This window comes from Thermobia domestica, chromosome 7 (genome assembly GCF_964235325.1).
Source record: "Thermobia domestica chromosome 7, izTheDome1.hap1.1, whole genome shotgun sequence".
In the NCBI taxonomy this organism is placed as follows: domain Eukaryota; kingdom Metazoa; phylum Arthropoda; class Insecta; order Zygentoma; family Lepismatidae; genus Thermobia; species Thermobia domestica.
The window spans coordinates 51,944,543-52,232,900 of NC_137460.1; the positions used below are offsets into that span (position 1 = coordinate 51,944,543).

General features: G+C 36.7%; 2 protein-coding genes across 8 annotated transcripts in view; both read left to right on the forward strand.

The window, feature by feature from the left end:
- The first annotated feature begins 41,243 nt into the window (after positions 1 to 41,243).
- Positions 41,244 to 163,763, forward strand: LOC145690091 (large proline-rich protein BAG6). Of its 7 annotated transcripts, none has more exons than XM_081764640.1 (25): positions 41,244 to 41,417; positions 52,432 to 52,513; positions 58,134 to 58,251; positions 63,151 to 63,333; positions 68,830 to 69,004; positions 79,909 to 80,135; positions 89,134 to 89,308; positions 91,531 to 91,654; positions 93,085 to 93,273; positions 95,891 to 96,284; positions 97,771 to 98,013; positions 101,373 to 101,470; positions 108,196 to 108,361; positions 114,399 to 114,536; positions 121,969 to 122,106; positions 124,522 to 124,685; positions 127,170 to 127,229; positions 128,946 to 129,080; positions 133,408 to 133,599; positions 135,579 to 135,678; positions 142,243 to 142,373; positions 153,798 to 153,995; positions 157,038 to 157,220; positions 158,246 to 158,402; positions 162,362 to 163,763. In XM_081764640.1, exons 2-25 carry the CDS (start codon positions 52,451 to 52,453, stop codon positions 162,562 to 162,564), a joined length of 3,954 nt encoding a protein of 1,317 aa, XP_081620766.1. In that variant the 5' UTR covers positions 41,244 to 41,417; positions 52,432 to 52,450; the 3' UTR covers positions 162,565 to 163,763. The 7 variants fall into 7 exon arrangements, with proteins under 7 accessions (XP_081620766.1, XP_081620768.1, XP_081620769.1 ...); XM_081764642.1 differs by having other exon boundaries at positions 101,373 to 101,464; XM_081764643.1 differs by having other exon boundaries at positions 97,771 to 98,004.
- A 102,454-nt stretch (positions 163,764 to 266,217) lies between these two features.
- The window catches only part of ltl (leucine-rich repeat-containing larval translucida), a 170,869-nt gene continuing 148,728 nt past the window's right edge, over positions 266,218 to 288,358 (forward strand). The window contains exon 1 of the mRNA XM_081764648.1: positions 266,218 to 267,088. Within this exon, the coding sequence (XP_081620774.1) occupies positions 266,775 to 267,088 (314 nt within the window). The 5' untranslated portion in view covers positions 266,218 to 266,774. The remainder of the gene's footprint in view (positions 267,089 to 288,358) is intronic.

The window sequence follows — 288,358 nt, forward strand, 5'->3', positions numbered from 1 at the left end:
AATTCTCTTTCTTGTAGAATTAAGTCAATTTTTCAGATTCTCTTCTATAACGTACATAGAGGCAAGAAAAAAAACACCTTTACATGTTATGACAGCCCACGTTATACATGAAAAATGTAAAAGTAAAAGTTTGACAACAGTCAATAAACTTTTAATAAACTTGGTATGCATGCACGTGCCAAATTAGCCCAATACACTGTCAAGTCTTGTTCTGACGGTATTTCACTTCCAAGTCACTTTGTTAGTAATGAATTTACAGTGGGTGCGATGGATAACTTCGACCACGAAGATGCTACACTTTCAGGTTTGTAAGGAAGTCATGACACTGTTCTGGTAGTATTTCAAGAGAAACCTAAAGAGGCAACAAAAAAGTCCTATTCATTGGATTTTGTTGAGAAGAATTTCTCCAAACGTGTGACGTCTCAACTCCCATGTCAAAGCCTAAAGCATTATCTCAAGCAATCGCTGCCTTTTGATGGTACCTCAGAATTTAAAAACTTATGAAGATTTATTTGAAGCGGATGTAAGTGAAGTGACATTAAGGGAATCTGTGATCAGTATGATGAAAGCTTTGCATTCACTCAGTGATAGGGACGTTAATGTAACCAGGGGAGCTGTCAATGCAATGATATCGAAATCTGAAGTTCCTCTTCAGCAAGTTGGGTTCTTACCTATATTGCCATACCCTATTACAGCATACGACAGTGTCTATTCTGCAATGAAAAACTTCCAGTACCTTCTCAATCATCTTCATCAATCCGCTTTACCTAAGCTTGCGACGAGGGAGTTCACCACATCGCTGCAGAAATCCAAATTACTTCAAACGAATACCCGGACATCGTCCTGATGATGGGATCTTTCCATATGACCAAAGCACTATTGGCGTGCATAGGTAAATAATATATCAGGAAGTGCATTTGAAAACATCCTTATTGAAAACTCAGTATTTGGACCAAGAGTAATCGAAAGTGTATTGAGAGGGAGTAACTACATTCGTTCTACAAAAGCAATGTTCATGCTTGCTGAAGTAATTGAAAGGCTGAAATGGAAAACATTTTTGAAAGGTAATGTCAGTGCACCTAGTAAAATAGTCACCGACACATTGAAAGCAATTAAAGATAAAGATATTGAAAAAGCATAACTCCTGTTTCAAGATCTTACTAACAATTCTATAAGCTTAATCCAAGGGATGAAAGACTTCTCTCAGATGAATGCGGAGCGATCAGAAACGTGTCAGTACTTGGAAGGTTTTTTGTTTCCTGTGTCTCTTCTGAAGAATCTTATTGAGCAGACAGAGAAGGTAATTGGCTTCTTAATTTGAATACCGTTCAACAACTCCTTCCAGTGTTTCACGTTTTTAATAGAATCAGTTACTTGAGGTGGGCATCCCTGTATTTAGAGCAGATGCGAAACTTGGAATTTCAACATCCACAAGTTTTTGAAAAATTAATGAAAGGATTCTTTGTAGTACGAAGAACCACAGGAAAATTCAATGCGGCTGGCTTGGACATGGCATTGGAGCAGACGATAAATAGATCCCAAAAATCACAAGGAGAAATAATTGGCCAAACAAAAAGAAAAGAGTACGTTGTTGAAGGGCAGTTAATCTACCACGAGATTCTTGAAATAAGAAATGCTTTTCGGTCATTAATAGGCGTTGCACTGGTTGATTACGATCTTCAGATACATCACGAATTAGTAGGGAAACAGAGTGAGGAGCTTGAAGCAAGCATCCAGATGATGTGCTCTTGTATTGAGGATAGACAAAATCCTTATGATACCACTGGAACGATGAAACTCCAAAATCTATCGACAAATGAACTTGTACCGCCACATAATGCAAAATCAATATTTTCCTTTGCTGCAAATGGGAATGCACTTTATCTTGAATTTAGGAATGAGAGGTTTGTTTCCAAATCAAAAGCACTATCTGCCCCCATACACAAAGTGAAGTTGCCTTCTTTCAATTCTGTTGGTTCAGAGGATGCAAAAAATGACAGGTCTAATTCAGTTACATATATCATCTATGCGCAAAGACTTGTTAATATTTGTAAGGAGAGAGGCATGTTATTGAGCGAGATTCTAAGTTATGACATCTTACCAGTTACAACATTGATGGATAAAAACAGTGCAACCATTAAACCGCAGAAATCGGATTTGATGACTGCTTTGATAAGGAAATTAGACAATTCCGAGTGCAGTTCTACTTTTGAAAAAATCTACCGACGTGTTTGATAGTGGATGTCATGAACCAAATCCGCAGGATGCCTCTAAAGGAATTTAACATTTTCGGTGACCTTTTTGCTGCCCTCGTTGAAAGCATGAATTCCATTTACCAAGAAAAGTCACGAACGGATTTTGTCTTTGATAGCTACGTAACAAGCTCTATTAAGAACGGAGAAAGGGAACGAAGAGCTAAGGTTCAACCAATAACTGCATCTAACATTTCAGCTTCTACTTGATTACCGGTTCAAATGAACAAATTTTGGGCGTCCATTGAAAAAAGTATGCTTCAGAGCGCTTTGCGATATTATCTACAAGAACATTCACTTCCTTTGCAAGCAACTACTGTTCTAAGTAGTGAATTACGTGATAGAGGACCAATTCCGACTGTAACAATCAAATCTGGCAAGTGCAATGAAGTTTCGGATAAAGATTCAATGAAGCATATTGAAGAAGCAGATTTGAGAATAATTCCACATATATATCACGCACTTAAAGAAGGCTACCAGAAAGTAATCATAGCATCAAATGACTCAGAAATACTTGTCATTCTTCTTCACTTCTTGAAGTTCTTTCAAACGAAAGGTCTTCACGCTCTTTGGCTGCGAAAATCTTCAAAAGAGTGGATACCAATTCACACGTTAGCACGAAAAATTGGCACATAATGTGATGTTATTCTATCGTGCATTTTTCACAGGTTCGGACGTCACTAGCAAAGTGGGGACCAAGTTTTCGGCCTTGAAAGCAAATCCTGAAAAGTACCTTCTATATTTTGGCCAGCAATTACCTGCAAATCCGGATACATTTCGACTAGCAGAAAACTATCTTGTACAGATGTTAAAGCCTAGGAGTCCGTCTGCAACGTTTGATCAGATCCGGCTCGAACTATATTCAGATTCAAAGACTCCAAATCTGCTATCACTACCACCTACAAGCTTTTCATTAAGTGCGCATCTTCAGCGTAGCTTTTTCATGGTCTACACTTGCTCTTCTGTATTGAGTTCAAACGCGTAACTGTTACCAGAACATTATGGTTGGTCAGTGGATGACGACGTTACGATAACTCCAGACTCTCATTTAAACTTCCTCCCAGAAGGTCTCTTGATTACTTGTGGCTGCAAAATGAAATGTACAAAATGTTGTCGCTGTATCTCCAACTTTGTGTGTTGGATAGACTTCTGCAAGTGCTGTGAATTCTGTGAAAATCGATAGAAAAATGACTTCCAGCTACTTTAACGCATTTAATAGAGGTGGGTGATTACGTTAACAAAAATATAAAATTTTAAAAACTGTATACATATATTTATAAAGAGGTATACCTGATCTACTTACGTAATTATTCTCCAATAATATAACAACATACGATATCATGCAAAAAGGAAAACATCCCTCTCGAATTATGTCTTCTTGATCCCAAGAACATCATCAGTGCTGTTTATTCTAAGAATCGTGAATAATAATACAAAGATGTGTTAATAATTTTCTATTTCTATTAGAATTGCAACGTGTGTAGTGAAGCAAATACTAAACCACCGAAGTTTACATTCTGAAAAAATTCGCGCATCTGACTATATTACTTTTTTTTGTGGAGATAACTTTTGGAAGATTTTTGTCAAAAATTGCGTCCTTGTATAGAGGATTGTTATAAGTCTTGGCCAAGAAATCGTTGTCACACAAGTTATCACCCTTTGGACATTATGGAAAGAAAATAAAAACAGATTTTTTAAAAATTAGCCAAAATTGGACTTTGCCCCCTCTCCCCCTCTATTTGTACGGCTACGCCAAAAATCTATTTCTAGGTTTATTTCGTGGACTATTTAGAAAGAAAACAACCCTCATTCATTGTTCTGCTACAATCACAATGGCAGCTACAAACATTTTAAGAAAAGTCGACAACAACTCAAAAGGGGCGCCGCCCCCTAGGATTACGCCCCTGTAGAAAAAAACTGCCCATAAGTCAAAAAGTCTACCCTCGTGATTTATACTTGTTTAGACATGTACTAACAGGATTTGAAGAGAACAGCCGTCAGACATGACTTTCCTACGGGTCTTATGGACAGGGACTAGACTACTATATATATTTATAGTTGTCTTATGTACTACCATGAGCAAAATAAATGTCGCGTCTCTTTATTCTGAAGTTTTTTGAAAATATCTACATTTTCTTTATATGCTCGAAATTTCGGAAGGTTTCCCCAGCAGGACAGGTTAATAACAAACCTGTTTTTAATATTTGTGTTAGATATTAGCTTAAAATAAATAAATTAGAAGCAAAAAACATTAAATCGACAGAAATCTCGAGAATTACCAACTCTGCTAAAGTGGGAAATTTTCAAGAACGCGAGGGAATTCTGCAGTTCAACACGAAGCAGCGACATCTATCAAGCACGTAGCCAAGGGGTGGGTCCGGGGGGTCCGGACCCCCCCCCCTTTGGATCCAGAAATGAAAAATATTAAGGAAGGATGAAACAAAAAAAAGATGAATCAGCGTCAAAAATATAAAGCTACAGCAAGCGTTTGGTTACTCTTTCTTATAAGAGGTTTTGTGTGGAGGAAACGGGTGAAAGGGGTTAAGTTGAAAATGGATATTATTGTAACGAAGTATTCCGAATTCCATCTATCTCCATGCTAATCCTATGGACTACAAATGACGATATAGAAACCCGTTCGATAAGATAGAGTCTCAGGTAGAACTTAAGAAATGCCCAGAATCACCAACAATTTGAGACATTTTGAATTTTGGGGCAACAGTAATCCGTTTTATTTTCCATACTAACATATCCTCATTTTATTGTCCTCACAAACCAATATGGGTATGTTGGTAGTAAAATAGTTTAGATTGATCGATCCCCTGGTGTGTAACCATAGTATTTCATGTCACGCCCCCCCCCCATTACGAAATCCTAGCTAAACGAATGAATATATGTTGACAGTAAAATAGTTTAAAATGATCGAGCCCTGGTGTGATAACTACAGTATTTCGTCACGGACCCCCCCTATTGCGAAATCCTGGCTACGTGCCTGCATCTATGTCATTGAGAGAGACGTGGATTAGATCTACAAACGAAACTTTTAACGAAATATTTCTAATGTGTCTTATTACATGCATTATCAGCGAACTCCAAATATATGAATCTATGCTAAGTATTAACGTATAGATAGAGCAAATAGTGGAAATTATGGAAAAAGACGAATTCTTAGCACAATCGTAATGAAAAATCGTCTTTACCGTAGAACAGGTTCAGTTCACGTAAGAAAACAAGTAGCTCAGTTAGTTAAAGCAACTAGTCTGTATGCCGCAGGTATTGGGTTCGAACCCCATGGAAGTGCCGTTGTAATTTTTATTACTGTGGTTATTTTATTTATTTTTTATGTGGGAAAAATCAAATTGTAACATATGTGTAAAACTCATGACGATACCAAAAAAATGCCGTTCTCGCACTTGCATTAGTGTCTCTAATTTTTGTTTGCAAACAGTTTCGTAATAATTTCCCCTGTGCTCACTACTCACTACATGCTCACTGGTGCATAACGAATGTTTTCCAGTAAATGTTAATTCTAATTTGGAGAATTTTATAAAGTTTCAAAATGTTTCTCGCTTGATAGTCTTCTATCTACTTTTTCTGGACACTTTGATAACAGATTTCCCTATTAAATGTTTAATTTCCCCTATATATATTTGATTACAGAAAAGTTTTACATGTATTTGTTTTAAATTGAAATTGTTTTGAATTTACCACATGAGGTAAGTAGCCCGAAGGAGGAGAACTGAAGTAACTGATATTCTACGTAAACGCAACCTATTGTAGAATTATTATGCTTCTTAACTTCAGCACATAATCTTTACGTTGGTCAGACAGAGAAAAACCCTGTTTTATCCTCTCCTATGACCACTCATCTTAAAGCTCTATGTAATGATTCGTGTCACATAATTTCGGCTCTCCAAAGACATTTATTATTATTATTATTATTATTATTATTATTATTATTATTATTATTATTATTATTATTATTATTATTATTATTATTCCTGAATATGCCACCCTTACATAATGTAACTTTAGATATCTTGGTTTAAAGTGCTTTCTTTAGTAATAATTTGAGCAACCATGTAACAAAATTTAAAATGTATGAGGGGGCACGAAGTTTTATTTCCCCCCTCTCTTTTCAGCACCGTACCAACAGAAAGTATATAATTTCTGACAAGCAGAGTAGACAAAATGAATAAGAAATATATTTAAAGTAACCTTTCCTCCTTCGCGTAACATTTTTTATTCTACTGAAGACGACCCTAGGCCGTTATGGTTAGGTAACAAAAGTTGCTGTGACCAACTGAGTTTCGATTTCTTACGCGAAAGAAGTCTGTTATATTACGAGGCATGCTTTTCATTAGCAAAACTGTTCGAAGTAATACGAACATGGCTCAAGAACAGAGACGGAACTGAATTACCACTCGATTGACCTTGAGGCCAAATCACCAAAGAGTAGCTATAAACGTAAGTTCAGCATGCATTTCTGTGGAGTTCTGTTCAGTATTCCTATCTGCCAATCACGCTTGTTTGTAAGAGTAATATTTTACAAACCTAGCCTTTCGATAGAGCACAATAGCAAAAGAATAAAAGGGAAGGAATTCTTGCCCTTGTGAACGTTGGATACCACCATGTGCAATAAAACTGTCGCGTCTCCTTGAAGTGATATTTTATCGAAAATAACTCTTTTCCCTTTATACACGTATATCCGAAGTTTTTGAGGGTTTCAAAATGAGGAAACATTACTGACAAACAAGGACGCATTGAGGGGTGGGTACAGGGGGTCCGGACCCCCTCTGAAATCCCAACTTTTCTGTAAATTTAGCCTAATTTTTGGGATTATCTTTTAAAATTTTATTATAATTTATCCTAATATTGAAGTCGGGCCCCTTCCGAAATAAATCACTGTATACGTGCCTGCTGACAATTTTCAATATATTCGTTAAATAATAAAGAAAATAATTAAATTAGGAGCAAAAAGCTTCAACACGGGCTAACTTTTGTCCACTGCCAATATTGTTAGAAGGGATCTTAATAGCAAAAACTGCTAGTTAATGCTGAACCTTGAAACTTCACCCCGAACAGCAAGCCTATTATTGAGAACTACATATGAAACATTTTATAAAACTTATCTAGCTTTTATCTGGCATGAAATTATTATATACACTAAAATGCACTATCCTAAAATGTGTACCTAAACATTGCTCTACGTATCTACGAAGCAATGAAAATTTTTTATCGAAATATTTGGGCAGGAAACTTTAACAGCCAGCCATTTTATTTAAATCGTAATAAGCCCTGTAACCATGCGTTAACGTGTAGACAAAGCTTGGTCCATTGGTAATGTGTTGGAAGAATGAAAACTCAATGTTCGTAGGTTCGAATTTATCCACTCACTAGAACATTTTATTCTTATGTGTAACGATGAAATAAGAAAGAAAAAATGTATAACCATTAAGAAAAAACTTCAACCAATCAACTGAAGAGAACAATACTAATATAGTAACACAATAACGTCAACCAAGAATTATTTGATGTAGCGTTTGGACGAAATTACAACTGTCAACAATTGCAGAAGTAAAAACAGGCTGATAGGCGTAATGTAGTCTAGACTTCTGAATGCATTTACTTCCTCAAAACTTTCGCCTCGTCATTGGTATGCCGTTAGTCATGGTAAAACCTTTCAATTGGAAGTGAAATGACAAACTAAAACAGTTTTAAATCAATAAATGTCTATGTGTAAAGGTATCTCTTATCTGTAGTTCTGAGTTCCTTTTACTTTGAAGTGACAAATGAGAGAAGAAAGTATGGTGTTCGAAAGAAAAATCAAATTTGAGATTTCAACGAATTTACACGTATTATAGCCCCTAATACCGAAAAAGTTATTTTTTGATACATGTCCATCTGTTCGTCCGTCCGTTCGCTACACTTTTCTGTGCACTCGCCTAGAGGCCAACCGTTCAACTTATCTGCACCAAATTTTAGTTTAAGATTTTTATAGTATTTCCTATAGTTTCTTTTATTTCCCCCCTACTCCCAAAACAAGGGTAGTTTCCTGTACGATGAAAATAGAAAAAATATATTTTCTAATAACTGGCTCTAACGATCTTGTTTTCTTTCTTTTTTTATAAATCAATATTTAATTAGCAACCCTATTTTGTGGTATAAGGCGTTTATCTGAGAAAAATCTACAAGGGGTAGTTTATACTTAGGGGTGAGTTTTTTCTCAGTGATTTTCTCAAAATGGACTCGTGTTTTCGTTCATATTTCATAAATAAATATTTCATTAATAACTTAACAATATGGCATAAATAACTCGTTTGTCCTAAAAAAAAATGCGAGGGGTAGTTTATTCTTGGTGGAGTGTGTTGTCTGGGTGATTTTCTCAAAAATGACTCAAAGAGTTTATTCGTATTTCAAAAATACATATTTCGCTAATAACCGAACAATATGGCAAAACTCGTTTGTCCTGAAAAAAAATATACGAGGGGTAGTTTACTCTTGGGGGTGTTTTTCCTCCACGGTTTTCTCTACAATGAATCAAGCAATTTTGTTCGCACTCAGAAATATATATTTCATTAAAAACCTAATAATATGGAATAACTCGCTTGCCCTGAAAGAATCCTCAAGAGATAGTTTATTCGGGGAGTTATTTTTCCCTCACGATTTTCTCAAAACTTACGTGGACAATTTTATTGATAATTCATAAATAAATATTTCATTAATAACCCTATATTTTAGTATAAGTCATTTCTATGAAAAACAATTACGACGGATAGATTATTTTGGGGGTCAAGGTTTTTCCCAACAATTTTCTCGAACGACAGGCGATTTTGTTCAAATTTCGCAAATAAATATTTCATTAATAAGCAAAAGTATATCTTAACTCATTGTTCGAAACAATTCACAAGAGGTAGGTTACTTCTGACGTGTTCTTTTTGAACGACTTTCTCGAAAATGACTCATTTGATTTTTTCATATTTCATAAACAATTATTGCATTAATTGCTCTATTATATGTCTAATGAAAATGTGCTCAAAGTGTGAGTTAGTTTTGTAGTGTGGATTTTCTTCAATCGAAGTTTTTTATTCGATAATCTGACATTCGATGTATTTGAATAATACGATATTTTTTTTCGTATTATCCAAATACACACTTCAGTAACAACTGCGGCCTAACACAGTTAAGAAATTGAATTGAAAAAGTTTAGTGCGGTGGCCCTGTAATTGAATAATTTTTGGTAAACACCCTAGCTTTTTGTGGTAAACTCAGGCTTTTCTTTTTCGAGCGACAAAAGAGAGAAGAAAATATGGTGATTGTGAAAATAGTATATCAAATTCAGATTTCAACGGATTTACATACTTCATGGCGTCTACATACCGGAAATGTGATTTTTCGATACCCGTCCTTTCGGTCCGTCCGTTCGGTACACTTTTTTGTGCACTCGCCTAGAGGCCATACCGTTCAACGTATCTACACCAAATTTTAAACTTAGGGTTTACATAGTATTCCTACAGGAGATTTTCCCATTTTTTTCCTACCGCCTAAAATAAGTGTGGTTTACTAACAGCCGAAAATCGAAAAACGCTATTTTCTCCAAAATGGTTTTAACAATTTAGTTTATTTTTCATTAATCAATATTTAATTAACAACCCTATATTGCAGTATCAGATATTTCTCTTAGAAAAATTTACGAGGGATAATTTATTCTTGGAGGTGACTTTTTCTCGATGATGTTCTCAGAAAGGACACTGGCAAATTTTGTACACACTTCATAAACAAATATTTAACCTTGCAGCATGGTATACGTCAATTGACTTGTAGTAGCTTATTCTTGGAGTTGAATTTATTTCCAGTGAGTTTCTCAAACACGACCAGTTGGCAACCCTGTATCTTGACAACGAAGCTGAACCGAAAACTGCAAGAGGGCTATTTGTCTCCTTTAGATGTCACGAATCATCTCCCGAAGTTTGTGGACATCTTTCAGGTTCACCCTTAATGAAGCTTCTTTTCGAAAAGTTAACTATTAACTTTAGACATTGTTTATTTTTTAAAAAAATCACAAATGCCGTTATTAATTTTAAGGCAGAGAGCTACTTTTGAGAGAATAGATCTTTAAAAATAATTTTAAAACTTAGACTTTTGTTTTCGAGACATTCCAGAGAAGACGAGACATTTTAAAAGCTATCTTGTGTCCAAAACTTTTGTTACGTCTTCTTTTGGATGTCACAAAGCGCGTCTCGTCTCTTTCTCGAGACATGTCTTATCTCGTGCGCATTCGTTAACACTTGGGAAGGATTATCTTTCTACTCAAAGCATTGTTTTTATAATGGTTGTATATTTATGATAATTGCCGTCAACATAAATTACAGTTCTTTCAGTTGAATTAATTGTTTATTATTATTATTGAAATTAAAATTAAATGGAATATCTAGTTTAACGTTGCACGATTATGCACCTACGCTAAGGGAGAATGATGTTGAATGAAATGATGAAATGAAGAAAGTGGGAGGAAAATGGAAAATTCCAAGAAAACCCATACCCATGCACACGGTATTTGTCTACCTCAAATTTCACATGGCGTGAAGTGGAGTCGAGCCACGGACCCCATGAATGCTCAATTATTATTATTATTATTAATAATAATAATAATAATAATAATAATAATAATAATAATAATAATAATAATAATAATAATAATAATAATAATAATAATAATAATTGAAGTGAGCTTAACGAGTTTCAACCGCCCGACTCAACCAATGTTTGGGTGCCTGTTCGTTCGTCTACTCCATGACAACTTTTCATAAAAGACATTTTCTTTTAATGAAACTAGTAAGTGCCTTTTAGCTTTGAGAAGTAACTATGCTTGGAATTTGAAATCTGCAAAATATAAGAGGTAAAATTAACCAAATGGTGCAAGTTTACACTAATGTATACAAAATAATTTTGCAATATCAATTACGTGAATCTTGTCCCATAAAGAAGCCGAAACCCCTACACCAAAGAGCCCTCCGAGATTTGATAATTGTCCACAAGGACTGAAATTGTCATTTGAAGCCAAGACTTTAATATGAAGCCAATATTTTTTTTAAAATAGACGAAAAATTCGAAAGTTATAAGCATTTTCATATTTTTGCCTTTTCCCATAATGGAGCCGTAACACACTATACTGATGAGCCCCCCGACTCCAGGATTTGATCATTCTCCATCGGACTGAAATTGCCATTTGGAACCAACACTTTAATACGAAGCCCAACAATTCTTTACAATAGACGAAAAATTCGAACGTTAGAAACATTTTAATATTTTTGCCTTTTCTCATAAGGGGCCCGTATTAGCCTACACTGAAGAGCCCCACGAGATTTGATCCTTGACCACTGGGACTGAAATTTTCATTTGAAACCAAAACTTTAATATGAAGCCAAAAATTAAACTTTTATATCAATTTAAACTGACTGGGTTCCAGTTCACCCCACTATTATGTTTAGTTTAGTTAAGTGGTAATTTGTGACAGCTTCACATCATCAAAAGAATCTTTCACTACCCCCCCTCCCAGAAGTTTGTGCTGGATCCGCCACTGGATTCAATAGACATTTTTCCTATTCTTTTTATCACCTTGTTGGGGCTCCCTCGTACAAATAAACAAGCGGAAATATTACAATCAAGGGGCGCTATATATTAGGTATTTCTTTAGTTACCTACCCCTAACCGCACAGGGCCATCTTTGGTAGTATAAAAAAAATGCTACGTGATATTCCAATCATGAAAGGGGAGAGGATGCTGTAAATATATTTCTTATTCATTTTGTCTACCCTGCTTATGAGAAATTACTTTCTGTTGGAAGGGTACTGAAATGAGAGGGGCAAAATAAAACGCCGTACCCCCTCCTACATGGTTGCTCAAATAATTACTAAAGAAAGCACTTTAGACTAAGATATCTAAGATTTAAACTAAGAAACTAAGATATCCTTACATTATGTAAGGATGGCATATTCAGGATTATTATTATTATTATTATTATTATTATTATCATCATCATTATTATTATTATTATTATTATTATTATTATATGAATGTTTTTGGAGCACCGAAATTTTGTGAGACGAACAATGGAATGTAGAGGTTTAAGATGGGTGGTCATAGGGAGGAAAAACCAGAATTTTTTCTGTCTGACTCTCTAACGTGAAGATTATGTGCTGATGGCAAGAAGTATCATCATTCTACAATAGGTAGCTTTTACGTAGAATATCAATTACTTGAGTTTTCCTCCTTCGAGCTACTTATCTCATGCGGTAAATTCAAAACAATTTCAATTTAATACAAATACATTGTAAAACTTTTCCGTAATTAAACATCTAGGGAAAATTAAACATTTAATAGGGAAATCTGTTATCAAAATATCCAAACAAGTAGATAGAAGACTATCTAGTGAGAAATATTGTGAAACTTTATAAAATTCTCCAAATTAGGATTAACATTTACTGGGAAACAACGCGCCAGCGAGCATTACGTATAGTGAGCAGTGAGCACAGGGGAAATAATTACTAAACTTTTTGCAAACAAAATTAGGGATGCTAATGCAAGTGCGACAACGACATTTTTTATTTTTTTTGGTATCGTCATGAATTTTACACATATGTTACAATTTGATTCTTTCCCACATAAAAAAATAAAATAACCATAATATTAAAAATGACAACGTTACTTCCATCTGGATTCGAACCCGCTACCTTCGGCATACAGACTAGTTGCTTTAACTGAGCTATTTGCTTCCTTACGTGAACTGACCCTGTTCTACGGTAAAGACTATTTTTCATTACGGTCGCACTACCAATTCGTCCTTTTCCATAGACAATTTCCACTTTTTGCTCTATCTTTACGTTAATACTTGGCATATATTTGGAGTTTGCAGATAATGCACGAAATAAGACATATTAGAAATATTTCGTTAAAAGTTTCGTTTGTAGATTTTATCCACATTTCTCTCAGTGACATAGATGCCGCTGCTTCGTGTTGAACTGCAGAATTCCCTCGCGTTCTTGAAAATTTCCCACTTTAGCAGAGTTTGTAATTCTCGAGATTTCTGTCGATTTAATGTTTTTTGCTTCTAATTTATTTATTTTAAGCTAATATCTAACACAAATATTGAAAATGGGTTTGTTATTAACCTGTTCTGCTGGGGAAACCTTCAGAAATTTCGAACATATAAAGAAAACAGAGATATTTTCAAAAAAATTCAAAATAAAGAGACGCGTCATTTATTTTGCTCATGGTAGTACGTTAAAGAAAATGAGAGCAGTTTAGGTTATCGTAATAATATCCATTCATATAATACTAGGCATAAAGATGACTTAAATACGCCTTATATTAGGCTAAGCATAACACAAAGAAGTTATAAATATACAGGAATGAAACAATATAATACATTGCCAGTGCATATACGAATGATGTGTGATAATGATTTCAAAAAATATTGTAAATCTTTTCTTGTAAGTAATTCTATTTATAGTATCAACGAATTTGAAGACAAGTGTAAATTGTAACTTTTTCTTTTCTTTCTTTGTATATATTTATTTATATGCTGACAATGTTTATTGCAACAAATGTTGTTTAATGACAATGAATATTTTATTCTATTCTATTTTATTCTATTCTATTCAAAAATTTCATTTTCATTTTTTCCATACAGCCGCTTTTCGCCAGAATGAGGTCGCAACCAAGTTTTGAGTCGGTCCAATGTGGATTGAGATCGTTCTGCACTGGCCACGCTCGAACGCAGGGTTACAAGTATGCACAGCAGTTTTCAGATAGTCACGTGAAGATCTTCGTCACTGGTGGCCAAGGCTTCCAACGCAGTCCGTGATAGAGTTCCACCTTCTTCTTTAATTCTCTTCCATTTAGAAGTGTAGATTAAAAATTCAGAACTAAGGAGGGAAAACAGCATTTTTTCTTCAGGTCTGATAGTTTTGTAAAATCTTTCTGCTAGAGCGCGGAGGTGTTGCTCAGAGTTTTATCAGTTGCGCATGTTGGCAATAGAAGGTTGAGTTCGTATACGTTTAAAAATTCCGCAAGACGCATTTTGGGATCTTCTACAACCCTCTATCAACGTAATGTAGACAATTCTTCAGTAGTAAGATGTCGTGTCATCGGCCCTGAAGTGCGTATGATGTGTTTGTCTTTGGGTGAGATGAGGAGTTCGAATTTGTACGTCGACACTGGCAGCCATTCTGGATATTGCTTCGAAAATTGCCTTGAATTCTTCTTTGCTATTTGAACTCTTCTTGTTTAATGCTGCTATAGTTTCTTGAATGGCATCTGACGTTGCGTTCATGTCTAAATCTGTCTTCTGCAAAACTCAATTAAGGGGAGGGTTATCGTGAGAACATCCGGAAGACAAGTAATAGTTACGATAAACTCGCTGTCGTGCATGGCAGAAGAAAGTGCCCGTGTTTTGGCTGCTGTGTTTAACTTGGATTACTTGGAACACACTGTAGAGCCTTGAAATTTCACGTGAAATTGTAAAACCTTTTTCATGATGCCCAAGTAAATAATTATTAAATTCTAACAAAGCATGTAATGGGCCCGAAAAAGCTAATGGGCCCGACAACTCGTAAAAGCTTTTAATGGATCCGAAAAAGGACTTAAAAATCAAATAACATGTAAATCAAATTTCGAATATGCCTTATCGTTGTTGAATCGTAGAAATAAATGAAGATGATGATAAAGTTTAAAATAAATATGATGATAAATAAGATAATAATATGGTTATAGTATTAAATATGAAATATATGTATAATTATATGAATTGTAATTTTTAAGTATACGAGGTGCATTCGAAAACTCGAATGATTAACGTGCATATTGAAACGGTCCAGAATTCTTTCTCTTTTTATGAAAGTTAATGAATAAAAAGAAAAGTTCGTCGGGCGCCATAATATACAACGATACATTGTATATTTTGTACTAGGCTGGCTGATTTTAATATCAGAAGAAGAGAAAGAAAATAATTATAATGTTAATATATAAAGATGTTCATATGTCTGTATATGTTTCAAATAATGTTTTGGCACGCCGTTGGCAGAACAACTAGAGAAAACAAGATATAAATAAATGCAAGTGCTTGCATAGAAGTTGTCATCATTTTAATGGCTCATGTTAATAATTAAAAAGGAACCAGTTTTATCGTTGTACTCTCAACTAACAAAAAACTACGTATCAAACAATAAACCTAATCTCAACATTTAAAAAACACAAAATTGCATCATTTGTTAGATATTTCAGTGTAAACTGGTGTTCTGCTGCATCTAGAATTACGTTCGTAAATAAATAAATAAATAAATATAACTAAACTTGTATTCTGCACACGTCTATATTTTATAAGTCTATAGTATGTACTCGTTTCATATTTGTACTTTTTTTCCTGTTTATACCGAGAAAGCCCAAACTAATTTTACCCTTAAAAGGCCCAAGGGGTGCCTCTGAGACTCCATGCTGCATATACAAGCTACCTGAACCCACTGCAATCATAAGTATTATTTCTCATCAATAGGAAAGGCTAGTCACTACTTTGCTATGAAATCATTTGTCAATGGTAATAAAAAATGAACAGTATCAAATAAGTAGAAAAGTACATACTTCAATGGGAGTCTCAGAGGTACCCCTTGGGCCTTTACGTTAGTATTTAAAAAACTATTTTTTCTGATATAAAGTAAAAACAGTGCTTAGGAAACGCAATCAGAGAGTATATTTCAAAGAGAGAGAAGAATTCTAGAGCGCAGGACACGGGACGAAATATCTATTAAGAATAGTGGCATTAACAGTTGACCAGGGTGCCTCAGAGGCACCCCTTGGGTCTTTTCGTTAGTATAAAAAATAACCCTATTTTTCTGAGATAAAGTAAAAACAATGCTTAGGAAACCCAATCAGAGAGGGTATTTCAAAGAGATAGAATAATTCTAGAGCGCAGGACACGGGACGAAATACCTATTAAGAATAATGGCATTAAAAGTATACCGGGGTGCCTCCGAGGCACCCCTTGGGTCTTTACGTTAGTATAAAAAATAACCGTATTTTTTCTGAAATAAAGCGAAAACAATGTTTAGGAAACGCAATCACAAAGAGTATTTCAAAGAGATAGAAGAATTCTAGAGCGCAGGACACGGGACGAAATACCTATTAAGAATAATGGCATTAAAAGTATACCGGGGTGCCTCCGAGGCATCCCTTGGGTCTTTACGTTAGTATAAAAAATAACCGTATTTTTTCTGAAATAAAGCAAAAACAATGTTTAGGAAACGCAATCACAAAGAGTATTTCAAAGAGATAGAAGAATTCTAGAGCGCAGGACACGGGACGAAATACCTATTAAGAATAATGGCATTAAAAGTATACCGGGGTGCCTCCGAGGCATCCCTTGGGTCTTTACGTTAGTATAAAAAATAACCCTATTTTTTCTGAAATAAAGCGAAAACAATGTTTAGGAAACGCAATCACGAAGAGTATTTCAAAGAGATAGAAGAATTCTAGAGCGCAGGACACGGGACGAAATACCTATTAAGAATAATGGCATTAAAAGTATACCGGGGTGCCTCCGAGGCATCCCTTGGGTCTTTACGTTAGTATAAAAAATAACCCTATTTTTTCTGAAATAAAGCAAAAACAATGTTTAGGAAACGAAATCACAAAGAGTATTTCAAAGAGATAGAAGAATTCTAGAGCGCAGGACACGGGACGAAATACCTATTAAGAATAATGGCATTAAAAGTTGACCAGGGTGCCTCCAAGGCACCCCTTGGGTCTTTACGTTAGTATAAAAAATAACCGTATTTTTTCTGAAATAAAGCGAAAACAATGTTTAGGAAACGCAATCACAAAGAGTATTTCAAAGAGATAGAAGAATTCTAGAGCGCAGGACACGGGACGAAATACCTATTAAGAATAATGGCATTAAAAGTATACCGGGGTGCCTCCGAGGCATCCCTTGGGTCTTTACGTTAGTATAAAAAATAACCCTATTTTTTCTGAAATAAAGCAAAAACAATGTTTAGGAAACGCAATCACAGAGAGTATTTCAAAGAGATAGAATAATTCTAGAGCGCAGGACACGGGACGAAATACCTATTAAGAATAATGGCATTAAAAGTTGACCAGGGTGCCTCCAAGGCACCCCTTGGGCTGTCTCGGGTTAATGCCTACTGATGATTCGGTACCTGGAAAGTTTCAACGAACACAAATAAACATAAAATTACACACATTCAATAATTCTCCCAAAAGTACATTTTCATTTCACCATAAACCAAATGTTCATAAATATTAGTATAAAAATTACCAACATAGATATTTTTATAAAAAGGCCTTGTGTCCATCTTAAACATTTCTCGTTAATTTATAATAAAGAATATAGACAGCCTTGTAAGAAAGTTATGTTTAATTTATGTGAAAAAATTACCAATGTCTAAATTTGTAAGAAAAGGTTGGTTATTGCTTCAACTACAATACGTCTCGCGTATGATCCATTTTATGTTAATCATAAAGAGCATATAATATAACCACAATATATATATATATATATATATATATATATATATATATATATATATATATATATATATATATATATATATATATATATATATAGATAGATAGATAGATAGATAATTTAATCAATAGCAGTGGTTTAATTGAACCGGAACAAACCGGAATGTTGATCCAGATAATATATAGATATTATGTAGTTCAGTAGCAAAGTGGCTCGTGAACTGTGTGCATTATAGTAGTTTCACTAAATATTTTTCCAGCTATATCACTGATTAATAGTACAGAAACCTGAAAGCATGTTATTGGTGAAATATTTAAAGAAAAATGAAGAATACGTGATATTTATCTATAAATATGGTTATAATAGACACAGAAATCCATGTTTTCGCAATTAGGTATAAATCTTGGAGAATGTGTGGACAAGAAGAAAATAAAAGGGCGTCCACATTAAAAGAGCCAAAAACTATGAAGTTACTGAATTGAAATGAAAATTATAAGCGGAAGTACCAGATGAGAGAACAAGAGAAAGACAAGAGTCATTAAATAAAAGAAGTCCAGCAATCTTCATCAAATGAGCGAAAAATCCGATAAGTGCAAAGGAAATAAAAAAAAAAAAGAAATTGGCAATTTTCTTCAATTCTGCCAAGAAAAAGTAAAAATTTTAGCAACTAGAACAGCGAGGAAAACATTGATCGTAGAAACCGACAACAAAAAAGACTGAAAAGCTTCAGCAAAAGAAACAACTTAAGGAGGGGTTCATAATGGAACAAAGAAAGAAGAAAAATCGGAATATGTAACATACTGTCAGCTTACCCAGATGAGTTTCTTCTCGAGATATTAGTCGAACAAAACCTGGATGAAACAGAAAAAGAACAAGCAAAAAGGGAAATGAAAGCTAAATTTAGAACAGGCCCAAAGAGCACTGCCAGATGTCATCTAGTGGTACAAGCTCCATAGAATATCTACAAAGAGATCGTAAATGGGAAACGGATTTATATCTTGTATGAATCCTTAACAGTGAAAGAATGTTTAAGCGTAGCAAAATGCTCGAAATGCGACATCGCAAAATATTGTCGGACTCAGGAGGAAAGATGCAGCCATTGTGGAAATGAAAAACATGAAAATAATACATGCAAGGATCTGATAAAAACAGAAGTCTATATCGCCTGCATGATTAGGAAAAAGAAATGCAACCTAAAGGAAGAAAAAGAATGCTTGATTTATAAATATCAAGAGATAAAAGTTGCAAAAGTGGCAAAATACGACTACGGCTGCGGAAATTAATAGACCACTGATAGGACAAGATACATAGTCAGCAAATATAACGGGAAGTACTTACAAGTGAAGCAAGAGTAATAAAACAGAAGAAATGTATAACAATTCTCCAAAAAGAGATAGGGATATTAAAAGAATGAGGGACTTCAATTTGAGAAAAACCAAAGAAAAATTTATGGAATGGGGTAAAAATAATATTCCAAATTTATCAGAAAGTAAAAACTCTCCTAGCCTTTGATCGTAGAGTCTGAAAAAATCGGGGAAGAGATAAAAAGAATAACGATAGACAACATGCTTGGCGAGAAAACCAAAAATAACATGGAAACTGTTTAAACAAGCCAAACTGAACATGGAAAAGAATACCCAGTTGGGAGGCAACAAAGCGATGTTGAAGAAACACGTTAAGATAGAAAAATGTGAAGATAAAAGAAAACAGTTCACGATTGGAAAGTAGAAACCAGCAAGGGTGATGAAAATGATCTTGATATATCTACTGAAGAAAAGCACCTTGGGTTCTTTGGAATGTTCGGGAGAATCTGGAAAAAGATAAAGAAGAATAAGGCCGCGCCTTCATTGCTTTCTTATGCTATTGCGGATGCGAATTTCCCAGCATGTCTAACGGTAAGTGAATTGGAGTGCCTCGACTAGTTCCGACCTGCGAATTGCGAAAACCGACGAAAAGATGCGAATACGAACGATTCCAACATGCTGGGATTGTTCGTCCGTATTCGTGCGAATGGAGAGTCATCTGCAGAGGAATTGAGCGCTACACGAGAGAAGAAAGTTTCTTTTGCGTGAAAGCAGACGTCGTTGTGAAGAGTGGAATTAAAAAAAAAATAATAAAATAAATAAAAAATAAAAATAAAGATGGAAATAGATGTTGATACTTTAATAAATTGTTTTTTGATGAAGTTCCATTGTGGAACCAAGCTCATCCAGATTACCACAAACGACAAGTCGTGAACAATTTATGGGCAGACGTAAGCAAGGAACTTTGAGTGGAAGATATGTTTATTTTCTTTTGTTTTGTCTAAAATATGAAGATTTAATTAATACACGAACCGCAACATTTTATTCAATTTATATTTCGTTTTTGTTAATCAAATAATGATTTTACGAATACATGTAATTATTGACAAATATGTTTGAAATAGCAAAAACGAGTTTCTTTACTGATAGAGAATTTTTTTTAGAAAGTAGGTTCATTCTGTAATCTCTAATTATTTAAATTAAATTAATTTAATTTAAAGTGAAAATAGTAGCGGTTACCACGGAAGCGACATTCACTTTATTTTGCACACAAAGGAAATTAATAGATATTATTGTTACGAGAGGCTCTCAAGACTTTAAGGTACAAATTTTCAAGCAAACATATTTCACATTGAATCTTTGAAAGAGACATTCCAACTTGATTAGCATTCGCAAAACTTCGGATGTAGTAGAGGCACATGAATTCGCTGTTCACATTTGGATTCGCAATCGCATTTGGAAGCGATGGAGGTGCGGCGTAAGAAAACGCTCAACTTTGTTAGTGACAGTGAACAAGTATGGCAGTTAACTAAGACACCAAACATACAATTGCATGGAGAACGAAACAGAAATAGAGGAAGTATGCCTCCACGTCAAGGAAAACAGGAAACAAGCAGAAAAGTAACTCTGTTAGTGTATACGAAACTTTCGAGCTATCATTAGGCTCGAAACTCTCAAGGCTAGAGCAGTAATCAATCCCAAGACTAGCTCTAAGACATATAATCCGTAACCTTAAAAATAATGGGAAACAGATAATCTTCCCACAATCTAAAGATGATGTCTCAATCGAACTTAGTCTAACAACTTACCCACAGACTCTATGCAGATGTTGAAGCTCATAGACAGGGATTATGCTAGAGGAGGACATGGCATTTGCTACAAGAGAACTAAACCTAGATTTAAATAGAGTCTATACACACTTTGTTCGACTTTATAACCGCATGATGTATAATCATAGGAAAGAATAGCCTAACTATGGGGTCAAAACATACCATACATGATATGATAGGTGGTAATGTGAGATTCCTTCCGAGAAATACATTGCGGTCTAAAGTCGTAATGGAGGAGATTCTACAAACTGATATAACATGGGGAATGGACATTTTATACATACAAGAACCTTATTTTAAAAACGACGAGTTTGAAATCCCAAACAATAATTTTTAGAGTAATAAAAAATAATAAAAAATTATAATTTTAAATGATGACATTCAAATTTTAAATATTGCACATTTTTCAAACAAATGGACAAATTGCGTACAAGTAAAATTTGGTCTACTAGACTTCATATTAATAAATTCCAATTTCCAATACTCTTATCCGATAGATAACTTTATTGAAGAAATAAACTTTATAAGCAACATATACACAGATTAAAAATGTTGCTTATATGTACAGATGCGAATGCCAAATCTCCATCTTGCCCTTCGAGTGTGTTAGATGACAGAGGCGAATCTTGAAAATTTAATACACGAACTTAATTTAATCATTTTAAAGCAGCCAAATAACCCTCCAACGTACAAAAATAGAAATTGCAATAAATCCAACATAGATGTTACACTTGCGTCGATAAATTTTGTAGAAGATATTACGAACTGGGAAGTACTCGATGATGAAACAACAAGTGACCACCAAATAATTGAGTTCAATTTAGTACAACCAAATTTTTGCAGCATAATGGATGATTGCCCAAACAAATCTTACAGTATCAATTGGATCAATTGGGATAAATTTAATAATGTAATTAGGTTACCTGAAATGAGTTGTAACGACGAAAGAGAGTTAAATCATATAATAACATAAACTAAGAATGAGACAAAAAAAGCAGTGGGAAAATCTATTAAAAAAACGAAAAAGATACAAACAGGAAACAACAGCCCGCTTCTTGAATATCGGCTTACAAATATTAAAAATAAAATAAAGAACCAAGAGAAGACAGTACCAAAGGGCCAATGATCCTAACTTACAGGAATTAAGGTTAATGCAATATGCTCAGATCAAAAATGAATGCGAAGACAAATTAAAAGGGGAAAAGAAAAAAGCTTGGACGAGATTCGTTGCTAAAAAATAAAGTATGGATCTTTGGGGCATGACTTATAAATAAGTAACCGACTACGTGAAATCATCATTGGTACAGTCGTCTATTAAGAAACAAGATGGCACATACACGAGACACATTAAGGAAATTATGGAATACATAATAAACCAATTACTTCCCAATGATGATCTATCCACGGATAATGACAATAAGAAAAAAACAGAGATATATACGAGACCTACAATATAAATGAACCCATAAACACACAAGGAATTTTAACTACTAATGACGAAATAACAACAATCATCAAATAACTTAAAAATAATAAAGCACCAGGGCCAGATGGCATTAAAGCTGAGATTTACAAAGTATGGATTCCATATTTAACAAAACTTTATAATAAGTGCTTCGAAATAAGAAGATCTCCACGAAACTGGAAAAAAGCTAATCTAATAATTTTACTAAAGAATAAAATTGGCTTAATTCACCTAAGTCCTACCCCTCAATTTGCCTCTTGAATATTCTAGGGAAAATATTACAAAAGATGATATATAATAGTATTAATAGCTGGAGAGGGAACTAGTGAATTGTACATTATAATATGATTTTAGAAAACATAAAGGAACAGTAGATGCTATGAATAAACTACTAGAAACCATAGAATTATCTAAAGACATAGGTGGGTGGTAATATTTGAAGTAGATATTGCTGGTGTTTTTGATAACTTCTGGTGGCCAGACATGTTTAAAGAACTGAAAAACCTAAAAGCTGAACAAAAAATATTACACTACTTAGAAGTTACTGTACTGATAGAGAAGTGTACACAGCGTCCAGTATAGAGTTAAAAAAGACATAACGAAAGGATGTCCACACGAATCAGTTCTGGGTCTCCTGCTTTGGGACATTATGTTACAACCGGGTTTCGTAAGAATGAACAATCGCGATGAAGTAGCTGGGGTCGTGGCCTACGCAGACGATGTTGCACTGGTGATAAATGGAAAAAGTAGAACTGAGTTAGAAAAAAGGTCAAATACAGTAATGGATCTTCTGTCTAATTGGTGTAAATCAGTAAACTAAATATATCTCCGGACAAAGCTAAGTTTATTTTGCTAAAAGAAAATCAGATAGAAATCCAATTATAAAGTCGCACAAAGATTATGTGTCACATAAAGATCAAATGCCTTGGTGAGAAAAGTAGAAATATAGCTGGGTAGTAAGAAACAAAAGCATTCATCAGTAGTCATGGATACCAGATCCAAAATGCAAGCCTTATTCTAAACCATCGAAGTATAAATTCACAGCATTCTGGGGTAAAAAGAGGTGTTCTTTGATAAAGAATTTTAGTAAAATTGAAGGAAGTCGGTGAATGATGGGATACTCAGCGTCAGATATGGGGAAAGGTTGAGATTTGAGACAGAACAAAAAAATCACATAAGTAGCATTCATAAGTGTGAGTTCGTTATAAGTGAAGTGGATGAGGAGAAAGTTCTAAAATTAGCATTGAAGTGAGGAGTAGTATGTAAATGTCTTAGAAGAAATAGTTTTGGGTAGGAAAGAAGCGGGTAAACTGACAATGTTGAAAACAAAATTTATCCTAAAAGTATCGAAAAAAAGAGTAAGATGAAAATAGAGGTTTCCTTATAAAGTACAGGAGCAGCAGATGTAGATCCTAAGATACGAACGGAGTATAATATTAAAGAGAATATTGAAAACATTTGGAGGAAGAATGGAAAGGATGGAAAAAGAAGTCGGGATAAGTTAATGTCGGTAAGTAAACTTGTTTGTACAGGTAAGATGTAAATGGAAATTGGTAGATTAAATGGAAGTTAAAAGAGAGCGTATTAGTCAGAAGAAAAGTGGTTTGGTTAACTTTTGTAATGAAGGGCCATTTGAGTGAGGTGTCTAAGGTGGAACAAAGGTTTTTTGTGGTGAACCGTCTAGAGGAGCAATGTGAAATGTAAGAAGAGACCATGTGGAGGAAATTCTTAAAACAGAAATAAGATTGGTAAGTGAAATTTGTGGATCATGACAGATGCAATAGTACACAAGATAGCTTAAGGTATGAACAGTTAGTTTAGCTTAAGATCTGGACATTTTGACCATTGGTGTAACGAATGGAAGTAAGTAATAGATAAAACAATAAGCGGAAGATAAAATATATCATAAAAAGATTTGTATTGTATCAGAAAGTTGTAGAATATTCATCAATATTTCAATGGGACTCATTCATGCCATGCTTTGTCTATAAGATCAGATATGAGAATATATTCGTAATCATTAGAAAGATCAACTAAAACTGTAAACACAAAACATGTTCATGAAAAGGAAATCAAATATCAGTAATGAGTAGAAAGACACTTATAGACACTGCGGCATACTGAGGTCATATTTGAGGTTTAAAAACATAGTGTTCAGAAAAACATTTTTACCACTGTTGCAAAAGATGTTCAAAACTGAATAGATACAAGGAAAGAGCAATAGGATAATATTATTGTGCTATGCAGGTTGACCCGAGTTCGATTTCTGATGAGCTTATGTGGTTTCGATCCCATCTTAGGCTGTAGGTCCAATCTCGTGTAGTCTCGCTGCTGAAAGCCACGCTAAACTGAAAATCAACCCAAAGCAAATCAAACTACGCAGGTGGACAGGATTTTAAATAAAAATACGATTTCTTACGATTTGTCCTAGAGTCAAAATTTCAACGTGTATCAGATGGCGTGCCATTTCCTATGTTCCGAACGATCCTATGAGATTTCTCTTATTTAGAGCATGCTCTATTTCGGAAAGAGAATTCCGCATCGTTTTTGTATTAACATAGAAAAATGTAGGTATCCTAAGTTATTTTGCTAGTATTGTTGCTATAATTTTCCTTTGAACCAAAAACAGTAGTTCTGACTCCTTCAAATCAGTTTTTTCATGTACTTACACTTATGGGTACACTATTCACGCGGTCAGTACAAAATAAAGGCAAAAAGGGCCTGACCTGTTTCAGTGTGGACTTAGTATCATCTCGCATTGACTCGTGTGGCGAACAACATGAAAATGCAGCTTGAATGTAGGTGCCATGGGCCAAGAATCGTAGGCGCTCATCACACAATTACACCCGACAATTTCCGAACGAAAAGGTTTGAAGCTTGCTTGTTGCCAAAATTCGTTTTGTCTGTAGAGGTTGTTGATTCCGCACTTTAAGTTGTTTTGTCCCTTGACCTTGCTCTATACTTCTGTTGAAGGGATCCAAAATCAACCGCGTGTCCACCCCTCAGTTTAGACGTTTATCTTCTTAGTGTCTTTTGTGCTATGTTTCCCCTTGCGTTTTCGTGTGGTTTGTGCGAAAATGAATAAAGTACGCATGTTAGAAAGTATTACGCGCGTTTCCAATAGGTGAACCCTCAGAACTTTTCCACAGTTGTATCCTGTTCCTATCCAATACTGAACAAAGAAAAGCCCAAATCCGAATTACCGGCCACATAGAGCAATGATATTCTTTGCGCAATTAATAACAAAAGTGATTTATTACTATTTTTGCGTGACAATGACTTAACAGATACATTTTCTGAGGTATCAAAACTGGTGGATATAGTGTTGTTGTCCTATGATTATACTTAACGTGTTAGTATGATAAGTTTTTCTGACTGCAATTTCGAGTTTTTTAAGCATTCACTTAATAATAACAATAATAATACACTAATAGTAGTAGTAGTAGTAGTAACCATAAAGTATTTATCTTGAGTTTTGGCCCACCCCATGTTTTATTCCACGAGCCGCCACTGGTCAAAAGTATTTATATAAATTGAGTTTATACAAAAGACATAGACAGTTGAGTCGTGTTCGGTTTTCACTCAAATTATTCTAAAATATAAAGAGGTTTTATTATAATAATTATTATTTTAATTTCTGCTCTCTCTTTTTTAGCCAATATTGCTAAACATATCACCATAATCATCATCATCATAGCTATTCTGCCATTATTGTTAGGTCACTTGCTGCAACTAAGAAGCTTCGATGTACGGTGATTCTCAGCTGGTCTCTTCGCCTTGACGCAGCAATTTTTTGTTTTAATACTTTCCTTCAAATACACTCTCCTTCGTCCCCTCCGTCTCTTTCCTTCCACCATACCCACTAGCACGTCTCTCATAATATAATTCCTTCTCAGCCAATATCCCAACCAGTTGCTTTTCCCCCTCTTAACAATATCTAAAATTCCTTTTACCTCCCCTATTGCTACTATTTTTAACACCTTCTCATTCGTTTTCCGTTCAAATCAGCTGATTTTCTCCTTTTTTCTCCATGTCCATGTTTCTGCCCCACACAGTACATATTGCAATCAATAGAACAAAATCTCAATATTTAATTGGAAGTTTGTTTAATACAAAGGTTAGCTAATCGTAGTTGAAAAGAAAAAAGATCTGATGCCTTTATAGTGAAAAATAATTTTGCAATTCATGGTATTTCAATAAGCTGTGCTGTCTTGATTTTCTTTGATGTGTTTCAGGGGTAACCTCCCTAGTTTAGGAACTAGTGGAGTGTTGGATCTGTTTAAAAAATATAAAAAGAATACGAAACGTCGTGATTTATCTTGTAAGTAATGAAGCATGTGTACCCATTGAAAAAAGAAAATAAAGGTCACCGCCTACGTTGTACACTATCGTCATATTACACGAAGGTAAACTAGGAACATCCATTGCATATATTTCCGTTACTATTGGCGTATTGTAGACTTTATTATAACTTATATTCAGAGTAAAATTTACCTATGAAAAGCATAAGATTTCTTAAAAGCAAGACTTGCAAAACTCTTGCAAGCAAGACCAAGACCAAGGGTTCCAGTGGAAGAGCAGGACCAAGACTGGATGTGCAAGACCAAGACCAAGACCAAGACCAAAACCATCCGGGTCTTAGTCTTGGTCTTGCATTTACTCATCACTACTATAGTTCTGCTTCTTTCATCTGCTTAAACAACTTTGGAAGAGCGTTCACAAATAGAGTTGCTTTCACGGTTCCACTTACAGCTAAAAGATGTCATGCATCCTTGAAATTACCAGAGCCGGTTCTACGTAGACATTCCTTAAGTGTAAGTAAACTATTTAGGTTCCCCCACCTAAATTATAATAAAAGACTAAAAAGTTCTAATGGACAAAAATCATTCAAATAATTGTTACAGTTGCAAATTTCTTCAATATCTGTAGTTTCTCTGTGAATATTAACGAAAAATGAGGGAATTATAACTAATTGATTGTGCATGAATACTGAACAAAGTTCCAATTTTAAATATAATTTTTATTATATATTAATATATATATATATAATCGGATACAGGATCTTCTAAGGGGGTGTACCAAGAAAGATGTATTTTGACAAGTACAATTCAAGCATAAAAGTAGAAACAGAATAAAACTCATTAGTTTCAAGTCTAACATTAACACAGGTTTGATTTTGACAACGAGGTATGCTTTTAGGCTTCATTAAGAGTGTATTTACAAAGCATTTTCTAGAGATACAATTATGGTAATTAGCTTAATTTCTCGTTTTCTTTATTACTGAGACGCTCATGTTATAAAGACACTTTTCTGGTCTTCAATTTGCCAAAATCTCTTATTGCATCCGTATCCATTTCATTGAGTATGTCATATTCAGTGACCATCAAAGCTAGTCCATTTAATCATTCTTGAAATAGTTAATCTTAAATAGTTCTTTATTAATTTTAGCTGAACTTGTTTAATATACTACAAATGACAAAAATTTGTGCCTTAATCGATATTTTAATTTTCCTTCGATCCAGTGGCGGAACTTCAAAAATCAAGTCCCCTGCAAATATTACTTTCAGGTCCCCTTAGGCCTATAAAGCAATTCCTATAAAGCAATTCATTCATTTCATGTCTCTTTCCAACATAGACGTTCGAAATCAGGCAATGTGTAATACAAAGTAAACACAAGCAGTGGCGCACCCAGATTTATCTTTTGGATCCGAAGATTTTTCGGAGTAGCCGGCTCTGCCAAATGTGCAATACGTGTATTTGCAGGGGCGGCAACTTTTGGGGGGTGGCATAATCTGTCACAATTATATTATTTAAAATACCTAGGTAAATATTGCTTGTGGGAAATATACTTCATGATGATGGTGTCAAATTTACTAAGCTGAACTATTTGAATACTACATTCATAAGTCATGTTTATGTCGCATAGTTTAAGGTCACATCGACAGCGCTAAAGCAAATGGTCAAACTAATCCTGACATGAATTGCTTGATTTTTATCAAATACAATATAAAAGGATGTTTATCAATTCTCGAACAGTAACCAACATCTATTTCACTTAGTTAGTTATCACAGTTTTGATATGAAAATTAGTCATGTCTTTATCACAAACAAGTTCCTTATCATTGTAGGTGAAATATTTTTTTAATTTTTTTAGTAGATATGGAAGGAAAATCAAGAAATAGAAATAAAAGGCGTAGTTGCACTGGAATTGCAAACTGATATATTGATATTGAAGCTCGATATTAAATTCTAGAGAAAGAATTACCATCTATCCTCTGCACGTGTGTTTGCTTTATTTTCACTAGTATAATACATTATTAATTAAAAAAAGACAAAACGAGATTGTATTTTTCGCCTTTAGGTCATTATGAATGCAAGTGCCGTTTTGCTCCCCTTCGTTGTTCATGATAGGGTAGAATACTTAAAATTGTGGCTTTTAAGATTTGTTCTTTCTGGAGATTCTTCAAATATTTGTTCTAAAAGTTCTAAGAGTTCTTTTAAGATTTGCTCTTCTAAAAATTCATCTCTTTTTGAATTATTCCTGTTATAGAAAGGCAACACTGCTTGGAAATATCAAGAGATTCTAAATACGAACCGGTAGATATTGAACATAGTTTTATCATGTCAGTCCAGTAGCGTAGCCAGGATGTGTGTTTGGGGGGGGGGCAAGTGCTGTTTCAGATACATATAGAAAAATTATATATATATATATATATATATATATATATATATATATATATATATATATATATATATATATATATATATATATATATATATATATATATATATATATATATATATATATATATATATATATAAGCAATTACAAACATCAAAGTACCAAAGTACATTGTCGGACCTCTTTGGGGGGGCCCGGCCCCTCCGGGCCACCCTTCCCTACGCCACTGTGTCAGTCCAACAGCAATTTAGATAATGAAAGTAATAGTCATTTGGCTCAATTTTACCAAAGTCGGCTGTGATTCGATAAGGAACGTCGCATGACATGATCACGTGGTATGACGTCATATGAGGTCAATGACTTCTTGATTTTGGAAAGTGTATCTTGGCTACTCTTAATTTTGGGGGTGCATCGGAACATCCTCTTAGATTTTAGAAATTGCCATATTTTAAAATTTAGTATGGTAGTATAGGAAATGTACGTATGTACCTCTGTAAGTTTGCGTAGTCCATCATTCTCTTTTGCGGGTTAAATATTGTTAAAAATGTAAAATTCAGAGGTTTATGACCTATGGGACTTCTATCTTATATTCCGACCCAAGAGGAATGAGAATGAGGAATGGCGGAAACTTCATAACGAGAAACTGCACAATATACCATTCAACAAACATTGTCAGGGGCTTCAAATCTAGGAGGTTTAAGGGACAGGTCATGTAGCCACAACGGAAAAAAGTAGCTACATGTTCAAAGTTTTAACTGGAAATTCAATCGGAAAACGACCATTAGGAAGACCTAGGCGCAGATGGAAGGGCAACATGGATCTCGCAGAAATAGGAATATAAAGTAGAAACTTGATCCAGTTGGCTAAATACAGAAGTCATTGGAGAGCTTTTGTGAACGCAACTTTGAGCCTCAGGATTCCTTAGGCCATAGAGTTAGTTACAAAGGAAACCAAGAAGGTTTGGTCGCCTTTTGTGGAGGGCTGTATTCAATTGGCCCTCACACCATGAGTTGAATGCGAATGGAGATAAGGCGAAGGTCAGTTGTTGGTGTGGGTATATTCAACATACTACCTGGTTGTGGCAGTTCAATGACACCGTGAATTTGTGTAAGGACAAAGTGAACATGGGACCTCCACAGAGCGTCATAAGGGCGTGTATGCTGTATGAGCTTAAACTGGAATAAAATGCCGCTGCAGCGGGGCGGAAGATATTTTTGGGTGGTGTCGTGACTACGTGCACAGTGCAGCGGTGGTTTAACTACTTTAACGACGGTGACGAAATACTCGAAGACTGCTTGTGTCGTGCATCGGGAACTACTACCAGCTGGCCAGATCATCAATGCAACTGTGTATTGTTAGCAGTTGAGCAGTGTTCAAGAAAAACTCCAAACTTTGGAGCCAGCAATTCTGAGTCGCAAAGGAGTCCTTCTGTTACAGGGCAACGCTAAGCCCCACGTGGCTAGGATGACCCGGGACACCATTCTACGCCTTCGATGGGAAATACAATTGCATCCGCCATACTCCCCGGACATTGCGCCGTCCGATTATCATCTGTTCCATTCCTTCGACAATCACTTTAGAGGACACCAGTTCAAATCCCTAGTAGAGGTACAAAATGCACTTGATACATTCTTCGCTTCACGGTCCACCAAGTTTTACCGCGATGGAATCCATGGCCTTCCAGATCGTTGGCAGAAGGTCATCGATGCTGGTGGAGACTATTTTTGATCTTCCAGGTACATCTTAGGTGACATATCGATGTTCGAAGCTGGTGGGTGAAAAGCATCAGAACTTTCTTGGTTACCTTTATAGATAGTTATATTGTTATATGGAAGAGTGCAGGAGTTCATTCCATTTTTGAACCCTACTATTGTATTTAGCACTCTTAGTCTAAGGTCATTAGTACAAAACTACTCTTGGCCAGTGGCGTATTTTAAGGGCAACCGAGGCTAACGGCGGTAGCCCTGCAACATTAATAAAGATAGTTAATATAACACTTATAAATCCATTAAAAATAGTACGTTTGCAGTGTATTATCTTCTTTTCATGGTCTAGATTCTCTATATTTTCACAAACATGAATACGTACTAAGGCAAATGTTAACGCTTAGAACGCAATCTCTCTCGCTTTTGTAAACAGTAATGATTTGACAACTCATGAGAAACCGCAGTCGTCTGCCAGCAGAGCGAAACGTGTAATTCCTGGCGCGCCCACATGGGTTCTCCCGTACCAGCATACTAGCGAGGTGCGGGATGGCAACGAAGCAGATAATCTCTCTGTGGATTGGTTTCTGTAGGTGGAACAAGTAAATTGAAGACCAATGACATAGCAGCTAGCAGCAGCATTTTGCGGCTATCGGAGAATTTCGGGGCATCATTTCGTAGCGCTTTGCATCAACGCAATACAAAATGTGTGTTTTACTTTGCGATTCTTGTTATTGTAGTTATAATTTTTTATTGCGTTATTTGCATTAAGTTGAATCCACTGATTTTGCGCCAACCATTACGAAATGAGGCCCGCAGAAAGTATTGTAAATTGGGGAATATGTTAACTTCTATTACTCTGGTGAGCATTGTGAGTAATATCTAGCGGGAAAACGAAATACTACGAAGACATAAATTTTTATTTTTGTTACGAAGTAAATTGGTTATAGAAAGTCTTTTGTGGGGCTAAAATCAATTCACTAAGGTTAGTTTTAGACGGAAGCATTTATCGTAGCAAAAATCGTGTCATCGATATCCTACCATGTAAAGTAGCAAATGCTATAGCATTTCCCATGCCATGGCATATCCTATGGCATTTCTTATCAATAGAACTTGATGTATTTCGTAGCATTTTCCCCAGCATTTCTGCCCCGATTGCAGCGCCGTGGTGTATTAAAAGGACGCGAAAGATTTTGTGCCAAATATCCATGCTCCTTGTTTTGTGTGGGAAATTGAATTGTAGTAAACAAAGATAAGTTGGAGTAGGAATGCTCTTTGCCAACATATATACTTCTTTGTGGTTTTCGTTTTTTAATATAAACGTCGAGAACTGTTGTCACAACTACTAAAACTTTAGCTAGGCCTACCTCACGCTTTAGTTTTGGAGCCATAATTGCGCTCTTGTCCAGTGATTTGTTTCCTACGTCACGACAAGATGCTTATCAAAATGCTACCATATAAAAGAATCATATACTTTTGATGCCATAGAATATTATACGAGATTTTTGGCAGCACATCTGCTACGAGAACTGCTACGATGAATGCTTCCGTCTAAAACTACCCTAATGGGTTTAAGACCAAATAGCAAAATCACTATACATATTTCGTTATGCAAATTGATGAACGAAAAATATTGTATGGGTTAACCGGACATATTCCGTAACCGTTTGCGTTAACACAAAGCAAAATTTTCAATTATGGTAGCGATAGTGGACATAACAATCATAATGACTGTCTGCATTTTTGAGTTACGTTGCTATACTCAGACTTTTTGCAAAGATTGATACGGAATGACAACCAACGTCAGTTACAGAGGCGACTCCTGAGGGAAGTGGATGGATGGATTTTTTTAGTTTAGGGTCCCTTTCAGCAGCGAGGCTATATGAGACGTGGACCTACTGATTAACGTGGAATCCGAACCACATGAGCTCCCGCCGAGAATCGAACCCGGGTCTCCCACGCCAAGGGCGCGTACGCTATCCACATAGCCACAAGGGAGCTCCTCCTGAGGGAAGTGACATTGGAAAAAATAACATTTTACAAATGCAATCCAAGAGAAGTTAACTGTGCAAATGTATGATGGAATTTCATTTACGGTGGAAAACATTAATGGTCTCGAAGCAAAAGTCCAAACAAAACACACCAACCACTTTTTGTTCATTGTTATGCATATTATTATTATTATTATTATTATTATTATTATTATTATTATTATTATTATTATTATTATTATTATTATTATTATTATTATTATTAATAATAATAATAATAATAATAATAATAATAATAATATACAATGTTAGTGGTAGCCTATGCTATCAAACCAGTATACACCACTGCTCATGGTGCAATCTTATTGGCTGGTCAGTGGAATTTTTTTCTTGATGTAATTTGATTATGATTGATGCTGCTAGAATAAGGAATGTTTTCCACTCTTCAGTGACTAATTGCCCACCAAACAATTCTGCTTTGCCCAGTCTTATAACAGGTTATAACGAGGTATAACTTATACCAATAATCACACGCTTCGTTTTAAATGTATTCACTGGATAGTAGTTGGTAAAAGGAATAATTCGTAAACTTTAAAATTAGTAGTACCCGGCACAAGCTGGCCCACGGAGACACAGGACATGTCCCGGCGTAACCTCCGAAATATCACAGTATAAATAAAGGTACAAGTTTTTAATTATAAATTCTTACAATTTTATTGGCAAGGAACCCGTGAAAACTGCAGTGCGCCCTTTACATTAGACGCCCTTGAGAAACCACAACAAAATGAAAGATTTTGTTTATTCTTCTGTGTACCACAGTTTTGTACAATAAACACATACACTTACTGTTGGTAAAGAATCCGTGAAGGGTACAGTGCGCCCTTTAAATAAGGCGCCTTCCTAATCACATTATAGCTATCTGTGTACCACATTTGTAAAATAAACTCAAAGAGTGGCTGTTAATTAAAACAAACTTGAAAGGTACAAGGCTCCCTTTACATAAAGTGCCATGCGAAATATCACATTATAGATATTTTTCTTTTTTTTAAAAAAAAAATATTCTTCTGAATACAAGTTTTGTATTATAAATTCATACAGTTGCTATTAGCAGAGAACAGACTAAAGTATAATCATTTACAAACATATGTATAAAGTTATATCTATAAAACAAAACACTGTGAGAAATCAAGAATAGGTCGAACAGTCAAAACGTGTGATGCATTCTTGAAATGTTACATTGACACCATGCTCTGTTTCTACAATTTTTACAATATCGAAACTTGCACAGTCTTAATATGTCTCTTCATATCCGCACATATTGATTTTTCCTTTGTTTTAAAGCAGTGCCAACTTTGGCACTGTTGCCTTGTCTCCTTCTTAGTGTTGCATTTTTCCAGCAGTGTATGAACAATTTAAGTATAGAAAGTCCCTGAATAAAGATAAATTAAAAGATGAAATTCGAAGAAATGATTGGAGGATGCGACGAAGGGGCCCCATTTCAACTGTTTTAATTTCATATTGCTTATTATTGAATACTTAAATTAACGTCTCATTCATTTTGTGTGTGTATGACACTTCAGATTAGTAGTAAACTTGATTTCATCCCCTACCCGCATTATTAAAATGTAAGTAATGCTCAAAAAGGAAAAATCATTTAAATATTAAAAGAATCCAATTAACTCGCATTGCAAATTTCTGATAAAAACTGACTGTGAGACTGCACTCCAATGATTAAAGAAATGTCACTTGATCCTTAGGAAGCGAATTCTCTTAGTCTGACTCAATTTCCTTTCATTCCCGCCGGGAGCTCATGTGATTCGGATTCCACGTTAATCAATTGGTCCCGTCTCATACAGCCTCACTTCTGAAAGGGACGTTAAACTCAAAATCAACTCAATTTCCTTTCATTCTTTTACAGATCGGGTTGGAAGTTGTGTGATAATTACTCTCGTATGCTTACCATAATCTTGCAATCTATACGATGTCAATCATAACATAGCTTCTGTACGGGAAATTACTGTAATTTTGAAGTCTTAAATTTAATACTTGATTTACGTTTTAAATCTAAAACGATATAATAAAAGAAAAAACATGGAAGTAATATGAGTACAATTAAGCTTCAATGACCATCCATCTGTGTTATTTGTTTTGTTAACAGTTTCATTGACATCTCGAGTGTCCCAACTAATTTAATAGACCAGAAAGTAAACCAAAATTTAAAGCGTCGACATATATTTTATAGGTTTTGCTATGGATACAGCTGTTTTTTTTAAGCCAGGATCTTAAAACAACAATTCTTTCAGCAAAGCATGCAACCCACCGCGCAGTGCTGTCTCGCTGGCTGTCTATATGAACGGCGTATGCATCCTTCCTGCGTGTTATCCTATCTTCGGTCTTTGAGATAAATCTGCGTCTCTTTCGCATACGGGCAACGTATGAACCAAAAGCAAAAATTTTCTGTTTTCGTTTCTTCTTTCTTCCTGCTCCTTATCATCCTTTTCGCTCATTTCCGTAATATATTGTGACAATGTTGTACACGTGATTGGTCTATTTACAACGATATCACTAGTTCTTTATCCTTAATATTGAGCCATTAAAACATCTTTATTTATCTGTTTTCACACTTTGTTTAATAATCATAAACGAGAAATGTACATTTTACTTTTACGCACTTTTTCTTCAAGCTGTCTACCTCGTTTTTCTGATTGAATCTATCTATTTTCGGTTGGCCTGACAACAACATCCCAAAATCATATTATTTAAAAACATTTCAATATATTTTTATATTGACATTATAACTAACTTATTTCTTTCTCTTTTTCTTCTTCTAATAGTAGAATCAGCCTAGTACATATTTAAAATACCTTACGGCCCAAGATTACAAGAAAATAATGATTTACATGTAAAAATATACAACGTACTGTTGTATATTATGGCGCTCGACAGACTTTCCTTTTTATTTATTTATTAAATAAAAAGAAAAAGAACTCTGGACCGTTATCCTTAAGTACTTCTTATGTGCCCCTCGTACATACAAAATATATCATATCATAATACACATGCATTTTCGTATATTTTTTTACAAAAAACTATTATTAATTATATTTCATCATAATCGTTGATTACAAGGCACATAAAAATTTACGGTCACTTAATTTAAGTCAGTTAAGGGCCTTAAAAAGGCTAATTGTTAACAAATTTAAATCATTGACTTTAGGCATAATAACTAAAGATGTTAATATATACGTATTCTAGGCAAATTAAAACTGAATCCGTAATAACATTTAATTTCGAAGTTCTTTGAAAAACGTATAAATTTTGATTTTCATTACTCGTAATTTTTTTTCATGAAATACATGACAACAATTTTGCATAATGGTCATTACTTCCATACGTTTACATTAAAAATAACATTTTTTATCCTTTAACATTTGTATTATTAGCATATAATTCGAATATAACAAGAACACAAAAGTGAGAATTGTTTAAATACAAATTCCTTATAGAAACCATAAATTATTAACTTCAATATATATTCTCGCATTACAAAGATGCTTTCAAATATACTCTATAACATGAAACATGAATAATGCGATTAATATTGCGTTTTGCAATCATAGGAGAACACATGAAGAGTATGAAATGCAAATATCAAAGAAAATACATATAACTTCCATTTAGTAATTCAAACACTATACGATTATATTCGTATTGCTAATGGGTATTTGTTTCTAAAGTTTTTAAATCAGTTTCACAGTCAGAAAATTGATTAGAAGTGTTTAACGCTGACGTGGATTCAACCCCTTCCACATCAGCACAATCTAATTTAAATTACGGTGACTCATAACTTCGGTTAAATTACATTGTATTCCGCAATCTTGAGTAGTTTCTTGGCGATTATGCACTGTTTCAGCATTCGGATTTCTATATGTATAATTACTGCCATCTATAAATCGATTTCGTGTGAACAGGCGAGGATTATTGTTCCTATTAAAATTTCGATTACTATTTCTAAAATTCCTATCCCCATTTCTGCAATTAGGTTGCCTCTGATTACCATTAACATTATGACCATTTATTCTACTATTAAAACGATACGAATTAGACGTATTCTCAGTTTATACATTTAAATTGCGAACTGGAGCATATTGTACATGATTACGACCAGAATTACCCTGACCTCTATCCAGCCCTGTATTACCATTTTGCATTACACATTGACTTTCATAATTTTGGACAAGCATAATCAAATGGTTAAAATTAACACACTGTGCGGACATTAATAATTGTTGTAATCTAAAAGGTAGTAAGATTCGTATAGAAGCAATGATCCGGGATTCTGGATGACTAGGATTTAATGATCTTAATTCGTTATATGCAGAAATCACGAATTCAGTCACACTTTTATGAAACTTAGGATTGAATGGTTTCGTTCTCAGTATGGCATCCCTATTTGCTATCATGAAATCGTTCTCGTGATTAGATAGCAGAGCGTTCTTAAAGTCAGAATATGTACGGAGGCTATTCGTAATTGCCTTAAACCATGTTAGACAAGGCGGCAGTAATATATGTGGTGGTAACTTTAAAAATTGAGACTCGTCTACACCCATTAATTCGCATTCATCCTCAAATTTTTCTAGGAACCCACTCGCAGGTATATGTTCTGGTACACCACTAAATTTAGTAAGTGATTTTACTTCACTGAATCGCAAAGGTTTAACTGTATTAACCTTCAAATACCTGTGGTTACGTTTCTGCCTGGATGATTGCCTCGTTCTCCCTTCTCCTTCGGTACTATCTTGGGTACAGCTCGAAGATTTATTACATTCAAGAGTTGCTCTGAGATGACGATGACGTGTAGATTCCAAACCGATGAAAGTAGGGTGTACAGTATCCGTGTGCCCACCATTAAGCACTGCACTTTCATGTATACACTTCTCTTTGATGAAATTCACTTCATCCTGCAACTGCTTAATTTGATTGGCGTGTTCATTTACCACAGTCTCTATAATATCTACAGAGTCTTGAACCTTGGTGCATCTCTGTACTATCTTTTCCATTTCTTCATCATAGCGTTCAAATTTGGCTACAAGTTTCTGATTAATCTGATGTAATTGCTGTTGTATGCCATCATTACATTGCTGCAATTGCTCTAATCTTTCGTCAAAATGTTGAGCTAGTTGATTCACCTTTTGGTCCAGTTTTTCAAATTGTTGATTCATTTTTTCAAACTGTTCATCACTACGTCGAGCTTGGTCCTTAATTTGTCACGATATCTCCTCACTTCGTCAATCTTGATCCCGAGCTTGATCCTTAATTTGTTGAGCTTGATCCTTAATTTGTCCCTAACCCCATTTTTATGCCCCTATTTGATCCTTTCATTGTGCTTGTTGGCCGTGTGGCGTACGTAAAAAAATACGTATCGCTTCTTTTTCGATGTTCTTTATGTCCGTGCAATTTTATCACAATCGACGTGTTACACCTGGGTATCCTGCCTTGTCAGTATGATGTCCTTATTCCATAAAAAAAAAGAAAAAAAACGAAAATTTGATTTAGAGGACGCTCAAAAATTTTGTGGTCCTACTATCCAAAAACTACTTATTGGCCAAAATCGCAATCTTTTGTTGCTTTTTTGGGATCATTCCTAACATTCTTGGCTAAGATCGCAATCTTTTGATCCATTTTTTTGTACCATTCCTAAAATTCTTGTGTTTGCATAATACCTTGTTCAAGACGTAGGTTTAAACCCAAAAACTCCTCTTTGTGTACACTACTGTTTAATGAAACAATTTTAAACCAAATTTCATAGCAACCCAATCTTCTGAGAAAAGAATAATTTATTATTATTATTATTATTATTAATAATAATAATAATAATATTAATAATAATAATAATAATAATAATAATAATAATAATAATAATAATAATAATAATAATTCAATCATAATATTAACTTTTTATATCAGTAAAATGATCTTGCGTATGCTAAAATAATAGTATCCCAGCCACTGGAAGGAAGAGTTAAATACGATTGCTCCAAATGCACATTTCTTTAAATTTCAGTAGCCTTGCGTTGCGTGATGCAAAGTTTTAAAAATTGTTTATTGTTTATAAAAGTACAGAGAAAGTTTATAGGGTATAGTACTACTTTCTGCTACAGATGACGTTCGGAAGTGAGGTAACAAAAGATGGAATGCGAGACACATGGACGCCAGACCTGGGGGCTAGAAGGCCCGTGCTAGGGCATCCGATGTTTGCGTGGGCATGTAAATTGATATTAAAATCCTCGTTGATGTTTTGTTAATCACCACCGTAGGGAATGTTTTATCTAGGAAATCATTCCTCGTGTAACGAAAAAGTCATTTTAAAATATAATGACTATGAAGTAAACTCCTTTTCGCCCTCTGAGGATGCATATTTGAATTAAATTGAAATAATAAAAATCCAGCTTGACCTAAATGCTAACTACTTTCCAAAATGCATCTCAAACAGTTCAATTGTTTTAACGTAATAATGAGAAAGACAACGTTGATATCGTTTTTACACATTGAGAAAAAATTTGAGAACTTGCCTCCATATCCCATTTTCTCAGAAGGAAGGTTTTCTGAGACGCTGGACACATCCATTTACTTTTAATAAGAACCTCTTATTTCAAATTTCAACTTTCTAACATGAGAATTCGTGAGATACACTATTTTGTATACACTTGAGGATACATTTTAATCAAAGTTACATAATAAAAATCCCAGTTCGATGTATACACAAAGAATTCGCAACAGTGTCATCAGCGCCTTAACCACCAGTGTTACTCTCCTCCTGGTGGATTAGTAAATATTCCCTTGCGCAAGCGTGCCTAATACAATAGAACATCACCAATAGTTTAGTGGTATCTATGCTGTTGGCATACATGAAAGGAACTCTTAAGTTATTTTATGATTTCCCCATATTGTCAATCTGTACATTATATTTTTCCTTAATATAACTGGGAAGTTATTCATCTAAATAAGCATTAGTTTATTTTTACTAGCACTGAAATTCTCCTTTCTTTTATCTTGAAATTCTCTCTTTTATGTTCCACTATGAGAGGCGCTGGAACGAAGTGCGGACCAAATGTTAATTTGACGAAGTGTACATTATCTAGTGTGCACTTCATTTGTAGACTTCGAGCGTGTATGCTCGAAGTGTGCATTTTGCACTTTTGGACACGGCTCGTTTCGATTTTTTAAACGTTCGTCTCAATCTTGCTCCCGTATGGAAATTTCGCAACGCAACGCAAATAATGCATTAAGTAATAGTATCACCGGTCAACTTTCATATGCACTCACTTACGTAAAAGTTTCGCAGAAGGGGTCCAGAAGTAAGCAGAACATACAAAATTTACAGGAGAAATGGAAGATGCAAGTACTTAGACCTAACACAACTTAACTATATCTAACCTAATGAAGTTAACTAGCTTAAACTAACCTAATATTAATAGAAGTAAGCGAAATTCTATCACTTTTTGAAAATTGTGTTGGACCCATATACTAATATAATCTAACGTAACATAACCGTAACTAACCTGAACCAACCTAAACTAAACTAATGTGAATATAAACTACCGAAATTGTAGCATTTCTTAGAAAAAATAGCTGGACCCTTTCTGTTAAACATTGTCTCACCTATTTTAACCGCCGTTAAAACATTTATAATGATTTTACACTAGTAACCCTACGGTTGAAAACATAAAATACAGGTGTATTACTTTGTATTTAATTATGTTGCTTCCAAAAAATTTGTTCCTTATAAATATGTCTTTTCATGCAAAGTATTAAATTTTACTTGTAAATCTTCTAAAATGTGGTGCGCCAAAAGTATACCAGCACCCTTCTGACTTATGCTTTTTTTTTTTTTTTTTTTTTTTTTTAGAGGTATCCAATTTAACAATATAGCGCCTGATATTAATATCAGTGGGATGTGCAGTGTGGTTAGCATAGTAATTCTTCAACTTTATACTTTTATTAAATAGAACTATTTCACAATGTTGATATACGTCATTCGGTCAGACAGGAAAAATCTTCACGTGTATGGCACACAAGGGTAAGATTTCCTACAAGATATGTCATAACATTTTTCCGAAGATAAATCCTAAGATATTTCCTAGGATTGATCTCGTAATGTATAGCGCGCCTAATTGCAATGCCGTCTATCACAAACTTGTAAGTCGCAGATTTTCGTTTCTTTGAGGCAAAGTGGTAAGGAATCTCAGTCACAATGGTCTAACAAATTGAAGATCACAACACAACACAAATAATGGATATATAATTATAATTGAAATGTTATAGTGAACTGAAAGGAAAATCATGCGTTGCATGGATGTAAGCCGGTAAGATCAATCATGTGCTTATTTGGCCAATGGAGCACATCAGTCGGCATACGATTTCTTTCAAAAGGTATTTCTGGCAACGTTGTACGGAAGTACAATTTTACCTATAGGTGGCGTCACTGTGATTCAATGACTGAAGGAGACGGAATTGCTGGAAAAAGTTAAGGAGTTTTGGATGATAGTTAAATTAGTGTGACTAAATGTAGATATTGCAGCTCAGCTGCTTTGATTTGTTACTTGTGAATGTAGACGTTTCAGCGAGGTGATTTGTAAGACTTAGTGAAGTAAGTTATGTGTTGATGATTCATGTGTATCATTGTTACGCGTTGTGCATATTGCTACGTTGTCTATGCGAAAAAGAAAAATGACAGTTCATTAAAGGGAATAATAAGTGGAGAGATATCTGCAGTACCAAATTTCTAGGGTATTTGGGTCATTTGGATATTGCATCACTTGCATATTTGTAGTTCTTATTGTTGAACATTCGAAATGACGTGAACTTAATGGTCTTAAAAATCCATGATTATTGTGTGCATGTAGCAAGTTGGAGGTAGAGGCCAGGAAATACTAATTTCGCGGGAAGTTATACATATTATCATGTCGGTATCGGTGTCTTACTTGAATTTAATTATATACAATGCGTTTATGAATTTCATGTGTTAGTATAGGGTGCCATCCATCTTGTGAAGATCGATGTAGATGTGTGTTACAGGCATATTAGCTTTAAATAATGCAATTTTGCTTATAACGTGCGTATTGATACTGTGGATTTCATTCTGTGATACATAATTACAAAATTAATTTTGATCGTCAAGTCACATTCATATCAGGGGATAATCATAACTACGGTAACCGTATTCAGGTAATCTATATATAATGAATCATAGCATCAGACGCATTTTGTGATAGCCTACGTGTAAATTAAGTTTGAGGTCGTAAGTCTTATTATGCTGCTGTAGACCGTGCTGTTGTTATCTATCTATCTTCTATATATATAAAAGAGAACGCACAAAATCCTTTGTCCGCTCATCACGCTAATACGGCTGAACCGATTTCTTTCATTTTTGGGGGGTTGTTAGGATTTGGACCCTAGATGGTTTTTATCATATCACTTTAATTTTCAATTACCAGTGTCTTGAGATAATTGACCAATCAGGTGTCAATACGTACAAAAAATCCTTTGTCCGCTCATCACGCTAATACGGCTGAACCGATTTCTTTCATTTTTGGGGGGTTGTTAGGATGTGGACCCTAGATGGTTTTTATCATATCACTTTAATTTTCAATTACCAGTGTCTTGAGATAATTGACCATTCAGGTGTCCATACGTACAAATCCTTTGTTATTAGTTCATCATAGGTATAAAAATAAACGTATTTATATGCAACCCGCATGACCCTGTGACTCGGCGGGTTAACATAACTGACAGGCGCTATAAATCACTTGAAAGCGAAAAAGTAAAAATTATCTAAGTAACAAAGTTTATTGCGTTCCGGGATGACCGCAGCGAAGCGGGGCGGGTTGGGGTGACCGCAGCGAAGCGGGGCGGGTTAACATAAATGACAGGCGATATAATGTTAACATTAGTGCAATCTTCTATGGTTTTTATCATATCACTTGAAAGCGAAAAAGTAAAAATTATCTAAGTAACAAAGTTTATTGCGTTCCGGGGTGACCGCAGCGAAGCGGGGTGAACGCTGCTAGTAATAGAATATAAAATAGTCATTTGTAGATAAAAAATATATATATATTCAAAATAGAGAATAGTTTCTTTGTATATTGCAAAAGACCAGCCCTGTTTTGGTTAAAATGGTAATGATTGGATGTTGCTAGACCTCCAACCGCATCAAATGAGGGATACAGGTAATGAAGAGGAACTTAGTCATGTAGCGGTATTAAAATTGTTGATGCCAACGGGCAGTCATTGTGTGCAGTTATTAGCAAAAGCTGTGGTAACCATTGTAATCGTTGCGGGGCCAAACAGCGTGGCCTTTCTGCCGCAGAATAGATCTAAAATATTAAGGCATTGCTGCTACCTTAGAAAATATTTCTGGAGGGTGGAGATAAATTCCTGTCAAGACACCTTAGAAAGGCTTTACCCTTTTGCGTCCAATATATGGCATACAAACTACAGTACAAAAACAATTTGCCCCGGCAGGGTTCTGGACCATTGGCCCGAATCCCCATTGAGTTGTAATCAAGAAATCAACCTGGCTACTAACTCGCCTTCACTGACTATCGCTTGCTGGGCATTTTTATGTGAGTTGAGTATTGAGCTTTGATAAAGAAAGGAAACAACCTGGCTACTAACTTATCTTCATTTGTATGTTGCATCATTTAAAATATTATATTTCAGAATTTGAATTTTTTCTATTGTTTTACCCCCCTCCAAAAAAAAAAAAAAACTGTGTCCACATTTGTGGACATTGGTTCAATAACAAGTAATTGCATATTTAAATATTTGTGAACAATTATGATATATTTTATTGCGTTTTTGTGCCATACTATAACTTTCTTCTGATATTACATTGTTGTGAAACAACAAAACAACAGGCACGTTTGTGCACTTAAAATAGCATGAACTGAATATTTTATTAGTGAATATATTTTTATGTAGTAATATTTTTCTTACATTTTTCTCCTTTCTTGAGAACATAACATGACACATGAAATTGTTTGTTGTGTTTGAATATCAATTTTTCATTTTTTGTGGAACAAATAAAAGCAATTTTCATCTACATTTTTCAAAACCAAACATTATATTCAATGGATTCATTCTTTTCATTCTTAGAAGAGCTAACCACAGATGATGATCTAGATTTGCTCGAGGGTTCAGATAATGATCCAGATTTTATGCAAGATGACTCCAGTAAGTTTAACTGAAGATAACGATGGCGGTTTTACAAGAGACGAAAAGAGTAAGCAATAAATTGTTTTACTCGTTATCTAGTGTAAAGAACTAACTTCTTTACAAGAGGTTATTTGGCCAATTACAGGTAGGTCCATTTAATTGTAGTGCGACACCTTCAAATTTGAATGTTAAGTTGCTCAGCATATTTTCCAATTTTTGTCCAACAAAGAAAAAAATGAGTGTTCAAAAAAAGAGGGAGTCGCACTACAACTAAATGGACCCACCTGTAACAGGCCAAACAACCTCTCTTAGATAATTCAGTTCTATAGAATAGATAACGAGTAAAACAATTTATTATCATTTTCGTCTCTTGCAACACCGCCATCGTTATCTTCACTGCTAGACTTTCTGGAGTAATCATCTATAAAATCTGGATAATTACCTGAATTGTCAATATATGAACCCTCAAGAAAATCTAGAATGCCTTCTGTAGTTAGCTCTTGTAAGAATGAAAAGAATGAAAAAAATTGAGTATATGATTGCAATATTTGTACCATCAATAATTAGCACAAATAGTTGAAATTAGTGTAGTTACAAACTTTCCTATACTGTCTAATAATGAAAATGAAATAATGCTGTAGTTAATAATGGATATTTTACTTCTTTCAGTGCATTTATTTCACGTTTCGTTTCCAGCATGTACAATTTTACAGCAAAACAAACCGAATATGTATATATATGAAAAAATATATAGAAACAACAAACAAATATACAATTGTGGACATTAAAAAATAACTTCTTATTTTTTGTTCATCAGAAATAAAGCTAATAATCCCCAACAAGTCTCTGAAACTAATTGTTTATCACAAAAAAAAAAAAAAAAAAAATCTTGAATGTAGCAATAATATATGTATGCGCGAAAATAATACTTGCAAAAGCTTGTGTTCCACCAGAACTTGGCATCTCAGACAATTGAAGGGCGGCTGCCGCTTGCACTCGAGCTTACCGAAAATATAAATTTTAATTCCTGGTGTACACATGGGTGGACGTCTGAACACTATATATATATATGGGTGATTCCACGAAAAAGGGAAATTTTCACTTGGAAAATTTTTGTTCCGTTGATGGTCGCCTATTTCGATATAAATATCACATGCACTTACTACTACTAAGTACATGTTAATTAGGTGTTCAGCAGAGCTGAATCGTTATTGGTGTAGTAAATAAAAAATAATAAACTTTTCAGCACCCACGGAGTTGAGACCATAGGTCACGGAGGTGAGATTAGTTAACACGGAGTTGAAAATTGCTGTGGAGTTGAGATACGTGATACATCTGGGTCATAAGTTTTGGTTTATAAGTGATTAAGCTTACAATTTACATAAAAATTGAAATAATTTTCCAATATTTTTGTGTTAGAATTATTCTCCTTATGTTGAATAAAATTCTAACAAACTAGATGACACATAATTTGTTATAAAAAAAATACTCCAGAAAATACTGCAAACATGAAAATATATCTAATGAAGGTTCCAAAATTGAGTGTATATATATATATATATATACAGTGGCGTATTTACGATTTTGTTTCGGGAGGGGCTTTGCTAACTTTCGGTGGGGCTTTGCCTGGAAATGTGAAAATTCTGCAAGATATTTCATAGACTTTACTATACTAAGTAAGATTTCGGGGGGTGGGGGCTTAAGCCCGGAAGCCACCCCCCTAAATACGCCACTGTATATATATATATATATATATGAATATGTGACGTAAATAAGAAAAAAAGAAATGCACATACACTTATCGAATATTGAAAAATTATTGCGTTTTCAATATGTTGACTAAGCTTACGAAACAGATGAAGTAGTCACTAAACCTGTCTATTGTCTACTTCATTTGTTTTCTGAGCTTATGTAAACCGTCTGTCTTCTCTGTGTGATCAAGTCAACACGTCGAAAGTGCAATACCGTTGGTGTTAGGAATCACCGTGCAGTTGGTGTTAGGAATTACCTCCCAAACGTTGTCGGTATTGTTTTGAAACGCCCTGTATAATGCACACTAAATGACAGTGTAAGGCACTCATCATTTCCGTTTTCTTTGGATAATTCGATGTTCTTTGTTAAGTAGCCCTCATTTTCCACTCCAATGAAGGAAATGTCTTGAGGAAACAGGGAAGGGCTGTTCTAGTCTACACAGAATGACAACTGCCAACGCTTTTTAAACGTCAGGTTTAGTAGGCCAGGAGAAATTCCTCCCGATCCACGTCATAAAATTGACTGTCCGTACTTTGCCATCAGACTCTTCGACAATCCCTGAAAAGAAAACAATTAGCTGATCATAAGATTGAGACGTCAATAAGTTAAAAACAGATACCATCCATCTTGACTTGACTGAAGTTTTACCTCCGGCTACTTTACAGCCCCAAATCTGAACTTCCGCGAAACACTCCTTAAATGGGCTAGGACCCACCAGCCGGCCTTTGAGTGTGAATGACATGTGGTCAGCGTGTCGGCTTCTACGACCGTTGCGATGGTCTGCGCGATCAGGTTTCAGTACATCTCTACTCAAATGAGTTTTTCAATTGCCTCATTGTGCGAAGTAAACACCATTAATTTTTGAGCTTCCACCGGGAAACAAACCCAGAACCACGCACGAAAGGCGAGCATACTAGTCACTAGACCATAAACGAGCTTTATTTATATCAATATATTGAAAGAACAATTATTTGGAAGAGCATGAGCATAACAAACACTAGGATTATCAACTCCGTGAACTTGTCTCAACACCGTGGATTCCTTAGTTTTCAGATGGACATGGAGTTGAGAAAATCGAATATAATTTATCTTTACCGGCCCACTTTTTAACCAATACATGTGAGTAATTGTGTACGAATTTTCTACGTTAAGGCGTAGGTTCCTCAAGGGAAAGAAGGTATATACCATACAAATACATTCAGTAATAAATACCATGGTGTTGAGTATCAATTAATATACGCACCTGCTTTTCACACACAAAAATATTTTTCCTATAGCTTTTAACACATGCACACAACTTTTTCTGTTCTTCAGTCAAACATATCTGCCTTGTCTTCGTGTGGGTGTTGCCAATGTGGACGACCATTCTATCTGCTGAGAGCAATGATAATTTTTTCTATTGCCATGGAGTTGAGACGAAATAGAGGTGACAGAAACGAAGCATAGTCAAGCTTTCGAAAATAATCGTTATAAAGGTTTACTTTCCACAAAACCGAAACATTCAAGTGTTCTCTTCCATTTAATTACCATTAAATGATGTTTGATTTGCGACTTCAGTTGTAATTTATTGATTTAAATCAGTGAACTGTAGTCTGTGACAGCCCACGGAGTTGAGAAATGGGGTAATAATTAATTTTTTACGTATGTTTCGTGGTATATTTGCAAACTGTTATACATGGCATACCTACTTTGTGACGGTTACTACCAAACAAAATAAAAATGAGGTGATTCTTTCTAGTAGTAGTTTGAAGAAATGCCCGTGACAGAAAATTTCCCCTTTTCGTGGAATCACCCATATATATATATATATATGGTGTTCAAATGTCCACGCATGTGTACACCAGGAATTAATCGAACAAATTTAATGAAACGATCAGGCAAAAATATATCAATTTCTGTCCACAAATGTGGACATACGGACCGGATTGATAAAGCAGATTTTGTTTCGCTTCTCTATAACACAAAAAGTCATTTAATTAGTGGTTGATGCCGATAGTAATATAGAACCTCGAAAATAAACCACGAATTTCAAAAGGTATTTCAAACAATTTTACTTCTCAACATATTTACATTATGAATTCCAAAGAATTAACCATTGTATATAATAAGTTTTTAACCTCCTATATACAAAAGTAAGCAGGGTTGGCAAGAACCATGGTTGTTTTTGAAAATGCAAAAAACCCTTTTTTTTGGGGGGGGGGGTAGTTTAAACTAGGTTTTTTGGGTTTAGATATTTTGCTTTATGTATTTATATTACATATTGACAGAAATAAGTTTGTTTCGCCTTGGTGTTATTATGCAACAACGGGGTTATGCTGGAAGAGGTCACATAAGCTTGAAGTCCGGTCAGTAAATTTCTTAAATTGGGAAACTCCCGCCCTAGCCATCGGGAAAATCCCGTCATTACTCTAAATGTAAAACAATAACGGAAAAATCCTATTATTGCTTTGCATGTAAAATTTAAAGGTTAACGTATCATAATCAGTACGCAAAAACTTAGGTATTAAATTACAAATTTAGTACGTACATATCATTGAAAGCCCAATCCAAGCTAATGTTGGAAGCTACGTAGGCAATCGATAAATTTTGCCAATTTCTATCAATATATTTAAGCAATCTTGACTTCTTTATAAAACAACAGGCATTCAGGCATGCAGAAATATACAATTTGGTTTCGTTTCGTATGTTCAGGCTTAACATCCTTACGTAATACCGAGGTTATCAAGAAGACTTTCGCTTAAAGTTACAACTGAACCGCTACTTTGTTTACGTATGAAAGAAGGGTCTTGGTTCGATCGAGAATTGAACATGGGACACCTTGATTAAAAGGTGAAAAGGAAATAAAACCAATGCAGATGGTTTGATGTGTGGAAACGTCACCATGAAGTTCACACAATTCGCATTTTTTGTTCTTTTTATTTATTTATTTATGGGTTTAAACCAGTTGTTTATTTTTTAAAAAAAGAAAAAAAAAACAGCTGATGTAAACCAGCGAACCCTAAAAGTAAATACTTCTTTTAAAAAATACACAAATAACTAGCAAAATTGTATGTAATATTTTTACTTCAATAGTGTCTATACCCTCTTTTTGGAACAAAATAAAATATAAGAGAAATACTTAGATTTATTTATATGATACCCTTAAAGGCTGCACACATAGAGCTTTTGGTTCTGTATATTCTTGAAATTCTACAGTTTTATATAACCACCATTACGGTTTATTCAGTTCTCAAGTTTTCTGAATTTTTCACAAGAGGGATTCAACATATGAAGGGTGTGAGGCAAGAACATGGTAACCCACAATTTTACTATTTTAAGAAATTAGAGATTTTCTGCTGCACAATCCATTTTGAAAGTCGGAAAGCTGATTTTTCACATAAGACTATACATGAAGAACAGTGTTCGAATTGGGGAAAAAAAGCGGAGGCGGTATGTTTTACTATGATTTTGATCAACATATCGGCTATTTAAATTTTGTCTTGATCACTGAAAAAACAGAGACGGTATGTTCTCATTACTGAAAAACCAGAGGCGGTATGGCATACCGTCTCACTTCGACCACTGATGAAGGATTAAACGAAGCGGTATGCATTGCTGTCTATCTGGTGCTGCATAACTCAGCAATTGAAAATTTGTTGGTTACCATGTTCTTGGCTCACACCCTTCATATCATTACGGAACTCTTTCCCCCACCACCAAAAAAAGCAGGACTACGGAATATATTTAAGATAAATACAACTGCACAACAAAGATGACTGAGTGGGACTTTTGCGCTTCTATCGGGAAGTCCGGGATTCAACCCAGCATTCGACCATTCTGACAAAGCTTTTCTTCATTTCATCTGTGAAGTAGAAATAGTGCGTGTACTGTGAGTTGGCCGACTTCCTTATTGTTTTTAAATCGTTATTATTACTAATTACCAGCAGTGACGGTTTTGCAAAGGTTAGGGGGTCAGTCTTTCGAACTGAAGCCTGTTCCCCAAAATTACGAAATGTCTAAAGCAAACGAAATATCTATTAGTTATGCCTTTACTCATAAACTTGAAGCTCCCGTCAAATAAAAATTAGGAATGTTTAGAAAAACTAAACATTAGTAAGAAAAGCCCACCCAAAATACTTTTCTAAATCCGCCACTGATTCTCAGTATAAAATGATCTTCAAGGTTGTATCCGGAAGATTATCGCTAAATATATAAACGAAACGAAATATTAGTTATGCTTGTACTCATAAACTTCAAGCTCCTCCCAAATAAAATTAGGACATTTTAGAAAACGAAACAGAGAAACCCCTCCCAAAGTACTTTTCTAAATCCGCTACTGATTATTTGTATAAATTAGTATTCAAGGTTGTATCCGGAAAATTATTGCTAAATCGTTGCACAGCTACAGTATAACAGAAATGTGGAAGTGCTGTTTGACGGATATATTGAAAAACGTACGCTTTGACAGATATATAGAAAAACATAAGTTTAACTTTTGCGCTAGAAGCTAGAGTACCGATACTGAGCTCTTAGAAATGAAACACTGATGACAAACTAAAATTATCTAGAGAAGAAAAAAATGTCGATAACTGTTAATTAACAGGAACAAAGATACAATGGATTGAAAATTTAACTTTAAAAAATTTTCAAAACCCTTTATTTCGAAAAACTGCTTCGATAAGTATCGCATTCAATTTCATACATGGCGTTCAATAGAAGATCATAATTCTGTTTACAGCAATTTGATATCTCAAACTCTATTTATAATAAAGCAATTCGGATAACTTGTAATTACACCTACGGTACCGAAAAGTATTGTTGTAATGTTATAGAATCAAAGTAAATCAACAGTTACTTACAAAGAGTGAAAAGGGATTTGAGTGGACCGTGACTCAAACTTGATATCTCCGGCATACCGTGCCGATGTGTTAACCACTACGCCACCCAGTTCGCTTCCCAGAACAGCCAAATACTCTCTCACCCCTGCAGTCGGTGCTCTCCACTCCGACCACATGACTTGTACCACAGCCTAGCTGCTGTGCTTAAGTGGACAGCATCGACTGTAGGACACAGAGTATTTGGCTGTTTTGGGAAGCAGACTGGATGACGTAGTGGTTCACGCGTCGGAACGGTATGCCGGAGATCCCGGATTCGAGTTCCGCTCCAGTTAAATTACTCATAGGGATTCTTAGTGAAAGATAGCATTAGAACTGCAGAATTATTATAGTGTATCAGAAGTGCATGTATGCATTGACTTTACTTATATTTCTACAATATCCTCCTTAAACATTATCTGAGATTACAACTATATTATTAACTATCGGTGCTTTTTTTTCTCCTTTTTCTCAACAGGGCCTGTTCAACTTGCAAGATACATTCTGGTCTTTCAAACTTTCTGTCTCTAGATTCACCACTTAGAAAAAAAAAAATTGAAATACGGTTATGTCGTGAAATACATACTTAATCCGTTCCAGATCAGTTCCTTGTTTGACTTCCAAGACAAGTTTTTTTTTTTCCTCTAAAATATTAGAAACAAGATTAATCCGTTCCTGGCTTATTAACATTTGGAGAAAAATGAACTTTTTGTGCTATGGGAATGCATTATACAAGAAAATAAAACAGTACAGGTGCAAAGGCATAAAATTAGCAGCGAAGATTACACGATATACTATGAACGACAAAACACATGGGTACACAGGGGGAAAGTACGCAGAAACACATGAAATACTGTACGTGCTTGGGGTTAGAGTTCCAAAACAGCGTTCGGGTTCCTGGGGCATCCAGTATATTATATGAACTCGCCTTGCACCTGCTGCTATACGTTTCATTTAAAAGTTTGTCTTCTATATTTCGGCCCGCACTGAGGCTTGGGCACAATCGTAAACCAGAGGGTACTAATAAAACATAGAAGGTATTGTTGTATTTTTGTTCTGTTAACAAAAGAAAGGCCAGCAAATGTTCTGACTGTTACATGACAGAAACACAGCACAAAGGGTTTAATTACTGTAGTGCGTTCTGATTTATGGACGGAGTGTCTCAAAAGTCCCAATGTGGGCTTTAAATATAGAAAATATGCATTTTAAAATTAAGCTCTTAGTAGCGAATGCAAGTTGAGTTCATTTTTTGAATATTTAATATGCACTCTAAAGCATCTACTAGTAATTGTACATTTGAAATATTTTCGATCTTATACTTAGTTATACCAGACCAGCTCCAGATCTACCACTGATACTACTGTGGTCCTGTGTAGCGTAGTCGCTAACTCTTTTACCTTTGATGCGAGCTGTTCCGTGTTCGATTCCCGGTAGGGACTCAGTCGGAAAGGTGTACAAGATTTCTCAAGCCAGCCATCCTGAGTTAATTTTCTAGGGTTTTCCCTCGTTCACTCTTCTTTCCTTCCCGTTGTTTCTCTCTCTCTCCAAAACCCTGGGTTAATACGTTCACTGAGGGACGTCATCGCTTATGCGTGAGGGGCTAATATTGCCAGATGTCGACAGTCCAGAAATTTAATTCCTAATCCTAACCATAGATATTAGCATTTATGGAGTTTAAATGTGCAGTGCTTTTTGAGAAAGGTAAAGACTTGCTAAGTTATTAAGCAACATTTATTTTAAGTAGTGTAAGAAACCTTTCTTGCATTGGATAATTCTGTTTAAAATTTCTTGTCATTGAAAAATTCATTTGACTATATTTTCATTTATTTTTTATACTTTTAGGTCAAAGGACAAAAGAAAGATGATTGAGTTAACAGTGAAAACTCTGGATTCACAAAATCATAACTTCTCAGTACCAGACGATGTAAGTATTGTGCTTGGAGGCCGAAGCAAGATAAAGTTTCTGGTCTTTCCGTTTTTCTTAAAATTTGTGTCTGTAGGTGTAAGTGAGCACAAAGTAACTTGCACTAGGATTGGTTGATTAGTGTTATTTGATTCCTTACCTGAAAGCACTTTGCGGTTGATTCAATTTGTAGTGAAAGTTCTGTATAAAATTTCAGTGATTTCACGAGATGTATGTAGCCCTAAACTAGTTAACATTGTGAAACAACGATTTCGATTCCTTATCTTCACAACTTGCCAAAGGCTATGACTGACCTGATATATTTTAGTTGAACTCTATGCAGAGTTATCAACCTGTCCCGAATTAAGAAGTTTTCAGCGACCCGAATTAACGTCTAAGAAGCACGCATTATATAGCAGGATTCCAAATTATTGAATACGTGTACGAAATACATGAGTAGCCTTTGTAAATTTCTACTCATGATGTATATCTATAATGGCAGGATATCGATATGGTGCTGTCGCTAAATTTTTCTTGTTGGCAACAGTGAAACCACGATAAATGATATAATTCTGTGTTTGTATTGGTTCATAACTTCTGTTCAGCTTGCAACGATAACGTTAATATCTATTTAGTTTTAGGGAACTAGGACAGTAGTCCGGTCCCCTAAGAGTACGTAAGATACTCTTTTATTGATTCACAGACCTGTACATTTATGTTGTTGAACTGTTTGTGACCGAACTTGGACATTTAGGCTGTTAAGATATAAGTTTGAACGCCATCTTAAGAGAGCATGATTTTGGAATTACACCTAATAAATGATAAGTATGAAATAAATTCAGTGCCTTAACAGAATAAAAATAATTTCTTAGACTATGTTGTTTTAAGCTTACGGTCAACAAGCTGGCCGTATGAGTTTTTTTTTTTTTTCGTGAAATTTTTGCTTAAATTTTCATTGTAATTTTCAGTCATAGATATGTATTTTTTTTATTCTTAATAAATTGTTCCATGTATAATTTTGAATATGAGAAACCAGCTATAGCTGTATGTTGGTTTCGGTTACAGCTGTATATTGGTTTGGTAACATTTTTTTTAAAAGATAAGGAGACTTTATTACGGCCTTATGGTTATTACGAATAAATAAAAAAAAAAATGATTGAAAAAGAATTAGTACACAAAGCAGGTATAAAACAATTTCAAAGTACAAAAATTCTTATTTAAAGTTCGTCTATTTACAATTTGCCATCAGCCTGGGCTTACAGATCCTTATACAGTTTACAAATGCTTTGCAAGTACAGTCAAAATCCGTAGTGATTCTGTAATTCAGTATTCATTAACATTAAATTACATTACTTGTTGATCATGTAATAAAAAAATGCTTTCTGTATGAACATTAGATGCTGGAGTACTCGGAATGAAACGAAAAATTTTGTTTATCTCCTGAACATGAATTCTTTTCTCCTTCGCCACTCCATTTGCACACTTGTACATTGCAAATTACAGTAAGGAAATAGCCAGAAATACGCGGGCAAAACTGGAAGAGGAAATTATAGTATCGATTGGTTTTAATACGCTGTCGATATTATACTCGCCTTTGAATCGACACTACAAAAACAGTGGTCTAAACGAATTGCGCTAGATTTAAGCAGCTTGTTTTTTTATTATTATTTTTTATTTATTTATTTTTAAAGGAAGGAATATGAGTTTTAATTTCCGTACAATGCTGAGTTAGTAGCGGAAATTCTATACATGTTCCGCGAATCGAACGTGTGATTATTCGATCCATCAACACCTACGTATTCGGATGCACGGAATGGTCATCAATAGCAGTGATACTCAATGTTGGGAAACAAGTATAATTTAGGTTGATTAAAATTACTTCATGCTTTCTGACATTCTTCGTGAATATTTTATGGCTATGATAAAGTACTTTACGTTAGTTTTGAAGCCTCCGGTAAGATTCTGTACCTCCAGAAAAATTGTCAATCCAATCCAATTGAATCCAATACTATATTCAATATATAGTATTGAATCCAATTATATATATATTTCGTGGCATTACGCAACAGTAGAAATTGAAAACACGTCAGATATTTGGGTTGGCTGTGGCCAGGCGGTGATCACAGCGCCGAACTCTTAATGGTGGTATGTTAGGACAGATTCCGAACAATATGAGAGTGGTAAAACAGCAGTGTTCAGTGAACTGAGCAGATGGCGATAGTGTAAAATAGGAGACCTCTGATTTCCAAAGAGGGCAAGTTGACTTTCTGTGCGGTGACTTGGGTATGTCACGAGAGACATGTCCAAAGTAATGACGGCCTACAATACTCACAGCAACATTACATTGGCGAAAAGGATCACTGGTCGAAAGAAAACCATCAATAACAAATCCCACCGAACATTAAAGCGGGTTATCACTAAGAACCGTCGTACGCCTGCAGGGCAAGTGACAGAGGAACTCAAGCAGCATCTCCCAGATCCTTTCGACAATCACAGCCCGCCGCGAGTTAAGGACATGCATATGCCAGGTCAGGTTGCACTGACGTAAACGCTGATGAGGGACAATCACGCTTTAGCACGACACCGATCTTTCTGCGATCATGCAACTTGGATCCCTGATGACTGAAAACGTTTGATTTGTTTGAATGAGTCATCGTCCACCTCCCCTGGTCCATTCAATCTGTAGTCCTCTTCGGAGACATAAATCCTGCGTATTTTTTATCTCCATTCTCTCTCGCGGAACAGTGATTCACTGTACGTGATATTGTGTAATATTCCGCGTGCTACCATTCTTAACCCTTTAACGCACCATTTTTCCGATCAGGCTATTTTTTTTTTTTTAATTTGGAGCGTTTTCGGTGTAGGAAACGCGGGATTTAAAAAAAAAGAAAATAATATGGGGTCTATGGGATATTTTACGGTGTTTGCATATAGGTTCCATGCAAAGTTGCACGTTGACATCTGCAAAGTCCACTAAAACCAGATAGAACCAATAAAACGCGACGAATGTCAGCGTACTTGTACTTTAGCACTCATTACACTTTTAACACAGAAAAAGTCAACAGTTCAAAGCTGTCCACCTAAACGCTCAAAGAAAGCTCAAAAATGATAATATGACGTAACTCCGCGTGCAACAAGTAAGATAAGAACCCAACGCTGGCATACTATGACATCTAGCGGGAAATTCAGAAATTCATTAGTGAAAGGGCATCTTAGCTGATACACAAAGCTGCTTTTCTATGTTCGAACTAGAAACTACATGTGCAATAAAATTTCAAAGCAAACTTTGCATATGTACATAGCTGCACGCTAAAGGGTTAACCTCTGACTCCATCCCAGGTCGCATCAAGCTGTACTGATAGCGAGAGGTGGTCCAATGCCGTATTAATCTCATAAGTTGCACCTTTTTCTGGTGTTTGTTATTTTGGTAACCATGTGCATATAATAAAATATGTCGTTGCCGTTCTGGAAGAAGTTACTATTTCCCTGAATCTGAGTTTTTGTGCGTTAATACAGAAAATTGAACAATGCAAGAACAGTGTAATTATGTGTAGGAATAAGATCTAACATAAAATTAGAACATAAAACGTATATTGGTATTAATTATTATTAGCAAACCGATTTTAGCGATGGTTTTTTAACTTTGAAAGAGCTGTATCTCAAAATTAATGTTTTGAACGTAATGACTTCTGTCAGAACGACGACAATATTTTATATATATCATAATAACAATACTTTGTTTGTGGGTAACACTTAGTTCCTAATACTTAATCGCCGCATCACTACGTTCGCCAGGACAGTGCAGTACCGTATTTAATAAACTTTACCGCTAACCCACATTAAGCGTACTGCAAATAATACTTAATGTTAAATAGAAATAAGATAATTACATATATAAAACTTATAAGTATTTATTCCATCCATGTCAGAATATAATTTAGTAACTAGCAACATGGGCACGGTATGTAAACTACAGACAGTTGTTTATTTAACACAGCCCGCTTTTAAGCTACAAATTAATTATATTCTGGAATCAAAAGTGATCATTTTAATTCATGAAACGTTATACATTTATCTGCAACTAGGTAACTCAGCCTTCAAATGCCAATATATAGGTGGGACTGTCTCGATATACCAAATGTGTGCTGTTCTAACAGCGACATATCACATATGCTATGGAATATGTTGGAAGTGCATACTTTGTTCTTCGAACCATTCCTACTCAGGGCGTGCGCAGTGTATACATTCCTGCCAGGTGCCTTATCGTCCTGGAAGATATCGCCATATAGGAAAAAATATTTATCTTTATGTATACATACCCCAGCAATACTGGGTTGCATTGTCGACAGAATGCACGAGGATTTCAGTGCTTGTGGGGTTACCGTGAAATAGCACATTGTCGTCTACGAAGTAACTTAAAAAATTGTGACTTACCCGGTAAGTCATTGATGTTATTGATCCCCTTTTTTGGGGGAAGGAGTGACACTGGAAGCATATACTGCCATGACCCACATGTGGGAGTCGATGGTGCATCCTCATTGACAATATCTTCGAGTTCACAACGGGTTGTATTGGATAATGAGGTGCTTCATTATGCTTCGTCTGTTGTATCAATTGCTGAATACGACACTCACTCCGACAGTCTGTACTGTCCTCGATAATTTTGTCGATAGTTCATTTCGTTGACCACTCTTGATATATTTTGACTACTGCTCCTGTCGAACAATCCACAAGTGGTGGCATTTGTTCAATCTAGGCACCAGCCTTTCGAGTTTCTACAATCCGACCTTTGTCAGACATTGGTAAATGCTGGCGTTTTCTGATTAACTTCCTAATGCACTACCGGAATTCGCGGTGCAAGGTAACGAAACTCGTATGACAACAAAGTCGAATCCACTAATCAGCAGGATGAACATGAATCGATGAAAGAATGTAATTTTAAGAAATATATGATTGTGTATATAAGAAGGTTAGGAAAATATTGTTATAATTAGACAAGTCAGTGAGGAAGTATTAATATGATCTATTTTACTGCTTCAGAAATAATCTAGCTGCATTATGCATTCGAATTTATATTTATCCAGTAATATAATTTCAAGAACTTTGGACAACGAGTGCTCATCATTGTTCGTCTTGTAATTTATGTTAATTTTTGTATCCTGGTTTGTACAAATTGGGTACTTGAGTTTTTCTTAGACAGATACCATACTTTTTCTTCCAAAGATTGTTATAATTTCTATGTGTTTAACATCGACTTGTCAGGTATATGAGTTTTTGGCATATGCTTTTTCAACGTCGTGTCAGAAGAATGGTACAGTAGAGTTATTGAAATGGCATCACTGGATAAGTATATAGGCATAATATCACTTATATTATTAAGTTATAATGTCCGTAATTGGATCAGGTACTAGTAACTGAACAATTAGTTTGAAAATGTGGTTAGAAATCTGATCTACCAGAAAATAATTGAAAATCAATTTTCAAGTTTTAGAATGTGTTTGAACCAAAACAGTAGGCGGTAATATTGTGTTGCTTAGTATTTTGAAATTTTTGTAAGTCGGAGTGGGGTGTGATTATCAGTTTGTTTTTTGTTAAATATTTGAATGTGTCTAATTGAAATTCTAATTGTTCTTCATCACAGCTAACTGTGAAACAGTTCAAAGAAAGGATAGCAGAATCAATAAATCTTCCTGCGGAATCTCAGAGGCTCATATATTGTGGTAGAGTACTCCAGGATGATAAAAATTTAAGTGATTATGGTGAGTAATATTCTTTGTGGTATGTTATATGCGAGAAGTTTAAAATGTCATGTGCTACAAAATATATTAGAATCAATATAAAATTATTATCTTTTTATAGTATAAGTAATACATTATATGTCAAAGTTTACATTTTGTAAATTAAAAGGAAAACAATTCCCACCATTATGCTCTGTTTACCTTTAGTGCCAGCGGTTCCGGGTTCGATTCCCAGTGGGGATACTCGGTCGAAAAGATGTAACAGTTTTTTTCAGTCCAGTTAGGTACTAGGTAAATGCTGGGATAGTACCTAATATACAGGTACCAGGCTGCTTCTTTCGTTTCCCTTTCCTTTGTTCAGTTCCCCTCCCCGGATAGTCAGCTTCTCGATGGATGTGATCCGTCATTAAGGCCGTAGAGGCAGGTAATGTAAAAATAAACTACGCCCTGTTTATTTTTAACTGGATTACAGTTGCAGCGTCACTCTGATGCTATTGGGTCTGAGAACTCACCGTTTTAAAGTACAATGACAAAGGCTGTAAAACGTACCGCCGCAATGGTAAATCTCATAATTGGGAGCACTTACATCTGATACAGAAGCATGAGGTTCGGGTTTGTTTGTGACTAAATTCAGATGATATACTACGCGACAAAACATCGCCAACTTTTTCCTCGAAGGTCAAGATCTAAGGGTTCACTTGTCCCTACCATAAATCCTTCTTTGTAACTAGAATCCGGCGTTGCCGCTCGAACTCACATTGAACTTTTTTCAGCTGTCAGTATGGCTAACCCCACTACGGTTATCATAGTAGCATTGTACTGCGGTTCCTCCGTCTGGCATCCGTAGCTTTTACTAGGCTTTGCAATCAGCCCACGTCATATGAAATAGAATAAAGCTATTTTATTCTACTTGTTTAGCTTAAAATACAAATTACTTTGATGTAAACTATGTCGGGAAGCATGTAAATATTACCGAATAGAGCAAAACTTCTCTACTCCCGATCTAAGCCTTTGCATTATGTTTCCTCCATAAGTGACGTAAAGGCAATGATCTAAATAGAAGAGGGGGAGGTATGCATGATATACTTCTTTAGATCTCCCACTTCGAGCACTGCGTAAAGAAATAGCAACACAGTTTAAAAGCCGATATCTTCCTATCTCGAATATTTTCAGTGTGTGGCCGATGGTTGTTGTTGAGTTGAGTTTGAGTTTTTTGTCCCGTTCAGCAGCGAGGCTATATGAGACGTGGACCTACTGATTAACGTGAAATCCGAACCACATGAGCTCCCGCCGGGAATCGAACCCGGGTCTCCCACGCCAAAGCCGCGTACGCTAGCCGCTTAGCCACGGAGGAGCTCTCGATGGTTGTTGCAATGCGCCATTGGTTAGGCACAATCCGTCATGAACCGTAGCTCCAGGGAGTCAGTTTAGCACTTCCTTATATTTCCTTGCAAATTTCCTCACTATTTCAATATGCATTTATTATTTTACTACTAACGCCCTAGCTACACTGGAATATCACTACCCGTGAGATCAGCGAAGTTAAGCAGTGCCGGGTCTGGTCAGAGGGAAGATAAGTGTGACCATTCGTAGTCACCAGATTGTGTTGGCGTTGCAGCGTTCACCCAGCGTCTTGAGGACAATTCAGGGGAATAGAAGCAAACCCTGTTAAATCCATTTTTTCAATTTTGTTAGGGAACGAAGACAAAGTGATGCCCTTATGTTTCAGAATTATTGATTTTTTTTAGTGGTAGATTTGACTCATCTGTGACCATTAAAAAAAATCAACAATTCTGAAACATACGGGCGTCATTTTTTCTTCGTTTCCTGACAAAAATGAAAAATTGATTTAGCAGATTTTGCTTCTATACCCCTGAATTTGGAAGCCACTTGAAAGAAAAAAGTAGCGAACTGCAGTCTATGAAGCCAGCATTAAAGGCGAGGATAGCCGATGTGCTGACAATACATCATCCCACAGTCATCAGTGCCATAAGTCCAGGCCTCCTAAGGGCTGTTGCGCAAGGAATTTAGTTATTATTATTGCTAATAATAATATTAGCAGTAGGCTTAATAAAGATTCTGAGTGTTTGTTTGCTCTGCTCATAAGAACATTATTTATCACTTTATGATATAGTTAGGCAGGTGAACAATTGATCAGTTCCATTCTAATGTGATGCATCACGTGTATAAAAACTGGACAAACTGCGAAGTAGGATAGTACACACAGGAAATTAGTAATGATAGCTTTATTATTCAGATCCCGCATACATTAATAAATATGAGAAAATTTATACTTAATAGAATGCTTTTTACGCCATTTCTTTTTTTTTTAAATAAGTTTAAATTGTCATTATAGTATTATTCACGGGCCTGTCAAATAATAATAATAATAAGAAGAAGAAGAAGTTAACCCAGAATACGTCACTGGTATAGTTATTAGTTAAACTAATTAAACTAATATCAACGTAATTGTGAAAGTTTTGTTTTCATGGATATATATATATATATATATATATATATATATATATATATATATATATATATATATATATATATATATATATATATATATAATGATTAGATGTAACTTCAGTATAATCAAGTGTTCCAGTTAGAAACAAAATACAGTACTTTTAACTTGATGTTTTAAAGAATGGAGTTGGGAATATGCACACAGTAATATAATTTTCCCGCTTCTTCAAAGACTACAGAGATGTCAATTTAGGTATGTCGTCTCGTGGGAATATTAGAGAACCCCTGAGGCGTGTCCCTACTTTGGCATGAAGGGCATAAACAAGAAATAATAATAATCCTATTTATAAAAGACTAACATTAGTGCATTACGCTAACTCCTAATAGTAAATCACGTTCATGCTCATTGCAATAATATAATGCAATAATTTAGATTTGAGCATTTATATTTATGTGTCCGCAAATTCGTTGGTCGGCAAATTAGAAAAAGAAAAAAAAAAGAAAAAGTGAATGCAAACAATTAGAGCTCTTAAGTATGATTTTAACCTATAATTAGTGCTTGAACTTTTCGGGTAAACAGTACCCGCACGATACCCCTTGTGTTTGGTTTACTCGATCCTTAGACCTGATAAACCCGTTTGGCCTGTTTGGACCGTTTGACCCGATAGACTCGTTATGAGTTCGTGCATGATAGTTAGAACAATTTGTTACGATAATAAAGTGAAACAACACATCATTTACAATCTTGACAGAATAAGTTTGTTTTAATAAAAACGGGGTTATCAGGCTAACCCCATCCAAGTACGGTTCAATCGGGCGAACCCGATTCATACGGGTCCCGGGTTCGATTCCCGGTGGGGGCCCTCGGTCGATAAAGTGTAAAACGCTTTTTCAGGCCAGCCACCCTGAATGAGGTTTTCCTGGGTTTTCCTCATTCACACCAGGCAAATGCCGGGGTGGTACCTAACTTACAGGTCCCAGGCCGCTTCCTTCCTTCCCTCATCCTTCTTCCTTTCCTTTCCCCGGATTGTGTGCTCGCCGAGGGACGTCATCCCTCAAACGTGAAGGGCTAAATGGCCTTAGATGCTGAAAGCCCAGAAATCTAAATCCTAATCCTAATCCGATTCATACGGATAAAAATACAATATCGGTCCAACGGGCGGTCCAGAATCGATTCTATTTTCCGAGCATTACCGAAAATGCACAGTAGCCCGAAACGACTCGGGCGTAAAAACTACTATATTATTATTATTATTATTATTATTATTATTATTATTATTATTATTATTATTATTATTATTATAGGAGAGCAAATTACTTGTTGAATGACCTGTACGTATTTTATCCCTATTTTAAATGGTTATTCTGGTTTTATGTATCTGCTTATTGGTTTGCAACACTCAGAGAAAGAATAGTTCGAGACTTCATTGTTTGCCCTGGCGACAGGGATAGCGGCTAAGCTTTTGTAACACCGGCAACATCTAACTGGTTGACAAACCGCACGTGGCCGCTAACAACCATATGACAGTTTTACTGCTGATAAGAAAAGTTGGTTTAGCTTTGAATCTCACCATATAATAATATTTATGAGTGTTAATTTCGGCGCGAGAAAGAAATATATATATATACACAAACAAATATTCTGATTTCCCCATATTCTCAAACCTAAACAACTCTTCCCGCTAGTCGAGCGGCTAGCGTGCGCGCCGGGCACGTGGTCACGCGTTTCATACCCGGTGGGAACGCTTTTTAAATTTGAACGTATTTCAGTCTTGAAGTCTTATCTATCAGTGAACAGAAGATCGTTGTACACGTAAATTACAACAATGGTATTGTCTGGGTCAATTCCAAATTTTATACGGAAATTTTGTTGGACTATCATGTAAGAAACTTTTTGTATGAAAATCAAAACAGTGTTTTATGCTTCCCAATATGTTTTTTTGACAGCTGCACCCTGCCTGAAGCCAGTTTATCTAAACAAAGCTAGCAGTGGAAAAATAAATATTTTTTTCTAACTAAATTTCTCTCAACAAGAAAGACTTAGTTACTTTCCGTGCATTAGTTATTTTGTCATTAAAATCAAAGACCAATATTTCTAGCTTCCTAGACCGTAGTTCACTACCTCTCGAATTCTTATAATGCCTAATAAATACAATAGACTCCATGTCTCATCAAGATCCATTCTAGAATCCTGTGCGCTAATCAACCACGTTTTCTCGTTTCTAATTTACTCACAGCTTATTTACTTTAAACAAGATAGTTTCGTTAAGAAACTATAACGAAGGACAATACAATAAACTAAGTGTCCGGTAAGGGTATTTTTTCTTACATGTATAATAACCGATAAGTTTGAAAGTAACATAATTTTGTAGCTTATCTTTGAAACTAATCAGTGTGTGACACGAGCTTTATTGTTAACCATGTAGTTTTGTTTCAATTTAATTACAGATGTTAATGGGAAAGTCATTCATCTGGTTCAGAGACCACCTCCGTCCAGTGGTCCGTCAGGAAGAACCAACGCAACTGGAAATCAGAATCGCCGCAGCCATAGTCACCGGCAAGCTCGCATGGACGGCAGTGCCATGTATCTTGGGGCAATGGCTATTCCAGCAGACTTCATTGATGGGCGAGGTATGCACTATATGTACATACGAGGGGTGGTCAAAAGGTAAGGTTACAAAGCCTGGAGTGAAACGTATATATATTTCATACAACCAATACAGCCAACAGATAATACATACATTATGTTATTTTTCGACCTAATCTCCTTATATCATGGGATGAGTTTGAAGATTCCCTTCTGGTAAAAATCGTGTCGTGTGTTCAGCCACGTTGCCACGAAGTGTTTCACCTCCTCTTCTGAAGCGAAGTGACGGCCTTCTAGGTACTCCTTCAAGTGCGGGAACAGGTGAAAGTCTGTGGGAGCGAGGTCCAAGCTGTAGGGAGGGTAGTTGATGATGTCCCAGTGAAACTGCTTCAACAGCATGGTGGAGCCGTAAACCGCAACTCGACCAGCCGCAAACTTTCTACACCATTCAGCGACGTGCTGACAATACATTACAGTTTCTTCGTAAGCCTCTACCTGTTGTTGGCGAATTTCAGCTGCGGTTAAATGTTTCGCCCACAGAAATCGATTAACTGAGTGGACGTCTTGGCGAGACCAGTTTTCCAAAAGAGTCTCCATTTGTGTGTACCTACAACTAGCGCCGAAGGTGGCGGGTGGCTGAAACTCTGCACAGTTGCTAACTCCATATATTAAAATTACCATACATCCCTTATTCCTCTATAACAGACGAAACTCCAGGAATGTTGGCCTTTGAACCTTAGTTTCTGATTCTCCCTCGTTACTTTCTGTACAAGCTTTAAATAAATTAGAAGACTGGTATGTTGTTTCAGTTATCATTATTTTAATATTTCAAAAATTTAATGAACTTGAACGAAAAAATTTAGAACAGAACATATTCTTTAAGTTGATGGTTTGTTTGAGTAAGTTAAGAAAAATGTGTAATAAATAGCAGGTCTATTTGATCTTATTAATCGTTAAGGACCAAGTAAATACTTTTAGAAATTGTTTCGAACTTATTTAATTTAGTTTTGTACAACAGACCGATACAGTCTGGCAGAATTTGTTAGGATCAAGTTGACGGGGAGGCGTGGGGTATCCATCTTTTTGAGGACAGTAGTTTATATGTGATACACTTTCACTTAATTTCTTTGATGAAGTCTTTTATTGGCAATTTTCTAACCGTGTGCATAGTTTTGTAAATTTTCTTTGTATCAGAAGAAATAATTTGTTACTGGGAATCAAATATTTATATAGGCTTAAATATAGTCCTGTTACCATTTGCATATGGAATAAACATCTATAGTATTGCATTGCAAATACACATTTATCTTTAGAACCTAGAGAGCTTTAATGTCCTATTGAAATGTTAACTACAACTATATGTACATAGTTGTAGTACAGATCTATTCTAATAACCAATTAAGTAAGGTGTACATCCGCAGTACAAATCACATTTGAGGCATTAATCATCCCCTCCGTACAAAGCTCAGAACTTGCCAAACTGAATTGGCTTTACTTTCGTGATCTATTTATGATGGCCAAAATATGTTAGGATTATTTCAGTGACAGAAGTATTTTTTTCGAGCACATCAAATCTCTGAAATACAGAATTTAACATATCAATTATTTGTCGATATTTGAATGCTTTATCGGAATTCATATCGTTATTGTCATTGAATTGTAGAAATGATTCCATTTCTTGATGTCAGCTGGAATTAAACGGTCACATTTAAGTTCTTACTCTGACTCTTAAATAGCTTTTGTTACGGCAGTGTGTTGTAACTTAAAAGGATAAAAACATGAGGAACACTGTAAATATGAACTGACATCATTCTGATAGTGATTGCGTAAAGAATACTTTTCTTCATGATATGTATGCTAATATATCAGACGTTATTAACCCTTTTAAAATATTACGGCAGACTGCAATCATGTAGTTTATCGTAGAGATTTCTAGATGCTACTCCTGCAGTGTCCTTATCTAATCGTTACGAATAATACGTCTCTCTTCCTTCTCACAGGCATTTTATATTCAAAATGTCTGTTGATTCTTATGGGTAGATTGTCGTCGCTTATCGCCACTCATTTGTTCAACTATCATGCACTCCAACTCGAGTTAGGGGCACGATGGCTAAATGGTGCGTGGGGTCTCTGGTTCTATCTCCGGCGAAGAAAGTTTGTGGTGGACAACATCGTGCCCGTGGGTTTTCTGGGGTTACTCCCGTTTCCTCCTACTTTTTCATTCGACCAGTTCTTCCATCATTCACGTGCTCTAATCATAGTTTCCCTTAGCCTAAAGGGCATAATCGTGGGACGTTAAACTCAAAAAATTCATTTCATTCTTTTTCCATCTCGGACTTTCCCATAACATCCACTTTTCCAGTATCTTTGTCATATCCATCACTTGTAATATCGTGTGGAAGAATAATAACAGTACCTTCAGTTACGGTTTCTACTGAATCAATTTGGGGGAACCCATCTACAATTTCCTCCATCGGGAGGTATCGTTGATGACAGTATCCTAATTTTTTCTAGTCATAATTACTGGCCATTGCATAGTTTCTACCTTCTGACTTCCTAACCTCAGGACAGACGTCCTATATATAAGGAAGGATACAGGTCACAGTGATTGTTATGAGACATTAGAATAAGCGAGACAGAAATCGTCATAATTACTATCGTATTCAAGTTCTATGGTACACACAATAGTGACTTATACTTCTTTATTTACCTTATAAGTAGTTTCAAGTAAAAGAGCTTCTGTGTATTCTTGTACAGAAAAAAGAAGAATTTTAGATGTACTTGAAAAGAGGAAGAGAAACTGGTTTGGGCATTAGCTGAGAAGAAACTGTATTATGAGGGACGTACTAGCAGGAAAAATAGGAAGAGGATACAGTTGATGAACGGTATTAAAACAAAATTTATAGTGGAGGAAGAGGTTAGCTGAAGCTTTGGCCAGTATCTGTCATTATTGGATGAGAACCTAGTAATAGTCAACTAAATTGAAACAGTATCATCTTTTGTTCTCAGTGCAAAATGGAACTGAGAACCAGAATTAAAGAACGTAATTTAAAAACTGAAGGCGAATGTTATTCAGGAGCCCACTTATGCATATAAACTATACACGACGAACTACCTAAAGTGGGGAAAACATTTTCACATTGAAATGAAACGTAAGCTCATTTTAGAAAAAAACATTATCTCCAAGCATTTTATTTCATGTCAAGGGATTCCAGGATATTGTCATCTTATTATAATAATTGTAATCCCACCCCCTTCCCTTATAGATTAAACGTCAAAAAATTGCTGGAACATGTCTTATTTTAAATGAAAAGTCCAAATACCAAATTTCATGTCTTATTATAATTATAATTCCGACTCTCTTTTGTCTTTCCATCCACTTTCTATCCTTCTAGGACAAATACCAAAAAATTGTTGAAACATTTTCTATTATTTCAAATTGGAAGTCTGTATACCAAATTTCATGTTTCTAACCTTCAGGAGTTCGGAGATATGGACATTTTAACATAATAATTGGCATCCCTATTTTCCCTTCCTCCTTGTCGGATTTCCAAAAAATCTTTCATTAGTGGTACCTTGCGCGGTTTGGCGTGGGCATATATAAAAGATATTCTCGGAACAGAGTCAGGAACTTCATTTTCCTTTTACAGTGGCAAAGGTGATAGTAAGGAAGTTTGTGAATGTCTTTCATATTACATGGAATGAAGAGTAGCAACATGGTGCAACAATGCTATCAAATACTATCAGCGTGCATGTCACTCTCCCAATAGCCGTAGAATATCAGATATAAAAGTGGTTAGCAACCAAAAACGTTCGTGCGAATCGAAATTAAACTTTTTGTCCATCTGGAACTTTCATTGAATTATTTTCGAATGTTGCAAATATTTTTCGATGATCAGGAGACACATTTCAAACTGCTTGAGGTATCACGGAGAATCATTTCGCAGTTTTTTTTTTTTTTTTTTTTTTTTTTTAATTTATGGGAATTACGTAGTACTATACTTCATGTTCGTTGTTGAAATGTTCGAAAGATTATACTGAGTCTAAAGTATAATTTGTTTCAAAGGCCTCGAAACTTGAGTAACTATTAAGAATATTTTCCAACAGTCGGAATGGGGACACGCTCAGGAGTTACGCCGGTTTTTTAATTTTCTGTATAATATTAGCTTGAAATACTCGTTCTTTGGACGGAAATAAGAGGTTGTGAGAAATATTTGAAGTTTCATCGTTCCCTTTGGATACGCAATTAAGTGAATTTGTAATAATAAAAATCCATAAAACGCTGTATTTTAGGGATAAATTTTGTGCCTGTCTTTTTGTTGGGATGCAGCTTTTAATCAGAGTGTCATGATAAAATACCCAGCTTGAGGTAGATCCTGTGTTCCAAATTCGTTTCAAACGGTTCTGCCATTTGTCTGTGATGCAATCACAAACAACAGACAAGTCCATTTCAGTGTACAGAAATTGTCCCCTTCTCTCTTCCGTTAAAAGAAAAATTTTCTAAAACTATAGAACACCTGTCCTCTTGTCATTCTGTTCGACTGAAGTTGGGCTTAAATGTCATCGTGACTGTTACCAATCAGCTTAGCGATCCCGAAACTATGAATCCGGTAGTAATGTTAATGATATTAGACATTTTATTGTATTTTTCAACCCCACTCTCCATGCCAATGGGCTTAAACGACTTAAACGCCATTAGGAGTGTCACTGTTCTTCAAAGCCACCTCTGAAAAGTAATAATTCGATACTAATATCGATCGTTTAGGATTATTTTCACGTCATCCCTTCTCACTTCGTACTCCTAGGGGTACTCACATTTCATTTATATATGGATTTGCACTGAATTAGTTTTGATTCGCTGCAGAGCCTTGGATACGGAAGGTAAACGTAGAAAAAGCTATAAAACACCAAGAAAGGAAACAAAGTCGTCGGGGAAGAAATATACAATAAGATTTACATTATTTATTTATTATTTTCGTGTGTTTTTATCTGCGTGGGCTAGGTTTCAGAGATTCGAAAACTAGGAAGTTCAAGAGTTAATCAGGAATTAAAATTAAAAAAGATTTTCCAAAAGTTGTAGTGATATTTTTTTGTTCTTTGTCTTATAGTTAGTTACTTGGTAGTGTTGTTGTTAGGGCGTACTTTGATTTTCCATTATAATAGCAGAACGTTCATTACCCATTTCTTTGCGGTATGGACAACGAAGCAATACGATTGAAATGATCAAATTGATCCAATTCATAATCAAGCGCTGAATCATTGTCGCATTTTTAATTTCTTACGATTATGTACGAGGCTAAGGGAGATAGTAATATTGAGATGGATGATAATGATGAAATGACGAAAGCAGGAGGAAACAGGACATACGCCCAGGAATTTCTGCGCACACGTTATTTGTCTACTACTAAGCGCACTTAGGGGGAGGTAATATCACAATTGATCAACGATTCTTCCAGTACAAAGTACGGGTAGATGATGTATTTATTATTGTTTTTACATTTAACATTGTATTGATTGTTACAAAATTCCAATTCTAATAGGTTCAAGGCCTTCACAACCTACACAAAGTGTATCACATATGCGTTTGTCTGTTGCACAAAGTATGTTGACGCAAGCGGGTGAAATTCTGACTCGGCTTGAGAATCCTGAAAATGAACAGCAACAGTCTCAAGGAGACGCCGAAGCTACAACTGAAGAATCTGCAGAAAATGGCAGGTGAGTAGTAACAGTAATAATATCAATATGATTCTTTTCTCAATAATATTAAGAAAAAAAAAAGTTACGCAGCCATAATCAGTAGTCAGGAGTTCCTAATAGTACGTTCAGAAATTTTAAAATTTGTAATGGCATAACCGTTATATTTTCCTTATTATCGAATGTCAGTTAAATCAATTGCACATTTTACATATATTTCATGGCCCCGCGTAGCGTAGTCACTAACGTTCTTGCCTTTGGTGCAAGCGATTCCGGGTTCGATTCTCGGTGGGGCCATTCAGTTGAGGTTGCCTTGGATTTAACTCATTCACACCAGGCAAATGCCGGAATGGTATCTTACATAATGGTCCCAGGCCCCTTTTTTCTTTTCCCAATTCTCCGGGTAGTGTGATCGGCGAGGGACATCATCCCTCATACGTTACGGGCTAAAAATGACCTTAGACGCCGAAAACCCAGAAGTATAATCTCCCAATTCCTTACACACATGTCGTTTATTTCGTTAGAATGTGATTTCAATCCGACCGATTTCGGATTTTTGGAGTTGGAAATGAGTAAAATGATTAATATATTTGCATTTAGTCCTTCGTTCACAGTTAAAAGCCAGATCTGTCCACTAGTGTGTTGGATGCTTGCTCACTGGGAATCGAACCCAGGACCTTGGACACTGAAGTCACACACTAGCCGTTAGACCATTCATAGGGAAGGCAAAAGAAATAGGGTAGATGCAATATAAAGATTCAAATGTACCACAGTTAAAAATCCTGCATTTAATAAGTAACTGAAAGTAAAGAATTACAAACTAAACCCTGAAACGAATATTCCCCTCTTCCCTTCGATAAAAGTCAGTCTTGATGAAATATTATGTATATGATAATCCCGGGTGGACCAATTCCCGGTAATTTCAATAAGATAAAATAATTGGAATCAATAATTAGAAGGTATTTTCACTTTAATTATAAAGTCCGTGTTAAATGATGTGAAATGTAAGTATTGAAGTTTTACCCTTAAAAAATTTTATTTTTACTGAATTGTTTCAACCACTCTTGATATGATCCTCCTAAACAGCATTGAGCTGTTCTCTTTAAATAAATATTTTAACAAGTATATATGCAGAATATTCATGAACTATGGAAACAAACTTCTAGAGGTTATTCTACAAGTGAAAAGAGGACAAAAAGTCCGTATCAACCCGTATTCGGCAACTAAGTAGTTTAGTGATGGCCGTTCGAAATTATGAAAAAATGAACTTGCGAGCTACATAATGTCAAAACAGGTGCTCATCTTTGATTCATAACCTGCTGTATCCAAAAATACACGCGTAAGAAATTTTCTCACAAGAGAAAAAGGATTCCTGGTTATTCCGGTAAGTAAAAATGGGTGTAACTGAGCGTGTCTGGGACTGTATGTGTGTTTGTTGAGATCCTGAGACATTGTCTTCTTCTGTGGTTATTACCTTCACAGACCGATTTGTTGGTGAGTACCTAATGCTTATGACCCCACTGATAGAACCGACCAAATGCAGACTTGCCTCATCATCTACACAGATCTCCTGTCAGCCTTAGAGAGATTGCATATAACCCTAACATAGGATAATGGGACACGTTCATTTTACAGTAGAACCAGAGTCTTTTCCTAGCAGTTATACCTACTGGTTGATGGAACTTTCTAACGAGTAGGAGTCTTCCAACATCTGCAATATTGGCGCCCGAGTGTTGACACAAGCTCATCTCCCGGCAGAGCCCAAATCAAACCTGGGAACCCTTAGAAACCAGGGGGGCGGGTATCTTAGTCCCAACCCAGCCTATCTTTATTCTTCAAAGGCACAACTTATCGCTTAGGGGTATCGCAGATACGTCGAGATTCTCCCTATCTCATCCCGGATGTAATGTTAAGTGTCATGTTACCATTTGGGATTGAGCCTGAAGTTGCTTTATTCGGGTGAGTTTACCTCTTAGGATTTACCCAGTAGTAGCTTGCTATCTCCGGGATTCGACAGCCAGACACCCCTTGTAGCATTGTCCAAGCAATGTAGAACTTACTCTGTTTACGGTAGAGGTACACTGTACATTACCGGAGCTAATGACTGATGTAGGGGGACTGTCGAAGCATTCATTTTTATAGGGAGTTCGCCAAGGCTTCAACCACTCGTAGGCTTGTCCAAGGAATACAAGGCTACTTATCTTTTACGTGTTGAGGTGCCACTAGAGATGCAAGGGCTCGGAAAAAAACCGGCTTTTTTGGAAAAAAAACTCGGTTTTTTCTGCTTTGCTTTTTTGCTTGGGAAATTTTGGGCTTTTTTCAAAATACTGCTTTAAATTGATAAAACAGACTTTGTATCGCTTCTCTATAACACAAAAAATCATTTAATTAGTGGTTGATGCTGATAATAATATAAAACATCGAAAATAAACTGAATTTCGAAAAAATATTTCAAACAATTTTTCTTCAACATATTTACATTATGAATTCCACAGGATTAACCAATGTATATAATAAGAATTTTTTAACCTCCTATATACAAAAGTAAGCAGAGTTGGCAAGAACCGTGGTTGTTTTTGAAAATGCCAAAAACCCGTTTTTTGGGGGATGTTTAAACCAGGCTTTTTTGGTTTAAACCAGGCTTTTTTGACTTAGATTTTTTTGCTTTATGTATTTATATTACATATTCACAGAAATAGCCTAAGTTTGTTTCGCCTTGATGTTATTATGCAACAGCGGGGTTATGCCGGAAGAACTCCCATAAGCTTAAAGAAGTGCGGTCAGTAAATTTCTTAAGTTGAGAATCTCCCGCCCTAGCCATTGGGAAAATCCCGTCATTACTTGAAATGCAAGACAATAACGGGAAAATCCTGTTATTGCTTTGCATGTAAAATTTAAAGGTCAACGTACCATAATCAGTACGCTAAAACTGAGGTATTAAATTACAAATTTAGTACCGGTACGTAGATATCATTGAAAGTCCAATCCAAGCTAATGTTGGAAGCTACGTAGGCAATCGATAAATTTTGCCAATTTCTATCAATATATTTAAGCAATATTGGCTTCTTTATAAAACAACACGCATTTAGGCATGTAGAAATATACAATTTGGTTTGTTTCGTATATTTAGGCTTAACATCCTTACGAAATACCGAGGTTATCAAGGAGAAGACTTTCGCTTAAACTGACATCCGAACCGCTACTTGGGTTACGCATGAAAGAAGGATTGTGGTTCGACCGAGAATTGAACATGGGACACCTTGATTAAAAGGTGAAAGGGAAATAAAACTATTGCAGGTAGTTTGATATCTGGAAACGTCACCATGAAGTTCACACGATTCGCATTTTTCATTCTTTTTATTTTTGTGGTTTAAACTAGTGCTGTTGAATTTTTGTGACATTTGCGGTTTTCGGTTTTTGAGAAAACCGGTTTTCTGAAAACCGAAAACCGCAAAAGCGGTTTTCAAAACCGAAACCGCAAATGCGGTTTTCAAAACCGAAACCGCAAACGCGGTTTTCAAAACCGAAACCGCAAATGCGGTTTTCGAAACTGAAACCGCAAAAGCTCTTTTCGAAAGCGAAAGCCGCCCGAAACCGTGTTTGCGGTTTTATAAGGGATTGTCCTTTTCAGAGCAGAAACAATGTTTGCTGTTTTTAATTACACCTTTTAACAATTGTGAAAGCATCTATCGATCGAGACAAATGTATTGATTTATATGTGTGTTTTAACTTTTTTTTATTTGCTCCAAGGCTATTATTGTAATATGTGCAGCACAGTGCGAAAGGGATAGTTCGATGGTTGTACAAGTGACAGCTAAATTAGGGTTGCCATATTTTAAAATCAGAAAAGTGAGGGGTTCTAAACCGTAAGTATTGATGTGAACTTCTGTGTTACAAATACTGACCTGCGATCCTTAGTACTTTTTTTTTTTTTTTTTTTTTTTTTTTTTTTTTTTTTTTAGTTATTTCTTTGATGACACTTCCAATGTACTTTTCGGCTGCAGGGAAGCAAACTGGATCCCACCTGATTTTTATATATGTTGTAAATTAGACCACAAGGAACACGTATCTGAAGGAATTTTGACATTCCGAATTTCGGAACTCGAGATATTCGATCTTAAACTGACCAGGAAGCAAAAAGGACCCCATTTGATTTTTATATATTTTGTAAATTAGACCACGAGGAACGCGAATCTGAAGAAATTTTGACATTCCGAATTCCCGAACTCGAGATACTAGAACTTATACAATAGTTTTATGTAATATGTATAAAAGTAACGAAGAAAGTTCTGTCGCTTTTTGACCTATCATTTAGAGCATCGATATGTCACCTAAGACGTACCTGGAAGATCAAAAATAGTACCCATCAGTATCAATGAACTTCTGCCTAAGTTCGGGTTGGGCATGGATTCCTTCGCGGTAGAACTTGGTTTGCCGTGAAGTGAAGAAGGTATCAAGTGCATTTAGCACCTCTACTACGGAGTTGAACTGGAGTCCTTTCAAGTGAGTGTCCAAGGAAAGGAACAGGTGATAACAGGACGGTACAATGTCCGGACAGTATGACGGATGCAATAGTGTTTCCCATCCAAAGCGTAGGATAGTGTCCCGGCTCATTCTAGCTATGTGGGGCATAGCGTTGTTCCGTAACGAGGGAACCCCTTAGCGATTGAGAAGTGCTGGCTCCAGGGTTTTGAGTTTTTCTTGAACACGGCTCAACTGCTGACAGTACACAGTTGCATTGATGTTCTGCTCTGACCACCCGGTAGCAGTTCCCGATGCACGATGTCGTGAGCAGTCCACCAAACACACAGGAGGACTTTCTGCTGCATTGCTGATTTCAGCTGTTTTGGAACCGGTTCGTGGGATTTTAACCAATGATGATGACGCCGTGGAGCTTCGTACAGGACCCACTTCTCAACACATGTCAACATCCTGTCCAGAAATGGCTCCTTCCTCAGACGAGACAGCAAAGAATCACAGGTGTCTGCACGCGTAGCCTTCTGGCCCGGAGACAAATCATCTGGGACACATAGACCCAACTTGTAGTGCTTCCCAAATTGATGGAGGTGCTGGAGAATGGTTTCTCCATTAACATTGAATGTTAGCCCCAGTTCCTCACATGTCTGTCCACTGTTCGGCACCCTCACGAAAGGCCTGAGGTATCTTCCGCCCCGCTGCAGTGGCGTTTGATCCAAGTTTGAACTCGTACAGCATACACGCCCTTATGATGCTCTGTGGAGGTTCCATATTCACTCCGTCCTTACACAAGTTCACGATGTAACTGAACTGCCACAACCAGGTAGAATGTTGGATATACCCACACCAACAACTGACCTTCGCCTTATCTCCATTCGCACTCAACTCACGGTATGAGGGTCAATTGAATATAGACCTCCACAAAAAGCGACAGAACTTTCTTGGTTATCTTTATATATCTCACAGGACATAATATGTTTCGTATAGAGAATATTGTGTTTTTTCATATAGATAGATAGCGTCTATATTAAACTTTAAGTTTTAATATCTCGAGTTCCGGAGGTCGGAATGTCAAAACTACTTCAGCTTCGTGTTCCTCGTGATCTAGTTTACAAAATGTATAAAAATCAGGTGGAGTCCGGTTTACTTCCGTGGTCACTTTATGTTCGAATATCTCGAGTTCCGAAACTCGGAATGTCAAATTTCCTTCAGATTCTTGTTCCTCGTGGTCTAATTTACAAAATATATAAAAATCAGGGGAGGTCCAATTTGCTTCCCTGCATCCTACGTTTCAAGCGAAACAGTTTTCCAGAGTGTACATTTTGCTTCAAACTGAGTTCTGCCCTGGCTAAGAAACGTAAATTCGCTTCTATAAGAGTCTTGGAATTGTCGTTCGGCATTCTTTGTAGCTTGTGAAGGCATGAATAATTCAAGTATGTTTGTTACAACATCTACAAACGAATATTCATTCGTATAGAACCTCCAATACATTTCATTAAAAACACATGAACTACACAAAGAAAACCATTGTGCATTAGAGCAGATCTCTTATTAGCAAATAATTCTGCACACGTGCACTGCTCAGATAGCCCAGAGCCTGAGCCTGAGCGCGAGTCCAAATTTAACTCAATCGCGATTGAGATTGTCAGAGATGTAGCGGTTTACGTTGAATATACCATACCAACACTTTATCAACTAAGTCCTCTTAGATTTTTCTCCAATCCCAAAAAGCGGGTGTTTTTTCGTGATTAAGATATGTTTAAGCGGGAGACGAATATAGAACCTGAAAATCGGGTGGTACCCGCTAAAATAGGGTAATGAGCCAACACTAAGCTCAATAGAAATAAGGTATATCCCTATTTAAGATCACTACACATGCAACTCATGAAATTCAATTTGAAATATCATCCACTTAGACTGACATCTTTTATATTATTATTACTCTTTCCCCTTGTTTTAAAAATAGTACTGCCACTCTTTCTTTTGTTAACAAAAAGACACCACCTCCCTTTCTTAATAAAAAAAAGAAAGAGAAAAGAAAGGAAAAATCTCTATCTCAATACACAATTTTATTGTTGATTTGTTCCCACTTCGATAAATGTGAATGTTGTGGTTTTGCATGTGTTGACTGGTTTCTTATCGCAAGTCCCAGACACCTGCAGTAGTTTATACGTGAAGGAAACACCGATCATATTTTATTCTGTATCTTTTTACTTCCCAATAACGATAGCCGTGCCTCTTTGAGAAATTGCAACTTATTTTTTTATTCTGCCAATTGTAAAAGTACATTCACCAAGAATTTTCCTACACTTTAAGACATTTTAAGAAAAAATACCTTCTTTTCCTTCTGCAAATTTGGATCATATTTTCCCTACGCCGAGGGAAATTTCCCTCCATCTGGCAACTGTGAGCCGGAGTGGGGAAAGATTCTTAGCTGTTTTCTCGTCGTTACTTGATATTAGTGTGACATTTGCGGTTTTCAAAACCGAAAACCGCAATGCGGTTTTGAAAACCGAAACCGCAAAAGCGGTTTTCAAAACCGAAACCGCAAAAGCGGTTTTCAAAACCGAAACCGCAAAAGCGGTTTTCAAAACCGAAACCGCAAAAGCGGTTTTCAAAACCGAAACCGCAAATGCGGTTTTCAAAACCGAAACCGCAAATGCGGTTTTCAAAACCGAAACCGCAAAAGCGGTTTTCAAAACCGACATTTCGGTTTTATGAAATTTCACTTTTTTCAAAAACCGGTTTTCGGTTTTTTCAAAAACCGATTTCGACAGCACTAGTTTAAACCAGTTATTAAAAAAAAAGTTGGTGTAAATCAGCCAACCCTAAAAGTAAACACTTCTTTTTAAAGAATACACAAATAACTAGCAAAATAGTATGTAGTATTGTTACTTCAAAATATTCCATACCCTCTTTTTGAAACAAAATAAAATTAAAATAAAACATAAGAGAAATACTTAGATTTATATGATACACTTAAAGGCTGCACATCTAGAGCTTTTGGTTCTGTATATTCTTGAAATTCTACAGTTAAGTTTTATAGAACCACCATCACAGTTTACCCAATCCTCAAGTTTTCTGAATTTTTAACAAGAGGGATTCAACATATCATTACGGAACTCCCTCCCCCCCCCCCCCAAAAAAAAAAGACTACGGAATATATTTAAGTTAAGCTAAATACAACTGCACAACAAACATGACTGAGTGATTAGCTTTTGCGCTTCTATCGGGAAGTCCGGGATTCAACCAGCATTCGACCATTCTGACAAAGCTTTTCTTCATTCCATCTGTGAATGTAGAAATAGTGCGTGTACTGTGAGTTGGGCGACTTCCTTTTTTATTGTTTTTAAATCGTTATTATTACTAATTACCAGCAGTGACGGTTTTGCGAAGGTTAGGGGGGCGGTCTTTCGGACTGAAGCCCGTTCCCCAAAGTTACGGAATGTCTGCAACAAACGAAATATCTATTATTTATGCCTTTACTCATAAACTTTAAGCTCCCGTCAAATAAAAATTACGAATGTTTAAAAAAACTAAACATTAGTAAGAAATCCTTCCCAAAATACTTTTCTAAATCCGCCACTGATTCTCAGTATAAAATGATTTTTAAAGTTGTATCCGGAAGATTATTGCTAAATATATAAACGAAACGAAATATTAGTTATGCCTGTACTCATAAACTTCAAGCACTTCCCAAATAAAATTAGGACTTTTTAGGAAACGAAACAATCAGAAAAAACCCTCCTAAAGTACTTTTCTAAATCCGCTACTGATTATTTGTATAAATTAGTATTCAAGGTTGTGTCCGGAAAATTATTGCTAAATCACTTCACAGCTACAGTATAACAGAAATGTGGAAGTACAGTTTGACGGATATATTGAAAAACGTACGCTTTGACGGATAAATAGAAAAACGGGCAAGTTTAACTTTTGCGCTAGAAGCTAGAGTACTAAAAGCTCTTAGAAATGAAACACGGATGACAAACTAGAGAAGAAAAAAGATGTCGATAACTCAAAAGTTAAAATAAAGTTAAATAGCCTCTAAAATTACCCTCAAATACTACATTCTTCATGTTAGCTTTAATTCGTAAAACATGTGCTCCATCCATCTTGATGGTGAATTTCAGAACGAAATATCACATTCAGGTCATGGAATTTTTATCTAACTATAGAATATACTATAAGAAAGCTATTTAGATAGAAAAATCATGAAGTTGAAAAAAGCCAAAATTTCCAAAATTCTCGTTTTTTTCCCAAAAAAGCCGGCTTTTTTGCATCTCTAGGTGCCACGTCCACGTCGATGCATAGCATAATTCCGAATTCAATGGCACGCGCAGGTTGCCTTCGAGAGAAGGACCGTGACCAGTACCCTCCTCTGGTAAGGACGACGAAGTTTCAGTCCCCGACTACCTTTATTTACAGTAAAGATACATCGTATATTACTGGACCTAATTACTAATGTGGGCCGGACTGCTTACGCAGTAAATTCCATTAGGGATATGTGTTCAGTAGGGGAGTTCGAAATCCAGACTTTTAACTGGGAGACCTGAACTACTTCAAGTTTACTCTCCTGGACCCAATGACACGAGTTAATTCCGCATTTGGGAGGATAGCCGAAGCTGTCAAACCCCCAGTACGGGGGTCGCGCTCATGGTTCGCTAGTTGGAAGAGATTTTTTGCAACTGAAGCCATATGAGGAGATCAACAAATAGTTATCCTTCCCGAAGTTTCCGTGGCCTGATTTCAGTAGGCCGTTGCAGCCCACCACCACCAATCAAGATAACTGAATACAGTAGATTATCAGGATGCGTTTAGTTTCCAGTAAAATCTTCTAATTTCTCGCTACACGTGATCATTACCATTCAGGCTAAGCATTCCCATTCGGTCCATGCGTTCACTTAGACGATGATTTGTCTTTACCATCAACAGGGTGTCTGCTGGTCATGAAAGTCATGAAAAAGTCATATATTTTGCTAAGTGGTCATGAAAGCCATGAAAAAGTCCTTTATTTACCCAACTGGTCATGAAAATCTGAAATTTCAGAGTATATTTTTATACTTCATACTTTTATACCTCATACTGCATGTACTGAAACAGTTGTATCAGGTCAGTAATTGTGAGAATTTCCCCCACCAGTTAGTGCTGGCTAACTGGTACTTTACTGTCTTCCTAGCTGCTCCTCATTTCATCTTCTAGTCTCTGTAATATAGTAACAACTTTTTACTGTCCAACTTTCTGATCTGCTATTTCTTTACTTCTAAGAAATGTAAATTGTGTATTTTTGGGCCTTTAGACTTATGCAAATAATATTATTTATTTGAGTTTGCAGATTTTAAATTTGATCTATTTTTTTAAAACGAATTTCTTTTATAATTTGTTTTGTCTTTTTGAACCGCAATTAAAAATTTGTTTACTACCTTTTAAATTGCTCTTGCATTTTAAAATTAGTTGTCAGCTAATCGACATTATATACATTAGACAAATAAGAACATAGTGTGATCTTCATCTTAACCGATGCACCACTGATGGTAGGGGTTTATTATTACTAATGGTAATTTTTTATTGCCATGGTCATGAAAATTTGAACAAAAAGGTCATGAAAAGTCATGAATTTACTTTCTGGTATTCCAGTAGACACCCTGATCAACTAGGGTGCTAAGATCCACACGATCTAGTCCAGCCTTTTGGCAAAAATTTACGTCTACCATTTTAGGTCACCTGAGTAGTCTTCCTGAACTGCTAGGGGTAGTTTCCCTCTGATTGGACCGATTCCCTCAAGCCTTCTACCTAGCTGTTCAGGAATCTACTGACCTGGTGGTTATACCCAGGCCTGCCGTGTGGGTGATAGGTTATGCATGGTAGTCTGCAGCCTTTCTCCCAGTCTTCTACTGGTAGACAACTCCTCTAGCAGTGGGGGTCTTCCATCATCTACAGTATTGGTACCCGAGCGTTCAAACATACATGGTACCACTGACCACCTCCTGAAGTATATTATGTGGCACAATGTCTACATACACCTGCCATCTGTCCGCCATGATCCGGGGACCTTCAAATGTTCGCTGGTACAAGCTGTTCCTTGTATTGCTGTCGTGACGGAAAATTAGAGTATTTGTGAAAGAACGATAATGGCAGGTAAGCCAAATTGTAAATATTAAAGTTGATCTTCTGTATCCACAATCATAATAGTTCTTATGTATTCCGTATTTATCTCCACTGGTTCTGATGAAAGGAGTATCTCTTATAGCCCGATTTCCATTCGTTTTTGCTTATATCTGATGCTTATGTATACAGACATACAGAGGTCCATAATAGTTTTCTTTATCATGCAATGAGCAATCCACCCTTATAATATATATATGTATATTGTCTGATTTCTAGTGAATAAATCTTATTTTTCTTTTACAAAACTAAGATCTCGATTTTTATATGAATCCATTATATTCTAGTGAGCAGTCCAATGCAGCCGGTGGAGGCGAGAACAGGTCAATTGGAGCGCAGGTATTCAACTCTCATCCGCTTGCAGGAAGTATCGCACAAGCTGCTCAAGCAGCAACTGCGGCTGCGATTGCTGCAGCTGTATCCGCTGCTCATGCAGCTGGTGTTCCAAACATTACTATTGTACGTGGGCAACCTCAGGGAGCTCAGGAGACTGTTAACATCAGAATCCAAGGAGGTAAGGTTCTAATTGCTTTTTTCTCCCTTCGATTTAGGACAACTGTGTTAATAATAAAAATCTTTCGCTAATAAAAATGAGAACTTTAAGAGATACCAATATTTTCATGTAACTTTTAATATTCTAATATTAATGGAATTATTGTTGGGAGTTCTAAAGAAGATAGGGTTGGAATGGAAAGATCGAAGACTCATAAGAAACTTATACATGAACCAACAAGTAAGTGTTAAAATAGGGGAAGAACTGATGGAAGAGAGTGCATTTGGAAGGGGAGTTTGACAAGGATGCTGCCTCTCGCCAACACTATTTAATGTCTATCTAGAAGAGATAGTGAAAAAGAGTTTACATGATGATGACGGCATTTCGATAGAAGGTAGAATGATTAGTTGCATAAGATTTGCAGACGATATGGCACTTGTTCCAGAATCTGAAAAGGAAATCAATAAAATGTTAGAAAACCTAAGGATGGACTTTGATTAATATGGGATGGAAGTAAATCTTAGAAAGACAAAATCCATGGTGATTGGAACGAAGAGGTCTGTGTCAGATATAAAAGTGGGAGGGGAACAAATAGAACAAGTGAATAGTTTTCGATATCTGGGTAGTATTCTTAGTAATGACATGAAGTGCGAACGTGAAATAAAAGCAAGGATAGGATAGGCGAAAGAAGCCTTTAGGAGGAAGAAAAGTCTGTTTTGTGGGACCTTGAATAGAGAGTTGAGAAAAAGACTCATAAAATGCTTCGTGTGGAGTATTGTACTATACGGGTCAGAAATATGGACATTACGCAAACATGATGAAAAACGACTGCAGGATTTCGAAATGTGGGTGTGGAGAAGAATTAAGAGAATTAGCTGGGTCGAGCGGAAAACGAATGAGTGGGTGTTAGAAATGGTGGGGGAGAAAAGAACACTTTTAGATATTGTTAAGAGGAAGAGAAACTGGTTGGGACATTGCCTAAGAAGAAATTGTATCATGAGGAACGTCATAGAGGGTATAGTGGCGGAAAAGAGAGGCAGAGGGCGAAGGAGACTACAATTAATGGATGATATAAAAACAGAAAGATCATACGAGAAGACGAAGAGGTTAGTAGAGGACCGTGGAGCATGGAAGGTTCTCAGCTGCTGCAAGTGACCTGCCAGTAAGGGCAGAATACCTATGATGATTTAATATTCTAAATAAAAAAACCTACGAAATTCTATAAGCAGGGCACAAAGTTTCCAGTCGCCATTGACGATTTTTTTTTTTTAAATAGGTATTTACTGTGGATTAGAATTGCGGAAAAAATATGGCGACCGAACTTCCTGGTCTGACAACAGGATTCAGATATTAAATTTCGTTCCCTCCCATGAATCATAAAATTATGGGTATTGCTTCATCTGAAACTTCGAAATCGGTTCCATTGTTTGGAGAAACTAATATTTTCTTACATTTTACAAAATGTTTTCCAGAGTTAATTTTGCTTTTTCTGCCTGTTTTAATTCATAAATTTCTAGTAATACTATTTATAGCCGAAAACACTGAATGTATGGATGTTCAAAAAAATTAATGTGGAACATCAGTTATATTTATTAATTAAAAACTGTTTATTAATAAATATTAAGGACAAGATAGGAGGGTTGGAACTTAGATAGTGACAACTATTTATTTACAACTGATACAAAATAGATATATGTTACGAAAGTTTATAGTTCTTCAGTGTAGTCACCAACGTTGTATATAACCCGTTAGCAACGATGTGGAAGTCGTTGATAACTGTAGCAGCATGTCGTGTTGATAGTTCTAATCGACTGCTTGAGGAATTTCTTGAACAGTTCTGAAAAGAATGCCACAAAGAGGTTCCTTCATCTTAGGAATCAAGTTAGTGATAAGGGCATAAATCCGGGGAGTAGGATGGATGGTACAACACTTCCCACTCTCATCGATCGAACAAATCAGTTAAAACTTGCGCTTTATGCGCCCGAGCGTTGTCCAGCAAAATAATTGATGAGTTCTGCAAACGGTGTCGCCTCTTCTTTTTCTAGTCTGATCGCAAGTTGTGCTCCAGAAAGGATCAAAAATACTGCTTATTGGCGGTTTGATGTGAGGAGACGATATGCGTTAGGATTACATCATTCCAGCGTACACGTGAATCACCGGAACTTTCACATTGTTGGAGTTGTGACGAATTTTGAATTTTCGCGGTGATCCATAATGAAGTTATTCGTTTGAGTGGCGTTTCAAGTGTGACTCATACGATTTGGCCCATGTTTCATCCAGTATAAGCAGCGTAATTATACAGCATAAGAAGTCTTCTTCTTTCCGCTCATAGCGCTCGAAGTGGGCCAAATCGGAGTGAGCATTGTATCGTAGCCATTTCTGCATTTCCTTCAACCAATGCGGAATGCATTGAGATGCAGTTTTTCTCATGCCCAAGCGTATGTGCTAATCCTGTCTTTGGCCTGGCTCACGAATAGTGTGGCGTCCATCAGTGTCCATATCGCGGTAACAGCATTCACGTCTTCTTCACTGACAAGGGGATGACTAGGCCGTTGCACGTCTTTTACATTGTGGTGTCCCTTCTGAAAGCCTCGTACCCACCTTTCCACTGTTTTGTAAGGCAATGCAGATTCCCCGCAAACCTCTTGAGGACCTTGATGATACATTCAATTTTTATCCGACTCCTTTGTTCTTGTTTCGAAAACATCGCGACGGCAATAATCTTGCCTTATACGTCCGCGTACGTGTGTGTAACAGATCGCCCGCTACACGAAGGTCTGTTCTGATACTGACCTTACGCGTGATGTCGGAATGGAAGTCCATTTGCGTTGAGGTAAGGTAGGTATGTAACTAAGAGACGTTTTTGATTCTATTGCATAGCGTCTCTGAAGCAGTGTTGCCACTATTAAAGTTCCAGCCTTCGTATAAGAAGTAAATAGTGGATGATATCTATTCTCTTGAAAAGATCGGTAAAGCAAAATATTATTAATACTTCGTTATTATGCAACGTGGAAGCCTTTATTATGACAAAACTATTTTCATCTTTTCCATTGGAGACGTCCTTGATGGCAAAAAGATAATTTTTGTATGATGATGAGAGTGAACAGCATAGGAATAAGTAGTTTTAAAAAAAATAACTTGAGTTAACGAATGAATGAGAATTTTTTTTAAAAAAATGAAGACTACAGCATCAGTCTCGTCTTCGTGTCACATTAAAAGGAAACTGTAGACAATATTTAAAAAAAAAAAATTATTTTCGAAATTCTTTTATAACTGAATAATGATGAAATTTGATTTTTATTTAAAAAGTGTGTAGAAAATGGTTTCGAGCATAGCAAGTTAAATCTTCAATATCTCAACAAAACAGGACAGTTTGTGGCAAACTTTAGGTGAATGGACCTGGTGCCTCCCTTTGTACCGCCATTTTACTAATGGTTTACACAAAATACACTGAAGTCATGGCATCAAAACAGTTTTGGTTGACCTGAATAATACCAAGAGCGTTAACGTTACAATATCTTCTTTTCTAATTAGTGGTTCAGCAGGAATTTAACAGGCCGCCTGCAGTTATTCTTAGACCTACATAGGAATATCATAAAGAAGCATACATGTCAAAACCAAGTAACCCTTTTCGTTATATAAACCCTTCAGACACCAAATATAACATTTTCATGACCCAATATCTTATAACCCATTACAAATGAATCGTTTTATAACAGTTTGTTCAGTAGTAGAACGTTCGAAAAGTTTTTGTATGCCCACGTCGTAGAAAACACCCGCCTGTGACCGTAGCCAATCTTCAACCGCTGTTTCCACTCCGGTTATTGGCTATGTTCGTTTTTTTTTGTAGAAATGCGCACGCGCGCTGTCCCCCAGCATGCCTTGGGCATATGACGATACCAGTTACAGTCGTAGCGTCAATGTGGGCAGTTGAAATGTTTCGTCAAATAGAGCATCCCTCCAAGTGTGAAATAAGATCTGTGATTCTATTTTTGATACCAAGGAACGTGTCAGCAGTGGAAATTCATTGTCAGATAATGTGAGGTTCGAATGGAATGAGTGACAGCAGGGTGTGTAAATGGTTCCGATTTTCAAGGACAGGCGGGACAATGTTCATGATGAACAGCGATCGAGGGAACCTTCTGTAATCACAGATAAGTTGGTGCGTGCAATTGACGCAGAAATATCGGCGATTCACGATTTCTACGTTTCATTGTTGGTGCTGTACACAGTCGTTTCTGAAGCCTTAATGTTCCTAAAACTGTTCTTACGATGAGTTCCCAAACTGTTTACCGCGGAACACAGAAAGACAAGATTGGCTTGTACTTTGATCTTTTTGACCCGATACAATGAGAAAGGAGGTAAGCCCGTTGAACCATGCTGTCACAAGGGACGAAACATGGGCTTTCCATGTGACTTTACCATCAAAGCAACAATCAGTGGAATAACGACACACATCTCCAGTCAAAGTGAAAGCCAAACAGAAAATGTCTACACGCAAGTTTATGGCTACCGTATTCTGGGATTGCCATGATATCGTAATCGAGTTTGTGCTACGAGGAACAATCATCAACTCAGCTGCGTACTGCGCTACCTTGAAAAGGTTTCGATATGCTACATAGAATAAGCGCCGTGGCCTACTGTCACCTGGTGTTTTGTTCCTGCACGCCCACATTCTGCTGATCAAACTCAAGAGTTAATCAGATCTTTTGGATGGGAATTACTAGACCATCCACCGGTTAGCAGTTTGACACTGATGTAGTGAAAACAACGGTTGAAGATTGGCTTCGGTCACAGGTGGGTTATTTCTACGGCGTGGGTGTACAAAAACTTGTCGAACACTATGATGAACGTTTAGACAAACATGGCAAATATGTAGAAAAATAGTTTAATTTGTAATTAACCAGAAATGTATGGCACTACTTTTACTAGCTTTGTTACTGTTGACAATCGGACATTACTTAAAAACTAGCCCTTGTATGTTTATTTTCTTTGATCAGTTTGTTCGGTAGATGAGTGATGTATTTTTGTTTCACTTAATCCTGGGCAAAAAATATTGAGGTCTCATGTATGGAATAAACTAAGACTTTTCTTTCAAAAGTTTAATTTATTTGAGAAATCGTAAATATGAGATAAAAAATTTTTCGCAACATTTTGTTACTGATTAGCCTAATGAATTTCTAAACAACAAACATGAGAATACACATACTGAATTTTAACCTTTCTTTCATGTTTGTTTCGTGCGATTTCTGGTGCATATATCATATATACACCCTCCATTCCAAAAGAAACCGAACTTTTGAAAACAAATAGTACCACTAGTGCCATCTGTTGTAATATTTTACCGGTAGATGGCGTAGTCCCTCATTGACAACTGGTATAAATGTCATGACATTTGGATGCACGGCAACAAAGTTATTGCGTTTCAACTGTCAGTGTGTTGTGTACATCGGTCGGAAAATGAGTTTCAAACAACGAGCTGCAATTGAGTTTTGTGTTAAACTGGGTAAAACTTTTAGTGAAACGCACCAAATGCTACAAAATGCATATGGTGATGAGTGTCTATCCCGTACGCAAGTTTACGAGTGGTTCAGGCGATTCAAATCGGGTAGAGAGACGCTGGATGATGACGAAAGATCAGGCCGTCCTAGAACCGGATTATCGGAAGAAAACATCGAAAAAGTGCGTGAATTCATCAAACATAACAAAAAATCGTCGGTGAAAGTTATTGAAATGGAATTAGGCATTCCTCAAACAACCGCATACCGCATTTTGACCGAAGTTTTGGGCTTTAAGAAGGTTAATTCGCGGTTTGTACCACACAAACTCTCCGAAGACCAAAAAGTTGATCGAATTGCGCATTGCAAAGACATCGTTAAAAGTGCTCGGCAGGATCGAAACTTCTTGAAATCGATTGTAACTGGTGACGAGACGTGGTGTTTTGAATATGAGCCCGAAACAAAGCGGCAAAGTGCTGAATGGAGAGCGCCGGATGAAGGAACACCCAAAAAAAAAAAGTCGCTTGGTGAAGTCAAAAGTTAAGGTGATGCTGATTTGTTTTTACGATTCAAAAGGAATTATCCACAAAGAATTTGTTCCGCCCGGCCAGACAGTCACTGGAGAGTTTTACTTGGGCGTCATGAAGCGTTTGCTGGCAAGAATTCGTCGTATTCGGCCCGAATATCGCGAAATCGGCAGTTGGACTCTTTTGGACGATAATGCACCAGCACATCGTTCGCGACTTGTAACTGAATTTTTGGTCAAAAATCACATTATTCGGTTGCATCATCCGCCCTATTCACCAGATCTCGCTCCGTGCGATTTCTATCTGTTCCCGAAACTGCATTTGGCGATGAAAGGAAAGTGGCACGCATCGATTGATGCCATTGAGAAGGCGACGACCGCCGTCCTAAAGACCATTCCAATAAAGGACATGGAGAAGTCGTTTGACAACTTGTTGGAGCGTGCAAATATGTGTATCGATGCAGAAGGGGAATATATTGATTAATAAAAATGATTTGTTCCAAAATGTACATTGCTTTTTTGTTTTTTTAAAACGTTCGGTTTCTTTTGGAATGGAGGGTGTAATACAGTGTGTTTGAAAAAGAACTCCCTAGTTTTAATGTGTCCTAGAATCTGTACAAAGTGACATATACTATTCTAGTTTGTGGTGTTTGATTCATCAACTCGCCAAGTTTGGCTACTCTGCAGTTGGCAGATCTGCTTGACCTTGAGACGGCACCAGTGCTATTTTCTTCCTCTGTTTCCTCAGTTCAACCCAGGCAGGCGTGCAGTGCAGAGCAACTCAGCAACAATGTGTACTCCGCAATAGAAAGCGCAGTGTGTTATTTGGCTTGTGAAAACTGAGTCAGTTATAACAGTGCAACGTAATTTTAGACGTTAGTATGGTTGTGAACCACCTACAGCAAAAACTATCCGTCATTGGCTAGAGTCTTTCAAGGAAACCGGTAGTGTTTTAAAAGCAAAATCACCAGGTAGACCGAGAACTTCTGAAGATGTTGAACAAATCCGTGTTTCTTATGTTCGGAGCCCGAAGAAGTTATTGGCCAGACGTAGTCTACAATTAGGAGTGCCTAAAGGTACTGTGTATGATGATGTGCGTAAAAGACTTTAAGTTGCGCGCCTACAAATTGCAACTATTACATGAAATTAAACCTACTGATAAAATCGAAAGGTATGAGTTTGCTGCTGACTTTCTACACAGAATTGATTATGTCAATTTTTTTAAAAAAGATTCTCTTTTCTGATGAGGCTACATTTCATGTCAGTGGAACAGTTAATCGTCATAATTGCAGAACTTAAGGGGCAGATCATCCACATGAAGTTATTCAGCATCAACGTGATTCTCCCAAACGTAATGTTTGGTGCACTTTGATGGAAGATCGTGAGATTGGTCCTTTCATTTTTGTAGAAAAAAACAATAAACGGTGACGTTTACTATGACATGCTGACAGAGTACGTCTTTCCCCAAATGGATGATATTGAGGCGGAAAAGGGGCTTGTGTTTTTCCAACAAGATGGTCCCCCACCTCATTACAGTAACCATGTGCGTGCGGCTCTTGACACTCGCTTTTCAGGAAGTGGATAGGCAGGGCTAGCCCAATACCTTGGCCATCACGAAGCCCAGACTTAACCCCATTGGACTTTTTCTTTTGGGGCCACATAAAATATGTGTACAGTGAAAAGATCAGACATATCAATCATTTACGGAAAAGAATCGTCGCGGCGGTTTGGACAGTTACACCTGAAATTTTGGTGAATATCGTCTCGACGTGTACAGGACCACAAATGGATTCCACGTTGAAGTCTACCAACATGAAACAAAACTTGAAGGAATTCTCTTTCATGATATGTACTCATTGATGTAAGTTTCATTCATTTCCCAATTAAATTTATACTTAAAACTAGAAAGTTCTTTTTCAAACACCATGTATATTTCTTCAAATATCTGAAATTTATAAAACTCTTTATTAAGAAAGTGATTTGTCATTAAATACTTCACATTTTATATCATAATTTGTTTAATATTTAACGTAATATAAGAAATGCGAATAAAATAATAAAATAAATAAAGTTTCGTGACAGGAGTGTGACGGTTGCAAGAGCCAAGTGATTCAGTTTTTTTTTTTTTTTCTTAGATGTTTTCGTTATAGATGTTAGAATAAAAATTTGGATCAATCAGATTTTCATGCCTTCATGGTGAAACAATTAAGTAATTCATATATATATATATATATATATATATATATAATGAAGTACTTAATTGTTTCACCATGAAGGCATGAAAATCTGATTGATCCAAATTTTTATTCTAACATCTAATATATATATATAGTATATATTATATATATGCGTGTGCCATCATAACTTATTATTAATAGTATTCAATGTTCTGTCATTTCCTCAAAGTTAAGTTATTTCTTGTTTTCTTCTTTATAACCTTAATTTAAAGATCTTCAAAATTTTCACGAAATTAAATTACTGCATATAAGATATTTGTATTACCACACATATAGAACAAACTAATTTAGAGCTCACTTCAAAATTGACGACTTACGTTTCAGGATTTGTTGATACTGTTCAGTTCTTTTGAGTCAACTTGAACATCACTTACAGATAACAAAATGATGTGCCACTGTCGAAATTTTCTTCATAAGGGCCACAGAACCAGCTCTAAGTACGTGTTTTGGTAATTTGGAGAGAGACTTTAATTCATGTCATCGATGTTTACATTAAAATATCTGCTTCATATAAACTATTTTTGTTCCACAAAGCGAGAGAAAATGAAGTTTTCTCGGACTAATGAAAGCCACGAAGCGAATATGAAGTATGGTAACGTAATGTTTATGTAAATATTGGACATTATCGAATAACATAAATCTTAGAGTACTTTTTTTTCATCTCCTTCACGCACTATTTGCAATTTAAATTGAAAGTTTTTGAAGTTTAAATTGTGATTCAGGTGCATACACATAAAAGTATTTTGCTTAATTTATAGGCTCTGGAAGTGAATCAAATGAAGGACGGGAAACGAATACTGTGCCTGAAGAAAATCGAATGGGTGACGTTGTTACTGAAGATCCACCTGCTAATCAATCAGGGTCACAGCAGTCGGAACCAGAGCCCGAGACGGAAAGTAATGTAACAAATGGAACTGGCAGGAGAAATATAGAGTAAGTGTGTGTAAAAATAAACTGTTAAAGTTTTGGTGTGTTAAACAAATTTGAATCCTACTGAAACTTAGATTTTTGTAGTATGGTACTATAGGAGAATAATACAAAGAAAAGAAAAAAAAAAGTATTGAGTATAATACTTTTTTTTTTATCAGGGAGGTAACTAACTCGGTAGATAATGTTAATAGACAAAAACTTTTAAAAAATGTACATACCTTCATACAGCTATAATTTTTTTCGCACTAAAACCATATTGAACTAAAAATATTTCGGGTTTTGTCTTTCATATCAGTGGTCAATGTTTGGTCATGATTTTGCTCATGGTTAATCTAGTTTTTAATTGTAGTTCAATAATTTTAATTTAAATAAACTGCTGTTTTCCTTTTTCTATTTGAAAGTTTTTTTTTTTTTTTTTTTTTTTGTCATATTTGTGTATATTTTATGTAGATAGGTAATCTTGTTTGTAGAGAGTTGTGAAATATTTTTGAAAAATGACAAAAAAAAAAAAAAGTTACAATATATATAAAAAATAAAAAAGTAAGTAAAAAAATGAAAGAAAAGGAAAAACATGTTGTCAAATTGGTAAGGAAGAGGCCGACTTCACAAGAATTTCATGTGGTCATGAAATTCTTATGAAGTTTCCTACGAAGGATGGTGGCTAAAAGCGTCTTCTTATCTCCGATCCGTTGTAAAACATCTGAACAATACTTTGCGCCATTGTTTATTAATCCAATCCTTGTGAGCTTTGAATCACTGTACACGCATTGTACGCTGTTTTTGTGTAAGGCATGACTTCTTGACAGCCCTGTGTGAATGCAAACCCATGGATTTCAATTTGTTTTTCACTGTACGTGAACAAACATTGACACCAGATGTTTCTTGCTAACTCGTTGGAAAATCTTGTGATGACTGAAATCTGTCGGCAAGACACAACCGCCGCAATGTTCTGTTCTATCTAGGAGAGGACTTTACTTTTCGATCACATCTGCCAATTCTTCTACTTTTTATGTAACCCACTTTGCGGACTTTAGCCAACTGCCTGCCTACTGCGCAGTTTTTTCATAATTCGCGCAATTTCAGGATGTGAATTTGCCACATTCACTTAACGTTCGAATTTTACTGGTTTTTGTCTGTGTTATGTCACACCTTTTCCCAATTTATGTCCGATGTAAATGAGTTGCACTTCTTTTCTTCTAAAATTCACTCAGTACAAATATTTATGAAAGAAAGACAGAATTTTTGGGAGTATAAATAATTTCAGAAGTCCTTAACAAGTTTCACTACACGATTGACAACACTCCATCTGCATAATCCTGAACACCTGGCACAACGAGAATGGACAGAGGAATTGTACTGCATGATTGAAGGGCTATTAAATAGTCGAGCGTGGATCGCACAGTAAGCTAGACAGGGTCGGCCATGAAATGAACATTCAGAAAACTGATTTGTGTTTCATCTTCGACACATTTTGTAAAATATCACCCATTGGTGCAGATATGGGTAACTTTAAGTTAGTTTGCACTCTGCATAAAATTTCCTTTAAATTGATGTGTATTTCATTGTATGTTAATGCTTAATTATGTAGAAATTTCTTATTAAACCTTGTAAACGCATAAAATCACATAGAGTTAACATTAATCTTTCCATTACTGCATTTATGATTGAAATTCCGTTTCATATCGACACACAACTAAACTTTATAATGACAAGCATTATTTATTTATTTTTTGAAATAAAACTAAAGACGAAACTTCAAGACCTGTGGACCTCTACCTTACCCCTTCCCTCCTGCCATGGCTGCTGCTATCAGTGAATATATACAGATAATTAAATCGAAACTTACAAGGCTGGCGGGAAATAATCACTCTCGGGAGAAATTGTGTAAGACGCATAGAACTGTAGTTGGAGAGTATTTGGGAAAAGGGCTGTGAGAAACGAGAAAACAGGAAGGTAATATAAAGTGGAACCTTAAGGAAGTGGGTAATAATAATTATGTTTGGGATTGGATTAGCACAGAATATGAGTTACTAACGGAATGTTATTTCTTAGCGATAAAACTTAAGAATTTTCTTTTGGGTACATCGATTGCGTTATAGTTTTTTTTTTTTTTTTTTTTTTTAAATCATGCATTTATTATCAGCAATATTTAAACTGTACTAATTTCAGAAGCGTTGAATTAATAGAGATTGAGCAGTCAGTATACTTGACTTTGTTTTTTGTAGGTATCCACGCACAACAGTGATGGCAGATTTGCTTGACGAGTTAAATAATGTGAGCACTCGTTTACAACCATTCCTTCAGCGCTACCACCAATTGATGCGAGATGATCCTCCGTATGAAGCAGATGTAAGTATATGAAATATCTGAATCAATTGTCTTAATACTTAAACACAACTTCTAATTTATACCATCTTTATACCTGGATTGAAAAGAAGAAAATTTCATTTGATTAAATAAACATGTTTGATATCAAGTCAAGTTAATTATGCTTATGTCAGCAAAGAGTGACCTTATACATATTAGTAAATAAGGCTGAATCGGAATTGTAAATAATTTTTTTAAAAGTCCAAAGAACTTCATAATTTCGGTGACGGTAAGTAACTGCGTGAGAACTTGGAGACAAGAAAATCCATCTAGAAATGTATATTTCACGAGGATTCTCTGTATGTATTAAATGTAATAGATGCTTTGCGCTGGAAAGGTTGTTGCGATTAGTTTTGTAATTTTAGTCAGTGCCAGCATAATATTAATGTATGTATGTATGTATTGTAGTTAATTTGTTTTCTGTCTTACACAGTAACGAAATTTTTCTGGTATGGTAAGATATATGCGTCTTACATCACATTCTCAGATCCGGGCTCTTGCAATTAGTTTTAAAAATCCATTGACCCATGTTCTGAATACAGGAGAAATAAGTGTCTGAGTTTAATGATGTAGAGCTAGTATGTATTCTTTTGTAATATGTTTCGTAATGTAGGCTCTATCCCACTCGAGCGAAGTATTTAAAATGCTATAATTAATTATACAAAACACTTGTATGGAAGTTGTATTCTAAGCCAAACTATACAACACATTGCATTACTGAAAAAAAAAAAAAAAAAAAAAAAAAAAAAAAAAAAAAAAAAAACCCCACTTTATTCATAAGAGTCGTAGATTTGATATCAGAAAGTCAATAGTGTCAAGATTAACACTATAAACGAGTGTGAGTAGCTCTTTTTGTATTACATTCATTTTCGTTTCATACAGTTACATTTAAAGAATGTGAATACATATGTTCTTTGTAATAAATTACTTGTGAGAAGATAGTGAAATTGATAATGGACATTTGAAAAAGTATACCAAATGCTCTTTCGGTGAAAGTTTCCCTAGATAAAGTGAAAGACGTAGAGAGAAAATATATGTAGCTATAAATAGATTGAAAAAAGTAAGGAGAAAGCAAAAGAACAGAAATAACTGTGAATAGAAAGAAATAGGAAGAAAGAAAAAGAACAAATGTTGGAAAGAAGGGTCTTGTAAATATTTATGTTGCATTTGTGTTTGCCATCCTTTTATATGATAGTTGAAATTCTGTCGTTCATCAAGGCATTAATAAGAAAAATAACTACAGAATTACGCTCTTCTGAATCCTGGATGGCTCTTCAGCGAAAGTTCTGCGCTTGGATATAGCTTTTGTCGTAAAGTAGTAGTTGATCTATCTAGCTAGCTACATATATATATTATATATATATATATATATATATTATTAATTTACTTACATACTTTTCTTATTTCTTTAGTCTACAGAACTACAAGAGGCTCAAAGGACATTTAATTCTGTCTCAGAAGTTCTGCATTGCTTATCGCATGCGTATCATACCATAAGTGACATCATGTGTGATTTTTCAAGACAGCCTCCGAGAGATCTTCGCGGACGACCAGTGTTAATACAGCACTCGGCTGTTCTGCAAGCTGGAATTCCAATACAGGTACGTTTCTTATCATTTGACCAGATATAACGCACGACTTAGTTAAATTAGTTTATAATTATTTTTCTTTAAATATTTATCTTAATTATTTGTGTAGAAAGTAAACTTCACAGCAGTTTTTGTAAACTTCAAGGATAACATGTTAATTGGATTGATTGTGTAAATTACCTCAGTTGTAGAGCAGATGTCCGGAAAATGTGAAACACGTTGATTTTTTGTTTGTTTGTTCGTTTGACACAGTGGACGTGTGCCATATGAATACAAGTACGTTATTAATGTTCTACTTAAGAAACTAATCTTTGCTAATATGAAAACGCCAAAGTTCATTTACTTATGGAATCTATTGGATGCTTATTATTATTATTATTATTATTATTACTATTATTATTATTATTATTATTATTATTAAACTCAATGCATTTTATTTTCTACACCGTCCGCTGCAACATGGTTACAGGTTTGTTCATTCTATCCATGCTTGAATATAAAACTTTTGTAAAATGAAAAACACGAAAACATCTACTTCCAGATGTGAAATCCTTTTCGGGCTTGTAGTCGATTTCCATTAGGGCTCTTAAATCTCCTTGGATTTGAAATACATTCCAGTGGTCTTCTGGCCAACAAACTATATTTTAAATTACTTACAAGTAAATATTTATATTTACAAGCGTTGTATTTTTATAGTAACAAAAGTCCAGGTAGGAATTATTTTCGTTGTTACACCATTATTATCGCGCAGCACCAACATTGTTTTCAAAGCAACATTAATTTGACAGTAGAATTAGTTTCGATAGAGATGAACTGTGCAGTGAGTTTTCTGTTCTGAAATATATATACTATCAACACTTAATAGCACGGATAATAATAGTAAATTATGAAGTACATTTTTCGAGAAGATGCGCAGTCTGTTCAAAGTTATGCAGTATATTCTCGCTATAGCAGTCAGTAATACAGGTGTCAAACGAGTGTTTAATGTAATAAAAATATTATGGTCAGATTATAGGAACAAAATATGTAATGACCGAAATTTGAATTTATGGGAACTTGAAAAATAACCTGTCAAATTTTCCACAAAACTCTTGGAAAATTGGCTCCTTTTGGAAAATCTCATCTTGACGCATCCAGCAGCTTCAAAATATGTTAAGAATGAGATGGGCTGTTATAATCAGTAATGCTTTCGTTATTTTGATATAATTTGGTATAGTGTGTACGTTTGGTCAGTATTGACGGTAGTATTAGTAGTTCATAATAGTAGCTATAAGTGTTGACAGTATCGGTTGTAATATCAGAAATCTTCAGGTTCAAACTTAGAACCCCTACTATACTATTATACTATTGCTCTGGACTTGCCTTTAGGTCAATTTGGTAACCCTACTATCCATGTGATTCACCTTTGACCTCATTTACGAACATAATTTTCATATAATTTAGATTAACTAATTTTTTCGTCTGTGTTTTGAAGTGTGGGATTTATGGATGAACAGAACCTATAACTTTGTTTTAGTGGGCACAGTACAGTGTGTATCAAAAAGAATCTTCCGATTTTAAACAAACGTAACTGTGCAGGTTTCTAACCGTTTTGAACCAACAGTGACTCATTGGAAAGATGAAATTCCCGAGTTTCTCGTATTGCCAGTAATTACAGCAACGCGCTTCCTTCCCGCAGTATTTGTCAGAGAGTGGTGACTGCACAGCATTCATTTTGCGTTCTACGCTTGGCGAAGTGTGAATCCGTAACCGTTAAGTATGCATTTTATTGATAATACCCTGGTGTTACAGCTCCTACTGCTTAGAGCATTAGGCTATGGTATAAACAATTCCAGGGCAAGGGTTATTTCTGTAAACGGAAATTAGTGGTTGCCTTCGGCGTATATCAGATCAGATCTAGAAATGATAGCAAAATCTCGAGAATTTTAACTACCGTATGGACATATGCCGTGCATCCCAGGGGGATCACATTGAGCACCTATAGATTTGCATGTGGGAAAAAATAAAACTTAATGATTATTTTTGTAATATGAAATTAAATTAATCTGAAATATCTATTCTATACTATGAATACTATTTACATTTTAAATTGGATGATTCTTTTTGAAACAATCTGTAATAATGAAAGATGCATTGAGAAAAGGTTCCAGAGATGACCTGAAACAGTGTGCCGTTATGATTCTCAAATCTAGGATGCAAGGTAGGAGCAATTTTGTCGAAGTTCATTGTTTAACCGTCAAAGGTTTAGAAACAAACTGGCTATTTCTGATAATTTTTTTGTTTGTGTATAGTTTAACGTCTCACGATTATGCACCGAGCCTAAGGAAGATTGTCATAATCAGATGGATGATTATGATGGAATGAAGAAAGTGGGATGAAACGGGAAAGCTCCGCGAAAAATCCACTCATACAATACGATGTTTGTTCACCCCATCTCTTAACTATGTAATGTTAAATAATAAAGTAACATAGTAGTGTATTTAGATTTTATTAAAATCCCTATTATTTCTGTGTCTTTGAAATCACTGACATCTTTTACTTCTTTACGTAACAATATTTCCTTTTATAATTGCTTGCTTGTATGAATCCTTCCAGAATAGATAACAAAATACATTATTTTTTATTCCAGGCTCAAATTAATGTGATGGCTAATAGAAATAACGCTAATAATGGCTCCCAATCCGTTCCAACGTCAACAGAGAGTGGAGGACTTCCAACCAGCGTCGCTAATGCACAGCCTACAACACAGCCTGCAACTGCAAATCAGCCTGACTCTCAGACGAGCGTTCCTCCGCAGCCGCCACCACCTCCACCGCAACCACAACCACAACCATCAGCTGATTCTCAGCCTCAAGGACAAACTCCGTCGGGTCCTCAACCAACTATAAATATCACACCAGGCAATTTGGAGTTCTTTATGGAAGTCGGGCCGGGGAGCATCACGATTGATTCTCTTCAGGCCACCGTTGTGACCAATGGCAATTCAGGAAGTGGAACGACTGGAGGCACCACCGAACCTATTGGTATGATACTGAAGTTTTTATGTTGTCTGCATGCGTTTTTAATGAATTATATTATTGAATTACATGTATTAATGAATTGTATTTACTTTTCTGTGCGAAGTGTTTATCTTTACTCCAGATTTCGGCATCATATATTCCTGGTGTCATTGTTTAAACTAATTAAATCAGAAGATAAACACGAGTTGCTGCGTGGAATCATATTTTCATTGTCTTCTTACTCCTGCGTTTTATCATGTCTGTAACTGCTATAAAATGCGCTACAAGTAGTTTTGAGGCCTATAATTAAAATTCAACACAAAATGTGAAAAAGTAAACAATAAAATTGAAAATGTAGCTGGTGCAGAGCATTGAAGGTGGATATTAGTGGCACACCAGATACGTTTTCATAACGTATATAAGTATATACAAAGTTCAATGAAGCTGCTCACTTAGTTAGCTTACAAAGGACATCACCCAATTGTCCGGCTCCGATTTCAATGATTTTTTTTTTTTTTTCTGATAGAAGACATATATTCATTATTTGTGATGTCAGTAATTTTTGCCATGGTGCATGTTTTTTATTTTTCTATGATTTTTAAGAGTTGTGATGTGGTTATTACAGATTACTGCAGAAGTCCCTTACTACCCTTTGTAAACGGAGTCTTAATGAAAGAACAACCATGTAGATACATATAAGGCCTAGGGGGAAGTCGTATGGTAGGTATGACCTTGACGGCAGCCATCTTGAAATCCGCCATTTTGAATTACGGTCAAGTTTTTTAAATGGGAATAGGGTAATATGATACATAATTTCGGGCTAGAATTTAATCAGGAAGACAATGGTGAAGTTAGTTTTAAGATACGCCCTTTTGGGGAAACTTAACAGGAGTATTAATTGTTTATGCTTACTATGTGCGTAAATCCCTTACCTCCCCTTCTAACCCGCATATTAATGATAATAAGTGGATAAAAGCTTCGGTAATACATATTATGCCTAGAGGGAAGTGATACGGTAAGGATATCCTAGACGGCAGCCATCTTGAAACCCGCCATTTTGAATTAAAGTGAAGTTTTGAAAAATGAAAACCATAGCATGTGACACCTAATTTTAATAGTAAAATTTTGTTTTCTTGTGTTTTCTAAATTTATCACGTTTTTTTAAGTTGCGATTTGTCAGTTCATGAATAGTGTTGGGATAAGATCCAGCAATCTTTCCGAATTTTGAAGACTTGCCATGTAATTATTTATTTCCTATGCCATGTAATTATTTATTTCCTATACCTGCCCTTCAAAAACTCGTTTACTGGCATGAATCATCGCACAACGAAACAACTCCAACTTTGCATCCAGGTAATACCGAAGACATAGCTTGTAATGGATAGTAGATGATACGAGAAATCAAATGAAAAGTCATTTCAAAAAGGAAAACTAAATATGATTGTTGTGTAAACCTATATTTATATTTATTTATGTAAATTATTATCATCATTATTATTATTTATTTTAGATACGCAAGGAGCTTTTCCATGGGGAGGACCACCTCCAGAATTCATCCAAAATTTGGTGCATGCTGTAGCGGGACAAGTAATCGGGAGACAGAGCACAGGAAATGGAGTGAGCAGTGGAGCCGTGGGTGGACAGAATAGTCAAGCGCGAGGTAACACAGCTACTCATCCCACTACTTCAACTCAGACAAGATCTACTTCTCGACCTCATGTGCAGCTAGCTCCTACTCTTCAAGGTACTAGACGTACGTATGTATTGATCTATTCATATCCACGTCGTGCACAGAGGCTAGCCGGGATGGCCTGCTGTTAACGAGAAGCGAGCCCGAACATATAGTCGAACAAGGTGGGGTTTATTTACTCGGATATTTCGATATTATTATTTTGCACGTGTAGAAACCGAAGTTACGTTAAAAGAGATTGCTTTGCTCAACTAATCATTTTTGTCAATAATAAAACACTTCATTATGCCTATATAATTATTCTGTAAATATTTCTCAACAAATCTTCTGTTTATTTCCTTGAAAAAAAAAAAAATACAGCAAGACACCACTCCATTAGTCAAAATTATATGCACAGAGATTTCTATCATGTGATAAATGGAGTATAATCAGTCTAGAAAATATTCGCTTAACTAGTTTGTCAGAAACTAAAATAATTATAGTAAAGTAACTGAAAAAGCAAAAAGCGATGAGCATTCACTGACCAGTAACCACTTACAAAATATAAACGTAGCAAGTGTTGTACTTCATATTTTCTTTGAGTATTTGCTTTCTCGGAATAGCAATGTGTAAGAAACTTCAAAGTAACTTAAATTTTTTAAGTAAAATTGTTGATGATACTATATCAATTCTTATCCAAATTCACACACCTTCTTTTTTGTTGAAGTTAATTTTGTGTTTGTTTTTGACAAATTAATTAATGTGAGTGCGTTCTAAACAGTGGTTATATCCACGTTTTCGAATTACTAAGTTATAAAATCTGAGCAATTAATTTTGACTATTGGGAATGTGAGTTGTTTGACGTTAGTTTTTTCTCTGTATATTGTGACCGACAAAGGAAACAGAAGAGTTCTTGGAAATTTTGACAGGACAAACATATAGGCATGGCAAACTGTTTTATTATTAAGTTAATAATACTTTGGCAGATACTCTTTTATTATTATTATTTCTTTAGAAGTGTGCGTTTTCGTTCGCAAAACTGGCAGTAATTGTGATTGCTTAAGTAGCTATCTACGTTGTTCCTGTGCTCATGGAAAACTTCTGGAATAATTTTTTCATTTTCAACATGCTTGAAAGTATTTGAAATTGGTAAATTGTTGAAAGTGATAGAAATTCGGTGGTTGAAATATGGTTAAAAAAAAAAGAAAACACAGTTACAACTTCGAACCGTCAGTATTTATTCCTGTGCTAATTTTTTGTTTGTTAAATGCTTATAACAGAGCGTCTGGGCTTTTGACAGGAGTGTCATAAAAGAGAATAACATAGACTCTCCTTTCTTCTCCATGTCATGATAAAATTGGAGAGATGAACTGGTTGTATCTTGTTAGATGCTTTGTCCATCTAAATCCGCATATGGTTCATGTTGGCTGCGTACAAACGAGAGATGTCTTTCTGATAGATTAGGCTATGATTGATTTCTGGAAATAGGCAGAATTCACCGTCACGTTTTTGTTCATCTTACGTACCTTTAACTTCCTCTTGTAACCGTATCCTTGGAACTGGCGGTAAAACGCGACACCCCCTTGTCAGAGATCACGGTACGTAATTGGCCAAATGTCATCATTACACATAGGACAAATGTGACAAGTCTTCAATTTTGACCCCGCGAAGTTGCTTTGATACAATTTGGCACACCATATTAATAACGATGGCAGTTTCATATTTCTGGCGTAACTACACGGGTGAAGAAGCGTTGCCAAATCGGTCGAATGTAAACCAGTTAACCTTCTGTATTAGTAGATTGTCTCTACAAGAAATTGTTGCAAGATTGCTCGTCAATTCACACTTGCCTAAGTGTAAGTAATGTGCTAAGATTGTTGTCATGCTACCTCAGTTGCAGACTACATGCGCCCGTGTCTGGACTGACATGTAGTGGAACATCCTTCAGTAAGTCTCGCAGTACGCTCATTTTTTAAATGAAATAGATATAACTGGAGGACGTTCGAAACACCATTTTGATCAGTATTCAGACATCGAGCACCTGTTTGCGCGCTCTGCAGGTCTTGTTCGAGCCCTAAAATATTGAAATTACCGGAATTTTGTAATTGAAAAAGCAAAGGAGAGCCATGGTTTATATATTTTTCTCATAAAACACACAATTTTGTAAAATGCTATTACAGCCATGCCATTTGTATAACTGCTCCATTTCATCTTTGTCACATCACGCACAGTATCTGTCTTCTTTTGCTTAGTACCATTCAGATCCAATTGCGTGGTAGTCTGATCTAGGGCTAGAATGCGTCTTTGATTCTGGGAGTCCTGGGTTCGATTCCCAGTGAGAGCATTGCGGCATTTCGATTGCCATCTCACACTGTAGATCCGCGTCTCGTATAGCGTCAATACTGAAAAGGAACGCTAAACTCTCCATCTATCCAACCAACCAACTGTAGCGTGATCCAGCTCTGTGAGACGAGATAGTGTGATGAGGAATGGTCAATACTGTGAAGGTTGATCTTACGTGATGGTTTGTGTCCAACTGCACCGGATGCAAGTCCCACGATAATAATAGTCCCTGTCTTTCATAACCTCGGTGTTGCGTAAAGACCCAAAACTCAATTAATATAGACCAATGTACTGCTTGAATTCGACCGCGATTCGTAATCTTCAACATTAGTTGGCTCTATGCTATCCAACCAAATTTTGTCTTCAACACATATATATTCCACATTGACTTGACACCATGTCTTCCGTTCCAAGCGCTGCTATTGGCTGAAGGAATTCCATTCCCTTTCTCTCACTTAGCAACTGCTGAACCCTTATTGGCTCTACGCGTGGGTATGTCGAGGGTGAGAGCTTTAGCTCGCATTTTTTGCCACGTCTTAAAACATTTTGGCAGCACTATAGCTGGCTCTATGCCATCCAACCAAACTTTGTCTCTAAATTTATGATGATAATGTGATCTTACTTAGACAAATATTAATCGAAACATCTTTTACTATATAATATGCACAATTTCTTCCGCATTGATTTTAATATAATACAAGGAAAAATACATATGTTCGCATGGCTAACTTCGATTCGAATTATTTTTTATATCTAGTATATGTTATTCTAATACAATAGTTACAGATTCGTTATTTTTATCTTTCCTGAACTGTAATAATTTTGCATTTCTTAAAAAAAATAAAAAATAAAAATTGTTGTAAGGTGGATCTTACTGATAATGTAATTACATACAGTGTATAGTTTCTGTTGCCGTATATTTTGTAAGATTTATGAATTAAATATTTGAAAATTCATTTGGAAAAAAAAAGTAGGCTTGCTGAATCTAATTTTTAAAGTTCTTGTCAATAATACTGTGCAGAAATAGCGATTTAGATCAACTTTTGCACGTTAAACTTGGTAAAGCCGTTTTTTGTGTACAAATTACTCGTTTATTTCAGGTTTGGGTTCGAACAATTTTGATCCATTCTTACCTTGCAATTCCCACCACATCCGATCACCTAGACGACGCACCAGACCTAGACAGAGAACAGTAAGGGTAACTTCTTTATTGTTTCTTTTTTGCCTCTTAGATAGTAAGTAGGTATTAAACGTAATGCAGAGGAAGCTTTATTTTCAGTTTTTAAAAAAATCACTTAGTGTATTGCGTAAGAGCTGTTAAATTAAATTCAGGAATGCGTCTAAATATTAATACCAAGTCTTTCATGGTAACCTCTACCTTCGTCATACTGATATACAATATACCTGATATTTCTGATAACTCTGTGAATGGATTTAAAGTGAATTAATGAGTTCAAATAACACACAAAAAGTGAGTGAGTGGACCGGGATCTCTGGCATACCGTGCCGATGCGTTATCCATTACGTCACCCAGTCCGCTTCCCAGAACAACCACGCACTCTCACACTCTCGAAGTCGGTCCTCTTATCTCGGACCACGTGGGTTGTATCACAGATCACTGCTTTGATTGGACAATCCTGTGTCCATGTACCAATCACCTTATGACGGTTGTAATTTCACATATACTAATGAAAAAACTAAACGTATTTTTTAAGAGGCCAGATCTTCTATAGGTGCGGATTCTGTAACACACACAGTGAAAAAGTGACTAACTGGACCGGGACTCGAACCCGTGACCTCCGGCATACCGTGCCGATGAGTTTAACCCTCTAATCCTCTGCCGGCAAGCATAACTATACCGGTGAATAATTTTTCATAATAGAATGATTGGATTAGGAACATTAGTGTATTTAAAACTATTGTATTTTCTACAAACTACCCATCATGGTATGGTTTATATATTTTGTTCAGGATGTTACAGGTAAGCTTAACCATGCATGAAATGGTTTTTCATTATGTGATGGGAGTCAAAATGTGATTGAAACAGCAGCGTGTATTATATAAATAAATAAGCCGCTGACGAAGGTTTGTTTCCGTTGAAAATTCCGGCATTAATAAATATTTAGCATTCCTGACCTTAGTGTACTTGTTATAATCATGCTTCAGTTTAGTTCCCTCAATAGCTACATATGAGCTAGTTCCGTGTGGAAAGAATAGCGGCAGAAAAGTACATTTTCGTCATTAGTACAATTACTGTTTTTGATTTGTAATAATTATAGTATATTTCATACAAGCTTTTTTTCAGTAGTTTCTTTACCGTGCAAAAGTTATTCGTCAGGTCGTTAGGGCTATTGAGTAAACTACTCATCTCTTGTTGCCTGTAGTTTTAGGTTCGACTCTCAGTAGGAGCCTAGTCTCCATTGTCCTACAAGATATGAAATTTTCAGTAATTATTCAAATACAGTGGTAAGTAACCTCAAAACTATGGTTAAGATTCAACACTTACCTAAAGCATCCGTATGAACAAATGATAATCGCAGTTCCATGTGATTTTTTTTAAATACTTATTTTGCTTAAAGAACTAATTTTGAAAAATAGCATAGGTTGTGGATTTTTTTTTTTTTTTTTTTTTTTTAATAGATGGGGTAGTGTTCTCATTTCCAGGATTCATACTTAAAGAAAATAAGCGCTGACGTATTATTTACGTATGTACAAAAAGTAAATCATTTTTCTTCATTTAGTCATGAATGAAGTATTTGTAACTAGTTCACGGCTTTATGAATCAATGAAAACTGCAACCTAATGATTGTTAGATCGTTTTTGATTAATTAATCGTTATTATGAATACTGTACCGTTAATAACTCATGATTTTTTCAAATGTTATTCTTCATTTACCTAGAAATATAGATTTTTTTTTTTCGTGGTGAGGTATTTTGAATTACTAAACAACGGCAGGCGTCAGAAATGAAGTCTGTGAGAAATCGAGCTCTCATAATTGTATTTTTTCTTATATATATATATATATATATATATATATATATATATATATATATATAAAATTTGAAGAAGATGCATGTACTTTTTATCATTATTATTGATTTTACTCAAACAACTTGACTTTTGACAATGTTCTATCCATATTTACCTTACGTGCTACACATCGTTTTAAGCTCTTCATTATGTCTTTGCAATAAACTTTCAATTAGCTGTTTCCTTATTGTAGTTTTTGAGATATGTGGACAACTTCATTCTTTTCACTGAATTTCCATTGATTTTAACGTTCATGTTTCGTGACCTTTTTTTTGACTATGTTCCATCCATTTTAGGACAATTTCTTTTTTCGATGTAGAATCTACGTAGTCTGTTCTATATTTAAGCTGATTTTCAGCCATTTCCCTTTTTAGGTTTTAGCATAAAGTGGAGGAATTATTTGTTTCTCAGTGATTTTCCATTGACTTGAATGTTCAATTTTCGTGATTTTTAACTATGTTCCATCCATTTTAGGTTAATTTTGCTTCTGTAATGTACAATCTACTTACTCTCTTCTACATTTGAACTGAATTTCAGCCATCTCCCTCTTTTGGTTTTTGATATAAGTAGAGGAATTATTTGTTTTCATTTATTTTCTGTTGGCATTTATGTTCTTTTTTTTTTTTTTTTTTTTTTTTTTTTTTTACTATGTTCCATCCACTTTCGGACAATTTGCTTTTCGAATATAGAATCTACGTAGTTTCTTCTACATTTAAGATGAATTTCAGCCATCTTCCCCAAAGTCTGTTCACATCATTGCAACTGGATAGGCCCTTTGTTATTGAACTAAACCTACCAGTTTTTGTCATACTCTGAATTTTGTCAAGAATTATATTTTTATAATTAATTTGGTGTGAGGAAATCAATTGTAAAATAAAATAGGCTGTGTTAGGTATAAAACTTAAAGGTAAGAAGACTTACTGCCCGTGTTAGAAAGACCAAGACTATAAGATCTTTCAAAATATAGTTTTTCAACCAATGTACGTATAATACACTCACACTGATGAGGGCGTAAGAATATCTCAAACGTCTGCAGATGCTTTAGTTAATTGTAGGAGTTTTATTATTGGATATCTATCCTATTGTTTCATTAACTAATCTTAACTCCTTAGCAGTAAACACTATTACATTGTATAAATTATTATATAATTAATTTGTTTATGTGCATTGACGACAATGGAACAACATAGAAAAATCTGATTAATTGACTAGACCTCCACTAGACTAGACCCACTTACTGAGTGAACCATGATCACCAATTGAACTAGCGGCATGACTAGCATTATTGAGTTTTGACACTTTATTTCTCAAATCCGAAGTGACCATCTCGTGGCAATTATTTGTGGAGATAATCCTTGACGATGGATATTTTGATTCAGAGTACGGTAAAGTCACAGTACATACAAGTAATTTTCTAATTTTTTATTGCATTTAGTACAATAGATAGGGAATATTGAGACAAAAAAATCGTATTTTAGGGGTTTTAGTGTCTCCACCTATCTAGCTATGAGCTTTCTATTATCCCAGAATTGCTTTATTCCTATAGGTATTAAAAAAAATGTTTACGGTTTAAATATATACTGTCTTTTATTCATGAATGTGAAGGAGATTCCTTGTGGTAATATGGGTAGAATATGCACCTCTGGCACGGGAGATCCTGGCTTGATTTCCGGTGGAAGCTCATGTAGTTCGAACGCTACGTTAAGCTGTAGACCCACGACTCATATAGCCTCGTTGCTGGAAAGGACACTTAACTCCAATCCAACCATGAGTTTAAATCCGGTAAAATTGGAAACAACACAAATGGAGAACGAAAGAAAACTAGGATCATTACCATTGTTTACCCGTCAGTATGTTTTTTTTTTAAAAAAGCAAAGAAGTAAATTCAGAGTAAGAAGATGAACTGTTATGATTGTTAATTCTTCAATGTAGTAATGTTACCGGTCATGTAATTCTTCAAGCAACGTTAACTTTTTTAATGTCGTACTGAAAATAGCGACAAGCCGGTCGCTGAAACCGGCGGTGAAGATTAAAAAGCCGAGTGCTTAAGTGAGTACAAATATTATTATTTGATATGCATCCAATCATTGATTATTGAGTAATTTCTTACTACATATGTTCATGTTATGTTGTTTATAATATCCTAGATCTCCAGAACGAAAAGCTGAATACAAACTGTTTCAAGATTCGGACTTATTAACCCAGATTTACCCTACTATTTTGAGTGTTAGGCGTCATCTGGAATTTATTGTGGGGAGGTTTCGACTGTATCTCCAGAACTTATAAATTTCTTAAGAAATTGACTTCAAATTCGGACTCAACATAGGCGATTTACCCGCCAGTTCTCTGTGTCATGACCTGTTTATCAGTGACGTTGCCAGTAGGGTGGCTGCTACTCAAGAGGTTGGAGCCAGAGTGAGTAAAAAGATAAATAAAATAAAATAAAGAAAGGGAAGAAAAACTGCAATAGAAGGTGGCTTTTCCGTTGGCGAGGTACGAATGGAGCCGCTCATATTTATCTATTTAAAAGTTCCACTTTTTTTTTTTTTTTTTTTTTTTTTTTTATCCACAAATTTTTACATGATATTCTATGGTCTTATGATTAAAGGAGCATTTTTGAAAGTACATTCTCATTTCAAGTGTTTCTTCGGATGAATTTCGTACTGATCCTGCTAAATTTCAATCAGCATACTCAGACAGTAATTTTTACTATGAGATCAGTGTCTCTTGGCAGTATTTGTATCTTCACAATAAATTATGAACACCCACATGGTTACACTGTACAATTCAAATAAAATCTCTTAACTCTAAAAGTGCATGTGGTGAGCTTCTGTAAACATATAATTAGTAAACTCGTCTGTGGGGTGTAAAATCGGGGTTAGTTCGTAGTGGAGGTCATGTAGTGTGGATCTCACGTTAAATTATGGTATAGGTGCTGAAGAGAGACTAAATTCCAAACAACAAGCAAATGTAATAGAAATATTAATTTTGCTTTCTAGGAAAATGCGTTGAAATAAAGTGGTTTGAATACACGTTTTAAAACTTAGTCTAAAACGTATTCAAATATTCAAAGTGAAAATAAAGTTTCTATTTGTAGATATTTAAAAATTCGTTGTATACAAAGTAACCAAAAAAATTCTTGCAAGTTTTGGCGTCCCATTAATTATTCGCTCACAGAGAGGAAGCGAAATAATGCACGTGCCTGCCAAGCTATCGGCAGTTAGTTTGACCTTCAGTAATACAGCCACGTGCACACATTCAGCAGTCATAGCTTGCCCACTGTCGAGAAATTGAGGTATCGAAGCAGCTTGTTCACGTGTGTTTGTTGTATGACTTTGAAGTGGCCTGTTAGCTGCCCCATCAAATCACCGCATATGCCGGGCATTTAGGGAGAATGCTGTGAACGAATGCACCGCGAGGCATTGGTTCAAGAAACTCCATTCAGGAGATGAGTCTTTCAGATGAATCTCAAAGTGGACGATCACATGTGTTGGATGACGAGGCCCTGAAAGCAGCTATCGAGGACGACAGTGGTCTAACGCGTGATGAAGTTACAAAAAGGTTCCATATTTTCGCTGAAACAGTCATACCGCATGGGATAGGGAAGTCAAGTTAAGCAAGTAGGTACTCCACACATTTTCGACAGCCAACAAGAAACAATGAGTGACAGCGTGTTTGTCCTTGCCCATTCAGCACCGGAACACACCCATCTTTGATCGTTTGCTCACTGGTGACGAGTATTGGATTCTGTACGACACTCCTAAGCGTACCAGACACTGGTTGTCACCACGTGACCCTGTTCTTCACATCACAGGACCACCTGTGCACCCACAAAAGGTTATGCTTTCTGTACGGTGGAATATGGTGCATTACGAGTTCCTTCTACTCGTCATACAATCACTACTGACCTTTACTATCAGCAGTTGCAAAGGATGCACCGTACATAGCGGCAGAAGGAGCCAGCATTGGTGAATTGCAAGAGTTCCTCCGCGCCAGTGCCAAGTCACATGTGGCAAAGAGAACCCGAGAGACCCTTCAGCAGCTTGGCTGGGAGATACTGTGCTATGCACCATATTCACCGGACCTTGTGCCAACAGATTACTACAGGTTTCATTCCTTCGACAGTCAACTCCACGGGAGATTTTTCGCAAATGGGAGCGAACTGCTGGATGCACTCATAGACTTGTGTGCATCCATGACCGCCAAGTTTTATCATAAGAGTACAGCTGCAGGAACGTTAGCAAAAGGTGTTGGATGAACCTTCCGCTACGTACCGTCCACTCTGTTGCTCTTTATCACTGCTCTAGAACGACAAGAACTTTTTTGGTTACCTTGTACATATTTGTTCTGTAATTCAGAACAATCTCTAATAATGAATTACGTGCATTTAAAATGTAAGTTTTTCAAGTTCAGTATTTGTTGTAGTTGACAGAACGGATAGTAATCATGGTTCTATGGAAATTTTGGGAGACAGTTGAACTTCGGCGTGCGATTCGGAACCTCATGTTAAACTGCATATACACATCTCATATAGCTTCGGTGTTAATAATAATTAGAAAAAAAAAAAAAAAGTCAAGCAGTTTGCAAAATTTCGTGGCAACACTTTATTTCATAAGGTTATAGTAATGTAAGGAAAAAATTACCAACCATGTTCTGGGAAAACTTCTTAAGTTATACGTGAATTATTTTAATGCACGGGCTTCTTAAAATGGCCTTATTAAACAATAAAAGAAAACATAATGTGTTATGGTTTGAAGTTCCACGTATAGATGCTAGTACAAAGCTTTCCAAAGGAAGATAGAGTACGATTCCACTTATATTCGAAAGGTTTGTAATTTGCCTGTTTTTATGTGTGAAGAAACTTATATTAAAGACACGCATTTGTATTTTAGGTTAGTTTTCAAACAACTCTGTCAGGTAACCAACCACAAGCGACTCAGGAGCAAGGTCAAGAGCAGTCAAACCAGACGCACCAACATCATCATGGAAACTTCCTAAATTTTATTTCCGCGCTTTTCAATTCAGCAAGGAACGGCGGAACGGGAACCTCATCCCCAAGTAAGTACAATGAATAAATTATTTTCTGCTTTTCAGTGTGGTGGGGAGATAGCATAAAGCGGATGTTTTTTTTTAATATACTATGTTTATAGTTATGACATTGTTCTTTAATTGTTTTTTCTTACAGCGCATATCAGACATTGGGGAGTTAGTAATGTCTCCGAAATGTGTAAAAATATTCAGTAAAATTAATAACACAAGTGAATTTTAATTAGTTAATTACAATGATCCTCTTTCTTTCAGAGAAAGCAAAAATTCAAATTGGCTGTATTCCATAAAATATTTCGAGAGTCGCGTTTGAGTGGTAGAGCTCTCACCTCAGTTGCTTGTGGTTTGATTTAATTAGAAGCCATCCAAGCTTGTTGCAAACAGCATCGCATCCGTGAGTTTTCTCTGGGTTCTTCCATTTCCTCCTACATTATTATTCCTCGAATTCTTTCACAATATTTACATTTATCATCCTTCTCCTTCAGTCTGCAGGTAAAAATCATGGGACATAAAACTGAAACATGTCATTTCATTTTTCCCTTTTACAATAATCTTTCCTGACAGTTAAAAACGAATTTTGATTATTCTATTACAAAGTTTGATGCAAGGTAAGTAAGCATCTATAGCTTATAATCAGTCCTGTGCGATTTTCATTCACATAATGTCATATTTCAATAACAACTGTGATATTGTTAGGCCAAATACAGGGTGTCTACTGACCTGGAAAACCTTGAAAACCTGGAATTAGCCTGGAATTTACTTTTGGACCTGGAAAACCTGGAAATAGCCTGGAATTGGACAAGGAACCTGGAATTTTTAAAAATGTTTTTGAAATATTGTCTTTGGGATTGGTATGGAATAAGTATATTTTTGTAAAATGCAAGAAAGTTATACACTGCAGCATAAGTTAAAAGCCAATAATAACTTATTCAGTGGAAACGTAGTTGAGAAAGATAGACAGACGTGAGCAAAGTGCAGGCGGTGAATGTTTTTGGAAAGTATGTTGAGGGTACAAGAAGTGAATGAATAAGATTTTATTTGTTTGGCATGGTCGTTGTGACTAATAGTGACTAAAAAAAGAGCTAAATTAGTCCCCGATGATGAGAGTAAGGTAATTGAAAAAGAAATTTCATGATCTATTAAGTTTGTGTCTTACACAGGGGATACTGACATACAAGCCAGAAGCTTTCTCTGTAGTTCCTGCTTATTTGCATAGTATGAATCAAGCTTATTTGCTGCTTTGTAAAGACATTGCTTTACATGTTTCTGTAGCAAGAGTAGTAGACAAGTCTGGAACAACGTTCCGCTTATACTCCTGTGCCGAAGCTTTTTAACAGGAGTCCAAGCCCGCGTATGTCGCAGTGAACACCATTCCCGGTGGCCGAAAGGTGTATCACCGGAAAAAAGTAAAATTGCCCACATCTTAACGGAGTTACTTTTTGTATTTACTAGTCTTGCAATGCAGTCTAGAAGTAAATGCAGAGAAAACTAAATACATGGAGGTGCTTCTGGAGCGGAATACAGCAAATTATGGATGCGTTAAAATATTAAATAATACTTTTGATAAAGTGGATAGTTTCAAATATCTAGGGTCAATATTAACAGAGGAAAATCATATTCACGGAGAAATTAAATGTCGACTAAAAGCAGGGAATTCGTGTTACTATTCGGTTCAAAATCTCTTGTCGTCACGAATTCTGTCGAGGAATTTGAAGCTTAAAATATACAAAACTATAATCATGCCTGTTGTTTTGTATGGCTGCGAAACATGGTCACTTACTCTGAGGGAAGAACATAGACTGAAAGTATTTGAGAACAAGATCCTGAGACGAATATTCGGACCCAAGAGGAACGGAAGTGGGGAATGGCGGAAACTTCATACCGAGGAACTACATAATTTATATGGTTTACCCAACATTGTTAGGGTCGTCAAGTCTAGAGGCTTAGGTGGGCGGGTCATGTAGCTAGAATGGAAGAAAGTAGAAACGCTTTCAAAGTCTTGACTGGAAGACCAATCGGAAAACGACCATTAGGAAGACTAGGCGCAGGCAGCGTCTTCCAGTTCAGTGACTGGCACAGCAAAAACTAGTGGTGTAATAAAGAGTTATCTTATCAAAGATCAAGTGACGAAAGCAGAAATAATCTGGACATTACACAAAGGTACAAGTTATGCATCGGCCAGAAGCCAAGTGAGTGCAACGGATTTGTTTCGTTTAATGTTTTCTGAGTGTGAAGTCGCTAAAAAATATGCAGTTATACAAAGACAAAATAGGTTATGTCATCACCTTTGGATTGGGTCCATACTTCCCACAGAAGTTACTTCGTGAACTACAACATTGTGAATTTTTTGCAGTATCGTTCGACGAAAGCCTAAACACTACCTTACAGAAAAATCAAATGGACTTAGTAGTTCATTTCTGGCACAGTGACGAAAATAAAGTTTTTAACACGTTATTTAACATCAGTATTCCTCGGACATGTTACTGCCCAGGATTTGTTAAGTGCATTTATAAATACTTTCAAGGACAAGGGTCTCGATTTTTGTAAGTTACTCCAGGTTTCTCCTGATGGCCCCAACGTAAATTTGAAATTTCTGAGTGATTTGAAGGCCTGTCTGAGTGAAGAAAATGGCGAAGGTCCACAGCGTTTGGAGATAGGAACGTGCTCTTTACATATTGTTCATGGGGCTTTTAAGACTGCGCATACCAAAGCTGGTTGGAATGTGACAGAGTTTTTGAGAGCGTTGTACTATTTATTCAAGGACTTCCCTTCAAGAAGAGCAGGTTTCATGGCAGCATCTGGAACAGCAGTTTTCCCTCTTAAATTTTGTTCTATTAGGTGGGTGGAGAATTCTAAAGTTATCAACCGTGCCATAACTATGATTCCTGCCTTAAAAGTTTATGTTGATGCAGTAAAAACAAAACCTCCTGAACATCAAACTTCTCTAAAGTAAAAGCCCACATCTCTGATGTACTGTTGCCTGCTAGATTAGGGTTCCTTCAGTCCGTATCTGTAGAACTAGAAGAATTCCTCACTAAGTACCAGACAGACAGTCCATTACTACCGTTTCTACGGAATGACGTAAACACGTTGCTTCGTAGTTTAAGCCGCTTCGTGAAAGATGATGTCTTAAAAGTAGCTAAAACTTCAAAAAAGTGACTTCAATAGGTATTTTTGATAAGGACATCTTAAAACTACTTAATCTAGTTGATGATGGATTTTCTGCAGTTACATCGCTTAAAGGAGTGAAGGATGTTGATATATTGAACTTTAAGAAAGAATGCAGAAAATTCTTGCAAGAACTGTGTAAAAAACTTATGCTAAAATGTCCTTTAAAATACAGTGTAACAAGAGCCGCAAATTGCTTGTCTCCAGAAACTGTGACCAACGAAACTGTTCGTGACTCACGTATCACATTGGCCCTAGAGGCATTTGTCGAGAAGGAACAAATAACACCTGTAAATGCTGATATGGTGAAACGGGAATATATAGAAGTTTGTTCAGACCAAGACACAGCACGAAAACTGTCAAATTTCAGTTAAAAGTGACAGATTAGACGTTTTTCTCCATCTGTTAAGTAAAGAAGGTGTCTCCAATGCGTTTTTAAACATTCATGCATAAGATATGTATACTTTTCCATAGCAACGCAGCAGTGGAAAGGAGTTTCTCCATTAACAAAGAGTGCATTGTTGAAAATCTCCAAGAGGAGTACTTGATTGCCCAGAGAAGTGTGTTGGATGCTGTGCGTGTTGCTGGTGACATATGTAAATGAATATCACAAAGAGTATGATCCAGTATGTGAGGAATGCATCAAGCAAAAGAAATGAATATCTGAAAGACCGCGGTGAAAAAGAAGACAGAGCAGCTTGAGAAAAGAAAGATATTAAGAAGAAAATAAAAGAGTAGGAATTAAAGAAGAAAAGAATACTAACTGACGCCGAAGCAGAAGTAGATGCGTGGAAGAACGGGCGAAAAAGTTAAAAAAAAAAAAAAAAAATGTAGAAGTTAAATGTCAAAAACTGTTCACTGTGAAAGTTATTTTCTATATTTGTTCATATAATGTGCTTGGTTCCATAACATTTTCAGTTTTTTAAACTTCCATGTTACAATACATTTTTAAATAAAATATAACTGATGGCCAGTACCCATCCAAGAAGAATGTGCAGTAACGTTTAACAATATGGACTACTTTGTGTTAAGAATTTGTATTATATATGATCATTTTCTTTTTACTTCTAAACTAATACTAGTTTGACAAAAATGGCGGGAAAATAGCTTACTCACCGCTAAGTCCTACCAGTACTTAGTATAAAATACCACAAGAGTACTTTAAAGGGGAATGCTTGTAGTAAAATACTCTTGTCGTATTTTATCCCATAACTTAGCGGTGAGTAAGATTTTTCGCGCCATTTTGTCATTATTCAACAACACTCACGTGCTACTACTATAATATTAGTTTATTTGAAGTAATGCTTTTGACAAAAAATTACTATTATACAGGGTGAACCTTAACTAAACCGATAAACTTCGGGAGATGATTTCCGAGCCCGAAACAAGAAAAAAAGTCCTCTAACTTTTCTCTACGGTACATAGTTTTGGAGCTACAGGGTGCCGAAAGTGTGGAAAAAATGAACTTCCGAGGCCTATATTTTCAAACCTATCCAATGTAGAGAGTACAGCTTAATATCTCTTTAAGGAAATCTTATCTGTTCTGAACATGTGATTTCCTTTGTGAGATTTTAAGCAGCACTCTCTACTTTAGATAATTTTGGAAATATAGGTGTCGGAAGTTCATTTTTCCACACTTTCGGCACCTTTTAGCTCGGAAACTATGCGCTCTGGAGAAGAGTTAAAGAGGATTTTTTTTTCTTGTTTGGGTGCCGAGAATCATTTCCCGAAGTTTGTCGGTTTAATTAAGGTTCACCCCTGTATAGTATTCCTACATTAGGATATTTAAAGCTACTGCACATTTCTCTCAACCGGTCTTCTGGTAGGGGATATTTTAATTAAACATTTTCTTGTGTAAAATGTTTTGAGAACCTACATTTCAGTCATTTTTTTCTTTTCATCTTGTCACTTAAAGAAACTGTCACTTGCCATATATGCATTCTCTAATTGTCACTTAAAGAAACTATCACTTGCCATATGCATTCTCTAATTATAACCAGTTTTTGTTAAGAACCATATAAAATTGCATTAACTTATACGTGTTACAATAAATGTCACTTTACTGAATAGACCTGGAAAAAAAGGAAAAATAAACCTTGAAAACCTTGATAAAACCTGGAATTTGAAAATGAACATTTAGTAGACACCCTGAAATAAGTCTAAAGCTGAAAGAAAAAAAGAAAGAAAGAATTTCAGGAATGATAAAAAAAATAGATCAAAAATGCGATCTTGGCCAAGCATTTTAGGAATGATCCAAAAAATGCATCAAAAGATTGTGATATTGGCCCAACAATTAATTTTTGGATCAGAGGCCACAAATTTTTTGAACGGCCCTTAAATCGCATTTTCGTATTTACTACGGAATAGGCACATCGTACTGAGTTAAGTAATGGTTTGCTACACTACATGTAGTTCTCCAGATATAAGACCTACAAGAAAATTTTTGATTGGAATATATTGGATCTTTTGATCCAAAAATTGAAAATGAAAGAACAGATGGTGGCTTTTTTTTTTTTTTTTTTTTTTTTTCTACCACTGCCATCATCTCGATTTCCTCCCCTCTATGTCTGAGCGAGAAAGCTCATAGTGTATTTCATTAGTATAGCAATTGTTTTAGTATTTTCTGATAAGTAACTATGTAAAATTATAACCATTATATAATTTTATAAATATAAATTTAAAATGGATATCTGTCTGTTGTAACTTAATTGAAAGTTTTCAGAAATTATAAATGACTCCATTAGATGTACATGATCGAATAAATTTAGTGTATTTCATTGTATTATTCTAAAGATACGATAGAAGAATTTTCAGTGTGTGATCTTACTGATCACATAGATGTAGGGAATCTTAAAAAAAAAAATGATCTTTGTGTTCTTAGGGCCTCCACCTACTCCAAATCCCTCACCAGCTGCTACAAGGAGCACATCAACTACAAGCCCTGGAGAAGAGCCATTGTTTCAACATCAACCAAACATTTCATTGGAGGGTTCTATAATGCAACTTTTGAATCAATTAAGTAAATAATTTGATTAACTCTCGCGCTAGTAATACTATAGATAATGCACTATTGTCAGTGGAAAGTAGTTCTGTGTGTATTAAATGTTCACCGGTTTTCTTGCAACATTCTCTAGATATTGATTGTAAAGTGTAGTCTGTTTTTGAAGTTCATCACAAAATATTCCTTGCTTTTTTATAATTGAACTTAATTTAAAAGAAATATCCGAAACTCTAGTAACTTACAGTCTGGCACATTGATTGAATTTCACCACGTATAAATAGTAAGTACAACAAGCTATGTTTATTGCATACTCAGCTGATTCGTTGGAGGTGAAAAGAAGAACATATTTATAGAATTATCTTGATATTTAAGTAGCCCTGGATATTATCTTTAGATGTTATAGGGAAACATAATTTAAATTAGGCGAAATAAAGAAACAAACATAACGAACAAAAGTAGCGTGAAACTACCATATCTTTAATCCCTTAAATTGAAATATATTCCTTTCCACCCATCACATTCCTTACCAATCTTTTAATTGTACACAATGTGTTCAGTAAGTTCCGGAACTACCTCAAAATAATATAGTAATGATACCAGAAAAATATCCCCCCTAGGAACGCCCGAGGAAAGTCTGCCACAGGAATGCTGTTCAGTAATGCGGAAACCAGTCGAACACTTTGCTTCGACTAAGACAATTATTTCCACACGTATTCTGCATCATTCTGTACGTTTCAGTTGTGGTTTTAACGCATTTAACACAAAACTTGATTGGAGCACGTTGCTCCATTCTCTTAACACTGATAACGAATAAAGAAAACAGGTAACGCATAAACACAAGGAATAAGGAATGTAACGGTGATTATGTATGACATTCCAGTGGACTGCCCTTTTCGATCGTAACAGAGCCTCTATGACCGGTCCCGCGGGAAGGAATGTATGCGAAAAATTAACGGCGAAATACCTTTTTTCTGGCATTAAGTATTTTATTTCAAGGTAATCTCAAAAATCTTTATTAAATGTACTGTGTAGAACCGCACTTTATTGCCCTAACGTAACTTTTAGCCAACTACAACACATCCTTCAATTTCGTAGTCTTAAGGAGTAACACAGAACAAAAATTATTCCCATAATCTGTTTCGCAGCAAGCAGGAGGCAGTTCTGTATATATGAAACCGTACTAAAGCTTAGAACTGCCATTGTCTGCACCAAACGAGTGGTCAGGTTTTTTCCCTTTTTCTTTTTCTTTTTTTTTTTTTAAATTGGGACTGAAAACTGGGGAAGGAAGGGCAAGGGAGAGATGAACTGCTTGCTTTCTGTACAAACCCTTAAATGTTTTCACTGCATCAGGAGTGTTCAGTAAATTTTATAATGTATTATCATTTTATTAGAAATAGTACAAGAAATTTTAAAATAATAATAATAATAATAATAATAATAATAATAATAATAATAATAATAATAATAATAATGACAAAACTGGAAAATATTCAACAATTTAATTCAGTATATGTGTAGTAGGAACGATAGATAGGAAATGTGTTCTGAGGGTATTTAAATTGAAATATGTCGTATATGGCACAGTTGTAACAATTAGAGCATTTAGACCACTCAGTTGTACAGCGGGGGACACTTCTAAATGGTACAGCCATATGGAGATTTACGGCTAAGGTGTACCATTTAAAAGTGTCCCCCGCTGTACATCAACAACGAAAGATGCTTACTTCTGTTAACTGTGTTTTAATTTCAATTTCTCTACTTGAACTATATCATCTTTCGGTAGCTGCTTATTTCCATGCAGAGTATCAGATACTCCGCAGCATTTATTCTAAACTTAAGTAAATTAAAAAGGTTTAATTTGCCAAAAATGCAAAAACCAGCCATAGCAAGACACATGAGTGTAACCTAAAATTTCATTTCGTCGAGAGAATTCTAATGCTATATGACATCAGTGTGCAAATTTTAAAGTTTGAGGCACATTTGAACTGTACAGTAAGGTGAATTGAAATTTTAAAAAATCAACCACCCCCACCCAAAAAATGGAATTTTGTAACTCCTTAGTGCTCAAACATGACCTATCGCTAGCGTATTAACGGATTAAATTTTGGGATCTGTGAGTTCTTTTGCCTCCTCAAATGGCTCAAAGTTCGAAAATTTTTAGCACAATTAGAGAAAAAAACCTGTAAAGTTTATATATATACAGATAGTGATCAGAAAAATGGAAACACCTGAACGAAATTGCAACTTACCAGATTAATATGATGTCGGGCCACCTTTCGCCTTCAGAACAGCCTTGATGCGACGTGGGATGGAGGCATAGAGGTCGTGAATGGTAGCAAGTGGAATTTTACACCATTCCTTGTGCAGGGCATCGGCCAGTTCTGTGAGAGAGGATTGAGGTGGAAATCGTCGCCGGAGTCGTGTTTCCAAGACGGACCTCAGATGTTCAATTATGTTGGGATCTGGGGATTGGGCGGGCCAGGGAAGGTGTTGTACTTCATCCCGATGTTCTTCAAACCACGCTGCAACAACGCCAGCTGGGTGAATGGGTGCATTATCATCCTGGAAGATGGCGTCATTGTCCGGGAACAACATCGGGACCATAGGATGCAAGTGGTCTCCTAAAATTGCGACATAATCGTTGGCAGTGATTCGTCCGCTAAGTGTGACCACAGAACCCAATGAAAACCATGATATTGCGGCCCACAGCATCACCGAGCCGCCGCCATGTTTCACAGTTGGGCGGAGACACTGCAGATCATAAGCTTCTTTGGGCGTTCTCCACACATATACACGGCCCGTGGTTGGGAATAGGGTGAAGGATGACTCATCCGACCATATCACACGTTTCCAGTCCTCAACGGTCCAAGTTGCATGGTCGCGGCACCATTTGGGGCGTGCGAAAGTGTTATGGTCCCTGATAAGCGGTTTGGTCCGTGCAACACGACCCCGTAAGTTCATGTCATGTAATTCGCGGCGGACTGTGATTGTCGAAACAGGGTGGGGAAGGTGCTGATTGAGTTCCTCCGTCATTTGCTCCGCAGTGGCACGACGGTTCTGCGTGACAATGCGCTTTAATACCCGGCGTAGCCTGTCACTCACGATTATCTTCCGCCCACTGTTCCGCTTCCCCGATGTGATTTTCCCGTGTGTTGTGTAGGCCGTCATCACCTTCGACACTCCCACGCGACACACCTAACACAGTAGCCACTGCTGTCTCACACACTCCACATAACCGCGCACCAACAATTTGCCCTCTTTGAAAATCTGAGAGGTCTCCCATTTTACACTACCTCCGTCTACTGCAGCCACTGGACAATGCTGTTCCACTGCGCCTAACGTACTATGGAGACCGACCTAACACACCACCACCAGCGGTCCGGCGCTGCGAGCGACGCGACACCACTGCCAACCCATACATCTGACGTGTTGCCAACTACTGGTGTTTCCATTTTTCTGATCTCCATCTGTATATATTTGCGTTGTTATGCTTGTAATTCGTCAAATCATGGTCATTGTCATCACTAAAGCGATATATATATATATATATATATATATATATATATATATATATATATATATATATATATATATATATATATATATATAAGCAGACTCCAAATAGCTGCAAAACTTAGTGAAAGTGGCCAAAATTTTTCAACAATTTTTTTTTTTTTTTAAGCTAGTCTAAAGTTAAGCAGATTAATGCGCCTTTTTTTCTGAGAATTGTTAAATTACGTAGGGTACATTAATAGTAAGATCAGTATTTGTAGAGTTTAACGATTTTCAGAAGAGGAAAAGCGCACTAATCTACTTAATTTATACTAAATGTTGAAGTAATCCATTGTAAATTAATACATCATATTAGATTTTTAAAAAAATGTAATCTTTCTTTTCACAATACAGTATTGTTGCGAAATACATTAGTTGGCTTTTGATGTGTATTTTTTAGAATTAGAGTAAAATTTACAGTAGTTTTAATTTCGTAGATTAGGAAGAAAAATAAAAATTTTTCTTCTAATTTAATTTTTTTTACAGAAGTCTTGAGAACAGTAGTTCATTTTTGCTTTATATATGTTTAATATAGCATTTGTATTAAAGTCGATACAGATGCATTTCTTGTATGTTACAGTAATTTTTTTTTTTTTTTTTTAATGAATGAATTAGAAAATGATTATGTATTTTCTCAAACTTCTATTTTGTTAATCATTGTGTTTATGAAATATTTCATACTCTTCTAAAATATTGCGTGTGTTTATACTTGGAGAAAAAATGCATTAAACATCTGCACATTCAGAAATATAATTTTATAAAATTTGTGGCTGTAAGTATTTTTCACTTAAAATATCATAAAGCAGTAGTGTATGCTGTAAAGAAATTGAGAATTATCTAATGATTAATAGTCTATAGAGGTTTAGAGGTGTTGTTTTGAAATCATATCGTAATAGCTTAAAAAATAATGAAATAAAAGTAGACTTCAAGTAAACCTTTAGACTTAAGGGTAAAAATTTGTTGGTAGTTCTAGAACATAATATCTGCAGATTATGATAGTGAGAAAGTGGAATGAAAAATTGTCGTACCATCTCGGGACTTAGGGAATTTGTGGTCATAGTATGCTGGATATTTACAGTTCATAAGAAATATATTATTCATAATGACATTAAAAGAAGTAATTTGGTGTAATAGTAAAAACTAAACACTGAGTAACAGCGTGATTCTTAGAAATTCTAGTACTTGATTAATAATTTCTTATAAATAAAAAAACATAGAATAAAAACTTATTACCTTCCCTGAATTCTAAATGTAGAAACAAGATCAATGAATTTTTTCTAATCATTACACAGTCTTCTGTGCATCGGACCCCAGACTGTGGATTCGATGTATTTTGTTACACAGAATTCAAATTTCGAAACCCCAGGGCAACGCGACCTTTTTTTTTTTTTTTTTTTTTTTTTTTTTTTTTTTTTTATGGGTGAAACCTTGAGCAATTTTGGATAGGGAAGATACACGTTTTTCGGCCATAAAACAAAATTGACACGGTCAATCGTCCTAGGGTTTCGAAATTTCGATTCTGTGTAACAAAATAAATTGAATTCATATCTTGGGGTCCGCTGAACAGAACTTTCTGTTTTTTTTAAATCAAGATATTATTCCCTTTATTTCGTCAGTACTTATAAATTATGTATTACATCATCTACGAACTTCACTTTTCTATAATGTATGTATGGATAATGTATGCAATAGACTTACAGAGAGGTTTACATATCGTTAACAAAAGTATGATTCAAATAATGTATGAGTTACAGCTATAGGTGACGTATTTTAAGACTATTTAAAACATTATCTTCTAAACTAATAATTATAGTGTAGATATGTTTCGTCTTTTCCTAGTAGGGTAAGGTGGAAGTATTACAGGAAATGGGACTAGTTAGTTTTGAATTTCCAAAGAGGACGGAAAATCTGGGAAATTGCAAATAGAGATTTTTTTTTTTAATTTATTTATTTAGCAAAGTGCGAGACCAACGTACACTAGAATTATTAATAATCAACAATAATAACATTAATGAAAAAGGAAGTGGCAGCAATCAGTGTCTCAAATGTACCATCCCAGCATCCGCCCAATACAACAGAGTAAAACCCAGGAAAACTAATCAGGATTACTGACTGCATGCTTTAAACCCGGAATCCTTTCATGACGCAGAAAGAAGCTAACCACTAGCCTACAACCTCTCGTTACAAAATAAAGGCCATCCGCAGTAGTACACTGGGATTCTCTCCGACCACTGAAGTAATAATTTATTAAAATACCTAAGAGTCCATGATGATTAAACTAACACAGTCACCGTTATGTCCAAACTCATTAAAACTAATTATCTTTCAGCATCTTAAATCGTCTTTAGATATATAAAAATGTAAATCCATAAACTCACACTCACTAACTCAGTCACTCATCGGCTCTTCGGAACTATTAAGGGTAGAACATACTGAAATTTTGTATAAGTGCTGTTCTTGCACGTTAGCAAAGTTGATTAATTTAAATCAAATTTATGTTGCTTAAAACAGAAATAAAATGCAATGTTTCTGACCATTCTGAGACACTAATCGTATATAAGTCTGAAACTCGCATCTTTATCCGTATGGATAGGATCTTAATAATTCAAGTTTAAACAAAGTATATCTTTTTTTAGATTACAGTTAGTGGGCCAAGAATGTGACAGTGTACTGATTTAATCGTTTCATATTGTATAGGAGACTTGAGGAAAAAAAAATTTGAATCCATTAAACATTTAATACTCTCAAAATTTTAGTTCAGAATTGTGCATTATCGTGGTATCATAATCTTTTCACGATAACTGGAATGTTTACATATAACAGGATGAACAGTTTGAAATGAATTCTTAAGCAATACCTACCTGAAACTCCTTTAAGAAAGGAATTTTCGAAAACTCTGCAACACATGTTCACCTATTTTTGACTTAGGAATTTACATATCGAATTTCATATCCAAACAAACGAACCTTCACATCAGCCATTTTCTAAATAAAAAGTCGAAAATTGTAATACTAGAAATTGTCCCTTTAGAAGAATAATTTTTGAAACACATTTTCGAATTATTTCAGTTGAGAGTTCATACCTCCAGCTTAAACAAATAATCACTTTTTTTTTTTTTTTTTTTTTTTAAATAAAGAATCAGATCTTTGAATGTAATAGAACATCCCTTTCCACTATTAGAAACGGAATCGTCGAAAACGTCGAAACATGTACGGAATTCCATACATGTAACGTGAGTGAGTCATCACATTTGGAAGTTTTTCAATAAACATATAAAATTTGTAACGAAGAAATTGCTCTTTTCAAAGTTTAAAAGAAATTTTCGAAAAATGCTGAAACACGTGTTCGGCTGTTTTTAATGGAAAGCTCATATGCCAAGCTTTATCATTCTGATACGAGACTATTAAAAATAATAATAATAATAATAATAATAATAATAATAATAATAATAATAACTTCCTTGGGGTACATACTTCCTTTTTTTATCCTTGTTTTCGTTGCAAAAGGAGTTGGCTGTCCGAATTTTATGTTTTTAACTATAGTAATATGGCCTTCATGATAAATAAGACACTTTTACTCTTTTATATACAGTATATAAACGAAAGAAAAAATCTTAAATCTCATCAATACATTATAATAATTACAAACTTGTAATTATAAACTTTGCAAATGCAATTCTGAACAGTGACATAGAAACACATCGCTAATAATTGGCACTATGAAGAAGTGTTCTTGCACAAACACTATAAACGACTCCGTCAGGAGTACATGGTCGAATAAATGTATTGTATTTCCTTTTATTATTCTAAAGATACGGTAGAAAAATTTTCAGTGTGATCTTACTGATCACATAGATGTAGGGAATCTTTTAAAAAAAAAATTATCTTTGTGTTCTTAGGGCCTCCACCTACTCCAAATCCCTCACCAGCTGCTACAAGGACCACATCAACTACAAGTCCTGGAGAAGAGCCATTGTTTCAACATCAACCAAACATTTCATTGGAGGGTTCTATAATGCAGCTTTTGAATCAATTAAGTAAATAGTTTGGTTAACTATCGCGCTTGTAACACTGTAGATAATGCACTATTATCATTTGAAAATAGTTCTGTGTATATTAACAGTTCATCGCTTTTTCTTGCAACATTCTCTAGATATTATTGTCTTGTAATTGTAGTCTGTTCTTAAAGTTTATCATAAAATATTGCTTGCTTTAAATATAGTGAATTGAGCTTAATTTTAAAAAAAATATCCGAGATTTTAATAGTTTAGAGTCTGGCACATTGATTGAACTTCACTACGTATAAATAATAAGTACAATAAGCTACCTGTAGATACAGTAAGGATTTCCAGCTTCAGCGCAAGCACATGTTCTCACAACACGTGTTGCTATTTACAAACAATACAACAGACAAGAAACTACAACAAAGACGACACTAAACCAAAACAACGGAGCCCGAGGAGGAACGACCCACCAGGAGATCATTATAAAATCGCAGCCTGAGGAGGAACCAGCTGTCGGTTTGACCGCTGATCAAATAACCAACACCCGCTCCTGAGGTCGCCTTGGGCTAGGGAGTTCACCTTTACCTAAACCCGAGGTCGCTTTGGACTAGGGAATCGTAATTACAACCAAACCTCGTGAAGCTGCTTTGGGTTGAGGAGGTTTCCCGCAAGACTTACCTAAAACCCTGCAGGTGCTCTGAAGGCCGTTTTGAGTAAAAGGAGCACCATGCGAAAGACCTTTCTCCTTCATCTTGGTCGCTTAGGACAGGCTTAATTAAATTGTTCTTTGTAAATTCAAAGATATTTGTATTTAAATTTTGTAATAAAATTGGTGAAGGGAAACACCCGGACCGTTATTGACTCTACCTCAAAGATATTACAATGTATATTGCATATTCAGCTGATTCATTGGAGATGGAAAAAAATATATTTGTAGAATTATCTTTATTTGAGTAGCCCTGGATGTTCTTTTCAGATGTTATAGAATAAAGGAGGATAATTTAAATTAAGTGAAACAGAGAAAGAAACATAGCCAGCAAAGGCAGCACAGCACGAAATTACGGAGAGCAGATTTACTCAGTAGATTTCTTGAGGACAGATTTGAACTTAGGAAAGATAATAAAACCCGCTGGGGCAAAATCAGGCGAATATGAGAGTTTCAAGGACTGTGACACTTCTTTTGGTCAAAAAATGCCACACACAGGAAAACTGGTGGGGGTCGTGCTTTTAGCAATAGCAAGTTATCTGCAATATTTTTGCCTTCGTCGGTTAGCGTGAAGCAGCGTGTGCTAAATAGTACTTAATGAAACTTTCTTGCGCTGACCATGGCCTAGTTACATTACGTTCATGATAAAATTCTTCTGGAATGAGATAATGAAAATTTGAAAGAAACATGATTCATTAAAAAAAAAAAAAAAATGTTCAAAATTGCTGTTTGAAAATTTAGGTTATTTTGGTTTTCTACCATGTCATAACAAGTTACGGGTGCTTAAAAAATATATATTTAGAATCATAGCCAATTATCAATGTTAGTTCAGTGTCTAAATATGTATTTTTTGGGTATAGTAGTGGAACTTGTTATATACACAATTTTTACATGTTGAAGTTTGAGTTAACAGTGAACATGATTATCGTGCATCGATTATGTAATAAGTTAGGCTTGTTGTATTGTGCCTCGAGATTTTGTAGTAACTTTGATTATAGTTAAGGACCATTCCAAATAATTCGCCATACTTTATTATTTTTATTCACAATTATTTTTCAATAACATGACCATGACGCACAAGTAATACTCAAATTTTACCACTTTGTTTTTTAGTACTTTCTAAATAATATTGTGACTTCATTTCATAGTACTTTCTAAATAATATTCTTAAACCATTTACCACTCTATTTCGTAGTACTTTCTAAATAATATTTTTTTCTACTGTTTCATTGTACTTACTAAAACATTATTCTCAAAACTTTTTCCTTTAGCCTACACAGCATAACCGAGGGACGTAAAATTAAAAGATTTCATGTAATTTAATTTCAAAACATTTCCACTCCGTTTCATAGTACTTTCTAAGTTTTAAAGCGCCAAATTTTAATGGTGCCTTCTGGGTTTTAGTTACTTAAAGAAAAAAAGAAAAGAAAATTACTCTCCTTTATTTGGAATAATTTCTAACAAGGAATCAACTATACAAAAGAGTTTATATCTGAAAGGTCTTGTTTAAAAAAAAAAAAGTGATCTTGTCCCTTCAGAGAAAACACGAAAGCTTCAAAAGGAATTAATTATGGTAGGTGGCTCTAGTATGCATAAAAAGAGAGAGAGAGAGAGAGAAAGAAAGAAAAGAAGGAAGGAAGGTATCACGAGTTCATTAAATACACGACTACACGTAGAAGTATTAGCAGAGTTCGATATATACTAAATGTTCCTTTGTTTATCCTCTTTTGTTATATTCCTAGGACCTCCACCTACTCCAACACCTTCGCCGGCTGCTACAAGAAGCACATCATCTGCAGGGTCTGGAGAAGATCAGTTTTTCCAACAGCAAGCGAACATTCCATTGGAGGCTTCTCTAGCGCAACTTTTGAGTCAGTTCAGACAAACACCAGGAGAAACTACCAATGTATGTTTATGAATTGGGTTTCTTTCTGTTATTTTGTACCGTCATTTGTGTGAATATATACGTATTTTATTTTGAATTGAATATGTACTTTGTATTCGATCAGAAATTTAAGCAACAAGCAAAGAGGTGTCCTTAGTGTTCCAAAACTTTAAATAATAAATCTTAAGAGCGCACAGAAGTAAACTTCCATCAAAATGTTAAGACGTACCATCCAAAGGCAAAAAGACTGTATTTGCTGAGAAACTGATTTAAAGGAAGTGACGATTTTCGGTTTAGCTAAAAGTGGCAAACTTACGAGTACCATCAATCATATGTTTATGATAAGGTCACCAATACTATAGATACAGCTTTCTGCTTCTTTTTAGTTAATGTCCCATAGTCATACATAAAGCTCGGATTTTTATGTAATATCAGATAGCAAAAATAGGTACATAAACATGTAAAAATACAAATTTCTAAAATATGTTATTAAAGTGTAAGGTCCAAATCCAAAGTATCAACATACATCAGTATTTTTAAGCAATCAGTCATCTGATGGAGTATTAATTAAATGAAGCGCTACTAAATTAATTTAAACTAATTATGGAAATTCACTTAATTTAATGAGAGAAGGGATGCCTATGAATACATACAATCTATGTCTGCATATTGAATGCGAAGAAAGATTCAGAATAGTAGACATATGAGAGTGGTTTCAGTCGTTGAAATAAGTAGGAAGTTTGTTGAAAGCACAGTCTTGAAGAGAAATGAGAGTTTAAGTTTGTGCAAATAACATCTATCGGAAAGTTTTAGCAGGGCAAACTTTCTGTAGTATGGAGTTAACTAATTCGATCGTTTCAGATTATAAACAAAACGAATACAGGTATTTTGGATACGTTGCAAATGGTGCTTTAATTCTTCTTTCAAGTCTGATAGTGCTACTTCGCAATATTCAAGATTAGAATATATTAGAGATTTTACAAATAGTAGCTTTGTTTCTATAGATAGAATTTTTAGTAGTATCTCGTAAATTTTTGTATGGTTTAGAAATTTGCGTGCCCGATAATTTCGTCCTTATAAACGGTGAGAATGTCTGGAAATAGTTATTAACATGTTGCTGATACTGTCTGGCTCACGTCCTAATTTATTAATGTTCTTCGTTGTCTTTAAGGTATTCACTAAATTTTATAAAAATATGACCGGAAGGCTGTAGCCGTATATTGAGCAGAGAACAGGACAGCCGAACCGAGTTCAGTACTGTGATTAGTGCAAAAAGCGTCTTACCATATACGAGGGTTGATCGAAAAAAAAGTTACAAAATCTATTATATCTTATTGTGAAACACACCTGGAAGATCATAGAAGGCACTTAACACTAATTCTAGATGTAATCACAGTTTTTGTTCAGTTGCTTATCATAACGGCAGATATCTGAGTCAAGTTCTCGTAACCTCCGTGAGGCAGCGGTTAATTGTAACCAGTCACATTTTTTGCTTGAGAACAGGGAAAAGATGAGCCATTGGGGCTAGATAAAGGTTGTAGAAGGGGTGCTCTAGTCGTTCCAAGCGTAACGTCAGTAGTTGAAGCACTGGGTCTACCGCTATGTCCAGGGTTGTCATTAACAATATTGGCCCGTCTTTCTCTTAAAGTATGATACCACTTCCCTACATATTGCTTTGAAATTTAGCCCTCCCCATACAGCTCTACAATCTACTTATGAATGTGAGCAGGTATTGTATTTTTGGCCTACAGGAACCGCACCACAGAACTCACTTCTACTCTTGACCAATTTTCCAGATGAGTCATGTCCGCTTTTCGGGTATACATGATTAGAATCGGAGTCTTCATATCTGCACAAAAAAAGACATGTTATGAACTTAATCTACAAATAAAATTTCGTGAAATTACAGTAAACCAACACAAAAGTTTTATACTTTGTATTTTTAAATTTTTTTTTAACTATTCCTCGTATTCTGTCGAGCTAGATAAGGCCTCTCTAACGTTGTGAATGCTCTCTCTCTCTCTCTCTCTCTGCGCATGGCTGGCTTTCCTCTGGTTAATGTGCGTCCGACAAAATGAATGGGTCAAGTGTTTACGGTGGGTTGCGAAGAAATTACTACACACGAAATACGCAATAGTTAAATTTTGCTCTGATCTATAGATACTCTAATTGAAAGAGAATTACGAATTTACTTTAATTTTCTGAAAGCAGCAGAAATTTTTATCAGGCAGCTTTATAAAATTAGTGGATAAGGGAGGCAAGGAAGTATACCTATATGAAAATAAAATGAAACCTCACCGGTCTGTGCTTGACCAGGTTACATATTGTGTGGAACCGAAAATGTGACGAAATTTTTAGTTCATCCATTCCGGAAGGTAGCTTTTTCTTTTTAAGTTGATAATTTACAAGCATATCATACATGTGTCATGTATAATGATAGAAATTATATAAAGATTGATTTTCGTTAAGTGTTCTTTATAATTGATCTCGTATCATGTATTGCAGGCTACTTCGGAAAACGCAAATTATCCTTTTAATCTACAGACGTTTACTCAGTTCATTGAGGTAAGATATGACAACTGTTAATGTTTCGTTATGTCACCTAATATATTATGATTTCACCAATATATGATCAGTAAGAAATTTTGGTTTGATACGTTTCGATAATATTTAATTCCAGATCAAATGACAGTAATGCTTTGTGAAAATTTTTGAGTAATTACTTGAAATATTTCAGGTAACATTGCAGGAAATTTATAATGTCAATGAATAAGTTTGGAATGCACAATTGTTTCTGTTGTTTTTAAGTGTGTTGTATCATTTCTTTTGTTTTATTACATGCAGAGACTTAACGAAAGGTTAGTTGCTAGATGTGAAAGGGTAAACAGTTGATAAAAGCGATTCTAGATAGTGTGCATATTACTGCTTGATGAAGGCAGCTATCTAAATTGCACTCGATAAATGAATATAGAAGCGGCGGTGGCTCAGTGGTAGAGCGCTCCCCTCTGGTGCATGGGGTCCTTGGTTGAATCCTAGCTCCAAGTGAGTTTCGTGGTGGACAAACACTGTTTGCGTGGGTTTTCTCCAGGTTCTCCCTTTCCTTCCACTTTCTTCATTCCACCATTTTTCATTAATTATTTATCATCACCGTCTCCTTTAGCCTAGCTAGCATAACAGTGGAACGTAAGACTCATTTCAATTGAATTCATTTAAATTCATTTCGGTAGATGGGTATACGGAAATGACTAAAAAGAAGCTTTTCAGATATTATTATTATTATTATTACTATTATTATTATTATTACTATTAATGCTCTCTGCAGATCTTTAATCTTTTCTACGTCCAAATACCGTTGCATGTCTTAATCTCATGTTTACCAGTGTTGGCATGAGCTAAGTATTGCAATCGATCTTTGTATTTTCACCTACACAACATCTTGCATTATTTTACGCAAAATTTTAGATTTCTAATAGTTATAAATTCTTGCTGATGAACGTTTAAGGATGTAATATGTACAGAAAATAGTTATTGGAGGAAACGTCAGGTACTCTCTCATATAGGTGTATGTCCATTTAGGCTTCCTATTAGTAATAATTTGAGATTTACTTAAAACATTTTTCAATCAAATATTTCCCAGATATTAAATTCATTTAAAATCTAAATAAATGAACTAATGAAGTTAACATTAAGTAATGGAACAAAATTATGGACATGTAAAAAATAAACGTTGTGAAATTATTCATTGCAACCACACCATAGAACTTCGACCAAATTGGTAAAAATTTTTACTACACACAAAACGGAAATTGACCTGGTCATATTTTCACGACAGAACAAATTTTTCTAGGCACCATATTCAGATAAAATAGTAGTTTCGGTGTGCAAGATTATGCAGCCGATGCCTTTATTGTGCATTTAGAACCCATTATCACGACATTTCCTTAAGGAAACATCCTGATGAAGATGCAGAAGTGTTCGAAATTTGATCATAATAAATATTTTTGATCTTTGTTTTATACTCCTATAAAGTTAAAATATTGAACTCATTCAGGACAATTTTCTTTAGCACGATATATACAGGTTAATAAGAAAAAGAAAGTACAAAATATTTGGTAATAATATAGTATGAACTATTAATATATTTTCGCGTTGAAATTATAATTTTATGTGGTATAACAATATTGAAAAGTTTGAGTAATGAATTATAAACTACAAAGATTCATCTATATCGTATGACTAATAATCTAAAAAAATTCTGACTTTTTATCGTTATTGTTGCAGGGTATTCGGGGTCAAGTATCAGCAGCAGTTGTGGGCCAACCATCACAAGGGACCATAGCTGATTTCTTACAATCAATACCTGATCATTCCTATACTGAAGGGGATTCCTTTTTCGCAGACCTTTTCATGGTTTTGGTAAGTGTGTGGTACTAGCATATTACTAATACTTCCAATAATTTTGGTATTATAGTAGTGAGGGGTTGCTTCATTATCATGACTTAAATTCATAACTTAAGTAATCGCTGCTGAAATGTCAAGTAAGTTGATTGAAGAATGATTGGAAGTATAAAATCAGTGATTTGAATGTTTTAAAATAATAGAGTAGTTGCGAAATGTAAAAGTTACATAAAGAAAAAAGAAATACTTTCGTAGCGGAGCTGTTCCATAATAGACAAGTACAGTGAAACGTGACGTGCATACGGGGCACGGTGGCTCAGTATTAGAGCACTCACTTTTGGTGCACGAGATTCCTGGTTGGATCCACAACATCGTGTCCTTGGATCCACATTTGTATTCCTCCAAGTTTTGCATAATTATTCGTTTTCATTAATAATCCGTTTCCTTTAACCTTAAGAGTATAAGCGTGGGGCGTTAAATTAGGCTAGCCTTCTGCTAGCTGGTGACTTTGCTCACAGACCTCTAAATTTGCTCGGCCTATGACGTCTCACCTTCATATTTTAGTCGTTGCTTACGGTCTTCGCACGCAAAAATACGTTTATGGCTTTCTTCTTTGCGAAAAACTAAACGCCTTTCACCCTTACAAGGGAACATCTTATATTGATAGTAGCGTTGCCCAATCAAACAATGCGCAATCGATAGAGGAGTGGAAAAAAAAAATTAGAAATCCAAAGTTTTACGGGCCGACACCCAAAAATACAGATACACAGAGGAAAGAATCTGGAATCATGTGAAGATAGCAATGCAAAAGATACACTAACACAGAAGGAACTTCAAAATGATTAAAGTAATCAAAATGGCATTTATACAACAGAGAGCGAACATGACAGTGTAGAAAGCGAACATTGTACCCACAGACATGCTCAATAACATCATGTCATGCAGTGTTGCCAACGGAGCACAACATGAAGTTTTGTGAAATGGCACGGAACACAAATTATATCGTCTAGCAAATCTAATTATGAGTAGAACCATACCTGTAAAGTCGTGAAGTACAGTGTTGCCAACGTTTGAAGATAAGCCTATATGAATTCCTATATGAATCTCGATGTAGAAGAGTAAATACAGTACAAGATTCGTGCTATGTTTTGGTACTGACATTTTCCTTTGGCAAAAATGCTTCGACATTGTGCTTCGTCCGTTATTTTTGTACTTCAGTGATTATATTCTTGTTTGTTGTTTCATATTTGGGTTTTCACTAGTTCGAATCGTGTATAATTGTACTTTGTAAGATAAATCTAGGTGACCGATTCCATTTCAAATCGTCCAGGCAAACCACATTGGTCCCCATCATAGTCTCACATTTCATTTATTTTTTATATGGGATCTACATGCAATATTATTAGACCCATATTTTTTCTTTTTGCTGGAAAAAAAAATCTTTGATATACAGCCTTCCAAAATGGCTGCCCTACTCTCGGATTGCTCGAAAAACTGAAAAACATGTCAAATTAAAAGTTTTGTTGTAGAGAAGCGAATGTACTTAGTAACATAATCACAATAGCAGGAAGAGTATGAAGTTGTATGTTTCGGTGGAGGGCCAAAATTCGTCCATTGGTCCAATAGAAATCGCGCAATTCACTCGCAATGTTGCCAACTTTGGTGAAATTTTTGCTAACTTCAAACATTTTTTTTTCTGTCCTCACGAGCAATATCAACCATCTTCTTCTAGCATCGAAATCTACTCCATAAGGTCTCTTGAAAATGTAAAGGACTTACGTTTCGGATTATTACATCCCACGTTATAGCATGATGAAAAGATGAAAATTTCATTAAGACGCCATGTTTGGACGCCATTTTCTCAAAAACCCCACCTTTTAAAGATCTGAATTTTTTACGTGTATTGGAGAAGTACCTAAGTATTTAATATCCGTTAACCGTTCATGCGGCTGCAGCCCCTAACATTCGCAATTAATTATTGAAATTTCGATTTTTATACTTGGAATGTAAATATTTCCTATGGACATTTAGGTCTTATACACAAGGCGATTTGAAAGGAAATATGACAATTTTGAAAGTTGAATCCTGACATTAAATCCAGTAGAAAAGTTCCTATAAACATGAGTCGAATTCCGCTTTATTTTCGAGTTACAGGGTTTCCAACTCGGGACCCAAAATCGGCTCGGGACAATAGAAAATAAAATATATATTTCGCGTTAAATTAGAAACTGTGCGTTAAAGCTTTGATAAAGTTCAGAAAGTTGATTTGTATCAATATGATGATTTTTACGTGCGTTGCAATTGGGTTGGCAGTGTTGCCAACTTGGTAGAACTTTTATTTGTTTCCAAATAACACTACGTGGATTTTATTTGATATTTGGTATTCGTTAATGATAGTAAACATCACATGAATCACAATTTTTCTCACATCACCACAGTTTTCGAAAACTTACATGTATTTCATTAAAAGGTTTTATCTCGTGCGTTATTGATAGTTTTCAACATTAAGTGTGAATTTCACTTGATGTTTGCCATCATTAGTAAAACCAAAGTGTCGAATAAAAACTACGTCTGTGTAAGTAGTCATAATAATAATAATAATAATAATAATAATAATAATAAAAAGAAGAAAACATTTATTTTTTATTATTGCAAAACCTCTCGTGACTCCACGCATCAAGTTTGAACTTGTTCAAGAAGTACTGCTGCAACCACGAAACAGTTTATTACGTGATTCGGTGTCGTGAACATCGTCCTAGTGTTCTCTGGAACCATGAAAATTGTTTTCACTGGTAACATGACATTGTACTGCACTAGTTAGTGTTTGTGTGAATAACAATGGAAAAGTCCTATTACAGTAAGGACCGTATTAAATGTGTTGATTATTCTAAAAGGCATAAGATAATTGTGTACAGAAAGAATTCTTGAGAAAATGGCGTCCAAACATGGCGTCTTAATAAAATTTTCATCTTTTCATCATGCTATAACGTGGGATGTAATAATCAGAAACGTAAGTCCTTTACATTTTCAAGAGGCCTTATGGAGTAGATTTCGATGCTAGAAGCTGATGGTGGATATTGCTCGTGAGGACAGAAGAAAGAAAGAAAGAAAGAAAAAAAAAGGTTTGAAGTTAGCAAAAATTTCACCAAAGTTAGCAACATTACGAGTGAATTTCGCGATTCCTATTGGACCAATAGACGAATTTTGACCCTCCACCGAAACATACAACTTCATACTCTTCCTGCTATTGCGATTATGTTCCTAAGTACACTAGTTTCTCTACAGCAAAACTTTTAATTTGACACGTTTTTCAGTTTTTCGAGCAATCCGAGAGTAGGGTAGCCATTTTGGAAGGCTGTATATCGAAGGAAAAAAATTTTTCAGCAAAAAGAAAAAAATATGGGTCTAATAATTTTGTATGTAGTTTATTAAAAAAAAAAAAAAAAAAGACTAATTCGGAGACAGTCGTGTGGACCACCCTGGAAGATTTGAAATTGAATCACTCAGATAGAAGAATAGGTTTATGTGTAACCTCATTAATTTGCCCTTCTCCATATTCCTACCTATTAGTTTCACTATAACTGTGTCTATCATACAACTTTTTAATATTCATAGTTGCGTAAACCGAAATAAAATACAAAGTTTTAATAATATACGTAAGTCAGTAGCTGACAAATACAAGTCAGTAGTTGGGAAACATTATAAAACAGACCACACCAAGCTGAGAAAAATAAAGTATAAATAATAATAATTACTGTCTTAAGAATGGAAATAAAATTTTCCAGACATCTCAGATATTATTTACAGCAACAACACAATTAAAACAGTAACTCGTTAATATTGCCCGGTCAACATTTCCAATATAAAAACAATAAATAAATATTATCAACAAGAAACCCATCATTAAAATATCTAAACTCAATAAAATCCTTAATTCTGTTCTATACAAAGAAAAACGTCTTAGCATTCCAGTTAAAAAAAAAAAAAAAAAAACTTTAAAAAATAAATGTGAAGAGAACCGAAGAGTAGGAGAGTGTATGGCTGTCGGACTGGGTAGTTCTGGGTACCAGTAGAACTGATAAAATGAAGCTGACGATTGTTGTTCAAACATTAGATAATTTATTATTATTATTGAAAGGGAAAACAAAAATATAACCAATTCTTTGTTTCCATGCTGTCTCGAAATATTAATTAATTAGGGTCAATACCTTAGGGATAGCAATGTGCAGACCTAAAGGGCCATAAGAGGGTTAAAATACAGAACAGAGTCTTATTCGCTTTGTTTACATTCATTATTTCTTTTTATATTATTTTTGATATTTAATATTGTGAATATCTTTTTCAGGCACGGAACTTCACATTTAGGGATATGATTGAGTTAGGCGTAGGACAAACAGCTCCGTTAAATCGTGTCCGTCCACAGCTGAGGGAATTTGTTGCAGAGAAGGTTCTAAATGGAAATCCTCCAACGGAAGAAAACATGTCTCGTGCTGTTGACACAATTTTAGAAGAGGTTCACGATTATGTTTCTGTACTAGTAAGTGTTCTGGTATTCGTATCAAAGAGTATAGAAAGAAAGAAAAAAAAAACTACTACTAATTATTTCGTTTATCGCTTAACGTAACAGCCAAGTTGCATTTATTATGTAATCTTATTTTATCAAAAGATATTCCTTTCGTATTTTTTGTATTAGAGTGGTAATAACGGACTGTCCAGTGGTAAATAATTGGTCTCCCACCTATGAAGGACATAGATTCAATTCCCAGTAGAAACTTAGGTTCAGATTACACATTAAACTATAAGTTCACGTTTCGATGCTGAAATTAATCATTCAAATCAAACGAAAATAAATATTGAAATAATTATGTTTATGTATTGAACAAGATGTAGTCCCCATCAAAGGTGGGTATACAATTTTTGCTACTAACTTCGAAATAAATACGAACTCGTCGAGTATATATGTCGTAGTTTAAAGTACAAAAAAATTGTAAGTTAAAGTAAACTGTTCTCAAGTTCTGAAGTCCTTGACAATTACATGCCGAATTTTACAAAACTTCATTGTATGTCTTGTTAATGAATACTATCCATTTTCTATGATGATGAATGTAGAATACATAGCAGTTTTCTAGCTACCTATACTGCAGTGCCTATGACATGTATTTAGTCTTGTGTTAAAAAGAAAACCCACAATTTAAAAAAAAAAAAGTTTCAGATTTACCGTGGACAAGTAGCTTCAATGATGCTGTTGCCATGACTCTCACTGTTTTTGTCATGCTATTTATATGTTCGTGTCTCAAAATTGTGGGTTACGTTTTGAATATAGACCATTAATTGTTTCATTATAGTGGACAGTTGAATTCAGTTTTAAAGATACGAACTTCCAAAGGTAAATAAAGCTACCAAAGATTTCTATATCTGCTGTATATATATAAAAATTTATACTGGGAGTGTAAATGTTTAAATGTGACTTCTAATATATCTGCATTGGAAAGAATTCCTCTTGTACTCACCGATCCAAAATTCCATATTCTTCGAACCCCATATAGGTAAGAGTAATTTAAAAGGCTTAAAGTGAGAGAGACAAAACATTATGGAAGTTGTCAAAAAAAATAAGCTTTCCAAAATCCATCACTAAGTTCCAGGTGGAAGTCAGATGATCATCGTAGGTATATCTTATCAATAATCTTAACCTCCTCTTTGTCGCCGTCGATAGGACTAGAAGTCATTGAAAACTATAGATACAAAAGCTGTTTCACCAATCCATTGCAAAGCAGCGGAGTTCGTAATGTTAATTGTTCCTATGATGATGATAAGTGAGAGGACAGAATTTAGAACAGATGCTCGAACTCCAGCGTATCTAAAGCTTGAAAAGAATTTTATTGATTGTTAGCTACATTAAAGCAGTACAGAATGCGGAAAGCAATATAGAACAAGTTAAAGTAGCATTGCTCATTACAGACAAAAAAAAGTCAAGTTATTTAAACAACTGCATAGAAGACGGGAGAGTCGAGAAGGTGGTTGAGATTGGTAAGGGATTACCGGTGATTATCTTGTTTCTGCGTGGAATTTGTTTGTTGACAACAGGTTTCTATTTTGGAAAGGGCACGTATTTATTTTTGACACTTCATTATATGTGGTTCTTTCACATTTTCTTCTTCTTAAGGTATATATATATATATATATATATATATATATATATATATATATATATATATATATATATATATATATATATATAAATACTGTGTTTATACCACTTCCTTCCCCTAATGATGTATCAGAATTAGGTTCAAAGTACAAGGAATACACATTTATTGCTATGAGTGGTTAATTCAAGAGAAATTGTGTGTGTTATACTATCTCAGTGCAACTTCATGAAAATATTTGGTGAGTGTTCTTTAATTATCTTAATAATACTAGTGAATATTTATTTAGCTTGTTCTATAGGTGTATTTTCACTTGATAGTTCTCCTATAATCGCGAACAGACTTTCTAATGTAGAATTTTTCGCTGTAGGAAGAGGCACGTCTTCGAGAAGATATAGATGTAGTATCGTCGATTATTTTGTACAACCAGGCTCAATTACCGGATATGATTAGGCTAATTATGTCGGAAGGTAAGTTGAATATACACATAATCATTATCATTATAAGTATTTTGCCATTGGTGGCAGCTCGCTTGCTGCAGAATTTGGAAAATTTCCAAGCACCACCACACTCTGCCAATCTTTTGGTTTTGATGTTAAAATTGTTCAATTACAATCTTCTAGGTTTCCTTCCGTACTTTCCAGTACGTTCCTCAGAATACATCTTTACTCCAATTAGTTCATCTTAATTAAACTATCTCTACTAGCCGGTATGAGAGCTTTTTCAGAAATATTCATCTTACTCGCTTGTAATTCAAATACTTGAATAAATTTGCTGTTTCAAGCTTTCGGCTCTACTGGAAGTTAAAGCATCATTAAGGATGTAAAAGGAAACAGGCACACCGGGAAGTTCAATGCAGAAACATCTTCCCTCTGTAAAGTAGGTAGATACTAGAATGGAACTAATATCAACTAGTCAACTATAGGATGGAACCAGGCTGATTGTATTCTTTTGTTAGGAAGTGATTGTTTGCTAGCTTTGATTTTCTTTTTTTCTATCCTGGAATTGAACATTACACAACACAAGGATGGAATTCGGTTACGGGTGAGCAGTTTTTTCGAAACTCTGTAATCGACAATAGCGGTCATTTTCGATCATTATATATATATATATATATATATATATATATATATATATATATATATATATATATATATATATATATATATATATATATATATATATATATATATATATCTATGGCTTGGGTCTAAAAGGGCCAGTGTCACTTTTTTCAATGGCACAAATGAGATGTTTGTCAAATTTTAACGCCTATCAATGGATATTTTCTTGTGCAAGAAAAGCAGATGTTAATATGAATGATATATATTCCAATATAGTTCGTGTTGACATTTGCTCTTCTTGTACAAGAAAACATACATTTATAGACGTTAAAATTGAAGAGTATCTCATTTTTGCCAAAAAAAGTGACATTGGCCCTTTTAAACTCAAGCCACAGGTATGTATATATATATTTATTTCCCAAGTTGCGGGGCTGAATTTGGATTCAGGGTGTCTATCGGTCACGAAAAAGTCATATAATCAGAAAACGGTCATGAAAGTCAAGAAAAAGTCACGAAATGTAGCTTTTGGGTCACGATTTTTTAAATGGTATACAAATATAAGTACAGACTGGAAAATTTTGTTCTATAAAACGTCAAAATTCACCATCAAAAATGTTTATGGTCGGTTTTAGACGCTCCCAACACAAGCAACGCACGCTTCTATCGCATGCATGAAAATTTAGCGTCATTCGCACTCCCATTCACTCATGCGAATATTACTAAATGTTACGAGTTGGTAACGAAAAAGTCACGAAATTTCACTTTGGAATTTTAGTAGACACCCTGGGATTTAAACGGGATCGGAAGTGTCACTATTCATCTCAAGTCCCAAGACTGTGGATTCAGTATTAATATCGGGCATTTTCCATCATTTTTATATATCTCCCCAAGTTGCGGGTCTGAATTTGGGTTTAAACAGCATCAAAAGCGTCACTGTTCATCTCAGCGACCCCGAAAACTATGGATTCGACACTAATATCGGTAATTTTTATCGTCTAAATATTACCCGTCCTCCCCTCTCCTAAGTTGCACCATCAATGTGAAATTATAAAAACCATCCCAGGCCCTAACCTCAGTTATGTTGAAAATTTGATCGAAATCGAGATCGGTGGTTCAAGAGTTATTAAGTCACGAAGATAGTTACTGTCATTTCTATTTTTTTTTTTTTTTTTTTTATGTATCTCCCCTCCTCCTTCCCTAAGCCCTACCGTCAAAACGAAATGAGAAAAAGCATTCTAGGCCTGAACGTCATCTATGTGGAAGATTTGATCCAGATCGGTCGAGTGGTTCAAGAGTTAAGTTCTATTTATTTTTATATATCCCTCCCTTCCCTCCTCCTCCCTTAAGTTCTACCGTCAAAGTGAAAAGATAAAGGCCATCCCAGGCCCGAATCCCATCAATGTTAAAAATTTGATCGATATTGGTCAGGTGGTTCAAGAGTTATCAAGTTACAAACATAGTGAGTGACTTTCAGTTTTATAAGATTGAATAAATGGGTATATGAGGAAGTTTGATAAGTCCGTAACTCTTCATGAGATAACACTGCGATTGCAAGTTATATATATATTTTTTTTTTAATATTTTGCATAAGGTTCCTATACGTTCCATATTTTACGGAATTATCCCTTATTGTAAAGTCATGTACTGGCGTCTCGGTCAAAATTCTTCGGAACGCAGAACTGTCCCTTAATATGAGAATCTTTGTTTAACATTTTTCTTCTTAAATTTAAAACCTGTAATTTAGAAGGAATCCATAGCTCTCGTTATAGAAGTGTCATTGTGTTGCGAGAGTAGACATTTGTAGACATCGTAACTAAGCACGACTAACTTGTTATGATACTGATCTGCTGTGAAACTAAATTAGTTTCTATTATTTCAAATGTAATTGTATTATGTGCCTTCAAAATACGAAAAAAGAATGTGTTCTTTAAAAATTCCTTTTTATTATACTACATAATTGTCATAGAAAAGTGTCCCGTTTTGTTTAAACCGTGTGTCCTGTTTATTTTTACAAAAATATATGAACTCTAATTTTGTAGCCTGAGAATGTTGATTATCTTTTGTCCCTTATACTGTTGTTGACAGTGTTTTAAAGCTGAATAAGTATGGTTTTAGTTTTTGAAATAGGAAAAAGTGAATTGTGTGTGCTGATTAAGCGTTACTTCTGTAAGAAAAAATATTAAGGAAACAATGTAAAGCTTGATAAATATTGTGGAGTCTCTGTAATATGTCACGGAATGGTACAAAAATGTTTCATAATTTCGTTTTCGTCGTACGAGCACAAACGACACTGGGCTTGGGAGTGTCCAGTGGAGGTCACATCTGAGGAAATGCTAAATAAAATTCATGGTATTGTGTTGAAAGATCGTAGAGTGGAAGATATGCGTGAAAGCTGAGATGGTAAACATTTATCAAACATGCTTTTAATCTTCATGAATATTTAGGTATAAGATGTTATTGGCAAGGTGGATGCCGCAGGTTAACCAAACGTGGAATCGCATAAACATGGTAAGACAGTGTTTGGACATGTGAAAGCCAAGTGAGTTTTTCAGGTGTTATGTCACTGTTGACGAAACTTGAATACATTAGTACTAACAAGAAAACAAAAAAAAAAAAAAAAAAAAAAGTCCCTAGTGATTATGCGATTAGTGTACGCGCCTGTAGCACAGGAGACCTGGGTTCAGTTTCCGGCGGAAGTCGTGTAGTTAAGTTGTAGGTTTATGCCTCAGCCTCGGTGGTGAACGGGACCTAAACTCCAAACCAACCAACCAGAAAACAAAGAACTGTCGAAGCAGTGGATTTCAGCAGGAGAACGTTCGACTTGTAAATTCATGGCAATGATTTTTTGGGATTCTCAGGACATCGTTTTCATTGACGACCTGAAAAGGGTAAAACTAGTACAGATGTGTTTTCTTAAGTAGTTTATGCAGAGAACTGATGAAAAAACTGCCCCATTCAATATAGAGGAAATTCACCTTTACCAGGACAAAGCTCTATCTTCATTACCATGACAAGAACTGTCGGATTACTATACGAACTGCTACCTCATGAACTATATTCTTCAGATTTTGCTCCTCTGATCTTTTTTAATGAGGAGATCATGCTTGACACGAAAGCCTATTTTGCAGCATTTGACTTTTTGTTTGTTTGTTTGTTTGTTTGGAAGGCATAGAAATATTGGACAAAGTGTATCGAGCTGAAAGGAGAATATATCAAAAACATTAATTTTCAGTACGCTTCAACTGCCTTATAGGTCAGTGTGTTTTCTGCACCACTGTAATTGGGCTGGCCATCAGATGAGAGTTTTCTGGCTTAAAGTACCGGCACGCTAACCATTACACTATAGTTAGTTCCAGACCAATCTACACGTTGTCATACTTGACGTTGGTACTTAGTCGTTCTGGCCAGATCATATAATATATAGCTCTCGTAGCTGTATGGTTGGGGTATACATCTTCATCGCGGATGACCTGGATTCGATTCCCAACGGGAGCTTATGTGGTTGGATTCCACGTTAAGCTGTAGGTCCATGTCTCGTATAGTCTCGTTGCGGTGAGGGGGGCGCGGTGGCTCAGTGGTAGAGCGTTCACCTCTGGTGCTTGGGGTCCCGGGTTCGATCCCAGCCCCCGCCAAGTGAACTTTGTGGTGGACAAACATCGTGCTCGTGGGTTTTCTCGGGGTTCTCCCGTTTCCTCCCACTTTTTCATTCCACCATTTCACTCATCTCTCATCATCACCGTCTCCTTTAGCCTAACCGGCATAACCGTGGGACGTAAAACTTAGATTTCATTTCATTTTTCTCGTTGCGGTGAAGGAAACTCTAAAACTTCAATCAACCAGTCGCATGAAAGATAGAAAACCACAACACTAAAATAATATACAATAAAAATGTATTATAAACATTTTCAGTCAAACGGCTCACGAGGTGGGAGAGGAAGAAGTAGAGAGAAAAGGGAAGAAGAGAGAAAAGAGTTGAAAGCGTCTATTGTATTATGAATATGATAGTGTATGTAGTATGATTGTGTAACCAGGCTGTAAGTGGGGGGAAAAAAAGTGGAGGAAGAACAACTAATCGGCTAGGTAGGTAGAGCGGAGATTCTCAGACTTTTCTCTGTTCTAGATTTTTCTTTCTTCCTCTTTCGTTCCCTTTCTAATTCAGCGGCTTGTCGAAAGGGCACATACACATACACATACACACACACACACACACATACACATACACATACACACACACACACACACATACATACACACACACACACACACACACACACATATAAACACATACACACAAAGTTGTGTTAAAGCAAGTTTTAAAACAACTCTGACATTACCACTTGACTGTGTTATTTTAATTCCTTTGTACACATGTGAGAAATATCAAATAACTGTCATTGAGAATTTGTATTAGTTTGTATCTTTAGCTATGAGCAAAGCTTTACGCGGTATATTTGACATTTGTACCAAGTAAGTACAACGTATTATATTTCCTATAATCCTTCACGAAAATAGTGTCGTGAGCGTATGAATTTTGTAAGAGCGTTTACATGAGTAGCAGTCCTACCATCTGTTGTAAGATGGTATCACCGCTACTCATGTAAATGTCAGGAAATTCATACGCTTACAAACTGTTTTCGAGAAAGATGACAGGAATTTGTATAAATGACAGTTATACCGCATAAAACTATGCTCATAGCAAAAAATACTAACTAATACAAATTCTCAATGGCAGTTATTAGATATTTCTGATATGGATACAAAGGTATTAAAATTTACACCTCAGGCAAGTATTTTAACACCACACTTTTTTTATTATTATTATTATTATTATGGTTTAGTGTACTTTTTAGTGTTGATTGCTTTTACTATTTTTTGGTAAGTAAATAATTTTTATGGAGGTAGTAATTTTCTCTAACATAATGTTCTGTATAGATGCAAATGAACTCTCATTACTATACGAGAAGGAAAATAGTTTGATTCTCGCCCCAAGTTTGACTAACTGAACCTGCGCTCTCTATACAGCACATCATTCATATATGAGCATGAATCTCCTTGTCATACTTCTCAGCATTTGTTCATGCCCCTTTACAGACAAGCGAAGGACGACTTGATAAAAAAAAAAAAAACGGCAAGGGGTATCATAAAGGGCAGATTTTTTTCTATTTTTTTTCGATATCTCACACAGTTTGCAAGATTTCAGCCTGCTTCCTGTTGGAGTTTCTAATTCAAGAATGATCAGTGTTTTCTTTCTTCTTCCATGGAGTATGTAATCAGCAAATACATTACACACACAATTAATTATAATCTCAGTGATTATGGTGTTCATTGGGCAAAACTCTCCAAACAATAGAGATTCATCTTAGACTGGAGAAATTGTTATCCTTCGTTTTTCATTATTATTTGGCCATGAAACAAACGCCGGAGATATATACTAACCCTTAACATAAATGTGTGGTGTTGGAATGTACCTAGGTATAACTCGTATAATATAAATGCCATAGTTTTTTAAAAATTTCAACACTTCCAGTGTACCTCTAAAAAATGTAATAATGAAATAATAGCCATTTTTAAATATTTAGTTTGTACTGAACAATCTACACAAAACTCGCAATCGATCAGTGAAAACGGCATCTTTCTGGAGCTCATGATTCCCGAGATTTGATTGCCAGAAGAATTGACCACAAACATATAATCTTTTCTTGACCATAAACATCAATAACATGAAATAACAAAGTGGAAGTATTCAAGGAGACTCGAACACGCTGTGTTTATTAATGCAGGCCTTCATAGATCGACATGAGATAGCAATCTAGGAATGCAATGCTAACATCAAAATGGAATTGTGTATATCGCAGTTGTTACTTTGTTATTGATATTTATTGTTGCTTGGATTTATTTCTTTGGAATATAATTTCTGTACCGCACGAAAAAAGATACTAAGTGATTTAATCCTAATTATGTTTATTTCAGGTAATGACAGCACTTTTGGTGCAGATTTGATGAGTATGTATCGACGATATTTTAAATTGCTTAGTGCCATCATTGTCCATTGTTGTGTAGATCGTGTTCAAGGTGTTGAGGCCATTTTCCAAGGCTGTATAGTAAGTATAATTTTTTTCAATTATAATTTCTGAATTTGTGTCTTTACTGAAGTTCTTAAATCGATCATGTTGGCTTCCCAGTAGTCGTAATATTTAAATTTTCTGAAGCGGGTATCTTCCTGGATATTTTCCATGATTTCATTTTATAGTCACCAAACCCAGATGAAAGATGGTATTTTAAATGGAATATTTATCCGATTTCTTCCCGTATTCCATTTATTTTTGGCAATAATTCTTCCGAGGAGCATGTTCCTCACACAAGGCATCTTTTATCCAGAAACAGCTACCTTGATACCATACCCAGAAACAACTTTATTTAGAAAATTTAATGCTCGTCTTATGAAATGATGAAAACTCTGCTCGGCCCAAGCACTATGCTCAAAAATTCGTTTCAAACGATGCAGCCGTTTCCTCTCTTTCGCCATTTTGTGAATTCAGAGTGGTAAATTAGAATATAGTAGAAGTTAACCCTACTAAAAAAAAGAATTTTCGAGAAGTTGGAGAAAGGTGTCCCTTTTCCTAACTTGAAGAGCTTGTAAGATTTTTTATTTTTGCATAAATTTTGAACCCCTTTCTGCCAAGGATACACAGCATTTTTGTCAGAGTAGCATAAAATTCATTCCGGTGTAGGTGCTAACCATATTCAGAAATTCATTTCAAACTGTTTAGTCGTTTTCATTTGATGTGATCACAGAGACCACTTTCATTTGTATATGCTATAAAGATAAACCGTACTTTCATTACAGTTGTCAGTTGGTCATCTTCAGTTTTGAATATGCGTCCAATATGATTTATTACAGTATATGCAATTAAATTATTACTAGTGTCGAATAAGTATCAAGATTTTTTAAAATTAAATATTTTTGCTGACCAAACGGTCGTGATTGTAGAAGACAGTTATTAGGAAACAAATATCCACCTTTAAACATTGAAAACATTTTAACGTTTTTAGGGGTTTTAGTGGTGGAGCGTTCATTTCTAATGCGTGGAGTCCCTGGTTCGTTCCTAGCTTGCGCCAAGTAAGCTTTGTGGTGTACGAACACCTCGTGTGTATGCTTCTTCGGGGTTCTCCCGTTTCCTTGCACTTTCTTTATTCCACCATTTCATTCTTTCTCATCACCACAGTCTCATTTAGCCTACACGGTGTAATCGTGGGACATAAAACTGAAATATTTTGTTTTCACGTTTTTGGAATGCTGCTTAAATAATAATTTTTTCAAATTTCAAGATAAACCTTAAAATTACAGATAACAGATCTTGTTACGATAAATATTGTGAGTCGAACACCGAAATTTGCTCGAAAAAGTTATCTATTGTTTCAGGAGTAAGATCACTGATTCTGTGCAGTAAAACTAATTACTACATCATGAAACAGATGAATAGCACATACCATTTAAAGGAATAATTCCATATCAAGCAAAATGATGTTGTATTCTTACATCCTTACAAATTATTGTTTTTACTGTGTTCTGGAGGTAATCAGTCACAAGATTCCATACGAAAAGAGTAAAACAATTGAGGGGTAAATTTGGATAAGGACGTAACTAGCAGTTCTTCAATTTTGCAGGAGAGCAGAAAAACAAACGCCCTTATCCAATTAACCATCGTATTCACACACTATTTTTGGAGACAGGCGTTCGCTACGGAGCAGAGATATTACCTTAACACCACCTAGACACATACGGACATGCTCAAACATGCAGAAAATATGTATATCTCATTTTACTGGAAATAGGTCGATACGCCCTTATCCAAATTACCCCTTCAGTTTTTTTTTTTTTAATTATTTGTTTCTTTTTTGCATATGTAAAGTACATATTACTTGCTGGTTGCTACATATACTTTACAAAATAAATAATAAGGATAATGACAGTAACAATGATGGAAAATGCAACTAGTACTTTGTATTCCTTCAGTTATTCCAAAACAAATTAATAGCGAAGATAGTTATTGAGAAAATAATCATTTCAAAGTGTACTTAGCAATATATTTTCTTTCAATATTGTCTTTTTATTAAAATCTTCCTCCTCCTCTAACTATAATTTTCTTAGAACGTCCCGTTGAATGTGACTCATTTGTCAGCAAAGTTACGAGAATCGTCCTCTGGGAGCACAAATGTGCCATACCTAGTTCTAGATTTTATGAGCAAAAGCAAAGTTCAACACCTTCTAAAGTTCCTTTTGGAACAAAATTTCACTTTCATTTTCTGGCTGATTTTAACGCAATTGTTACCAGTCGAAACACATCTCATATATGAAAAGAAAAAATAATGTTTTCTCCATGGACGGAACCTGTGTACATAACGCATTTTAATACTAAAAATTAAAATTATGGTAACTGAAACACACAAAGGAAAATTGACAAACGACATTACGTTTCAGCGACCTATTGTCATCTTTGCATATGCTGAACACCCCGACATAAATCTTGCACCGACTTTCACAGTTATGCCGGCGGTTCGTCACTTCCCCTGTTGACACCAATCTTGATAGACTTTCAGTGTGACTGTTCTCAAACACTCCACTAATGCAGCCTTTGGGACCTCATTATCTGATCTTTACTAAATACCGATAAAAGTTTACGAGAGAACGCTTATAGCATACATGTTAAGCGACTGTATAGTATGTTCTTATCTCCATATCCGTTTGGAAATGAAAATAAGTTAAATCATTTTGATATTTGGATGTTTTCATCAGTAACACATAACCTCGTTACATCAGAATCCTTGAACAGTCTTCCTAAAGTGAGGTTATCTTAAAAGAGTTAAAGGAACGTGAATTGGTAAATAATTATGGTTGAAATGTAACACAAATTTCCAGATAACTGATTTCTTTTCGCACTTAAACATGTAAAAGCAATTTTAAAAAGTACATTTTTCGTGACAATTTTATTACATGTGAAAGCCTGTACCTTAATCTCTGACTTTTCTACATAACTATTACCAATATTAAGCTACTTATCGTATCGTATTATGAATACCATCCTCATAGAAGTCTGGCATCTGATTTGACAACACTCCAACACGCCCGTTTTGACCTGAATTATCGTCGTCGTCGTGGCGCTAACCACCCAGATGCTTCTTCAAATGTAGGAATGTTTGATGAAATCATAAAGCGTTTGTTCTTATTTATTTTTTCGACAGCTTTCTTCACCAAGTCTTTAGTGATGACAGAAGGTCGCCCGCATCATTCCTCATCATGAACATTCATGCGACCATCTTTAAAAGGTGTAACAATTTTTTGTACCATTTCATCGCTTATATTATTTTCTCCATACGCTTCACTAATTTGACGAATTTCAGCCGCTTTCACGCTTTAAGCACTAAGAACAAGAATCACAGTGCGTATTTCATAATCAGTGGGGTTCGGAATCGATAAAGGTTTTTAACTACTCAGAAACAAACGTAAACACGGTCGAATGTTTCCGTAATGTCTGGGGCTTGCCAACAGATGTAGGCACACAGCGCACATCCCAACTGCAGCGCTGCAGCGGGCGAGTTTCAAAACAGTACTTACTTATAAAAAATCTCGAATCTACAAGGAAATAAAAGTGCGTAAGTGCGGAAACAGATCATTTAGCTATCTGGAATTTTGTATACACTTCAACCATAATTATTTTTCGATGATTCGATGTCCTTTAACTTCCACAGTGTGAAGACTTTTTTAAGGAGTCTAATGTAATTAGGGCGTATTAGTAATGAAGATTTCAGAGTATTGAAATGATTTATTTTCAGTTTTATTCTGATACTGAGGTAAGAACAGTATATTCAACTAATAAATCATATTCATTACGTTTGAGCTGTCACTACTGGCCGGTAGTTATAATTTAGTATTCGGATGACTAGGTACTCCTGCCCGTTCTCCGCTCGTGTATAGAGTTTCTGACATTGGTCGCGTGACCTTGATTCATCCCTCTGGTGTGTTGCTGAGGTAAGTTTCCCGCCAGACATTTCCTGTGTACCAACCTAACACCTTCCGTGGAATCCCCTGCGGTTGTTGGTTACGAAATGGTGGGCTTTTCTTGTTCATGTGTTATTTTCCAAATTATGAAGAATTTAATCGCCATTGAATTCCGTAATTTACAAAGTAAAATCACCCTTTGTGGAAGGATAGTTTTCGGCGATCTGAGAAGGTAATATTAATAATCGGAATTAATTAAAAAAAAAAAAAAAAAAAAACTTGGCTTCAGAGTTCTGAGTTTCCTCTCACTGTCCATGTTTTTTTTTTTTCTTTCTTTCTTTCTTATAATGTTTACATTTCTGGAAACTGGGCTGGAACCACTAGTTAATCTGGAAAATAATTGTAGTTCTTGGTGGAAAATTTTCCGGCACACACTATTGACCTTTCTGGATAGTAACAGCAAAGTGTTTTGCTTATTCTGGACTAGACTAGATTAGTAACGCGACTTAGTCAATTTTGAACATTTTTTCCTAACTCGCTACGAACAAGCTCATACAAAAAATAATTATTCACGTATCTCAACAGAATATTATTCGCTACTCTATTTGTTATCAGTGGAACATGAAAAAGACACGTTACATTATTTGAATTAAGATTCTCATTTTGTTCTTGTGGATGATATCTGACAATGAAATTTACATCACTGAACGGGCCCCACATTTATACTGAAATCGGCGCCAGGGATATGTATTCATTTATTAGCAGGTTCCAGTTAGAATCGAAAAGCCATTTTACATTGAAACTTCTTCAAAGGATTTGGAAAGTGGTCTGTTTTGATCTATATATTAAAGGCACCATAACAGCATTACTTTGGTGAAACCGGGCGTTGAAATTTAAGCGCGAGATTTCCCAATTACGTTGCCCCTGCGCTAACCACTCCCCTATGTTCGATCTTGTTTATGCATCCTTCACTAACGAATACTGGGGCACAATACCACAAACTTCCATGTGTATTTCACGTACGAAAATGGTCAGAGTTTGTCCTGTTGATAAGAAGTGAGTTTTTTTTGAAAGGTAATATTACGTACGAACCGAAAAAAATCTCATCTCGTATTTACCGTGTGATATACTTGGGTTTTTAACTGTTTGTGAAAGTTAAATGCGCTCTGTTTTTGATAGTCTGGCCAAATTAATAATAAAATTACGTCATTTGTTAGTATATGTTGGTCCTTAATTGTTAGTTAAACTTAGTAGTCAGTGTTTTATACAGTCTTCTTGACTTTTGGAAGGAATTGATAGTTTTAGCGAGAGAAGTATATTATATTCCAAAATGTATCTCTGGTTAAGACCAGTGTTGGGCAAATTTCAATTGAATTAACAATTAACAATTAATCTGTAAATTTAATTGTTAATTGCAATTAACAATTGAAATAAGTAATGGTTAATTGTTAATTGCAATTGGCCATTGAAAAAGGAGAATCAATTGCAATTGATCAATTGATTGAAAGTAATTGCAGTGGAAAGTAATTGCAATTGAATTCTGTAATTCAATTGCAATTGAAATTAATTGGCAATTGATTCAATTGCAATTGATTTCCACAGCAATTACTTTCAATTGATTGATCAATTGCAATTGATTTTCACTGATTAATTTTCAACACTGTAGTTCAGAGAGGGCGTAGGGCAATGAAAACTTTAGCCACGACCAATTGACTCACCACCCGTCGTGACCCACGACCCACCGTGACCCACTCTGACCCACCACCCATCATAAACCACTCTTACCCACTGTGACCCACAGACCCACCAAAACCTATTGTCATCAACTCTGACCCATGATTCACGCCCTCTTCTCTACTGACTAAAGAGTTTAAACTTGTAATAAAACAAGCCTATAAAATTATCACTCATCGGAGTTTGAATTTCTACGGTCAATCGCTCAAGCACCGCACTAATACAATAACGGCGGATCTGACGTTTCGAATATAAATAAAATAGAGTTTGTTCGTGTGTCTGTCTGTCTATCTTTGTGCGGCCTGTGGACGAGACGAGTGGACCAAAACTTTTCAAAATTTGGTCACGGGTAGCTTGGTCTAGGCCCCAGACAAAGATGAAGAGTTTTTTTTTAATTCCTTACTAGGGGGTCTTCAAGGGACGTTTACCGGGACCGGCCTGGGGACCAGAAAAGTCGACCGAGAGTTACCAAATTTTGGTCAAAGATACCTTGGTCCAGGTCCCACACCAAGGCAAAGCGTTTTCAACAAAATTCTTACCAGGGGGTCTCAGGGGGGCGTTTACCGGGACATGTAAAAGTAGAACGATATCAGTGTCGATTTCATAGTTTTCGCGGTCGCTGAGATCAATGGTGAAACTCCGATCGCATTAACTTCCAAATTCACCGTATTCGGCTGCGGGCCGTGGGTCAACGGGAAGGGGATACCGGAACGTAAAAGTAATCCAAAATGACCGATATTAGTGTCAAATCCATGGTTTTCGCGGTTGCTCATATCAATGGCGACACTACAATTAGCGATGACTTTCAAATTCATCCACCGTTGTATGCGGGCCTTGGGTCAGCAGAGGGAGGAATTCCGAGAAATGTAAAAATAATCGAAAATGACCGATATTAATGTCAAATCCATAGTTTTCGGGATAGCTGAGCTCAATGGTGAAACTCAAGACCGCGTTTACTTTCATATTTAGCCCCCATCAGCTAAGAAAGGGGGCATTATAAAGGGGATCACGAGACATGTAAAAATAATCCACAATGACCGATGTCAAATCCGTAGTTTTCGCGGTGGCTGAGATCAATGATGATACTTTCATTAGCGATGATTTTCAAATTTAGCCACCATTGTATGCGGGCCGGGAGTCACCGGGGGTGGGGAATTGCGAGACATGTAAAAATAATGGAAAGTGACCGATATTAGTGTAAATCCATAGTTTTCGCTGTCGCTGAGATGAATGGTGATACTTCCACAGGCGTTGACTTCCAAATACAGCCCCCATCGGCTGTAGGCCAGAGGCATTGTTTTTTTCAAAATTGGAACCAGAGGATTATAGGGACTTTTACCGGCATATGTAAAAAGTAGTAGAAAATGGCAGAATGTTAGTATCACATTCATAGTTTTCGCGGTATTGGTTGGGGGTTGGTGGGAGCCAGAGGAGATTTTTTCACAATACGAACCAAGGGGGTCTGAGGGGTGGTTCACCGGGACATGTAAAAGTAGTAGAATTTGTGTCGAATCCATATTTATTGGGGTTGCGAATTTCAAGGTCGCTTTTTCGCATTGTTTAGTGCATGTTTTTACCGTTTCTGTGCATATTTTCACGTTTTGTAGGCCAACAAAAGTGGGTCAAAGACGACCTACCAATATGGCAGAAAAAGACATATCCATTCCACTTTTAAGGTCCATTTTGACCATCTCCCACTGATGCACAAAGAGACACAAATCATGCATAAAAAATGTGAAGAAAACGACCTCGACATTCGATGGTGACAGAACAGCATTATGTTATTCCGCTATACTTGTAGGCCCTTTTGACCCATTTTCGTTGTCGCACTAAAGTGGAAATAGGAGCAGGGAAACAGTACAAAGCAGGCACTATACGATGAGAAAGAAACGACCTCCAAATTCGATAGTGGCGGAACAATGGCTCTATTTCCTCACACATTGATGGACCATTTTGACGCATTTCTGGTGATGCTCAAAACGTGGAAGTACGCGAACAGAACGGTACAAAATACACACTAAACGATGCGAAAGAGCCAACCCCAAAATTCGATAGTGGCGGAACAGTGAGCCATTTAACTCCCACTTTAAAGCCCCGTTTAACTCACCTCGGGTGATGCACAAGACGAGAAATAGGCGCAGAAAACTTAAAAAAAGGGCACTAAACGATGCGAAAGAAACGACCTAGAAATTCGATAGTGTCGGAACAATGGGTCATTTTGGTCACACTTTAGAGGCCCATTTTGACACACTTTTGGTGACGCGCAAAACGTGGAAATAAGGGCACGAAACGGCACGAAACATTCACTAGTCGATGCGAAAGGAAGGACCACGAAATTTGGTAGTGGCGGAGCAGTGGGTCATTTTCGTCCCACATTCGAGGCCCATTTTGACCGTCTTCCAGTGACGCACAAAACGTCGAAATACGCGCACAAAAGGGTACGCGATGTGAAATTAACGACCTCGAAATTCGATAGTGGCGGAACAGGGGTCATTTTCGTCCCATCTTGGAAGCCCATTTTGACCCACTTCCGGTGACGCACAAAACGTGGAAATGGGGGCACGAAACAGCACGAAAATTCAGTAGTCGATGCAAAAGGAAGGACCTCGAAATTCGGTAGTGGCGGAGAAGTGGGTCAATTTCGTCCCACCTTTGAGGCCCATTTTGACCGTCTTCAAGTGACGCACAAAACGTCGAAATAGACGCACAAAAGGGTACGCGATGTGAAATTAACGACCTCGAGATTTAATAGTGGCGGAACTCTTGGTCATTTTCGTCCCACCTTGGGGACTCATTTTAACCCACTTCCCATGACGCACAAAACGGAAGTAGACGCACAAAACGGCACAAAACGATGTGAAGGAAACGAACTCGAAATTCATTGGTGGCGGAAGAGCAATAATTTGTTCCGCCATATTTGTAGACCCATTTTGACCCACTTCCGGTGATGCAGGAAATGTGGGAATAGGCGCACAAAGCGACACAAAACACGCACAAAAGATGCAAAACAAAGTACCTCGAAATTCGTTGGTGGTGGAACAAGTTAATGACGCCGTGAGCATCAATATAAGTATATAGTGCAGTTCTTACCAGGGGGCGCGGTGGGTCAGTGGTAGAACGTTCACCTCCGGTGCTTGAGGTCCCTGGTTTGATCCCAGCTCGCGCAGTTTGGACTTTGTGGTGGACAAACACCGTGCTCGTGGATTTTCTCGGGGTTCTCCCGTTTCCTCCCACTTTCTTCATTTCATTCATTTCCCATCATCACCGTCTCCTTTAGCCTAACCGGCATAATTGTGGGACGTAAAACTAAAGATTTCATATCATTTTTTGTAGTTCTTACCATCAAGGCTGAGAACTGCACGGTCCAATTTTTTAGCCAAAGTAGAAGCCCAACCGGAATAGTGATGATGTCAACCGGCCCGGCTCGGTTCAACTGAGCGTACAGCTTGAGCTGGCTTGGTTGGGATTACCCATCGACTGGGCTCAATTGAGCCAGTGGCTTGAACCGGCTCGGTAAAGACGAGTTATCGACTCGGCTCGATTGGAGCCAATGGCTCGAACCAGCTCCGTTGAAACGAATCCATAGGCTGGGTTCGAGTTAGCTTAACTAAGCCAATCGCTCGAACCGGCTCGGTTGGGGTAAGCAATCAGCTCGGTTCGGTTCGGCTCGAGCTGGCTCGGTTGGATGAGCTGTTGGCTCGGCTCACTTCTCGGTTTGGCTCGATAAGTGAATGAGCTGTGAACGAGCCGCTTGAGCCGTTGACAACCCTAAACCCGGGTCGAGCAGTTTTAAACATGTTTGGCTGGAGTCCCATAACTTCTAACAATTTTTGGCTCGAGCCCGAATACTTGCTCCTCCTGAACTCAAACCAAGAACCTCGTGACCGATGTCCTTGCCTCCTGAAGATTTCTTGACTACCGAGATCGACAGTTAACTAATTTTTAGTATTCCGATACAAATCGCCTATATTCCATGTTTATACATGTACACGGTGTTATAATAATAATTAGTTATAGTAGTAGTAGTAGTATCATTGATAATTATATTGTCTATGTAGGATACTTGAAGATAGTAGTACTTGGAACTACACAAAGTATTTAGCTCGAATTGGCTCGACTCGACTGGAAACTCGATCCGAATTCGAGTCGAGTTGGGGGAAATTTTTCGAGCCGAGATCTCGAGTCGAACTCAAAGGTATCTGCTTCGAGTCGAGTCGAGTTTTAAAGAAAACTCGCTCGAACTCGCTCGTGCTCATTCCTATTGTATGCATGACGGGCATATAGAGTTCTTTCGAGGGGGGATAGAACCATAAACATAATATATTTAAAAAATACTTAGTTTGACGGCTTTCTTCCCAGGGGGGAAAAGGGATGGTAGGTATCCAGCATTTCTTATAAGTACCTTATTTGAAATATGTAAAACAGTAACAAGTGGACAATACAATATAAACTCATCTTCTTATCTTCAGTTTTAATTGCTGATTTCAATTGCAATTAACAATTACAATTAACAATTACAAGTTTCAATTGTCAATTGCAATTAACAATTGAATGTTTCAATTGCACCCTTTGCAATTGACAATTAACAATTAAAAGTTTCAATTGCCTGGTGACCAATTAACAATTAACAATTGACGAAAATTTAATTGCAAATTTTATGATTGAATTCAATTGAAATTGAAATTAATTGTCAATTACAAATTGAAATCAATTGCAATTGAAATCAATTGCAATTGATTTTCAGAGCAATTACTTTCAATTGATTGATCAATTGCAATTGATTTCAATTGATTTTGCCCAACACTGGTTAAGACACACAAGTTAAAAATTTAGGGATAATTTCTCTATTGATGGAGGGGGATTTTCCTTTTGGTAGGGGCATGGATCAAACATAATTGAAAGATTGGTTGTCTTCCGTTAGGCAACCAGGAACTTCGAAAGGAAGAGATGCCAATCTCTCTTGATTACCACACAAATGAACTTGGCTAGAGGTCTATTCCCTATCGGTTTGCGTCAACGCAACGCAAGATATTTGTTTTACTTTGCGATAGTCGTCATAGCAGCAATAATTATTTGTTGCTTTTTTTACGTTGCATTGCGATGCGCAACTGCATGCTTCGCAGCGTTGCTATAAAACTAGGAAGGGAGTCATTTAAGTCACTTAAACATTGCTCGTGGTTATATTGCTAAAATGTATTATTATTATTATTATTATTATTATTATTATTATTATTATTATTATTATTATTATTATTATTATTATTATTATTATTATTATTATTATTATTATAACAACTCTCACTACGTCTTCGAAATTAATTACACTTGATATGTTACCGCCAAAACAAACTCGCACCTCCTGCTTTCATTTACTGTAAGCTGTTATTTTTTACTTGACTGAAAAACATAGGACCACTAGTATACAATAACATACTAATGACTGTATAGTAAGAAAATCCTGTTAAAAAAAAAAGTTTTCTTTTGAAATACATATATCATACAATATTTGCTTTTATCGAAATATTTTTCGCCTTTGATTTAAAAAATTGACAATGAAAATTTAAACTAATGTTTTTCTAGTAAGTATCTAAAGAGAATTCCTTAGATTACTTCCTTTATTATCTGGCACTAGTGCACACTCGACACTATCTGGCAAGTACGCACTGTTTGTACAGTTTTTAACATAGCACCGAGAACATCTAGCGATTCACCATTATTAAAGTCAGTAGATCCATACTAACCATGTAATAAATATTTTACTCTAAATAAATTCATTGACTTTTATTTTCAGCGTCAATTAACAAGTGGTGTTCATCAAAGTGTCCAACAGTGGACAATGACCTGTTCACTTACTCAGCTAAGAAATTACATTTCAAATCTAAACGTGGATGAAGCAGAGATTCAGCCGTATCTAGTCTACCGTATCCCTAGCAGTCAGCAAGTAGCTGAACAGGCGTCTGCATCCCAACAGCCAGCAGTTTCACCAGAGGTAAGTTTTTAGTGAATTCTCACACAGTTCTTTATAATGGTTTTCAGCATATAATCGAAAGGTGTATAATATATGTTATTCATTTAGAAATGACATGTGGTGGTTACCGTATTATTGTCGTTGTTTTTAATGCCCATTAGAATGTTTGTTTTATTGCCAAAACTAGATTGAGCTTTAACGGTGCTGAATACTTTCGCTGTCATTGAGTTTTAGCCCATTAATTATATGGAGAAGAACTAAAATTTTAATGGCTTGATTTTACCGATTTCTCCTTCAAATCGGTTAAGTGTCCTTTATTTCCTGTTGTTTAAAGTTTGTGATATTAATATTGAACTAGCTGAACTTGCGCTCTCCACACAGTGCATTATTCACATATGAGCATGGATCTCCTTGCTCATTCCTCACATCTGTACATATCCCTTTGCAGGCACAAGTGAAAGACGTCTTGACAAACATCGTCAAGGGGTAACATAAAGGGGAGATTTTTTCGATTATTTTTTCAATATCTCTCACCGTTTGCAAAACTTTGAGCCTACTTCCGGTTTGAGTTTCTAATTCATGTATGATCAGTGTTTTCTTTCTTCTATGCAGCCGGCCGGCAAAATCTGTTATAAGTATATTATTTAAAATAAATATTTCTTGTTGGAAACAGACTTTATGATGATGATAATAGTTAAATTTACTAAGTTGACCTTCTATTTGAATACTACATTCATAAGTCATGTTTAGGTCGCATTAGTTTGTCACATGGACAGTGCTAAAGCAAATTGTCAAATAAATCCCAGCATAAATTGGTTGATTGTTGTTAAATACAAGAACTCAATTCTCGAACACCTGTTCCATTTAGTTAGTTATCACAGTTCTGATATGAAAGTTGGTCTTGTCTTGGTCACAAAAAAGTTTCTTATCATTAAAGGTGGAAACAGTTTTCTTTTTTAAAAAAAAATAACGTAGAAGGAAAATCAAGAAATACAGATAAAAGAGCTAGTTGCTCTGGAATTGCAAACTGATACATTGAGATTGAAGTTCGATATTAAATTCTGCAAAAAGGGTTACCATCTTTCAGGTGTGTTTGTTTTATCTTTCACTAACATAATAGATTATTATTTAAAGAAAAAACAAACACAACGAGATTGTATTTGTAGTATTTAACTTTCTAAGTGCGAGTGTACTTTCCCTCCCGTTCGTTATTCATGCTGCAGTAGCGTACTTAAAATCGTGACCTTTAAGATTTATTCTTTTTGGAGAATCGTGACCTTGTAAGATTTATCCTTTCTGGAAAAAGGGGAGGCGGCAAATTATGCCATTGTACGGGGCGGTAAATTCCTAGGACCGGCTCAGATGGTATGTACATACAAGACATGAATATAGGATGACATAATTTGAAGCAATGCAAGGTGTTTCAAAATGAATATTGGGGTTTTGAAACTTTGTAGTATCCATTACAATTAACTTATGAATAATGTCAAATGAAAGAGCAACTCAAAAGCAGTTTTGTACGCACGCATGCACATGCACTGTTTCCTCTGTCTGCGGTTAGAAAGAGCTAGTAGCAAAGATGTGGGGACTAGAGAGCAGAAAGCTTTTTGTGTTTTAATTTTGCAAAGACTGAAGCTATAGTTACAGTGAAACCGTCTGTGTAAAGAATTTTAAGGACACACTTACAACTACGTCCTTATCGTTTGCAGTTGCTACAAGATCTAAAGCCTGTAGACTACGGCTTACGTGCCAATTTTGCGAATGAAATATTGCTGCATGATGAAGATTTTCTGGATCGTGTCGTCTTCAATGATAAATCGACATTTCACCTAAGCACTTAACTGAACACTGATAATGTTCGCATCTGGGAGTCAGTAAATACTCTCGAAGTGGTACAGTTGCAACGAGACCCCTAAATTCAATGTGTTTTGTGCTATATGGCGGAAGATTTATAGGCCTTTCTCGCCTATTGACTTGATGTGTGCCGTGTGACGAATGGTGCTCACATTGAACACTTGTAACAAAAACTGAATGAGTTGCTCTTTTACTTCATATATTGTTTTCAAGTGAGGAGTTCGATGTAATAAGAGAGTAAGCGAGTTTACACCCTTTTTTCATCAAACGCATAAATGGCTTTTACCATGCTTGTTTAGCCTCCTGTCAAAATTGCAAATCAATTATCGGAATTAAATGCTGCATATTACATTGTTTTATGTAAGAAAAAACACTACTTAAATTTTCAACATCGTTTTTCTCCAAATGTATTTTTAAGACACACCCTTATTGCATCAAACTCCTCAATTGTATGTTAAGTGTAATAAGTACTACAAAGCCTTAAATTCCCCGATATTCATTTTGAAATACCCTGTATTTCTCAGCAACACTATTGGAACTAAGATGTAAAAACGAGAGAAAAAAATGTTAATGGAATTATTGTTTACAACAGCGAGACTATAACTACTATAACAACACGAGTTACTAGTGAAAGAAAATGTAATCAAATGTACAATAATCACACAATTTTGCTCGTATAGGTACAAAGAAACAAAGGATTTGAAAGTTACGAGGGCTTCGACTCAAGTTCTGTTGATTATTTCACTTATTTTCAACATAAATCAATAAGTAATAGTTACCAGGAAAAAAAAAAACATATTTGAAAATAAAACATGAAAAAGAACGGTTTTTTAATTGAAAAAACTCCACAGATTTTTTTTTACAACACTATACATAATGCAAATTCATTTCGAGAAATCCAAGAATTTAACTAGACTTGAGTAAGAATTGTGGAACCATGTAATTAAAAAGTTCATTTAAAAAAATCATGTAAATCAAATAATATCGTTAACATAAAATTGGATTTTAAAACGTTGTGGGTGTTGATAGAATTAAATTTGAAAACTTTCAGGTCATACGCATTTTAAATTTTTAATTTCAACAAACAAACAAACAAAAAAAAAAGTTTACTTTTAATTAATCAATAAATATGTTTGCTGTGTATATTAAGTAAAATTATATTTTATGGGGAGAAAGTATATTAGCTATAATTATTCCATTTGCTTACAGCCAATGGAAACTGATTTAAGTCCCTCTGAAGCCCCTTCGGCAGTAGAAAATCACGTAGATGCCAGTTTTCCGGCGCCAAAGAAGGATGAAGCAGAAGAAGGTGCCACTGCATTAGCAATGGAGACAGACAACCTTCCAGACGTTCTCCTAGGCTCTGAGGGTTGGCATAATGCACTACCACCTGTAAGTATTTTTTTCCTCTAACTGCTTAGGGAAACTTACATCAGTACATATAACCAAAGTTTTATCTACAACTAGTTTAAAATGGGGTGACTTAATGGTAGAGCTCTCACCCCTGGTGTGGAGTCCTTGGTTCGAACTCGGGATTCTCCCATTACTTCCTACTTTCTTCTTTCCACTATTCCTTTTCATCATCACTGTCTTCCATAGCTTCGGAGCATAATCATGGGACGTTAATAAAAAAATGTAATATTTTAAGGTCAAAAGCCAGATAAAGATCAAGACGATAAGTTAGGTTAGACAGAAGTAAGTAAATTCCCTTCCGTGATGTTCTCAGGTTGAACAAAATCAAACCAAGGAAATATTCTTTTTAATATTTTTATTTTAGTTATTTAGTTATTAAAATTATTCCAGAAGACACTAAAAGCTTCAAGTTTACAATGAAAACAAGAAATGAAAAATATATCAAACATCTTGTTCTACGACTTTCATTGTATTACATGGAGAAATTTGTTAATGTTTTGTCGATATTCTGTTAGTTTTACTATTATTGCTGTTACACGTTTCTTATTAAAAATCTGTTATGTTTTCGTGGTACATGCCTCGTTGTAAAATGGCCAATATACTATGTTATTTATGTATTTTATTTAGTTAGTTTTTATTTATTTATTTATTTAAAACTTTATACCTATATTGAAAGCAATTTGCATTAATTACACAAATAAACTTTTTCAGTAGATAATGAGTACAATTTTTTACTTTTAGTATCCGATTCAATTAATTATCATTTCAGTAAAGTCCATGTCTTTTTCAGTAATTCATAGCCTAGTAAACCGCACTCATCAAAAGGATCTGCTACATGTTGCACTATCCTAGAGAAGTTAATTTTTTTGACTATCAATGATATAATAATAATAATCACAGAATTAAATACTAAGGGTAAGAAATTCTAGTTAGTGTTTATCTAGAGCATCCATAAATATTATTTATTAGTAGATCTTCAGTAACTATCTTCCTTCTTTCCTCAGGATTGGGTTCCTATCATAGCTCGTGATGGTCAACGGCAGAGAAGACAAGGGGTTCAGCCGCCGTTTAGTGATGCTTATTTAGCGGGAATGCCACCCAAGAGACGCAAAGTAGTGACCTCGAACAAACCACAAGGAACTGTTAGTCAAGTAATATCAGGTAAATATAGTGTAATGAAGAAGTCTTGTAATTTATCCTAAAATATTTTGTATACATAATCTCGGAGAAGGAAATCGTCCGTTTTTCTGTAGCCAGAAACGTACTGAAAACCTAATTTAATATATAAAAAGTTTGAAGTGAAATCAAATAAGAGAAGTGGAACAACTTTACATTTGAACATATAATTGGAAGATTAACATCATAAGTAGGGTTCCTTAATTCTGTATTTCTTTTCTGCCTGTCTTACTAATTATTTAAACAATTACTAATCCTTCTTTACCTTGCTATCATTCAGAGCCATACATTTCTTCTGTCGTTTTATCCGGTTGGCAGTTCTGTAGAATTTCAGGTTGAATCTGAAGCCGTGACTTTCCTTACTAATCAACGTGTCTATAGTCCGAGAAGTGCCTACTTTCAAAAATAATTGAATGGGGAAATGGAAATATGTCAAAGGTAGATAACGTCTTGTCTTTGTAATTGGTCTGCTTTTTTTTCGTAATTTTATTATATATTAATACAAAGGCTGTTCCGTGTATTTGTGGCCAAATTGTACTTACCAAACAGTTGCGAAAATCCATAGTGCCAGGTGCGGCAATGTTTGATGTATATCTTTTGGTACTGAACGATGGATTGAGTTGATTTTAACATCCTGTTCAGCAGCGAGGCTATATGAGACGTGAGCTCCTCCGTGGCTAAGCGGTTAGCGTACGCGCCTTTGGCGTGGGAGACCCGGGTTCGATTCCCGGCGGGAGCTCATGTGGCTCAGATTCCACGTTAATCAGTAGGTCCACGTCTCATATAGCCTCGCTGCTGAACGGGACGTTAAACTCAAAATCAACTCAGCTATATGAGACGTGCACCTACTAATTAACGTGGAATGCAAACCATACGAGTTCCCGCCAAGAATTTAACCCGAGCCTCACTAATCGCTTAGCCACAAAGGAGCTCGTTCTGAACGATGATTTACTACTTAGTTTTCATTACAGAAGGGCCCTCCCTGCTAACTTCTTTAAGCCTTAACTTCTTAAGCATTTTAAACCTTAAACATTAGCTGCTTTTTTCTTTAGTTATATCATAAGACTCTTTCGACATTTTCTTCATTTAGAGCAGCGTTTCCCAACCATTTTCAACTTGCGGCACACTCTGGGTGTAACTTGAATTCTCGCGGCATACTCATAGATTTTATTATATTTAAATATAAAATACCATGGTATCTTTTTTTTTATGATTACTGATCTCCTCACAGACAAGAAAGCTCGATCACTGGTTTTCCGCCATGCTAAATCATTATGCTTATTTTTCATTCTAATTTAAAAATAGAAAACAATTCAATAAAATATTGGACTTAGGTTTTTAAAAATACGCTTTATTTTTCGAAAACTGCATCCAAACTTTCACTAACAAGGAAGATTACTAAACAACTAACGAACAAACAAATATCTTTTACTTTTAAAACACAAATATAGGTAATTCGTATGCATGTTTGATTTGTCGAAAGGATTAAGTATTTTAAAAGTTGAAGTTACGAAATAGTCTGAAACAATAAAGAAGCAATAATGGTCATAACATCATAACAATGATAAATACCTTTTTCAATATTAAAAATGTACAGAAAAGTAACGCGATATGAAACTTAACATTGTAGATTCATATTAGAGGTTCATAGTAATGTCAAATACAAATATACATTTTCCCTATGTCCTTCAATTTAATTGCTATAGAATTAATAATTTTGTTTCGCTTTACTCGCGGCACACCAGCGGCCCATTCACGGCACACCAGTGTGCCGCGGCACACCGGTTGGGAAACGCTGATTTAGAGAAAGAATAAAAATAATTATTAATGACAGAGAGGTCTGAAAAGGAGGAAAACGTTAACTTCTCTGTCTGACCTTTTGCTATTTGTAATAGTGTCTGCAATTATACTATTCTCTTAAATCATCTCATATGTACTCCAGATCTTTTTTTCTCATTCATAACTTATTTGCTCCTTTTATCGTTTTCAACCAACAACATTTTCTAATATTGTGGGTTGCATAGAAATAGGTTACTTCACATATCCGGGTGGTAATGCGGAAGTGTTCGCGCTCGTACAAGTCGTCAATGATATTCTAGAAAACATTTGCCGCTGATTATAGGACAGGGTGTTTCAAAATGAATATTGGGGTTATAAGGTTTTGTAGTATGTATTACATTTAATGTACAGATATAAATATTACATCATACGAAAGAGAAATTCAAAGTCTTTGCTACAAGTGTTTAATGTGATCACCATTCGTTACATGGCACAAAACACATTCAGTTTAGGGGAGTCTTGCTGCAACTGTACCATCTCATTGGGATTTGCTGACCTCCAGATGGGAACATAATCATCGCCACTTAAGTGAAATGTCAATTCATGACTGAAGACGACACTATCCAGAAAAACTTCATCATCATGCAGAAATATTTCATTTGCAAAGTTGGCACGTAAAGCGCAGTGTGTTGGCTATAGAGCTTGTATCAACTTTAAACAATAAAGACGTAATTGTAAGCGTCTCCTTAAAATTTTCCACACAGACGGTTGCATTGTAATTATAGATTCAGTCATTGCAAAATGTAAAACTCAAAAAGCTTTCTGCTCACTAGTCACCATCTTTGCTACTAGCGTTTTCTAACGGCAGACAGAGGAAACAATGCATACTCATGCGTGCGTACAAAACTGTTTGAGTTGCTCTTTCATTTGATATATTATTTATAATTGTAAGTTAATTGTAATAAATACTATAAAGCCTTAAAACCCCGATCTTGATTTTGACACACCCTGTATTGTGTAAGTTCATAGTATGATCATAAGTTCTGTCAGTACTTAGAACGAATATAACAATGAAATTAAACCACACTAACCCAGTAATGTACATATATTCTGAAAGTACAGAAAATGTGTGTAGAAGGAACATACCCTTATTCCAAATGAGCGCCTAGTGCGGCAGCACAGCGGCGAAGACTTGGAGGATTCTTCAATAGTTGCACGAATTTGTTTGAAATCTGATTGACAGATTTCTTTAACATCTTGATATTGCGGCGCTGTGTGCCGCAGAGAATAATCAAACAGATTGAGATCGGAATGTCCACTAGGTCAGTCAGGAACTACGATAAGCTGTGGAACATTGCTTACGAACCACTCCTACGTGCTTTTTGTTTTGAATGCAGGAGCGCCATCGAGCTGAAGTTTCCCCTGAAACAGTTTTAAATAGGTAGTATAACATTTAACAGCATCGTCTGGTAGACAGTCGTAGATGCCTTGACTCCATCTTTAGAAGTGTATCTTTGCTATTCCATGCTAGGAAATAACTGGTGCAGGATGATGTCCGCACTGCACATATTTAACCGAAACCATATTTCTTTCATATTTTTTTTTCTCTCTGAAGAGGATATCACGGTACTTATGCTTTCCATACTTACTGAACAAAGCCAGGAATCGAATGTGGCGTATCTCCTTTAATTTGTTAATCAACAGATGACATGAATGTGTGTGCATACTTCTTCCGCAAGAGATTGCGTCGAATCCTTGAACAAACGACATTCGCAACTTACATTATGCGTACACATCTTGGACAGTCTTATCTGACGATCAAGACTCGTTTATTGCATCGTACTATTGTTTGAAATGATCTCTTTCTCTGACTCTTCGCACCGAAATAGTGCTAAATCAGTAATAAGATCTGCATATACAATCAACTCTATCTTGCACTTTCGCCAGGTAGCGGCTCATTGCATGCCAATTATAACTGGATTCGTGAAGTTGCTGGATTTCCTCGCTGACAGAATTTATGGCTGTACGGTGCAATAGAAGGTATTGATGTTCCGAAATGTAATGATTGACTGTTGATTAGTGAGCTGAACTTGAAAGGTATGACAAATAAAATCACGTAAGACCTATGCTATATATTATTGTAATTAAGAATATTTTATTTTCAGAAACAGTGCGACGTGCAGTGGATGCTGCCGGAGTAGAAGTAGTTCCTGGAATTGATCAGATCAGTCAACAGGCTGGCAATGATCCTGAAATTCAGGAAGCTTATCGCGAACAAGTCCGTTCTACAGTGCAAGAACACCTGAAAAACAATCCTGATTACATACCAGAGAGATTCCCAAACACGGAAATGTATTTCAAAAAGTAGAAGATTTGTGATAATATGTACACTGCAAAACACGAACTCTTTTTTTGAAGGAGTACAACCAAAAATAATGAATAATGCGTTAAAATTTTATGTTCGTTAGAAATTTGCGTTTGTTTATTTTTCTTGTATATTTGCATTTAAGATTTAAAAGAAAAGTACCAATATAAGTGAAAGAAAGAGATTTCTCTTTTATGTGTCTGCAAAAAAAAAAAAAAAAAAAAAAAAAAAAAACAAATGTGTACATAGTTTGATGCAAGTTCAAAATAAAATTGCTGTCTTAGTGCATCTGTAATGACTATATAAATTTCTCTCTCTTCAGTTTAAAGTTCAAACTGTGAGGACTTGGCAAATTTCTTTTTGTTTTGCATGATTGGCTTAAGCCCTTTGAGGCTTCGTGCCAGGGAGTTTAGTTTAATTCATGGTTCGAGTTTTTTAACCTCTCTTTTGTTATCCACATCTTGCATTTTGCAAAGACGAAGTGATAGTCTGACTGATTTTACGTTACACATGTGTGGCTTTTCAAATACAGAATAATTTGGAATGTGATATGATTAGTGTTTTCCATTTTTCCTCCATTTCTTTGCGGGGAAGAATCCTTTTGTTGAAAATTCAAGATTTTGAGATTACTGGACAAACATGAAATTAGAAAATTTGTGACGTGATAATGAAGAATTTTAAGAATGCAAGAGTAACACACATACACACATACTTTTGTTAATATTTAAGTAAACCGGTGTTTATTGGCAGTTGTGGTATGGTTCGAAAGAGCTACATGCAAAGTATATATGTGATGATTGCGTGAGTACATGAATGAAAGATGTCATGAATGTCCGTGTGCTTGTTTGTAAGGGTAGTGTATGGATGTGTACGTCTGTTTATATATGCAGAATATATATACATTTTGGAATAATAATATGTATCAGAATATTCTGAGATGTTATTAAAAGAGCGTCTACGGTGCAGTCATTCATCCAAGGAAAGCAAGAAGCTACAAGAAATAATTTTTAAAAAGGTTAAAATACACCAAAAGAAACCAGTTTCCGTATTTGTAATTTATTTAGTAATGTTCCTGTATTTTGTTGTGCAAGCTTAAAATAATTACCATTAGTCTAAACAAAATGTCATGTAAATCCATTTTGTATTTTTAGTGGAAATTGAATAACTGTGTATAGAAGCGTAATAAAGAAATAAATCCTATATTTATACAGTTTAATTTTCTCTTGCAAAGAAATTCCCAATATTACTTCATCCTCCCTCCCTCCCCCCCAAAAAAGAAATTATACGACAGTCAATGTAATTTTGGAGTATTAATTGACAAGAAGTATTTCGAGATAATTGGAATGGTTAGGCTAATAAAAGCTAGAATATTGCTGATTGTATAATATTACGAGGATCAGTCAAAAATAAGTTCCTAATGGCCAGTGAATTAAAGTACCATATAAGAACTGCTTTTCCCAATCGCCAAATTTGTTTAAACATTCGTCAGCATTGCACGAATTTCTCGTATCTTGTTCGAAGAATCCTGTGTGATAACCATTCTCGAATTGTATTTTGGACTTTTCTCGAATTGTGTTTTGGACTTTTTCACGGGAGTGATATCGCCGCTTTGTTAATTCTTCCATTGGCGCAAGATCATGACTCCTCAATAATCATGGAACCGGCAGTTATCCTCGATAACCGTACGCTCATTCTCGAACAGTTCTGTACCTTTGGTAATCGTCTGACATGCAACTGCTTTTATCATGTTACACTACTTTCAATTGGAAATAAATGTTAGTGAGACTAAATTTTCGTGCCTACAGGAAACTATCCATTGCGCTCACCCTCATTGGACGTCACTTGCAATTGACGCGACACTTTCGCAGCTGGTAGCGGCCGCTCTACAACTGCTGTGATTTCGAATAGGTAGTGAAACCATTGTACCTAGCACTTACATCACATTATCAATTTCAGGCAAGAAATTATACGGTCAAGTGTGCAACTAGATTTTTGACTGATCCACGTAGAATAAATTGTAGGTGCGTATAAAATAATCAGAGTGAGATTAAGCCGAAACGTAACTTTATTTAGAGAATACTGTAGTTTATATATAGCCTCATACTGGTCTTTGCACTATTGAGGATGTAACAGTGGACCGTACAGATGTTCTCGACAATTATTTTTGATCAAGCGAGTCCGCTTATTTCCTGCCGGTTACGGAAATTATTCAGAGTAGATACTAAGGATTGTATTTACGAATCTCTAAGTTCCTCCCCTAGGTGTTATCCAACCAGGGTACACCCAGGAGTTCCCCCAGAAACAGTATTAATAATGCACGGGCATCATTCCCCTACTTTGCAAGCACCTAGAGGATTTCCGAACTGAGATGTGGCAATGCTGTTTTGACATATAAACTGCGGTGGTCAATGGAAATATGCAAAAATGGGAAGAGGTATTGAGATGTTTTTTGCTATCGATTCAGCTTCCCAAGAATAGGTTCCATCTCCTCCGTTAAGCCTCTTTTCAAACCGTAAGTGGTTCAAATCAACAATATTCGGTTTCAACATTTATCGACATAGAAAAAAAAAAAAAAAAAAAAAAAAAGTTAAGTAGCGACTAGGCGTAACAGCTTCTTGACATTGATTCAGCGTCCGTACTACTACAATTTGCGTATTGAATTCTCATAGAATTCTACTGTAGTTTCACACTGTGTAATGAAACTCACTTGATTGTAATTATGTTTTAGATATCTTACCGGAGAGGAAATAGCTATATTATTTCCGATTTGACCTTGGTATAATTTTAAGCTTCTCGATTGACTAGTTGCACTATCTATGAGAGTGAAGATCGAGTAGGTGGGATACATTTCTATAAATAGTTACCCCTTCTGTACCGAAGTAATAACACAGAATTTACTTTCATGTGGAGCAGACGGGTACGCTTTAGGAAGGGAGAACTTTCAAGTAATTGTTTGCGTTAACTTAACTGTTAGACTTAGAAGCAAAATGTTTCTATTAATGATTAAGTGGTAGAATTTAAAACCCTAAATGGGAAAAATTAATGGTATTGTTTTATTTTTATATAAGATGTTTTAAAATTTTATCAATCTCAAACGAATAAGATAATTGAAGCAAAATTCCGATTAATAGTGGTTCACATATACAACTCGACTTGCTCTCCACACTTCTGACTTGCAACCTCTCCTTCTAATGCAATCTTTTCTCTGTGTGCCGATTCTCCTCCTCGACTGTGAGAATACTGTACTATCAGCAAGTACTGTATGTCCAAGACACGGCACTACATTCGGAGCAAATTAAGAAACAAAGTAACATTTAAAAAAAGACGTGCTACCCTGTTGTCGCATTGAGTTCCACTGAAGCGTCCTCTATGAATAGTGTTTCTGTAGAGGAGATAGATATAGCGTTCTCACCATGTGGCAATAGGGTAACACATCTTTCTCTAAATGTGAAATTGTTTCTGATTGTGCTCCGAGTAGTCAACTTACCAGTTGAAAGAATATTTTCAAATATATTGTTTTCTCTTTAAAAACTCGCACACGGCAAATAACTTCATCACGAGAATAGTTGAGCGAATCCAATTTTATTTTTTCTGTTCTTTACTTGTTACTCTGAAGTATATTATGCATTTATTCTGTAGGAGCTGGCTTTCATACAATATCGACTTATTGATATATCAGATAATTAACAAAAGTAATAATTAGTATCAGATATTTCATGATTTTTAGAGTTTTTAACTACACAATGATATTTGCTAGTATATCATTTTTAAAAGCAGAGAAGACGCTAGCTTGCTGTTCTATCAAAATAAACAATGAATCATATTTTGAATACTTTTTACTTTCCACATTTACGAAGGGAAATCAAAAAGTAAAGGGGCTTATCGAGAAAAGGTACATTTATTCTAATGATAGAAAACTGAAACACACATTATTTTTCTACATGATCTCCCTGCACTTCAACGCACTTTTCCCATCGTTCCATAAGTTTTTTTTTATTCCATTTGAAAAAAAAAAAAAGTTTTCGGTTGCACCCGTAATCAATTTTGCACCGCATCAATGACTAGCTGATGGTTGACGTTTAAATTTCTTAACTTCTGGTAATGATGGGTGTTTCCAAACCATGCTCGCAGCTTTACTTTCCGATTCGTGATGATGTACCCAAGTTTCATCCACTGTAACGATTTGCTTTAAAATTCCATCTCCCTTGCGACGATGACGGGCCAAATGTGTACAAGAGATGTTCAACCTTTGTGTCGTATGCTTCGCAATACACAGCTGTCACCATACTGCGCTTGCATTCGACGAATAATTTCCGCAAGTTTAACACCATCCGCAAAGAAAAAGCGAATCACTGCATCATTTCCTCCTTGGTGCAGATCAACGATGGAGCTGCCGTGTTTAAAGGTCTGCTACACTCCAACGACTAACGCGGGAATAAAAGTGACACGTTGTGACGTTGCATAGAAGTGTTGCAGACGACACAAGTTCAGCGCTGGATACTAGCAGTGTTACCAAATCCTAGTACTTTTTTTTGACTTCTTCTCGTATTATAATGTTTTTTATTGAAGCTTGACTGTTTGTGTCGTAACAGAACAGCTATTTAACTCAGTTAACAAATTTGCGTATTTCAAAGTATGTTATTTAGGTGAATTACGTCTACAATACAGAGAGGCTGTAAATAATCTCTCTAGAATAGAGAGAGACTGATCCGTTTACATCAGTACAAACTAAAGTTGTTGCTTGCCTAAAATATTCCATCCATTACCATTTAACCTCCGCTTATGGTGTTTAGGCTAAAGGGAATGGACAGTTAATGCAAATGAGATGATTTTTAAAGAATTGATGAAAGAAAATGTGGAAGGAAATGAGAGAAGCCTCTCAGATATGATGTCCACCACAAAGTCACTCGGTCTGAAATTGAACCAGAAACTTCTTACCAGAGGCGAACACTATTACTCAACTACCGTGTTCCCATACCATCGATCAGCCGTGTTCGATATGATGGCTACCAAAACGAACTATTACACAATATTAGTTTCCATTGCAGTAAATTTTGTTTCAGCTGTAGCCAATTAGGTGTATTACCCCATTCCTCTTTGCATTCTTTTGAAATGCCACTTAACTGTGCAAACTCGACGTGATGAAAGGCATCGTTTAACAAGTCTAAAAACAGTAATCCATGGAAATAGCAGCTAAACTTAAAATGCTAATATTCTCGAACACAATAGCATAGATACCAAGTGCAGCTGCCATGCATCGGTAGAAGCAGCTAGAAGCATTTTGGTCGTGTGACTTGAATCTTTGTCCTGATATAGTAGTTCCACACATGCGCGCCGACTACGTGGGTGTTCCAGGGCTCCGGCACCCGCACAAATAATCTTGTGAGTGCGGCGGATCCACAAGATTTTTAGTTTGGACCCTTGTTTGAACCCGTTTCTCTTGCGTTTACGTCAGCCGTGTTACCAACTGAACTAGGGCAGCCCCGACTTATCCTTATAGTACCCTATATTTTACTTTTTCACAACACAGCCTGTTATAACAGTGTTAATAAAAGATTTTAACTAATAATTAATCAATCAAATATCGAGACTTCCCTGTAAACGTATAGGTTAACACGTCCCACCATCGATGTGCACCCACATAAAGTTTGAAAAGTCAGCGTCGTTGGTTTCAGATGATGGGTATCGCATGATACAATGCTGGCATTTTTCTGGGTAAACTGAGAATAGGGCATGTTCTTGGTAATAAGGAGCACTGACTTTGCCATTGTTTTCGAACTTATAAATCTTGAGCTTCACTCTGTGCTAAAAGTCAGTAAAATCTACAAAAAAATCTTTTTGGAGACCTTCTTTGCATTGACGTCGAAAGTTACATTGTTTTTTCATGAACACTTCAGTAGAAGCCTACATAATCTGTCCACAATCATTTACTTAGACCAGTGGCGTATTTACGATTTTGTTTCGGGAGGGGCTTTGCTGACTTTCGGGGGGGGGGGGGCTTTGCCTGGAAATGTGAAAATTCTGCAAGATATTTAATTTAATTTACTATACTGAGTAAGATTTCGGGGGGGGGCTTAAGCCCGGAAGCCACCCCCCTAAATACGCCACTAACTTAGACCTATGCTTCGTTCATTGTCACATTGCGGGCTACTGCAGCGAGCATGGAGTGATAGGTTCGATTGTGCTTAAGGGAAGATGAGGCAATGATCAACATTAACTTTAACGATAAGTAATTACCATCCGTCATTTGCAGCAAACTACATTAAAATTGGACAAGTTTTAAAGATGTTATGACCGAATGAAGTCTATCCGTTCTAAAATAAAAAATACACCATTTGGCTGTTTTTCGGTTACCACATTGCTTGCATACCCAGACACTACCACAACGAATGGTTCATAAAATTTTCATCGTTTCTGTCATTGGAAAAAAAAATGAAATGAAATCTTTGAGTTTTACGTCCAACGGTTATGCCGGTTAGGCTAAAGGAGACGGTGATTATGAGAAATGAATGAAATGATGGAATGAAGAAAGTGGGAGGAAACGGGAGAACCCCGAAAAAACCCACGCACACGGTGTTTGTCCACCACAAAGTTCACTTGGCGGGGGCTGGGATCAAACCCGGGACCCCAAGCACCAGAGGTGAACGCTCTACCACTGAGCCACCGCGGCCCCCGTTTCTGTCATTGGCAAACTGTATTAACATTGGACAATTTTCGCAAGTGTTATGATCGTATGAAATCTATCTATTCTTATTTTAAAAAAGAAAAAATTTTGCATAATAAAGTTTAGAGAGATCTAAGCTATGCCCCATTAAGATGATCGCGCCTCATTTGGGTATTCACATCGAAACTTATTTAGAATACGTCACATAGACTTATCTCGAAAAAAAAAAAGTATCATGGAAGGTCAATAGTTTCATCATGTATAGAATCATGTTTCTTCTCGCAATATTATACTGCAGTGGCGTTGTTGTTAATTCTATACTACAAAGAGATCTCTTAAAAGTTATAGAGAAATTCAACTAACAAACTCAGAACTTTCTGAGAAAAGAAATTATGTCATTGCTTATCCAAGGACCTTGAAATAAGTCCAAAATTAAAGCATATTGTTCCTTATGTAGCTTTAGAAACATTAAAGTAACTTATTAAGTACTGTAGTAATTTTATAACATTTTTGTTTTCGTACTTTATGCATTACTTTGTTTGAAAGTTTAATAGTATATGTAACAGTACATCCACTTCAAAATTAGACGAATCTTACAGTAATAGGAAAATATATTTTTAAATAACAGTATGAACAAAAATCAAAATGTTCTTTATTAGAAATACGATTTTCCCAGCCCTAAAGTATTAAATTTTATGAGGGTCATAGACAAATTGAATAGGAGGGAGGGAAATAAAGTACCGGTAGCTATTTTCAACGAACTTAAAAAGTTCGTTACTGAATTCTCTACGTCTGTCTGTCTGTTATTTGTGATTTTTTCAATTTTGAACACTGCATTCGATAGAGCATCAAAAACTATCAGAGAAAGTGATTAAATTTTTCGCGTCACTCTTACCGTTCCCGAGATATTGGCTAAAAATGGCCGATTTCCAGAAATTTAAGGAGACATATATCGGGAACTGTAAGTCATACAGAGACAAGGGCGCCGATCCTGGGGGGACAGGGGGCTCGGGCCCCCCAAAGCTCATGTGGGCCCCCTATCGTATTTATGAATATACATTATTTGGCATAATTTGAGTGCAATTTGTCTTAAAATTTTCATATATATACCTTCTGCATCTGAATGGGCCCCCCAAATTTACAGATAAATCGGCGCCCTTGTACAGAGATCATATTGGTGTTGAACAATATCCAAAAGGATACTAAATATTTTGGTACCAAATAGTAACGGTGGCCACTGTCCAACTGGCCACTGGTTTGGTCAATGAACAGTTTGGTTAGTGGCCATCATATAATATCAGTATGAAAATTAACATTCTATTAGGGATTGATTAACACCAATATCATCTCTGTATGACTTACCATTCCCGTGATATTGGCCAAAAGATAGTTCCGATTTCGGGAGATTTAAGGAGCCAAACCTCGGGAACCGTAGTAAGTCACACAGAGATCATATTGGTGTTGATCAATATCTAAGAAGATGGTGAACATGGCGGACGATGGCGGACCTCGCCTTTTTTCGTCGTGAAGATGACAAATTCTTCCACTGAAGATAAGAAGTAAACAGAAGGTAGATTAAATACCCTTCATTTGTCATTTAAATTTGCATTAGATTGACAATGCAGATGACGTTAGATCAGTTGCAAATTCACGAGGGACGATGGGGGTGCTCTAAGCTTAATTTCGCGATACATAGACTCAGTATTCTCATACACAGGACTCGATAATTCCTAAGTGCCAGGTTGCCATGGCAACTGAAAATACGAGTCTGGTGCCAATATATAATTGTAGCCAAAAGGTACAGGATTATGTGCCAAATTGGATCTGTATATTCGCCTGGTTTTCGGAATTGGTGCCTAAGTCAGCGTCAATGCCGGGAAACAACATTTGGTACATGGAATGAACATGGTTTCTTTGTGGCTAGTAGGCATCTACACATGACACTGAAAATCAAGATGTTGGGGTCTATAGCATCAGAGAGGCTGCCGCCATGTTTCACGGTTGGGAAGAGAGACTGCGGATCAAACACTTTTTTGGGCGTAACCACACATTAACACAGTCCGTGGTTTGAAATGATGACATCCAAACATAGGGGCTATCACTTTTGTCTAGTTATCAGCGGTCCATGTTTCATGTTCGCGGAATCATTGCCGTCGTGCTAAAGCGTTATGGTCCCTTACAAGGTGATTCGTCCGGCCAACCCAACCTCGTATATCGATGTCATGTAACTCGCGATGGACCCTGATTGTTGACATAACCTGTGAAAAGTCCTCCGTCACTTGTACCACAGTAGCATGACGCGACGGTTCTCAGTGACAATCCACTTTAATGCTCAGCGGGTCATGTCACTGAGAGTTTCTTCCGGCCACTATTTCTCTCCGTTGATGTGGTTTTGCCTTAAGTTTTGTAGGCCACCATCACCTTGGACACTCCCTTGTGACGCACATAACAAATTTTGCCACTTTCCCACGTTCACATCCCATTATCAAGCGTTAAAATTTGCCCCCTTTGGAAATCAAAAAGGTTGCCTACCTTACGTTATCGCACTCTGCTCAGTTCACTACACAATTTCGTTTTACTGCTTGTAACGTACTTACAGTGTTTGCTCTAACACACCGCCACCAACAGGCAGACTCTGCAGTCATCGTATGACTGTTGGCAACCCAGACATCTGACGTATTTCGAATTTACGTAATCTATTATTCTGATAACAATATGCATAAAGAAAATAAAGCTTTGGAAAAATCCTTCTAGAAACTTGAGTTTAGAAGTTTTCACAATTATGTGAATGATCAATTTCCTTCTTATTGAAACTGTATTAACATCAACAAAAGTTTGTTCTTTTTTCATGAAACACTTTTGTTATGTAAATTTCGAGTAGAATGTCATATTTATAACCCAATTTTGTTAACTGACACGTTTGCTTGTGAAACATTGAAGAAATGCTCTCATTTATGGGCGCCCGAAGAGGGTTAGAGTCCTCCCTGGTTCACGAAAATGTATACGTAATATAGCAAACCACGTATATTAAATACCAGACGTAATATAGCAAGTATGGAGATGGGCTCCCGGTAAAAAAAAAAAAAAAAAATCTTCGGGCACCCATGCTCTTATCAACTACTATAATTTTAGAGGCCAGGAAATAATTTTTGTTCATAGTTGTACAGCAATACTTTTCTTAGTGTACACTAGGGTTGCCAACTCTGAAAAATTAAAAAAAAACGGCACGCCCAAAACTGCCTAGGTCTAAGTGTGAAGTACGGTATCTCTGTTCGGACCAGGAGAGGCAGGAGGGGGAAATTGCTCCCCTCCCCTTCGAAGAGTTTGAGGAATACGTATACTTTAATCGATTGTCTACCAGGGGCAGATCCAGGAGGGGCAATTGCCCCCCAGAAGATGAAACTTTCTTATTTTATATATAAATAAAACCCATCCCAGAGTTTGGAGCTCTTAAAAGTAGCTCTAAGTAGCAGTATTACAGCCCCCCGGAAGTCCGTCCTGTATCCGCCCCTGTTGTCTACTAATATACTAATAGCAAACGTGAAAGTATTATGTCGGTGGTGCACTTGCCCCTCTTGAAGTGAAGTCTGAAATGACGCCCATGGTTCGGACCCATCCATGGGAAGGAAATGTACTATCGTGAACAAAAGTGCATTAGCACCTATATTCTGCATAGTACTTTGTACATTCACTGACAATCTTAGTAGATACATTGTGCTATAAATGAGAAATTGAAATCGGCATTGATCATTTTATTGTATTTATCAGTAACTGCCGCTTCTTTAAAATCATTGAAACAGATGAACAAAAGTATATTAATCTTTACATGACAATTTTAGACTTGGGAAACTAAATTTATTCTTTAAACTTATACTTCAATGACAGGAAATTCCTTTAAGAATTTCACTCTCAATAAAAGTATAAAATTCCTTCCAAGTCAATTTCAAATTTTCCCTGATACAGTCCCTATCATCTCTTTAAAATTGTCTAAACAGATGAACAAAATATGTTAATCTTTGATAGATAGTGAAAGGTAACAGTTTTAGATTTACAGAATAAAAGTTACTTTTTAAATCAGTATTTTGAACTAGATACATATTTGAAAAACGGGTCATAAAGAGGTTTGTAAGAAGTTTGACCGGCCACCAGCTTTAATCAAAATAACAGCATATATCCGGCCAGGCCGGTGAAAAACCGGAAAGTTGGTAACCCTAGTGTACACCCTATATCAAGCATTGTCTGATAATTTGATTTATTGCGAGTTCATATTATGTGTCCAGATCAATCATCATTTTCTCGCCTTTATAGAAATTGGTAGACATTTATAAATCATTAAGCCTCTTCGTGCATATGCATTTAAATACAACGAAATGGTATTTTTTAACTTAAAACTGTTATCATAATTAAAGACGTTCAATTTTTGGTATTCCATCCGTGTTTTATTTATTTCACCTTAGGTTTCAAACGCACTGAATGCATTCATCAGCAGAAAGAATTGAATGATGTTTGGAGTATTTTATTACAAGTATTATTATTATTATTATTATTATAAAAGAAAACAGCGAATAATAATAATAATAATAATAATAATAATAATAATAATAATAATAATAATAATAATAATAATAATATATTTTTAGTGCCATGAACAGCCAGATAGCAAAAATACAGCACTTAGTCAAAGAACTAAGGGTTATAACACACATCTCCCATTCCTCTTAATATTAACAATACATTTGTTTCGACGATAGGAGGTCATTGTCTATCTTATAATATGTACATAATTTTATGACTTGTATCTCGTCTGGACAAATATAATTACTTCATTATTCATTAAAATAGTCAATTTTCACGTGCCTGAAGTTGGCCCCCCCCCACCTCTCCCAAATTACACCAAACGTTGCACATCGTTAGTGCATCGTTAGTGCACGTTAGTGCATTTAGAACTAACGTTAGTGCTATCAGCGTTCACGAGATATTGAAAATTTTTGGTGGAGGGGCCAACTTCATATGAAGTTAGCCCCCCACCCATCTTTATGCAGACAGATTTTCACAAAACTTGGCGCATCGTTAGTGCATCGTTAGTGCACTTAAACGCACTAAGCACTAACGTTAGTGCTACCCTATTTTGGGATTTATTCAAGATTTTTGGTGGGGGGGCCAACTTCAGAAATATCAAATTCTATGCAAATTGACGTAGAAACATGCGGTTAACGGCAATCGTTAGTGCATCGTTAGTGCACTTAAACGCAATAAACAGCACCGTTAGTGCTACCATATTTTGGGATTTATTCAAGATTTTTGGTGGGGGGGCAACTTCAGAAATATCAAATTCTATGCAAATTGACGTAGAAACATGCGGTTAACGGCAATCGTTAGTGCATCGTTAGTGCACTTAAACGCACTAAGCACTAACGTTAGTGCTACCCTATTTTGGGATTTATTCAAGATTTTTGGTGGGCCAACTTCAGAAATATCAAATTCTATGCAAATTGACGTAGAAACATGCGGTTAACGGCAATCGTTAGTGCATCGTTAGTGCACTTAAACGCAATAAACAGCACCGTTAGTGCTATCATATTTTGGGATTTATTCAAGATTTTTGGTGGGGGGGCCAACTTCAGAAATATCAAATTCTATGCAAATTGACGTAGAAACATGCGGTTAACGGCAATCGTTAGTGCATCGTTAGTGCACTTAAACGCAATAAACAGCACCGTTAGTGCTACCATATTTTGGGATTTATTCAAGATTTTTGGTGGGGGGGCCAACTTCAGAAATATCAAATTCTATGCAAATTGATGTAGAAACATGCGGTTAACGGCAATCGTTAGTGCATCGTTAGTGCACTTAAATACACTAAACACTGACCTTAGTGCTACCATATTTTGGGATTTATTCAAGATTTTAGATGGGGGCCAACTTCAGAAATATCAAATTCTTTACAAATAGAGACAGAAACATGCAGTTAATGACAATCGTTATTGCATCGTTAGTGCACTTAAATGCACTATGGATTAACGTTAGCATTACCATATTTTGGGATTTATTCAAGATTTTCGGTGGGGTGGGCAACTTCAGAAATCAAATTCTATACAAATTGACGTAGAAACATGCGGTTAGTGCATCGTTAGTGCACTTAAAAACACTAAACACGGACGTTAGTGCTACCATATTTTGGGATTTGTTCAAGATTTTAGATGGGGGCCAACTTCAGAAATATCAAATTCTATACAAATAGAGGTAGAAACATGCAGTTAACGACAATCGCTATTGCATCGTTAGTGCATTTAACTGCACTAAGCATTAACGTTAGCATTACCATATTTTGGAATTTATTCAAGATTTTCGGTGGGGCTAACTTCAGAAATATTAAAGTCCATACAAACATTTAGTAATTTCTACAAGCACTAACGATCCATTAATGAATGGCATTAATTTTTTGTTAGTGCTTGAATTTGGGGCAAGTTCACCGTGCCCTCCAAAGATATTGTACTTGTAGCACTTACACTAATGAAGTACTAACGTTAGGGGTTGGTGCACTAAGAAACACTAACAATTGCACTAGAAGATATCATTAGTGCTTTTGAATTTGGCGGAAATTTGATACAATTAAAAATTCCCAATAAATTTATTATGAGTTTCGTGGCATGTAATTGGCTATAACTAAACTAGTATTGAAGCACTAACTAAACTCTAAGTGTTTTCTAGAAGCACTAACAATGCACTAACGAATTGCACTATTTTTCCGTTAGTGCTTAAAATGTGGGTGCGAAATTCACGCTGACTTACCCAAAGATTTTTTACTTGTAACACCTACACTAATGAAGCACTAACGTTAGGTGTTTGTGCTCTAAGAAGCACTTACGATGCACTAACAATTGCACTAACAGACGTAATTAGTGCTTTTGAATGTGATGGTAATTGTATACAATGAATAATTCCTCATGTTTCTTATGGGAGTTTTGAGACTTATTATTGGCCATTTCTACACTAATGGTGAAACACTAACGAAACTATTTGTATCTTCTAGAAGTACTAACAATGCACTAACGTATAAAACTAATTTTTTCGTTAGTGCTTGTAGTGGGGGCTAAGTTCACGCTAATTTCGAAAGTTTTCTTTACTTGTAACATTAGTGCTTCCTAGTGCATCAACACCTAAGTTTAGTGCTTCATTAGTGTAGGTGCTAGAAATAAAAAACGTTTGCTGGCCAGCGTGAACTTGGTTCCCACTTCAAGCAGTAACGAAAAATAAGTTCAGTCGTTAATGTATCAGCGCTTCTGCAAAACACTCATAGTTCCGTTAATGCTTAACTATTGATGTAGCTATGGGCAATTATATGCCAGAAAAATCCCATAAGAGATTCATGGAGAATTTTTCATTGCGTCAAATTTTCGCCAAAATCAAAATCACTAATGACCTCTTCTACTGAAATCGTTAGTGCTTCATAGTGCATTAACACGTAACGTTAGTTCTTCATTAATGTAGGTCCTACAAGTAAAAAAACCTTCGGAAGCTTTCATGAACTTGGCGCCCCACTTCAACCAATAACGAAAAAATTAGAACCGTTCGTTAGTGCATTGTTCGTGGTTCTAGAAAATACTTTCAGTTTCGTTAGTGCTTCAATATTAGTGTAGTTATGGCCAGTTACATCTCAGGAAAATCATATAAGAAATTTAAGGGAAGTTTTTCACTGTGTCAAATTTCTGCCAAATTAAAAAAGCACTAATGATCACTTCTAGTACAATCCTTAGTGCATCGTTAGTGCTTAATTAGAGTGGGTACTACAAGTAAAATATCTTTGGTGCTCAGCGTGAATTTGCACCCTCTTCAAGCACTAACAAAGTAATTAGTGCATTCGTTAGTGCTTCCTGAAAATACTGACACTTTGTATGGAATTTGATATTTCTGAAGTTGGATCCATCAAAAATTTTGAATAAATCTCAAAATGTGGTAGCACTAACGTTAGTGCTTAGTGCATTTAAGTGCACTAATCACGCTCTAACGATTGCCGTTATCCCTATGTTTCTACTTCTATTTGTATAAAATTTGATATTTTTGAAGTTGCCCCCCACCAAAGATCTGGAATAAATCCCAAAATATGGTAGCACTAACGTTAGTGCTTAGTGCATTTAAGTGCACTAACGATAAACTAATGATTGCCGTTAACCGCATGTTTCTACGTCAATTTGTATAGAATTTGATATTTCTGAATTAGGCCCCCCACCAAAAATCTTGAATAAATCCCAAAATATGATAGCACTAACGGTGCTATTTATTGCGTTTAAGTGCACTAACGATGCACTAACGATTGCCGTTAACCGCATGTTTCTACGTCAATTTGCATAGAATTTGATATTTCTGAAGTTGGTCCCCCACCAAAAATCTTGAATAAATCCCAAAATATGATAGCACTAATGGTGCTGTTTATTGTGTTTAAGTGCACTAACGGTGCACTAACGATTGCCGTTAACCGCATGTTTCTACGTCAATTTGCATAGAATTTGATATTTCTGAAGTTGCCCCCCCACCAAAAATCTTGAATAAATCCCAAAATATGATAGCACTAACGGTGCTGTTTATTGCGTTTAAGTGCACTAACGATGCACTAACGATTGCCGTTAACCGCATGTTTCTACGTCAATTTGTATAGAATTTGATATTTCTGAAGTTGCCCCCCCCACCAAAAATCTTGAATAAATCCCAAAATATGGTAGCACTAACGGTGCTGTTTATTGCGTTTAAGTGCACTAACGATGCACTAACGATTGCCGTTAATCGCATGTTTCTACGTCAATTTGCATAGAATTTGATATTTCTGAAGTTGGCCCCCCCACCAAAAATCTTGAATAAATCCCAAAATATGATAGCACTAACGGTGCTGTTTATTGCGTTTAAGTGCACTAACGATGCACTAACGATTGCCGTTAACCGCATGTTTCTACGTCAATTTGCATAGAATTTGATATTTCTGAAGTTGGCCCACCAAAAATCTTGAATAAATCCCAAAATAGGGTAGCACTAACGTTAGTGCTTAGTGCGTTTAAGTGCACTAACGATGCACTAACGATTGCCGTTAACCGCATGTTTCTACGTCAATTTGCATAGAATTTGATATTTCTGAAGTTGGCCCCCCACCAAAAATCTTGAATAAATCCCAAAATATGGTAGCACTAACGGTGCTGTTTATTGCGTTTAAGTGCACTAACGATGCACTAACGATTGCCGTTAACCGCATGTTTCTACGTCAATTTGCATAGAATTTGATATTTCTGAAGTTGGCCCCCCCACCAAAAATCTTGAATAAATCCCAAAATAGGGTAGCACTAACGTTAGTGCTTAGTGCGTTTAAGTGCACTAACGATGCACTAACGATGCGCCAAGTTTTGTGAAAATCTGTCTGCATAAAGATGGGTGGGGGGCTAACTTCATATGAAGTTGGCCCCCCCACCAAAAATTTTCAATATCTCGTAAACGCTGATAGCACTAACGTTAGTTCTAAATGCACTAACGTGCACTAACGATGCACTAACGATGTGCAACGTTTGGTGTAATTTGGGAGAGGTGGGGGGCCAACTTCAGGCACGTTCAATTTTCTTCAAATTGTCCTTAAAAACAAGGATACCGTCAAACATACAGATATACTATATAAAATATACATACCTAATAAAATCTATACGTCTGTTTAATAAATAAATTATCCCGATAATATATTAAAAGAACTTGTCAGTTTTCTTAAGATTATAGAATTTTTATTCACGGGAACCATTTCCTATGCTTTTCTAAGATTATATGTTGGTACCCTTATACCTATATTATGTAGGCAGTATTCACTACTATATCTATTATCTAAAATTTTCTGAATAAAGTTTTTCTCTATCATTTTTCTTCTTACATGTAATTCTTGCAACCCCCAGTATTCGTTCCAGTAATCATAACTATGAGAGTAGTAATCTTTTTTCTTATTTCTACACAATAGCCTAATGGAACATTTTTGAACCGATTCAATTTTGCCACATAATGTTGTTGATATATTATTCCATATAATTGCACCAAATTCTAATCTGGGTCTTACAAGTACCTTAAATAGATAGACATATGCTTTTGCATTTTTAAACTCAGGCCACTGCCTAAATACAAACCCTACAGTCTTTCGTGTTCTATGTACTATGTCATTAATATGATAGTTGAATTTCATATTCATGTCAAATGTTATGCTTAAATCCTTAATCATTTCAACTTTCTGCAGAGATATTCCATCTATGACATATTTGATAACATACAAGGATAAATCAAAAAGTAAGGTGAAATTGCTCGTCAAACCAATAGTACAGGTTTAGATTTACCCATAGTACAGATTAGTACAGCTTGTGTGTAGCTAATTAATTGTTTTCCATGTTACAGGTAATCTGGTAATAGAAGTGTGACGGCTTGTACAACATTCTATGTCCACCCGTCTGGTGCTGAGAGCAACTCAAAGATGGCGCAACGACTGGAACATTACACCAAGGAGGAAGTGCGCGGTGTCATTCGTTTTTTCTGGGCCAAGGGAACAAAACCATGTGATATTCATCGAGAATTGGTGCAGATCTACGGAGATAGTGTTATGTCGCTGAAACAAGTGTACGTGTGGTGTAACGCATTTGCAGGTGGTAGGAGTACTGTCACAGATGATGGCAGAAGTGGCAGACCATCAAGGTTCATCACCGACACGAATGTGGCTGTCGTCGATGCCATGATTTGTTAAGACAGAAGAGTGCGGTTGCAGGACATTGCCAATGAATTGAATATCTCTTATGGTTCCGTAAGCGGTATCGTCCATAACCAACTGGGCTTCACAAAAGTGTGTGCGCGCTGGGTACCCAAGCTTCTGAGTAACGAACACAAAAAACAGCAAATGGGCATTTCCCTGAGCCACCTCACACGTTATGCCGACGAAGGAAATTCATTCCTTCATCGCATCATAACGGGCGATGAAACTCCGATATCTCTATGGACACCTGAATCCAAACGTCAGAGCATGACATGGAAACATCCATCGTCACCACAGGCCAAGAAATGCAAGACAATAGCATCTGCTCAGAAAACAATGGCTACTGTCTTTTGGGACCGTCTCGGTGTTATTCATGTTGAATTTCTGGAAAAGAGTACGACCATTAATGCAGACACCTACTGCCAAACCCTGGACAGGCTGAAAGCAGCCATACGGCAGAAACGGCGGGGGGCACTCCGAGAGGGCGTGTTGTTACTGCATGATAACGCACGTCCACATACAGCCGAACGGACCCGTTACACACCTCCGCGGGTTCAAGTGGGAAATTCTCGATCACCCTCCGTATAGCCCTGATTTAGCCCCGTCGGATTACCATTTGTTCGGCCCCCTGAAGCAACATCTCCGTGGGCAGCGTTTCCAGACACTGACAGAGGCACAGGAGGCTACACGTACCTGGTTAGGAAATCTGGAACCACATTTCTTTGAACAGAGCATGGATGATTTGGTGCCACGTTGGAATAAATGTTTAGACAACTACGGTTCCTTCTTCGATTAATAGTGTGATACCATACTTCAAACATAGTAAAGCTTCATCGACGTATCTCTGTACGCTTTTCTGTAAATCAACAATTCACCTTACTTTTTGATTCACCCTTATAGTATTGCGTCTTATTGGTATATGAAAAAACTTAGTTTTATTACAGTTTATTTTCAGTAAATTATTTTTACACCATATACTAATACTATCCAAATCTTTTTGGAGTAAGTAGTTATCGTATTCGCTATTCACTATTCTAAATAACTTCAAATCATCAGCATATAATAATATATTTGAGAATTTAACCTTTTTCGTCAGGTCATTAATAAATAATGAAAAAAGAAGTGCACTTCCCCTGGAGTTTCCACTTCTAAAGGAGATCCCTGAGGTATACCATTCTTTATACAGCCAATACTGGAAGTTACATGACCAATTTTCACTCTATATTCTCTGTTTGATAAATAACTTTGGAACCATCGAATATGCTGAGAAGATAGACCAACATTGGATAATTTATGAACTGGAAGTCCATGTTCAATAGAGTCGAAAGCCTTTGACATATCAATATAAATATAGTGTCAACCTGTAGTGTCTATTTTTGAGAGCTAAGTACGTAAAATCTGTAAACTGTACAAGATTCGTAACAATTGATCTGTCTTTATAAAACCCATGCTGAAATTCAGTTAGTTTATTTTTTATATTAAAGTATATATGATTGTGTATTATTATTTCAAATATCTTACTAAATGCATTAACTAATGTGATTGGCCTATAATTTTTCATATTATTTTTATCTTCTGTTTTATGTACACGTACAATATATACTTGTGTCCATGTCGATGATAATAATAATATTATAATATAATAATAATAATAATAATAATAATAATAATAATAATAATAATAATAATAATAATAAAGGAAACTGTTGTACCTAGGTAAATGTAACAATATTTAATTGTTTCATATCGAAATATAAAATAATAAAATGTGACAATTGAAACTATATCACAATAAGTGTACAACAATTCTCAAATTAGTTGAACTCTGATGATGAATGTCATCATCATCATAGGTTTTCTATTACTTTTCGCAACTGAGAATTTTCCATGCTCCACGGTCTTCTGCTAAGCTCTTCGTCTTCATATACGATTTATCTGTTTTGATATCGTCCAATAGTTATCTTTTTCGTCCTCTTCCTCTCTTTCCTGCCACCATACCCTCTAGCTTGTCTCTCGTGATACAGTTTTTAGCCAATGTCCCAACCAGTTTCTCTTCTTCTTCTTAATAATATCTGAAATCATTCTTTTCTCCCCTACCATTTCTAACATCCTCTCATTAGTTTTCTGTTCAGCTCGGCTAATTCTTTCTATTCTTATCCACACCCACATTTTGAAAGCTTTTAATTGTTTTTCATCCATTTTTTTTAGTAATGTCCATGTTTCTGACCCATAGCTACAGTACAATACTCCACACGAAACATTTTATGAGTCTTTTTTTCAACTTTTTATTCAAGGTCTCACAAAATGTTATTTTCTTTTTCCTAAAGGCTTCTTTCGCCATTCCTATCCTTTCTTTTATTTCAACTAGAAACATTTTCAAAAATTTCAACTGTTACTAGAAACATTTTAACGTTCGTAAATAATAATAATAATAATAATAATAATAATAATAATAATAATAATAATAATAATAATAATAATAATAATAATAATAATAATAATAATAATAATAATAGAAGAAGAAGATAATATTAGATTTCTTTCGAGTGGTGTGAAGATCCGCAAATATATCAGGATCAATGGTCTGAATCTCTGGCTTCAAAGGTCAGTAGCAAATACACCACCAGCGGCAACGTTAGTAACAAACGTAACTTTTTATAAATGTATGCACACAATCAGGGGTAAAAGTGAGGGGGAACGCCGGGGGACGCCATCCCCCCACCTCGAAAATTATGTACGGCGTCCCTCAGTTCCTAAATGGGCAAAGATATGCATGGGGAACGGCGTGACATCATGCCCTACCTACCGTCAACCTACCTTTTCAGAACCACTTTTACTCCTGCATACAGTGATTACAAATTAACTGATAGAACTTTACAGCTTACGTATCACACACCGTTGTTAACTGAGTAACTTTCGCTGTTTTTTTTTTTTTCTTTGCTATTCACACTTCTGGGTTAAATACAATAACATGAGTTAAAACTATTCTTCTGGACATTTCTATTCTATGGTCTCTATGCGACCTCTACATCGAAATGAAAAAATACACGAGGTGGGTGGACATTTAAAGAAAAAAAAATCACTTTTTTGGCATGAGGGGTTATGAAACGTGTAAATCCTTTAAAATCTCGAATTCGACTTTACTTTTTACGATTAGCACATCTGCTTCTCTCCTATCGTAGCATGAAAGTTAAAAAAAAAAAAAATGACAATAAACCTTTCAAACTAACAGGTCGCAATTGAATACTGGTGCTACTCAAATTCTATCAGGAAGTAAACTGGCCCAAGGCAGAAAGATATAACATTATTACTAAATTACATTATTATAATAGAAATATACTCATAAATGGAAGAAAAATATTATAAATATTAACATTATTACAAATGCACTTATAAATGGGGAAAAATGCAAATATTCTGTAATGCTTAGAAGACAGTCAATAATATGGTTGAAATAATGAGGCGTCGTTGATGCTACTTTGGTGTCAAATCTTTATTTATTTGTTTCAGCACATTAATTAGTTAGATAGTTCGTTCGCACACGACCGCTCTGGCTACTTTCATCAGGAGCAGAGGCAGTGTCAACAGGTCTTAAAATCGGCGCCGCAGCTTCTGAAGCACATCGGGTCTCTGTCTTTCAACAGATGATGGCGTCTTCTACTTCTTTACGTTATTCCCTTCAGCATAAACCATTGCACACGTATGGTGTGAGAAAAAATAAAATTAAAATTAAAAAAAAAAAACAGGACTAATTGTCCCTGGTTGGTAACACAGTTTAAAACTGATGCTTCCAGTACCACGTACGAGTAGCTTTCTAAATTGTTTAATTTTCTACGGAAAATAGAGTGGTTATAGCAAACTCATACGCTACATATGTACCAAAACAACTTAATATGTTTTATTTCCTTTCTCTCTCTCTCTCTTTGTCCTATCCTCCACACAAATGTGTTCAGTTTGACCAGATTCTCAAACTGAAGAACCGGAACGTATGATGTCAGATTTCAATTTTAGTGTGTTATTACTATCTCACCAAAAACATTAATGTGAACAATAGAGCTACGTTCTCGTACCTTTATCAGTTGGTTAGTCCAGAAAAGTGCCAAGTTCTATTGAAATTCAGAAACCGGAATATGAAATTTGTAACTTATCAACTTTAGTACACAGAAGAACTTGCCAGGCAAAAACGCCTCTCAAGGCAATACTATACAGAATTTGTTATCAGCACTTCCATAGAACTTGGCATCATTTCGATTTTTTCTTGGACATTTACAAATTCAGTTTGAAATTGATCGTATTTCAAACCCTTCTATAAATGATCAATAATAGATTAAAAGCTTGTGTGTAAATATTCTGTAACCATGGTCTTAAGTGTTTTTCCAGCAAAAACATAACGATTTTTAACCATTAAGTGTTCTGACTAATAGGTTTTACCTTTCCCACTTAAGTTTCTACGATGAAGGGGGAAATTTCGATTTTTTTGATTCCTCCAGCTCTTTCCCTCTACTAGAAATTCTACACTTGTGCCAAATGTCAACTTTTAATATCTACAGGATGTATGCTATAAGTTTTGAAACATCGTCATAAGTGACGTAACGATATGTGTTTTTGAACATGCCCACTAATTTTCTTCCTTAGAGAGGGGAATTTTTAGTTTTCGGACATTTTTCTTTTCTGACTGTACCATAAATTCTACATTTGTGATAAATTTCAAATTTTCATGTCTGTAGGAAGTACTCTATGGTTTCGAATCAAATAACTGTAATGGAATTTTGTCCTTCTCTCCAGCCCTGTAGTCAACCCAAAAATGTAGAGGGGACCGGTAGAAGTTAGGATGGGCCCGAGCCAACCATATTATAGTTCATCAAATAGTAACATCAGCAGTTCATCATATCTGCTCTTGAATGTTTAAGTATTTTGCTTCTACATAATTCTATTATCCCCCTCTACACACACACATTAACATTCTGTAATCTACATGAGGGGGGAGGGGATTTTAGTTTAGCGTCCCGTTCAGCAGCGAGGCTATATGAGACGTGGACCTACTGATTAACGTGGAATCCGAACCACATGAGCTCCCGCCGGGAATTGAACCCGGGTCTCCCACGCCAAAGGCGCGTACGCTAACCACTTAGCCACGAGGGAGCTGTGCTTGATAACATGCAAGTAAAGCGTAATTTATGTGTAATATCTTTTGATAAGCGGTTATAAAGACGGGACTAATTCGCAAGTAGAGGGAAATACTTGTCTCTAGGTTCAGGACGGTTGGATTGTGGATAATATTCGAGTAAACATGCCTGCAACGGAACGCGGTCTTTGCGCTGGATGTGAATGACAGTACTAACATTTGTAAAACATGATGTTGATAATGAGGTTAATCTTTTGAATATGTGTAAAATTCATGGGTTAATGAATGAAAGAACAAAGACCACCAACAATCGTTCACGATTTTCTGCTTGAGATAGGAGAGCTCTACAAACCTAAGTACTAAGGTAAGTGGGAAGTAGACACAATCTAACCTAAGTAACCTAGTAGTGCGTCATTCCATCTTCAGCTTCTCGCTTCGCTCGTTCTTCCCTCTCAATTGCGCACTAGGGGTGTGGTGGACAAACACCATGCTCGTGGGTTTTCTCGGGGTTCTCCCGTTTCCTCCCACTTTCTTCATTCCACCATTTCACTCATCTCTCATCATCACCGTCTCTTTTAGCCTAACCGGCATAACCGTGGGACGTAAAACTAAAAAATTTCATTTCATTTTCCATATAAAGTGTATAAATTGTTAGGGTCGTCAAGTCTAGGAGGCTTAGGTGGGCGGGTCATGTAGCTAGAATGGAAGAAAGTAGGAACACTTTCAAAGTCTTGACAGGAAGACCAATCGGAAAACGACCATTAAGAAGACCTAGGTGCAGATGGGAGGACAATATTAAGATGGATCTGGCAGAGATTGGAATACAGAGTAAAAACTGGATGCAGTTAGCTAAGGATAGAAGTCAGTGGAGAGCTTTGTGAACGCGGTATTGAACCTCTGGGTTCCATAGGCCATAGAGTTAGTTAGTTATTCTTCTACGAGAACAAATATATGAAAGTCTTTGCAAACATTACTTTTTCGGTGAATGTTCCACCATAGTTCTTGCTTTACATATCACACCACAAACATTTATTAGAATCAGTCGCCTTTAACGGAACTCGGAGCTCTAAATTCACTTCACAACTAATTGTTCCACAATTAAACTAAGGTTTGCTGTTGAGGATTTTGCAATGCATGTATGTACTACAACTACATAATAGAATAACAATAACCTACCGCCATTACTGCAATCGACAAAAGATAAACGCTTTGTTCCTGCTCCTGTTTTATGATTTGGCTTGCAGTAAACACTTCGTCCTGTACCTCCCAGATCGCTATTACAACTGTGGCGTGAAATATTATGAACATATTCCTTCTTTTCGGAAAACTTGCTTCAATATGTATTATGTCATTTCATATCGAGATTCGAGAAGACTGATAAGCTTCGCTTTAACTCCTTTAAAATATGTTTAGAAGTGTTCGTCAAATACGTAGTTAAAATTAAAAAAAATTCTTGGAATAATCTCTTTTATATTGCATTTTATTCTTAGTGTTTACACAAAGAATTAATCAAGATTTTTTTTGCAAGCCTTCCGTGAAAATTTTAGGAGGGGGCTGTAAAAATTGTGGGGGACGGCCCCCTTGCTCCATGGATACGGGCCTGCTTCTCTCCTAATATTCCCCGAGAGGGAAAAATTTCCAGTTTTCGAATCTTTTTTCGTTTATTTGTGTCACCAATCCTACGTTTGTACACAAGTTTTAAGTTTCCATTTGATACTGAAACAACCCATAGGTTTTGAATCAACTCTCTGCTGATATAACAACTTATCCTTATCAGCTTTTAAGACCACTCTAGCCAGGGGTGACCCCTGCAAGTTTTTATTTATGGACCCCGTGACTTTTACAGTAGAAATGGACTTATATACCTACTAAAGGAAAGTAAGAGCCTTCTTTCAGCTTCAGGGAATAACTCGTCATGCATAGACTACGTACATACATACATACATATTATTATTATTATTATTATTATTATTATTATTATTATTATTATTATTATTATTATTATTATTATTATTATTATTATTATTATTATTATTAATAATAATAATAATAATAATAATAATAATAATAATAATAATAGGAATGGGTTTTGACATTGTGCGAAATTAGAACTACAAGTTGGACTAAAATATGTCAATAAACTATTCATAAGACAAGAACAAATATTGAAGGAAGTCAATTTCTGTGATTTCGCCTTTATTTATAGTGAACAAATGAAAAAGAGGAAATAATATCACACTCAAACACTGTCCCGCGACTGGTGCACCTATTAGGTAAATGACAGTAACAAAGTTGATGATTAATCAATTAGTGGCGTAGGCAGGAGGCTGCTTCCTCGACTCAAGTCCTCTCCATTTTAGTATTATGATATGTAGTTCCGTAGTCCTTCACTATGTTCCATTTGTGATTTCGGATATAACTCGAGTTTGTTACATAAGTTGCCGCTGGTGGTGTATTTGCTACTGACCTCTGAAGCCAGAGATCCAGTCCATTGATCCTGATACCTTTGCACGGATCTTCACATCATTCGAAGGAAGTCTAATATTATCTTGTATTATTATTATTATTATTATTATTATTATTATTATTATTATTATTATTATTATTATTATTATTATTATTATTATTATTATTATTGTTATTATTATTTACAAACGTTAAAATGTTTGTAGTTGAAATAAAAGCAAGAATAGGAATGGCGAAAGAAGTCTTTAGGAGAAAGAAAATAACATCTTGTGAGACCTTGAATAAAGAATTGAGAAAAAGACTTATAAAATGTTTCGTTTGGAGTATTGTAGTGTAGCTGTAGGTCAGAAAAATGGATATTACTTAAAAATAGATGAAAAACTATTGCAAGCTTTCGAAAAGTGGGTGTGGAGAAGAATGGAGAGAATTAAATGGGTCAAACAGAAAACGAATGAGACGGAGTTAGAAATAGTTGGGGAGAAAACGGTTTTAGATATTATTAAGAAGAGGAAGAGAAACTGGTTGGGACATTGGCTAAAAACTGTATCATGAGAGACATGCTAGAGGGTATGGTGGCAGGAAAGAGAGGGAGAGGACGAAGAAGATAACTATTGGACGATATCAAAACAGATAAATCGTATATGAAGACGAAGAGCTTAGCAGAAGACCGTGGAGCATGGAACTTTCTCAGTTGCGGAAAGTGGTAGAAAACCTATGATGATGATGATAATAATAATAATAATAATAATAATAATAATAATAATAATAATAATAATTATTATTATTATTATTATTATTATTATTATTATTATTATTATTATTATTATTATTATTATTATTATTATTATTATTATTATTATTATTATTATGACATTCATAATAAGAGTTCAACTATTTTGAGAATTGTTGTACAATTATTGTGGTATAATTTTATAATTTTGTATCTGAATATGAAACAATTAAATATTGTTATGACGCCTACCGGTCGCAAATGAACCATGATCATACCATGTAGCAAATGTTGTTTCCGGGCAATGACACTATATTCCAGGATGATAAAGCGCCCATTCACACAGCTGAAGCTTTTGCAATGTGGTTTGAAGGGCATCGAAAATGAAGTTAAAAACCTCTTCTGGCCTGATCAATCTCTGGACCTCAACATATTGAACATCTGTGGTCCGTTTTGGAGCCATTAATGCGGCGCAGATTTCCGCCTCCATCCTCTCTTATGGAACTGAATGATAGACTACACGCAAAATGATAAAAATACGATTCCACTTTCTACCATTCATGACCTCCATGACTCTATTCCAAGTCTCATTAGAGCAGTTTTGAGAAGAAAAGATTGTTCGACACTATATTAGTTTGGTATGTTGCACTTTTTGAGGTGTTATCATTATTCTGATGACTATCTGTGTCTTTCAGACCTTTCTTGCACATGCATGACAAAGGTAACTGTATTACTATTGTGTTGGTGGGAAACTGCCATCCTTATTGCAGCCAATGGATGGATAGCTCAAGCGCATGACGTCAAAACCCCATATATGTGCAAAAAACAGGCTGGGATGTCCAACTCAGGAGATGAATTGAGAACATACAATTGTGAATGATTTTACTTTGAGACATATTGTACGTACATATAGCCGCGAAAAATATAAACAGTGCGTTTGGATCAGGAGTGTTGAAAGGACGCAACATACTCCGCTGGTTTGTGTGGCCCCGCGTAGCATAGTCGCTAACGCTCTCCCCTGTGACGTGAGTGGTCCTGGGTTCGATTTATGGTGTGGACACCCGTAACAGCTTTTTGAGGCCAATCAGTTTGAGTGTGATTTTTCTAGTTTTCCTCATTCATCTCAGGCAAATGCCGGGATGGCACCTATCTTAATGATCCATAGGCCGCTCCCTTCCTTTCCTGTTCCTTTCTCCCTCCCCAGTTCCCGGGTAGTATGGTCGCCGAGGGACGTCATTTTTATCCTAATACATAACTATATATGCCGAAAGCCCATAAATCTAATTCCTTATTCTAATCATAATCCTTTGGTTTGTGAAATTTCTTGCCTTTGACACAATATTTATAAATGAGCTCCGCGGCCACCAATCAACAGTTTGTTCTGATAAGCTCCTACACAGCAACTGATAGGTGTACATCTCAATGTAATCTCCCTTTATCTTTATACACTTTTGCCAGTGGTGTTTCAGCTTTAGAAGTCTCTTCTGAAATCAATTATTTGAAGTCCCACGCACCCATATTTGCACAGTTTGCTCAAATTCATGAGCATTTTCAAATCGACGATTACGCAGGAAGTTCTTTATTGGCCTGAACAGATAGTAACTGCTGGGAGCCTAGTCCAGGGAGTAGGGAGGTGTTGCAGCACTGTAAACCCTAGTTGATCAAGGGCAGCAGTGGTTTCTTGGTTGGTTGAGGACGTGCATCATCATGTTACAGAAGCACTTCTTTCACCCATTTTACCGGCCGTTTCCTTTGAATAGCATGACGTAAGCGTTTGAGGGTCACCACATACGCTGCACTGCTAATCGTGGCTCCATCTTCCAGCCAGTCGATCAGGATAATGCCTTTCGTATCCCAGAACACTAGCCGTACGCTTCCCAGCTGAATGTATTGTTCGAAATATTTTTGGCGGGAGACTGTCATGATGTTTCCACTATGTTGATTACTGCTTCATCGTCGACTCGTGATAATGGACTCACGTCTCACCACCAGTCCCAAGCCTAGATATGAAATCTTCGGGATCCTGATAATCGCGTTGCAAAAGTTCCCTCAATACATCCACACGACACGTTTTTGTTCTATTGACAAGAGTTTAGAACCCATCTTGCACTGACCTTGCCCGTCAGTAAGTGGTTGTGCAAGATACGCTACAGGGTTTTTTTCTGGTTAGTTCTATAGCCTCCATTTCAGAGAATATGATGAATTTGTTTTCTTAAATTCTCCTCTCTACCATGACGATGATGACTGATGTTGTCACTCCAGAGTTGGCGTAGGTCAATGAAAACTTGACCCACGACCCACTGACCCACCACCCACCATGACCCATAACCCACTGACCCACCACCCACCATGACCCACTCTGACCCACGACACACTATGATCCACTCTGACCCACCGTGACCCACTCTGACCCACCACCCACCATGAACCAATCTTATCCACTGTGACCTACTCTGACTCACCAAAATCCATCGTCATCAACTCTGAACACGATCCACGGCCTCTTCTGTACTGACTAAAGAGTTTACTCTTGTAATAAAACAAGACTGTGAAATTGTTACTAATCGGAGTTTGAATTTCTAGTCAATCACTCAAGCGCCACTCTGTTACAATAACAGTGGATCTGACCTTTACGATATAATATGGTAAAGTGTTTGTCAATGAGAACATTGAAACAGTCCGAGGTGGGGGGGGGGGGAGTATTAGCATGTGCTTAAAATATACTTGTACTAAGAGAGTATTCTTGCAAGTGTTAATTTCTGAACGCATTTCAAAAGAAACTTCTATTCGCATGAAAATATCTCTGTACAATATGGAAAAGATTATGGTTTCTCAGTTCACAGTATTTTTCTCACAAAAGACTTGAAAAATCAGTTGTTCATAGGGTATAAAGGTGTTCGGGTACCCTATGTGAGAGCATCTCCATAAAGTATGCTCATAATTGCAATTTGTATAATTACTAAAACACCGCGTTAAATTTAAGTTACAAATATGCATAATTGCAATTATTATGAATATTTATTCAAAGTAGTTTACCTAAAGCAAAGAAGAGAGTTACTAAAAATTAGGTACAAAGTTGAATAACACAAATAAGCCATTAGTAATACAAGTATACATTTTCCATAACTCGTAATTTTCCACCTTAAACCAATTGTTGAGTTGATTTTAGTTTAGCGTCCCTTTCAGCAGCGAGGCTATATGAGACATGGACCTACTGATTAACGTGGAATCCGAACCGCATGAGCTCCCGCCGGGAATCGAACCCGGGTCTCCCACGCAAAAGGCGCGTACGCTAACTGCTTAGCCACGGAGGAGCTCACACCTTAAAACAAATATGAAATCGGGTTTATTTCCTGTTGGTAACATTTTCGTGGTAAATCATCCGCAGCGGAATGATGTCCATCCTTCAGCCAAGAAATAATTATAGCTTGTCTACTTTCAGCTTGTCTAGTGGTGGGCCATTATATTAATGAACAACAAGTTAGACAATGTTTGAGCACTTAGTCTATTTCTAATATCAGTCATCTGTAAATTCATAAGGAGAAATCCTCGTTCGCACTCTGTCGTGGAAATTGATAATACTTCTACCCGATTTCTGCAACTCCTCATCGACAATCTGCTTGTTAGACTTAAGTCTGATAACGATTTTTCTTGGTCAGATTTGAAATACTCAGCAAGAAGTATCATCTCTCTATCACCATACAACATCTTTTCCATATCGACCATGTCAGTTGGCAATGTCGATTCATGGAGAACAGAAACTTCATCTATTATACCTTCGATAGGGAATATTGTGACTAACTATCAATTAAAGCCTAATAAACTGATGATTTCTTATTTGTTTATAAATTTATTTTTTGTAATTACACATGAAGGTTTGATGCCATTACCAAGTTCCCTCCCCCCGTCTAGAAAGTGAAATGGAATGAGGTTCCTGGAAAATGCTCAGAGGTGAATGGGAATTTCTCTTTTTCTTCCCCTTTAGTTACCAGACTGATGTTTGCCATCTGCCAAATTACGATAAATTTCAATTAAATTATCATAGTATAATTATTTCCTTGTTGAATTATCGATACTTTTCAGTGGAGAAAAATGGATGAAATTTGAAAGTTCCAAATCAAGGTAAGTAGACCAACGTAAAGTAGAAAAAAGTGTAAAAATTTTCATATAATTATGCGTACAGTCCAAACTTAAAATTTCCGTGTAATTAAGCTTACAGTACAAATTTTATGCCTATTTTTCTCACAACTTTATGGGTTGATTGCCCTGTGCTGTAAGCGCTCCAGATAATAAACATAAGCTTCAGTAATTATTATAGAAGAAAGCAATGAATATATGAAACCAAGCACTGTATTTTTTGTTTCTGATTTTTTTTCTTAAATAACTTCGATCGTTTTCGATCATTTTTACAAACCAACTCACTACCAGTTTCCCATGTATAGAAAGTGCCCCCCCCCATAAAGGATAATTTTTAAAAAAATTCTAGGACACATTCTGTTTATTTTCAATAAAGAGTTAATACACTGAATTTCAGCTCCGTAAGTTTAACGGCGTGCGAGATACTCATTTTTTTTTTCGCAAAAATTCGAATCCTCACTACCTCCTTAGGATATTATGCATTATAATGAAAGCAATATAACATCCCTGTTTGGATTAAGACCTAAGTATATACTAAAAGTCATTTCATTTGACTTTGCAATTTGACCGTGATGATCAGACACATATAGTTACATTCAATTTTTTATATAATAATTTATATATTACAGTGATTCAAAAATGTATTTTTTCCAGTAGTTAGCTCCTCTAAAAACTTACAGGTATCGAAAGCTAAGTAGTAGTATAAGTCCTATTGCTATTAATACAATTAAAAATATCAATATCCAAAAGTGCCTGAAGTTCTTTTTTCACTTGGTTAGATATACTTACCTCAGGTAAATAGAGAGAAACAAATGGAAAAGGAAGGGAAATGAAGGGCTTGAAAGTAAAACGAAGACAAATTTACCAGTCTTCAGAAGATACTGTCTGCAATGCAGTGAGCAGAGCGGGTCGGTAGATCATACTGAGTCGGTGGGTCGCAGTGGGTCATGGTGGGTGGTGGGTCGCAGTGGGTCATGGTGGATGGTGGGTCGCAGTGGGTCATGGTGGATGGTGGGTCGCAGTGGGTGGTGGGTCACAGTGGATCATATGCTGTTGACCCACGACCCACTGACCAACTCAGAAAACTTGACCCACTGACCCACTCCATCTCTGCCATCCTCGCGTCACTGTCATTTTTCTTCCAGAACTGCTAGCCCTTACCAATCTTCTACCCAACTGTACACTGTTTTACGGCGCATTTCTTTACATACTTTCACAAATTGCCTTTGGATTTCAGCAGCTATCACACCACCCTCATTCCACAGGACCACGACGTCCAGTGCTGTTCTCCATAATCACTTTCCATGTCCGTTAGTAACATTTACAGGGGTTCAAAAAATGGGCTGCATAGGGCGCTGCTGTCGTCCCCGTTGCCAGTGACGCTCCTAGATAGATGAAGGTCTTAGGTGCGTGTCTTTCCAACTTCAGTGGTCCACTGCGCTTGGAACGAGAAAAGGAAGTGTAAATCATTATGGTAAGCTTATCGTATAAATATATATTATAATATACATACCATTAAATACATGGCAAATTAAAGTTAAAGCATTAGATTTACAAATGAATCCAGTGGCGAATCCAGAAGAAGGCACGGGGAAACGCGCCAGCTCTTCAAGTGAACATAACTGTCTTTGTTATTTCAACGAGAATCCGAGTCGAGAAGAGCATTTTTCTGTCAATATGTTAGACCAATAATCTATTCACAGCTTATTGTTACTGCAAATCTAGTTAAAACAGTATCCCGTTGGCCACTGACCCTTCAATTTTTTGTACAAAATCAAATACGTGCAAACAATTACAAGAATTATTCGGACTTTCTGTGATGATGCGGCCCAGACATATGTTGAAATAGAGTAGAAAGTAGAAATTTTAGTGGAAAGTTGAAGATGGAGGCGTGACGATTGCAAAGAACCACATCTCCGTATTTATTGCCATTTCTGGTCTACAGTGATCAAGATTAAAATCGGAAATTGTTAATTTTTACCTGTTCTGGTTTGAGTATCGAGTCCAGAACCGAACTCGAATCCCAACTTTTGATCCTCTGCATTCTGAGCAAATTTGGAGAAGACTCATTCAATTGTTCTTGAGAGTTTTGTCTCCCAGACAGACGGACGGACGGACAGAGTAAATATAAAAAGAAGTTTTGGTAAATTAAACTCCTTAAAGACTAAAAAAATAATTCAAAGTTAAGTAATAATAGATGTTTTACAAAACTATTATTGTCAAAATTGTTACTCTATAGCAGTGATCGCCAAACCGTCGATCTCGAGCTACTAGTAGTTCACGAGGACATTGTTGAGAGATCGCGTTAACGCTCCGGTTGGCTAATTTTGATCAGTGTTGCTGATTTGGGGTAAAAGCAGCTGAATCTAGGGATTCGACTTCCAGAATAGTGACAAAAAATAATATTTCCGATTAGCGACTCTTTGGTGATTTTTAAATAATGATTTGGCGACTTATTTACAAATCTAGCGATTTTTGTATTGTGGGCAAATCAAGTACTATTAGTTGGAAGCACTTTTTAGTTCTTGAGTTCCATCCTTATTAAAGTTAATAAGTCTGATTAAAAAAAAAATATTATTATATTTGTTATTTATTACTAACTACACTTCAATTTCTTTCTTATGTACATACAATTCAATTTCACTTTCTTGTGTTATACAGTTTAATTAAAATTGATTTCATATTGAACTGTAAGTTCATAGTCTAAACAAATGTAAGATTTTTTTTTTTTTAAAGTTCTTTTGGTTGGTAGCTCACAGTAGGATTTGAAAAAGATACAGTAGCTCAAAAGCTTCAAAAGTTTGGTGATTACTTCTATACAGTAATTGGTACTTAACTGAGGGACACAGCTAATAATGAGATTACTAAGTCTGTCTTGTTGCGCGTTTCCATCAATAAGAGACTGCCGTTGTGCATAACAGCACTATGCTTTTGGAACATACGACAAAATGATCACATAAAAATACATCTCATTTTCACTCGATTTTTGACTTCAGCTTTAGTTTTATCTCCATCTACTGTGTTTTGTGTACAAAACATTTTTTTTCCTTTTAGACTATAAGAACCTAAGCATGTCTGTTAATAAAGGATAGCATTAAAAAAAAAGGCCAAACAAATGGGTTTGTTATTATTTAGAAATTAGTTAATATGTAGAAATATTAAATTTTGGTGATACAAAAACTTACAAATTCAAGTTCAGCTTGGTAGCATAAAGATAAATATCACACACACACACACACATACATACATACATACATACATACATTCGATATACGAGGTGTGTTCAAAAAGTATCGAGCCTTTGGTTTGCAAAAATACATTTATTGATTTGGAAATCCGAAACACTAATCTCTTCAAAGTAGTCTCCTTGGCAATGCATACACTTCTCCTACCATTGTTGGAAACAGTTTTGGAACACAGTTTTTGGAATGGTCAACAACCGTGCCCTCGCATTCCGTATGATATCTTCTCTTGACTCAAATCGGGTCACTTTTAGTGTCATTTTCAGCTTGAGAAATAACCAAGAGTTACACGGAGCCATGTCGGGTGAGTAGGGAACCTGACGACACACAGGAATGCTGTGTTTGGCGATGAAAGTCTGAATCTAATTTTGAGAGACATTCTCCTCATGCCCAAGTTCTCGTTCAAAATTGGACGTACCGATCCGATTGAATAGTTTCCGTTTGGCTACTGCCAAGCTTTTGGCAAAATTTAATGCAATATTGCTGCTGAAGATTTTGTGTTATTTTACAAAATTCTTAAATCCGACGACCGCTCACTACACGTCTTCACTCGTTGGCTTATTGTCAGCGATTGACGCTCTCTGAGGACGGGGGAAAAATTCACGGCTGCACATGAGTGCCCACTTTACATCTACAATGAAGAAAGTCCCCCGCGCATCATTGATTTATGCGGGGGAAAAAATAAGGTTCAATACTTTTTGAACGCGTCTCGTTTATCTGCGTCCCCCGCTAAAGAAAGGCCTGGATCAGCCCATGAATGCATCAGCATTTGTTAAAACAACGTCTGTCACTATTTTAACGATTTGTATTTATTTTCTGCTTTTACAGTCTGAACGTATAAAGGTATCATTTAGTGCTAAAATAACATTGAATGACAGCATTTACGGATGACAAAAACATGTGGTTTTAAAACTTAATGACAGACCTACCCATTCAGAATCTGCAAAAGCAGAAAAAATTATAGTCCTTAAAAAGTCTTTACTATTTAGTGTTTTTGTTTCGAAATGTTTTAACAATTGCACAATAAAAATAAAATAAATAAAACTTATAGATTTTGAGGAAGGGTCCATTTCACATTTTCATATTATTGTAATTTGATTGTACCGCTGCCCGGTAACGAACTCCCATTAGTTACGCTAAGTGCACAAGTTTAGGCTTTAAATTATTTTAAAGGTCAGATTACAATCTTCTGGTAAGTTCCTGATAAGGTTAGCAAAGTGGTAAATGATGGATATGTAGTGTATTATCGCTCGACGTTAGTAGATAGGAGTATTGAATGTACAGTAACTTGAATAATTTTGTATATTAATTAATAAATATCACACAGCTGGTCTTAACATTAAATTTCATTAATGAAATGAACAAAATGTTATTTTCGTCTGCAGGTGATATCGTTGAAGGTTATTCTATGTTTTGTTCTGATATTTTAAATGTTAATTTTCATATTTGTAGTTGATTGCTTGTAGTACCTCAAAAGAACGTCGCAATCTTTTCTATTCATAAGAACATTTTTGTCGCGTGACATCTAAGTGCTGTGTCTAAAAATATGTTCTTCGGGATAATCCTTAGGAGAAAGGTGTCACTTTGCAGGTTTCTCCTTCTGAAAAAGAAAAAGCAAATTAAAATTGTAGTATCTTAGTATTGCGTGTGATCAATTTTGACTATATTCCCTGTAGGGACGAGTATGAGCTCTTATACCTAGTAGACAGCGACGCAACTAAAACACCTAACCTATTAGCTATTTAAAATAGTTTCATGTAAGACTATATACAAGATACTAATGCTAGTATAAGGGGACGTTTCTTATGTGAATGTCACACTAACTTACTCGAGGTTTCCTTCTTTAACTCAAAAACAAGTTAAATAGACCTTCGTCAATGAAGAAAATAACACGAAATGTTCTTCAAGTTGAGGCTATCTCATCGTTTTTAACGATGGTCCCGATTTACATTACTACTATTCTTCCTCAGCTTAATTTCTAATTTCCAAAGAAGAAAATGTGACAGACATTATTTTCTCATTCTTTGAATTGTATAAACATGTGTAGAAACAGAAAGTTCTACCTTTATCTTCCGTAACTACTACTTCATTTGCTTATGTTTGCATTAGGAATTGTTAGCAGAGCGGTAAAACAAAAAAATCGTATGGCAACGACCCAGGATGTGAAACCAATGCTTATCCCACTACTTTAAGACATCGCTCTTAATTACGGAGGCAAAACTTGGTGTGAAATGTCTTCAGCAAATTGCACATTGTAATGCGCCGCTAAACTGTACCTGCACCACAGCGTATTATAGATATTTCGATAGTAGTAATTAGAACTTTGATCTGTAACCAAAGATGCAGAAATTAAAATTCAGCAGGAAATTAATATTTTTTGAATCGAAAAAAAAACAAGTAATTTTATTTTGAAGACTAGTTGAATATACCCATTCTTCTCATGGGGGCTGTATTTGGAAGTCAACGCCTGTGGAAGTATCACCATTCATTTCAGCGACCGCGAAAACTATGAATTTGACACTAATATGGTAATTTTGGATTATCTTTACATCCGCAGGTGAACCCCGACCCGCATACATTGGTAGCTGAATTTGTAAGTCATCGCTAATGGAAGTGTCACCATTGATCTCAGCGACCGCAAAAACTATAGATTTGGCATTAATATTGGTCATTTTGGATTACTTTTACATGTCTCGGCTCCCCCCGGTGACCCCGGCCCGCAGCCGAATAGGGTGAATTTGGAAGTTAATACGATTGGAGTTTCACCATTGATCTCAGCGACCGCGAAAACTATGATTCGACACTAATATTGGTCATTTTCTACTACTTTTACATGTCCCGGTAAACACCTCTGCGACCCCCCTGGTTCGATTTTTTTTAAAAAGCTTCGCCTTGGTATGGGGCCTGTACCAAGGTATCCGTGACCAAAATTTGATAACTCTCGGTCCCGGTAAATGCCCCCCTGAGACCCCTTGGTTCGAATTTAAAAAAAACGCTTCGTCCTGATCTAGGGCCTGGACCAAGGTATCCGTGACCAAAATTTGGTAACTCTCGGTCCACTCGTCTGGTCCCCAGACCGCACACAGACAGACAGACAAACACATGAACAAAGTTTTTTTTATTAACATTAGATTAGATTAGATTAGATAAATAAGCAAACTTAAGAGGGATAAGAGATGGCGCTGTGAAAACTAAGTATTGGGGAGCTTTGCTTTCAATTTTTATTCAATTTTTATTATTTATAATTCATTACTTTTGACAATTTTACTATTTGTGATAATCTTAATACACTGTTTTTCAATTTTAATATATTCATGCGCCGCTTATCCTTTCCTATTACATTAACAGAGTGATAAACAATTATATTTCAAACAGGCCAATTAGGCCATTTTGGCACGTGCCATTTTAGTACATATGCTTACTTCAAACAAATTTGATTTAAAACAAATTTAGTGAAATAGTCCACAAGGCTCTACGGCTGGGACTTCCTTTATAAATCTCCCGTAAGAGAGATAACTGAAATTGAAACTAAAAGCTTAAGTGATTATTGGTAAAATATATATATTCAACTTAGTTTATCCTCAGTGAATGGGAGCTTAAAATAAAATAAATAAATACAGGTAATTTAGAAGATAATTGTGACTTTTACTGAGGAGAAGAGAAATATATAATAATGAAGTGCTAGAATAAAATTTATTCGAGGGAGACTCTTTCCCTCTCCGTATCATCGTCCACCAAGATTTCTAGAAAAGAAATGAAATAATTAATAATATAAATTGAAGCAATAAAATCGATAGTGTTATAAACAATCTCCTTAAACCCGGCATTAGAAGTGTAACTGTTCACGCCAGCGACTAGAAAAACCATGAATTCGACACTAATATAAGTCATTTTCGATATTTTTTTATATATCACCCCTTCTCCCTCCTTAAAATTTCGGCGTTGAATTTGGATTTAAACTGGATCGGAAATGTCACTGTTCATCTCAACGGCCCTGAAAGCCATGGATTCACAGTAATATCGATCATTTTGCATCATTTTTATATACCTCCCCCTCCCCCAATTTGCGGGGATGAATTTGAATCTAAACGGCATCGGAAGTGTTACTGTTCATCTCAGCAACCCCGAAAACTATGGATTTGACACTAATATTGGTCATTTTCGATCATATTGTATATATATATATATATATATATATATATATATATATATATCCCCTCCCTTTCCTTCAAGTTGCAGTGCTGAATTTGAATTTAAGCTTCATCGGAAATATCACTGTTCATCTCAGCAACGCCGAAAACTATGCGTTCGACACAGAGATCTGTTTCACACTTCCGTCCTCCAAGCTGCACCTCCAAAATGAAATGGTAAAATATATACAAGGCCCGAACCTCATCTATGTTGAAAATTCGCCATAGTTTTGCCCAACTTCGCAAAATGGCAATGTAAGAAAATCCGCCAACACAAAGGTGTATGCAACTCAAGCTGGAAAAAGTCACGAAAGCTCGCGTCCATCTTCTCACGGATGCCCACCAAAAGGAGCGAAAGTGTAACGCCCGGAAGCTGTACGAACGACATCTTTCAAAACAAAGGTGGATGTACGTCCTAACGCTCGATGAAGCATTGATTTACTTTTCAGACTGCGGCAAACCGAAAGCCATCATGTACCGAGAGAAAGGCGCTAAGAACTTCAGAACGTGGGTCCGTGTCTGTAAAAATCCTTCCCAAAAGGGTTCATGGTCGTTACTGACTACTGTTACCGAGGTAAACTGAAGATTCGAAGGGGGCGAAGAACTGCAAAATAAATTCACAGTATTTTCAGGAACAGATCATGCGGCCGATCTACGAGCATGAGATTCCAACAATGTACGGAAATCACGCCAATCTGGTGCGCATTCACATGGACAAGGCCTCATCACATACCTCACGATCGTCCGTCGCATTCTACAGGGAGACGGAGGAGGTAAGTGGTATACAGGTGATACCTTTCAATGAGGTACCTGTTAAAACTTCAGATGCAAGTCCTATGGACTATTGTGGATTTGGATTGCTGAAGCGGGCTTTGAGAAAACGGCGTGTGACAACTGTGAAAGGACTTTGGAAAGCTGTGCAAAGGGAATGGGACAAGATTCCCCTCCCAGTTCTTCAGAGAAGCCTATTGCAGTGGAAATTACGCTGTCAGGAACCAAGGGAAACACATCAAGCAGTTACAGACCTGGAGCCATGGATTCTTCTAAACTTTTAGGTAAGTCGAAATTGGCCAAATGTAGACTGAACGACCTCTATAGTTTAGAGTTAAGATAATTGAGTACTAATGTTTCTTTTATTTGAATAGGGAAATTTTGTGCACAACTCATCCAAACACTTCAAAGTTAGCACCCTGATAGAACGGAGTTATGGCTACAAAAGATACTAAAATATAATCCTAATTAGCTTAATTAGTATAGACGCATTAAAATTATCTTTAGCAATATTATTAAGTTTACCCTTAATGTCAGGGAAGTGTTAAAATAACGGGTCTAGAATCATTTTAGTTAATATGTTAAATCAAACATGTATTTTATAGAGATGTCTTCCTTGTTCTATATAAAATTTCCAGATATTTTGAATCCATTACAAAAAATCATTTGTCCGGAAATATTGGCAAAAAACAGGAAACTATAGTTTAAAAACTACTTTTTGGCCTAATGCTAGTCATCTTACTTGCTGTAATATGTCCGCAGTATATACAGTAGGAAGTCGAAAATCCGAACTAATTGGGACCACAGGTAGTTCGGATTTTCGAAAATGACCAAGAAAATGCGATTTAGGCTTACATATCATATACTGTACAGTATGTTCTTCTATCGATACAGTGGTTATTCAGTACATACAGTAATTACAATACCGTACGAAAGGCTACCTACAGTTAATGTTTCTGAAGAACCTACTCGTACACTAAATTACACAGATCTTGTAAGTCACACTTAAAACTTATAGGCCTAAGAGAAAATAAAAAATAAAAATATGTATGACAAACAATTACGTATGAATGAACTTTTGTAAAAACACAACGTCGACTTCACACAACGTCGACGGACACACTCTATTGTTTGTTTATTGCTAGCGTAATATTAAGACAAAATGTAAAAAGCTTCCCGAGACTGCGTTCGGATTTTTGACGTTCAGATTATCGACTTCCTACTGAATATACAATGTATTTCGCGAACGGAAAAATACCTAAAGCAACAAGTTTTAATTCTACTTTTTAGTTTTCTGATTTCTGGTAAAATCCCCCTTTATTCTTTGTATATTTTTCGAATAACTCAAAAAGAGAGATGATCTTATTTACACATACACACATATACTGCACAAGTGAGTAAATTTGTTCAGGGAGAAATATATTAAAGGGTTGAGTATGCGAAACTTCCATTCGTTATTATTACAGACTAGCAGAATATTCGTTCTTCCCACGGGGAGAATACGCTTCATTTTGGACATAAAGGGTACCAAAACTATCACCAATGAACTTATGGAGCCCCAAAGTCATGAATTCGACATTAATATCGGTAATTTTCAATTCTCTTTATATAATATGTCACCATCCCCTCTTAGACTACTAATGGGGCTGAATATGGATTTAAAGGGCCGGAAGTGTCACAGTGACCACGAAAACTATCGATTCGACACTAATATCAGTCATTTTCAATAATTTTTATATATCTTCTCCCTCCTCCAAGTTGTGGGTCTGAATTTGGATTTAAACGGCATCGGAAGTGTCACTGTTCATTTCAGCGACCCTGAAAATTATGGATTCGACACTAATATATGTCATTTTTCCCTCTCCCCTTCCCTCAAGTTGCACCTTCAAAGTGAAATGATAAAAAAACTATCTCAAACGTCATCTATGTTGAAAATTTTATCGAGGTCGGTCTGATGGTGGGGTGCTGACTGCCACAGGTGCTGACTGCCACAGCCAATTATTGGTGCTGATTGCCACGACTGGCGCTGATTGCCAATATCAAGGTGCTGACTGCCACGATGGCGTGCTGACTGCCACGAGCCTGAGAGAAAGTTGCTAGACGTAACGTTACCGGACGCCAAGAAGCATGAAAGAAACTAGATGATCCTTAGGATCGTGTTGTTCAGACTAACACCTAACAAAGGTAAACAGGTCTCTGTATGTACACTCATGTCCAAAATTATTGTCACATGATTATAAATATGTTGTTCTAGTAATATAATTTGATAACGAATTCGCTCGGTATTTCTTATAATGTTAATATGTGTATAATCGGCAAAGGCAAATATGTGGTAAATTTCATGTCAAAAGAGCAGTAAATAAGAACAATAAAACGAAAATAAAATTTTCTTGTCCATTTAGTTACATTTTATTTTACTCATTATGATTTTCGTATTTATAATGCTTTTCCTATGAAATTTATCAGATATATAAATTTCCTGATTATACACATAAGTATTAAAAGCACTCTGCAAAATTATCAAATTATATTCTTACAAGAAGACAATTATAGATATGCGACAATAGATTTGGACATGAGTGTACTTTCAGTTTTGTCAGGGATCGGTGCGTACAAAATTGGTACGATTTATGTATTCTCACTTGAACTCTCTATGTCAGCATGAACTGTGTACAGCTGTGCAAATTGTTTCGAGCAGCTCTTGAAAGTTACATCAAAAAAACACTGCTGACTGTAGCCTACCTCACAAAGGAAGTTCAGGAGAAAGTACTCGCCTGCAGAGAAACTAAGCATGCCATTTGAAGTCCCAATTCATGCTGATTATAACAAGCTAATAAAATTCCTGTACGGTTGAGAACGGTTCGAGATATTCAACTTGGAAGTTTATATGAGAAAATGAGGATATGCGCATTTATACGCGTTAAGTACAACATAATTAGTAACGAATATCGACATACGAATTGAAAGCTATCGGAAGTAACAGGAAAAAAGTGTTTCGCAATAACTAACGGGTTTGTTAGATACAATTAGTCATTACATTGTTCACAATAATCATAGGTTAGAGATGAAAATTGATCACTGTTGTTCTTCTGTTTTATGAAGAAATGACGCAGGCAAAAGACTCCCTTGCACCATGAACATTTTATATGTGCAATTGTGTTGCATCCATCAAGAGAACAGTTCGCAGAACCAAAGCAAAAAACAAATTCGACGATTGATTCAAAAGTTATAGGCCTATAATTTGTTCGTAACCTGCCTTGCAGAACGCAAATTGAAACAATCCAATGTATCGCGGTGATCGGAAGTGATTCGTATGGATACGAACTTTATTTGATTGTTTCGTTGGTACATTATAACGTCCAGATGAAGAAGATTCATACTATGTACAAATCTGCCATAATCTTTGATTGGTCGGAATCAAAACACATCAAATGGTTGCACAAATCGTGTGCAATTCTTTGGTATCTTCTCAACCATTAGGTCTTTGCCATCCGTCATGCAACTTGTAATGGACAATTTGTCTGTGAATGGACCCCAGTGATCAAGCAATAGCAAGTCCAAACCATCAGGCTTCGCCATGGGTGAGAATACTTAACGCATTGAAACGTGCATCCATTCATTTTCTCATATAAACTTCCAAGCTGAATATCTCGAACAGTTTTCAACGTCCAGGAGTTTTATTACCTGTTGTAATCAGCATGAATTGGTCCTTCAAATGACATGCTTATTTCTCTGCAGGCGAGTGCTTTTCCCAAACTTCCCTTGTTAGCTGGCTTCAGACCATCATATCCATTAAATAATACAATAAAACAATTAATATAAACAATGAAATGTGCAAATTGTACATATAACAGAAAAGACAATCCCTTTATAAACATCCAAGTGTATGTCGTTCCACTTAGTGAGCAACTTTGTAACTTATAGGATGCCACATAGATTTGCTGTGATGATTACTAAATTAATCCCTACTAAATTAATTAATAATCATAAATTTAGTATGAGGGATTAATTCCTCTCTTTCCAAATACAGTTTCTCCCAGGCTTGTGGCAGTCAGCACGCCGTCGTGGCAGTCAGCACCTTCATATTTGCAATCAGCGACAGTCGTGGCAGTCAGCACCAATAATTGGCTGTGGCAGTCAGCACCCGTGGCAATCAGCACCTATCCGGTCTGATGATTCAAGAGCTATTAAGTTAGAAACATAGTCACTTTCATTTTGATTGTAGTAGATAATCTGACGCACTAGAAAACATTATTTGTTTACATTAGAGACCTGCACGGACCGGGCCCGGCCCGCGGGCCGACACTGTTATTTCTTTGGGCCGGGCCAGGCTTGGGCTGGCCGACACCAGAGATGGAGTGGGTCAGTGGGTCGGTGGGTCAAGTTTTCTGAGTGGGTCAGTGGGTCGTGGGTCAACAGCATGTGACCCACTGTGACCCACCACCCACCGTGACCCACTGTGACCCACCACTCACGGTGACCCGCTGTGACCCACCACCCACGTTGACCCACTGTGACCCACCACCCACAATGACCCACTGTGACCTACCACCCACCATGACCCACTGCGACCCACCACCCACCATGACCCACTGTGACCCACCACCCACCATGACCCACTGCGACCCACCGACTCAGTATGATCTACCGACCCTCTCTGCTCACTGCATTGTAGACAGTATCTTCTGAAGACTGGTAAATTTGTCTTCGTTTTACTTTCAAGACCTTCATTTCCCTTCCTTTTCCACTTGTTTCTGTCTACTTACCTGAGGTGAGTATATCTAACCAAGTGAAAAAAAGAACTTCAAGACTTTTGGATATTGATATTTTTAATAGTAATAATAGCAATAGGACTTCTACTACTACTTGGCTTTCGATACCTGTGGGTTTTTAGAGCTAACTACTGGAAAAAATACATTTTTGAATCACTGTAATATATAAATTATTTATAAAAAATTGAATGTAACTATGTGTGCCTGATCATCACGGTCAAATTGCAAACTCAAATAAAATTACTTTTGGTATATAGTTAGGCCTTAATCCAAACTGGGATGTTATATTGCTTTTATTATAATGCATAATATCCTAAGGAGATAGAAAGGATCCGAATTTTTGCGAAATAGAAATGAGTATCTCGCAAACCGTTAAACTTACAAAGCTGAAATTCAGTGTATTAACTCTTTATTGAAAATAAACAGAATGTGTCCTAGCATTTTTTAAAATTCTCCTTTATGTGTGTGTGGAGGAGAGGGCACTTTCTATATATAGAACATTGGTAGTGAGTTGGTTTGTAAAAATGATCGAAAACGATCGATGTTATTTAAGAAAAAAACCAGAAACAAAAAATACAGTGCTTGGCTTCATATATTCATTGCTTTCTACTATAATAATTGCTGAAGCTTATGTTTATTATCTGGAGCGCTTACAGCACAGGGCAATCAATCCATAAAGTTGTGAGAAAAATAGGCATAAAATTTGTACTGTAAGCTTAATTACACGGAAATTTTAAGTTTGGATTGTACGCATAATTATATGGAAAATTTTACACTTTTTTCCCTTTACGTTGGTCTACTTACCTTGATTTGGAACTTTCAAATTTCATCCTTTTTTCCACTGAAAAGTATTGATAATTCAACAAGGAAATAATTATACTACGATAATTTAATTTAAATTCATCGTAATTTGGCACATGGCAAACAGCAGTGTGGTAATTGAAGGGGAAGAAGGAGGGAAATTCCCATTCACCTCTGAACACTCCAGGAACCTCGTTCCCTTTCGCTTTCTAGACGGGGGGAGGGAACTTGGTAATGGCATCAAACCTTCATGTGTAATTACAAAAATTGAATTTATAAACAAACAAGAAATCATCAGTTTATAAGGCTTGAATTGATAATTTATTCACAAGATTCCCTATTGAAAGCGTGGTAGATGAAGTTTCTATTCTCCATGAGTCGACATTGCCAACAGACATGGTCGATATGGAAAAGATGTTGTATAGTGATAGACAGATGATACTTCTTGCTGAGTATTTCAAAACTGACCAAGAAAAATCGCTATCAGACTTAAGTCTAACAAGCAGATTGTCGATGAGGAGTTGCAGAAATCGGGTAGAAGTATTATCAAGTTTCACGACAGAGTGCGAACGGGGATTTCCCTTATGAATTTACAGATGATTGATATTAGAAATAGACTAAGTGCTCAAACATTGTCTAACTTGTTGTTCATCAATGTTAATGGTCCACCGCTAGACAAGCTCAAAGTAGACAAGCTATAATTATTTCTTGGCTGATGGATGGACATCATTCCGCTGCGGATGATTTACCACGAAAAAGTTACCAACAGGAAATAAACCCGATTTCAGATTTGTTACGAGTTATGGAAAATGTATACTTGTATTAGTAATGGCTTATTTGTGTTATTCAACTTTGTACCTATTTTTTAGTAAGTCTCTTCTTTGCTATAGGTAAACTACTTTGAATTAATATTCATAATAATTGCAATTATGCATATTTGTAACTTAAATTTAACGTGGTGTTTTAGTGATTACACAAATTACAATTATGAGCATACTTTATGGAGATGCTCTCACATAGGGTACCCGAGCACCTTTATAAACTATGAAAAACTGATTTTTCAAGTTTTTTGTGAGAAAAATACTGTGAACTGAGAAACCATAATCTTTTCCATATTGTACAGGGGTATTTTCCTGCGAATAGAAGTTTCGTTTTGAATGCGTTCAGAAATTAACACTTGCAAGAATACTCTCTTAGTACAAGTATATTATGGATTAACTACACACACTAATTTCCCCCCACCTCGAACTATTTCAATTTCCTCACTAACAAACACTTTACCATTTTATATCATAAAAGTCAGATCCACTGTTATTCTAACAGAGTGATGCTTGAGCGATTGACTAGAAATTCAAACTCCTATTAGTGACAATTTTACTGCCTTGTTTTATTTCAATTGTAAACTCTTTAGTCAGTACAGAAGAGGCCGTGGATCGTGTTTAGAGTTGATGACCATGGATTTTGGTTAGTCAGAATAGGTCACAGTGGATGAGAGTGGTTCATGGTGGGTGGTGGGTCACAGTGGGTCACCGTGGGTGGTGGGTCATGGTGGGTCACGGTGGGTGGTGGGTCATGGTGGGTCGTGGGTCAGAATGGGTCACGGTGGGTGGTGGGTCAGTGGGTCGAGGGTCACGGTGGGTGGTGGGTCAGTGGGTCGTGGGTCACGGTGGGTGGTGGGTCAGTGGGTCGTGGGTCAAATTTTCATTGACCCACGCCAACTCTGCCCGACACTGATTTCTCTTCAGGTCGGGCCGGGCTGGGGCCATCAATTGCAATTCTTTAATAATTATTGACTTTCGTTAAACGATAATTGGAATAAAGCTAAACGTTGAAGAAGTGTGTCCGTGAAAAATGTTACAAAGAATGCAATAGCTATTTACAGTTTGTGTTGCTCAGCGGCTCCACTTTCACTATAGAGAATTGCAGGCATTGCGCGGTAAATTGAGCTCTGACCTTGACCTTCACTGAACTTAAAATATGACAAGGGGTGGGAAAGTTTTGCCTGTCGCTAAACAATACTGCCATCTTCACTTTATGCTAAAAATCAATTAAGTTAGATTTTTGTTACAGGGAATGGAGTTTTTGTTCTCTCGATGACAGGCAAAGTTCTACGAGGCAATGGTAACATTCGGGAGGCAAGCGTCAGGTTGTGAACCAGAGTTTAGAAAATGTTTCTGAGGGTTAGGTCAAATTTAGTACTAAATTTTGAGAAAGATTCGGGCTCGAGTTTTTTTTTTAATTTATCGGACCGGAGTCGGGCCAAAAACTTTTAAAATTTATCGGGCCCTTGCCGGGCTTGGGCCAAGAATTTTGCATAACTTATCGGGTCGGGCCGGGCTCGGGCCGAAAATCTCTAAAACTTTTCGGGCCCGGGCTGGGCCGGGCCTAGGTACGTTCGGGCTGGATTGGGCTCGGGCCGAAAAATTCGGCCCGTGCAAGTCTCTAGTTTACATACAGGATTTTGTACATAAAGTTGATATACGTGTCTACGGTATATTAAAATATTAAATAATAGTAATTATATGTTTTAGTGCATGAGTATTAGTGAAATTTGCCTACCGCTGTTTTTCTTAAGAAGTAATTTGATTAAAATTAATAAAACTTTACCAGACCAAAGAGCATATTGAGAACTCAGTTTTACTCAAGAGATCTATTTGTTGCAACATAATACTTCATGTTGGTAGGCTTGTATGTAACTGTAATTAATGCATGTAACTGTATATAACTGTAACTATAACTTCTGTAACTAATACACATCCACGAATAAAGGACATAACAGAAATAAGTGCAGACTTATAATTTTCAACTAGCTGAACCTGCGCTCTCTACACAGCGCATCATTCACATATGAGCATGAATCTCCTTGTCATTCCTCATATCTGTATATGTCCCTTTACAGATACAAGTGAAGAACGCCTTCATAAAAATCGGCAAGGGGTATTATAAAGGGGAATTTTTTTCGACTATTTTTTTTCAATATCTTGCACCGTTTGCAAGATTTGAGCCCACTTGTGGTTGGAATTTCTAATTCATATATGACCAGTGTTTTCTTTCTTTTTGCATGTATTATGTAATAAGTAAATAAATTACACACACAATTAATTATGTCAGTTATATACGGAGTTCATTTAAAAAAAATGTCCAAGCAATGAAGATTCATCTTAGACTGGAGAAATGGTTATCCTTCGTTTTCTTATAATTTGGCCATGAAACAAACACCTGAGAGATATACAACCCCTATATACAAATATGTGATGTTGGAATATATAGAACTCGTAGGATATGAAGCTTTACTTTTTCAAAAATTTCAGTACTTCCAGTGTACCTCTAAAAAGTTAATAAAGAACTAATGGCCATGTTTTTCTAAATATTCATTAGAACTGGAACATGAACACAAAATTTGGAATCGACCAATGAAACCGGCACGTATCTAGCACTTGTGGGTTCAATATCTCATTGTCGAAAGGACTAGAGACAAACATATAAATTTTTCTGTAGGGACAAACATATACGCGTAAATCTAGTATTTTAATACATATAATAATTGGAATAGTTTTATTTTCGAGTGCTATTGTTTAATATTCGCAATATTGAAATTTTTGAACTTATATTTTTCACGCATATGTAAAAAAGATATCATTACTAGTAAAATTAACCTAATACAAACATTTTTAAAAATTTTTTCAATGTTTCCAATTTTTCCGGAAAGAAATCGAAAAAAAAACTGCTTTTTACCAACAGGTTCAAAATTTCCGGAAATTTTACAACACTAGTTCAGACACACTTGTAATTGATCCAGCATTGAATTCTGATGTTAGTTCCAACGCAGTTCGCTGCCTGTCCTGTTTTACCAGTCTGCTCAGCCTACAACGTCCGACATATGTAGTGAGGTGGGGGACGCCCAACACCTCGACGTTTGGATGTCGTTTCCCCTTGGTTTCGTCACTTGTTGAAGACACTCACCACAGCACTCCTCGAACACCTGTCAAGTCCTGCATTTTCCGAAATTCTCGTGCCGAGTGTTTCTGAATGAGTACTTTCTTCAAAATAATATTAAACATTATGGAAAGATTTTCGAGACATTCGAGTCGAGTTGAGATCTTTACGAGCTGTCTCGACTCAAAAATTCGAGTCGAGAAATACGTTTGTCTCGACTCGTCTCGAATTTTACAAAGTGTGTTTTGACTCGAATCTCGACTCGAATTCGAGTCAAGATTCGGGACATGTCTCGACTCGTGCGCATCTCTACTAATGGTATTATCTCTAATTTGTGGTGTACGGGGGTCTGCGGTGGATGTGGTAGAGCGTTCACCTCTGGTGCATGGGGTCCCTAGTTTGTCCGACAAGTGAACTTTGTGTTGGACAAACACCGTGTGCATGGGTTTCCTACTCTGGGTTCTCCAGTTTAATCCCAGTTTCTTCATTCATTTATCATCACCACCGTTTCCTTGAGTCTAGCCGGCATAACTGTGGGACGTAAAACTCAAAGATTACATTTCATTTCATTTGTGGTGTATGGATGAAATTTTACGATACATTGTGAAATAGTTTGGTTTTATCAACTCTATAGGTATTATACATTAGTACGTATTATGAGACCAGTAGGTATTTTTTTGTGAAACAAGTCCCTGGTCGCTCAGCTTGTAGTATTGCAGTAACAGGGCTTAAACTCGGTAATTGTTTCGTATTTTCGTCTTATTTAATGTTTTGTAACACCTTTAGTATTTTGCATATGGACTGATATGTGGTGAAAATTTATCAGTTAAAAACATGACAGTTTGTCCCCAACATTTTCTGAATACCATTATTTAATCCTCACAAGGAGCATCGACTGCACATACTTGCTTTACATGTGTTTTCCCCCTCTCTGAAACTAGTTGGTAGCTGCTATCCTTGACTAGTGTAGAAAACGCGATATATAAAAGTATGGTGACTGCAACATCTAATCCCACCCATTTCTGCTTCACTATTTTTCGTTTTGGAACATTTTTTGTTAAGAAATGAATGTCAAACATTTGAAAAAAAAATAACAAGATACTTTACTTTGTTTTTGTCTATATTGCAAATGCAACTCATACATATCAATGAATGGTGGCACACACAAACCTGTTATTATTTCTCCAGGTGGGCATTGTATTAAAGTTATGTCTTAACTTGAGGAGTCACTTCGCCAAATGAATCAAAACAACTCATATGCTGTAGAACAAAACAGTAAATGTCTTATTAGGTGAATACCTATTTGTCTGTTTCAACATCATTGTTTTACATACTATGTGATTATTTAATACTTATTACGCAATTTGCATTCTACAAAACCTCGCTGAAAGTATTCAAGGACTAGATTAAGATACGAAACTATCGCAATCCCAAATGTTATTGTAATTATTTTTCTTTGTCAGTACAACCAGAGTCGGGGGCCAGTGAAGTAATCCTGTAATCCTAACCTCTTGGAGATGAAATAGGTTGGTGAGGAACGGCCTATGCTGTGAGGGTTGATCTTGTATGATGGTCTGTGTTGATATTTTTAAAAAATCCGGCAATCTCCAAACATGAAGAGTTCCGGAGTTTGGATTGTTATAGTGCTGCTTATATGTACGATATAATTCTTTAAAGAAAGAAAATTCTGCAAATAAACTATGAAATGGGAAGGAATAAGCATGAATTATTGTTAGCAATTGCAAACAAGACCCAACTGATTATCAACTACAGCGCTATAAAAATATAAGCGGCACCTCCAGAAAACAGTGTCGCGTTAACGCGGGAAATTTGTAACTGCGTTCCGAAATCCATGAAGGAAATTTGAAAGAAATGGATTATCGATGGCCAGATTTTTGAATGTCAACCTGTAATAGGTCCCGTCCTCCATAACCTCGGTATTGTATACGGGCGTAAAACGCTAATGTTCAACTTTAACTACTTCTCACTGTCAGTGTAATATTCAATGGAAAAAAACTACTCAAAAATACCTAAATACACTGATCTGCCACTGAATTAGGCATACCTAACTAATATTGTGTCGGCCCTCCTCTGTCCTTAAGAATTGTAGCGATAAGGCGGGGTAAGAACTCTACCAGCTTCATGATGTCATCTGAAGATACTGCAAGTCATGCGTCTTCCACAGCGGCCCACACTTGGTCCATGTTCACTAGTGGATACTGTATGTTTCGTACAGTCCTTTCCACAACATCCCTTTAATGTTCCGATGGACTCAAATATAAACTGCAGGCGGGGGCCAGCATTCACTGGAGACTGGTAGAATGTTCCTCGGAACTAGTCAACTGTGCCTAAATACAATCTGGGATTTATCGGCTGGACAGTTGTCATATTGGAAAATGCCCGTCCTGTTGGCATGAACCGTGTACATGGTTCCCTAGGATAAACACATACATGTTGGCATTCAGAGATCCTCTTATGCGGATTAAAAGTCCCAGTAGTGCCTAACTGAAGGCACTCTACGTGCGTACGCCATAATAGACTTCCATCACCTTACACTGTTCCAACCTGACATGCAGGATGCATGACTTCATGTTGTCGCCAGATTCAGATTCTTCCATCGGCGCGATGGAACCGGAATCGGGACTCACAGCTTCAGGCTACTCATTTCCACCGTTCCATTTTTCAATATCTGTGCTTTCGAAACCATGCAAGGAGTTCAGTCCGATAATGGCCTGTGAAAGAGGTCTGCACGGGCTCGGACTTGAAAAGCAGGATTCGAGCCAGGCTCGGGCTGTAAATTTTTAAATACACAGCCATAATTCTCGGCCTTTTCGGGCCTAACTTTGAAAATATACTGTACAGCGGGGGACACTTCTAAATGGTACAGCCATATGGAGATTTACGGCTAAGGTGTACCATTTAGAAGTGTCCCTCGCTGTACAACTATATTATCGGACCGTTATTTCTAGAGAACTATTAAATCACATCTAAATTTGTAACTTGAAATGAAATGAAATCTTTAAGTTTTACGTCCCACGGTTATGCCGGTTAGGCTAAAGGAGACGGTGATTATGAGAGATGAGTGAAAGGGTGGAATGAAGAAAGTGGGAGGAAACGGGAGAACCCCGAGAAAACCCCGAGCACGGTGTTTGTCCACCACAAAGTTCACTTGGCGGAGGCTGGGATCGAACCTGGAACCCAAAGCACCAGAGGTGAACGCTCTACCACTGAGCCACCGCGCCCCCCATTTGTAACTTGAGTTGCACACACTAAAAATCTGATTATATCATTTGAGCAATTGAGAGAAAAGCTAACTGTGTAGTGGAGAGAAAAAATTACAGTAACAGATATGTTTAGCTTATCTATGAGTGAAAGTTTGAGCAGCAGAGTGTGGATTCCATTCTTTTTCTTCACAGCAATTAACAGTGACTACTTTAAGAACTGTCTGAAGTAGTTCAGTACACATTCATTTTCATAAGAATTTGCACATGTTGACTTTTTTTTTTTTTTTAATATTTGGAGTATTCATGCTTCAATTTCATGAAAATTTATATAAATGAAATTAAATATTTAGTTTAGCAGCCCACGATTATGCACCGAGGCTTAAAGGAGACGGAATTTAGACATATATAAATGAAAATGACCATTTTCTTTAGAGAATTCATATAGTTAGTAAGTGTAAAAAATGAAATGAAATAGTTTTACGTCCCACGATTATGCCGGTTAGGCTAAAGGAGACGGTGATGATGAGAGATGAGTGAAATAGGGGAATGAAAAAAGTGGGAGGAAACGGGAGAACTCCGAGAAAATCTACGAGCACGGTGTTTGTTCACCACAAAATTCACTTGGCGCGATCTGGAGTCGAACCAGGGGCCCCATGCACCAGAGGTGAACGCTCTACCACTGAGCCACTGCAGCTCCATGTAATAGGCACAGTCAGAAACAATATTAAGTATAGGCTGAAGGTATATGAAATTATAGATCCGGAAGGACAGATTCTCCATTTTTTAATCAGGAGGCGCGTCCTTCCAGTAGACGAATGGCCGTACTTTATTATTAATATAAAATGTATTCAAACATTTCAAATCAAATAAATATTTGTTTTTAAAATAAGGAACAATACAAGGAGCAATAAGGAACAAAGTACAAGGTATATTCATATATGATACGATCAGCGCCGTAGCGAGCATTACAAGATTGGGGGGAGGGATGAAACTTGAAATTGCCAAGTCTTGATTTAAAAAATGTCGTGTCTTGGTAAAAAAAAAAAAAAAGTGTTTCGAAAATCTTAGTCTCACTTTTACCAACCCTGCGGAAAATTTTACAGCAACCTTGTTTTCATATTCGTCCCATTCCGTGCCCCATCTGAGATACGAATTCGAACAACCCCCGTTTTCGAATAAAATTTCACACCTCAACTCAGAAACATTATCATCTCCCATGATGCACAACTGTTAATTCGACAACTTATGGCTAGTTTAGGTAATCTGCGCCAGTCAATTCTCTCTCTCTGCCTAGTATATTTTCTTTATTTTATTGTCTCCGAAACACCATTCCAGACAAATGCTTTTCGGTAGAAAAGTTAGAAACGAACCATCCCACTCTTGGACAAAGTGGGCAACATGCGGTAGTCAGGTCAATGAACCTACTTTGGAAATTTTCGTGCAATTTAGGTTACTGAGAGGGTGTAGTTTCTTCAACTATGCTGCCTTCTACTATGGCTCGTGCCATAAATAAGTCATCATCTGATCATATGGAAAACACCGCTAGTTGTTCTTGCCTGACATCTGTTTCATATTCATTTTAGCCAGTGACGGCGATAAAGGGCGCGCAGACCCCGCGGTGCGGGGGGGCATACTTGAGGGGGGCCTCTACAAGGTACGCTCAGCAAGGCATCTTTTACTTGTCATTTATAATTTTAATGCATTTTAAAAGCGTTTCTACACAGCTTATAATTAATTCTAACAGTTTCTAATTATTGTTAATTATCATGAACTGGAACAATTAGAGAAAAATGGAAGCGCGACTGATGAGCACCAAACATCAAAATTTCACAAGGCATGGTCAAAGCTCACACCTAAAAAAAAAAAAAAAAAAAAAAAAGATTGCCCCATCAACCTAGGTAAAGGCAGCGACTAGAAAAATGAACCCAACGGTAATTGATGACTTATCATGCTGTCTATGCTTCTTGCTTACTACTTTTTATATAACATTTCTATTTATTTTATAAACCTTACATAAATTATTACAAAATAAATAAGTCATTACAAAATAAATAGAAACATTATTTAAAAAGTAGTAAACAAGGAACATAGACAGCATAATAAGTCATCAATTACCGTTGAGTTCATTTTTCTAGTCGCTGCCTTTACCTAGATTTTTGAGTAATTCAAATTCTGGTCACATTGTAATTTCTATGGTTGGCAACACTGAGAATTCTTCCGATTTGTATTTTCGGGTGTAGAATAACATTATCTATTATTGTTGTAAGTTACATCTTATTACCTCTTTCCACTTACGAAAAACGGGCAAAAGAAAAATTATTAGTTTTTCAAAAATATTTAGTAGTCTGCTCCCTTAATTATTTCTAGATGTGTGAATGGCATTCATGTGTTTACATTGTTGAGTTATAGCATCACTAGGCATGATGTAATATTAATCGTTCTGTTTAATTAATTAATTACATATATGATCACCTCATCACTTAACAGAACAGTAGAAATAGTGACAATGACGGTTGCAAACAGCACTTGGTTTAATATGGATTTGTGATGTTTCCCTCAGTTATTGTTGCATATAATGTAGGAAGTTATCAGTATCATTGAAAGTTTGGTTCAATTTAGAAATGGTCGTACTTTTCTTATAGATTTTATTTATACACGGTATCCATAACTTTTAAAATCAAATTTATAGAGGTGATAGAGGAGTCCAATATACGCATTTTGAAATAGGAAACTGAAGGTCGAGAACGGCTAGTTCAAGCGCCACCCCATCTTGAAGTTGCAGCAGTCTGTAGGAACAAATACGTAAGACGTTTCAATAACAAATGTGTTTTATCAAGTCAATCACCTGCTTTATTTTGCATAGTTACATCTGAGTATCCCACCCAACCAGGTACATTCTAGGAACGTGCCATTTAAGTTCCATATGTACCGTTTACGTACCTGGTACTTGAAAAATGTACATTTCATATGCATAGCACGTGTCGCTAGGTACGTGCCTTTCGAGGAATTTCTGACACTTGAAAGGTACTTTTACATGCTTCACTGGAATGTGAGGAATGTGAATGGCACATACCCCATGTACCATGGCATGGTTGTGCGTAAGTTGCTTCGTATTGCAACTAGGGTTGCCAATTTAGCCACTTTGTGACGAGATCTGGCCATTTTGAGAACGTCGTTAGTCACATAATTTCCAAAGAGCCAATAGTGGCTTTTTAGCCATATGCTTTTCACTTCTATAGCCACTTTCTGAGTTTAGCCACATTGTAATATATTGTGTGTGTCATTTTGCAATTTTCTGACGTTTGATGCGTTCTCTAGGTTGTAACATTCTAAACCCCACTGGCAGAATTGTCCTCATAAAATTAGCATTGATGGTTATATTGTGACGTTACACAGCAGAGAATTAGTTCAAAACCTGTACGTTAAAACTAGACGTTAAATAAAATTTTCGGGAAGACGTAAGTTTAAGTATAAACTAACTCCTTAAAGAAATTCAGTCTGATAATATAGACATCCTTCAGGAAATGGTTATCCTTCCTTTTCCATTATTATTTGGCTATGAAACAAATGCCGGAGACATATACAACCGCTATATACAACAGTGTGGTGTTGGAATATGTACAGGTAATGATTAGGATGTGATGTTTTATTTTATTTTTTTGAAAGTTCAACACTTCCAATGTACCCGTAAAAATGTACTAAAGAAATAGTGCCCATGTTTTTCAAATATTCAATTAGAACTGGACAATCTACATGAAATTTGCAATCGATCAATGAAAACGTCATCTTTCTAGAGCCTGTAGTTTCTGAGATCTCATTGTCGAGAAACATATATGTGTATTTTAAAAGAGCTCCAAAGATGGCAGCACAATTCATTTGCATGTATTTCGGAGAAGGCTTACTAAAGGCAAAGGCCTTTGAACAATAATTTAAAAGGATAAACTTTGTGAAAAATATTTATTTCAGTAATTTATTTAAACTACACTCTTTTAAAAATATTTGTCTTTGTTATAAACGTGAAATCACAAATAACCGTAAATCAAAGGTTTGAATGCTAAGATTATAGGTTAGAGCTCGGTCGCTCGTAACCTCAATCACTGGCCATAGAGACGGCATAACCGTCTGCGGCCCGCCCATCCCCGGATGGGAATGAAAGCTTTGTGAAAAAAAAAATCGCTCGTAAAATATACGTGAATGAGAAGACGAAGTGCGCGGCACGCGTGTGTTAGTGCTCCGTAAATTTACGTGTTATTGTGAGGAAATAAAGACTTTCTTCATCCAGAAACTATCCAATTAGATACATAAACATTTATTGCAGTGTTTGTGATCATTACATGTGCAGTGGACAAGTGGAAGTGTCAGTGCTAGTTCTGTGTGCATGTTGCATGCTTTAGTTAGCGTAGTTAGGAGTAGCTAACAACAAAGCACAGCTAGCACTGAAGGCGCCATATTGAGGGTGACGAACAGTTTTGTTCAAGAAGTTGCGTTGCCCCGAGAAGACAGAACTCGAGAGCGCTCTTCTGATTGGTCGGGGAGACGCAAGCAAGGGAGCCAATCAGGGAGCCGCTTTTGCCGAGAACTTCATATAAATTTTTGTTCAAGAAGTTGCGTTGCCCCGAGAAGACAGAACTCGAGAGCGCTCTTCTGATTGGTCGGGGAGACGCAAGCAAGGGAGCCAATCAGGGAGCCGCTTTTGCCGAGAACTTCATATAAATATCAGACTCTTCACCAGGGGCCTAGTACAGGCAATTGGTGAATTGGCAGTTGATCTGTGGAGGACGACGCACTGAGAAGAGTACTACGTTTAAGAAGAACTGAAGATGCAGTTTGTTGCAGTAGAAGACGCCGTGACACACCGGGAAACCTTGCGGTGTTAACGAAGGTGTGGTCAGCAGCAAAGAAGAACTTACTCTTTGTTTAAAGAGTAAATATTAGAGAAGAGTTGTGTCAATAAAGAGAAAACTGATACAACACGTTTACACACACCGCTTCCTGGAGAAATAAGCATTGTTTTCCGTCGGCTGGACCCCCTATTTGTGAGTCAAGCTTCGCGCTGGCCATATAGGTTGTACAGCCTTTGGCGACAGTCGGCTGACGGGAACGCAATATTATCTCTTTGGGAAAGCATAGAGAAGCACCATACACAACTTAGAGATTCCTGTCTTTTAACTTGCAATCGCAACCGGCCCTTATTAGAGCCATGCCCCGCCCTCCAAAGAAGACGCCCAAAAGAAGAGCTGATGCAGCAGAAGCTGACAATACAAGATGTGATACCCACCCAGAGGACTCCAAGAGCAGTGGATTGGACACGTACGATCTAAGCATGGAGAAGCCAGAAGACAGAGATACTTTTATGGAGGTATCGCCTGTATACATCAAAAATGCAGAAGACGACGTGACTGCTGTCATCAGCCAGAGGATGGACCCCGGCGAGTTCTATGCCATGGAAGAAGGTGATCGAGTTAAGGTGTTCTTCAAATCAGAAGCAGCGAGGAATATCTTTCTCAAGATATTCCGCCCAAAACACTTTGGTCCATATACTTTGTTCCAAAGGAGACGCAGCCAAGAAGAAGTGCAGCAACAAGAAGAACGCCGGCACTCCGGCCCTTATGAGGACCACGAGAACCAGGGACCAGAAGACCCGCACGAAGATGATAGTGCCGCCCATCTAGAGAAAACTGGAACTGCACCAATCGATGCAGGATCAGTTGAACAAACAATAGGTGATTACTTCCAAGTTGTCCAAAAGAAGCACAAAAAGAAGAAAAACACTGGTGAGAAGCCTGCAAGTCAAGAAGCTAACAGCAATCACACACAGGAGAGAGCCAGACTCACACAGGAGGAAACCAATGACACACAGGTAGAAACCAAACGCACACAGGTGAAAACCAAGAGTTCCGGCTCTTACCAGGACCAAGGCAAACGTACAGCTACCAACCAGAAGTCATCAACCAACCAATCAGAAGACAGTACTGGATCCTATAACCGCCAACAGGGATGCCAATCACAAACTAGAAGCTCTTCAAGCTACCATCCTACAAGCAACCAATCAGAAGCAAGCACTGTTCCCAACAACCACCAACAAAAGAAGAAGTCACATAACACAAACAAGAAGCAGAATACGTTCACATGTGTGATAAAAGGTTTTCCCGCCAACAGAGATATCAAGAATCTCGAAGAAGAACTGAAGAGACAAAATATTCACTTTAGTTCACTAACTAGAATAAAGTCTCAAAATGGCCCAACGCCACTTGTTCGACTATTCTCCACGAACCCAGAAGAAATAAGCCAATTACTCACACACGGACTGAAGACAGCATCAGGTACATACAGAGTGGAACAGTCGAAGAATCAAGCACGCCCTCTTCCCTGTTGGAACTGCTATACATATGGCCACCTAAAATATCAATGCGCAAACAAGAGAGTTTGTCACAGGTGTGGTGACTCCCATAACGACCCATGTACTCTGCCAATAAACAGGAACTACTGTGCTACCTGCAAGGAATCCGGTCACAGGACAGGGAGTGGGGAGTGTCCTGAGCGACCAAAAGCCACCAACCAGAAGTACATACAAAGGTTCATAACAGAAGAAAGTTTCAAGACGTCCGGCCCTTATCAGAGACAGGACCAAACCAGCAGCCAACAACACAACAGAGACGCACAGGCGCAAGAAGAATGCATCCAGCCACCACCAATACCAGCAATAGAAAAGGCAATAGAAGAAGCAACACATAAAATCATAACATGGGTCACCTCAATACTGACAGTCACAACACCAGCGGCAGCCCGGCCAAAACTCACAGAAACAATAGCTACAGCCACCAGAAACATCTTTCAGCTAACAATAAATACACTAACCACGACGGATGGTCAGCTGTACATCACCAAGCCAAAAACAGTAAAACAGAAGCCAAAAAGCAGGGGGAACAGCGAGAAAGCAAAAGAACCACTGGAGGAGAAGAGCTAGAATGCTGTGACCACTGCAAACCGATGACGTCAAGCGAGGCCAAGGACCAAGATCAAGGACTTGCATGTTCAAAAAATAACAATTCTCCCACTAACAAAATGCCACCCAAATACAGACAACACAGATTTGCATTAAAAAATTAACAGATTTCAAGCTAGGTTTGCAAAATAACATATAATTTATTTATTTATTAAATACAGACACTTTTACATGGATTTTGGCCACCCTTAAACTGTGGTTTTGCCATGTAAATACTATTGCATGCAGCATGACCGATAAAGGGGGTTTTTTCCTGGTTTCCAGGTTTTTTGTCCCTCTATCAAACACAAATAACTTCATTCGCGCTTTCCTATCTTCTTGTTTACCCTTCTTTCCTTCTATTTTCACACATTGACAAACTCGCGTGTAAATGTCTTTCGTTAAAGATAGAAACCGCGGCATACACCTACACCCGACAGATACTTTAGTGTACTAATTGCATGTGAGGAGAGGCATGTAGATAGATGGTTGATGCCTTACTCTCTGTCAGGGCGCGGGCTTTCCCGAGGGGCGTCCTTATTTTTAACTTTTCTGTTTTCTGTTAGGGGCCTAGTAGATTGGCATCTGAGAGAAGAGCTATGTGCGTCATTATCAAGATTGAAGCCGAGAGAAGAAGAGAAAACACCGTGACACACCAGTAAACCTTGCGGTGTTAACTGAGGTGTGCTCATCAACAGGAGAGAGATCTCAGCGCTGAGATACACAACGACTCTACAAAGAGTCTTCTTAGAGAAGAGTGTGCTTACTTTATTTTTAATAAAGAAAAATCTCACACCACACTTACACACACCGCTTCCTGTGGAAATAGGCATTGCTTTTCGTCGGCTAGACCCCCTATTGTGAGTCAAGCTTCGCGCTGGCCATATAGGTTGTACAGCCTTTGGCGACAGTCGGCTGACGAGAACCCAATACTATCTCCTCGGGATAGCATTAGAGAAGCAAAAAACACTAAAAAATTAGTAACTAAAAGGCCCTTTCAAGGACCATTCTACCCAACCTGTGACATAGTGACGTTTAGTGTACCCAACAAGTGTGGCCCTTATCAGGACCAAGTGTTTAGTGACAAAAATTAGAAGTGATAAGTGATACTAACAATGCCGCGCCCAAGAAAGAAGACTCCAACAAGGAAGGAACCCACTGTGCGTGACCACACGGAGCAGATAGAAGTTGATCCCTACGAGAAAGCCGACCTAGACATCGCCCAACTACTCGGCATAAACTTAACGCTTGCCAGCATAAGCAGCAGATGCAACTCAATCAGGGACATCAAGGACCTAGTAGCAAAGAAGATGGACCTTGCAGGCATACACTTCAAGAAGACTGGACACAGAGAAGTTACTATTGCATTCCCCAACCTTGTTACTAGGGACTTGTTCAGGCGACTCTTCAAACCAAGTGAATTCGGCACCCAGGCTCACTTCAAGACCTTGTTTGAAGAAGCCTACAACATAGAAGAAGACTCCCACCAAGAGCAGACTACAGACCAACAGAAGAAACAGTCTCCAGAAATAAATGAAACACCCGAAGGCGAGAAATCCACACCTAGAGATTCCAATGTACATGAAGCTCCAGAAGAAGCAGACGGCTTCACGGTTGTGAAGCCAAGAAGACAAAAGAAAGAAACCACCCAAGAAGATAAACAACTGCACGGCGGCCCTTTCCAGGACCACACATACAGAGAACGACCAACCAACGCAAGATCAGACCGGGACCACTCTTCACCCCTGCAAACCATTGAAGCAAACAAAGAGACATCCTCAGCTGTTCAAGAATCCAAAAAGAAGAAACAAACCAGAAGAAATGACTCCACCTTCACCTGTGTTGTAAAAGGCGTACCCACCAACCTAGAAATACAGGATATTAAAGCAGAACTCAAGAGACAAAAACTAAACATCCGTAATGTGACCAGAATCAGAACAGATAAAGGACCAACCCCACTACTTAGGATTTTTTCTGACAACCCACAGCAAGTAAATCATCTGCTACAAACCGGTGTAAATTTATACCAGAAAAACTACCTTGTAGAAACTTCCAGGACGCTCCCTAGGCCGATGCCATGCCATAACTGCTACCAGTACGGACATTTCAAGTACTGGTGCAAAGTAGAGAGAGTTTGCAACCGATGCGGAAAACAACACAAAGAAGAATGTAAGGTACAACGAAAGAATATCTTTTGTGCCACATGCATCAGCGACTCACACCGTACTGGTGGCAGTGGCTGCCCAAAGAGACCAAAGCTGAACCAACCAAGAAGACCACCTCCACTTATTACAATAGAAGACGAACCAAACCTAACAGGCTCTTTTCAGGACCAGCACTCAGGAGATACATCCGAACCCATCATAGCAGATACATCCGACCCCACCATAGAAGAAACTCTGGACAATAGAATGAAGAAATGGATAAAAGAAGAAATTGAAATAGCCACAAATAAAATAGTAACGTGGATGTCATACATTCTCACTTCAACTGGAAGCCAACAACAGCACAAAAACCTCACCATAGCAATGCAAGCAGCATCAAGAAAAATATTCGGAAACTCAATAAACGCTATCACAACTACATCAGGAAAAATTTACATCAGCAGGACATTCGCAGATACTGTGAAGAGACCCCCAACAACAGACGGCCAACCAACAAAGCAAAAGGAGCAGTGCGGGGATACAGTGAGCAGGGGTAATCAACGCAACTGTGACTAATGCAAACCGATGACGACCTGGCGAGTCCATGGACAATGAGTACAGATATGCATGCTTAAAAAATAACAGATGTCCCACTAACAATACATCTCCCCATTACAGACAACACAGATTAATAGTAAAATTAACAGATTAAAGTTAGGAATTAATAGACAATAACAAATAATTTATTTATTACTACAGACGTGTTTACATGGATTTTTGCCACCCCTTTACAGTGTGGTTTTGCCATGTAAATTGACTATTGCATGCAGCATGACCGATTGGGGTTTTTTTCCTGGTTTCCAGGTTTTTTATCCCTCTATCAAATCTCAAAATGTGAAAAAACTTCTCGTGCTTTCCTATCTTCTTTTTCTTACCCTTCTTTCTTCATATTTACACAACTCAGATTCGCGTGTAAATGTCTCGAAAAAGATAGAAACCGCGGTACACACCTACCGACACATGCTTTAGGTTTACTAACGCATGCAGGAGAAGCACGTAGATTTAGGTTGGTGCTTCACTCACGGGGCGAGCTTTCTTGCTAAGGGGCCCTCTGTATTCTAGCTTTTCTGTTTCTGTTTCTGTTTCAGGGGCCTAGTAAGTAGGGATCAAGGGAACCGTCCCTCAATATAGTTATCCTCTCGTATTCTTGTGTGAAAATGGCTGGCTAAAGCAGTGCGGGAGTGCCGATATAGTATTACGCGTACTCGGGAGTGCTTTGGGGTACGGATTTAGGCCCTTACCCTTTTAGGGGGACCTAACCCTGAAGAATTAGGTTAGAGGTACCGTCCTCAAATAATAAACTAGAAATACGAGGAACGTGTATTAGAAGAAACCGGCCCTTTCAAGGACCACGCAGGACGCTCGGCGCCTGGAATTAATTGATAGTGTCGTTCTCTGAGGGGTAACATATCTGATTAAAAGTACAACGTTCAAGATAAATATCGCAGTGTAAAGTGCCTTACACGCTCAACTAAACGCGACGAGTGGTCAAAGTGCCATAAACTAAGTGACTATCAATACAAGTGTAACAGTGCTAAATCGAGATGGCCAGGCGGAAGAGGAAAGCGGCATCAGACACGGAAGTAGGATGCATCCCGGAGCGACTACAAACAGCCAAGGAGGTGATCAGGTCAGACAGTCATCAAGACACAGGTCAGTCAATTAGTATCAAGACAAATGACATCAGGGATAGTAGACACAGGCGGAATTTGTCATTAGATGATAAGAACATAAGTCAAGTTAACATCAGTCCTACAAACGTTGATATTAGTAGTAGCTGCTCAGACACAGATGTAGAGTCGGACTTTTCTAAAAACATCACATGTAGCACATCAGACGATTCTAGCGACACCACTTGCGAGACAACTTACTCTAGCGCACTACAGAAATCACCCAAGATTAGACAGACGACACAAACACAGAACACAACACGAAAGAAACCACTAACAAGACAATATCCTTACATCACAGTTACAAACAGAGAAAATTTCAGTGACATCTCAAGAAAGTTTGGAAATCTCACCGCGACAGTTACCAGTCAAGGCTTCAGGTTAAACGTGTGGAATGAGATAGCTTACAAGGAAATACTAGCGTACATACAGGAAAACAAAATAGCTCATTTCCACACAGCACGAAACAACGCAAAGCATGCCAGGGTGGTAATTAGGGGGTTACCAGTCGACATGCCCACTACAGACGTGCAGGACTACATAAACAGGGTTTTACAGTCAACAGGGGTCACAGTGCACCAAATGTCCAAACGGGTGTACAGTGACAAAAACAAGAAAACCGAGGGAAAAGAAAAAGTTCCAATGCCACTCTATCTCGTTAAGTTGCCCGATAATAAACTAAAGGAAAAGCTCGTGAACTTGCCGCATATTTTGCATTTAGCAGTCAGATTCGAGGAGTATAGGCCTTCCCCCCAAGATGTAATTCAATGCCACAGATGTCAGAACTTCCAGCATTCTGCGGCCGGCTGCAATCTCCAGCCCAGATGTGTTAAATGTGGACTTGAACACTGGACGAAGGATTGCAAAAAGCCCAGAAGCGAACCACCAACCTGTGCTAATTGTCGAGGCCCCCACCCCGCCAATTACAGAGGCTGTGAGGTGTACAAGAAGATTCTGGCCAGAAAATCTGGCAACTTGCGAGATGGAAGGGCTGCAAGAACGAGAAAAACAGAAACGACACCACAACAAACCAACACAATGACCCAACAAAAGCCAAAATCAACCCAACCAATCCCTCAACCTTCTACCTCCAACCAAACAACCCAGCAACCTAACCAACCGAAGAAGTCATACCAAAGATCAAAGCCAACTCGAAAACACGCAATATACACATCTAGCAGTGACACAGAAGACGAAACCACACCAACACGTACACAGCCACCAAAACAACACAATAAAAATAAAAACGAACCCATAACTAAACCACAAACAGAAAACTATACAGACATTGTCTCTAAATCATTAGGCCTGTTTCCTAAAATTGTAGATAATAAAAATGTAGACTCGGTAATATTTCATTTAAGAGACTTTATAAATAATCTGTTAATTTGGGCGGGCAGAGTTGCAAAGAAATCAACATTAGATCAGCAAACACAAACACATTAAAAAAAACAGCAATGGGCAGCTTAAATAGAAAACGAACAACACTCAGGATACTAGCCTGGAACGCAGAAGGGTTGACGGAGAAAGTAGACGAGCTAGGTGATTACATTGAACAAAACAAAATAGACATTGCATTAATTAGCGAAACACTGCTGAACCCGCTAACTAAAACAGCAATCCGAGGATATGCAATATACAGAAATGATAGGCATACAATAGGCAACAACTTAGGCACAATGGTAGCAGTCAAGAAAAACATAAAACATGCAGAGATAATCCTACCCACCCTCAATACTATTGAGGCTACTGGCATCAAAATATTTGTGAACAACCAACACGTTAACATTGTCTCCGTGTATAATTCCCCCTCTAAACAAATCGACACAGAAGACATCAGAAAACTAGCCAATACAAGTAGTTCAATAATACTAGCAGGGGATCTTAATAGCAAACATCCTCACTTCTGTAGCAGACAATCCAACAACAATGGTAGAAAACTATATAACTTCTTGCAAGGATCTCCCTTGCAGATCCTATCCCAATTTCAACCGACTCACTACCCTCACAACGGAAACGCGCCGGACGTACTAGATTATGCCTTACACAAAAACATTAACTCAAGACTCACTATACAAGTAGGAAACGAATTAGACTCAGACCACCAACCCATTATAATAACAATAAATGGCGAACCAGACCTGGAAAAAATTAAAAAAGCACTGAACTACAGAAAAGCTAACTGGGATCTATTCAAAAATACAATAGATGAAAACTTACCAGGCGAGTATCCTATACACACAAAAGAAGATTTAGAAAAAGCAGTTAACACACTAACTAAAGCTATACAATTAGCAACTAACAAATCAATACCATTAATAGACAATAATAAACATAGCAATAAATTACCTAATGTAATTCAGGAGTTAATTAAAACCAGAAATAAACTTAGAAGAGCATATCGAAACCATAGAGACCAAACTCTTAAAGCTCAGATAAATCAATTAAGACGAATAATAAAAGAAGAAATTAGGAGATACAAAATGTATACCTGGGATAAAAAAGTAGAAAGCGCGAATTTCAAAGATAACAGTATATGGAGAATAACTAAAACTTTAACCAAGCCATACACACCCACCCCTTCCATACATGGGGAAAATGGGCTAGTCTTTACTGATGAAGATAAGGCCAACACCCTAGCTGATACACTAGAAAAAACTTTCAAACCCAATGAAAATGACGAGTTCAGACAACATGACAGGCAAGTTAAAAGACAAGTAAACGAACTGCTAGAAAGTCAACCATTAACCTCAGCAAGAAAAACAAACAAGAAAGAAGTGTACAAAGTAATAAAGAAACTAAAGCCTTTCAAAGCTGCAGGTCCTGACAACATTCAAAATATTTGTATCAAAAACCTCTCACCAAAAGGAATTTCTTTTCTAGTCAAAATCATAAATGCAATAATGAAACTAGCCCACTTTCCCACTGAATGGAAAACAGCAAAAATAGTTGCATTACCGAAACCAGGAAAAGATCCTAAATTTCCACAAAACTATAGACCAATTAGCTTACTGAACACACTAGCTAAACTAACCGAGTCAATTATATTAGCAAGAATAAAACAACACATACAAAACTACAATGTGCTAATAAAAGAACAGTTCGGCTTCAGAAACCACCACTCTACTACACACCAACTAGTTAGAGTCATAGAATCAATTACAGATAAATTCAACAAAAACCAAAGTGTAGTAGCAGTATTTCTAGACATAGAAAAAGCTTTTGACAGAGTATGGCAAACGGGTCTTATATATAAGTTAAATAACATTGGCCTACCTGATATTTATGTTAAGCTAATCTCTTCGTACCTGAAAAACCGTAAATTCTATGTATCAGTTGTAAATTCCCAATCTACCCATCGCAGAATAGAAGCAGGTGTCCCCCAGGGATCTCTCCTAGGGCCAGTACTCTTCAGTATCTATGTAAATGACATACCAAAACATAAAGACACCAACATAGCGCTCTTTGCAGATGACACATGTATATATTCTCATAGCTGGCAACCAAATCAGGCAGTAAAATATATCCAGAGACACATTCCGACACTTGAAGAATGGTTTAACAAATGGAAAATAAAAATAAATAGCACTAAATGTGAGGCTGTATATTTCACAAAACGTAAAAAGAGCCCTACCACCAACGTTGAAATTTTTGATAATCCAATAAACTGGTCTAATAAAGCAAAATACCTCGGTGTCACCTTGGATAGAAACCTAAATTTCAAAGAACACACCAAGCTACAAATAGGCAAGGCCACTGGCCGACTTTCCGAACTAAAACCGCTATTAACAAGCCAAAACATTAGTAGAAATGCAAAAGCAACGCTATACAAAACACTTATAAGACCGATACTCATATATGCAGCCCCTGCTTGGGGACATGCACTAATAGGAAATATGAAGAAATTACAGACATTTCAAAATAAAATCATAAAATTAATCACAAACTGTCCTAGGTATACTAGATTAAAACCATTACAATATAGTATGAACATCCTGCCCATTGCTGAAGTAATAAAGACACAAGCGAAAACACTTTACAACAACAAACATAACATAAATAACACTTTAATAAATAAACTTGGCACCTACACAATAAACTCCTACACCAAACACAAGAGACCACTACACCTAATACTAAACCCATAAAAGCTTCTATTACTCAGAGGATAGAGAAAAACCTATCTTAAGCTAAAGGTAAAATATTTAAAAATGTACGAGCGTATACGTATGTAGGTGTGAATGCATGTGTAAGTATGTAAGTTTGTATGAGTGAGTATATGTATGTGCACTTGTGTATACGAATATCTATATGTTTATGATAGTGTGCGTATGTCCGAGCGTGTATGCGTGGATATGTACATGAATAACATTGTATATATGTGTATATATGTATGTGTGTGCGTATGTATACTATAGACGCAAAAAAAAATTCAAATACATGTATGTATGTGTGTAGTGTGTATGTATATATATATAAAAAAAATAAATAAAAATAAAAATAAAAAAAATATAAAAAAAAATATAATAATAAAAATATAAATTAAAAAAAATAATAAAAATAAAAAAATAATAAATAATAATAATAATAATAATTAAAAAAAACTAAACACGTAACATTTCATTGACCAAACGAGAAACAATAGGGTAATACAGTATGTTTGTGTATAAGCATATCAATATATATGTACAAATATGTATATAACTAGCACAAATTGACGAATCTGGGTAACAGAAATATACAATAGACACTAATAACAAAAGCAACCTAAGTTTCTCTTTTCAGGAATAAATCACGACGACCAGGCGAGGCAACGGAACAAGCAGCAGAATTGCATGACATAATAAAAAAATAACAAAGTCCCCACTAACAAAACACTTCCATACTACTGACAACACAGACATGACAACAGATTAAATATTAATAAACTGCAGAAGTAGCATTATAAAGATACAACTACAGACTTATTTACATGGATTTTCACCACCCCTTCAAGTGTGGTTTTGCCATGTAAATTGCCTATGCATGCAGCACGACCGACAAGGGGGTTTTTTCCTGGCTTCCAGGTTTTTTGTCCCTCTATCAAAACAAAATAACTTCTCTCGCGCTTTCCTATCTTCTTGCTTACCCTTCTTTCTTTCTATCTACACATAATACCAGATTCGCGTGTAAATGTCTTCCGTTTAAGATAGAGGCCGCGGTACACACACTCCCCACCGACAGATACTATAGGTTACTAACAGCATGGAGGAGAGGCATGTAGAATGTTGGTTGATGCCTTACTCACTATCCAGGACGCGGGCTTTCCTGAGGGGCGTCCTTACTTATAAATTTTCTGTTTCTGTTTCTGTTTCTGGAGCAGTGAGGATGTTGGAGCTGCCGTCGATAACCTTCTTATGACTGTGGATACCTAACGGTGACAACTAAGCAGTCGCTACTCATTGAGAAGCTTACTGTGCTGCAGAGCTAAGAAGAATGAAGATTTGAAGCAGTTAGACGCCGAAAGAAGAGACTCAATTTAAGTGTTATTAACAGGATAGTCTTTTAAGATAATCCTGCTTTAAAGAGAAGAGACTGTTTTGAAATAAAAATTGCTTCAACACACACTCACACACACCGCTTCCTGGAGAAATAAGCATTGCTTTCCGTCGGCTTGACCCCCTATTGTGCGTCAAGCTTCGCGCTGGCCATATAGGTTGAACAGCCTTTGGCGACAGTCGGCTGACGGGATCGCTCTGTTATCTCTCTGGGATAGCATTAGTGAAGCACCTACACAAAAATAGAGAGACTTTCCCTCAATTAGTTTCCGGCCCTTATCAGGCCCACATTCACCATGCCACGTCAAAAGAAGAAGTCACCCACAAGAAGATCGGGAAGGGAGCCATCCCAAGCCCGCAGAGACTGCAGCGAGGACTCAAGAAAGAAGAAGACGTCCACATACCAGACGAAAAACACTCCAAGAGAACCCTCCAGGGAAGAAGAAATAGGACGAGAAACTCCCAGCAAGAGAGAAGTAAATGAAGAAAGAAGAAACGACCAGCAACAGCCAGACACTCCATCTGCGCAACAAGAGGCAGTGCCAAAAGTGAAACTCTTCGAAGTCACTTACACAACAGAAGAAGTTATTGACATTATAGCTGAAAAGATGGACACCTCAGAAGTACGCATCACAAATAGAGGATACAAGAGGTTCAGGATTGACTTCGCCACACCAACAGCACGAGATGTTTTCCTGCGCATCTTCGAAGCCAAACACTTCGGTGACAAAGCAATAATGCTCCACTCCAGAAGACAAGAAACAACAGAAGCCACCACACCAGAAGATGTGACATCCAAGACTCCCGGCCCTTTCAAGGACCAGACGTCCCCACACCCAAAAGTAGACAATGAAGTCAACGAACCAGGTGCCGAAGAAGAGTTCACACTAGTGACAGGCAAACGCAACAAGAAGACGAAAGCAGACTCGCCGTCGCAGCAAGATGAACCACAAACCAAGAAGAATGAAGACAACAAGAGATCCCACCGAAAGCGACCAATATTCACGTGTGTTATCAAGAAAGTACCAGTCACCACAGATGTTGATAGTTTCAAATCTGAGTTAAGGAAACTGAGAGTCAACTTCACAAATGCAGTGAGGATTCAAACACAGAAAGGACCAGCACCCTTACTCAGATTGTTCTCAGAAGATCCCGTTCAAATAAATAAATTGATAACCCACGGAATCTCCATAGGGACGACACACCACAAAGTCGAAACATCCAGAGCACCGCCACGGCCGATGCCGTGTTACAAATGCTACCAATATGGTCACCAGAGAGCTCTGTGCAAAAACAGAAGAGTGTGCCATCGTTGCGGGAAGGAACACGAAGACACCTGTAGCAACCCAATTGACAGCAACTTCTGTGCAACGTGCGGGAAAGCAGGCCACAGAACAGGGAACAGCAACTGCCCAAAAAGACCACGTCAAACTCGAACCATAGCTGTGAAAATACTAACAGAAGACCAGATTGCTCAAAAAGAAGAAACTGCAAAACAGCAAGTTTTAGACGATGGCCCTAGTAACGACCAGAGCAGCAAACAAGAAGAAAGAAGAAATAAAGAAGAAACGCCCAGAGTTACCACTCAAGAAGAGAAAATTGCTGAAACCCTCCAGAAACTTATTGATGACGCCATGCATATAGTCACCAACAGAGTTATCAAATGGATTACTTCAGTCTTAGCCTTGACAATAGAACCGGCAAACCATCAACGACTAAACAGAGCAATACAGGAAGCCACAAAGAAGATCTACAGGCAATCCTTCAACCCCATTTTAACAACAGATGGGCAGTTATACGTTCCTTCTTTGCAGCGCATCACTGGAGCCAACGCAGAATAACAAAAAAAAATTCTGCAGAGAGATGACGACACTAGCACCGACCAAAGGATCAAGAAGACGGCCAAACTTGCATGTTAAAAAATAACAGTCTTCCCCACTAACAAAACACCTCCCAAATACAGACAACACAGATAGCTTACCATATACAGATAGGTTTTAGAAATTTAAATTAAAAGCATAAAATAACTTAGTAATTTATTAATACAGACATTTTTACATGGATTTTCACCACCCTTCTCAAGTGGTTTTGCCATGTAAATACTATTGCATGCAGCATGACCGATAAAGGGGGTTTTTTCCTGGTTCCCAGGTTTTTTGTCCCTCTATCAAACACAAATAACTTCTCTCGCGCTTTCCTATCTTCTTGTTTACCCTTCTTTCCTTCTATTTCACACAATGACAGATTCGCGTGTAAATGTCTTTCGTAAAAGATAGAAGCCGCGGCATACACCTACACCCGACAGATTCTTTAGTGTACTAATTGCATGTGAGGAGAGGCATGTAGATAGATGGTTGATGCCTTACTCTCTGTCAGGGCGCGGGCTTTCCTGAGGGGCGTCCTTATTTTTAACTTTTCTGTTTCTGTTTACCCACATCACAGTGCTCTGGAAGCACTCACTGCGTCCGGAGTGCCTAGAAATGAAAAATAGCTCCCTCCCACAATAAAAACCCAGGAAACGGCAAAAAGAAAAATAGGCCGGCCAGGAGCACGCCCAAAAAGCTCCTGGCAACAGGTTAACGCGAACCAACCAACCATTAATATCTTACCAGCCATACAGCGAACTGATAGAACTGTAAAAACAGCCATAGTGTTTGTAATATATACATCGCAATATTAAAATCCGGCCCTTACAAGAGCCACACAGTGAACTCTCATACCAACTATCAATTAGTGCTCTGGCCCTTTCAAGAGCCACAGAGTGAACTCATTACACCAACATATGCTATTAACTCCGGCCCTTACTAGAGCCACCCTGTGAACATTGTACATAATATTAGTGCTTTGGCCCTTACAAGGACCACAAGTGTTTTCCGATAATCCTAGTGTGAGACATTGAGAAACTAGTGTCTACGACTGGCCCTTTCGAGAGCCACAGAAAGAAATCGAAATGCCTTTACAGGCTAAACGTACGCGTAAACCAATCCAAGACAGCAAGAACATTTTGAAAAAGTACAAAGCGCTGAAGTACACGCCCATTGGGCCTGTGCCAAAGAAAAGAGTGGTGCCACCCTCCCCCCGAATTATCCCAGAGCCAATGGAGCCTCTACCCACCCACAAACCCACGAAGGACAACCAGCCAGCACCGAAGACAACGAGTCAGGAGGTCTTCCCCCCCCCTCCCAACCCCACCCCAAGTGGAACAAGCAAACAAGACTAGAGAAGCTGAAACTGACAGCGCGAAAGCAGGTCCGTCAAGAACGTCAAATGACGACACATCAGGATATATCACCCCCAAGAAAACGTTCAGACCAAAAACATCATTGTGTGCAACCATCGCTTCTGTAGTGCAATTCAGAAACCAGTACTCGGTGCTTCGACAGCAAAAACTTGACAGAGAAGCAGCAGCGGAAGAGGAAGAGGACGACGAAACAGCAATCTCAGAGAAAATCGAGAAGATGGACATCATCCAAGAAACGGGAGAAAGCCCCAAAGAAATCCCCCTCCCGAATCTCGCAACGAAGAAGATACCGCCAATATACATATACGGCATCAAGAACAGAAGTACATACGTCCAGACCTTGGCTGCCACATGTACAGAACCCCCAGAGGCTTTTCACAACAAAGATTTTATAAAAATACACTGCGCCAATATGCAGGACTTCCAGAAAATCGACGCCTACTGCCTCCAAACAAATGCATCGTACTCCACGGAGCTACCAAAATCAAACAGACCTCTCAAAGTGGTAATCAGGAAGCTGCCACTTGACACATCACCTGACGACATACATAAAGCCTTAGAAACATTGGGATACACCCCCGCTGCGGTCTCCCAACTCAGAGGCCGACCAGACGAGAAGGGAGTCAGACCACTCTTTCCGCTGTTCTTGGTCTCTCTCCCAAAAACAGCCACCAACTCCGACATATATAAAGTTCGCTTTCTACTCCACTTCAGAGTAGAGATAGAACCGTACAAAGGCACAGACATGCTGCAGTGTTTCAGGTGCCAAAGGACAGGTCATTCCCAGCTGACCTGCAATGCCACTCCACGCTGTGTCAAATGTGCAGGACCCCACCACAACAGAGAGTGCCCCAAAACATCAAGGGAAACACCAGCCAAGTGTGCTAACTGCCAGGGAGCCCACCCTGCAAATTACCAGGGCTGTGACTACCTCAAGAAGGCAAAACAGAAGAGAGGCAACCAACGATTCCCCCCACCCCAGCCGCCAGCAGACGATCAGGAAAACACATCCAAGACAGCAGACACCCAACAGAAGCCAACAAAACCAAGCACGTCCAACAAGACAGAGAATAGCCGATCACGCCAGGAAGAGTCCACCAAACCTCATCCAAGGAAAACCTCCCAGAACCCAAAACCAACACCGACCACCAGTGAAACCACCCCAGAGAAAGAGCCAACCAGACAGGAAGACCAACCACAAGGGACACCAAGCAACCAAGACAAGCCAACCCCAGCGCAGCAAGATTCCAGTCAAGAACCATCCCTGGCAGCGACCATCAAGGAAGTGATGGAATTGCTACAAGGACTTAACATCAGAAAATTCGTGAACACCCTGAAGTCAGGACTACAGAAAATGAAAACAGCTACAGACCCCGTCACGAAGTTCACAACCCTCCTTGAAATTGCAGCCAGCATCCTCGATGATGGAACGGAATAAGTCAACCATAACCCGTGACCTGAGACTCGCGTTTTGGAACGCGAACGGTATTAAAGACCAAAGACTAGAGCTGACAGATTTTCTCACTCGAGAAAAGATTGACATAGCCCTACTTAGCGAAACACATCTCCATCCTCCAGACACCTTCAAGATTCGCAACTACGTAATGTATAGAACAGACCGGCAAGGACGCAAGGGAGGCACAGCTGTTTTAGTGAAGAGACACATCGCTCACGACACACTACAGTTGCCACCGTTACAAACCATAGAGGCCACAGCAGTAACCATCCACTCACCAGATGGCCCTCTTCAGCTCATCTCGGCGTACAAGAAGCCATTGGCACCTATCCAAGCCCAGGACCTGCAAGCGCTAAGAAGACTAGGACATCGAGTTCTCGTAGGCGGGGACCTGAATTGTAAGCACCCCGCTTGGAATTCTAGGGTATCCAACCAGGGCGGACGAGACTTGTTTCAAGCACTGAGAAACATCGACTTCCTGGCCACAGCTCCCCCTGATCCTACACACTTCCCGACTAATGGAGGTGAACCAGATGTGTTAGACATGGCTCTCACGGCTAACATTACAATCAAGGACGGACCAAATTCAATCATCGCACTTCATTCAGACCACGTCCCAGTCACCATGACGGTAGCGCTGCGTACACACGTTCCAGCCAATCAAGTACCACGCCTCCGTCAAACTAACTGGGACGATTACACCAGGAATCTTGCAGAAATGATCGACCCCAGGCTGCCAGTCAACACACCGGACGAGATAGATGCCACACTTGCAACACTCACGGCATCAATGCAAACCGCATATAGACTGGCAACAACTACCCAGCTCATCCCTCCAGAAGAGCAGAAACCAGAAGATCTGAGGACTACAGCACTTATCCACCTAAAGCGCTGGGCCAGGAAGAAATGGCAGGCCACACGCCACCCAGCATTCAAAACCCTATGGAATTCATTGACTACCAGGGTGAAGAAACGTCTCCAACGCCTCCGACTCAACCAGTGGAACGCCAGGCTTCAGGAGCTTGAAACCCCATCCAGAGACTTCTGGAGACTTCTAAAGTCATTGTCAAGAACACCTGGACCCCCCAAAACCCAACCGCTGCGTGGGCCGCAAGGACTAATTTATTCACCGAAACAGCAAGCTAACCTTCTCGCAGATCATCTGGAACAAACATTCACGGAGAACAACACCCCAGTACCAGCGGAAATCCTGGAAGCAACACAGCAAAGCATGCAGCAACTAACCGGACAGCATCACCTACCAGCGCAAGAGCTAACCACACCTCGGAAGATTCAGCAAATCATCAGAACAATCAATCCAAACAAAGCAGCTGGCCCAGACAGGCTTCCACCACTGGCACTCAAACATGCTCCGAGGAAGGCTATAGTTCTACTATGTAGACTAACAAACGCAATCCTAGCAACAGGATACTACCCCGCCGCATGGAAAGAAGCAAGGGTAATTTTAATACTCAAACCAGGAGCGGCCAGGACTGAACCCAAAAGCTACAGACCCATCAGTCTGCTGTCACATCCAAGCAAAGTGGTCGAGCGAGTGATACAACAGAAACTGATGAAGCACATCGAGGAAAACAACATCCTTCCTCCTCACCAATTCGGGTTCAGGCCTGGTCACAGCACCACCCACCAACTGGTCAGAGTAGCTGAACAAATAACTTATCAGTTCAACGAAGGAGGCCACACTCTCGGTCTTTTCCTAGATATAGGCAAAGCGTTTGACAAAGTGTGGCATACAGGTCTACTACACAAACTACTGCAAGTAGGAGTACCACGACACCTAGTGAAAACTCTGAAAAGCTACCTGACCAACCGCACCTTCAGAGTCTCCCATGCGAGCAACCTCACAGAACCAAGAACGATCAGAGCAGGAGTGCCACAAGGATCCTGTCTGTCCCCGATCCTGTACAATGTGTACACGGCAGATCTTCCCACCACCAGAACAACCATGACGGCGACCTTTGCGGATGATACTGCCATCTTCGCAAGTCACCATAACTTCAGATTTGCTCACCTGTACCTCCGCAGACACATCGAACAGCTGGAACAGTGGACCAATGACTGGAAAATTCAAGTCAACACGGAGAAGACAGCACTGGTCGACTTCACTAGGAACCGGACACCACGGGAATACAACTTCACCCTCCATGGAAGAAACATACCCATCCAACAACAGGCGAAATACCTTGGAGTAGTGCTGGACCATCACTTGAAATTCGGAACCCACCTGGAGGCAACAGCCAAGAAAGCAACGCAAAGATTCCGATCCCTTCTACCCATCCTGTTGAGCCCTCAACTCACCCAAGAAACAAAACGACATGTTTACCGAATGTACATCCTACCCATCCTAATGTACGCCCATCCAGCATGGGAACACACATACCAGTGTCACCTGCGCCACCTCCAGGTGGTACAAAACAGAGCCGCCAGGGCTATCACGGGCCATTCTATGGACACCCGAATACTTCAAATTCATGAGGACCTCGATATCCCACTACTTCAAGAACTGCGCCATCAGCAATCAACCAAATTCTGGATGAAGGCTTCAAGATCAACAGATCCAGTCATCGCATCCCTCGGAACCAAAGACCCACCCCGTCGACTGTACAAGATGCCAAAGCCGCCTTAACAACATGAAGGACTACTAAAGGAACCTGCGACAGTTGCGGTTCCTTCAATCACTATGACCACTTCAAAACCAACGCCAAGTTACAACACAGAAAGAAGACAAGGGCCTTGGCCCGTTACTTCCTACAAATAATCAACGGTCAAGAAAAAAAAAACACTCAGCTCGTAAATGTTACTGTAGTATTTTAATAGATAGTTAAATTGCCACACAGATGCCGGAGGAGGGCATATATTTTCAGAGTTAGTTGCTTGGCTTTTTTTAAAAGTACAAGCTTCTAAATTCGAGCGTAAAAATGAAGCGTTAAGGTTTTAGTATTTAAGTACTCGCACCCACAGTTGCATAGCACTGCCCTAAGGAACATTACTGACATGCCTAGTACATTCCTGGCACATGCCAATGCCAAGTAAATGTGTCAAGTACATACACGGTACGTGATATACACATAATAGATACATTCCTCGGTATGTGTCATGCACGTACTTTTGGGCGGAAGTAACCTTATTCCTTACATGTGTATTTCACATGATTGCTCTATTCACGTACCTATCATGTACATTCCAATGTACCTCGAGGAACATTCTTTACACATGATCAGTATGTACTTGTGTTGGGTGGGATGTAAAGTTTAATACAAACTAGGGATGGCCAATTCCGGAATTTTTACTTTTCGGAATCCGGAAAGTAAAATCGGAAAATTCCGGAATTCGGAAAAATTCCGGAATTCAGAAAAAATCCGGATTTCGGAAAAATTCCGGATTTCGGAAAAATTCCGGAATTCGGAAAAATTCCGGAATTTGGAAAAATTCCGGATTTCAGAAAAATTCCGGAATTCGGAAATATTCCGGATTTCGGAAAAATTCCGGAATTCGGAAAAATTATTTTTTCTTTTTGTAATCCTAAGAATTTTGTTCAAATGCAAACGAACAAATTTCCTTTTTGTAATCCTAAGAATGTATGATGCAAGTTAAGCTGAAACTTACATCCTAAAGTATACACTACTCAATCTTCCCATGGTTAATGAGATGTAGTCCAAAAGTACGATGTACTCCTAATATTTAATTTTTGTTTTACTGTGATATTGTCCAGAGGTAAGATATATATCACACTGAGATAAACAACTTGACATAATGAAGATGTTATCATACGTAGTTTTCCAGAAAATCGTGAGAAACGAATTTTTATGAAGTTAAAATATGCGTCGCTTGTTGCTAGTGTGATGCAATTGATAACTTTTATGCTGGAATATTATTATTATTATTATTATTATTATTATTATTATTATTATTATTATTATTATTATTATTATTATTATTATTATTATTATTATTAATCGTTTATGTACTGTAAAATAAAAATGTGAACCGTTAAATAGTAGATTTTATCTGTTTTTGATATCTTCTAACAGTAATAACAAACTGCTTGTAAATTCGCAATGATTATCAAGGACAATGGCATATTAATGTAAGGACTACTCTGCAGACTAGCAATAAACAATAAACAATAACAGATAAACAATAGTTGCAAAAAAAAAAAAAAAAGTAACTAACTTGGGCACGTCAGAATGTTCGCGAGAATATAGGAACGCATTGAGACTAGCAAAGAGTGTGGTATTATTATTACTCAAAGGGCCGTACGATGGAGGCATTAATGTTAATGGCACTAATGAGCACTTACTTCTCTAACGGTTAACCTCATTTTTGAGATGATTCTTAGAAGTGGGCGTGTTGGCATGCAGTTAGAAGACCTATATCCATTATTTAAAAAGCACACGTTATCTGTGGAGCGTCACTATCGAACACTAACGTAGCACTAGCGACGTTTAAAGTCGAAATTGGAGTCTGATATAAGTGGCTTGTCAACTTCACGGACATTATATTTTCCTTGAATGAGAGAATTTTGCGCCCAGAAAATTTGCGCCCTACCACAAAAATAGGAAAAAATGCGCTCGCAATATATTTGCACTGGGATGTTTGCGCCCTACCCCAAAAAGAGGGGAAAATGCGCCGGCTATATATTTGCACTGGGATGTTAGCGCCCTACAATTCAACTAATTTTTGTATTGTGTAAAGTAACTTCCACTCACACTTGAACTAGGCTTGCCTCTCATCGTCTCAGTGAGTTACTTCATCCGTTATAATATTCCGAACAAATGAAAAAAAATACAATTTTAGTTCACTAAAGGGCAATCCATACAAATACAATATTTCATTATACTACAAAATTTACAATAAAAGTATAAATGACTGATATATAATTATTTATTAATATAATCAAAGAGTATAATTTAATCTACAAAATGCTGTTTTGTTTGGCTCTACCCAGATATCTCTGTTCACAATCCTTGCGAGTTGTTTGGCTTTTCAGGACACAAAATATAGAAAAGAAAATGTAAAGTGAATGTAAAATCAGTTCTGTAATATTATCAAGAAAACTATGTACAGTGTGTTTACTTGCTGGAATTACACTTCAAACACACAATTGCGTTCAGTCGTTCTTTCAGAAAAAAATGTTCCGGGGGGCACACTTAGTATTCCGGAGGGGGGTCACTGCTGGTACTATTCTATTTATTATTATATTATAGACGTATTATTTTGGTCTCCTCCGAGGGGTCACTCTGAGAGCTCTGGGGAGGCCAGTGTTCCCCCAAAATCATCTCTGGAAGAAGCAGTGATTGCGTTGATCCGTTGTGTTCTTTTGGCTTATATTGAAGTTTATTCTCCCCTTATATAGCCACAATGAAAATAAATCACAAATGGCATGGTTGTGGGGGGAGGATTGTTTATGCTGTAATGTCAGCCCTTCCGAGCAAATGCGTAAGCTCCAATAGGTTCTTTTATTTCGCAGGGCTCAAACTTCCCGGTGGAGGTACATCGCAGGCGCAATTTTCCCTGTTCTTGAGGTAGGGCGCAAATTTCCCAGACGCAAAATTCTCGACACCGTTCGAATGACCTCGGAAGACTATATCTTTTTCAATACTTTTTTAATATTTTTTACTCGAGATTTCTTCATAGCTTCTTATTAAAATACTTACTAATATATCCTCATTTTATTGTCCTAACCAATCAATATGGGTATGTTGTCAGTAAAATATTTAGATTGATCGAGCCTCTGGTGTGTAACCACAGTATTTCATATCATCCCCCCATTACAAATCTTGGCTAAACGAACCAATATATGTTGCCAATAAAATAGTTTAGAATGATTGAGCCCCTGGTAAATAACCACAGTATTTCGTGACAGACCCCCCCCTTCCTATTACCATATTCTAGCTACATGCCTGACTCAGCTAATTCTCTACATTCTTTACCAAGCACACATTTTCTAATGAATGTTATATATGTCGATTACTGGAAACCGCTTCTCGCTATCTATTACCATATTTACTATATAATGATTAACGTTAAAACCGGAAATGTTTGATTTGTACCGCTTCCGGTTTGAATATTACATTCATCAGGGAACTCGATTCTTAACTATTGACTCTGTACATCATGGCCAAAATTGATTGGTAATCCATCAGATAGTTCTTGAGACTGTTTGTTTCACTGACGGACAGAATGAATATATGGCTATAGAGTTTTGATAAACTAAATTCGTTAATGAGTGATGATGGAACAAATATAAGAAAGGTAGGCCTACCACCGGGAAAATTTTCGAACACAAAATTAGCCATCGAAAACCCACATGTCCTGGGTTAGAATACCATAGATGAAAACTCTACCACTGAGTCATCAATCACCCGCTTATTAGTTTTATTAATTATTATATTAATATAAATTAATAAATGCCTGCTTATGTTAATTATTGAACAATTACATTGTATACTTCGTAAAGTCAAAAATTATAAATTTGTATTTACTGTACATACAGTGAGCGCAGAAAGTGTTCGTACACCTATGCTATTGAAACGAGAATGCCTGCGAAAAAGAAACAGAAAATTTAAGAAGTGTAATAACACACACAATATGAATAATGAAAACTAAGCTTTATGAATATATCAATAAAGAACCACAAAGACAAGTTTAATGGTCAGAAAGTAAATAAATTCCGTAGAAAGTGTATAGAGTAGACGCAAAAAGTGATCGTACACCTGACGTACGAATACGAAACAAAGATACCACAACTGGGGTTCACTAGTATTCACCTGAGTATACACCTCTGTATAGCATGACGAGTAACAGAATGAGTTTAGTTGTGAATAGGAGTGAAAAAACTCCACGGTGGGCTGTCAAAGTGGGAAGCAACCGAACAGAAACAAATGAGGAGACAAGAAAAGTAATTATTAAATTGCATAAGAAGGGTAAGTCTTTGAGAAAGATAGCAAACCTTGCAGACAGGCCTCGTTCAACAGTACAAACAATAATTGCGATGTATAATGTTTCTATCACTGTGCGAAACAAACAAACAAACAAACAAACAAAAAAAGAACTGGAATACCAAGAGTGTTGAGTGAACAAGATAAACGTTAAATTATTAGGGAAAGAAAAAAGGTTCCAAAAAGTAGTGCTGTGCAATTGGCAACGGATCTGGAAACACGCGGTGTTAAAGTATCAGCCAGTACAGTGCGGAATATTTGCAGGGTATCATGGTCGGATAGCCAGGAAAATGTTCTGGGTGAACAAGACAAATCGTATAAAGAGAGTAAAAGTTTGAAAAAGAGTATAAAGATAAGGGATCAGACTTCTTTCTGGAATAGGGTCATATTTTCGGACGAAAGTAAATTTAACTTTATCGAGTCCAATGGGAGGCGTATGGTATGGCGCAAGGTGAATACAGAGATGAATCCTCAAAATCTCGTCCCTAAAGTAAGACACGGAGGAGGGTCCGTGCTCGTCTGGGTTGTATGAGTGCCTCAGAAGTGGGTCGTCTCCACCTTATCGATGGAGTGGTGATCCACAAAGTGTATATTAACATATTAAAGGAAAATCTCCATACTAGTGCGCAGAAGATGGTTCTTGAAAACGATTTATTGTTCAGCAAGACAACGACTCCAAACGTACAGCGGAAAATACTCGATTGTGGCTACTCTATAATACCTTGAAACAGTCCGCACGCCTCCCCAATCCCCAGACATGAATCCCATAGAACATCTATGGTCTGTTCTGGAGACAACAATCAGAAGGCACAGCTTCTCTACTCAGGGCCGGCGCTAGCAATTTTGCCGCCTTCACATGCTTTCACATGCCGCCCCTTTAATCCGGAAACCTTATTTTGACAGATGACGTTCAAGTGTCATTTAAAAACATGTATAAAATGGAAAAGTAAACAAAAAAAAAAAAAATGAACTACCTTTCTGGAATACTCACGTAATATTTAAACGACTCTATACTGACACAATATTCAGTATGCTCGATTTCGCTGTATATCTGTAATATAGAGCAGCGCATACAGAAAATAAAATTTTAAAAATATACTTTAGTCATGACTAAGAATTTTAAGTTTTAGGCTTATTTTATATCAAAAGGCGTTTTCAATAGAGTATGGAGCAAGAAGATAATACAGTAAATCAGATACAGTGAAACCTCCCTTAACGGACACCTCCCAATAACGGACACCTCTATAATACGGACAGATTTTTTTGTCCCGCAAAAATATATGTTCTCTTATGGAACAAACCCCTCCCTTTTACGGACACTCTCAGATACGGACGCGGACAGTCCTTTCCCCCCCAGATGTTTTAATAACCTCTTCATAACGGACAGGAACTATTCTCGGTTCTGCGATATATTATTCCTCACAAGCGTATCTATCGTGAGTCTAGACCTGGTGAACCATCAAACAGAACAGCTTCAAGCTGAACTCAAAATTCTTTCTTTCCTGCACGCAATAAACTGCTTTCTGGTGGAAATCCTAGAAAAACTTTAATAATCAAAAACACTCATGCAGGGTCAGTCGTATGGCCAAGAATTCTACGCGAAAGGTCTTCCTTTTTCTAACAAATTTAGTCCTTTTTCCTCTGGACCTTGCATCTTTCCCGACAATTTCATAGATTTTTCCCAAGAAAATCACAGTTGGTGAGTTTGTTGTCCACATTTTCAGTATTTAATAATAATATTGCATGCTCTTATTAAGCTATTTTTGCTTTTAGTGTAGGAGGTATGTAAATTAATGGATTTTTTTTTACAGAGTGATAACATATACTTAAGAAAATTACCATACATGCATTATCTTTTGCAGTATACGAATATATTAACACATCCCCCAGCAATAATATTACTTAACAGAATTGAATTTCTCCTTCATCCCTCCCGGTAATTCAAATACGTACTAAATAGAGCATTTTCGTATTGAATTTTACGTATTTACGCTCATACTAATGTATTTACTATATATTACTGCATACAATTACCGTTATGAGAAACTAAATTTCTGTAACCTCCCTGTAACGGACACCTCTCATTAACGGACAAAGATTCATGTCCCATTGATGTCCGTTATTGAGAGGTTTCACTGTATTATGGTAAATGTAAGTGATTAGCCTAAGCCTTATAATGTACTAAAACACAATAGACATACATAAATTTAACATACCTTAATTGAAAGAAACTTTTCTTGCTTTGATATGAGCAAATTCCTTTATCACATCGCGTAGTCCAATGTTTTAGCCAATTTGTGTTCTATTGATATCGTCGCTAGACCACTCAAGCGTGTTTCAGACATAGAAGAGTGTAGATAGTTTCTAATAAACTGAAGTTTCCAAAAACTTCTTTCTCCACTTGCCACTGTTACAGGCAAGATTAACAAAATTCTACGTGCAATACTAACACTGGGAGCAAAGTCATGTTCCTGAATTATTATTATTATTATTATTATTATTATTATTATTATTATTATTATTATTATTATTATTATTATTATTATTATTATTATTATTATTATTATTATTGTGAACTTTCACAGGCTTAATTATAGTGGATAACACTTTCAGTTTGTCTTTCAAATCACTGGGGTTAATATCTTTCAATTCTTCATGTGTTAAAATGGTGGTAAGTTTAGTACACTTTTCAGACAAAAAATTCAGGTGGTAGGCTATATCTTTACGATTACTTATATCACAAAGAAAATTGAAATACTCGCTGTGATGTTTAAGTTGCTCAAATCTTTCTCTTAAAAGCTAACACAATCACTTCTAGAACTTTGTAATAAAAATCGATCTTGTATCTTGTTTGTGGATGTTTTCAGTAGCTTCATCCTCTGCCTCGTACTGAAACTGTCTCTTCTTTCGACTTCGAGCTTGCACTGTATTACGTATCAGTGGATCACCCGTATCTAATGCTGATGCCAAGTCCATCGCATCAACTAAGTAAGATTTAAACTTTGCATAATTTCTGCTCCTCTCAAAGTACCCAGATATATTTTCAAGAAATCCTACTGCATCCAACACATGAGAAACAATGCTTTAAAGTCATATCAGACAACGAGTGAGTAAAGGAAAGAAAAGTAACTCAGCTGGTTTGCTATACACAGAACATCGTGGGCGACCATTCTATCGGTTCTATTGTCATTACTTATTTGAAGTAAGGCATCATAAACTTCCTATATTTGATAACTGAGTCAGAGCATCAATTCGGCTCTCCCACCTTGTGGTGGATAATGATTTTAAAGTGAGACTACTAACATGTTCTTTAGTATGGCCTAACGTTGAACTGACGCAGAAAAAAAGTCATAAACTTTTTTTAGCTATACAAAAAATGAAACATTTCTCAAGAAATAATACGCTGTACGAGTTACTATATTCGGAATGAACAATTTGTAAATTGGTCAAAAACTCGCTGTTAGAACCTAAATGTCTCTAGATGCTACAGGCTAGAACGGCCTGTCTCAAGTGGGAGCATGGGCGGCGATTAGGGGGGGGGCAAAGGGGGGCAGTTGCCCCCCCCCCCACTTTTTTGAAGTAACCCATTAATGTATATAGTTTCATTTAGAAATGTAAAATTTTTGTATGTATTACTGGTTCATAGAAAAAATGGTGCCATATATTTGCCGTTCCTTGAGTAGGTATTGGTTGTCTTCTCGTGGAGTAAAGAAAACTACAGGAATTGCGTTTTAATTGCCACAGAAAATAATCCCAAAATTAACCTACTGGAGCACAATTTCAGCATACTTTCACTTCTTACAAGGGCTCGATATATTAGTCAGCCGCTTTGAAACTAATTCAGAGAGCATTTCGCAAAAGAAAAAATTCTTTCACAAGTTATTTTTTAATTGCACAAAAATTGACAGTTCCTAAAATGTCTTTTCTTTCTAAATAAAAGGGGGGAAAGCGTAATAAGAAACAACTTCTACCTTTTCCATTGTTTTGTAGTGTAATGTATGAATGAAGTGGTGTGTTAGAGGTGTACGAGTGTATATTAAATTTGGTGAATATTACAATTAAATTTAGTGAATTCAACATAATTCTAGGTTTTAGTGTTATTTTGTATAACTGGAGTATGGAGTGATTCTAAGTATTGTTGTGTTTTGATGTGCTCCAAGAAAATTAAAACTGCACCTAATGGCAACGAACATGTTTCGGGAAGTTGCAAAAGCAAATATTTCTTTAAATGTCGTAGCATATGCTTGTAGTATTTACTGTCTTTCATTTTCTACGTTTAATAGCATGTGTGGAATTAAAAATTAAGTTGTTAATTAATCCCCATTTCAATATGACTTTTGCAAAACAAACCATTATTAGAGGCAAGAGTTTTTCGCATTGCGCGACAAAATGAAATGCGTCAGGATTAAGTAATTTTCAGTTTCTTGACGTTTTGTGATATTCTATGTGTATTTTCGTTGTTTTCTGTTGCGCGATATAACGCGAAATTGGCAGTTTTGTACGAAATTTCTAACAGTTTGCGATATAATGCGAAATTTTAAACATACGTTTTTATTAATTTGGAAACGTCAATTTTCCGCTGTCGGAACGGTAGAACGTGGCATGAACGGTGCATTTTGGGTAATTCGGATAGAGAACATGTTGCAGAACGTCTTTGGTGGAAAAACTAAAGCACACTTACGTTTGTTACGAAGTGGAAAGGGATTGGTGTTGAATGTGACTTTTAAAAAATATGCATAAAGATCATCCTTGAAGCTTTCTTCGCAAAGAGAAGACTCCAAAGCTATAGAAGTATATGATGCTTTGGGAAAGCTATTTGATCCTTCTGTAATTGCATGTGGCAGTGAACCAGACATTGTTACGTTAAGAAAGTTTTTTTTAAAAAAGGCTTGGCCTTCATTTAGGAAAATGAAAGCATCTAATTATGAAGTACCGCATTTGGAGTTTTACAAAGTACCGGTACCCTATGAACTCTTCACAAGTGATTCGTCTGGAAAGGACAGTGTAATGAATATTTTGAATGGACAAAAGTCCTGAAGTGATGATTGTTTGAAGTTTGTTGTAAACGCACTTACATATGTGGTTTCCAACAAGCAATGCCAATTGTGAGAGTTTTCTTTCCAGAAGTATGAACTGGTGATAAGTGGCAAACGTACTACAATGAAGGAAAATGTGGAAATGTGTAACATGCTTATGTTTAATGCTTAAATGTAACTTGTCCCTATGTGTTTCATAAGACAGCAAAACTTTCCTACTCATAGTAAGTTTAGTTACTGATTTTCTTTCATTTGATTTTTTAAAAAAATATAATTTCCTATAAGTGAAATTTACAATGTCAAGTGCAATATTCAGTGTATTTTGTTTTTAGGTTATTAATGGTTTATTTTTGTAGTGATCTATGAATAGAAGAAACAATTATAAAAATGTCGGGGAATATCTTTTTTTCTCAAGAGCTAAAAAAATGCAGAAGTTATTTGGAAAATGCGACAAAACGCGAAATATGAAAAACGAAACGCGAAATTTTCAAATTCTTAGTGCGAAAAACTCGTGCCCCTAATCATTATTTATTACTATGTAGTGTTGTAAATAGAAAAAAAAACCGTTCGTATTTTTTCAGAAATGTACGTTTTTTTTTAAAAAAAAAAACATTGCCTCTCGTTTTTTTTCTAAATTTCGTTTTTTTTCAAATAGTCATTTTTAATGCATCTTACGCCTATTTAACTATGAAATATTTTTATGTACGTGCAATCACCGTAAAATGCAACATAAATTAAACGCTAGATACTGATACGCTACAAATATTTTACAATTTACATGAATACCATACCTATTAACAATTCGGGTTTCAGCAGTTTTCATCAATATCAACTAAGAAATAAAAGTAGAAATGAAATTTTGTTTTTTCGTGAAAGCAGGCCTTAAATAAGTACGAAAATAATGTCACGAACAGTATAAAATTCAAATAACTTGTCTAAAGGTAAAAACTAATACTAATTTGCCTAATAGTATTTTTCTAAATGTCATATATAAATAATTTGTCGATTAGATATATATGATATGCAGAGCCGGCTCTACCATATATGCAACACGTGCATTTGCGTGGAGCGGCAAGTTTGGATGGTCCGGCAAAATCTGTCATAAGTATATTATCTAAATTAAATATTTCTTGTTGGAAACAGACTTCATGATGATGGTAGTTACATTTACTAAGCTGACATTCTATTTGAATACTACATTCATAAATTATGTTTATGTTGCATTAGTTTAAGGTCATATGGACAATGCTAAAGCAAATGGTCAAATAAATCCGAGCACAAATTGCTTGATTGTTGCCAAATGCAAGAATTCAATTCTCGAACAGTAGTAATTATTTGTTCCATTTAGTAAGTTATCACAGTTTTGATATGACAACTAGTCTTGTTTTTGTCAGAAACAGGTTCCTTATTATTGAAGATAGAAACAAGGTTTTTTAAAAAGATGTTACCAGATATAGAAGAGAAATCAAGATATAAAGATAAAAGAGCTAGTTGCACTGGAATTGCAAACTGATACATTGAATTGAAGCTCGATAGTGAATTCTATAAAAAGGGTTATCATCTTTCCTCTGCATATGTGTTTGCTTTATCTTTTACTAACATAATAGATTAATATTTAAAGAAATAAACAGACACAACGAGATTGCATTTTTATAAGTATTTAAGCCTTTCTGAGTGCAACTGCTCTTACCCTCACCTTTGTTGTTCATGCTGAAGTAGCATACTTAAAATCATGACTTTTAAGATTTGTTCTTTGTGGAGAAAGTGGGCGGCGGCAAATTATACCATTGCATGGGGCGACAATTTGACTAGGACCGGCTCTGACGACACGTATATAAAAGACATGAATATAGGATGACACAGTTTGAAGTAATGCAGGGTGTTTCAAAATTAATATTAGGGTTTTGAAACCTTGTAGTATCTATTACAATTAACTTACAATTATAAATATTATATCAAATGAAAGAGCAACTCAAACAATTTTGTACGCACGCATGTGCATGCATTGTTTCTTCTGTCTGCCGTTAGAAAGAGCAAGCAGCAAAGATGTAGACTAGAGAGCAGAACATTTTTTGTGTTTTAATAAAAACTGAATCTGTACAGTGCAACGGTCTGTGTGAAGAATATTAAGGAGACGCTTGCAACTACGTCCTTATCGTTTGCAGTTGCTACAGGTCTAAAGCCTACAGAATACGGTTTACGTGCCAATTTCGCAAGTGAAATATTGCTGCATAACAATGAAGATTTTCTGGATCGTGTCATCTTCAGTGATAAATTGACATTTCACCTAAGAGCTAATGTGAACACTCATAATGTTTGTATCTGGCCTCAGCAAATCCTCAGGAGATGGTACACTTGAAACGAGACTCCCCTAAATTGAATGTGTCTAGTGCCATATGGCGGAAAGTTTATGGGTTTTTCTCGCCTATCGACTAGATGTGTGCCGTGTGACGAATGAATCTCACATTGGACACTTGTAGCAAAGACTGTTTGAGATGCATCTGAGATTTGGTCTTTGAGTTGGTGTTTGAGGTCTTTTACTTGATGCATTGCTTATAATTGTACGTAAAATGTAATAAGTACTACGAAGACTTAAAACCCCAAAATTCATTTTGAAGCACCCTGCATTTCTCACCAACAGTGTTGGAACTAAAATGTAAAAAGGAGAGAAGATTTTCCTTAAAAGTTATTGTTTACAACGATATTATTATTAGTTGAGACTATAACTACAACAACAACATCAGTTAGTAGTCAAAAAAAAAATGTAATCAAATGTATACTCGGTGGCCCAGGTGGCCAAAGTGGCACACACGGGTGCATTTGTTTAATCCGCTCCTGTTTGGACACTAATTAAGATATCGGGAAATTATTTTTGCAAAATATGGTTGGACTATAGTTTATCATAGTAATTTTTTCTTCTGGTGTCGAATCTCCTTCTCAAATTTCACCCCAGTCAAAAACTCGAGAATTTTCTAATTTCGAATTTCCTTTACTTCTTTTTTCCCTGTAGCTTCCTTCGTTGTAGAAAGACCTCCTTAAGACTTGCCAGGTAGATACCTCAGATGGATACCTAATTGTTGACATCAATTGGACGGGCCTGTGCGCAGTGTTGCCAATTAGGGAAATTAAAATTTTCCTAAGTTTGGGCAAAAATTAGAAATTTTTGTTTATAAATCCGTACCTATACGTCCGAGTGCAAGTCAACTTACGCCAATCGAACATTTGTCCTTACTTAACAAATGCAAGTACAGATCGTTACAATGGGGTAATTAAGAAACGCACGAAAAATTCGTATTTAGGTTTTAACACGATTTTTCTAGTTTTCCCTACTTTTCTGTTTACCGTAATATATTTTTGGTAATTAGAAGTTTTGTTCCTTAAATATCGTCATAATATTCGTAGGATATATTAGTGGTGTACCAATGTTTAATTTAGGATAGTTTGCGTATGTCTGGTAGCAGTGTTACCAGCTACAGAAAATTTTAATTCCAGATTTTAGGGGGAAATTTTGGAAAAAAAAATATCTGTTTTGTCTCTATTATTTCCCTCTTGTTAGCTATATAGGACCAAACGTACCAGTATCTGGAAGTCTCATCTTTGCTCTACACAACGCACTATAGAAAGTTTCAATAGGATAATTAGAGAAAGTACAGTTGAGGTTTACAGTACACCTTGTTCTCTAATTGGGAAGATAACTGTGATTTTTAAAAAGGTAGAATAAGCTATTTTTTTATTGACATGCTTACTTTATTAGATATCGTCACAATACTTGTAGAATATATTAGAGGGATACCAAAGCTCATTTTAAGATAGTTTGTGTGTGTCTGATACTAGTGTTGCCAGCTACAGAAAATTTTAATTCCAGATTTTAGGGGCAAATTTTAACAAATCCCTTTTTCCTTCGATTATTTCCCTTTTGTTAGCTACACTCGAACAAACTACCAGTGTCTAAAAGCCTCGTCCTTAGCCTACACAGCGCACCATAAAAAGTTTCACTAGAATAATTAGGGAAAGTACAGTTGAGGTTTATAATAAACCATGTTCTGGAAATGGTAAGAAAATGATGAATTTCTGAGGTAGAATGAGATTTTTTTTAAAGTTTCTTGCTTACTTTGTTAGATATCGCCATGATACTTGTAGGATATATTCTTGGAGTACTAAGGTTTTATTTTCAGATAGTTTTCGTCTGTCTGGTGGCAGTGTTTCCAGCCAAAACAATTAATTCCCGCTTTTAGGTGAAAAATTTGGAAAATTTCCCTTTTCCCCTCTATTATTACCCTCTTACTGGCTACATTGAAACAAACGTACCACTACCTGAAAGCTTCTTCTTTGCCCTACATAACGCACCATAAAAAGTTTCAATAGGATAATTAGAGAAGCTGTAGCCCTGGCATATTTGATTTTTGCTTGTGAGGCGTAAAAAGTGTCAAAATTTCATGTGTATGACAGAATTTTTCTTTCCCTCTTTGGATGGAAGCAAGCGACTTCAGGATTTCACTGTACCTTGTCAACACACCAAAGATTTTTTTAGGCGACTTGAACCCATATAGCAGCACTGGTACTAGATACAAAAAAATTTTAAATTCGGTTAGGGAATTTTTTGTAAATTTTCACCCCTACATTTCCCTCAATAATTTCCCACCCATTGGCAACACTGCAATGCAACTTACACCAAAAGATAGCCACATCCATTTTCTAAAAAACAAGGCCTTAACCATATCAATCGAATGAATGGTTTTTCACTAACTGGAAATGTAGGAAAACGCCAAAAATGACCTGGGGCCGAAAGGAATAATCACACAATTTTGCTAGTATATAGGTGCAAAGAAACAAAAGATTTCTAAGTTACGAGGGCTTCGACTCAAGTTCTGTTGATTATTTCAATAATCTGCAACGTAAATCAATAAATAAGAGTTGCCAGAAAAAAAAACAGAGATTTGAAAAAAAACATGAAAAAGAACGGTGTTTTTTATTGAAAAAAAACTTCACAGAAAAAAAACCGTTTTTTTACAACACTATTACTATGATTAATATTATCCTTTCTATTTATTTGTTTTGCAAATTTGTTATTCAATAATCTGATCACACACTTTTTCAGACAGAATTTTAAGATGTTATTGAGCAAGAAATCTCTTGCACTTTCGTTGTTTAAGAGTACAAAGGTTGCATACCTACTGGCGTTGCTCTTGTCAATTTACTTAATAAAATATGAAATGTTATATACGGTATTTTAACTGAAAAAGATAGTATCCTATTAGTTATACAACCTTTTGTCAAACAATATTAGAAACAAGCAGGAAAACTAACATTTATATGCAAATATTCAGATCATGTCTTGCCCCCCCCACTTTTAACGTCCAACCACCGCCATGAGTGGGAGTGTACCTTTTGCATACTTGGAGCGAAGCGTTAGAACATTATTGGATAGAAAAAAATATAAAAAGACACCGTGATAATCTTATGCACTCTAGCTCAAAATCCTATCTACACCGCTGCAAGGGAAATATATAACGAGATACCAGTGGCTAGTAGTTTGATAATTGAAAACGAGGAGGAATGCTCTGAATTTCCTTAGTGAGTATTTTCTTGAATGTGAGTGAAGTAAGTTCAATTACATTCTCAGGTGAACACAATTTTATTTTTCCATGTGAGCCTATTATGAAGCATTATATTTTGATAGTATTCTCTTCTTATTCAGATTTTGCCGCCCATTAGACTTGCCGCTCTGGGCGGCGGCACGGCTCGACCCCTCTCGCGCCGGCCCTGTCTCTACTAAAAAAGGCCTAAGAAAGGCTATTCAAGAAGAATGGGACATAATCAGTCCCGAAGCTACAGAACTACGAACTACTACAGGTGAAATCAATGCCACGAAGACTACAGACAATCATTAACGCACAGGGTAATCCCACAAAATATTAAATAACGTAATATACTTTATAAGCATTAATTCAAGCATAAGTGTACGGTGACTTTTTGCGTTTACAAAAAAGGAATTCTCTCTTTTCTTCTGAACAAAACAGTGATTGTGTTTGTTTGGCCTTTCTCTTGTATATAGAAATAAAATGTATGAATGTGTAGTCTTAATTCTGGTTATATATACATATTTTTTTTCCACCTCCCGTTCTCATGCTAGCTGTTTTCAATATAAAGTATGCACGGTGTACGAACACTTTCTGCTCTCACTGTAGGTATGTTGACAATAAGCGAATGTTAGAATATTTGTTGAGAATTCTTTTCCTTCACTGCCTTTCGCCTGGTTAAAAAGTAGTTTGCAGTGCTTTGGAGCAGCTGCAGGTGGGAACGCGATAATGTTTGAGACATACCGGCGACTTTTTTGTGTGAAAATAAGACCTTTCTCATAAAGCAGTAAATAACTTCAGTAGCAATTGTTTACGTAAATGATAAAGACATATCCAACTACAAGAAACTAATACAGTATATATATTCATTATTGTGTTTCTCTTTTAACAGCTACTAGCTAGGGATGGCCAATTCCAGAATTTTTACTTTCCGGAATCCGGAAAGTAAAATCGGAAAAATTCCGGATTTCGGAAAAATTCCGATTTTTTTCTAAATTCCGCATTTTTTCCGAATGTCGGAATTTTTCCGAAATCCGGATTTTTTCTGAATTCCGGAATTTTTTGAATTTCGGAATTTTTCCGAAATCCGGAATTTTTCCGAATTCCGGATTTTTCTTAATTCCGGATTTTTTCTGAATTCCGGAATTTTTCCGAATTCCGGAATTTTTCCGAATTCCGGAAAGTAAATTTTCCGATTCCGGAAAACAAAATTTCCGGAATCCGGATTCCGGAAAATTTTGGCCATCCCTAATACAAACATACTACTGCTGCATTATACGTACCAAAAACTCACAGTAACTATACAAAGTGACGACCACCAACCTCGACGCACGTATCACAATTTTTAAGAAAATGTTGCCTCACACGCTCATATACAGGGTTTTCATAAAGTCTGGACGGATTTAATTTGCTTATAATTTTCATAAAAATGCTCATAATGAAATCAAATAAAGTGCAAACGGTAGCGGAAGGATTCAATTTTTAGTTGGCAACACTGTTAGATAAGCGGCAACTCTGAACACGTTGAGAGAGGGAGAGGGAGGGCAAGGGTCAGTTTCTTACCAAATTCCATCCATTGTTGTTTCAATGTTGACTGTTAAAAGTAAGTTGTAAGCTGTATTGGTGTGTGTCTTTTAAAGAAATAAATAAATGAAAAACTACTCTGAGAATACTATTTTTTTTTACCGTATCAAAGATGGCTTCGGTGAAAGAGAAAGCGCAATGTGTTCTGTGGTACGCAGAGCTAAAATCACCAATTCTGGTGTGTCGAAAGTTCACCAAAGAGTTCAAAAAGCCGGCACTGACTGAGAGTGCAATCCGAAAGTGGCATGCTAAGTTCTTGGAGACAGGAAGCGTCCTGGACCGTCCTCGAAGTGGGAGGCCGCCAACATCGCCTGCAACAGTGAGCAGGGTAAGGGAAAGCATCATCAACAGCCCACAGAAGTCGATTCCTAGACGGTCCATGGAACTCGGAATTCCACAGCCAACCGTGTTTAAGATAGCCAAGAAGACGATCAAGACCAAAGGTTACAAAATCAAGATAGTCCAGGATCTGCATGATGAAGATTTGGACATCCGGTTCAACTTCTGTGACGCCATGCTCAAGCAGTTGGAACATGGCGACGTTCTCCTTTCAGCCATCATGTTCTCAGATGAGGCAACCTTCCATGTCTCCAGAAGGTTAACCGACACAACTGTCGCGTTTGGGGCACGGAAAACCCAAAGGAATTTGAGATACATGAGAGAGATAGCCCTAAAGTGAACGTTTGGTGCTCTGTGTCCCATGATCATCTGATTGGATCGTTCTTTCTAGAAGAGGAGACCGTGAATGGAGATTCGTACCTGGATATGTTGCAGAAATACCTCATTCCGGAACTGGAAGCACGTGGAATCCAGGACGACATCGTGTTCCAGCAGGACGGGGCACCCCCTCACTATGCAATCAAGGTGAGACAGTTCCTTGACGAGAAATTCCCTAACCGATGGATTGGCCGCGGTGGCCCGACCGCTTGGCCGCCAAGATCACCCGACCTTACCCCTGCGACTTCTGGCTTTCGGGTCATGTGAAAACGGAAGATTATGCAAAGAAGCCAAGTGGTTTGGAGAACTTAAAGAACAAAATCAGGGCGTCTGTGGTTGGCATTTCGGATCAAACACGGCGGAACGCTGTGAGTGGATTCCAGCGCCGCCTACGCGAATATGTGGACGTAAATGGCGCCCAGTTGGAGGTGTGGCGGTAAATGAACTGAGCTGGTGCAGATTACAGGTAAAAATTTAATCCTTCCGCTACCGTTTGCACTTTATTTGATTTCAATATGAGCATTTTTATGTAAATTATAAGCGAATTAAATCCCTCCATACTTTATGAAAACCATGTATATCCCCGGCATCTCTTGCACAATTAAGCAGGCAGCTCTTGCAAGCAAGTAATCTTCGGAATTTTCTGGCGATTCATACTCCAAGGATCTTCCTTCCTTCCTGATGTACTGCCTTATCTATTGGAGGCTGTAGGGATGCGCACGAGTCGAGACACACTTTGTAAAATTCGAGACGAGTCGAGACAAAAGTATTTCTCGACCCGAATTTTCGAGTCGAGACACGAGTCGAATTGAGAATGCTCGTAAATATCTCGACTCGACTAGAATGTCTCGAAAATCTTTCTATAATTTTTACATTATTTTGAAGAAAGTATTCACTTAGAAACACTCGGCACGAGAATTTTGGAAACTGCGAGAGTTGTCGGGTGTTCGAGGAGTGCTGTGGTGAGTGTTATTAAGTGGCGAAACCAAAATGAAACGTCGTCCTAACGTAGAGAGGTTGGGCGTACCTTACCTCATTACATGTCGAACGTCGTAGGCTGGGCAGACTTGTAAAACAAGACAGGCAGCGAACTGCTGCGAAACTAACGTCAGACTTTAATGCTGGACAAAGTACAAGTGTGTCTGAACACAGGGCACCCAACACTCGTAACTATGGGTCTCCGCAGCCGACGACCAATCCATGTGCGAATGTTAACACAACGACATCGGCAACTACGACTGAAATAAACAAGTGACCATCGCCACTGGACCTTGGCGCAGTAGCAGAGCGTTGCATTGTCTCATAAATCCCGAAAATTTCTTCATCATGACGATGGGAGAGTGCGAATCCGTAGTGTTCCAAGAGAACAGCTCCTTGACACACATATTGCGGAACGGAGACAAGCTGGTGGCGGCTTAATTATGCTCTGGGGAACATTCACGTGAGCATTCATGTGTCTAGTGGAGCTCGAGCAAAGCACTATGACGACCAAGGCGTATCGCACACTGCTTACAGACTACGTACACCCCTTCATGACGACCATGCTTCCCAACGGTAATGGCTTTTTTCGACAAGATAATGCACCATGTCACAACCCCAGGAGTGTGATGGAGTGGTTCGAGGAACACAGGGGTGAGTTCCAAATGACGTGCTGGCCCCCAACTCGCCGGATCTGAACCCAATCGAACACATCTGGGATGTTATTGAACATGACGTCAGAGCGCATCGCCCCTCCCGGAATTTAGGGGAATTAAGTGAGCTGTGTGTGTACATGTGGTGCTAACTCTCTCCAGCAACCTACCAAAGATCATTTTGTTCATGCCAAAACGCGTTGCCGTTGTTATCCGTGCCAAAAGGTGGACACACTGACAGGTAGGTAGTCATAATGTTCCGGCTGATGTATGCGTACATTTTAACTCGTATATTTTATCTTGACTCGAATTTCGAGACGTCTCGTCTCGAATTCGAGTCGAGTCGAGACAGAAACATTTTTGAGTCGAGACAACATTTTCTCGAGACGAGTCGAAACAGGTTTAAATCTCCACTCGACTCGACTTGTGCGCATTCCTAATTTTAAATATACAGGAACTCCAAATCTCCGACTATTTATGTAAACCTCATTCGTAATAGTTTATAGTTACCCTAATAGGTGTCTCTACCTGCACTGTCTGATGCCAAGAATAGTGCTAGCGTGCAGATTACAAACTGCTAGTGATATCTGGTGACATCAGATAGGAGGCAGTGCAACTAGAGAGTAGTCTGACTGTGAAATGCTTGGAATTGACAGAACGAATCGTCTTGTGTTTATAATAAGAATTAAGAATATATAAATATTTCCGCCCAGCTGTTTATGCAACCCGCAACTCTTAAATATTTTGAAATTTACATATTAATGTTACTCATAGATTGATATGTTTTTACATTACAAGTATTTTCTCAGAGACAGTATTGAATATAAATTAGAATGTAAAAAAATTGGTAGCTAGAAATACAACAAATTCACTGAATTTCTTTTAAATAGCTAATTTGCTGTAAATATTATGCTTGAAAAATTTTTGTTGTCAAGAAATTATAATCTTGTTTATAAGCAAAATTGGCACGCGAGCGTCTAACGTTCATATATATGTAAGCAAGTGTTAACTAGCCCTATCATGAAGTGTTATCTGTTCTCTTCACCATGTGTGACCTTTCCACATCAAAATTAAGTGGACTTTAATATTTTCTTGTGTAAAACGAAAATGTTTCATTCTCCGTGATGGCAAAGCGAAAATCTATATTATTTCTTGCTAAAAACAAATACCACATTCAGGCCCGTATTTATATATTGTGCACCCCTGTGCTATAAATAATTTGCCGCCCTCCTACCCGCACAAACTTATGTCTCAAACAAGGAATCAAGCCGTGATTTTGCAAACATACCAGCTCTTGTTGATTAGCAGTTTGGATATTACAAGTTACAAAAGTTACAACTTAATTTTAATGGCCTAATTCTCTCTATAATGATTATGATGTGGTGTTCTGCCCGAAGGTACGTGTTTGACCCGAATGTCCCTGGGCAAGGTGAACCCATGGTAGTTTGCCATTGCCTTCCATGGGATGATGTACTAAGGACGGGGCCTACAGCTTAAGTTGGGGTCCGAACCACTTGTCTCCTCACCGGGAATAGAACCCGGGACCCCTTGAATACAAGGCAATTAGCTTAACTATTTATCCATTGGGGACACATTCTCTCAATACTGGCATGTCATTTATTCATGTAGGTTTTAATTTACTGTCGTGAAAAATGCATTCAATCAATTCTTAATCAACCGTTATGTCATTTTTATATTTCATAATCTCACTTGATTAACGATTCATCAAGTTCCTTGGAGCAGACACAGTTCCTTAGCAGCTGAAATATGGGAGTGCAAAGACCCCATAAGAATAACATAGGGGCATTTTAAAAATAATCGAAAACGACCAATATTAGAGTTGAATTCATAGTTTTTGGGGTCGCTGAGATGAATAGTGACAGGTTTAGTCCAATTCAACTTCAAGGTCATACTCCACTCCCCAAGAAGGGGACGAGATTTTAAAGGTAATCGAAAACGCCAGATATTAGTGTTGAATTCATAGTTTTCGAGAGCTTTGAGTTTAGCTTTATCAGTTTTCATAATGTCCAAATTATCCTCACCCCTTGGGGAGAGGATTGGAGAGAATGACTTCTTAAAAATAATCAGATAAACTAGCTAATTCGGTGCCAAAGGCCTAACCTCTACAGTATGGGCTTTGGCAAGTAAAAGGATAAAGAAAATATTTTTCACAATTACCAATCAAATCTCGGTTCATGTACAGGGCCTGGCAAAAAGACCTCCTCCCCATATTTGGAGAGGGCATTGTGTTAGTTGTTGGGGGATATGGCGGCGCAGGGGGTATCGATTGAAAGCGGTATAGTGCCATTTTTAGTAGTCGCAAAGCTGTGACGCGGTGAGCATCGTGCATTTGTTGTTGAGGAGTATATTCGTAATGGTGGTTCTGTGATTAATACTCAGCAAATATTTTGCATTGGGTTTGGATTTGTCCGAAATGATTCTGTTCCGGAAAGAAAAAAACTATTCAAGTTTGGATATCAAATTTTAGAGCAACAGGTTCTGCACTGAGAAAAAAAAATCGCCTGGCAGATCTCGGACTGTAACAACGTTGGAAAATATGGTGCGTGTGAGAGAGTGCATCCAGCAATCAACAACGGTTTTTAAATAGCTTATCTTTTTGAATAGTCATAAAAAAAAGAAAAACATTACGAATATAATCCTCCACAACAAACGCATGATGTTCACCGCGCACGCCATTAAGAATACCGAAAATAGCACTATACCGCTATCGATCGAAACCCCCTCCGTCGCCGTATCCTCATCGCAACTCACACAGCGCCCTTTCCAAATATGGGAGATCTTTTTGCCGGACCCTGTATTTTCCACTACCAAATTCTAATTACATATTTTATCTTTTTCACCTTCCTTCGCAATTCCCATGTATTTCTCTTGTGATCGCCCTAGGGGTTCCGACTCCTCTGATTGAAAAACCCCGGTTTGAACAAAGGAGAGTTTGATTTCGTGTTCTGAAATAAATGTTGCCTCTGTACATTACATAGATGGGTAAGGGAGTTATCAAAGAGACATTATTTACTCTTTCATAGAATACATCCAATACTTTTTAAATCTTTTTATTATTTACTACGACATAGTCAGGGAGGTATTTAATATTTTTACTGCCCCGCTCCATTATAAAGTATCAATAAATACTACAATAAAAGAGCACGATGTCAATAACGGAAAAAGAGAAAGGACTAATTTAAATTTATAACTAAAATGTTGCTTATCTCTTTCGAAGCAAACAAATTCTTGTTACTTGGATATTTACAAATGTAAAAATCCCGTGCCATATCCATATGCGCATGTCTGAAATTTCTTTAACTAGTGTATGAAAAAATCTATTCCGAGAATTTGTCACACCGGGCCATGTTCATCTATGCAAGGAAGTACACAGCAATTTATTTCAGGAGGTATTCCAAACTTTTGTGATTCAATTTCAGTATGATGATAAATTATATTAAAATTTGTAAATTTATCCCTAAAATTAGAGTAAATTTACAGAAAAGTCTGATATTCGGTGGTGATGGGAAGATCCGGATCTACAGGACCTAACCCCTAAGTACATCTCTGAGCCCATCCGTAAAGGCGACTCTGGACATAGCAGAAACTACAATTCTGAAAAGACGCATCCACAGACAAAGACGCATTCTTTCTCTGTGGACGCATGCGAGTAATACAATGACATACAGGTGGAAGCAGAGCGATACGAAAATCCCTACAGACAGATCGGAATATTTACCCAAATGGGGAATGCGTGTGTGAGTTCTCCATCTGTCTCGTATTGTTGCAACCGCTACGCTCCCTGCATTAGTCGCGTGCGATTTTTTTTTCAGTGTAATCTCTCCTCCCGACAGCGATATCTTTCCTCGTTCATGAGGTATTTAGTCAGGGGTGTATCCAGCAGGTTTATCTAAGAGAGGCCGGTCGTTTGTAAGGTGGGGCCAATTCAAAAAAGAAAAAAAAATGTAGTACAGCTAATTATTTTGAGGACTTTAAAAACCGGAAACTTTTGGATTCCGTCCGTAAAACTAAAAACACTTTTTTAAAAATCTTTTTCTTCTTAAATAATATGTACCAGGTAGTTTTTATTGTGCTTAACCAAGAACTACTGTCCCGGACTAAACGTTAGGCCTATACCATTGTGCATAACTATTTCAATTTAAGCCCTTCTGCACGGAATTTATCTACATAAGACTGATTTTGTTTGAAATTTCACATAATTTCTTGAAAATTTCATGACAAAATATTTATTTATTATTCGTGAGTAAAAAACACCATAATTATTTTATTAACAGCTATATCTAACTTCCCGTTTTACACCAAGTAGAAAAAAAGCGAACAAAATCCAAACTGAAAAACTGAATACAAACGTTGTTTTTCACCAAATTTTTCATCTGATAAATATTATTTTTAAAGTACTAGTTACAGCATATAAAAAAATATAATGTACTTGCAAATCAATTTAGTAGGGTGGGTGGGCCATATATGGAATACGTTCCTAATATGAAATACCAGTCTATTTTGTCTGCTATGTGCTGCCACCGAATAGACTTTACGTAAACTTGTGCATTGTGTCAGCCTCCGTCTGCGCATGAGTGGTTTGCTGCCGAACGATAACATAACATTTCGTTTTGTTGCAGAATAGTTTTTTGAAGAACTTGAGTTTTTCGGACGTACATTTCCAGGCTGCTGAATATACGCAAAGAGTCATATATTATTGTTGAGTTTGTGATATTTAGATTACATATATAGTGCACCATAAGGGCATAAAGATTCAGTACACAGAGAACCACGTAAGCGTATGTAGGAAGATAACTATCCAAAATGGCGATTTTCCTAATATGGAATACCAGCAGGATCCTAATATGGAATATTCCTAAATAGGTTCATACGTATGTGAACTAGAAGTGAAGAAGAATAACTGAATTGTAAGTTATATTAGATCTGACATTTTTTTAGACCGAGCATCAGTGAAGTCTCCTAGTCGAAACGTTTCGCATTTGTGTTGTCTGTCTACAGGGTGTCCATAAAGTCTGGATACATGGGGAAAAGCATAATTTAGTCACTTTAATGCTAATGAATAATATTTTCTTCATTATTTCCGTGCTGTACAATGCATAATTTGATGCGCTTTGCAAGAGTAAGGTGAACTCGATGTAATAGGTCTGAATTGTCGTCGATTTCAGCACACCGATTGGTAATGCGTTCTGTCAGGTGATTTAAATTTCTAATCTTCATCGAATAAACTTTCTCTTTCAGCATATCCCAGAAAAAGAAAACAAGTGAAGAAAGGTCTGGCGAACGAGGGGATCACTTCACATGACCTCTTCTCCCAATCCAGTGAGGGAAATTGTCATTCAACCAATCTCTAACAGCTGCAGCAAAATGGGCAGGGGCCCCATCCTGCTGAAACCAGTCTGGAAGTCCCTCACTCAAACGCTCAATTTGAGACATCGGTTTGTCTCTCATGTTTAGATAAGTCTCACTAGTTATATGTTCATCAAAGAAGAAAGGTCCTAGCACGGAACGGGGTTTCTCCAACATACTGCCTGTTTCTTTAAACTTGGTGATTAATTTCCCGACGGCAGTAAAACAAATAGGTTGACAATGAGGGTGTCGAAGGTTAAATTTTTGCGCATTTTTGCGATACGATCATCCTTTTTGTCTACTTAAGAGTACCAACTCGACTCGTTCTTCTTTAATCAGTCATCATTCAATCTGGAAAAATAAAAACAAATTACTAGAATTAACTATTTGCCCAGACTTTATTTACACCCTGTATGTGGGTATCTGTTTGTGTGTGTCTGTGTGTCTCGCGATAACTCCAGAGCACATCAACCAATTCGAATAAAACTTTCACAGATTAATTATTTGTTCAAATATCTCAACTGCCGTGTCGTATACAGTGTTAAGTGAAGAGTACAGCACGACAGTACCGATTGAAGTAGTGAGTCCGCTACCACAACTACAGCCGCAGCATCGCAGCACACGTAGTCGAAAGCAAGGTGGACAAAAGTACTTACGAGTGCTCCGCACAAAAACGATTTAGAAGCTGCCTCTACTTCATCACAACGAGCCTTTACCTCATCATTGCAAATAATTAAAAAGATGTTTAGCTTTCTAAGCCCCACCCAACAAAATCCAATCGAAACAGCCAAATAAAAGGACTCCACACTACTACAAATTAGATAGTTAATCCGAAGAATCAGTAAATGACTTGAACGAAAGTAGTGACAGTTTAAGTGAGCCTACTGATGATGTTGACGATGATGAGGAAAGAGGACATTGTGGTAAATTGTAGTCGCTCAGTGCAGGGGAGGGAGATTGGTTAAAATGCCCAGTTTGTAAAAGGTAATCCCACGAAATGTCTCCCGTGAAAGGTGGAGAAAAATATGTTTGTGGCCATTGTTCTGCAAAGTAAAATTGGTATCAAAATTTAGACGCCATAAGACACGCTAATCCAGTATGTTTGAACATTTTCTTTTATATAGTTTTTTTTTTTTACTTTATTTGTCGTACGTAGTTTGATTCCCGTTCTATTATTTTTATTATTGGTTGAAGCTAGTAAACATACTTATTCCAAGTTAAAATATATTATAGCTACTCCAAAAGTTAAAATAAGTAGATATTATAGCCTATTACAGTAATTACAAACATAGACCTAATAATGAAGAAGTCAAGTGAAGTTCGATAATTATCTTTGTACTACGTAAAATTCTGGTATTTCTGCTGTTTTATATTTTAATTATCTTAAGAATGTTATGTAATTTTATGTGCACTTGTCTTATAGACCTACCAAATATGAGATATAGGCTACAATGCCTACAGCGCGACATTTGGATAATTCGATCATGGGCACGATCCCTGCTCAGACCACCCATCCTGAGTGAAGTTTTTGTGGTTTTCCTCAGTCCTATCAGGCGTATGTCGGGATGATTCTTTCCCTGAGGTCAGGATCGAGTCCTTTCCAATTCGTAGATTTATCTTAAGGGCCGATGTGATCTCGGAGTTGGGCCTTTGCTCCTTTTCTTGAAATAATAGATAAATTTATTTCTTAAATAAGCAAATAAATTGCTCGAATGCATTGCCCATGCTCTAATTATCCAAATGTCGCATTGTAGGCAGATGCGCATATTTTGTTCTAGTATTCCATTTTAAGAACAGGTAGTGTTCCATATTAGGAGCGGGGTGTGCCTAATATGGGAAATTGAGTTTCTTTCAATTTCGTAATATTGTAAAAAATCAATAATGTGGAACAAACTTTCATACCTGTATTTTGTTTTACAAAGGTACCACAAGTATTATGATGTACAATATTTTTATTCTGGAACACACGTTTCTGAGAAATATAGAAGAAACAAAAAGTATTCCATATTCGGTACCTTTACCCTACCATTGTTTTATGACAGTATTTAAAGTACCTTTTAAAACGTTTGTCTTCAAACTGTCAAATATAAATCACAGTAAAATGTGTAATCTGCTGTCAAATACAAATAAAAAGTAAATACAAATAAAAAGTATTTTTCAAAGTTCATTTGTTTATTATGCAGTTTTTCAATCGGTAAATAATTTACCGTAAATTATTAATTATATGTAAACTTTATTTTTAAATGACTGAAGTAAAGTAATCTTACGATTATGCTTTAAAAGCTGGCCATTTAGGGGGTCAAGGAAATCATTTGGGGGGTCTGGCCCCGATGGACCCCCTTGGCTACGCCCCTGTATTTAGTTTTATCAGTGGTCTCATAGCTTTTTAACTCCTCTCGCGTGAAAATGAGCGCCACTTTCGAACCATGTTCATTTGACTTTTTATATTTGTAATTAGTGTATATTACGTATTAACTTGTTCATCTTTACACGTTAATACGTGCTGCTTTCGACACACGTTCATTAGACACTTTTTGCTTTATTTCATCTCTACTACCACATCAACATTGTTGGTGCACGATCGTACGACGAGAAAATCTTATTTCTCGTCTCGTGAACAACACTAGTTAGAATGACGACTTTGCAATCTAATGGGGCGTTTACACTTGGTCGATTTAGTCGCACGGCTAAATCGACTCGTTGCATTTGCGACTAAATCGAAGCAACTAGGCCGAATCAGATCGATGGATGTGTTCAATTGTTTCAACCGAAATTGAATGCTGCTTGTCGACTCGCTCTCCTCTGGTCGATTCGAAATCGACTGGCAATTTTAAAGATGTCCAAGCAAGCAGTCATTGGTACAATTTGCGGTGTTATAGCAGAAGAAAATAGAACGTCTTTCAATTCAGTTGCCAGTCGATTAGTCGCCTTCGATCAACAACCGATTAAATTGAAGTCCCGTTTACACGGTCGATTCAGTTGAATTGACGTCACTTTCAACTGAATCGACCGTGTAAACGGGACTTCAATTTAATCGGTTGTTGATCGAAGGCGACTAATCGACTGGCAACTGAATTGAAAGACGTTCTATTTTCTTCTGCTATAACACCGCAAATTGTACCAATGACTGCTTGCTTGGACATCTTTAAAATTGCCAGTCGATTTCGAATCGACCAGAGGATAGCTAGTCGACAAGCAGCATTCAATTTCGGTTGAAACAATTGAACACATCCATCGATCTGATTCGGCCTAGTTGCTTCGATTTAGTCGCAAATGCAACGAGTCGATTTAGCCGTGCGACTAAATCGACCAAGTGTAAACGCCCCATAAGTAAGGTTGTGCAATACTTCAATATATCGATTAATCCATAAGTATTTATGAAATATCGATAGTAAAAATATTACTAATCGGTATATGGAAATTTCGACATTAAGATACTAGAATGTTTATCGATATTAAATATTTCGATATATCGATTAAGTTTAAATATTTTGTCGTATCGATTACGAATATCACACAGCTCTAAATTCAAATCTGGGGAGACTCTCTCCTTCACGGTTTCCGTCAGCGCAACGTAAAATTTGCGTTTTAATTTGCAATACTCAGCATAGCATTTTCAATTGCTTGTTGCATCTTCTGCGTTGCTTTGCGATGCGCAAAGTTTGTGAAGACTGGTACGGAATGAGAAACTGGGACGTTTCAGTTGCGAAGCGAAAACGCTACTAAACATTCATTTATGCCACTCACTCCTATCAAAAAAAAAAAAAAGCATAGGATAAAACTCTTCCATTTCTGTTCTTTTATTTCGAATGTACTATTGCTTTTCTGCACCGAGACTACATATAACGTAGATTTACAGGTTAACGTGGGATTTGAACCACATACAGCCAATCGAGAATCAAATTGAACCCTGAACCAAACACGAGAACGCTAATCGCTCAGCCGGTCCGCGGTGACTCAGTGATAGCTTTCCCTGCTGATCTTGTGGCTCACACGTGCGCCTGTGGTGCACGGGGTCCCGGATTCGATTCCCTGTGGGACAACCTTTGTGATTTTAACTGTACTCGATGTTTCTGTGTTCATGTCCCTGTCGTTCTAGGAAAAGTTAGTTAAACGAGTAAAGCAAGTAAAGTATTGCTAAGTCAAGTAAGTTACTGAGAAAAAAACTAAAAAAGCGGTAAAGCACTCACGTCTGGTGCACGATCCCAGCTCGCGCCAAGCGAACTCTGTGGTGGACAAACACCGTGTGCGTGGATTTTCTCGGGATTCTCCCGTTTCCTCCCACTTTCTTCATTCCACCATTTTATTAATTTTTCATGATCACCGTGGGACGTAAAACTCGAAGATTTCATTTCATTTTGCTAATTGCTCAGCCATGAAGGTCCTTTAATTGTATTGACTTTTAACTAACCTCTGCCTGTGGGTTGCATTCCTCTTTTATTTTGTAATTTTGTACAGGACTTTTGGTGTTTTAAATCGGCGCCTTTCCAAATAATCTTAACTTCCCTCCGTTGTAAACAGTGTCTCCGATGACAAAGAAAGCATCCCTCGCGTGGATCTGTATCAATTAAGAAAGGTTCGCCCATTCAACTCAAGAACTTATGCACTTTCCCCAACAGCCCCATTCAACACCCTCTGTTCCATTCATAAGACTTCAGAGATGCTTACTATACTCTGTCAACAAGGCCATTTCCACAAACCCTCCCTGACTTTTTTTTTAATGTCGAGTGAATGGAGACGGGGTGCGTGACAGCTTGTATCATTAAAGAAGCGCCACTGGGTCGACTTATGTTTATCAATGATAATTTTTTGTCTCGGTCTCGCAACCGGTACTTACATATAAAAAGAACCGAAGGTGTTTTTATTGATATTTTGGCCTAAACGCAACCGGAAAAGTACTTTCGCTATGGTGATCGCTGTAAAGCTTGGCTGCTAATATTTGATCGATTACTTTTTTTTCTTTCTTTCTTTCAACCAGTTGGTGTTAGAGTGCTTCAATATATATACATACATATTCCTTCTCTATTCACTGTCATTTTTTTCTGTTTGATCCAAGTTTGCAAGCGTCAGTGCGCACGTACTCGAGCGTCCCCGCCCCCTATGCAAGATAAATCCCAGAGTGTGAGCCGGGAACAAGTGCGAACCGTCTCGCGCATGCAGGTGAAGGCGCTCAGCTCAGAATAGCAATCAGAGAGAACCCATAAACAAGTGTGCGAACGCTTTCCAAAGTATCGTGAGTGTTGCGACCACTAGCGATAAAACAGTCGCGAATATTTTGAACTAGAGGAATATACACTAGGTAGTAATTATATTGTCATTTCTATATATGGCAGTAACACATATAGCGTGACTTTTAAATAATTACGCGAAGGTACTTGTCTAGAAGATTCTTTTATTTTTTTTAAAAAAAATAATTTTTGGAAAAGTGCGATGCGAGGCAGTGTTTTGACAATGTCTACATTTCTTTATACATTACTTGGTCTCTCTGTCGGAGCCTTGCACTGCTCTGTGCGCCGGGAAATTTCTCCTTGCACATGTCGCCTTAAAGGATCCACGGTGAATGTAATTTGTGAGAAAATGACATCTTTTGGACAAGTCATAGATACTTTGCAAGGGAAATTCTTGCCGGATTCTTACGTTGCTCTGGACATCAGTTTTTCACAACTGCCAGATCTTGATAAGAGAAGTTTCCAGGAATTAAATTTTGGGGTCGCCAATTTGCAGTTGAAGTATGATAATCTTAGGTGAGTACGATATTTACTTTCTTGCATGGAGATATATATTTTTATTTATTTATTATTAGCTATGTCTGTATGTTTCAAACGATACATAACTGATTGACAATATAATTGAAAAATTGAACAATATTGGCAAACAAGTTTGCTTAATCTAGTAACTTTGGCTTTTAATTTTATTTCAAAAGAAATTCGAACATCTCAGGCTCCAGTTGGAATTCAAATCTGGGGCTTGTGAATAAGACCATGACATTTTTTTCGCAAGATTATGCTGTTTAGAGAAGGGAAATACACATTTACCTGATATATAGGAGTGTCAAGGAGAAGTACTTAAATACATCCTTGTCAAATCTCTACGTTGCTTTTGAATATTATTACAACTTGTCATATTATGGTTTTAGCCCAGTGCTTTCCATGTTTTTCTGACTGACAATACACTTCACTGAAAGTCCACACATCGCGACACACTTTGGTTAGGCACTGCACTGGTGATTTACGTGTATCAAATTCAAGGGCCTGAAAATTTATTTTAATATAGCTATATAAAAAAAGGTTTTATGGTAAAAATAAAATGAATAGTGTATAGTTTACAGAGTTATAGGCCTCCTGTATTTATTTCTAAATTCTAAAATTCTAAAATTTCGTGACATGCACCATGGGGCTGCGCGACACACCTGTTGGGAATCACTATTTTAGCCTACTGTACACGACAATCATACATAGCTCTTAATCTCAGGAAAGTTTGCAATCGCTGTATTTAAAATAAGGACTCGATATAAAAATATATATTTACAGGTATATAAATGTACTGATAAACAATATTGGTATACAGCTGGTAGAATTGATCAGTGGCGTACACAGAATTTCAACAAGGAAGGAGAATGAACTTCAAATACTCAAGATCATATCGTTCCAGGTCACACCAATTTTTGTATACATTTGTTAATATGATAAATGTTTTTTTAATATCATGCTTAAATGATGGAAATTTCTCTCTTATGTACGCCATTGGAAATAATAATTAAAAAGTGGTCAGGCCTCAGCCTAAATATCCGAACATTTTGCTTCTTGGTTACTTCTAAATATGTTCACCACACTACAAGTAATTTAATTATTCCCTGAAGTGAAGGAAATAACAAATTGAGCGGGCCTCAATGTTCAGTGATGATTTCAGACTGTGACCCGCGGGAAATTTCCCTTTGGAGCCACGAAATTCATCCCAGGGACAATACATCCTATTGTGTTTAATGTAGTGCCCAGCATTTTGCAATATCACTTTTCACCCCAAATGTACTGAAATCCCGTCTTCCCCTCCGGAGAAAAACATTCTGAAATCAACAGTGCCAAAGTTGTTTCAGACTAACGCCCTTTGATACGATTATACTTTTGTATCATCCAAATGTTGCACCTAATTTGATATCCATGGATACTATTCAATACAAACATCTGGCAGAATCATATTAATCGGGATAACCTGGTTTAATAATGGAACAGATTACATGGTGTATAAAAGGCTTTAGTGAAGCGAAAAGAAGATGTGTCTGTTAGACTGTAAAACTTGGCTCAGTGAAATGTAGTTTTGAAGTGGAAATCTTATAGTTGGAAGGAAATATACTATCTACTCATCCTTCCGGCTTTGATCATGGTGGTGTGCTGGTTCTCATCAATCCGAAATGTGCACTCTATTTTTTTGGAGTAAACAATTTGTCTTCTACCACAAGCATTGAAATGCCAATACATATTAGTTCAGGAAGGTTTTGAGTTTGTCGAAGAAATCAATGAATGCAAAAGGAGCGACACCCTCATTAATAATTATCTGTCTAACATATCGGACTATTGTCGGCCCAAGTTCGGCTCGAAATCGTAAATTCGGCCCACGATCTGGTTAAAGACGGAATAGTCACGGGGATATTTGGTAAAAATAAATGCTACTTCTTTGTCGGATTAATGGATAAATTAGTGTAAAAGTTAAGAACCCTGGCCTGTGGTTCACGAAACTCTTTTTATTAGAAGTTCGAATTGACTGGAAACTCCTTCCTCTCAAAAATCAAAACATTGATACAATCACGTTTTCGCATCCGAAGATATTAAGATTCATACTTTTCAAGAAAATGATAAAACAAAATCTTACCCACTCCAAAGTCACCGCGCTCAGTGAAATTCATTTTTTCACGATCTCCCCTGCATGACTTTTCCTAAAGCCGAATCCTAGCTAAATCGCTTTCCCACGTTCGAAGACGGTAGATTCTCCTCATTTCTAGCAAACCTTTACAAATCAAAAGAATTAAATAAGAAGAAATAGGTTACTTTTTCCGCTGCTGATTAGTACCCTGGAATCTATAGAGTGATAGCCAATAAGCATCCTGAGATTTTTGAGAAACTTTTTTTTTTGAAATTGGTTTATGCAATTTTTAACTTAAAATAAATACAAACCTACATGCGTACATCATCTACTGGAGTTACTAGCGGATCAAGTAGAGTTGTTTGGAGGGAGGAATCGCCTCATGGATCATATATGTAGGTTTGAATTGCGAAGTTTTGGAATAGAATACTTCGAATTGTAATACATATATTATAAATTTTCAACAAATTACTGTATATGAATAATTATATTTTTGTTGAGAGGTTTTATATATAATAGAGTCTATGTTTTAGCAATTAATTTTTGCTCTTGGATTTCGAGTATCTCTTTGTGGTTACTATATTTGAAGAAGGAAATGGCAGAACCGCGAGAAAACGCACGCACATGGTGTTCGTCCACCACAAAGTTTACTTGACGGGAGCTGGGATCGAACCAAGGACCTCAATGCACCAGAGGTGAACGCTCTACCACTGAGCAACCGCGGCTCTTCACAAGGAATAGTGTATTTTGAGTTATCCTGACACAAATGAAACATCTCACGAGTTACATGCAGTATATAGGTAGATTCGTATTATCCAACTACTTAGCAGTACAAATCGCTAGCTATATTCTATCGTTGTCAATTCACATAAAACAAAAATTGAGCTAAGAAGAACAAAATAGAGTCAATAAAAGCCGATGTTGTGATGTTATAATTGCTTCTATCCTATATTGTTTCATACATGCAGGCCCGTAACTTGTGGGGTGCAGGGGGAAACTTCCCCCCAGGGCAGCTTCCCGCCGTTCAAGGAGGGCTCATTTTAAAACAAAATTTTCTTACTCCTTATACGATACGAACATGAAATCATAAATGAAGCATCAAACAGGTTCACTACATTACATAAACAAAACGGCACACAAAAGGTAAATAAATCAAAAATGAATCGTCGGCCTATTTCGATATATATTAGGGGCCCTAGAAATAATATTTATTCGTATGGCTTTGAAATTTGTCAATATTGTTCCCTTAATTAATTTGTCATGTATGGAACGGTCCCAGGGACGTAACTAACGGCCGCGCAGACCTTGCCGTGCGGAAAGGCCCACAAGCTCCGGGAACCATAAAGAGTAAGACAAAAATGGAAAGAGGGGACCCGAGAATTAGGAAAAACTTTTTCTAGCGCTCCCAAATACGCGTATTAATGCTTCCCCCCCAGACAAAATCTAAGTTACGGCGCTGCATGCGTGGGGTCTCTAGTTCGATCTCCGATCAAGTAAGTTTGTGGTGGACAACATCATGTCCACGAGTTTTTTTCGGGTACTTCTGTTTCCTCCCACATTCTCATTCCACCAATATTTCCATCATAATTCATTAACCGTAATCAGTCTGCCTTAGCCTGAAGGGCATATACGTGGGACATTAAACTGAAATGTTTTACATTGTTTCATAGTACTTGCGTTTAGTATTGAAAAAAAAATGTTTTCAAATTAAAAAATTGAAAACAAAAACTTACATAGACGCAGGACAAGCTCAAACCGAAAAGAAATCATTGCTCGAGTGCAATTACTATTTCTCTAATGGAAAATACTAATACGTAGTAAGAATACGTAGTGTTTCTCAGAGCTCCTCCGTGGCTAAGCGGTTAGCGTACGCGCCTTTGGCGTGGGAGACCCGGGTTCGATTCCCGGCGGAAGCTCATGTGGTTTGGATTCCACGTTAATCAGTAGGTCCACGTCTCATATAGCCTCGCTGCTGAAAGGGACGCTAAACCAAAATCAACTCAACTCAACAACGTAGTGCTTCTCAGTAAAAACAAATAGGAGCATACTTAGTCTCCTATAGTGGCCCACTGTCCGTGAAAGGTTTAGTTAATCATCCCTTACAATGCTACAACCGTTAAAGGGATATGTCTGACCCTGGAAGGTGAATCACATTCCACTGGATGATGCGTGGTGAACGCAGTCTTTTCCAGCGCCATTATTACAGTCTTTGAAACCGGAGTTCTCTACTTCTTAATGTAGACAGCTTTATAATTGATTCACGGTTGCACCGAAAACTGCGTGCTAACCTTGTAGCTGTACGAGATGCGTGTATACAGAATCTTAATCTATGACTGTTGAACTAAAACCTATTGGCGCCTATAATTTATGTTTTTCTTGAAGTCTAATAAACAAGTATTAGGAAACTAGTTATAGTGTTGACTTTAAAAAATATTATCATCACTGATCGGAAGATACAAACAACTAATTCCTTTAGTTGGCATGAATGGTGAAAGCTTGAACTGGCCAAGTCCATGTTTCAAATGATATAACTATGTTTATAAAAGAAACGTAGATTAATTCAATTAAAATTGAAAACTAAAAATAATAAGTTTCCGTATTTTTTAAAAAATCTTTCATTGATGTTTTTGTAAGAAAATCTTTATTACAAGCACACACTGTATTTATGACGTAATCAACTCACGTCATTATTTAATTTCTTATACCGCAAATTAAAGTTTTTAACAGGATTGTTCCATGTAGTTTCTGCCCTAAATATCAATTGGATTTTTTTTTTTTTTTTTTTTTTTGCGAAAATTTAATTAAATTTGAATCCCAACTTCAATGACTGATAACTAGGACTCCGAACTATGGATTGACCCATTCCGGGACAAATACTTAACGATAGGTTTGTGCATGTATACTAATTTTTCTGAGGGTCAGTTAAGAATCGAGGAAATACTTGTTAATTGTTAAAGAAGAAACCCTTAAATTATAAAGATAGATTACCATACATTACACAATTAGTTTTTATCGCTGTTGATGTATACAACATCTATGTTTTTGTAATTCCGTATACAACATCTATGTTTTTGTAATTCCCGGGTTTGTAAGTTCCATTTTTATAGCATAATTATCTGAGACATTTTTATGAAAGAAAAAAAGTCTTAAAAGTATCACTATCATCATCAGAAACAAAACATCTTTTACTTAATGCAGGCACGTAGCCAAGGGGTGGGTCCGGGGGGTCCGGAACCCCCCCCCCTTCGAAACTAGAAATAAAAACAAATTAAGGAAGGATGAAACAAAAAGAAACGAGAAAAAGAATAATCATTGTTAAAAATAAAAAGCCACAGTAATCGTATTGTAACTCTTTCTTATAAGGAGCTTTGTGTGGAGGAAACAGGGGGGAAGGGTTCAAGTTAAAAATAGATATTATTGTAACGGTGCATTCCGAATTCCATCTAGCTCCATGCTAATCCTATGGACTACAAATGACGATCGATAAATGGGTTCGATCAGAGAGACTCTCAGATAGAACTTAAGAAATTCCCCCAATCACCAAAATATGAGCCTGGCAGCATAGATTCCCGCTACACTTGTTAGAGAAATTTTCAATTTTGTGGCAACTCATCCATTTTATAGGATGTCTTTACTGCCAAAACAGATCTCGTTACTATCCTTGACGGCGTTAAACGAAGATAAGAAAAAGAAGAAAGAAGACAAAGAGAATCGAATTCGAATGACTTCGGAAGACTTTTTCAATACTTTTTAAACTATTATTTTACTCGAGAATTCTTCATATTTTGTTATTAAAATACTATCTAACATATTTTCATTTTATTGTCCTAACAAATCAATATCGGTATGATGCCAGTAAAATGGTTTGCATTGATCGAGCCCATGGTGTGTAACCACAGTATTTAATTTCACCCCCCCCCCCATTACGAAATCCTGGCTAAACGAACAAATATAAGCTGTCAGTAAAATAGTTTAGAATGATCGAGCCCCTAGTGTGATAAGCACAGTATTTCGTCCCGGACCCCCCCTATTATGAAATCCTGGCTACGTGCCTACTTAATGTCTTAATGTATTTCTGTTTTAAATCAAGTTCGGGGGTCGTACTTACTAGGATAGAAAAAAAAATAAAATGTTGATCCTGTTTCAAATATTATTATTTTAAAAAAATTGTCTTGTTTTTATGGGATTTTTAGTGCAAAGAAGAAAACAAAACTTCCATGAACACACGAGGAAAACAGAAACATTACTTCTTTTTCTCACAACTACTGCTGGGGAGATCAGCCGTCGTCATCTTAGCTTAATTTTTAAATCAACATTCCCTGAGACTTATGATTTCGATAAAATTTGTCATTGCGATAGTGGCGAACTTGCGAGCTCCCTCGTGGCGATATTGTCACCATACGTGTCTTCGGTGCGGGAGGACCCAAGTTCGATTCTCGGCGGGTAGGGATGGGCACGAGTCGAGCTAAAACTTGACCCGACTCGAGTTTCGAGACGAGTCAAAGGTAATTTTCTCGAGTCGAGTTGCTGTTTTAAGGTCGAGTTTCGAGTCGATTCGAGTTTGATAAATGGCTCGCTCGTTCCGCTCGTTTTAACTCGTTTTGAAATCATGGCCTGATTAGACTGGAAAGCGAAAGTCATGCAAAATGTAAGCAGTAATGTGGAATACTTTTAGTGTTGCTCACGACAGGGGTGCATCTCGTCTCGTGCTTTTAGTGCCTCTTGTGGGGTATTTTTAATGTGTCTCGTCTCCAGTGTTCGAAGTGGAAAAAAAGCAGAAGCGGTATGTTTTGTTTCGATTTTGACTCTACATACCGGTTATCTAAATACTGAAATACAGTGGGGGTATGTTGCCTGAAAGATTACAGTTCTATTTACGTAATGACTAAAAAACATTGAAGAGTTTCTCTCTAGTTACGTGGGGGAAGGACATGGAGAGACTTTGATACTCCGCCAACAACTCTCTGAAAAAATTTTTAAAAAATATCCTCTAATGTTGTATTATAGAGAATTATACACGAAAATGCTCAAAAACAGAGTTTTTATATTAACAATTTCCTGTGGAAAAACTCCCGGACCCCCGATTCGAGTATGGGTATTCCAAACTCCCGGAAGATCCGCTCCTGAGAGCAGACAACACCTAACTCCGCCCATGTTCAAAACACTACATTTATATGCATTAAGGAAGAAGACATACACATACATAAGAAAGAAACAATTCAATATGGCACATCAAAATATAAACTAGATGAATTTCTTTGAAGACATCTCATTTTAAAAACAAAGGGTAGGAAAAAGATAAAAATGTGTATTGTCAACTTAGAAATTATTTATACATAAGAAAGAAATTTTTGACGTGCAAAACTATTTGTCAGTTACTGTGTATAAAAATGGATTTATTAAAGGTATTTATCATCTACTCTCCAGTGACGGTATGTCTTGATCACTGAAAAAAACAGAGGCGGTATACCTTCATTACGGAAAAACCAGAGGTGGTATGGCATACCACCGCATACCGTCTCACTTCGACACTGCTTGTCTCGTCTCGATAACGAGAAGACAATAGATTTTTATATCAAAACAGCCTCAAATGTCGTAAGCACCAATATAAGCATGTAGTTTCTAGGCTGAAACTTGCACGGTCGAATTTTTGAGCCCAAGCAGAACCCCAACCCGGGTAGTGATGTCAACCGGCTCGGCTCAGTTCAACTGAGCAAACTACTCGAGCCGACTCGATTGTGATGAGTCATCAGTTCGGTTGGGACCAGAAATCGATTCGACTGAATTGAGCCGGTGGCTCGAGCTGGCTTGGTTGGGATGAGCCACTGACTCGGCTCATGTGAGCCATCGGCTCGAGCCAGCTCCGTTGAAACGAGTTCATTGGCTTGATTCGACTCAGCTCAACTGAGTCAATGGCTCGAACTGGCTCGATTGGGTGAGCAATCAGCTCAGTTCGGTTCGGCTCGGATGAGCCATCGGTTCGAGCCAGCTCGGTTGGGTGAGCTGTTGGCTCGGGTCACTTTTCGGTTCGGCTCGATAGTAGATGAGCTATAAGCCGAGCCGTTGACAACCCTAAACCCGGGCCGAGCTGAACATATTTGGCCGGCGCCCTGTAAGTTCTAACAATTTCTGATTCAAACCCGAATACTTGCTCCTCCGGAACTCAAAAACGGAAAACTTGTGACTGATGTTTTTGCCTTCTGAAGACTTCTCAGCGACCAAGATCAACAGCCAACTAGTTTTCAGTATTCAGATACAAATCTCCTAACTTTCATGGTTATAAACGGTGTTGTTATAATAATAATAATAATAATAATAATAATAATAATAATAATAATAATAATAATAATAATAATAATAATAATAATAATAATAATAATAATAAAAGTTTTAGTAGTAGTAGCTGTATCATTGATAATTAAGTTTATATTGTCTATGTAGGATACTTGAAGAGAGTATATGAAATTACATACAGGGTTTAGCTCGAATTGGCTCGTTTTGGCTCGACTCGACTCAAAACTCGACCCAATTTGAGTCGAGTTGGAGGAAATTTTTCGAGCCGAGTTCTCGAGTCGAGCTCAAAGGTGTCTGTTTCGAGTCGAGTCGAGTCTCAAAGAAAACTCGCTCGAACTCGCTCGTGCCCATCCCTATCGACGGCAGCTCATATGGTTCAGATCCCAAGATATCTTTTAAGTCCACGTCTCATATTGCCTCGCTGTTGAACGGAATCCTAAACCCCAAACTTAACATTAATAGTTTCAAACTTGTATTTTATTTATTTGTTTATTATACTTGCAAATTGTGCTATGCATGAATGTCAGAAGTCTTATAGAATGGATACGTCTGTCTGTCCGTCTGTCTGTTGACAGGTATCAGAGCAAAAACGGTAAAAGACATCGAGATGCGGTTTTCTGCAATAGACGTCTAGATTCAGTGCCCCAAGAATAGGTTCTATCTCCTCCGTTGACCTGTCATTCAAACTGGAAGTGATTGAAATTAGCCATTTTCGGTTTCAACGTTTTTCGCCATATAACTAGAACCGTAAGAGATAGCAAAAGCGGTTTTCTACAATTGATTCAGCGTCTCAAGGAAATATTTTGTAACTATCTGCAAAACTTTGCCAAATCAGAAGTGGTTGAAATTAACTACTACTACTGGTTTCAATACTGATTTCCGTGGTGTAAAACAGTGAAAGATGGGATACGGACAAAATCTCGCGGCCGAAACATCGCTGCCCAAAATCTCGCCGGCCAAAACCTCGCGGGACAAAACCACGCCGGGCCAAAACCTCGCGTGGCCAAAACCTCGCCGCCCAAAACATCGCGTGGACAAAACCTCGCCGCCCAAAACCTCGCATGACAAAATCTCGCCGGGCCAAAACCTCGCCACCCAAACATCGCGTGGCCAAAACCTCGCCGCCAAAACCTCGTGGGTCCTGAGATCAAGCCAACACTCAAGAATTATCCAAACTTCAACACTCCCTTACGAGGAGCATTTTGCAACATACCTTCTTATGGTACAAGAAGAAGATTTGTATCAAAACGTAAAGGTTCTATGCTTAGTAGTTTTTAGATCTAGAGAACGGCAAAATTCATTCAAGGCCTTCCATTTCATTCCTCCTTAGGGCATGCATTTCGCAAAATGTTGTCTTATCTGGAGCTTGTGCCCTCGTGGAGCAAGAAGATTTATACAAAATGTCAAGTTTCAAAACCTAATAAGTTTTGTAAATCTGGCGATAGAACATTCTACATTGAAGAAATCGTCATGAAGAGGTTTTATCCTGACGACATTTCTTCCCAGGTGACACTACGTCTCGCTTAATTTAGGCCAGGCGAGATCATTACAACGAGGTTTTGGTCAGGCGAGATTTTGGGTATGGCGATATTTTGGGGCTCGAGGTTTTGGCCCGGCGAGATTTTGTCCCGTGAGGTTTTGGGTGGCGAGGTTTTGGCCAGGCGAGTTTTCGGCCCGGCGAGATTTTGGGCCGCGAGGTTTTGGGAGGCGAGGTTTTGGTCCGCGAGGTTGTCGCCGCGAAGTTCTGGCCGCGAGGTTTTGTACCCAAACCGTGAAAGATACCGTATCGAGAGGCGTTTTTTTTTTCAATCAACTCAGCGTTCCAAGAGTTAATTTCATGCCCTAGCCTCACCCTTATTCAAACCAGAAATAATAGAAATTAACGATTCGCTAGAACAAAATGATAATATATAGTAACAAGCTTTATTTTTATTGGTTCAACGTTTCAAGAGAACATACCGTCACACTTGCAATAGTCTACCGAAACCGTAAGTGGTTGAAGTACGAATTCAATATTGACTTCCATAGAGCAAAAACGGTTTCTTGCAATCGATTCCGCGTCCAAGAATAGACCCCATCTCCGTCATTTACCCTCTATTCAAATCGGAGGTAGTAGAAGTCAACCGTTTTCGGTTGTAATGTTGATTACCATAGAACAAAAATGGTAATATTATAGGTAGTGATTAGTGGATTTTAGGTATGGATTTCAGCACCCCGCCTTTTCTTAATAAAACTATACTTGGTTATCAGAGAAATGATCGATATAGCGTAAAAATTTGATCAGTGCCGTGCCGTGAGCGGGGCGACGGCCCCGGGCGCCGAAGTAAGGGAGGCACAAAATTCGGGAGGGAAAAAGAAAAGAAAAGAAAAAAGATAGGAAAAATTATTTGGAATATTTTAGATCAACAGGAGTATTTTTCAATCTTATATTTAATTTGACCAGGGTCAGATTTATACTAGGAAAATGCATGTATATATACAGGGTGGCCCAAAAGTAGGTATACACTCCTGCATTGATCAAGTATAAGATTCTAGCTTATAGGTTTATTTGCTTCGGCTGTTCTGAGCTTAAGATATAAGTAAAAAGAGATTAAGAACAAATAATAAACAGTCTAACAAATTAAGTCTAGCTGATGGATAACAATAAGAAATTATATAAAAAGCTATGAATTGATCAATACGAGACTATATGCCTACTTTTGGGCCACCCTGTATATATAAAGCGGAAGAAAAAAAGTAATGAAAAGTGCTCAAAATCAAGAAAAAGCAGGGTTTATTTTTGAAAATTTATTTTATGCTTCGCGCCAACCATGGTGGCGCTCTAACAGCTGATCTGTCTACCTCATTCATATGTACGGGGGCGCCGTTGTATACTCTCGCCCCGGGCGCTAATTTTACACGGCACGGCACGGCACTGGATTTGAACCTACAATTCATCTGTACTATTTCTTTTCTTATGAAAATAATCTAGTTTTATTACTTCTTCTGAGAATATAGATGTTAGCACTTAACAATAACTTATCGTCATTTGGGGCATAGAATAATATCACTTCAATACTACATAGAGGTAGTGTCTTTTATTATTGGACCTCTCCCCAAACTTTGGTCCCCTCGCAACAAGGGTGCGCGTCTTGTCACAATATATTTCTGTACAAGTAGTACAAGCATAAATAAGCGTGTGTGTCACCGTTATGACTAACAGCAATTGATATAAGTTCTTGTGTTAACACTAACAGTGTAATTTGCTATTTTAAAAATTTCATAAGTATTGTGCTGCCAACATGTCTTGAGCCGTGGCTAAAATGCGAACTAAAGCTCACACCCTTACACACCCACGCGTTGAACCAATAAGGGTTCCTCTGTTGCTAAGCGAGAGAAAGGAAGTGGAATTCCTTCAGTCGATAGCAGCGCTTGCAATGGATGACTAGGGATCAAGTCAATGTGGTATATCTATAGGTATACAATAATAGAGGTAAATTTGGGTAAGGACGTAACTAGCAATTCTTCAATTTTTTAGGAAAGCAGAAAAACAAACGTCCTTATCCAATTAATCATCGTATTCACACACTATTTTTGGAGACAGGCGTTTGCTAAGGGGCAGAGATATTAACTTGAGACCACTTAGATACATACGGACATGCTCAAACTTGCAGAAAATATGTATATATCATTTTACCGGAAATAGGTCGATACGCCCTTATCCAAATTACCCAAATTACCAATTTGCAAATTTGGAGCGAAGCGATAGACCTTTATTGATTATTCATAGAATTTTTTAGTACGTAGAATTGTCTTCGTGAAGGAACACGACATGCAAATAGCTGAATTTGGCATGTCAGCGAAAAGCATATCCAGTGGTTTTGAAAGATTGTGTTCGCGGAACAAAACGAAACAGAATAGGTATGAGAGGAAAACGTGTATTGGTATACAAGCTTTTCCCTTATTATGTCTATTAATACAAAACTTGGTACACACATTCCTTATCCTCTATAGTATTTTTTCGAGGTACATTTGGATTATATGTTTTTACCCTGGGCGACTCCAGAGGGGTCCAAAGTTGATGTGAGGGATTTCTGGAGGGAATTTTCCTGACATTCTCCCAATTTTCCCTGTTCAAGTACGTTATGGCCCCCAATACATATCGCCTCTGGAAAGCTTGTTTCATACTGAAGAGAATGAACTCTAAATAATGACTTTCCAATGAACAGTGTTAGTGCAATAGCTATTTCACTGAGAGTCTATGATTTTCTTTATACTAATAGGGTTAATGGGCCCCAGGGACTTACTCTGTCGTCCATGGCACTTAATTTTTTTTTTGTACATGAACATATCTTTGTTATGTTTATCGAATGACCTAGGTTTGATTCGCATGTCCGGATGACACGTTCATGTCCGTTCCTTGTCAGTAAGTAACATGGTTGTTGTATAGCATCAATTTTTAGGTTTAGAAATAAATTAATTTTCTTTCACTTTCTCAAAAACTACGCATTAGCATTTTACACTTATGCATCATTTTGTTCAGCTCAATCAGTTCTATCGATTGGAACCGTATAGTCTCATCTTTGGACTTTTTTTTCGTTAAACGTTAATAATGCTGTATAGTTAACATCGTTGACGTCGGGTTCGTAGCGCTTATTCAATATTACAGATGCTCCATTCATTTTTTAAATTTTATTTTATTTTTAGTTTAGAGTCCCTTTCAGCAGTGAGACTCTGTGAGACCTGGACCTACAGCTCAACGTTGGATCCGAACCACATAAGCTTCCGCCGGGAATCGAACCCGGATCTCCCACGCCAAAGGCACGTACGTTAACCGTCCATTCATTATCATACAGCAACTTAAATTAGAAAAATAATTATACATAACGAAGAGCTCATTTAAATATTTACGTAGCATCGAAGTTACGTAAATATAGTACATTACGTAGTTTTAAGTTAGTTGGTTCATTTATTTTGAGTTCAACGTTCTTTTTGAGCACATTGACTTCGGTGTCAAAGTAGAAAGTTTATTTCCTTTAAAAATAATAAAAGTGTACACCGAGATTAAAAATAGAGAGAATTTTTTAAAAAAATCCTTAGATCCCGGCTGCAGGCGACTTCCTTGCTCTGCTAGTCCCACGGCTAGAAGAACTGCAATCCTACTGTTGTAGTGCAGAGTTTCTAGACTGCAGATAATGTTTATCAAAGAACATAACCAGCGGTGCTATTCAGCCGGTTTGCATCGGTTCGCTAGAACCGGTTGTTAAAATATTTCGAGTTCGCAGAACCATTTGTTATACTCAACATAACAGTAAATTTTACCGAGTTATATCCAGGAACAGTAAATTTTAATTTAACTATCTTTGTTTTTTATAAACTCTTACAGCTACAGGGTTAAACATATGATCTTTCAAGCAAGGTATAGGCATTTATTTCTTAATTTCCAATGCTCAGATATGAAGAGTGAGAACTGGGTGAAGGTTATTTATATTTGAAACTCATACATACTATTATCAACAATTGTCGATCCATTGCTGGATTAGGGTCTTTCCAATAGTTTTAGATAACCATCTATCTTGGATAATTCGTTTCCAAGATATTCGCAGTGCTACCTAATTTCGTCACACCACCTTGTATTAGGATGCTGTGTAGGTCCCTACTTGTCACTTGAGATAACCATACAGTAAAAAGATTGTTTTTGTATCTTGTGTGATTTGTTTCCTAAGACAGTTATATCGATCTACCTAATCCATATATAGTACAGAACCGGTTGTTAAAAAATTAGAATAACACCACTGAACATATAACCATGCGTATCCTGCATGTGCCGTCGGAGGACACACATAATTTCTGTCTATCTGCGGCTGTACAGATTTGTCTTGGCTAAGCAACAAACCTGTACGTAGGCTGGTACAGAAAACCTTATGTGTTATGTGTAATACAGAATCCTGTTAAATTTTGCCTCTCCGGATTTTCTAGACTAAAAATCGGTCTTTTTTTTTTTTCTCAAACAGTACACATATCAAACATGATCTATCCTAGGAGGTATGGTGGCTCAGTGCTTTGCCGGTATAGTATACTTAAACTGTCTGACAAGTGAGACGTTAGACTGATGATCGTGAGGTGAAACCTATTTGACTTCGAGCCTCTCTAAGGAGCAATAAGCATCTTTTAACTGTCCTCGAAGTTTCTATGTTCGTTTTCCTGCTGAGTTGGATGAAGTGAAAAACGGAATAAGATTTCTGAGAAGCCTATGGAGACTAATATCCTGGTTGGGGGGGGGGGGCGATTAATTAAAAAAGAAAAAAAGTGGCAATTCACTTACCTCTGGTGTCGGGGGTCTCTCGTTTGATCCTAGATGGACAACATAGTTCCTGTGGGTTTTCTCGGGGTTCTTCTGTTTCATTCCACATTCTCATTCCACCAATTGTTTTCATAACTACCCGTTTTCAATAATCATATGTTTCCTTTCGCCTAAAGAGCATAGTTCTGGGTCTTAAAACTAGAAATTTCACTTCACGTCATTATCTATCCTATGAAATGTCCTTTAATCAGACAACTTATCTAATTAATTTTTAAACTGATAATTTATATTATATGTTTAGAATGAAAATATAGTAAGTAAAGTTTTGAACCTATACGAGGATCGAGCCTGAGCACCCCGTGTGAAAAGTACGAATGCTAACCATTTTGCCATGAGGGAGCGAAATATAGCTTCTTTACACAAATGACAGCATAATTCCGCAGTGCAGTCATACAGACATTATATTGTGAAATGTGTTGCTAGATTATTATTGTTTTCTCACAGGGACTTAATTAATCCTAGTAAATGGTTATTCTTAGATATACTGCAAGTAAATGCTTTTGAGATATTTCATCTCTGGTGAGGCTTTGTCTATATACAATTATGTAGATTCGAACCACAGAAACTTCTCTGGAGAACTGACTCGAGTGTTCTCCGCCAAGGGCATGTATGTAAATCATATACCTACGAGTGAATCAGGCCCTATCCAGGGGGGTCTAGGAGGACCGGGCTCCCCTAAATTTTTGCTTCCCCCCTAAAATCTTCACGGTAGGCTTACAAATGAACTATAATATGGTTGGATCTGACCCCCCTAACTTCAGCCGGGTCCCCCCTACATTTTGGGGTTCGCTACCGACCTGGATGGAGTGAGTTCAGTTCTAATACGAGAAATAATTAGAATACTGGAACGTATACAATTAATGTTAAAATATAAATATTGCTAAGCTCTCTCGTAGTCATGTTCTCACCATTTGTGAGGAGACTCGAGCTCAATCCTCGTTAGTATTTGTTTGTCATCTCCTAAATTTTGTAAAAGTTTCATTTGGTCTCGTCTCAGTTATTAAGAAGCTTTTTTATCTCTTCTCGTTTTTGTAAATTTGTGTGCAAAATTTACTTCCCAGCTTCATTTCTTAATTTCATTTAGAAATTATCAGAATTCTTCCAGTGTCACGAGAAGTCCACGAAGGGTGTGAAATAACAACATTTAAACCATATTTATTATTGGAATATGCTGTGCAATGACTCGCCTACCTTTAAACATTGATAAATGCTCTTCATTGCGTTCACACAAGTACAGTAGTACTGATCCTTGTTGGAGCAACTGAGTCAGCAAAATTTTTTTGGTGGCCTTTGGCTCAAGATCCATGGTCCCTGGCCTGGGGGCCATGATCCAGGAGTACTCAGGATCACTTACTCTAAATTTTTGCAATGGGGCGTTGGTCCGTCCCTTAAATTTCGGGAAGGATGCATAGAACCACTTCTTAAAGTTCGGAAATTGTCGAATCTAAAAATTTGTTAGGATCAGATATATACCTCGGTAAGTTTTTGTGGTTCACCCCGTTCCCATCTATGGGTGAAACAGTGACAAAAATTCTAATTTCGAAGGTTTTTGACCTGTTTTATCCTCCTTGGGGAGGCTTTATAACATTAGATGGATGAGTACAGGGGTCCATTCTCTTTCATAAGACATGGGTACATTGATGCACCTCTCTTAAATTTTGGAAGGGGTGTGTTGGCTCACCCCTTAAATTTGGAAAGTGCCAAAAATAAAAATTTAGTAATTGTTCTCTAGAACTCGAATATATTCCGTACACATGTAAATTTAAATGGTCCTAAAAATATACCAAAAATACATATAAACAATACGTATTAGTACCTGGTTCGTTTTTGTCCTAATTGATCGTCTTTGTATGATATTGAGTAGATCAAATAGCGACATCTATTAGCGTCAAGTATGCAAGCAATAGCACAGATATAGCGACATCCATTAGCGTGACTACTGTTAGAAATTAGAGTGACGCAAGACTGACAATCTAAGATATTTGTCTTTTATGATTAGGATGTCGTATTGTAAATTTAAGACCATTTTCGTGATTGGTATTATAATTTCTTTATTTCATATTGTTGTTGTTGTTTCTATTAGGGTATCTTGCCAGCAACGAGGCTATATGAGACTTGTACCTACAGTTTAAGGCAAAATCAAAAACATCGTAATGAGTTCAATGCTCTCCCATCGCTGCCGAGCATCAAACTCGGGACTCTGTGCACGAAAGCCCGCGCAAGCCACTAGACCAGGGATGCAAATAATCATTGTGCGGGCGAATTTTGAATATCACTATCCTGTATTTCAAAGATAAGTAAATGATTTCTGTTGTGGGAGGTGGACTAGTAGCTTTTTTTTATTGGGCTAGTAAATTTTGTTGCTTATTTGCATCCCTGCACTAGACCAACGGAGAGGGCTCTTTATTTTCCTTGTATGTATATAATATTAAAAGTCTGGAGTTTACTGTACGATTTTTATTATAATATTTGGCAATGCTTAGGTTGGATTTTTTATGTTTCGAATGCTAATAAGCATATTTGTCTTTTGTGTGGGATATTCAAGTTAAGACTCGATATCATGTATCCTAAATGCCGAAAAGAGACTATAAACTAAATATATTTTTCATAAATTGAAATATTTTTTTCCTTATTTTTGATTCATTATCAAGTTCTAATAAGAATTATTTTGAAACCTCCCTCTTACAACTTTGTTACACAGTGTTATACATCGTGACACGGATACTGTCTTTTGAGAGTGATGTAATAAGGAAAGAGCAGCGTATAATTGATTTGTACTGAATGCGGTCCTATTTTTCTCTGTTGCTAACACAGATAAGAAATAATTAAAAAATCATTCGACTTATTGCTTTTTTCTTTTTTCTTTTTTTTCTGGTTATAATGTCCACAATGCTCTTTGCCTAGTCATACTTTGAATGCGTGACTTCAATAAAATAATTAAAAAAAAAAAAAACATCTAGAACTTAAGTTACAAAATTACTGCGTAGAAGTAAATGTGAAACTCAGCATTATTCTTTCATCAAATAATTCAGTTATGCTCTAAGAATTATAAACTATTTTTATTAATTGTATATTATATATACATTAGCTATACCCTGTGCTTCCTAGTAAATTTGAGTGGGTTTGATATGACCTTTATGTCCCTTTCTAACACCGAGGTTATATAACATGTGGGCCTACAGCTTAAAGTAGTATTCAATCTTCATGAGCGTGCACCGGGGATCGAATCTGAGACACTCGCGTGGCAGATCGTTAACTATTTAGCCATACGAAATCCTTTGTACAGCTATGATTCCAATCTTACAGTGCACAACTCCAAAGTGAACTGCAAGGTTATTATTATTATTAATATTATTATTATTATTATTATTATTATTATTTGACGCTACTAGTCCTCATAAGTAATGTAATGTTAGTACGTACAATCGTTACTCTGCGCGATACTCTTGAACAAAAGCAACTGTTCCACATCCACTGGTACATTAATGGATCTAGACTGAAAATAGTATCCTTTTTTTTTTTTTTAACCAGATCTTGATCTCACATATCATTTATCGAGTTATGACTACTGTTCGTACCGTTCAGATCAATTTTCGGTAGCTATAGTTCGAAAATGGTACATTTCTGAATCCATGTTAGTAGTATATATACTTATGCATATATATTCAAGTTTTTGTGTAAGGATTTATTTCCCAATAACAGATATTATCGAAATTGCACTTTTCACTCAAAGTTCGTAGCATATTATGTTATATGTAAGGTAGTGCAACGATTGCCTTTGGATGGTCGCAGTCATAAGTGTGTACGAGGTCTTAACAATTAAGCTTAGGATCGATACCTTGGTTTTAGACTCGAGACGAGACCGAAACTGTGGCCGCTATTTGTTATCCGAAACGAAACCGAGACTGTATTGTCTCGTCTCGTCTCTTCTCGATACCACTACTACCAAATACCATACATAGTGTTGTCCACGAGACGTAAAATAAGATTTTATTGTCTCGTAATGTAAATTTTGTAGGAACATCGTCTCGTCTCGAAAAATTATTTCTCGACTCATCTTGCTTCACGAAAAACTTTTCTCATCTCGATTTCTTTCTCGTATCGTTTTGTAAATTTATGTACAAAATTTGTCTTTTCTGTTTTCCTTAATTTCATCTAGTTGTTACCAGAATCCTTTTGCGAGACGAGAGGGCCACAATGGGTATGATATACATAACAAAATTTAAACCAAATTTATTATTGAAGTATATTGTGTAATCATTTTCGTATCTTTAAACATTGATAAATGTTCTTCATTGTGTTCCTGTTATCACACTATCAATAAATATATAAATTATTATTATTATTATTATTATTATTAATAATAATAATAATAATAATAATAATAATAATAATAATAATAATAATAATAATAATAATAATAATAATAATAATAATATTTTAACACTAGAACAGTGTTTCTGATCTATCTAAGACGTGGGTTTACTAGTCTTGCCCATGTTTTTGAATTGTAATGTTTTGTCTCCCCTCGAATTTACAAAAGTATTTTTCGTCTCGCTTTGGCACTAATTATATACATATGAAAATCAAGATGTCTGATATTGGCGCAGCACGTCGCTCGAATGACAACTGTGAAGAGAGTACGAAGAGAGATCCTGAGGAAGGAGTCCTTCGGGGAGCAATATAAAGCAGGATCTATAGGAAATGCGTGATAACAGTTTAAAGTGAATTGATTTGACCATAAGATGGAATCCAATGAGGAAATTTTGTGTCAGCGGCGATTACCCTTCATAGTCCTTAAGCCATCAAACCTACGGATGCGCACGAGACAAGATTTGTAGCTGTCTCGTCTCGAAAATGTGCTGTAAAAATGATGTCTCGACTCGAAAAATGTATATTTTACTTTTGGAAGAGCCGTGTCTTGACTCGAATTTTGTCAGGAAAATCCTGTCTCGACTCGTCTCGTGCGCATCCATAATCAAACCTGATAAATTCACGGTAATTCCGATCTGATTTGCTCCTATCCCGCTCCTAACTACGGGCTTGTCTGTCTCTTATTGTTCTCCAAGCTTCTCCATCTAGAATTTCTATTCGAGTACCGTATTATAATATTTAGAAAGTTACTCAATTATAACGAAATACAAATAAGATGGAACTTCATTATAGTTGCAGAAAACATAATTCCCCAAATGTCGTCCAGATTTTACTCCATTGATTAATTAATTTATGTCCCGTGGCAACATCGAGGGTATAGGATGAGACCTTAATTTAAAGTGAGATCTAAACCACCTTAATGCTCTCGATGCTTTCCAACCGGGCATCGACCCTGGGGCTTCATGTTCGGTCTTCTGGATATTGCAGAAGACTTCCATCTCAAGAGAAATATGTATTAATATAATGACTTATGAAGGGTTTTATTTGTCCTTTTCTGTTGAGCATCAGTTGAGAGTATGCATCTCTCTTTATTAAGGAAAGAGTTTTAAATTGAAAATCATTGTATCTTCCTCATTGTATTTGCTTGCTGCACGTGTTAAGCCTTCATTGAAACGTGAGAAATAGTCACGCGAATGTTCTTGTGAACAAACAGATACAGGACGTCATCTCTGCGGTGAACGAAGGCCAACCCTCAAATCAATCAGAAAGATGAACCTGCATACAGTTCTTTTTTATTCCTGCTACATCATCATCGCTTCAATGAAGAAAATAAACAATTGTATCTATATCCAAGAGGTTTATACAGATATAATCTGATCTAGCGAGTCCTTAAAAGATAAACTGTAGATTGGACAGCCAGAATGGACTATCTCCAAATGATTCCGAAACTGACTCCTACCTGAAAAGTGTTACATTTCCCTGAACACTACAGATACAATATATACAATATATTAAGAGCTTGACGTACTAAAAATACAAAATTTACCATCTTGCTTTTGCTTGTTTTTCAGAAGTGAAAGGAGATAATGAAATGCAGCTTACCACAATAATAGATAATGTTATTCTACAAGAGAAAATGTGAACCTGAAGAATTTTCAGTGTTGCCACCAATAGAAATTACAATGTTGCCAGAATAACATTTTACCAAAAGGCGACTAGAGGAACGAACTCAACTGCATTTGATTACGTATCATATTGTTTTGGTATCCTGTGAACTACTTTTTAATAAAACTATTTTGTTTATATAATAATCTAAATACAACTGTTATTCAAAAAGTAGTTCATAGGATTCCAAGACAACATGATAACGTAATCGAATGCAATTGAGTTTGTTCCGCTAATCGCTGTCGTCATTTAGATTTTGGGGGAAATGTTATTCTGGCCACACTGTAATTTCTATGGATGGCAACACTGAAAATTATTCAGGTTCATATTTTCTCTTGTAGAATAACATTATCTATGATTGTGGTAGGATGCATTTCATTATTTTCTTTCATAAATTTTATGAAAAACAAGCAAAAGCGTCAGGCTCTTAAGGATGAATGTTTCAAATGACATGCATATAGCTGTACTAGGTGAAATTTTT

What these genes read in the sequence shown, in the direction of transcription:
- LOC145690091 (XM_081764640.1), top strand. Translation starts at nt 52,451, where the DNA reads ATGATTGAGTTAACAGTGAAAACTCTGGATTCACAAAATCATAACTTC. An exon ending in TACTCTTCAAGGTACTAGAC is followed by an intron (nt 98,014 to 101,372) that starts GTACGTATGTAT and finishes CGTTTATTTCAG; the next exon opens with GTTTGGGTTCGAACAATTTT. An exon ending in CCATTTTCCAAGGCTGTATA is followed by an intron (nt 142,374 to 153,797) that starts GTAAGTATAATT and finishes TTTTATTTTCAG; the next exon opens with CGTCAATTAACAAGTGGTGT.